At 40.8% G+C, this 288,358-nt stretch overlaps 2 protein-coding genes and 2 long non-coding RNA genes across 6 annotated transcripts; 1 reads left to right on the top strand and 3 right to left on the bottom strand.

The window, feature by feature from the left end:
* Positions 1-30,681: 30,681 nt before the first annotated feature.
* Positions 30,682-31,330, bottom strand: LOC109266643 (uncharacterized). Its single transcript, XR_002079801.2, has 2 exons — positions 31,212-31,330; positions 30,682-31,112 (listed from the first exon to the last, which is right to left on the bottom strand). It is a non-coding gene; the product is annotated as an uncharacterized LOC109266643 (long non-coding RNA).
* Positions 31,331-31,349: 19 nt separating this feature from the next.
* Positions 31,350-179,019, top strand: SPATA6 (spermatogenesis associated 6). The gene is given in 16 exon segments (XM_019449360.2): positions 31,350-31,379; positions 31,382-31,532; positions 31,535-31,650; positions 31,652-31,789; positions 50,421-50,558; positions 51,802-51,850; positions 81,565-81,606; positions 82,640-82,764; positions 92,777-92,857; positions 97,377-97,670; positions 102,900-102,987; positions 111,164-111,204; positions 130,674-130,858; positions 135,142-135,241; positions 167,220-167,311; positions 178,772-179,019. Coding segments are annotated over 16 exon segments (1,851 nt in total). The 3' UTR covers positions 178,953-179,019.
* A 27,374-nt stretch (positions 179,020-206,393) lies between these two features.
* On the bottom strand, positions 206,394-234,918 carry SLC5A9 (solute carrier family 5 member 9). 3 transcript variants are annotated; one of them, XM_053895632.1, is made up of 16 exons: positions 234,600-234,918; positions 229,520-229,740; positions 227,540-227,611; positions 224,262-224,366; positions 224,033-224,104; positions 223,749-223,913; positions 222,433-222,538; positions 221,761-221,841; positions 221,241-221,446; positions 220,925-221,060; positions 220,339-220,446; positions 218,059-218,209; positions 216,119-216,287; positions 214,520-214,735; positions 211,153-211,312; positions 206,394-207,594 (listed from the first exon to the last, which is right to left on the bottom strand). In XM_053895632.1, the coding sequence occupies exons 2-16, from the start codon at positions 229,673-229,675 to the stop codon at positions 207,386-207,388; spliced, it is 2,112 nt and encodes a 703-aa protein (XP_053751607.1). In that variant the 5' UTR covers positions 229,676-229,740; positions 234,600-234,918; the 3' UTR covers positions 206,394-207,385. The 3 variants fall into 3 exon arrangements, with proteins under 3 accessions (XP_053751607.1, XP_019304909.2, XP_019304907.2); XM_019449364.2 differs by lacking the exon at positions 224,033-224,104 and having other exon boundaries at positions 221,319-221,446; XM_019449362.2 differs by lacking the exon at positions 224,033-224,104.
* A 9,962-nt stretch (positions 234,919-244,880) lies between these two features.
* LOC128772953 (uncharacterized) lies at positions 244,881-246,862 on the bottom strand. The gene is made up of 3 exons (XR_008417082.1): positions 246,726-246,862; positions 246,355-246,435; positions 244,881-245,344 (listed from the first exon to the last, which is right to left on the bottom strand). It is a non-coding gene; the product is annotated as an uncharacterized LOC128772953 (long non-coding RNA).
* Between the last annotated feature and the right edge of the window lie 41,496 nt (positions 246,863-288,358).

A 288,358-nucleotide genomic window follows, 5' to 3' on the forward strand; every position in this document is an offset into this window, starting at 1 on the left:
TAGTGTAAAATGACCCCCCCCCCCCCCACCTTGGGGCACCTGAGTGGCTCAGTGGGCTAAGCGTCCAATTTCAGCTCAGGTCATGATCTCATGGCTCGTGGGTTTGAATTCCGTGTCGGGCTCTGTGCTGACAGCTTACAGCCTGGAGCTGCTTCAGATTCTGTGTCTCCCTCTCTCTCTGCCCCTCTCCCACTCACACTCTGTCTCTGTCTCTCTCTCTCTCAAAAGTAAATAAGCTTAAAAAAAAAGACGCTGGCCAAATACACAGAACTGTCCACTAAGGCTGCACTGAAATCAGATGGGCTGAGGAGATGGGAGACAGGGAGTACAAGCATCTGCTCCACACGGGCACAGGAGAGCCAAGTGAGGCATGAGTGCCTTGTCTTTGCTATCTCGTGGCTGGAAAGTTTGGTAGGAACAGTGGCCAAGTTAACTCGGCCTCCCAAGGATCTGGCACAGTGCCTGCACAGAGTTGCACACCCAGTGATTATTTGCTGAGTGCAAAGATGGAAGGATAGGTGGATGGTTGGATGGATGTATGGGTGGTGGATCAGTTTTCTCCTTTGTAAGAAAAATTTCTGCCTACAGATGTGGGGGATAAATGGAGGTTGTAGAAGGTTGGGTGTGCAGATGGAGTTTGATGTGCAAGGGTATTCAACATGGGGCAGGGGCAGGTAAGGCAAGAAGTCCTCAGAAGAAATCACTCTAGAGCTGGCTCAAGCAAGTGGGGCCAAACAAGTCATTGATGCTGGTTTATTGATGGAGTTGCCCCAAACTGGAACTTCAGCTTGGGCTCCACAGCACAAATGGAAGCCAGGAGAACACCTGAACTGAAATTGTGAGGAAAAATAGTCTCAGAGCAGGACCAACATGGAGAAGGCCCAGGAAGACCCAGTAGTCTAGGCTTTGACTCAAAGGACTAGCGTTTTAAACACTCCTCAGGCCTTTGCAAAACCTTACCCTTACTAATGGTCCGCGTTGATATTTCATAAAAGCTGAATTGCCTTTTAATAACTAGTGCATTTGACCAGGTAAAGGGAAAACAAAAGCAAAGTGTTTGAGATTTTATACATATTTTGGTTTCAACCATCTTTATTTCTTATTATAGTTGAAATCTTGAGGTTAACATCAATTTCTATGATTGACATTTTCTTTTTCCTGATAATGTTGTTCACTTAGAAAATTTTGAAATTTGAGAGGCACCTGCGTGGCTCAGTCAAGTGTCAGACTTGGTTTTGACTCAGGTCATGATCTCATGGTTGTAAGATCACGCCTGGCTCTGTGCTGAGCGTGGAGCCTGCATAGGACTCTCCCTCTCCCTCTGCCCCTCCCCTGCTTTTGTGCACACACTCTTTCTCAAAATAAATACACTTAAAAAAAATAAGATATTGAAATCCAAAAAGAAGGAAAAAGGGTAAGGAAAATAACACCACCACCAAGAGATAAATAACTTTTAATGTATTTTTAATACATTTTAAACAAAACTGAGATAATTTTATATATGTATGTGTGTATATATATATATATATGTATAGTTTTAGATATTCCCCCCCACTGAGATTTTCAGCTGGTTTGTGTAATGTATAATTTTCTTATGTTTTGAATATGCTTTGAAAACATTAATTTTTACTGATTATGTAATATTCTACCATTAGAATCTAATTTATTTGTTCATTCCCTTTTTGTTGGACATTTTGGTCCCAATTTTTTGTTACAAATTTTGAACGGAACTGTACAAAACCCTTAATATGCAATATGTCCTTTAAACTTCCCTACAAGCCTGTGAGGGGAGTGAGTAGTATATAGACTCTTTTTACAGATGAGGAAACTGAGGATTCCAGAGGAGTTCAGTGATTTGTCAAAGGTTACAGTCTTGGTTCAGGTTCCCCAGAAGCAGAACCCAAAAAAATATGGTTTCAATGCAATGGATTTATTTAAAATGAGATCTTGGGTCACCTGGGTGACTTGGTCGGTTAAGCAGCCGACTTCAGCTCAGGTCATGATTTCACAGTCCATGAGTTTGAGCCCCACGTCGGGCTCTGTGCTGACAGCTCAGAGCCTGGAACCTGCTTTGGATTCTGTGTCTCCCTCTCTCTGTGCCTCCCCTGCTCACACTCTGTCTCCCCCTGTCTTTCAAAAATGAGTAAACATTAAACAAAATTAAAAAGAGTCTCAAGCTAAGAGGAAGAAAATGAGGAAATGAGACGAGGAAGGCAGGACAGCCAATGACATGTTTGTTACCAGGCAAGCTGCCACTGTGGAGAAGCGGAGTCTAATTGTGCTGGGGAAACTTGAGAAGCCAGTGTACTCTCCTCTCGGAATTATCCCACACGAGGGATGAGGGAGCTGGGTTGTTTTCACAAACTCCAATCAGTCTTGGTCACAGCTGTTCCCAAGGAGCCCTGTCACTTCTCCCGGTCACTTCTGAACTGCTGTCGGGGAGGGAGCTAAGCAGGCTCTGGGGGGCACATCAACGCAGGTGCTGGCAGTCACGAGTTAGGCAGTGCTGCCCACAGCAATGAGGGAAAGGGGATGAGGGTGACATTGAGCACGGCCTCTAAGGTCAGTCACATGGTTGTAACTGACAGAGCTGGGATTTGAATGCAGGTATGCCTAATTCCAGAGCCCTTTCCTTTAATGATTTGGCTTTGCAGAGAAACAAAGTGGCCTTGGGCATGTCACTTCATCTCTCTAAGCTCCAGGATCTGATGGGGATAATGCTATGGGCCATTTCTTACTCAAAGTGCTGTCATAAGATGACAGCATGGATGTGTCGGCACTTTGATTACCAGCAAGGCCATCGTTGGTTCAGCAGTACTGACCATTCTCATAAGGTGGACAGGAATCACATCAGGCAGCCATTGAGTGCTTTCCTGAGGATGGCTAATGAAAAGAAATTAATAGAAGATGGGCTGGTCCCTGACTTTATTAGATGAGTAGTTTCTCAGATTTCACTGCATAGTATGCGAGGTACACGTGGCTCATCGAAGTACAGTATAAGTCTGTGGTGAACAATGGAGTGTTCCGTTGTTCTGGCGAGGGGAAGACAGATACGCAATTAATCATCTCTACGCACTGACAGTCTCCAAGTCTGGATTCTCCCAGGAGGGAGTTTAGTTGCTCTGTAAGCTTCAAATTCAAGGGCTCCTCAATGCTAAGCTCCTGACGAGCTGCATTAAAGTAAAAATGACAAAGATGGCATTTGACGTATTTATTAAATATGCGGATCCCGAAGGAGCCAATGTGGGTTGCTCACGCCTGTGAAGTTCCAGATGCGAAGTCCGTGTTGCTGCAGCCCTCCCACATGGCTGAAGTTCACACTTAAGGGTAAGGTTAAGACAGACTGGAGATTTGAACCCTGACGTCAAAATCCATTTCATTCCAGAAGATCACGTAAGTGTTCATCTGCTGTCGATGTTTTGCAGCTTTACCAACCGCTGGAAAGCAAGTGTGAATGAGTTGCCCAGAACCATTCCTACGTGGTACTACCTACCTCAAGATTTCTACACCCTGCCCCACCCTAGCCCAGGCCGGTATAAGCATTTACCTAGATTGTTTTTAACAGTATGGAACATGAGTTCATATTCCAAAGATTTGGGTCTATAAAATTGGCATGTTTACTCCTAGGCACTAAGACTGTAATTCAAGTAGCTTTCACTGATGAATGATGGTGTCAGTGTTTCCATCACTATTACTACTAATGCCAGGAGATTCACATATGCTCTTAATCCTCCCAGCAACCCTAAGAGGAAGAGAAAGGTACTACAGTCCCCATGTTATAAAAGAGGAGTTGGAGACACAGAGTGACATAACCAGGGCCGCACCACTAATAAGTGGTAGAAAGAAGATTCAAACTCACTTCGGTCTGGCTTCAAAGTCCAAACACTCTGACACCAGAGCACCACCTCCAACTGTCTAGATGTTCCTCAACCTCGTGAATGATAATAAAACCCATGAATGAGAATAAAATAAGATAAAAACAGAGAAGGAGGCAAACCATAAGAGACTTTTAAATACAGAGAACAAACAGAGTTGCTGGAGGGCAGGTGGGTGGGGAGATAGGCTAAGGGTATGATGGGCATTAAGGAGGGCATTTGTGATGAGCACTGGGTGTTATATGTAGGTGGTTAATCACTAGGTTCTACTCCTGAAACCAATACTACACTGTATGTTAACTAACTTGAATTTAAATAAAATCTTGGAAGAAAACAAACAAACAAACAAACAAACCATTTGACATCTTAAAAAAAAAAAAAAAAGAAAAGAAAAACATGAATTGGGCCAACAATTCCAGATCCTCATCTCTGGTCTAATATCATCCCAGAAATTCAGATTTATATAACGAGGCAATTGCCAAGCATTTCAAACTTAGAATTTTTTATTTTCACATATTTTTTATCTCTGCCCCAAATTCTCCTCTTTCAATCTTTCTTATCCATCCAAAAGGCATTGCCATCTGGTTGCCCAGACCAAAAATGTTGTTATACATGATGCTTCCCTTTTGATACCTAATGAAGATACTTAATATAGTAATAGCCTATAAAAGACACCCTAAGTCCATCCACATCTCTCAGTCTCCATTATGGCCATTAGAGCAAGCGCCAAGATCTCCAGCCTGTGTGAATGCAAAACCTTCCAAAGGATCCTGTGTGCACTTCCACACCCCTGCAATCCATTCTCCACACACAGCCAAAGTGCTCTTGTTAAAAAACATAAATCAGGGTGCCTGGCTGGTTCAGTCAGTAGAGTATCTGACTATTGATCTCAGGGTCATGAGTTTGAGCCTCATATTGGGTGTAAAGATTACTTCTTAAAAAAGTGTTGTAAAAAAACCATAAATCATATCATCTGCCACAGATTGAAAGTGTTCCCCCCCCCCATTCATATGTTGAAATCTAATGCCCAATGGGATGGTGTCAGGAGGTGAGGCTTTTTGGCAGGTGCTTAGGTCCTGAGGGTGGAGCCCTCATGAATGGGATTAGTGCCCTCTCAAAAGACCCACAAAGCTGCCTAGTCTCTTTCCACCATGTAAGCACACAACCAGAAAGCCCATCTACGAACCGAGAAGTAGGCTCTCACCAGCCCTCAAATCTGCTAACGTCTTGATCTTGGACTTCCCAGCCTCTAGAACTGTTAGAAATAAATCTGTTGTTTATCAGTTACCCAGTTTATGGCATTTTGTTATAGCAACATGAACAGACTTGAGACATTATCATTTCCTTCCTGAAAGCCTTTCATTCCCCCTCCCCCCCCCCCATTATGCTTAGATCAAGAACAAATTCAAATGGATCAGTTACAACTTTCACATCTTAGCTTGGGACCCATGACCCTACATGATGTGGTCCCCTAACCACCTCTCAACATCTACTCTCACTATCCCCCACACCCTTTGTCTTCTGTGCTCCAGCCACATTGGCCTTCTGTTTCTCAAACATGTCATATTCATTAGGATTTACAACTATTACACTAGTTATTCCCTCCCCTGGTTGCTGCTTATGTGTTTCCTCCTCAGAGAGCCTTTCCCTGAACACCCAACACCAACTAACCAACTGTGGCTACCTAGTCTACTTCAGCATGTGTATATTACCATGGTTTTCATACTGCTTGACATTTTCTGCTCTTTGGGTCTGTTTACTGTGATGTCACAAATATAGTGGACTAATGTGACTTTCCATGGACTGTCTAAACACTCAGGGCCCCTCCTAACTATACTGTAATGGAGAATGAGAGCATTAATGTAGCTCTGAGGCAAGACTGAATATGTACTGCTGTCCTAAGTGAATGTACTTGCTTCTGATTCTTTTCTCCGGTGGAGATGAAAAGAATACATTTATCAGGTCTGTATCCCATACCAAATGCCGGAGACTGTTTTGACCTGTTCTAGTAAACACCGCATCCTGCACAACCACTATTAGACTATCATTCGCTTATGTTTACAGTGACCAATCTTCCTCCACAATCATCTCTTTTTTTCCAGGAGTCAGAATGGTGACTTAAATTGGAATATGATGAGGACTACTACTCCTACATCTTCTAGGATCTACCATTCCGCTAGAAGCAGCATTGTTTTAGGTTTATTACCTTGCTAGGGTGGGATACAATTTTAGGAGCATCAACTTCCTCTTTCCCACCATAATGACTCTTGCTCCACAGGTCATGAAATGAACGTGAGATTTCTGCAGGCTTCTGAGTATATCCATCTCAATCATGTACTTAGGAAATGACCACATTGCATTTACCATGAAATGGATCAGAACTCCACTAGTTCCTGGCTTCCCTAGGCCTCTACTCTAAGAAGCCACGTTGGTATTTGGGGTTTCCTGGAAACACATCAGTTCAGATCAGTGTTTAGGAGCCCTCAAAAGAGCTGAGTACTCCTCACTCTCTGGTATTCAGTACCCTGGAAAATGGCCACAGGTCCCTTTGGACAAAGATTGGGGTAAACACTTTCAGTGGTGATATAGGGTCCTTCCTAAAGGGAACCCGGCTTCAGCTTTCATCAGTGAGCTCTGGACTTGAGAACTGGCTGAAGCCTGGAAACTGAGTGAGGAATTATGACTTTTCCTTCTGGCAGCTCACGTCAGCCTTCTGCACATGTGCTCTCAATCTTTTTTGCCTAAGTCAAGAAAAACCCTTACTGACTGTCCATTCATCTCACTTCTTTGCCACAGATTCCAGTGGGTCAAGACCATGTAGTCACCTCTGTGGCTTTGGTGTCCATTATGCAAAAACATCTACCTTCACTTTGAATAGTCACGTATTAACCTGGTCTGTTCTTCCAGAATTCTGTGATGCTCATTAATATTAGGAACAGTTTCATAGCAGTGTCCCCTACTGTTAACCAACAGAGGATAGCCAACACTGAACACTTAGGAATGCTGGGGTCCCTTTCACCAGCACATTTCTTACTGCATTAGGGAAGACCATCTTCAGGGCCCTCATAGGTAATACAATCAGTTGATGAGTTCTCAGATTTCTATGATAAATCCATTTTGGCGTTGATCACTTCTTCGCACCTTTTGGCCCTTTTCAATACTCTGCCAGGGTACTCGTAGGGTCTTTCCTCATTTACTGCAGGCCAGTGTGTGTGTGTGTGTGTGTGTGTGTGTGTGTGTGTGCTTTCAAGACTAAAGGAGCCATAAGCAGCATATTAGGACTGGCTTCAGTGTCTTCTGAGGTTGCTAAATCTTAAGTCACAGGTTAATTCTCCATACCGATAAAACCTCTCTTATCCAGTCTTATACTCAACTACCACTGAACCCCCATCATACTAGTCCTTTAGGATGCATTTCAGTTATGTTCATTCAGTTTGTGGTGGCACATATTAACCAAGTGAATAATCTTTTTGTTTCCTGAAGCTGGCCCTTTGAAAATAATCAATAAAATTGATAAACCTCTGGCTAGACTCATCAGAAAAAGAAAAGTTGAGAAGGTACAAACTATCAATATCAGGACTGAAGAAGAGGATATGAGGACAGATTCTTGAAATAAAGGATAATAAGGAAATATCATGAACCACTTTATATCAACAAATTTGACAAACTAGATGAAATCCAAAAATTTTGTGAGGAACATAAACTACCAAAGCTTACTCAAGAGAAAAACAGAAAAACAGATCACCCAACTAGTTCTGTATCTCATTAAATCAAATTTATAGTTAAAAACCTTGCCACAAAAACACTGCGGGCTGGGGTGGTTTCACTGGTGAATTCTATCAAACATTTCGGGAAGAGATAATACCAGTTGTCCACCAACTCCACTAGAAAGTAGAAGTGGAAGCAATACTTCTCAATTCACTCATGCAGGTAATCTTACCCTGATTTCAGAAACAAACAACACAAAGATATTTAAGGAAAGAAAACTACAGATCAATATGTCTTTTGAATACAGACATAAATATACCTAATGAGAGTTTAGCAAATCGAGCACAGCACTATATAAAAAGGATGAGCCCTTTTGATCAAGTATATGCCTGGAATACAAGCTTGGTTTTTAACATTTGAAATCAGTATAACTCACTATATTAGTAGAAAAAAAAAGATAATCTGTATGATCCTCTTATTGGATACAGGGAAAGCACTGACAAAAATTCAACACCTGTTCATCATTAAAACCAAAAAATAAAAACCTCTCAGCAAACTATTAGCAAACCTGATAAAAAGCATCTAGTGTGGATTTTTTTTTCTTCACCAAATAGACCTAGACAACGACAGACCCAGTAACAATGAGTATCCCTGGTGCTTATATATTGTGGTCTTGAATACCATTTCTTATTAAGAGCAATCAGTCCTCTTTAGATAAATGGCTGATCCTGGGGTAGAGGCAGGACATGTACTAGATGAGCCTGGAACATCTTGTCATACCAGAGAAAAGAATGCCATCAAATACTGCTAGGATCCAGTCAAAAGGGCTCAGGAGTCAACTTATGAGGCTGCCAGTGATTAAACAGGGGCAGTTTGAGCTTCAATGGGATAACAACTATAATGGCTGGAAAACAGCAAATATGTTTAAGTACATTATTTACTCATTAAAAAACAAAGCAAAACTACCCCACTTTTGTAGAACAATAGGAAACTTCATTATCTAAGAAAACTCATGATCTTGAAAACTGGTAAATAGAGGGAAGAAATGAAAAATTTATTTTGTCTTTTCTGTGTGAGCTGGAAAATGTGCTCACGTCAAAAGGAGAGAAAACCAGACATTATGTGCCTTCTTTTGAAAGAATACACCACCAATTAAATTTTGAAAAAAAAAAACAATAACAACAACTTTTTTTTAACCTGAATTTCATCAAGCCCCTAGATTCAACTACCAATTTCCATGAAATACAGAGGACAGAGGAACATATTTACCTGTACCATGAGGAAGCAGGGAAAAGCCAGGCTTACATCACTTAAAGGCCAAATAACCTAGGCTCTTCCATGAGTAAATTACATGTAAAAAGGTAGGGGAGGAGGGAAAGAATTTAGATTAGAAAGTTATGAAACTGGCAAAACTAATCTGTATTATTTAGGGTTTCATCCTAAGTGATAAAATTATAAAAAAGGCAAGGGAGTGATAACTATGAAAAATAAAGATAACAGTTACTTTGAGATGGGAAGGAAGAGGCTGATTGGGATGGAGGGCTTTTGAGTTAGCTGGTGAAATTCTATTACTTGACTTGATAGTGTTCATGAGGATGTTTGCCTCAAACAATCCATTAAGCTCTTTCTTATTTTATGTAATTTTCTGTATCTGTGTTTTATTTTGTAATAGCATTTTTTCAAGCCCCTATGAATAAAAGGATTTGAGTGGGAGAAGATATTTGTACACATACAACCAAAAAAAGAGTAAATCCAAAACACAATAAAAAAAAAAAAAAAAACCACCTGAAAATTCCATATAAAATGATAGTAATCAATGTTGGGAAAGAACTGGCAAATTCATATTGGTAAATTTGTGAAGAGCCTTATGAATGGACAATTTACAGAGTTGAGAATAAGGTGTAGGGACACCACAATATATCTGTACCCCTCTATATCTGAAAGGACATGGAGAAGTAACAGTTCCTAGAACTCAGAAATGGAAAGAGTTATTGGAGAGAGCTCCCTGCCGGGAACTGTGGTCTTGGGTTACAGAATGCAGTCAGCCCCTAGTGACTCTGCAGAGAGAGAAGTGGGGATCTAAGTACCCCAACTTCCTTCTGCCACATGCCTCCAATGTTCTCCATTGGCTGAAGTCAGAGGATCGGGTTGCTCCTTGCTGCTCCATATGGGCTGGCCTCTGGGGACACGGAGCACAGTGAAGAAGTTGTGAGTGAATCTGGAGGGGCAAGGAAAAGATGTCCAGCACTTCAGCCTGGTAAACAAATGGTCAAGAGACTTAATTAAACGGGCAATTCACAAAGAAGGAAATCTAATGGCCAAAACCCATATGAAAAGCTGAATTTCACTTGTAATCAGACAAATGCTACTGAAAATTGCATGAGATGACTCTTAACACACGTATCAGATAAGCAAGAATTTAAAAGTATGATAAAATCTATTGTGGCACGTGAGTAATTCAGTTTGGTTAAGCATCTGACTCTTGATTTTGGCTCAGGTCATGATCTCACAGTTCGTGAGTTCGAACCCTGCATAGGGCTCTATGCTGGCAGTGCAGAGCCTGCTTGGGATTCTCTCTCCCTCTCCCTCTGCCCCTCCCCTACTCACACACACACACACACTCTCTCTCTCTCAAAATAAATAAATAAACTTTAAAAAAAGTCTGATAATATCTAGTGTTGGCAAGGATATGGAGTAATAGAAATGCTCTCCAACTGTTAAGTGAGTATGTCAATTGGTACAACTTTGAAAATCAATTTGGCATTATCTAATACTGTTGTGGTTACTCTTATGCTGTGACCCAGCAATTGCTCTCCTGGGTATATACCCTACAGAAACTCATACCCAAGGGCACCAGGAGGCATGAGCAAGCATGCTTAGAACAGCACTTTTTTTTTTTTTGCCATAGCCTCAAGCTGGAAACACCCCAAGTGTTCACCATCTATGGAATGGATATTTCAAATGTGGCATATATGCATGGTGAAATGCTATTCAACAATGATAATGTTGCTACTCACAAAATATGGATGAATCTTAACATATTGCCAATTGAAAGCACCGAGTGACAAAAAAAATTACCTAATGTGTGATTATATTTACATAAAGTTACAAAACAAGGAAAACTAAATAGTTTAGGCAGGTATATGTAGGTGGGAAACGTATAAAACAAAGCAAGACAGTGATTTCATAAAAAGCAGGATAATGGTTACCTCTAAGGAGAGGAGAATGTTAGATGCAAGAACCCAGGGGTGGGAGGTTTTGAGGCTGCTCTTGAGATGCTGGAAATGTTCTGTTTCTTTATAAGGATGTGTTATATTTTATATAAAAGAAAAAAGTTTAAGAGAGGTGGCAACTAAAAGATGGATTAGAAGGTCTATGGGCATGGGCAAAGCTCAAATGCTAGTGAATTTTACTGTAGGATGATCCAGTTTGTTCACTGCCAAGTCCCTAGTCCCTTGAATGGTTTTTACTTGAAGTCGGTGTTCAGTAAATATTTGTTAAATGATTGAATGAATGAATGTATTCAGAATATGTCTTGTCTTGATTAGAACCATTGTGTCTCACTCCCCACAACATGATATATAGGAGAAGGCTGGGAGAGATTTTTAGGTTCCCTGGACCTTTGTAACCAAACATAAGTTTGCTCCTTGGTGACTTAAAGGTGGAGACTATACCCCGTGGAGTTGTATCAAAGGAAACTTTATTTGCAACAAATAAGGAGGTCATGGGAGAATAACTTCCAAAGCCATGACTCCCCAAGCAGGGGTGAGTGGGTTCTTTTTATTTAGGGTTTAGGATGAATATTCAGAAAGGGGAGCTCTGTCATCACCTGTAGAGGTGGGCATAAAGTCACGAATGCATCTTAAGGATACATGCCTATCCATACATTGCGTGTTATGTTAATGACGTTTGCCCTCCTTGGGAGAAGATTTTAGCAATATAATGAGGTAGAGGTAACATTGGATGAGGGGAAAGGGCTTATAGGCATGTTCTGAGAGCCAGTATAAACCGGATGGGGTCCTGGGCTCATTATCTGAGGTAAGGAATGCTGGGCATTGCTTATTTTTGAAATAGCACTGGGAGTTTCACCACTGATTTATTGTGTCTGATATGGTTAGGCTATTTCCTGGCCTGGTAGAGATAGTTTTTGCATTCCTTTTGTTCCCTTAAAATCCTTAACTACTGAGGTTTTGCATTTCTTTGTAATTCTGACACCTCCAAGGAAGTTGTGCTTAGGCAAGTAGAGCCCGTAGGGCATAGATGGGGAAAACAGCTAGGGGCCTAAAACAACTTCTTTTCTGTCATGAAATCTCTGTCTCAGCTTTCTTTTCCTGGGGACCCCTAACCCTTTCAGCTTACAGCTTGAGAGACTCTAGATTTGCAGATACAGCTGAGAGTGTGGTCTTTTGGTGAACGGGTCTCTCAGATAGCCAAGGGTACTATACTAAAAAATGCTACATTTCATGCCTGTATTCTCGATGCTAAATAAGCCTGTTTGTTTCTGCTAATATTTGCCTAAACTTGATCATCTGATTGCAAAATAATAAACCGTTTTATTATTTTTTTTTGAGAGAGTGTGAGTTGGGGAGGAGCAGAGAAAGAGGGGGACAGAGGATCCCATGCGGGCTCTGCGCAGACAGCAGCAAGCCCTGTGTGGGGTTCAAACTCATGAAGAACTGTGAGATCATGACCTGAGCCAAAGCTGGACACTCGACCAAGCCACCCAGGCACATCAATAATAAAACTTCTTTACAGCAAGGATTATTATACCCATTTAATAGATGAGGACTATGGTGGACATGGTTTGTTTTCTTTCCATTCCTTTTTTTAAATGTCTATTTATTTTTTAGAGAGAGAGTGCATGCAAGTGGGAGAGGGGCAGAGAGAGAGAGGGAGACAGAGAATCCTAAGCAGGCTCCACGCTGTCAGTGCAAAGCCCAACATGGGGCTTAAATTCAAGAACTGTGAGATCATGACCTGAGCTGAAGTCTGGGGCTCAATCGACTGAACCACCTGGGCAGCCCTCTTCCCATTCATTTTGATGTGGTTTGAAGCATTGGGGTTTGGAGCCAACAGGCCAAGAAAGAATTTGTGAGACATCTACAGTGCAAAATGGTGCTTTTATTAAAGCATGGGGACAGGACCTATAGGCATAAAGAGCTTCCCTGGAATTGTGAGGAGTGACTGATTGTATACTTGGGTGTTGAGGGAGGTAAAGGCAAGGGGAAGTTTCCAAAAGGACTTTCTTATATTAAAGAAGACATAGGATCCTGGAGGCCTAGCTACTGTCAAGCTAAGGTTGTTTTTCCCTCTAGCAAGGCATTAACATTAAGACCGTTGGGAGTTCCTGGAGGAATGTCCTATTCTGCCTGTTTCAAGTATTTGTCAATAGTCTGCAGGTTATAAGAAAATTTAATTTTATCTGCATTTCTTCCTGCCTTTGCTCCCCACATCACATTTCATGTGTCTTCAGCTGTGTGGCAGCCAGGCTAATGGATGATTTACCCCCACTTTCAATTCTAGAGATGGGTGATGATTAGTCTAGGATGGGCAAATCTCTTTCTGAGAGAGCCAGTTAGTAAATAGTTTAGGCCTTTCAGGCCGTAAGGTCTCTGTCCCAGTTACTCAACTCTCTCAGTGTAGCATGAAATCAGCTATAGACAATCCATACACAAATGAACATGGCTGTGTTCCAAAACAACTCTATTTACAAAATCATGTGGTAGGTCTGTGGCCAATAGTTTGCTGACCCCTAACTTAGACCAGCCTTTCTCAATCACATTCCTCATTTGAACTACCCAACAAAAAAAAAAAAAAAAAAAAAAAATGATTTGAATGGCTATGCTCTCAATTCTTCCAAGTATGTCAAAGGTCTAGAGCAATGATTCTCAAAGTGTGGTCCTTAGTCCTGCTTCATCAAGTTCATCTGGGAAATTGATAGAATTGTAAAGTCTCAGGACCAAAGCCTGAATCAGAAACTCAGAAGTGGGACTCAGCAGTCTGCATTTTAATGAGCCCTCAAGGAGATTCTGTACACTCAAGTTTGAGCACCATTGCTCTAGAGTCTTGACTAATCAAGAAAAATTCTTCCCTTTGCCACGGGGGGTATAGTTAAATTCAGGGGTGTAGCTAATCAGGAAATAGAATTGCCCTAATCACAAGGATTGGTTTGGAAATGATCCAACATGGGGAAAATTTTCAAAATATTGAACAACCAGCAGAGCAAGGACCCCAACCAATGAGAATAGGTGCCAGCCATGGCACCAGAGCAGGGTTCTAAAGGTTTCTTCTTATACCAGGCACTAATCCTTTCCCTGCTAAATCATGGAAAAGTCTACAGAGTTCTGGGGGAAGAACCAGAGACACCAGGTAGGGAGAGACGTGTATGGGGGAAGCAGTTATTGGGGAAGTAGCTATTTACCAACTGCATATGGAGAGGAGCAAATTTTGCCACCCAAGTTGCATCTCTTTGGCATAGTAATTATTTTTGGCATAGTAATTATTTTTTTTTTAAGCTGGTTATTTTTAGGGAGCTGCGAACACAGGAGAAGCTCTGAAAATTAAGTATAAGTTATCCTTTTTTGTAAGAGACATTTACTTATATAAAGGAAATCTTTATTAGTAAGGGTGTCTCTCTTACTATACCAGGAAGAAAAGGATAACTAAATCTCCAGAAACTCTTATCAGTAGAGAAGGCAGGGGCTTAAATTTGCATAACAACCTTACTCTTGTTTATTGTGCTTTTCCTGGTAATCTCTCAAAACTGACTCTTCACCTCAGCCCCTAACATCTTCCTTGTCTTTAGACATTTTGCAGAGTCACTCGGTTTTCCTGGGTCTCTCCCATGTATACAAGAGGTGTACAGGTTATTAAACTTTTGCTTATTTTTCTACTGTTAATCTGTTTTATGTCGATTTAATTCTTAGACCAGCCAGAAGACCCTTGAAGGGTAGAGGGAAATTTTTCCTCCCCAACATATGGAAGTGTTTCACCAGTTTAACAACGGGTACAGCTGTACCAGTGCACACCAACTGCAAAGCTGCCCTAGGTTAACTGGCACAATCCTCAACATCTCCCTTCAGTAACAGGCCTAGAGACAACAGGCCGACTCTTCCCCCTCCTCCCCCAAGCCCTGCATGTGGTAAGTGTGTAATCCAGGAAGACATCAACCTAAAGATGAAGCCAACTCAGGGAAAAACACACAAATGAAAGAATCAGAGGCAAATGGAGCTGCATCCCTGAAGGAGTCTCTCAAACTCATCCTGTCTGGGTACTCCATTCACCTGACTCAATTTGAGTTGAATTTTCTGGGTTTTGCATCTGAAACCATGAAAAGTGGCCCAGAGAGTATCATAAGGAAAATCTTCCAAGGAAAATGTTTCCGAGGGCCTGACTGAACGGTTGTCCTTTCTTCCTGAAGATCTGCATGATGTAGAGCCTCCCTTCTTCATCAGAGTGTCTGGTGGGGAACGGCTCAGGCCCCCTTTGCCCCAGCTGTGTGTTGGGCTGGCTGCACTGCTCAGTTATTAGTGGAATGCATCTGATCAGAGAGGCCCGCCTGACAAGTTCATTACAGATCAATTTAATTAGCTGATTTACATTTAATTTACATTTCAATTAATGTCTTTAGCAACAAAACGCTGCCTTAATAGGGTAATTGCCTGTTAGGCAATATGTAAAAGAATAAATAGTCGCATTCTGAGGAAGAATTCCTATTTTCAATTTTTTATTACCATAAATAACTGAAATAATTATTGCTCTTAAGGGCCACGTCCTCGTTTCCTTCTGGGCCTAATTATAAAGACTTAGTACCTCATTAAGCAAAATGGTTTTAGAGTCACAGAAAAACATTACTCGAATCGTGATGCATTAGTTTTAACAAAAGAGGGAAACAGGTGATCGGTGATAGTGGGCACATTTTGGGGTTTCGGGGGATTTGACAGTTAATATAGGCAAGCTTTGTCCTCTCTAAGCCACATCATGATAGCAGCACGCCTGTTGGAATATTGGTCTGAGGGTTGTACAAAAAGCCTCTTCTAAGTATTTCCGGAGATGAGAAGAGCTCACCATCTCTTGAGACAGACATTATGAGCTCTAGATTTTAAAAGTTCTTTCTTATGTTAAAATATGCCCCCCCTCTTTGAGCCAGTTGTGGTAGGTGCCCGCTCAAGAAGATGTTTTGCCAGGCTTATAATTATTATATAACTATAATTGTGCAGTATGAGAAACTGACCACACAGAAAAGACAGAAATAGAAATGAGGTGGAAACTGTAAAAAGGAAAGAAAAATGGTCTGAGAAATGGGGAGAATGAGACTCTATATTTTGAGGGTTCAAGAGGAAAAGTGCCATATCCCAAGTTGAATACTAGGGGAGGGGAGGGGAGGGGTTCAGGTCTGAAAAGTCAGACACCAGTCACAGTGCAAATGGGGCTGGCTTGTTCCTTGAAAAGTGGCTGGGTGTTTAAGCTGGAAGAGCAAATACTGAGAATTGAAAACTTTAGGGCCAAAGTATAGGGTTCCTCTAGGTTACGGTCATCTTTCCTCAGAGAACCATGGCAATCATTACTATCAATCACCTCCGCAGCTGGCCGGCAGCAGTTTTTGTGCTCTGTCGGGCTGTCTTCAACAGTGCCACCATGTGGGAGCAAGACGCAACAGCAGGAGAGGAATACAGGCCCTTGGTTGGGTCTCCATTTGACTGTGAAAGCCTACAAGACCCAGATTTGAATTTGATCCTTAGAAGAATGAAAGGAAGATTCAGGAAAGAAATACTGGACTTCCAGAAAATAATTCATCTAAGAGGCAAAGGAAGGGAGAATTTTTTGATTATTTAATTGGGAAAAAAAGTGACATTTGCAGCCTAACATTTTAGAAGTGTTCATTCCAGTTATATGATCACTGGTCCTAGCTTTCCCCTCTCTCCCACTAGAACCACTCTGCTTCATGTCAGCCCTTTAGAAAGCAAGTGATAGGATGTAGGCCCCTTGGTCTACCTTTGCTCCTTCCTGAAGCTCATTTTCAAGGTAAATACCTCTAATCCCTCTTTCTTTCTTTCTTTTTTTTTTTTTTGGAGGGGGGCGGTGGTTGTGGTGTGGAGGTTTTCAGATCCATTGACACCTTAGCCACTCTTGTCTGGAAGTTATCAGACTTATCCATGGTCTTTTAAAAGAAGATACCAAAATCTGAAGGCAAACTCCAGAACTGGTCAACACAAGGCAAGGTGAAGGAGGAAATCAGATAGCAATAACTGGTCCTCACCTCACCTCACTTGCATTTCTTGGTATTTATCTGGTAAGTTTGGAGCAGTGAGTCTCAGCCCTACCAGATCCAGTGCTCCTTTTTTATTACACATATTTTGTAAAACTTCCTTTTCATATGAAATTCACAGAAAATATAACTTGCCTACATGTACAACTTTTACAAATACATCTTATAAGTCGATGTGTAAGATAAAGGAGAAATAAGAGAAGTGATGTATAATAGAATAATATGTATTTCCATATGTCAATGTGCTGGCACATAAAAAGATGTAATGAAGCCATATAAAATTACCTGAATAGGGGCACCTGGGTGGCTCAGTCCGTTAGGCCTCCGACTTCAGCTCAGGTCATGATCTCACAGTACTTGAGTTCGAGCCCCATGTAGGGCTCTGTGCTGACAGCTGGGAGCCTGGAGCCTGCTTCGGATTCTGTGTCTCCTTCTCTCTCTGCCCCTCCCCAGCTCACACTCTGTCTCTCTCACTCTCAAAAATAAATAAACATTAAAAAATAATAATAATAAGTAAAATTACCTGAATGGAAGCACTGCAAATGAAACTGGCTCAGTCAGGGATGTTGAACCGGTGATTCAAACACTACCACTAGCTGAGACTGATGTGCTTTTCTAAACTCCTGTCGACAACTTTTCATTTTTTTTTCCTTTTGGTACAACTCTCAGTAGAGTTCTGAACAAAATAAAGTATAGTCTTCTCTTCATTTAAAAAAAAAGCTGCATTATTCTGGATAAACTACCCTGTAATGTGTGAAATGAAGTTAGGCTACAGACTCAGATATTTACAAGTAAGTTTTTCACTCGTGAGAATATGCGAACGGATAGGATTTGGGGGAGGCTGGACAATTCTTCATTGTGTAGGACCACCTGGCATTTCTGAATATTTTCCATTAATGCCAGTAGCGCCTCCCCAATTATTGTGACAGCCATTTTTAAAAGACCCACATATTTCTGAAACACCTACAACGTGATAAACTCTTCATAGAGCAATGAAGATTTATGCTTTAGTTTCCCTTCCTTCTGACCCCAATTCCATTGGGAATTAAGAATTCTGTCCCGAACCCCAGCTCCCTGCCTTCCTCTTACCAGTGCCCCGTGGCCTAGGGATGTAGGACCCTACATCTGTCTTCACAGCTGCTCCTGACTGCACAGATTACTCAGGGCTCTCACACAAACTATCTTCCCACTCTGGAGATCAGGCAAACTGCTGTTCCTTGGTTGTGGATCTCCCCATTGATCATGAGAAGGTCCTGGTTGTCCACTTGGGGAACTGTGGTCTCCAATGCCAGTGCCCCACTCCTATTACCTGGTACGTACCATGTCTGTACTCACTGGCTGGACTTACACCTGCCAGCACCTGATTTTCTGCTTTCCCCAGCTGCTGAAGCCCACTCCACCACATGGAAAGAAAGACTGGAATTAACACTCAACCAATGGCTGAGGGGAATGCACAGATAAAGACCTAAGATGGGATGGAATAATGCTAAGGTATATATTCCACACTGGGTCTGAGTGGGATTAAACTCCAGTCTCCCACAATGGTAATTGGCTTCATAACGTGCCTTTTATTGGCGTCCTTCTCTGATAAGTGTTTAAGATATTTTTTAAAATGTTTATTTATATTTGAGAGAGAAAGACAGAACATGAATGGGGGAAGAGCAGAGAGAGAGGGAGACACAGAATTGGAAGCAGGCTCCAGGATCTGAGCTGTCAGTACAGAGCCTGACACTGGGCTCAAACTCACGAACTGTGAGATCATGACCTGAACTGAAGTTGGACGCTTAACTGACTGAGCAACCCAGGCGCTCCTCTCTGAGAAGTGTTTCTGGGATCATCACCTTAGTAAACCACTTTACTCAAATAATTGTCTGAGGGTTCTGGAGGAACCCAAAAGCAACTCAGAGAGAACAGAACTTTCCAGAATCCTTTTTGCATAAGATCTCCTAGGCCTCCTGGGGAAAGAGAGTGAGTGGAGCTTGACCCTGAGGTAAAATGGATATCACGGGATGGCTTCAAGCCGTTTCCGCAGGTTTCCGAGGAACTCATTCTAAAGTAGGAGGCCTATGACTCCTGTCTTGGACTTTCTGTAGGTTTGTGGGTTGGAAGGGAGGAATCATGTTTTGCACTTGATACTGGATGCTACCGTTCAACTGTCTTCCACCTTGGCCCTGGAAAACATGTCAAGAATGGATATGAAAATCAGAAAGGGCATTTACCTTTGGTAAGCTTTATAAATAACTGTTCTTAGTAGGTTGCCAGACCCTCTGAAGTCTGGCGGAGCGGGTGTTTTCCCTGGCCCGAGAGACTCCCTTCTGGGGATCCTTGTCAGAGGGAGAACAGAGATGTAGGGTGCAAGGGAAGAAACAGCTCTGAAGAATGACAGTAATGGCAGCAGACGCTCATTCTTTCGCCAGTTAGTAGCACCAGTGACAAGGCCACAAAGACGTGGAGTAGAGAGTAGTTAGTGCGGCATCCGTGGCCGGACAGCTTCGGTGGATCCTGGGGACTCCCTTAACCACCCAGCCCCAGTGGGGAAGGAAGGGACTGGGGCAGGCCTTGAAATCCCAGTGGCTTTGCTGAGGGGGCCCTTGAGTCAGAGGCCTGAATTACTGATAAATACGCTCTAATATATTCATCAGCAGGGCTGGGGTACTTAGAAACTGAAGGAACAAGCGGCACATTTTGCTTTGGTCAGCGCATTCCAAAGCTGCCCTGTAACTTCCAACTAGACAGGGGCTTTCTTTTCCTCTTTATAGTTTATTGGCAAAGTATCAAATGTTTTATAGGGCAAAAGCTGCCATCCGCCCAGCTGTGCTCAGCGGTTACTGCCAGTGAGGATGTTTCAGTTGGGACTCACACTAGGGTAACTTCAGATTTAAAAGCCTGCCTCTGAATGTATCTCTTCATGCCCTTTAAATGTTGCAAATCAAAGAGGCACACGGGGAAGCTTGGTGATTGGCAAACTTCCTGCTACAGTGATGAGAATATAGCCCTTTGTGTGGCTAGGAAAGCTAGGGGTAAAGAGGAAGGAGGAACACAGGCAGCCTACCCAGGAGGCCAGAAACCCCAGTGGCCGAGCAAAGCGAATTTTCCGGCTGAGGTCAGGCTGGGGTACTGATGATACTTCACCAACAACCAGTACTATCAGGAATCTCCTTCTTTTCAGGCAAGAGTGCTATGTTTTCTGCTCACTTCTCTTCCTTTCCCTCCCTTTCATGTGTTTTCATTCACGGAGTGCCCAATATCTGACAAAGTTCAGGAGGCTTCAGGACCCTGACTTGCACCAGCCCTGCCCCGAGTACTGGTCACATGTTTTTGCAAATTCCCGGGGTGAGATTTTAATAGCGGTCTTCGAAGACCCTGGTCTCTTTCCACTCCAATTTCCCCTCCACCTCACTTGCCTTTACCTATGGCGGCCACAGGAATTTGGGGCATCCACCTAAAGGGTAGTCATGTTGAAGTTTGGGCTTAGTGGGTTTTGTTTGCGATTCACAGTCACTTCCCAAGTCAAATTCAGTTATTGCTAGCTATCTCTGGTGAAGGAATGGCTTCCATGAATATTGCTACTGCCCATAGTACTGACTCACCCAGCGCTGTGACCCAAAGGTGTGAGGCCTCTACAACGGAGACATCGGCAACAAATCAGTGAGTGAGTACTGTCAGTTCAGAGTGTAAAGGATTAGTACTGCACAAGGCGATGCAAAATGGCCTGAATTCTTAGGGGAGAAACTTGACAAAGTTTTCCAAAAAAAAAAAAAAAAAAAAAAGAGTCTGAAAAATCTCCCAGACGTGACCAATGAGGAGCTGGGAAGCTAAAATAAACAGAGAAAATATAGGAAATGCAAGAAGATTGATAGCGGTATCTCAGGCAGTTCATATAATGTGATTTTTCTGGATTTTGAGATTTTTTGAATTTAATTTAATTTTTTTACATTTATCTATTTTTGAGAGACAGAGAGAGACAGAGCATGAGTGGGGAGGGGCAGAGAGAGAATGAGACACAGAATCTGAAGCCGGCTCCAGGCTCTGAGCTGTCAGCCCAGAGCCCAACGTGGGGCTGGAACCCATGAACTGTGAGATCATGATCTGAGCCAAAGTCGGTCACTCAACTGACTGAACCACCCAGGCACCTCTGTTCCCTCTTTTTAAATAAATATTCACTTTTAAATTACTTAATTTTCCATTAATAAATTCTTAAAGGACCCTCCCCAAATTATATTAGCTTCAGGTTCCACAAAACCTGATGGCTAGTGGGCATAGAATTGCCAACACCTGGCTCTGGGCTTCAAGGCGATCACAAGCCACTGGGCCAGTCAGATACACGAACAATGATCACACAAAGTGTCACCAGGAAGTTAGGGGCCTTACCTCACTTCCTACCTCCAACTCAGTTTTTCTTTTTATTCAGATATTTTTCCGGGCTTATGTACCTTTCTTTTTCTCGTGGTGCCTTCAACTCTCACTTCTCCCTCTCACATCTGAGGCATTTTCAGACTTCCCTCCTGCCCACACCTAAACCTCAGGACTCATTCCACTCCAGTGTGCAGTTCACAATTGCACTAGGCTCTCCTGCTTATGTCCTCTGGGTTTCCCTGTTCATACCTGTAGAGATGTCTTAAAATTATTTCCAAACACAGTTCTTTCCAGAAGAGGAATTAGGCCAAATGCTTTAAGATCATTTATTTCTCCCCCATTTGATTTATCCCTGATTCCTTTTTCTCTTCCTGCAGCTGACCATCCCAAGTGAGCTGTGCTCTCCTGTGCGGCTTAGACAAAATGATCAGGAAATTGAGAACATACAGAAAATTTAAAGGCAATGGTGGGCTGTGAGGAAGGGAGTTCTCTGCTCTTTGGCTGATGTGTGGTGCGGGTCTGGGTGCTGTTGGTGGTGGAGAGTGACCAGGTGAAGACCAGAGCCATCTCTGTCCAAAGTCTGAAGGCTTTGTCTTCTCAGTATCCACAATGCTAGGTGGCAGGAATTCAATAAATATTCCATGAAGGGAGGATAGAAAGAGATGGAAGGACATATTAGCACTGAGATTACTTCATTGTCTAAAAGCCATCTCCCCAAACCTTTCTGTGTCTTCATTTCAAAGGAATTTTCCACTTTTCTGTGTACATGTTATTTCTCCTTCCCTCAGGCTCTAAGAAAGATGTGTTAGTCTACCTGTTCCAGTCCAATCCCTCTACCTCTGCCTCCCGAGTCCCCCTGAACAGATCTCCAATAATTCTCTTCCTGCTCCTGGGTTTCAGCCTCTAACTACCTACTTCCTCTTTTTGCTCAGCCTGTGACCATATTCAAACTTCTCCCATCCTTTAGAACACATTCCCCTCCCCATCCCCTGACCACCACCTCCTGGACTGTATTCCCCTATAACTGCCATCTGCACACTCTCTTTTCTTCTGCACTTGCTGTGTCTCTCCATCCATCCATTAAGAGAAACTCATCTAACGAAGGTCACCGATGACTGGTTTCCAAATCCATTAAGCACTTTCAGTACTTATCTTACCCAACTCATAACAGCATGGGGCACTGATGGTCATCACCCTATCGCTGAAATTCTTTTCTCCCTTGGCTTCCGTGACATTAAGCTCTGTCACCTGTTCTTGTGCCTACCCATGTCTGTCTCTGTCATGGCCGGCAGCAAGGTGATTTCTGCAAATAGAGGATTTTGTTTTCCACATCCTCTTTCTCCCTGTCAAGGACAATAAAGTCACCCCTTCTCTAGGCAGACTCTCCCATTTACAATGCTCAGGTTACAGCGCTGCAGCATAAGAGGGCCACTCAACAGTGTATCTAAACACGAGCAAGGGGGAATGCAGAGGGAAGTCGGAGTCATGTTGGAGCAGGATATCCGGGGGAGCCAAGGCTGAGAAAGCCAGAAGAGAAAAGATGCCATGGGGACCACAGAGGAGGGAGCTGCCATGGGGACCACAGAGGAGGGAGCAAATGTGTTCTAAGTGGCTCCAAACCATCAAATGGATCACTGAATGGAATCTTTGAGAAGGGCGATTTTGTCCCATCATAAAAGAGGACTTCGTATAGCCACAGTCATGTGACAGTGAGAAGGGTAACCTCCTAACACCAGGACCCCTGTTAGCCCATAGGGCATCTTCATGTGAATTATATAAAAGTGTGCTTCTTCCTAGCTGGCCGACACCTGACACAACCCAGCTCCCTACTTCAGGCTGGTGCCCTAGTGCAGAGCATAACTCCCACTGTCTTAATGCAGTAACTCTGTGTAAGACAGTGAGATTTCTGTTACTAGAAGCATTCAACCAATGACTGGAGAATCGCTTTTGATTTTGTAGGAAATAATCCTGGTTATAATGATCTAACCTGGGTTATAAAGATGTGTTAGAGATGGAGAAGAGGAGAAGGGAAGAAATAAATGAAGAGGCTGAGAGATGGAGAGAGAGGAAGGTGAGGAGGAGAGAGAGGAGAGGGAAGGGAGGTGGAGGAGGAAGGGGGAGAGCAGAGGACACTGCTCATTTTAAGCTTGTGTCCACACATGCCCAAATCCAGATGCATCTTCCCGGCTTTATGAGCAAATACTTTCTAGCTGTGGCCGCCACAAGATGTCAATCCTCATCCTATTATTTTTCCTGTTTTGCTTGCTGAGCAACGTCCCAGCTTTGTTTCAGGTGGTATCACGGTATAAACCGTGTGTGGTCTACACCAGTGGTTTTCAACCTGGCTGCATAGTGGAATCACCTGTATAGTTAACATATATATTTAAATGTAATTAAAATATGTAATATATATAAAATAAAGGTATATTTATACTATGTATTATTGTATGTGAAAATACATGTATAATAGTGTGTATACATCATATGTATATAATATAATCATTATATGTGTAATAGTCAGAATCTATATATACATGCGTGCATATACATGTAATCAGAACCCTTGGGAATGAAGCCCAGGTATCTAGAGTTTTTGAATTTCCCCAGATGAATCTGGTTAGGATTGAGACCACTGGTTCTCAGTCATGAACATCCTTTTCCCATTCGTGAAATATTATGCTTCTGGCCTCCTCTATAGCTGCAGGAGGTCATGTGACCTAGAAGCAGAGCTCTGTTGGAAGGCTTCCGGAAAGCTTTTATTTTTCTATAAAAAGGGACAGGCATGACTTTCCAGTTTGTTGGTGCTGCCCTTTCTATTTTTTCCTGGTGGGAATGTGGACAACCAGTCTAAAGACAATCAGCATCACAAGAAAAAAAAAGTGGTGAAATGGAACAATAGGAAGGACCTGGCCTTTCAAACCAGGTGAGCTTCAGCAGCATCCCCTCCCTCCAACTCCCTCCAGACATCTGGGTATATGGGATAATTAAAAATCTTTACTTTTCAAGCCATCAATAATTGAGTTTTCTGTTATTTGCAAGTAAAAGCAATTTACCTGGGTATATCTTCTTATGATGAAAGCTATTATGATTTTTTATCCCCTCGAATAAAGAGAAGTACAGCCCATGCTTATGTTCAGAGCTCTGAAAATGAGTGTCTCTAGAATGAAAATGTGCAATGGATGTGAGATCAATTTTTTTACTGATTGTACTAAGTGGCTCCGGCGGCCATAACAAAGTATCACAGACTGGGTGGCTTCAACTATAGGAACTTATTTTCTTGCAGTTCTGGAGGCTAGAAGCCCAGGACCAGCAAGGTTGCTTTCTTCTGACGCCCTCCTCTCTCTCCTTAGCTTATAGGTGGCCGTCTTCTCTCCCTGCGTTCGCTTGGTCTTTTCTGTGTGTGTGTGTGTGTGTGTGTGTGTCCTCATCTCTCTCTCTCTCTTTTTAAGTGTTTAGTGAGGGAGGGGCAGAGAGAGAGGGAGACAGATAACTCCAAGCAGGCTCCATGCTGTCAGTGTGGAGCCCAACACAGGGCTCGAACTCACAAACTGTGAAATCATGACCTGAGCCAAAATCAAGAGTTGAGGCTTAAATGGCTGAGCCAGCCAGGTGCCTCCACCTCATCCCCTCTTTTTATAAAGGCGTCATTGGATTGATTGGGACTCACCCCAATCATTTCATTTAACCTGAATGACCTCTTTAAAGATCCTGTTTCCAAATACAGTCACATTTTGAGGTACTGGGGGGTAAGACTTCAATGAATGAATCTTAGGGGACACAATTCAGCCAATAATACTGGTGATTAAAATTTGGCCAAGAATAGGCTGTTCATGGCTGGCTTGAACCAGTGGTTCTCAATCCTGACTATAAACACCTGGACAAATCTTAAAACTATAGGTGCTTAGGCCTCACTCCCAAAGGTGCTGATTTAATCAGTATGGGGTGGGACCAGATATGCTTTTAATTTTAGGTGTTGTCAACCATTATTTCTCTAACAGTTGGTTAAACCAGTTAAAGAAAAACTTCTTACTTTCTTTATTTAAAAAGCCCCTAGGGGCAAGGTGCCTGGGTGGCTCAGCGGTTTAAGGGTCCAACTCTTAATATCAGCTCAGGTCATGATCTCACAGGTTTGTGGGATGGAGCCCCACGTTGGGCTTTGCACTGACAGCACGGAGGCTGCTTGGGGTTCTCTCTCTCTCTCTCTCTCTCTCTCTCTCTATTTCTGCCCCTCTTCCATTTGCACACCCTCTCTCTCTCTCTCAAAAATAAATAAACATTTTTTTTTAAAAAAGTCTTGGAACTTTGAGGGAGAGATGAGAAGCCAAACTTGTTCTGATGGATTGAAGCTGAGAGAGGAGTAATGTCAAAGGGGGTCTTCAGTGTAGGGCTCAGGCTTCCTATTTTGTCCAGAAAATGGGGAGAGACCCAACTCATCTGCACTCTTGCTCCCTAAAACAACAATGGGAAATGGAGACGCACAAAGGCATTGGCAGCCACAGCTGTCTGGGGAAGAATGTCCAGAATGGAATACCCAGGGGTGGGAGTCACTTGGTGCCAATATGCCCTCATGTTTTTCGTGCTCACTCTCAATTAATAGCCCTGATACATTTTCAAGGACTGGTATTAGAATTTAATTTTGTTGAAATTTGCAGGTGGCCCAGAAAGGACTGAAAGGGGCTGCTTATCAGTGTGCTGAGAAACCCATCCCCAACAGACATTGCAGAGGACTAGTTCATTTCCTGAGCATGACCTAAGAAGGCCTCTGAGGGGAAAGGAAAAAAAAAAAGTCCTCTGAGGTCACTATTTGTGTCATGATTTTTAAATTTGTAATTTCTGTTGCAAAATTAATTCTGGACTAGTTTACAAAACTTACAATCAGCTTGTTTAACTTCTAACTCACCTGCAGATTCTTACTAGATCAAGTAGTTTCCCAATGCTGCTGTAACAAATTACCACAAACTTAGTGGATTAACACACAACTTCATTATCTTATAATAATTATAATTATAATCTTATAATAATATAATTATCTTCTGGAGGTCAGAAGTCTGAAACGAATCTCACGGAGCTAAAATCAAGGTGTTGGCAGGGCTGGTTCCTCTGGAGTCTCTAGGTGAGAATCCATTCCTTGCCTTTCCCAGTCTCTCAAGGCTGTCCTCATTTTTTGACTCATGGCCCCACATCACATCATCTCTCTCCCTCTGCTTCCATTATCACGTTACCCTCTTTCTGATGCTGACTCCTCCTGGTTCTCTTGTGATTGCACCAAGGCCACCTGTATAAACCAGGATAAGCTCCCCATTTCAAGGTCATTATCTTGTTCACATCTATAAAATCCTTTTTTGCCATAGAGAGTAGGATTCACAGGTTCTGGGAATTCGGATATAGACATTTTCAGGAGATCATTGGTCAGTTTAGCACAAGTAGTCAGTATTCCAGGTGCTTACAGCTTATTAGTTATGGAAAGAAATAAATGGTACCTACGTCGGAATCACCTTCCTCCCACAACTATGTGGCTCCAACACCACGAGAAGACCCTTCATGCAGAAACTCTTCCCTAGGATGGATGTAGCTTACGGTCATTGCAATGCTTCTAGCCCTCTAGGCAGCCTTGTGCAGAGGGCCCAGGCCCTTTCTTTCCTGAAATGGAGACAGTAGGGTCGAATCTCAGGAGGCCATCCACCAGGCTAGAAGCAATGCCCAATTCCAGCAGACCCAGTTTGCAACTAGGGCTCAGAACTTTTATAGTACATCCTCATACTCCCTCCTCCCAGCAAGCTGGCCTATTACACATCCATATTCCATAAAGATGTTATACAAGAAATGGGAAATGATTCCTCATTTACTTGTTACTTTCTAAGACTCAATCAGAAGAATGGAGACCTAGTTATTATTGACTGGACTAGCATATCATACATAGAGAGACAAGATTAATAAAACAAAATGGTCTTCTGGGTATGTGTTGAGTTACATAGTACATTTCAAGCTCGAACATTATTCCAAGAGGTACAATTCATAAAAGAAAATTCTTTTTTTTTAATTATAGTTTACCCAATATAAGAAATTTCTTATTATAGGGTGATTCCTGCTTTATGTTTTTATTTCAAACTATATCAGAGATTTTTAAAGTCTTATTTCTCTTAAACTTCCATACCATTCTCGGTGACAAATAAGCCCACCGTCAAGTGTTAGAAGTTTAGAAATAGTTGCACTTTAAAATATATAGAATCATCCTGAGAATCAATTTAAATGACAGAAACATGCTTTCAGGAACAGAAATATCTTTTCAAATGCAAGATAATGACATATTATATACAACCTCTATTAATATAATAATTATTGCTATTATATTTATTGGGCTGTATTGTTTCTTAAACTGACTGGTATTTTGTTACTGATAATATTAAAACAATACATAACAAGAGGCAGCATTTTATAGCAGGAGAAGAGCAGACTTAGGTTCAAGTTCCTGCTGTGCCAGGTACTATGTGGGTGAGTGTGGGCACGTTAATTTAGTGTGACCTTGTTTGCTCATTTATTGAATGGGGATACCAATACTTTGCTTGTAGAGATGTGTAAGGTGTATAATTACCTACTTAAAGTACCTTGCACAATGCCTGATATATAATGAACTGTCACTGAATGGTTACTGTGGCTGTTATTATTGTTAATAGTCTTATGACTAATGAAGACACTGACTTTGTTGGAAATCAATTACCTTATGGAGACTGAACATGAAGGAAAGACAATAGAAGTCTTTTAAAAGGCTTCTAACCTTCTGACCATTTGGCCAGGGAACCTGAGTTATCATCCTCACTTCATAAATGCAAAGTAGACTGTATAAAAGAAAAAAAAAGACTCTAATTTATTCCCTCAAAGTATTCATCAAATGAGGTAGGATTTCTGGGAAAGATTAAGAGCTTATATTTTTTATTGGACTCATTTCCCATAAAATTAGTAAAGGATAAAAGGAGGGGAAGTGCAGAAGCGTACTATTTCTGTTTTATCTGTAACCTGTGATTATAAATCTTCCTGGGACATCATTAATTATAGTGATGCCATTCACAATGCTGCCATTCAGGCCAATTAGATTTTTTACCCAAAATTTCATGCTTGGGGTTTAGAAATTGGCAGCTGAATTTTTGTATGAGGCTGAAACTTGAAGGCTATAATGGAGGGAGAACATCTTTAAATTAGTTGCTATAGACTGACTGTTCGTGTCCCTTCCAAATTCATATGTTGGAATCCTACCCCCCAAGGTGGTGGTAGCTGTGGGTGGGGCTTTGGGTTGTTAATTAGATCATGAAGGTGGAGCTCTCATGAAGTTAGTGTTCTTATAAGAGACACCCCAGAGAGCTTTCTCACCCTCTTCACTTTGTGAGGATAAAATGAGAAAAGGGCCATCTGCAGCTCAGAAGAGGGCTCTCACCAGAACTCAAGTGTGCTGGCACCCTGATCTTGACTTCCAGCTTCCAGAACTGTGAGAAATAAATTTCTATTGTTTATAAGGCACTGTGGTGGCTATGGTGTTCTGTTATAGCAGTCCAAACTGACAAAGACAGGCACTGTGCAGAGAGAGCCCAGAAACCTATGAGGTGTTTCCCCAAAACTTCAAGGCTGAGGGGTGAGCTTTACATACACAGATGAGATGACCAGAGACATGCCAGTCAGCAGCTGCTTTAGGGTTGGGAGCAGAACAGAGATGCTTGGGATCAGACAGTACTGGGGACATTGGAGTGCTGAACATTCCACTGTGGAGAGATCTTTTTAACACTTTGTATAACACTCCTGGAATCCAGCTGATACATCAGAAAGTCTGCACTCTACCAGAAAGAACCATATCCTACAGTTAGGCCTGCACTAGACTCACGTTAACAAAGTCTACAACGAAGGCTGACAAAGTCTGGGAGAGACAAAGTTTGGAAGTTGGGACCTACCAAGGTAGATGGGCTTTAAGAACATCTTGGGCTTTCCACATATCTGCAATAGCAAAGTATATCACTAAGTCTGCACAAGTTTGAGGTAATGACCCCATAATTAAACTGCCTACTAAAATAAGAATCAATAGTCTTTAGAGAAAGATCATAGAATCCATGTTCTTATAGGGCATTATTAAATATGTAGTATTCAATAACGAAAAGCACTAGACATAGAAAGAAACAGGAAAATACAGTGTATAGTTATGAAAACATGTAGTTAGGAGAAGCAGAAATGGCACAGATGTTGGATATAACATATACAGACTTTAAGGCAGCTATTGTAAATATTTTCAAAGAAATAAAGATGTAGTCAAAGGGCATAGGAAAATAGAGCTCTAATGAGTAAACAAATAGAGAATCTCAGCAGTCATGTGAAAACTAATGAAAAAGACAACATGGAAATTTTAGAACTGAATAATATGTTAGCTGAAATGGAAGATTCGCTGGATGGTGGGAGTGTAGACTGGTGTGGCATTCTGGATAGCAACTTGGAATTATTTGGTCAAACTAAGAATATTCATACTCCTTGATGTAGTTTCTCTTCTGTTCATCACACCCTATATGGAAAATTTAAAAACTTAAGCACAAACTGGGGAAGATATTTGTAACACATGTAATATAGATGAAGAATTAGCATCCGGGATATATAAAGAACTCCTATAAATCAGTGAGAAAGAGAGAGACAGAGAGAGCAAAAAAGCAAGAGAGAGTGAGTGAGAGACCATCTAATAAAATAGCAAGAGAACTAGTAGGCAGTTCACGAAGAGAACATGGCAAGACTAATAAGACCATGAAAAAGTGCTGAATCTCAATAATAAGAAGAGATGCAAAGTAAATCCACAATGAGATACTTGGACTACATACACCCAAATATACAAACATTAAACACCTAAACAATACCAAATGTTGGTGAAGATGTGGGAAAATAAGAACTCTTATACACTCTCGGCAGGAACATAAATTGGTACAACTACTTTGGAAAACGGTGTGGCATCACTAATTAAAATCCCATGTGCAAAACCTAATACCGAGTCAATCCACTCCCACTGGAGCATGCATGCGCTCTGTAGACATGTATTAGAATGTTCATAACAACATGTGAATAATAGCTAAAAATGGAATCAGTGCAAGTGACCATCAATAGTTAAAAGAATAAATAAATAAATATTCATATATTGGAGTACTAGCCAACAATAGAAAAAAACTTCTGCTATACAGTGTCAATATTGGGTGAGTCTCACAACATAATAGTAAATGACAGAAGCAAGTCACAGGAAAACACGAGTAGTGTTAATTTCACTGATAAAGCATCAATAACAGGAAACAAAAACGTCTAGTTTAGGAATGCATACTTGAATAGCAAAAGTACTTAGAAAGAGAAAGGAATTATTGTAACAAAAGTCAGGGTAGCAGTTACTTCCAGGGCAGGGAAGGCAATGCAATGGTTGGGGGCATTTCTAAGGTTCTAGTAATGTTTTATTTCTTAATCTAGGTATTAGTTGCACAATGATTTGCTTTATTGTTTAAGATGAACGTGTTTTATACATTTCTGTATGTGTAATATATTTCACACTAAAAATGATTTTTAAAATGACTGGATTGGACCAATCTCTTAGGTTCTTTTAATCTTTGATGGTTTATGGCCCAAGCCCTTCCCAACTGGATTTATTGTTGGCCCTGCATTGACAGTTCAATTTAAGCATACACAGTGGATTAGGGAACCTTGAAGAGAGAGGGGGATGCACTAATAGAATCATAGAGTAGGAGTCTAGGAAGAGGAACATGATCTGATTCAAGCCCCAATTGTCAGGGACGCAATTGGGGTTTTACATGAAAGGTCCTGAGTTCCAGTGCTGGTTCTCTCTTCAACTTGGGCAAGCCTCTTCTCTGATCCTCAATTTCCTCATGCTGGCTTTGTAAACTGTACTGTGAAATTCAAATAGAAAACCAACATTAAAAAAAAAAAAAAAAAGAAAACCAACATTAATCATTATTCTTTTACAGTTGTGGAAACTGAGGCCTCACTGGGACTCCAGTAGCCCAAGGTGTAATCGCCACGTTGGAACTCAGGGCTCCTGAGTCCAGCTCCCTGACCTCGGCACTGTCCCACTACACAAACCCCAGGCTATTCTCGCCTTTGTCCAGCTGTGCGCCCATCTTTTGATGTCACAGAACAGCCCCGCCCCTCCCCACCCCACCCCACCCACCCCACCCCACCCGACTCTTTCGGAAGCCACGCCTCCTCGCGTGGCCCCGCCTCAGGCGTTCTCCGAGCCCCGCCCCCAGCCGCTCGCCGAGGAGTGGCGGCTCCCGCGCGTCCCCGTCCGGCCTCTCTTCCGGCCCCGCCCCCTTGGCTGCCATGACAACGAGTCCACGCCCCGCGCACAGCTTCTGCTCCGGCGGGACCCAGGCTGGACCGCGGGCCCCGGCCTGGGGGCCACAGCTGCCACCGCCGCCACCTCGTCTCCTCCCCGTCCCCGCCCCGCCCCGCGTCTCCTCGCCTCACTCGGGCCCGCGGCCGGGGTCCGTCCCCGCCGCCCCACCCCGCGCGGATGCCGAAGGTGAAGGCGCTGCAATGCGCTCTGGCGCTGGAGATCCGCTCCGTGAGTACCGGTCGCCCCCACAACCCCCGTCGCCTGGGTGTCACCGAGTCTCCGGCGTTTACTCGGGGACGCTTCCCTTGTTCATCTCCTTGAAGCCCGAGTCACTTCAAAAGCTACGTTAGCCTCTGAATCATTCCTCGGGAGCCTCGACCCGTGGCCCCTGGGTCTCCTCCCTCTGCAAAATCCTGAACGCCCTCCCACTCCAGCCACGCAGAGCTCTGACCGTCCCCACCCCCACCTCCGTTCTCCTCGCTGTATCCCAGCTTCCAGTTGGGGTTCCTTCAGATCATTTACAAACCACTTCCTCTTCCAAAGGCCTCCTCGCCCTGCCCCTAACTTTCCAGTGAATCGGGTGGTAGGCTTCTCTTTACATCCCTCTTCTCTTAGAAAGAGTATTACTGGCCCCCTCTCTCCCCAGTCTCCAAGGGGGTACGTTTCCTCTCAAATCACGGCAGGCAGGTTCTTTCGGTCAAATTTCAAGCTTCTGATTCGTGAAGGGGCCTTTACTCTCAGTCTTCAGTGTGGAGTCCTCACACCCAGCAACCAAACTGTGTCAGCACTGCACAAAGCACCCTGCCTTGTCCTCCAGGGCCAACCCCTCAGAAATCATTTCAGGACCCTCCTGGCTGTGAGAGGGATCCCTTATCCCTTATCCTTCCTGTCACGCCAAGAAACGCAACAGCTTTTACAGAGAAACTGCTCACTCTGTGAACTTGCTGGAGAGGAGCAGCAACCCCACCCCCAGTCACTCTCCAGATTGGCTCCAGAGGATCCTGTCCCCCAACCTGCTCTGGAAATCCAGCTGAGGCATTGAACCCCCTTGTGCTTCCTCAGGGGAAGGGGCTTGGATCTCTCCATGGTATGAGAAAACTCCATCCCTTTTAATCATCCCGGAAGACCCTTCCGCAGGTTTTAAAACTACTTCCTCTTCATTCTTTACAGAGTCCTCTCGTTTTCGTCTTCAGATGAAAGCTCCAGCTTGTCTCTTTTAGAGGAAATCCCAGAGAGCCTTTCCATACCCCCATTTTAGACCTGCAAGCAGCTTGGAACCAAAATTCCCCACTCAGCCCCCTTTCTCTCCTTCCACCCCTCCTAAGCTCTCTTATGTCTCAACTCTGATCTCCCAGCAACACTGGGGGCAGGTATATGTATGTGAGTGTCTTTAAATATCCAACACCAGGCCTCTGAGTGCTGCCCAGAGAAGCCCTCCCCACTTGCTTCCTGCACACCCTGCACACCCTGCCTGCAGGCCTCTCTCTGGACTTAACCCACCCTTGGCCACCCCTGCTCTCCTGGCTGTCCTTCCTCGAATTAGAATGAGGCCTCTGCAACACTGTCGCTGAAACTCCAAGTCACAAGACTCTTCTAGGTCTTTTGTTAGGTCTTAAAGAAGGCAAGCCTGGGTAGGGCAAAGTGTGAGGCAGAGGGTGGAGGGAAAGAAAGTTTCTGGCACTCTTGGTTTATCTAAGCCTGCAGAGATTTTACTTTGCTGTGTGGGAAGCCACAGCCCTAGCTTCAGATGTTTTCATCCCACAGCTGCCAAAGTCGAGCAACTTTTTTGTAAAGTAAGATTCCTTTAGCAAAAGAATATAAGAAGGGTCCCAGCTTCCTAAACCGCTCGCTCGGCCGTGCAGCCTCACCAGACTTTGTTACTGGCTGCTGCTTCCTCTGCTGCTCACCAATGGGGTGTAGATGCCCAGCAAGTACAGTTGCCCCACCGACTGGCTGCTGCTCCCCTTCCTTTGCCAGTACCCATCTTTAGGAGGAAGTACTTTGTTGTGACTGATTACTGCCTGAAGGAGTTGCAGAAATATATTTAATTTCAGTACCCTTTCTTGGTATTGGTTGTACTGCAGGAGGTGAATGACTGTAACGGACCTTGTGTTCATTGAGGCTAAAGAAATTAGGCAGGTGGAAACATCCCTATGTAACTTTTTTCATCAAACACTTGAGTCACAGAATTTTACAGTTCCAAAGATCCCAGATATCATTCGATTTATTCCTTTGTACAGGTGAAGCTTAGCATGGCTAGTTATTTGTTTACAGTTGCACAACTATTTAGGGGCAGATCTGCAACAAGATGCTAATTTTTCTGACCAGCAAAAAGCTGTTAAATAGCTCTGATGCTCAGAAGGAGCAAAAATGATCATTAGCAACCATTCAAGTTAAGCTTGATTAATTTGGCTTTGATTGAATAGATGAATTCTATGACCAGAGATATTTTTAACATCTTTTACATTTTAATGTCTTCTTTTCAACTTAATTTTTTATGTTTACATGGTATAAAAGTCAAGACCCATAAAACGATATACTCAGAGCAGTTTCACATCCAGCCCTTTCTCCTCAAACCTACTTCCCATCCATACTCATCTGCTGTAGGTAATCATTTTTACTGGTTTCAGATTTATTCTTCTAGTATCTCCTTTTATAATATAACCAAACAGATACACATACATATACACACATACCATTCCCCTCACATATATTTTTTTCTTTGGTTCTTAATATAGTAGGTAGCATATTACATAAACTATTCTGCACATTTGCTTTTTTTTTCCTTCACCTAATATATCTCAGAGATCACTCTGTTATCTATAAAAGTTGTCATCTTTACTTTCCAGCTTTTTATTGACATTTTTCAAGGATACAGGGTAGTTGAAAGAATAGTACAATGAAAACCTATGCCACGACCTATGAACATTAATTTGATTTATCTGTACGTATGTGTGTGTATGTATAAAATAAATGTGGCTCTTTTGCTGAAAATTTGGAAGTAAATTGTTGGTATCATAGTACGCCACTCCTAATCACTTCAACATCTTCTAAAAACAAGGACGTTGTTCTACATAACCACCATGCTATTATCTATCACACCTAAAACAATGAGTGACAATTTCTTAATATCTAGCCCATATTCATGTCTTCCCAGTTGTCCCAAAAATAACTTGCATAGTTAATTTTTTTTTTTTAATTTTTTTTTAACGTTTTTATTTATTTTTGAGACAGAGAGAGACAGAGCATGAAGGGGGGAGGGGCAGAGAGAGAAAGAGACACAGAATCGGAAGCAGGCTCCAGGCTCTGAGCCATCAGCCCAGAGCCCGACGCGGGGCTCGAACTCACGGACTGCGAGATCGTGACCTGAGCTGAAGTCGGACGCTTAACCGACTGCGCCACCCAGGCGCCCCGCATAGTTAATTTTTAAAAACGGGCATCCAATCAAGGTTTACATGTTACATTTGGTTGTTAGGTCTTTTAAGTCCATTTTAGTAGAGAACTGTTCTACTTTTTCATTCCCCATGATCTTTCCTTTCTTCCCCTCTAGTGGATTTAGATAAATGTATACACTCATGTAATCATACTTGGGTCAAGATTTAGAATACTTCTATCAAGCCATGAAATTCCCTTGTTCCTGTCAAGCCCCCTGCAGAGGGAACTACTATTCTGATTTCCGTTACTATAGATGAGTTTGCCAGTACGTGAACTTCGTATTAAATGGAGCCATATAGTTTGTAAATTTTGTGTCTGGCTTCTTTTGCTCAGCATATTTTTGAGATTCATCCATGTGACTGTGTGTATCAGTAGTTTGTTCCTTTATATTGAGGACTTGTATTCTATTGTATGTGTATACTGCAACATTTTTTAGCCATTCTTTTTACTGATGATTATTTGGATTGTTACCAGGTGGTGGTTGTCATGGATAAATCTATGAACATTCATTCTTGTAAAAATCTTTCTGTGCACATTACCTTTTGAAGAGCCCATACTCAGATATTGAATATCCCATGTTGTGTTATTGTCTGAATTGTTTCCTTTTGTGATGACATTTAATTTGTTCCCAGATCCTATAAACTGGAAATTAGATGTTTTATCTTTCCTTGTCTTTTGAAAGTGTGAAACTACATTCTCGTCTTCTGCCACCCCCTCCACAAGTGTTTTTTTTTTTTTTGCTGCAGTCTTGTATTAGTAGCAACCTCATGTTTAATACGGTGGTAATATGAGAGCAAGAACATAGTAAACATGAAAGGTTTTGGTGTATAACACATTTTATGTTGCTCCACAGAGCCGTATGACTAGAGAGAAAATATATTGCTGGAAAGAAAGTGTGACTTTTCTCAATGAATTTTTGGAGAATGGTATAATAGGCCAAGTAACTTGTTTTTAAAGAACAGCAAAATAATTATATTTCCCACCAGTTACATTTTTAATAGTTGAAACATCCTTTCTATGATATAGGAAGTATTTGTGCTGCTGCTTCTGTCTACCTTCTTTTTGTTATTTAGTAGTTCAATTTTCATGAGATTATTTGGGAGAAGGGAAGAAATGGGACAGTGAAAAATAAAGCCCAATGCCTGGGCAGTGAAACCAGCCAGTTTGCTTTACGTGAATAGTGTCAGTTTGGGGTTAGTTCATATATTATATATAATATATATATCTATATGATATCATATATTATATATATATTTCTTCTCTGTATTCTCTTCACCTCTTTACCGCACTCAAATTATAGAGAACATTGGGGCAAACAGATCTGGGTCCTTCCTTCTCAATCGCTACTTATCTAAACATTTGTGATCCTCATCTAAGTTTCTGTGGAGTGGTGTCTCACAATTGTGCTACAGTTGGTGGGAAATTTCCCTGGAATATAGACTTTTAAAAACTTTAAGTAAGAATACTTCCAACTTACAGGAAAAATAAAACTGAATACTATGATTCCACCCTCTCCACACCCTGATTTAACAAATGCTACATTTTACATGTTTGCTGCAGATTTCATTTTTAAGAAATAAAATGTTACAGATATAGTTAAGGCCCCCTTTGTATCTCTTTCTGACTCCTGTTTTTCTCCTTCCCTTCCTAAAGGTAACATAATCAGTATCCTGAAGTTGGAGCATATTCTTTTGATTCTGGTTTTGTACTTTTACTATATATTTGTGTATGTCTATGTGCTACTTATACTATTGTTTTAAAACTTTACACAAATGGTATTTTACTATGTATCCTGCATACCTGTTTTTTCCAGTTCAGTTTTTAAAATTTGTCAGTGTTGATTCTTTCAGATCAAGTTCATTTCCTTAATTGCTATATAATACTGTTTATTTTTATGATGATGATTAATTTTTATTCCTTTATTAATAGACTTTTTAAAATTTTATTATTGGGCGCCCGGGTGGCTCAGTTGATAAAGCGTCTGACTTCGGCTCAGGGGATGATCTTGTAGCTCATGGGTTCAAGCCCCCCATTGGGCTCTGTGTTGACAGCTTGGAGCCTGGAGCCTGCTTTGGATTCTGTGTCTCCCTCTCTCTGTCCCTCCCCATTTCACATTCTGTCTGTCTCTGTCTCTCTCAAAAATAAACATTAAAAAATTTTTAAGTAAATAAATGAATAAATAAATTTTATTATTAATTAGTTAATTTAATGTTTATTCATTTTTGATAATAATTTCAGGAATAGAATTTAGTGATTCATCACTTACATATAACACCCAGTGCTCATCACAACAAGCGCCCTCCTTAATTTAGGCCCCTCACCCATTTACCCCTTCCCCACACCCAACAACCACCCCCCCAGCAACCCTCAGTTTGTTCTCTGTATTTAAGAGTCTTTTATTGTTTCCCCTCTATTTTTTTTAAATTTTGTTATTTTTGCTTCCCTTCCTTATGTTCATCTGGTTTGTATCTAAATTCCACGTATGAGTGAAATCATATGATAATTTGTCTTTCTCTGACTGACTCTGACTTACTTAGCATAATACATGCTAGTGCTAGTTCCAGCCATGTAGTTGCAAATGGCAAGATTTCATTCTTTTTGATCACTGAGTAATATTCCATTGTGTGTGTGTGTGTGTGTGTGTGTGTGTGTGTGTGTGAGAGAGAGAGAGATATCACATTTTCTTTATCCATTCATCAGTCGATGGACATTTGGGCTCTTTCCATACTTTGGCTATTGTCGATAGTGCTGCTATAAACATTGGGGTGCATGTGCCCCTTTGAAACCATATCCTTTGGATAAATACCTAGTAGTGCAATTGCTGGGTTATAGGATAGTTCTATTTTTAATTTTTTGAGGAACCTCCATACTGTTTTCCAGAGTAACTGCACCAATTTGCATTCCCACCAGCAGTGCAAAAGGGTTCCTCTTTCTCAGCATCCTTGCCAACATCTGTTGTTGCCTGAGGTGTTAATTTTAGCCATTGTGAAAGGTGTGAGGTGGTATCTCATTGTGGTTTTGATTTGTATTTCCCCGGTGATGAGTGATGTTGAGCATCTTTTCATGTGTCTGTTAGCCACCTGGATGTCTTTTGTGGAAAAGTGTCTATTCATGTCTTTTGCCCATTCCTTCATTGGATTATTTGTTTTTTGGGTGTTGAGTTTGATAAGTTCTTTATAGATTTTGGATACTAACCCTTTATCTGATGTGTCATTTGCAAAGATCTTTTCCCATTCTGTTGGTTGCCTTTTAGTTTTGCTGATTGTTTCCTTCACTGTGCAGAAGCTTTTATCTTGATGAGATCCCAATAGTTCATTTTTGCTTTTGTTTCCCTGGCCTCTGAAGACATGTCAAGTAAGAAGTTGCTGTGGCTGAGGTCAGAGAGATTGTTGCCTGTTTTCTCCTCTAGGATTTTGATGGCTTCCTGTCTTACATTTAGGTCTTTCATCCATTTTGAGTTTATTTTTGTGTATGGTGTAAGAAAGTGGTCCAGGTTCATTCTTCTGTGTGTCGCCGTCCAGTTTTCCCAACATCATTTGCTGAAGAGACTGTCTTTTTTCCATCTATTATTATTTAAAAAATTTTTTTAATGTTTATTTATTTTTGAAGGAGAGACAGAGTGTGAGTGGGGGAGGGGCAGAGAGGAAGAGGGAGACACAGAATCCTTAGCAGGCTCCAGACTCCGAGCTGTCAGCACAGAACCCAATGCAGGGCTCGAACTCACAAACCGCGAGACATGACCTGAGTAGAAGTTGGACGCCCAACCGACTGAGCCACCCAAGCACCCCTCCGTCTATTATTGATAGACTTTTAAATGCCAGTGAAATTTGTTGGGCTACCTTTGTTTGCCTTAGTAGTTGGGGGGTCCTGTTGGTGTTCATTGTCTAGTATTCTGCATGACTTGAATGTCCTATTGAATATGTAGATGAAAACCTGTATATAATTATTGGAAGTTAAGAATCTAACTTTGTTTTATGTATAAACACAAAATCTTTTTTCTTTTTTTTTTGAAAGGTGGTAAAATACAGTGAATTTTCCAGGAATACAATTGTGGTGTAAATTGAGGAGAGTATACTTTATTTTGTTTGGAACTCTGTGAAGAGTTTACTTTTTTTGGAAAATCAAGGCACCAACGGCAGCACTGCTTGTGTTTGAGTTGCCAACATGGGCGCCTATCATTCTGCTTTTGAAACTATCCGTATTATGTAGACTCAGTGTATAGGTGTAAATATTATATTTTCTAGCTTAGTCCTGCCTGAGCATTGACATGTAGAAATAGATATTTTATTATAAATTATTTTTCTATACATATAATTTTTTTTTTCAGTTAGGGCATTGGTTTATTTTTTTAGTCACATGTATAGGTAAATTGCACAGTGTTGCACAGGAGGGTTTTGAATCTTTAAAAATTTTTTTCTTAATGTTTATTTATTTTTGACTGAGAGACAGAGCATGAGCAGAGGAGGGGCAGAGAGAGAAGGAGGCACAGAATCTGAAGCAGGCTCCAGGCTCCGAGCTGTCAGTACAGAGCCAGACATGGGGCTTGAACTCACGAACTGTGAGATCATGACCAGAGCCGAAGTCAGACGCCCAACTGACTGAGTCCCCCAGACGCCCCAGGAGGGTTTTGAATCTTACAGATACAGGCCCAGTGCTCTAGGCACTAGATTTAGAAATGGAACTGCGGGGGCTCAGGAAATTGTGTTAGTTTCATAGGGTGCTATAACACATGTCCACAAACTTGGTGTCTTAAGCCAAGATTGTCTTCACATTGCTCACATTTCTGGAGGGCAGAAGTCCAAAATAAAATTATCAGCAGGGCCCAGTACTCCTTCAGAAGGATCTGGAAGTGGAGGTGGGGTTGGGGGAAGGTTGTTCTTCCAGTTTCTGATGGCTCTAGGCATTTCTGGATTACAATTGTATAACTCCAACCTCCAATCCCAGCGTTTTCATTTTCTGTGAATAGCCAGTTTATATCCTTTGCCCTTAGCAATCCCAGAGGTTTTTTTCTTTTTTTTCCATCTTGTTGAATATATCTTGGATAGTAGCCTAGTGGTTATATGTAATGTAAATTTCAAAGATCTTCTAGTTGAACTTTTTTACTTTGTTTTTCCTGTCTTTAGCAGACAGCTTTTTCTTTTCTTTTCTTTTCTTTTCTTTTCTTTTCTTTTCTTTTCTTTTCTTTTCTTTCTTTCTTTGTCACTGGTAAACAAAGAATGCTATTGATTTTTTTAAGTTAACTGTTTATGGAACTCTATGTTCAGCAAGTGCACAAATCCTATGTGTGTAATTACCACCTGGATCAATAATTAGAATATCATTAGCACCCCAGATTGTGCCCTTGTGCTCCATCCCTCTCAGTCATTCCTCCTGTCACTTCCTCTCCCAAAGGTAACCACTATCATGACTTCTATCACAATATATAGTAAACTCTTGGTTTGCGAGCATAATTTGTTCTGAAAACATGCTTGTAATCCAAAGCACTTATATCAAAGCGAATTTCCCCATAAGAAATAATGGAAACTTAGATGATTCGTTCCACAACCCAAAAATATTCATATAGAAATGATTACAATGCTGTAATATAATACAAAATAATAAAGAAAATACAAAATATAAAGAAAAATAAAGAAATTAACCTGCAGTTACCTTTGAAAACCTTCATGACTGGTGTGAGGGAGACGAGAGAGGAGGGTCATTCTGTAAGATGACTTTCACTATCACTAATGGAGTCACTCCTATCTGTTGGCTTAATGAAATCTTTTCCTGCTGTTGTATATGGGGGACCATTGTATATGCTTGCATGAATGTTAACTACAGTACAGCATTAATAAACTCTTGTCATATACCATATTTAATGAAACTGGCAATAAGGCAGCAGAGGAAAGGGTCTATATCTGCAAGCAGCCTGACCTAGAATGAAGCAAAGCATTCCTGACCTTACTCTTATATGGAAAAGCAAAGGACTGTCCATAGGTGCTTTGAAGTGACAAATAATACACTAGTGCCAGTTGTGGGCATCTTCCAGTGTTCTGAAGAATCACTGATTTCTGCCCAACACTGCAGCCTGAGACTGAGCATTTGAGCATGGGAGACGATCACCCATAATCCCGTGATGAGAGAGACTGAGAGAGAGAGAGAGATGAACCGTTGGCCCAGTTGTGATCATGTGACATTCAACATCATGTACTACTTGTATTGTAAATAAAAACATGGCTCGTTTGTCAACTTAGAATTTATTATACATGTTTGCTCATCTTGAAGAACACTTGTAGAGCAAGTTACTCTTAATCCAAGGTTTTACTGTAATTTGAATGTTTGAAATCTTTCTGTCTCTCCACGGTATGAACTTTTTCAGTGGACATTCCTCACACATACTTTGTTAAATTTATACCTAAGTACTACATACTTAAGGTTTTAATGTTGTTGTAAATGCTGTTTTTTAAATTTATTTTTAATATTTTAAATATACTTTATTATCAAATTGTAAATGCTATTTTAAAAAATTTCATTTTGTAAGTGTTGCTGGTACAGAGAAATAACGTTGATTTTTGCATATTGAACTTCTATCCTGTGACATCAGATTCCTTCCTTATTTCTAGTAGTTTATTTGTAGATTGTAGACTACAGCTAGGTGGTCTACAAATACTGTTTCACTTTTTACTTTTCAATCCGTGTACCTTTTATTTCTTTTCTTTTTTTAATTTTTATTTTTTAATTATTATTATTTTTTTAACATTTATTCATCTTTGAGAGACAGAGAGAGAGAGACAGAGCATGAGCAAGGAAGGGGTAGAGAGAGGGAGACACAGAATCCGAAGCAGGCTCCAGGCTCTGAGCTGTCAGCACAGAGCCTGGTGTGGGGCTTGAACTCATGAACTGTGAGTTCATGACCTGAGCCGAAGTCAGACACCCAGCTGCCCCTTATTTCTTTTATTTTAAAATTTCTTTTTCTTGTCTTTTTGCACTGGCCAGGACCTATTTATTGTACACTGTTAAATAGAAGTGTTGAGCATGGACATACTAACCTTTTTGCTGATATTGGGGAAGCATTCAGTTTTTCAACATTATGTGTGGCATCAAATTCAGGCTTTTTCATATTCTTTATCAATTGAAGAAATTTCCTTCAGTTCTTAGTTTGCTAGAGCTTTCATCATAAATGGGGCTTAATTGTGTCAAATGCTTTTTCTGCAAAAGAAGAACTGAAGGAAATTTCAAGATTAAAGCTATAATACACTTTTTAGAAGTGATTTAATTATATCTAACACATTTTTATATGTTTGTCTTTTCATTTTCATGCAGTTCAAAGTATTTTTTAATTTGTCTTATAATTTCTTTTCTGACTCATAGAAGTGATTTAGGAATATATTGTTTGATTTCCAAATATTCAGATTTTTTCCAGATATTTTTCCTCTTATTTATTTCCAGTTTAATGGGGTTACAGAAAATAATCTGCGTGATTTCATTTTATGTTTATTGAGATTTATATGGCTCACAATATCCTCTTTCTTGATGAATGTTTTCATGTGCACTTGGAAAAAAATGTGTATCCTTCTGCTGTTGGCTGGAATATTAAGTAAACGTCACTAGGTCAAATTACTTGAATGTTATTCACATTTTCTATACCTTTAATGATCTTTTTTTTAACTAAAAAATTTTTTTTGATGTTTTATTTTATTTTTTGAGAGACAGAGAGAGATAGAGCACTAGCAGGGGAGGGGCAGAGAGAGAGGGAGATGAAGCAGGCTTCAGGCTCTGAGCTGTCAGTGCAGAGTGTGATGCGAGGCTTGTACCCATGAATGCAAGATCATGACCTGAGCCGAAGTCGGATGCTCAACCGACTGAGCTGGTTAGGCACCCCTAATGATCTTTTCCAAAACTTTTTAAAATGTTTATTTTTGAGAGATAGCATGTTTGGGGAGTGGGGTGTGGAGGGAGAGAGAGAGACCAGGTATCCAAAACAGAGTCTGTGCTGTCATCCCAGAGCCCCATGTGGGGCTCAGACTCTTGAGGTCATGACCTGAGCTGATGTCAAACACTTAACTGCCTGAACCACCCAGCCACCCCTTTAATGATTTTTTTGACTGCTTATTTTATCAGTTACTGAGAGTAAGGTATTGAAATTCAGTTATATACTGTACTTTTTACTTCCTTTACTTTAATACTGTATTATTAATTGCTTACACATTTAATTTTGTTATATCTTCTTGATAAATCAAATTTTTAAATCAGTATGTAATGTTTCACTTTAACCTTGGTAATCTTTCTCTTTTTCTGAAGTCTATTTTATGTCACATTAAGGCTGTTACTGGGGCGCCTGGATGGCTCATTCAGTGAAGCATCACGATCTCATGGTTTGTGAGTTCAAGCCCTGCCTGGGGCTCTGTGCCTATAGCACAGGGCTTGTTTGGGATTCTGTCTCCCTTTCTCTCTGCCCCTCTCCCACTTGCTCTCTATATCTGTCCCGAAATGAATACAATTTTTAAAAAAAGACTATCACTCCAGCTTTATTATGACTAGTGAAAGCATGGTATACCTTTTTATATCATTTCGCTTTTATCATGAATCTTTAAATAAAAAAAAATTAAGATATAATCCACATATATAAAATGCACCCATTTAAAGTGTAAAATCACAGATGCCTGGATGACTCAGTCAGTTGAATATCCGACTCTTGATTTTGGCTCAGGTCACGATCCCAGAGTTGTGGGATCGAGCCCCATGCCGATAGAGCTCTACGCTCAGTGTGGAGACTTCTTAAGATTCTCTCTCTGTATCCCTCTGCCCTTCTTCCCCACTTGTGCTCACCCTCTTTCTCAAATAAAAAGTAAAAAAATAAAGTGTAAATTCAGTGAATTTTAACATATTCACAAAGTTGTAAAACAATCACCACTAATTGCAGAGCATTTTCAGCACCCTATAAAGAAATCCCATACTTGTGAGCTGTCATTCCTCATTCTCCCTCTTCCTTGAGGCAGGTCCTGGATACCACTAGTTGATTTTCTGACATTTATATAAATGGAATCAATCATACAATATGTGGCCTTTTGTGTCTGGCTTCTTAGCGTGTTTGTAAGGTTCATTCATGTAGCATCTGTCAGTACTTTATTTTTATGGTCAGATAATACTCTGTTGTATGGGTATACTACATTTTGCTAATCCATTCTTAAGTTGATGGACATTTGGATTGTATCTATTTTGTGGCTATTGTGTATCTATCTATGTGGCCATTGTGAATAATGCTGCTATACTCTTGTATGTATTTTGGGGTTGCCATATGTTTTCAGCACTCCTGGATGTATACCTAGGAATTGCTGAATCTTATACTCACTCTGTTTAGTTTTTTTCATAAACTGCTGGACTTTTTTCCACAGTGGCTGTGCCTTCAATACATTTCCGTCAGCAAAGTGTGAGGGTTCCAATTTTTTTGTCGTGCTCCCCAACACTTGTTTTTGTCTTATATTTTTGATTGTAGTCATCATAGCAGATACGAAGAGGTATCTCATTATAGTTTTGATTTATATTTCCTGAATGGCTAATGATGTTGAACATTTTTTCATGAGTTTGTTGGCCATTTGTTTATCTTCTTTGGAGAGATGGCTGTCTTTTTTTGCTGCATGTATTTTGGAGCTCTGTTAAGTGTACGTATGTTTGTAATTGTTATGTCTTCTTGAAATATGTCTTATATGTATTTTTAATTGTTATGTCATTATAAAACGTCCTTTTGTTTCTAGAATCGATTTTTGTTTTAATGTCTATTTTGTCTGATATTAGCATAACCACTGCTGCTCTTCTCTGATTGCTGCTTAATTTTTTCCATTCTTTTGCTATCAACTCATTTGTTTCTTTGAATCTAAAGTGTGACTCCTGTAGGGGCACCTACAAGAGTGCCCTTGGGTAGCTCAGTTGCTTGAGTGTCTGACTCTTGATTTCAACTCAGGTCATGACTCAGGGTCATGGGATTGACCCTGGGCTGTGCACTGAGCTTGGAGCCTGCTTACGATTTTCTTTCTCCCTCTCTGTCTGCACCTCCCCTGTTCATTCTCTCTCCCTCTCTCTCTCTCAAGTAAAATTAAAAATAAAATATTTAAAGTGTGTCTCTTAACGTTTATTTATTTTTGAGACAGAGAGAGACAGAGCATGAACGGGGAAGGGGCAGAGAGACAGGGAGACACAGAATCCGAAACAGGCTCCAGGCTCTGAGCAGTCAGCACAGAGCCCGATGTGGGGCTCGAACTCACGGACCGCGAGATCGTGACCTGAGCCGAAGTCGGACCGCGAGATCGTGACCTGAGCCGAAGTCGGACGCTTAACCGACTGAGCTACCCAGGTGCCCCTAAAGTGTGTCTCTTATAGACAATGTATAGTTGGATTATAGTTTTTATCCATTTTACCAGGTTCTCCTTTTGACTGGAGTAGTTGGTCAATTTACCTTTAATTTACATAATCACAGATAAGGTAGGATTTGCCTCTTTCATTTTACTGTTTGTTTTCTGCATGTCTTATGTCTTTGTTTGTTTCTGTGTTTCTGCCTTGATGTCTTTTGAGTTAACTGTTTTCTAGTGTACCATTTTAATTCCTTTGTTTCTATTACTATATTGTTTTAGTTATTAGTGATGATTGTTTTGGGGCTCACAATTAACATCTCCATTTATTATAGCAATCTAGTATGGATTGATACCAATTTAATTTCAATGGTACACAAAATTTTTGTTTCTGTTGAGTTCCATTCTCGTCTTCTTCATGACTTTATTGTCATACAATTTATATCTTTATACATACAAGCCTCACCAACGTAGCTAAATATTTGCTGCCTTACGTAATTTTATCTAATTTTATTTTTTAAAATATTTATTTATTTTGAGAGAGGATGCATATGAGCGGCAGAGAGAAAGGGAGAGAGAGAACCCCATGCAGGCTCTGCACTGTCAACACAGAGCCCAACGTGGGGCTTGATCTCAAGAACTGTGAGGTCATGACCTGAGCTGAAATCAAGAGTCAGATGCTTAACCAACTGAGCCATCAAGGCACCCCTATGTAATTTTATTTTAAATAAGGATGGAGAAATAAGACAAAAAAATTTTGTACTGTTGTTATATTTATATATGCAGTTCCTTTCCTGATGCTCTGTATTTTTTCATGTGGATTTGAGTTACTGTCTAGTGTCCTTGCATTTCCAATGAAGGATTCTCTTTAGTATATTTTGTAGGGAAGTTCTGCTAATGATGAATTATCTGTGTTTATCCAAGGATGTCTTAATTTTCCTTTTTTTTGAAGGGAAATTTTTCTCAATATTGATTCTTATTTCAAGAAAGCCTTCTTTCAGCATTTTGGAATAAGTCATCCCACTTCCTTCTGGCTTCATGTTTCTGATACAAAAGCACCTGTTAATCCTATTGAGGATTTTTGGTACCTACTGAATCACTTCTCTTGTGTTGCATTTAAGATTCTCTCTTCATCTTTGTCTTTTGAAAGTTTGATTATGATGTATGTGGTTTGGAGTTCTTTGAGCTTGTTGGATGTAGATTGCTTTTCTTTAAATTATGGAAGTTTTGGTCCAATATGTCAAATATTTCTGGCCCTTTCTCCTTTCATTCTGTGGATCATATTATATCTATGTTGTTGTACTTGATGGTATCCCACAGGTCTCTGAGATTCTGTTCATTTTTATTTTTTCTTTCTGTTCCTCAGGCTGAAGAATCTCAATTGCCATATTTTCAGGTTCACTTATTCTTACTTCTGCTAGCTTCTCTAGTGATTTTTTCCATGTCATGCCATATACTTTCAACTCTAGAATTTCTATTTGGTTCTTTCAAAAAATAATTTCTGTTTATTTGTTGATATTCTTTCTTTGATGAGACATCATTGCTATGTTGCCATACTTGCCTTTAGATCTTTAGACAAGGTTTCCTTTAGCTCTTTGTACATATTTATAATAGATTTAAAGTCTTTGTTTAGTAAGCCCAACTTCTAGGCTTACTCAAAGACAGTTTCTATTGATTACCTTTTCCTGTGTGTATGGTTTATACTCTTGTTTCTTTGCATGTGATATTTTTTATTGAAAATTGAACATTTTGAGTAATATAATAAGGAACTCTGTAAATCAGACTCCCTACTTCTCAGGGTTTATTGTTTGCTGTTGTTTGCTGTTGCTTTTTGTTTGTTTAGTTACTTTACTGAGTTAAAGTCTGTATTCTTTGTCACATGTGGCCACCAAAGTCTCTGGTTAGCTTCATGGCTTGCTAATGATGGTATTAAGGATATATATATCCTTAAATGTCTTGAACCAGTAAGTCTCCCAGTCTTTGCTGAGGATCTCTGTGTGCTTTTTGGGGCATGCTTTCTATGTACTGCAGGCAATTTACAACTCTGTCTTAGCCTTCATTTCCAACTATCTCAAAGCCTCAAGGTCATCCAGAAGTAAGAGATTAGGGTTTCATCAGGTCATTTCTGCAAATGTGCACAGCCCTGCACATGTGCATGATCTTCTGAATTGCAAAGAATATATTATAGCTTGTCAAAAACAGCCTCCCCCCATACACCCATACACATGATTTTCCAGCTTTGCCTTTTAAGTATTTTGATCAGCTTGTGGTGTGCCTCAATTGGGATCACTGCCTCAGGCATCTGTGGTGTTAAACAATTGCTGCTGATTGTTTTTGACAATTGCCTTAGGGAGAAAGGCTGTTTGAGTAAACTCTAATTCAGGTCAAGTAGAGAATTCCTGTGAATGAGGATTTCCGGGATACTCTGAGACAGAGCAAATAATGGCAATTCCCTGGAGATGGGACTTTTGGGTAGCACAGAACCTGTTCTCCAGTGTCTGTGGGGTTGCTAGTTTTTATGACTACTCTAATTGTAAGGATTTTGGTTTTCAAGGTTACAGAAGACCTGAGTAGAGGGGATTGGGAGTAGAATATGTTAACACACCACAATATCACTATTTTAACCAAAATTCATCTATTTGGTTAGCTGACCAAATGCTCTTCATATTTTTGCAAATCTCTGGTTAATTTCTAGAGCTGTAAAAAAGTTGATTTTGACAGTTTTTCATAGTGTTCTCTTTGCTTTTATAGAGGGACTGAATTTTGGAGATATTTGCTCCACCATTCTGAAAGCACTTTTTCTATGTGTGTCTCTAACATGGTTTTTTTTTTTGTTTTTTTTGTTTTTTTTTTTTTTTTTGCAGACAGCATATTGTGTCTTGCTTTTTTATCCAATCTGACAATTTCTGCCATTTAATTAGAATGCTTAGAATATTTGCATTCGTATAATTATCCATATGGGTGTTTTAAGTCAACTTCTTTGCTTTTTATTTTCTATTTGTTTTATCTGATTTTCTTTACCCCCACCCCCCTCTCTTGCTTTCTTTTTGGGAAGCTACTGGGTGTTCTTTAAAGCATGGCAGAATTTGTAGAATTGTGGATGAGAAAAAGTCATGCCTTCTTGCATATATTACACATTGTAAAGAGAGTCCCTAGTTTCCAGTAGGACAATTAGAGCCGGTGCACTACTCAGTAGAAATATAATATGAACCACAAATTTAAGCCAAAGATGCAATTGAAAAATTTTGACAGCTATATTAAAAAAGTTAAAAGGAGTAGATAAATTAATTTTAACAATAATTTTATTTAAATCAATGTTTTCAAAGTGTTAGTTATTAATGAGATATTTTATGCTGGTTTTATAATGAGTTTTCAAAATCTTTCTGAACAAGTCTTCAAAATCTTGTATTTTATACTCATTGTCCATCTCAGTTTGGACTAGCTACAACTGTAGACATAAGTGGCTAGCAGCTACCACATTGGATAACATGGATTTAGAGGGATTCTAACAGGTTTGATTTTAATGAGGCAGAGTAGGAAATGAAGGTGATGGACAACATTATATTTGCTGAGGACCTTGATTTTAATAGATTTTAATAATCAGTAGGGAATATATCAGAACGGAAATTGGAAAATAGAATAAGAGGGAGATGGAGTATAAATATCTGGCATGGAAAATAATCTTAACTGCTACATACAAAGAGACCTGAAGTCTTGGTCATTTATTCAATGCAGTAATTTGTGTTGAGATGACAGATGTAGTGATTTTCAGCCTAACAATAACTATAGCTAGTATTGGTTGAATGCTCTGTTAGGCACTTTTCTAAGCACTTTTGAAAGTATTGTATTGATTGATTTTCTGTGTCACTTTAAGTAAGTAAATCACCTATACTTTCTTGGGGCTCTGTGGTTATTGTACGTAAAAAATCTGAAGCTATTTGATAATCGCGGAGCTTCTTCTTAATACTGGAAGTCTGTGTTTTGGATACATTGATGAGAAAATAAAATTTCTATCCTCAGGGAATTTATAATTAAAGAGGTGAGTTGTACGTACTTAATTAAAATGCAGGGAGATAATAATTAGGCCTTAAGAGAACTACAAAATGCTATGAGAATCTAAAACATATTTATTTGAATATGGTAAATTCATAATAAATGTTTGAATTAGATTGAATTGAATAATGGTAGCTGGTGAGTCCAGAGTTTTGTGTAGGAGACGCAGTTGATGTAAGCCTTGGAAGGTGGTGAGTGTAAATGAGGCAGAGATGGAATGGAGTAGTAAGGAGTAGTAATCCAGTTAATGGAAGAATGTGAGGTAGGACAGTAATGTGTATGTTTAGAGAACGATAAAAATATACTTTGATTGTATTATTGGGGGATGTTGGGTAATGTTACTATGTGGGTGGGTTGGATTCAAATCTTAGCCTTTAATATTTCTTTAAGGGTGTGGTTGATCACTGACAGTGAAATATGACTGGGACTGGGGAATCTGTGCTGTGGACTTTAGAAACACCATATTTTGTGCCTATACTTTGTGTTGGTCATAAAGATAATGAAGTGCAATTTCATGTTTAAAAAATGTATCACTGGACTAGAAATTTATAATTTACTAGCTTTGAAACTTCGTCATATTGCGTTTGATGAGGGTGTATATGGGCTGCTATTTAGGATTATACAGGTCATATTTGTGCTTTTTATTGCTATTATTTTTGTCCTCTAGGATAGTGCTTTGTTTCTGCTGAGTCTTAATCCTTTGTGATTAAATGATGCTGAATAAGTTTATGTCAGCATTCAGCATAAAGTGGGTGCCTAAGGCTGACTGTTTAAAACTGTTAGTATCTGTCCCAAGAGCCAGTACACAGAGCTTCAAATGTGGAACAAATAACCAAATGGAGAATCATAGATTTCTCAGAGGGATGGAAGTTATAAAGGCATTTCATTTAACTCTGTAAACACGAGAATCTCTTTTCTTTTAATTTGTGCATCTTTTTATTGGCTTAGCAGACTAGTGTTTTTATGTAATGCCATGTCAGTTATTTCAGTAGGATAGTTCAGGGAATTCATAAAGCATTTACATCTCTCTATCTAATTTTGTTCAGGTAACTTGTCCAGGAGTGGTGCTGAAAGACAAGGAGGACATCTATCTTAGCATCTGTGTGTTTGGCCAATACAAAAAGACACAATGTGTCCCAGCCAATTTTCCACTGGTCTTCAATGCCAGAATGGTGTTTGAAAAGGTGAGTTCAAGTGACAGATCAAATATTAACAAATAATCAGTGTACTTCCAAATTTTTAATAAAAGCCCTAAAGACAAATTACTACTGACCATATATACTTTGATTTCATTGAAAAGGAGATTTGTAACTTAAATCTGGAAGCTTGAAAAGAAATATGCATTGTATTATTCATGAAATGAGTTGCCTTATTTTCATAATGGATCAGTTTATTTCTAAAATTGTTAGTGGGCTCTATGTAAAATAGAATATTTTATATTCTTGAATATGAAATAATAATTTTCACAACAAAGAGAAAGAGGAGACATTAATAGGTAAAAATAGATTTTATTTTACTTTTGGCTATCTTCTGGTACTTCTTTCTATGAGTTTCTTTTCTGTTTTTCCCTAAAACTGCTGCTTTTGGTTATTACCAATCGTATTCTTCACTTTATTTCCTTCTTTCCTTCTCTACTTTCCTCCTTCCTTCCCTCTCCTCCCCTTCCTTCTTTCTTTGTCCTCCCCTTCCTTCCTTCCTTTTCCTTCTCCTTTCCCTTTTCCTTTTCCTTTTCCTTTTCCTTTTCTGATAATTACCCACTTCCTGCTCTGTTTCATGCACTATTCTAGGCACTGGGTAAACAAGACAAACAGCCTCCCCACCTGGAGCTTTCCCTGTAATAGGAGAAACAGACAATAATGAAGTAAACACAGGAATAGAATAATTTTAGATAGTGATAAGTGTCATGAAAAGAATAAAGGGAGCGTGAGGGAACAGAGAGGAACTGAGGGATTCAGGGGATTATCTGTTTTAAAGGGTAGTCAGAGAAGATGATAACATTTAAGCTGAACTGAATTATGAGACAGTTATCAGTTATTTGAAGGTCTAGTGGAAAAGCGTTCTAAGCAGAGGAATAGCAAATATAAAGACTTCTTGCTGGGAATAAGCTTGATGAGTTGGAGGGGCACCAAGAAGGCCAGTATGACCATGGTGAACAACAGGGGAGGAGTTCAGATTAAGAAGCAGCCCTGGTGAAGTTGGAGAGGGAGAGCCAGCCAGCCATAATGTGTGTTTGTTTGATTGTCAGAGCTTCCATAGTGATCGTGGGAAGCAGAGAGGAAGTGACAGTTCTCAATAATGTCCAAAGTTTCTATGGATGAAAAAGGAATATTTTGGGAATGAGAGGGGAATTACAAAGACTATTTTATGTGTATGTACCTTTCACTTCCTCTTCTCCACCCTGCTTCCCTCTGTGTTCTCCCACTGTAGGTGTTCCCTGAAGCAGTAGACCCTGGAGATGTGGTTGCACAGCTTGAATGTAAGTTTGTAACTTTTAATTCCTGTTTCTAGGACATTTTAGAGTTCTGCTTAATCCTGGGTTAGATAAAAGTTAAAAAAAAGAGTCCATGAAGGATTTTAGAAATCTTGAGCTGAGACTTCTAAAACACTTTTTAAACGTTTTTCAGAATATACCTGGAAATAATAAAATGTGCATGTGCTGCAGAGTGACTAGGAATTTTTCCTTTTTCTATGTTAGGTGTGCGGAAATCAAAGAGACTTACTTGAACTTTATATTGATTTAGATGATATGAAGTGTTTTTGATGTAAAGATAGTGATTCACATTGTGTGGGGCTTTGCCCTGCAAACAAGCATATGCCTGTAACCTCAATGTATTACAAATTTCATAGAGTAAATAATAGAAGATTGAAGTAATGGTAGCTTGAAGTATATATGATTTGTGTTTTATATTGCATCCAATATGTTAATAAATTATTTGAAGTGACATTTTCAAGGCTGTGGATAATAGTAAATTCCTCAAAGTGTCAGGATTCAACTATAAAAAGATACAACTATTTTTGAGAGCAGCAATGCATGTATACATACTTGGGAATAAGTTATTCAAGCTCTGGGTATGAAATGAAAAGCTCTGTTATTTATCCTTGTAATTAGACATCTGGGATCACCAGTTTGGTCTAATATGGAACTGTGGATTAAAACACTGACAAAATTGGGCATCAGCAGTGTCACCTGTTCTTCCCCCCTTCTTCCATTGGGATGTTAGCAGTGTAGAAACATGGAACCTGGCACCATGCTGGAATCTAGGCATATGGGGAGGAATAGGGCCAGCTTATTGTCTTATCTTCATGAAACTCACAGTTTAATAATTATTCTCCAGAGAGCTCTTTATGGCCAATGTTAACATCTTATTTATTTTTTTTATAGATGTTCTAGTTCTTGATATTCTTTCACTGTGGCAGATTAGCTAGGTGGCAGTTTGGTGCCAGTGGGTAAATGCTTTTTTAATATTTCTTGAACATCTTCTTCAGTATCTGGTCAATTGTGTTGTGTATTCTAGAAAATATAAACTCTAGTATTATCTAGTACTATGTGCATATTGTTATATATAAATATGAGGTAGTAATTTCATCATTCTGAAATTGTCTTGTTAAAAACATAATCCTTTTTTTCTATTTGATTTGAAATTTTGGGTCTATAAGAGTACTTATTGGTTTTTATTATTTGGAAACTTTCTTGCCTTGCTTTTCCTGATTTGGTTTTTCTCTTAGGTCTCTTTGTACCTTACTGATTCTACTTTTTGGTATCTTTCTCAAACTCATCTTTCTCTTCTCTGTCTTTAAGTATTATTATTCCACTGGCTTTACCTCTCTGATCTCTTAATTTATTTATTTTCTACTTTCTCCTTATATTCTACTCACCTAAGACATGGCTTCATGTATTTCCTATATTCTGATGACTTCCACATGAGTCTATCTCTGACCTCCCTTGAGAGCTGTGGCCCCCTTTTTCTTTTACTTTTTTTTTGTGTTAGTTTCTCTCAATGTCCAATAACCTTATTAATATGAAAAATTAAAAACATACTAAATGTGCAGTTATTTTTGCTTCCCTTCCCTTATGTTCATCTGTTTTCTATCTTAAATTCCACATGAATGAAATCATATGTTATTTGTCTTTCTCTGACTGACTTATTTTGCTTAGCGTAATACGCTCTAGTTCCAACTACGTGGTTGCAAATGGCAAGATTTCATTCTTTTTGATTGCTGAGTAATATTCCATTGTGTGTGTGTGTGTGTGTGTGTGTGTGTGTGTGTGTGTGTATATACATACACCACATCATCCTTATCCATTTATCAGTTGATGGACATTTGGGCTCTTTCCATACTTTGGGTATTGTCAATGGTGCTGCTATGAACATTGGGGTGCATGTGCCCTTCAAATCAGCACTCGTGTAGCCTTTGGATAAATACCTGGTAGTGAAATTCTACTAGGGGTAGAATCGCAGGGTAGTTCTGTTTTTAATTTTTGAGGGAACTTCCATAGCCTCTGTTTTTCATAGTGGCTGCACCAGTTTGCATTCCCACTAGCAGTGCAAAAGTGTTCCTCTTTAAAAATAAAATTTTTTTAATGTTATTTGTATTTGAGAGAGAGAAGAGACAGTGTGTGAGTGGGGGAGGGGCAGAGAGCGATGGAGACAGAATCTGAAGCAGGCTCTAGACTCTGAGCTATCAGAACAGAGCCTGACATGGGGCTTGAACTCCTGAGCCAAAGTCAGACACTTAGCTGACTGTCACCCACGTGCCCCAAAAGGGCTCTTCTTTCTCTGCATCCTCGCCAACATCTCTTGTTGCCTGAGTTGTTAATTTTAGCCAATGTGACAGGTGTGAGGTGATATCTCATTGTGGTTTTGATTTGTGTTTCCCTGATGATGAATGGTAGCATTTTTCCATGTGTCTGTTAACCATCTATCTGGGTGTCTTCTTTGGAAAAGTGTCTATTCATGTCTTTTGCCTATTTCTTCACTGGATTGTTTTTTTTGGGTGTTGAATTTGATACGTTCTTTATAGATTTTGGATACTAACCCTTTATCTGATGTGTCATTTGCAAATATCTTCTCCCATTCCATGGGTTGCCTTGTAGTTTTGTTGATTGTTTCTTTTGCTGTGAAGAAGCTTTTTACCTTGATGAGGTCCCAATAGTTCATTTTTGCTTTTGTTTTCCTTGTTTCCAGAGACATGTTGAGTAAGAAGTTGCTGCGACCAAGGAGATAGAGGTTGTTGCCAGTTTTCTCCTCTAGGATTTTGATGGTTTCCTGTCTTACATTTAGGTCTTTCATCCATTTTGAGTTTATTTTTGTGTATGGTATAAGAAAGTGCGTCCAGATTAATTCTTCTGCATGTCGCTGTCCAGTTTTCCCAGTACCACTTGCTGAAGAGAGTGTTCCATTGGATATTCTTTCCTGCTTTGTCAAAGATTAGTTGGCCATACGTTTGTGGGTCCATTTCTGGGTTTTCTATTCTATTCCATTGATCCATGTGTCTATTCTTGTGCCAGTACCATACTGTCTTGATGATTACAGCTTTGTAATACTGCTTGAAGCCCAGAATTGTGATGCTTCCAGCTTTGGTTTTCTTTTTCAAGATTGCTTTGGCTATTCAGGGTCTTTGCTGGTTCCATACAAATTTTAGGATTGTTTGTTCTAGCTCTGTGAAGAATGCTGGTGTTATTTTGAGAGAGATTGCATTGAAATGTGGATTGCTTTGGGTAGTATAGATATTTTAATAATATTGTTCTTCCAATCCATGAGCATGGTAATGTTTTTCCATTTTTTTTGTGTCTTCTGCAATTTCTTTCATAAGCTTTCTATAGTTTTCAGTGTATAGATTTTTCACCTCTTTGGTTAGATTTATATCTAGGTATTTTATGGTTTTTGGTGCAATTGTAAATGGGATCAATTCCTTGATTTCTCTTTCTGCTGCTTCATTATAGGTGTATAGAAATGCAACTGATTTCTGTAAATTCTGTAAATTATGAAAATTAATTAATTAATTTTCAGGAATAGAATTCAGTGATTCATCACTTACATATAACCATCCAGTGCTCATCCCAACCAGTGTCTTCCTTAATGCTCCTCACCCCTCTAACCTCTACCCCCTCCCAACACCCCACCAGCGACCCTCATTAATGGTTCTCTGTATTTAAGAGTCTCTTATGGTGTGTCTCCCTCTCTACTTTTATATTATTTTTGTTTCCCTGAACATTGATTTTATAGCCTGCTACTTTGCTGAGTTCATGTATCAGTCATAGGAGGATTTTGGTGGAGTGTTTTGGGTTTTCCACATAGAGTATCATGTAGTCCGCGAAGAGTGAAAAGTTTGACTTCCTCCTTGCTCTTTGTGATGCCTTTTATTTCTTTGTGTTGTCTGATTGCAGAGGCCAGGACTTTCAACATTATGTTGAATAACAGTGGTGAGAGTGGACATCCTTGTCGTGTTCCTTACCTTAGGGGGAAAGCTCTCAGTTTTTCCCTATTGAGGATATTATTAGCAGTGGTGCTTTCATATATGACCTTTATGATTTTGAGGTATGATCCTTCTATCCCTACTTTTTTGAAGGTTTTTATCAAGAAAGGATGCTGTATTTTGTCATATGCGTTTTCAGCATCTATTATTGAGACAATCATGTGATTCTTATCCTTTCTTTTATTAATGTTATGTATCACATTGATTGATTTGTGGATATTGAACCAGCCCTGCATCCTAGGAATAAATCCCACATGATCATGGTGAATAATTCTTTTAATGAATTGCTAGATCTGGTTTGCTAATATCTTATTGAGAATTTTTACATCCATGTTCATCAGGGAAATTGGTCTGTAGTTTTCCTTTTTAGTGAGGTCTTTGTCTGGTTCTGGAGTCAAAGTAATGTTGGCCTCGTAGAATGAGTTTGGAAGTTTTCTTTCCATTTCTATTTTTTGAAACAGTTTCAAAGAATAGGTGTTAACTCTTCTTTAAATGTTTGGTAGAATTCCCCTAGAAAGCCATCTGGCCCTGGACTCTTGTTTGTTGGGAGATTTTTGATTACTGATTCAATTTCTTTACTGGTTATGGGTCCGTTCAAATTTTCTATTTCTTCCTGTTTCAGTTTTGGTAGTGAACTAGGAATGGTATGTTTCTAGGAATTTATCCATTTCTTCCAGATTTCCCAATTTGTTGGCATGTAATTGCTCATAATATTCTCTTACTATTGTTTGTATTTCTGTGGTGTTGGTTGTGATCTCTCCTCTTTCATTTGTGATTTTATTTATTTGGGTCCTTTTTTTTTTTTTTTGATCAGTTTGGCTAGGAATTTATCAATTTTTTTAATTCTTTCAAGGAACCAGCTCCTGGTTTCATTGATCTGTTCTGTTTTGGGTTTTTTTGTTGTTGTTGTTGTTGTTTTATTTTGATATCATTGATATCTGCTCTAATCTTTATTATTTCCCTTCTTCTGTTGGTTTTGGGCTTTATTTGCTGTTCTTTTTCCAGCTCTTTTAGGTGTAAGGTTAGGTTGTGTATTTGAGACCTTTCTTCTTTTTTTAGGAGGGCCTGGATTGCTGTATACTTCACTCTTATGACCACCTTTGCTGCATCCCAAAGGTTTTGGATTGTCGTATTTTCATTTTCATCGGCTTCCATGAACTTTTTAATTTCCTCTTTAATTTATTGGTTAACCCATTCATTGTATAGTAGGATATTCTTTAATCTCCAAGTATTCATGGTTTTTCCAAATTTTTTCTCATCAATGATTTCGAGTTTCATAGCATTGTGGTCTGAAAATATGCACGGTATGATCTCAGTCTTTTTCTACTTGTTGAGGGCTGATTTGTGACCCAGTATGTGATCCCTTCTGGAGAATGTTCCATGTGCACTTGAGAAGAAGTGTATTCTGATGCTTTAGGATGAAATGTTCTGAATATATCTGTTAAGTACATCTGGTCCATTGTGTCATTCAGAGCCATTGTTTCCTTGTTGATTTTCTGCTTAGATTATCTGTCCATTGCTGTAAGTGGGGTGTGAAGTCCTCTAGTATTATGGTATTATTATCAATGAGTTTCTTTATGTTTGTGATTAATTGATTTATATTTTTGGGTTATTCCACGTTGGGGGCATAAATATTTATAATTGTTAGATCTTGGTGGATAGACCCTTTAGTTAAGATATAATCCCCTCTTCGTCTCTTGTTGTAGTCTTCATTTTTAAATCTAGTTGTCTGATATAAGTATGGCTATACCACTTTCCTTTTGACCTTTTGGAATGTCAAAGACTTTTTGGTCTTTTGAAAAGACCATGAATACTGTGTTGATAGATGGTTCTCCATCCATTTACTTTCAATCTGAAGGTGTCTGTAGGTCTAAAATGAGTCTCTTGTAAGCAGCATATAGATGGGTCTTGTTTTCTTATCCATTCTAATACCCCGTGTCTTTTGGTTGGAATGTTTAGTCCTTTGACATTTAGGGTGAGTACTATAAGATATGAATTTAGCACCATTGTGTTGCCTGTAGAGTTGGTGTTTCTGGTGATGTTCTCTGGTTCTTTCTAGTCTTTGTTGCTTTGGTCTTTTTTGTTTTGTTTTGTCTTTTCTCCATTCAAAGGGTCCCCCTTAAAATTTCTTGCAGAGCTGATTCAGTGGTCACGAATTCCCAGTTTTTGGTTTTCTAGTTAACTCTTTATCTCTCCTTCTGTTTTGAATAACAGACAGCTTTGCTGGATAAAGAATTCTTGGCCACATATTTTTTCTGATTCAGCACATCGAATATATTCTGGCGCTCCTTTCTGGACTGCCAAATTTCTGTGGATAGGTCTGCTGCGAACCTGATCTGTTTTCCCTTACAGGTTAAGAACTTTTTTTTTTCCTTGATGCTTTCATAATTCTTTCCTTATCTGTGTAGTTGTGAATTCGACTATGAAAATGCCTTGGTGATCGTTGCTTTTTGTTGAATTTAATGGGAGATCTGTGTGCTTCTTGGATTTTGATGTCTGTGTCCTTCCCCAGATTAGGAAAGTTTTCCACTATAATTTGAGCTCACATAAACCTTCTGCCCCTTTTTCTCTTTCTTCATCTTCTGGGATTCTCATGATTTGGATGTTATTTCTTTTTAATAAGTCACTAAGTTCTCTAAGTCTTGTATTGTGCTCTTTGCCTTTGTTTCCCTATTTTTTTTCTGCTTCATTATGCTCCATAATTTTATCTTCTAAATTTCTGTTTATCTTCTAAATTGCTGTTTTGCTGCTCTGCTTCATCCATCCTTGCTGTTGTGGCATTTATTTGAGATTGCATCTTGATTATAGCATTTTTAATTTTATCCTGATTAGATTTTATTTCTTTTATCTCCACAGGAAGGGATTCTATGCTTTTTTCAACCCCAGCTGGTATTCTTATTATCGTGGTTCTAAATTCCAGTTCAGACATCTTGCTTATATCTGTGTTGATTAAGCCTCTGGTTGTAGTTTCTTCCTCTTCTTTTGGAGTGAATTCCTTTGTTTTTCATTTTGAAGGAAGAAAAAAATTAATCAATTAAAAACAAAACACAAATTCAAATAAAGGAAGCTATATCCTAGATTTATTTTGGTCTGCTTGTGTAAAGAAGCTGGATAGAATGGAGAAAATAGGGAAACAAAAGAACAAAAAGGTAAAAAAGTTTAAAACTTAAAAAAACTTATATAATAGAAAAAATGAACAAGGAAAATGAAATAGAATAAAAATCAAAACAAAAAATAACGTGAAAAAATAATAAAAATAGAAATAAATTTTTCTCTTTCTGTATCCAAGAATAAGGAAGAAAATAAAGAAAAAAAAGAAAAAAAAATTTAAGCAAAAACAGAAGCAAAGATAACGAACAAATAAATGAACCAGCAAACCGAATGAAACCTTAATGAAGTTACATCCAGTTTCTCCTTAAACTGAAACTATGAATCCTTCTATAGTCCGTACACTAAGCAGGTGGAGTGTCTTGTGCTGGTCTTGTAGGGGATGTGCTTGGAGAGTGCAGTTGGGTGGGGTTTGGTGTAACGGCTCCATTCTCCACTAGGCGGTTCTGCTTAGCTTACTGGGGTAGATAAGTACAGCGTGCATGTAAGCTTGCATGTGTACGGAGGGTGGAAATGGCTTCACCCAATTCCCTAGTCTCTGGCACAGAAACGTCATGCTCTCACTGACCCATGATCAAGCACCCCTCCTTTGTCTCAGGCCTCCATCCACTCCCCGCCTCTACCCTGCCTGTGTCTGAGCTGTCTGCCTGCCAGGTGGCACCTCTCTCCAGTTTTATCTCAGATGGGGTTGTTTCAAAACCCCTCACTTCAGAGACCCTCATGGCTTGGGCCCATGCTTACTCTCTGGGGGAGGGTCTCACTGAGCAATGGCTGGTGCTGGCTTACTCCAGAAAATGTTCATGGGGTCTTGCAGTGGCAGAGGTTCAGAGGTTATGGCAAATCACCACACATAGCCGGCACCAGGTTTCACCACACTCTTGTGTCTTTGTCCCAATACCAGCAAACGTGGTTGCTCTCCAGGGTCTGCTGGGGCCTTTGCTTTTTGGGAGGCTGTATGGCCTCTACCAAATGCACTCCAAGCTGGTGAAATGCTTCTCACCATGTGGCCCACAGACCCCTCAGAACCTACTACCTGCTCCTGGGGATTCACCCTGCTTCCTCACCAGAGCACTACCAGTCACTGAGCTCTGCAACTTCAGACTCTGTGCTCTACTCTTTATAGAATCCAGGTGGTATTGAAACCCACTCCTTTCTTCCTGTCCATGGTTTTGGGGAACAGATTTCTTGTTCAGTCCCCTGCATATGTTTTCACTCTTTTTCTCTCTTTCTCTCCAGCTACTTTCAGGGGAGTGCTTTTCTTGCACTATCCCAGAGTGCTGCTCTCTCCCCCTTTCTCTTTCTCTGTCCTCTCTCCACAGGAACAGCTCTCTACAGTCCATGGCTTTTCTCTCCCCCAGTTCACCTCTCTGCACTGTGTACCTGCTGAGTTCCATTGCTCAACTTATGCAGATTGTTGTGTTAATCCTTAGATCAATTTCTAGGTGTTCAAAATGGTTTGGTGCTGATCTGGCTGCGTTTCAGGGATGAGACAGGTTCAGGGTCTCCATGCTGCTCCACCATCTTAACTCCTTTCCCTGATCTGATAACTTTAATTTTTTGTTCCCCCCCTCAGCTGGCACTGAAGCTTCATGCAGTAGAGGGCCCTGGAGTAAAGTACAGAGGAAAATGGTTTTGCTTCCAGGTGCTGGTGTGCTTGTTTATCTTGTGCTGAGCTTGGCTTTTTCCAGCACCAGACTCCTGAGGCCCTTGAAGCTTCCCTGGTGCTCTAGTGTTACAGTACAGGGTGGCTGTCAGCAGCTTCCTCTAGCTGTCCCTGTTTGTAATGTGTATTGTTTGTCATTTTGTATTGAAGTGCCTCTGGTTAAACACCTCTGTGAATAGCCTCCCTGGCACCCTAGTTGAATGATTTCTGGCAAGTTCCTTAGGTAGATTCCTAGTAAGTGAGCAACTTTCCTCTCTTTCAGTGAGCAAAGGCTGTTTGCTCTCTAACAAGTTCTGGATCTCAGCACTGGAGAGGAGAGCTTGGGGAGAACCCTTCATTGGGTCCTCTGAGCCTCAGGAATAATGACTGTTTCTTTTATCTGTCATTCCTATGTTCTTTTTTTAAAAATGTTTTAAATGTTTTCATTTTATTTTTGATTGAGAGAGAGAGAGAGAGAGAGAGAGAGAGAGACAGTTTGAGCAGGGGAGGGGCAGAGAGAGAGAGACGGAGACACAGAATCTGAAATAGGCTCCAGGCTCTGAGCTGTCAGCACAGGTCATGACCTGAGCCAAAGTTGGACGCTTAACCAACAGAGCCACCCAGGCGCCCTATTCCTAAGTTCTTTTAAGTTCTCTTTACATCTTTATAGCTAGATAATCCCTCATTATTTTAATTCCCATTATAGTTAATAGTTTTTTATATTAAATTATCCTTGTGTGGTTTCTCATAATTGGACCCATATTGATATATTTATTTTGAAGCTCTGTTTTAATTGTTTGTACATTCATAATCATTATATCTTCTTGAATCTTCACCTCATTTATGGTAGTAAAATTCATGGTAGCAAAATTACAGTAGCTTCAGGCCTCATATCTTCTTATGATATTCTTAAGACTAGGAGGTCTGTGTTCCATAATTTTCATCAAGTTTTGAGATTTATTCTAATGACAGTTGGGTGGGGAAATACAATATGCTGTTTACTTAACTCACACATGTACTTTGGTTCAAGTGGTACATGTGTAACCTTTCTAAAAGCCACATAGGTCTCCAATGGAAGGGTAAAGGAAGGGAAAGCTGTAGAGACTTCTCATAGGTGTCCCTACAGTGAGCCTCCACAGTGTCAAGCCTTTAAGCTTAAACACAGAATGATGGTAGAAATGGTAGAAACAGATCCTTTAAATAAGATATAAAATTGAATCCATAGAAGTAAACTAGACTTTTTGTCAATGGAAGCAAAGAGAAGAACTTCAAGTAATGAATTGAATTGAAACGATTGAAACAATTGTGGACTGTTCCAGAATTTCCACTTACCAGTAGTATTCTACTTTTGGGATTGTGAGTCACATATATCATTTTCCATTGTGTAACATATAAAACTAACAAGTACTTGTTTGTCTAAAATCCAGTATTTGTTAATTAAGATTATGTCATCTAAGAGCAAATTGAGCATGGTCAAAATGCTCAGGGAGATCCGAGGACCCCCTTAACTGGACAGTCTGATAAATGGCCAGATCCATGAGTAACTCAGTTAAGATGCTTAGAACAGTTTTGGGCACACACTAAACACTTAAAATGTCCCTTGTTTATTATTGTTGATGATGTGTTGTTATCATTACTAGTGTTATTACTGGGGAATTTACCAGTTCCATTTCATACCATATCTACACTTCTAAGGAAACACCAGAGATCCAGAATCACCTATGGTCTAGGGAAATATATGATATATAAAATGACATTAAGTGTCAATGGTATTAAAAGCCATAATAAGGTAATTTTGTATTCATAGAGAAGGCATTCTCTTTAGGGAAACTATTCTAATTCTGGAATTTACCAGAATTAACTGATTGATGGCTGAAACTGTACCCTCGCAACCATTTTTAGGCAAGAAATGACTGAAAATTTTTCTACTTCATAGACTTCTTTATTGATACTATGGATTTTCATCCTTTCTCAGTGAAGTTTTACAGATTCTCTTCTACATGCGCGAGCACACACACACACACACACACACAGTATATCCTGTCTGAAAAGATCCTCTTACATATAAACATATTGCTTGCTCCCTCACTTCTTTCCAGTCACTGCTGAAATTTATCATCATAATAAGAGGCCTTTTCTTACCAAAGTATCTAAAATAGCACCTTTTGCTATGTACCTATCCCATTATCTTTAGAGTTATTATATACCCAGGATATTTTGAGTAAAAGAATATGCTTTTAATAGTTCCACCAAGACAACAGGTATTTGCATAGGGAAAATAGGAATGAATGGTCCACCTGTTTTTCTTTCTAGCACTGATATATTATTTCTTTTTTCTTTTTTTTTCAACAGAGTGGCAGTTTCATAAGAGTAGAGATTTTTTTTCTGTTTTGTTTACCGCCATATCTCTAATGCATATGGCAATACCTGGCACATACTAGGTATCTGGTAGTTGGGAGTTCATAAAATATCATAATGCATTATATAACTGCCTCATTACTATTTTTATGACTGTTGGAACTATCCAATTGAGAGATAGCTATTTGTAGTGTTATAATCCTTTGGTTAGGAAATGTATTTTGTATTTAAAAATTGATAATTAATACCTTCTCTGACCTCATTCCCTTCAACACTTGGATACAGAACAGATACGATTTTTATTTATATTGTAGTGGATTAGTAGTTGTCCATATTGTTTTCTCTTGCCTGTAGAGAAACATTGCAGTTTCATTACAGCTCTTGCTTTTCAAGCTTCTGGGAATTAGTGCTTACCTGGTGTCTGGGGTATTGAAAATGCTTTCAGGTGAAGATTTAAAGGCTGAGAATATATCCTTCAAAGGCTATGAATGGGAGTGTCCCTGCCTCAATCCTCAAGGAGGCTTGTAAGACTCAGGATTCATATTTTAAATACACAGTGACAAGTACCTTCCACCAATTCATCTTTGTAGTTAGGGCAGGTAAATAGGCATTCAGAGGATATTATTATAGTAATTGTTCTTGCTGGTGCAGAGGCTAACAGCATTCTGGCACTCTCAAGGTATTTACTGTAGCTTTTGATTTGCTTTATGTGAGTAGTATTTCTGCAGTGTTGCAGTGCTTTTACTTTGTAACTCACGCTAAAAGTACATGTGAAAATGAGAATTTTTATAGAGGAATGAGGACATTTGTCTTTAGTTAGTTACAAGGTAAAGGGCATCTATGAATTGAGGTTAATTATGCTACATGTTTCAGTACATGTAATTACATCAACTTGCTATTTGGTTTTTTAGCAGCATTACTTAACTTTCCCTTTAATAATTTAAGGTCTCTCTTCCTGAAGTATTTTTGCCAAAATATACTTTTTAAGTATAAAAGAATAGAAAATTGTTTATAGAAACTAGCAAATAGCTTTTCTCAGTAAACGTTAATCTAGGTTCTTATGATAAAATATAAATCAAACAAACCCAGTTACTTTTTAGGCCATGTCTTTACAGCTGAGGAGTTGCAGTAACAGTGCCACCTGGATGGTTTATTTCATTATTTCACTTTGTGTGGCAGTTATTCATGGAGTCGATGGTAGACTCGCAAGGTATCTAGTATGTTGACATAAATCTTAGATTTGTTTTCTATTTAAACCCTTTGTTTTTAAACTTTATACTCCTTCCAAGATCATTTTTACTTCTGAGACCATTGATATCTTTAGGGAACCAGTTGGAATTACTCTGTTAACAGCTGCATTTGTTTTCCTTTCTTCACTGGAAATGGTTCACAGAAATAATAACTGACCATGCTAAATACCCATGCAATATTTTCATGAATGTATTATTGGCCATTTTCTGCTTACATGTTTGGCCCATTCCAGAATGATTATGGCTAGTGTGGGGTACTTTTTTTTTTTTTTTTTTTTTTTTACTTAGATCCCTTATGAAAGAGTGTTTCCTTCCTTGGCTGTTTTTTTTTTTTTTTAAAGTAGGCTTCACGCCCAGCGTGGAGCCCAACGTGGGGCTTGAACTCATGACCCTGAGATCAAGCAAGACCTGAGCTGAGATCAAGAATTGGACGCTTAACCAACTGAGCCACTCAGGCACCCCTTTCCTTGACTTTACTTTTAACCTTTTACTTTTCTTTGTGAAATGATTTTTATTTTTAATTGTGTTATTTATTTGAAAAGAAAGTGTAACTTCTTTTTCTTTCAAATTTGCAAATACTGAGTTTACACTGTCAAAACAAGGCAAGTTCTTTGAAATGGAAGGGGTAGCTCATTTTATGCACATAAAGCAATTAATTTTATTGTTTGCTAGGACTTGCTCTCAGACAAGATGTATACATACATACATATACATGCATATATATACATATGTAAATACATGCATATATGTAACTATTAATGTGATATCTTTTTAAATTTGATTTTTACTTACATTGAAATTATTTTAATTGGTTATATAATTATGTTATTTTTTTCTTTAATATTGGAATTACATATAGTCTACAAAACTTATTCCCAAAACAGTGATCCTGTAACATCCCTCTTTTCCATCATTTCTGACTCCCCAAGGAACTAGTTTATTATTATTATTTTTTATTGTTTTTTTTGTACTCACCTACATATCTCTAACATACTTATATTGCATTCGAAACATTTTGATTTTTTTCAGTTTTAGACATTATCTCTACTTTTCCTTATGGAATATGAGGATGTAAGTACTTTTCATATATTCTCTGCTTGTCCTGAAAACATATATATGCCCTTTTTCTGTCTTTCTCTCCTCTTAATAGAGTTATAATCACAATTTTGTTTTGTATATTATGACCATGTAAAAAGTATTTTTAGCTGAATCATGTGGTGAATATATTACGGTTACTTTTCTTGGCAAGAATTCTGTTTTCACTTGAATTTAATATTTTCTTTGCTTAGTTTTGTAGTTTATTTTAGTTTTTGCTTAACTTAACCCAGTTCTTCCTCAGATATTTAAATCATTTTCTTAAAGTTTAATGTTATTTCACTTGTCTTTTTTTTTTTTTGCCTAAATACCTAAAATATTTTTTATTTATCCTTAAAGTCTAGTAGTTTTACTAGAATATATCCTGAAGTTGTTTCTTATTCTTTTTTTTTTCTTTTGAGAGAAAGAGGGCACAAGTAAGTGAGGGACAGAGAGAGAGAGAGAGAATGCCAGGAGGGGCAGAGAGAGGGAGAGAGGGAGAGAAAAGCAGGACTCTCCAGAAGCAGGGCTCATGTTTTTACCCGAAGTGGGGCTTGTGTTCATCCAAAGAGGGACGGACTCATGCTTACCCAAGGTGGGGCTCAAACTCACAAACTGTGAGATCATGACCTGAGCTGAAGTCAGATGCTTAACGACTGAGCCACCCAGACACTTGCTATTCTTAAGTACAGTGTGTGTTTCTTATTTGTAGTTTCTAATCCATTTTCATTCCTGTGAAGTTTCCTGAATAATGCTATTATTGTATGTTGGATATTTTTGTCTGTTTAGTATTTGTTATTTTCTCTCATTAAAAATATTTGTTGGTTTCCTTTTGATTAAAAAAAATCTTTTATTTCTTTTAAGGTATTTTCTGTTGTTTTAGTTTAATCTTCATTTCTGAAATGCCTTTCCCTATTTCTGCTTCTTTCCTGAGTTATACCATCTCACTTTTTTGTTTCTGATTTTGTTTTGATTTAGTTACTTCTTCAATACCTTGTATTACTTTAAGATTTTTCAAGTAGTAGATTATAGCTATGATCTGTTTTTGAAATGTCTTTTTGGCTACTTTCATTGTAGGAATTTTTTTCTTTTCTCACTATTATTTTTTTATATAAGAACCTGGTGTACATCTGACCTTTAACCTTTTCTTTACTCATTGTTTTAAAAAAATTTTTTTTTAAGTTTATTTTTGAGAGAGAGAGAGAGACAGAGACAGAGCACGACCAGGGGATGGGTACAGAGAGAGAGGGAGACACAGAATCCAAAGCAGGCTCCAGGCTCTGAGCTATTAGCTCAGAGCCTGACACGGGGCTCAAACCCACAAACAGTGAGATCATGACCTGAGCCAAAGTCTGATGATTAACTGACTGAACCACCCAGGTGCCCCAACTCATTCTTTATTTTTTTTTAAGTTTATTTATTTTGAGAGAGAGACAGAGACAGAGAGAGAGTGGAGGAAGGGCAGAGAGAGAGGGAGAGAGAAAATCTTAAGAAGGCTCTATCTGTCGGTGCAGGGCCTGACACTGGGCTGTAACTCACAAACTGAGATCATGACCTGAGCTGAAACCAAGAGTCAGATTCTTAATCAACTGAGCTACCCAGGCACCCCTCTTTGCTCATTCTTAATTGAATTTAGTTTTTTCCTAAATGTTTAGAAGGAAGCATGATTGAAGAAAACTTTTTAGGCTCACTGAGCTTCCTTTTATAGTGTTTAGCATACGTATATGGTGGCTTGCCTTCTGGGATTTTCTGCCTTTGTTCCATTCTACTTTTTTCTGGTTTCTCTTTTTTATTTTTTAAAAATCCTGTTTAATTTGTATTCTCTTCTCTATAGTTTCTCGTGGTTTCTTGGGCTCTGTTCTGCCTGGGAACCCTGGATGGTCAGTTTCTATAGTTCTTACAGGTCACCAGACTACCACCTTTGGAACTTCCCTTAAACCTTTTGAATTACCTGCTATTGGAGTGGGCAGACCTTCTCCCAGTTTCAGCTGCTTTTCTCAAATTGACCTGTGCCTCCTAGTGAGTACTGTTGGCTGTTTTGGAGTTCTCTTCCCAGGTCATTTGATAGCCCCTTCATTCCTTCTGTTTCTTCCTGCGTGGAGGCTGGTACCCATAGGTTTTGTGACTGTGAGTTGTTTGTCACCATATGTTTTATTTTGGGGTTTGTAGGGATATCTTATCCCCTTATTTTATTATAGATGTTGTCCATAGGTTTATGGTTTTGCTATTTAATTGCTATGTCTGTTTTTAAGGGGAGATCTGGGGAGATAAACTCTGCTGTTTCTACTTTTATTTTCTATTTTGTGATTTTGCTTGTCTTTCGTGTTAGAGGATGCCACCAAATTATTGGCCATCTGTTCATATTTAAAATTTTTTTAATGTTTATTTTTGAGAGACAGAGAGAGTGAGTGTGTGTGTGTGTGTGTGTGTGTGTGCACAGAGGAGGGGCAGATAGAGAGGGAGACACAGAATCTGAAGCAGGCTCCAGGCTCCAAGCTATTAGCACAGAGCCCGACGTGGGACTTGAAGTCACGAACCGCGAGATCATGACCTGAGCTGAAGTCGGACACTTAACTGACTGAGCCACCCAGGTGCCCCCATCTGTTCATATTTAATAGCAGAACACTAAAATGCTTTTAGAAATTATGTGCCAGAGGTGCCTGGCACTACTAGTTACTAACTCTGTTGGGGATTCCTCTTGGATAGAAATTGTCAGTATGGACTTTTTTGTAGGGTGGTTTCTCTGGGCCATCTTACTGAAAAGCTTAGGATGTCAGCATCTTTTTATGTATTTTGACTTCAGCAGATCATATTCAGTAGAAAAATCAGTCCCATCTTTCTCCTAGAGGTTATAAATTTGACTACTACTGATTTTAGAACCTTGTGGAAGAAGAAGCTGTGGTAAAGTATCAGTATGTAGCCCAGACTCTTAATCTCCCTGTTTTCATATAGTACCCCTGCTGTCAACCATACCTCCTATTTCCATTCCAAGGACAACAGTGACAAAGATGAAGATTACTATACCTCCTTCTCCTCCTTTTCCCTCCCTTCCCAGCGGCCCCTGCCCCCACCCCCCTGCTTCTCCCTGTCCCACCTCCTCCAGAGAATGAACTTCCAACCACCTGCCTGGGTATGGGGAAAGGCAGTTTCCTAGCAATGTAAACTGGAGGGAGGACTGTTTCTTTGACTGTTTCTTAAATTTTCAACTGCTCTGGCTTTTAGCCCCATTGATTTCTGTCATTTGCAGAGGTAGCTGGCACTACCAATCACTAAATCTGTTAGGAATTCGAATACAAAAGGGGTTGCTCCTAAGCTTTCCGGTCTATTGGCTTAAGACCCTTTTTCCTGTTAACTAAGTTACCATTTCTGTTCAAATTGTTTCCTCTCAGGTTTTGCCATTGGGAGTGTGTGTTTGTGTGTGTGTGTGTGTGTGTGTGTGTGTGTGTGTGTGTGTTTAATTATTTGTTCTTTTAGTGAGAGTTCGGAAGGTGACCATAGCTAGTGCATATTTAACCTACCATTTAACTCAAGTATTTGTTTATACTCATTGAAATATATCAGTGTGAACACCTATGTAACTAAAGCCTAGGTCAAGAAATAGAACACTTTGCTAGAACTTCAGAAAGCCCCCCTATACCCTCTTCTAATCACTGTTTCCTCTCTGTTCCACAAAAGAATTTCCCTTTTAATGTCTAATGTTGTAATTTAGCTTTGCCTATTTTTGAACACTAAATAAATGGAATCATACTGTGCAAAATCTTTTGTGCCAGACTTTTTTTTTCAGCATTTTGCTGGAGATATTTGCCTTGTGTTGTTGTGAGTAACTAATCCATTCATCCTTATTGCTGTGTAGTATTTCATTATGCAACTATACTCCAGTTTATTTATTCTTTTATGGACATCGGTAGACATTTAGGTTGTTTATAGTTTTTGCTATTATGAATAATGTTGCTCTGAACATTCCTGATTATATGACTTGATGCTCATGAGCACCCATTCCTATTGGGTAGATACATAGAAACGAAATTGCTAAGTCTTAGGGTCAGCATGAATAGGCAATGCAAACAGTTTCCAGTGTTGCTCTACCAATATGTATTCTGCCATTGAAAGTTTTATTCTCTACATCCTTCCCAACTCCTGGGATTGCTGGATTTTTAAAAATTTTATCATTATTATGGGTGAATAATGCTTTTATTTGGTTTTTCCCTGAAGATGAATGAAGTAGACTAATAATTCATACGTTTATCAATCTTTCAGGACATCTTTTTATAATGGGTGTGAAATGTTTGTCTTTTGCTCAATTCTGTATCAGGTTGTTACTTTCTTATTCATTTGTAGGAATTTTCTATATTTTCTAGTTACAAACTCTCTGTCAATTATATGTGTTACAAATATCTTCTCCCATTCTGTAGCTTGCATTTTTCATCTATTAGTGGTTCTTGTGCTTATGATGAGCAAGTTATTTTTAATATAGTCTAATTTAATAATGTAGTTTGATTTATTAATCTTTTTCTTTATGCTTAGCGCTAATTTTGGTCATGTTTAAGAATTCTTTCCCTGCTCCAAGTTATGAAGATACTCTTTTATATAATCTAAAAGCCTTATTTCTTTAATTTTTATATTTAGATTTATGGTCCACCTGGATTTCATTTTTATATATGGTATGAAATAGGGATAAAATTTCATTTTTTATGTATATCTGTGTGTGCAATGCTATTTGGTGAAAAGACTTTCCTTATTATAATCAGTCTGTAATGTTACTTTGTCATAAGTTAAGTGCCTACATATATGTGAATTTTTTTCTAGTCTCTCTTCTGTGTCATGGGTCTGTTTGTCCATTCTTTTAAAAACAATTTTTTTTAACGTTTATTCATTTTTTGAGAGACAGAGAGGGACAGAGTGCAAGCAGGGGTGGGGCAGAGAGAGAGGGAGACACAGAATCCGAAGTAGGCTCCAGGCTCTGAGCCGTCAGCACAGAGCCTGATGCGGGGCTCGAACTCAGGAACTGCGAGATCATGACCTGAGCTGAAGTTGGACACTTAACTGACTGAGCCACCTAGGCACCCCGTTTGTTCATTCTTGCATAAATACTATGCTTTCTTAATTACTGTAACTTCAGTTTTGATACCTGGTAGTTTGAGCCCTCCAGATTTATTTCTTTTGGAAATTGTCTTAGCTATTTTTTGTGTCAAAAGTGTCTAACGTATAATTTTAACCCTGTGTACTCATCATTGATTAGTCACTTTTGTGTATATCAGTAATCACCATTCACCAAGACATAGAGTGTTTCCATTGCTCAGAAAGGTTTCCTTGTGTCTCTACCAGTCAATACTCCCCTCAAGATAATCACTATTCTGACTTTTATCAACATTGATTACTTTTGTCTATTCTTGACCTTCATGTAAATTAAATCATAGAATAAGTATTCATTTGAGTATGGCTCATGTCTGTCAGAAGCACTTGTGTTGTTGTATCTCAGTAAACCATTCTTTTTTTATTGCTCTTTGGTATTCCATTATATGAATATATAATTTATTTACTTCCCTGTTGATGAGGATTGTTTTTAGCCTTGGATTATTATGAATAAAACGACTATGGATATTTTTATAAGTATCTTTCGGTAATCGTATATACTCAGTTCTCTTGGTATATTCTTAGTGGTGGAATTTCTGGGTCATAGAGTGCATGTATAATTAGCTTTAGTTAATAGTGCTTAACAGTTCCCCCAAAATAATTGTAACCATTCTTTGTTGTTTCAGGATATTGAACATTTTATGCGAAAAATTGCAGAAATAATTGGGGGCATGGAATTATGCTCTCGTTCTCCAGATAGGTTTTATTTGTTTTTATTTGCCTGTTCTAGGCTGCTAGTACACTAGCAATCCTTGATCATGTCAGTCCAATGTTACAGATTAAGGTGATTTGAAGCCAGATTTCAGTTCTTGTAAAAGCCAGGTTATTTACAGTTCATCTCTGTTCCCGGGCTCTTTCAGGGGACTATCCAAAATGTGGAGAATTTATGAATATCTCTCCTTCTGGGTAGGCCCTGAAGTCATATTTTGCTTCTAGGTCTGTGAGACCATAAAAACCTCAGCTAAATTTATCAATCCTTCATTTGTCTTTTCTGAAATTAGCAGATGCCCCTAGAGAGAAAACAGCTCCAATGTCTGGTTCATCTTCCTGGCTTTTTCTTCTTCAAGATTCTAAACTCTAATTCTAAACTGTCTTATTTGCTTCTCTGTGCCTGCAAGCAGATTTTTAAAAGTCATTTGACCAGATTTTTAAAATGTTCCTAGTAGGATGATTGGTGTGCTTGGTATATATTGTCATTATCTGAAGTAGAAGTCTGTTCCCCATTAATATTCTTTCTACCCTCATCTTGTCTCTGTGTAGTCTCCCATTCCTTTTTCCCTTCATTATGTCTGTTTATTCTAAGTATCTATTATTTGGTTGATATTGCATGGTTAATTATCACAGATTTCTGTAATCCATATTTTCATTTGATATACACATATTCATATTCCTACATGTTTAGTTTTGTAAGTGAACTTAGAATCATGTTTCAGGTCTAAAATAAATCTCTTTGAATTTTAATTTCAATTATATTTTGGGGGAATTGGCATTTTTACGTTATTCATTCTTCCCACTTAGATATGCAATGTATATTGACTTTTTAAACTTATGTTTTCCTTGTGTATAATATTAAGGTTTTGGGGGTATGTGTGTATGTACTTGCCATACATTTCTTATATTTCTAACTGGTTATATATTATGTGACTTTGGGGAATAAGGCTCTTCACTCACTTTTCTTTCTTTTTTTCTTTGTGTGTGTGTGTGTGTGTGTGTGTGTGGTTGATATACAGGAAAGTGACCAAAAAATGTTTATCTTGTATCCAGTCATTTTTTTCAATATTTATTTATTTTGAGAAAGAGAGAGAGAGAGAGGGTGAGGGAGAGGGGCAGAGAGAGAGGGAGAGAAAGAATGCCAAGTAGGCTACATGCTGTCAGTGCAGAGCTTGACATGGGGCTCAGTCCCACCCACTGTGAGATCATGACCTGAGCTGAAACCAAAAGTTGGACGCTCAACCAACTGAGCCACCCAGGCACCCCAAGGACTTTTAAAATTCAGAAATCAAATAACAACATTAATTTAAAAATGGGCCAAAGACCTTAATAGATACTTCACCAAAGAAGATATAAAGATGGCAAATAAGCATATGGAAATATGCTCCACATCATATGTCTTTGGGGAAATTCAAATTAAAACAAGTTATCACCAAAAACCTAGAATGGCCAAAATCCAAAACACTGACAGCACCAAATGTCGGTGGGGATACTGAGCAACAAGAACTCTTCTTATATACTGCTGGTGGGAATGCATAATGGAACAGCAATTTAGAAGACAGCCTGGCAGTTTATTACAAAACTAAACACAGTCTTAACATACAATCCAGCAGCTACTCCTTTTGGTATTTACCCAAAGGAGTTGAAAACTTATGTCCACATAAAAACCTGCACAATAGCCTGCACAAGGTTTTGTTTGTTTGTTTGTTTTTAATTTTAGTCAGTTAATATGCAGTACAGTATTGGTTTCAGGAGTACAATTCAGTGATTCGTCACTTTATACAACACCCAGTGCTCATCACATAAGTATCCTCTTTAACAGCCATCACCCATCTAGCTTGTCCCCTACCCACCTCCCTCCACCAACCTCAATTTGTTCTCTATCCTTAAGATAGTCTCTCACAAGTCTCTTGTGGTGGGGTACCTGGGTGGCTCAGTCAGTTAAGTGTTCCACTTTGGTTCAGGTCATGATCTCATGGTTTGTGAGTTCGAGGCTTGTGTCAGGCTCTGTGCTGTCAGCTCGGAGCCTGGAACCTGCTTCAGATTCTGTGACTCCCTCTCTGTCTCTGCCCCTCCCCCAGTCCTTCACACACATGAGCGTGCTCTCTTTCTCTCTGTCTGTAAGATAAACATTAAAAAAAAGAGTCTCTTGTGTTTTTGGTTTGTATCAAGTCCTGCCCCGGGCTTTGTGCTGTAGCACAGAGCCTGCTTGGGATTCTCTCCCTCTCTCTCTGCCCCTCCCCCACCACGTGTGCTCTTTCTATCAAAAAAAAAAAATCAAAGAAAAAAAAGGAGTATCTTCTGGTTTGTTTCCCTTTCTTCTCTTTTTTACCCCCTTTCCCAAATGTTGTTCATCTGTTTTGTTTCTTAAATTCCACATATGAGTGAAATCATATGGTATTTGTCTTTATCTGATTGACCTTTTTTGCTTAACATAATACATTCTTGCTCCATCCACATCGTTGAAAATGGCAAGATTTTATTCTTTTTGTTGGCTGAGTAATATTCACTGTGTGTGTGTACATATATATACATTGTGTGTGTGTTTGTGTGTATACAATGTCTTTATTCATTTGATGGACATTTGGGCTTTCTCCATAGTTAGGCTATTGCTGATAATGCTGCTATAAATGTTGTGGTGCATGTACCCTTTTGAATCTGTGTTGTTGTATCCTTTGGGTAAATAAATACTTAGAAGTGCAATTGTTGGATCATAGGGTAGGTCTATTTTTAGTTTTTTGAGGAACCTCAACTCTGTTCTCCAGAGTGGCTACATCAGTTTGCACTACACCAGTGCAAATAGGGTTCCCCTTTCTCCGCATCCTCGCCAGCACCTGTTGTTTCTTGTGTTGTTAATTCTAGCCATTTTGAAAGGTGTAAGCTGGTATCTCATCATGGTTTTGATTTGTATTTCCCTGATGATGAGTTCTACCTGTTTTCTCCTGTAAAGTTTTGATGGTTTCCATGGTTTCCTGTCTCACATTTAGGTCTTTCATCCATTTTGAGTTTATTTTGTGTGGTGTAAGAAAGTGGCCCAGGTTCATTCTTCTGCACTTCGCTGTTCAGTTTTCCTAACACCATTTGTGGAAGAGACTGTCTTTTTTCCACTAGACATTCTTTGCTGCTTTGTCAAAGATTAGTTGACCATATAGTTGTGGGTCCATTTCTGGATTTTCTATTCTGTTCCATTTGTCTAAGTGTCTGTGTTTGTGCTAGTACCATACTGTTTTGATGACTACAGCTTTGTAATACAGCTTGAAGCCTAGAACCATGATGCCTCTAGCTTTGCTTTACTTTTTCTGGATTGCTTTGGCTATTCAGGGTCTTCTGTGATCCCGTACAAATTTTAAGATTGTTTGTTCTAGCTCTGCAAAAATACTTGTGGTATTTTGATAGGGATTGTATTGAATATGTAGATTGCTTTGGATAATATAGACATTTTAACAATGTTTGTTCTTCTGATCCATGTGCATGGAATGTTTTTCCTTTCTTTCATAAGTGCTCTCTAGTTTTCAGAGTACAGATCTTTTACCTGTTTAGTTAGGTTTATTCCTAGGTATTTTATGTTTTTTGGTGCAATTGTAAGTGGGATAGAGCCCTTGATTTCTTTTTCTGCTGCTTCATTATTGATGTATAAAAATGCAACAGATTTCTGCATTGGTTTATAGCCTGCGACTTTTCTGAATTCATGTATCAGTTCTGGCAATTTATTGGTGGAGTCTTTCAGGTTTCTTTTTTTTTTTAGTTTTATTTACTTTTAATTTTAAAAAATTTTTTAATGTTTATTTTTATTTATAAATTCCTAATGTCCCTCATCCATTTAGCCCACCCCCCCCCCACAATCCCTCCAGCAGCCCTCTGTTCTCTGTATTTAAGAGTCTCATATGTTTTGTCCCCCTCCCTGCTTTTATATTATTTTTGCTTCCCTTCCCTTGTATTTGTCTATTTTGTATCTTAAATTCCTCATATGAGTGAAGTCATATGATATTTGTCTTTCTCTGACTAATTTCACTTAGCATAATACCTTCTAGTTCCATCCACATAGTTGCAAATGGCAAGATTTCATTCTTTTTGATTGCCAAGTAATACTCCATTATATATATGTACCATACCACATCTTCTTTATCCATTCATCTGTCGATGGACATTTGAGCTCTTTCCATACTTTGGCTATTGTCAATAGCACTGCTATAAACATTGGGGTGCATGTTCCCCTTCGAAACAGCACACCTGTATCCCTTGGATAAATACCTAGTAGTGCAATTGCTGGGTCGTAGGGTAGTTCTATTTTTAACTTTTTGAGGAACCTCCATACTGTTTTCCAGAGTGGCTGCACCAGCTTACATTCCCACCAGCAGTGCAAAAGAGATCCTCTTTCTCCACATCCTTGCCAACATCTGTTGTTGCCTGAGTTGTTAACGTTAGCCATTGTGACAGGTGTAAGGTGGTATCTCATTGTGGTTTTGATTTGTATTTCTCTGATGATGAGTGATGTTGAGCATTTTTTCATGTGTCTGTTAGCCATTGGCACGTCTTCTTTGGAAAAGTGCCTGTCCATGTCTTTTGCCCATTCCTTCACTGGATTATTTGTGTTTTGGGTGTTGAGTTTGATACGTTCTTTATAGATTTTGGATCCTGACCCTTTATTTGGTATGTCATTTGCAAAGATCTTCTCCAATTCTGTTGGTTGACTTTTAGTTTTGCTGATTGTTTCCTTTGCTGTGCTTTTAATTTTGATGAGGTCCCAATAGTTCATTTTTGCTTGTGTTTCCCTTGCCTCCAGAGACGTGTTGAGTAAGAAGTTGCTGTGGCCAAGGTTAAAGAGGTTTTTGCCTGTTTTCCCCTCTAGGATTTTGATGGCTTCGTGTCTTACATTTAGGTCTTTCTTCCATTTTGAGTTTATTTTTGTGTACGGCATAAGAAAGTGGTCCAGGTTCATTTTTCTGCATGTCGCTGTCCAGTTTTCCCAGGACCACTTGCTGAAGAGATTGTCTTTATTCCACTGGATATTCTTTCCTGCTTTGTCAAAGATTAGTTGGCCATACATTTGTGGGTCCATTTCTGGGTTGTTTGTTCTGTTCTGTTGATATGCGTGTCTGTTTTTGTGCCAGTGCCATACTGTCTTGATAATTACAGCTTGAAGTCCAGGATTGTGATGCTTTGGTTTTCTTTTTCAAGATTACTTTGGCTATTCAGGGGCTTTTCTGGTTCCATGCAAATTTTAGGTTTGTTTGTTCTAGCTCTATGAAGAATGCTGGTGTTATTTTGATAGGAATTGCTCAGGTTTCTACATAGAATATTATGTTTTATTCAGATTATGAAAATTTGACTTCTTCCTTGCCAATTTGGATGCTGTTCATTTCTTTTTGTTGTCTGATTGCTGAGGCTAAGACTTTCAGTACTGTGTTAAATAGTAATCAGGAGAGTGGACATCTTTGTCTCGTTCCTCACTGTAGGGGAAAGGCTCTCCATATCATTTATTTCTGCTCTAATCTTTATTAGTTCCCTTCTTCTGCTGACTAGGGCTTTATTTGCTGTTTCTTTTCTAGCTCCTTTAGGTAAAAGGTTAGGTTGTATATTTGAGACCTTTCTTGCTTCTTGAGATAGTCCTCAATTGCAATATACTTCCCTCTTAGGACTGCCTTTGCTGTATTCCAAAGGTTTTGGACTGTCATGTTTTCATTTTCGTTTGCTTCCAGATATTTCTTTATTTCTTCTTTAATTTCCTGGTTAACCTGTTCATTGTTTAATAAGATGTTCTTTAACCACCATGTATTTGAGGGCTTTCCAATTTTTTTCTTGTGGTAGATTTCAAGTTTCATAGTATTGTGATCTGAAAATATGCATGGTACGATCTCAATCTTTTTGTACTTGTTGAGGGCTGATTTCTGACCCAGAATGTGATCTATTCTGGAGAATGTTCCATGGGCACTAGAAAATAATATGTATTCTACTTCTTTAGGATGGAATGTTCTTAATTTTTTTAAGTTTATTTATTTATTTTGAGACAGAGAGAGAGAGAGAGAGAGAATATGAATGGGGGAGGGGTAGAGATGGTGAGAGAGAATCCCTGCTCAGAGCCTACTAGGCTCCATGCTGTCAGTACAGAGCCTGATACAGTTCTTGATACCATGAACTATGAGATCATGGCCTGAGCTGAAATCAAGAGTCAGATGGTTAACTGACTGAGCCACCCACATGCCCCTAGGATGGAATGTTCCAAATATATGTTAAGTCTGTCTGGTCCAGTGTGCCATTCAAAGACATCGTTTCCTTGTTGGTTTTCTGCTAGGGGGAATATATATGTATGTATACACACACACACACACACACACACACACACCCATACACACATATATATGGATCTTGTGTTTTTATCCATCCTGTTACCCTAGGTCTTTTGATTTAGAACTTTTACATTCAGAGTGATTATGGAAAGGTATGAATTTAGTACCATTGTGTTACCTATAGAATTGGTGTTTCTGGTGGCATTCTCTGGTCTTCTCTTTTTTTTTTTAATGTTTATTTATTTTTGAGACAGAGAGACAGAGCATGAACCGGGGAAGTCAGAGAGAGAGGGAGACACAGAATCTGAAGCAGGCTCCAGGCTCTGAGCTGTCAACACAGAGCTCCACGTGGGGCTTGAACTCACGGACCATGATATCATGACCTGAGCCGAAGTAGGATGCTTAACTGACTGAGCCACCCAGGTGCCCCTGGTCTTTTCTTGTCTTTGTTGCTTTTGGTCTTTTTCCTCCACTCAAAGAGTCCCCCTTAAAATTTCTTGCTGCGTTGGTTTAGTGGTCACAAACCTCTTTAGTTTTTGTTTGTCTGGGAAAGTCTTTATCTCTCCTTCTATTCTGAATGACAGCCTTGCTGGATAAAGATTTTTGGCTGCATATTTTTCCAATTCAGCATGTTGAATATATCCTGCCACTCCTTTCTGGCCTGCCAAATTTCTGTGGATAGATCTGCTGTGAACCTGATTTTTCTTCCCTTGTAGGTTAGGGACTTTTTTCCCTTGCTCCTTTTGGGATTCTTTCCTTGTCTGCGTATTTTGTGAATTTGACTGTATGCCTTGGCAATGGTCTGCTTTTGTGGAATTTAATGGGAGTTCTCTGTGCTTTTTGGATTTTGATGTCTGTGTCTTTCCTCAGAGTAGGGAAATCTTCAGCTATAATTTTTATGAATAAACCTGCCGCCTTTTCTCTCTCTTCATGTTCTGGGATTCCTTCTGTATGAATTTTGTCACATTTTACTAAGTTGCTGATTTCCCTGAGTATACCTTTGTGATCCATTACTTTTCTTTCCCTCTTTTCATCTTCATTATTTTCCATAATTTTACCTTCTGTATTACTCTGCTCCTCTGCTTCGTCCATCCTCATTTTTATGGCCTTCATTTGGGTTTGCATCTTGGTTTTACCATTTTTTATTTTAGCCTGACTAGATTTTAGTTCTTTTATCTCTGCAGAAAGGGATTGTCTGGTGTCTTGTATGCTTTTTTCAAGCTCAGCTAGTATCCTCATAATCATTGTTTTACTTGTTTATTATTTATTTATTTATTTCTCATAATCATTGTTTTAAATTCTAGTTCAGACATCTTACTTATATCTGTACTGATTAAATCCTGGCTGTGAGTTCTACTTCCTGTTCTTTCTTTTGGAGTGAATTTTTCTGTCTCATCATTTTGTCCGGAAAAGAATAGAAGAAAGAAAAAAAAAAACCAAGACAAAAAAACAAAACCAAAAACCAAAAAACTAGATCCGTGGTGTGTTTTGTTCTGCTTGTTAAAAGAATCTAGATCTAGGGGTGCCTGGGTGGCTCAATTGGTTAAGTGTCTGACTTCAGTTCAGGTCACGATCTCGCGGTCCATGGGTTAGGTTTGAGCGCCGCATCAGGCTCTGTGATGACCGCTCAGAGCCTGGAGCCTGCTTCGAATTTTGTGTCTCCCTCTCTCTTTGCCCTTCTCCCTCTCGCGCTCTGTCTCTCTCTCTCAAAAATAAATAAACATTTAAAAAAAAGAATCTAGATCCAAAAGTATAAGTAATATAAAATAGAATAGAATAGAGAAAATAGATAACAGAAAAAAGAACTTGAGAAAAACTAAGAAGATACTTGAGAAAATAAATAATAATAAAAAGGGATGAAAGTAAAAAGGAAGTTAGATCCCGTTTCCCCTAGAGCTGAAGCTTTGCAGCATTCTATGATCAGTAGACTTGGTGTTGAGTTGTTTGTGCTGGTCTTCTGGGGGACCGACCTTCTGCGCTAATTTTCAGGCTGACTTGTTTCAGTGAAAATGGGCTGGGACTGGGTGAAAAGGAGGAGGTTGTGCTTTGTGTACGTGGCTCCATCCTCCACTAGGTGGCGCTGTTTTGCTCCCTGAAGGCTTTCAGTTCAGATGGACAGGATGCACAGCTCCCTAGCCCTGGAGCTCAAAGTTCACACCTCCCACTCTTCAACAAACCCTCACAGAAGAGTAGTCACCCCTCTTGTGTACCTGGTTTTCGTGAGAACCATGCGTTCACCCTGCCTGATCTGAGCTTTTTTATCTCAGGCACACGACTAAGTTTCAAAACTACACAAATTTTAGGGAATCCTGCACAGGGACCCGTGCTGTTCCCCTGGGGGAGCATCTTGCTGTGCTTTTGCCCTTTGCCAGCCAGTGTGAGGAAAGCAGTCACAGACCCCGCAGTGGTTCAGAGTTTATGTCAAAACAGAGTAGAAAGCCAGCACCCTGCCTTAGCTCACTGCCCTCAGCCCGAGTCCCCACTCCTATGCTTGGGAACAGTGCAGCAGGTTGGCCTGACCCGTCTTTCTTGTGACCCAGCGGATCCTCAGACCATGCTGTCACTCCTGGGATTCTGCCCTGGTTTGCCACCTGAGCACCTTTAATCCAGGCACGTCCCGCATGGTGGTGGACTTCTAAAAGTTCAGATTTTGTACTCTGCTGCTTATAATACTTTGCAGTAGCCTCTGTAAGCAGGCTCCCTCACAGCCTCTGTACCCACAGCTATGTCTCCCCCAAGTAAACTCTCTCCTTCCAGAAGGTGGTCATTTTTCTACCTGTAGATTTGTACTTTCTGTTCTCTCAGACCTCTGATTGATTTCTTGGGTGTTCAGAGTTATTTGATAACTTGCTTTATTTGAGAGACGAGACAAGCTGAAGGTCTCCCTGCTCCTCCACCACCCGAACTCCTTTCTCCACAAGCTTGTTTATAGAAGCCTTTTTTTATAACTGTCAAAACTTGGAAGCAACCAAGATGCCCCCCTAGTAGATGAATGGATAAATAAAGGGTGGTATATCCAGACAATGAATATTATTCAACACTTAAAAGAAATGAGCTATCAGGGCACCTGGGTAGCTCAGTTGGTTAAGTGTCCCATTCTTGATTTCGGCTGAGGTCATGATCTCACAGTGTGTGAGTTTGAGCCCTGCATTGGACTCTGTGCTGAGATCACGGAACCTGCTTGGGATTGTCTCCTTCTCTCGCTGTGCCACCTCCCCCACCCCGACCAAAAAAATAAATAAATAAACATTTAAGAAAAAGAAATGAGCTATCAAGCCATCAATAACATGAAGGACCCTGAAATGTGTGTTACTGAGTGAAAGAAGCCAATGGGAAAAACCTGAACGCTATATGATTCTAACTACATGACATTCTGGAAAAGGCAAAACTGGAGACAATGAAAAGATCAGTGGTTGCTTGTGGGGGCAAATTGAAGTGGAACAGAGAGATGAATAGGCAAGAGCACAGAGGAAAATCAGGGAAGTGAAAATACTATGGGTGATACTATAACGATGGAATATGTCATTATACATTTGTTCAAACCCACAGAGTATACATCACCAAGACTGAACCCTAAGGTAAACTATGGACTTTGTGTGATTATGATGGAACTATGGGGGTTTATCCTTGGTAAAAAAAAACAAAAACAAAAACAAAAACGTGCCATTCCTGTGAGTGAGGTTGATAGTAGGGAGGCTGTGCATGTGTGGGGACAGAGACATATGGGAAATCTCTGTACTTCCCTCTCTAGTTTTGTTGTAAACCTAAAACTGCTCTAAAAAAATAAAAAAAAAATCAGAAAAACTCCAGAGAGGTTGAAGGGTTAATCTCCACTATAGAATAGTAAAGCCCTAAGAGACATGGCAGCCAAAATATATATATACATATACATACATATATATATATATATATATACACACACACACACATATACATATATATACACATATGTATACATATACATATGTATATGTATACATATGTATACATACATATGTGTATATATATATTTTCACACACAGTATACTAAGATACAAACGTATATGTAGTCTACCTGGCAATTACTTTGACTTTTAGAGACTTGTGATTAGAGTAACTAATTTTTGTTTATTATTAATTTGTCTAAGGAAATTTTTCTTTAAACTTTCAGATGATACTGCATTGTTTGAGTTGATTCAACTAGTTCCACCAGGTACTGTATTATATTTTGATAAGGTAATTGATGTGCAAACCCATTTAAAAGAATGCTTCTTAAAAATACCATCTTTTCCCCTCCTTCCCAAATTAAGAACAATGTTGAGTTTCTAGTATTGGTCCATAAATGTAAAATGTCAATAGATGAAAATAATATATTCAGAAAGATTGACATAAATAGTATTTGAACATATTGTTCTAAGATTGAGTAAATAGTAATAATGGAAAATGGAAAATTACATGCTATCATTCTAGCATATTTTGGGACATTCATAAAAACGACTTCTGAGTTTTTGTGATTTTTCCCAAACTCTATTTTTTTTGTTGATAAAGTAATTATCCTTTTTTTGTGTGTTGACTGTTACTAGGAATGGAGGGGAATAAAACCTTAACTGTTTAGTAAATATTACAAATCTCTGGGATAGGTAGAATTAAAATATGGAGACTGGCTTGATTTTTGTTATTTACTTCTATGATTATAGGAAAAATCTACCTTAAATAATTATTTTATGTGAAAAATGGAGAACTATATGTTATTGAAAATTAGTAATCTTAAAGATTTTGAATATTACATATATACATAATTCAGGTAACCGTAAATTCTAGAGAATGTCTACATTTTTTCCCAACATGTAACGTAATGTCTTATAGTGTCAGGTAGAAAGGAATGGAAGGTAGAAAAAATTTGTGGAGATAGTAATTAAGTTTCAGGTTTGTATAAATGTCATACCAACTTGATAGGTTTACAAGGACTTTTTTTCTCTAGAAACATGTAGGTACTCATAAAATTTACATGAACATCTCCCTTCTATAAAGGGAAAGGAGAGTGTCATTATGTACTACATTTCAGAATAAGGAATCCATTTAACATAACTTGCTTTAAATTTTCCTTTCATAGGAAAACAAACAAAGATGACATGAAGCAGATATTTCAGTAAAGCATCAGGCCCTATATATTTTTGTACCTGATGATTTTGCTTCTGAATAGAATATTTTGTTATAGTTTGAGTCATAGTATATCTTTTTTGTAGTGGGTGAAACACTGTCTACATATGATGAAAATACACGAGATTTCATGTTCCCGGGTCCAAACCAAATTTCTGGACACCATGATTCAAACCGCCAGGTTACCATGAGGAGGATTTCTGGCCTTCGAGTAAGTGCTTACTATTTTTGGAATCAATTTGTGATATGGGATCACTGTTAAAAGCACCATATAGCCTTTAATACCTGAAATGTGAAGAACTGATTCAAAGTTTAATGTGGTTCAAAACATATTTTTAATGAAATTATGATGTTATTTTAAACATAAATCTGAATGAAAATGATATAACAGAACCCATGCATCTTTCATCTAGAATTAACAAGTGTTATTTTGCCTTGTATTATTCAGATTTCTCTTTTTTCCTTCTGCCACCTGCGTCCTGCCTCCCCACATTCCCTCTCTTTTCTCTTTTCTTTATTATTCCCTCAGAAGGATGACCAATAAACATTTGAAAAGGTGCTGAATCTCATCAGCATATGGGGAAATCCAAATGAAAAAAACCGTATGATTTCATTTTTGTAGCCATAAGATTGGTAAAATTTAATAAAATCTGACCATATCAGAAGTGTGAAAACTACCACAGTTCAGAATTATCTAATAAAGGCAAAGATTCTCATAGCCTGTTGCCTTCTAGGTGTGTACCTGGGGGATGTATTCTGTCTGGTATACTAAGAGTTTTTCTAGGGGTGTTCACTGATAGCATGGTTCATAATAGTGAAAAATTGCAATAATTTAAATGTTCATTAGTAGGAGTTTGGATAGATTGTTGTATGTCCATGTCATGGAAATATATATTCATATAACTAAATGTGAAAACTACAATGTGATAGCCAATTCTTCCATCCTTTCCTCCAACTCTGTTCAACTTTTGTTGGGTGATTTACACATATTTTTATCCCTGAAAATGTCTTCCACTTAGAGAAGCTGAGAGAAGACCCTGCTCTTTCAAAGAAGAAAAAAGCAAAAGATGTATAGGTTCAAATAATTTGGGCAAACATTTTTTTACTAATTTTATAAAATGTTTAAGTTGTTTGAGTAAGGGAAATGGGGTGATATATGAGCCAATATGGTGAATTAAATAGTTTTCCCTGTAGGTCTAGATTTATGATATGCTCTGTCCTTGGAAATAGCAACTTCAGCTTGCTAGAAGTGTAAAAGTTGACTAGTAAATCTATGAAAATATACTTCCTTTGAGATATTTTCAGTGTCAGTTAGCTACCTTCTATTATAAAAACCTTCAAAGAGTGTTTCACCAAGTGTATGGAAGCCTGCAATGAAAAAAAAAAATCTGATTTTAACGTTATGGTGTTTTGAGGGCACCTGGGTGGCTCAGTTGGTTAAACATCTGACTTCAGCTCAGGTCATTATCTCATGGTTGGTGAGTTCAAGCCCTATGTCAGGCTCTGTGCTGACAGCATGCAGTCTGGAGCCTGCCTCAGATTCTGTCTGCCCCTCCCCTATGCATGCTCTGTCTTTCTCTCTCTCAAAGGTAAATAAACATTTAAAAAAAATTATGGTGTTTTGAAAGAAATTTAAAAGGCTATATTATACCAAATTGACAATATAAACATAAAAGTATGGACCATTAATAGGTATCTTCTTCATTTACTTTGGGTTACTTTTACATACATTCAGATGTTGGGATGTTGGATTACTAAGACAAAAAATACATATATATATATATATATATACACACACACACACACACACACACACACACACACACATACACACACACATACATATAATTACTTCTGGTAATGGTGGTGTGAAGAGGTTGACTGTTCCTCTCTCCATACAAAATAAGTATAAAACTGGACAAAATTGTCATAAGCACCAGTTTTAGGACTCTGAAAACTGGCAATTAAGACAAATTAAGCCTGTTTAAGGTTATAAGCAAGTGTTGAATCACTGTATTGTACACCTGAAACTAATATTACACTGTATGTTAACTAACTGGAATTAAAAAAAAAAAAGACAGATTAAGTGTTTATACTTAAATAATGGCTAAAGATTTGGATAAAAATGGCAGGAACATGTGGCCTTCTTGCCTGAGGCAGCTTCCATACCCTACTTGGCCAGTGAGAAATTGTAGCTTCACCAGTCCTGGGGTTGGGCAGAAAAATCAACAGCTCTGCTGCCAGAGGGGTCGGAATCAGGTTTGGGCAGTAAGACTGTGATATTGTAATTTTTAAAAAATATTTATTTATTTTTAATTTACATCCAAGTCAGTTAGCATATAGTGCAATAATGTTTTCAGGAGTAGATTCCAGTGATTCCTCCCTATGTATAACACCCAGTGCTCTTCCCAATAAGTGTCCTCCATAATGCCCCTTACCCATTTAGCACATTGCCCCTCCAAACCCCTCCAGTAACCCTCTGTTTGTTCTCCATATTTAAGAGTCTCTTATGTTTTGTCCCTCTCCTTGCTTTTATATTATTTTTGCTTCCCTTCCCTTATGTTCATCTGTTTTGTATTTTAAATTCCTCATATGAATGAAGTCATATGATATTTGTCTTTCTCTGACTTATTTCACTTAGCATAATACCCTCTAGTTCCATCCACATAGTTGCAAATGGCAAGATTTCATTCTTTTTGATTGCTGAGTAATACTCCATTGTATATATACATACCACATCTTCTTTTTTTTTTTTTTTTTATAACACATCTTCTTTATCCATTCATCTGTCAATGGACATTTGGGCTCTTTCCATATTTTGGCTATTGTCAATAACGCTGCTATAAACATTGGGGTGCATGTGCCCCTTCGAAACAGCACACCTGTATCCCTTGGATAAATACCTAGTAGTGCAGTTTCTGGGTCGTAGGGTAGTTCTATTTTTAACTTTTTGAGGAACCTTTCCAGAGTGGCTGTACTAGTTTGCATTCCCACTGGCAGTGCAAAAGAGATCCTCTTTTTCCGCATCCTCACCAGCATCTGTTGTTGCCTGAGTTGTTAATTTTAGCCATTCTAACTGGTATGAGGTGATACCTCATTGTGGTTTTAATTTGTATTTCCCTGACGATGAGTGATGTTGAGTATTTTTTCATGTGTCGGTTGGCCATCTGGATGTCTTCTTTGCAAAAGTGTCTATTCTTGTCTTTTGCCCATTTCTTCACTGGATTATTTATTTTTGGGGTGTTGAGTTTGATACGTTCTTTATAGATATTGGATACTAACCCTTTATCTGAAATGTCATTTGCAAATATCTTCTCCCATTCTGTTGGTTGCCTTTTAGTTTTGTGGTTGTTTCCTTCACTGTCCAGATGATGGTCCCAATAGTTCATTTTTTGTTTTTGTTTCCCTTGCTTCTGGAGACATGTCAAGTAAGAAGTTTCTATGGACGAGGTCAGAGAGGTTGTTAACCTACTTTCTCCTCTAGAATTTTGATGGCTTCCTGTCTTACGTTTAGGTCTTTCATCTATTTTGAGTTTATTTTTGTATGGTGTAAGAAAGTGGTCCAGGTTCATTTTTCTGCATGTTGCTGTACAGTTTTCCCAACACCACTTGCTAAAGAGACTGTCTTTATTCCATTGGATATTCTTTCCTGTTTTGTGAAAGATTAGTTGGCCATACATTTGTGGGTCCATTTCTGGGTTCTCTATTCTGTTTCATTGATCTAAGAAATATATATTTGGTTTTATCCTTTTTCTGGCACAGAACTTCCAAAACCCTTGGAATTTTTTAAGTGGTAGGAGCAATAAAGGTGTTTTACTTGTTTTGTTATGTTAATGAGGTAACTTTTGAAAGGCCCCTAGATAGCCTAAGGATGAGGGTTAATTGCCAGGGAGAACAAACATGTGGTTAGAGGGTTGGAACTTTCAGCACCCTGACCTGTGGGGAGGGTATATGAGGCTGGAGATTGCATTAAAACACCGATGGCCAGTAATTAATCAATTGTGGACATAGTACTGAAGCCTCCACAAAAACCCATAGGGGTTTGGTTTAGAGAGCTCTTAAGTGAACTTCTGAGGCAGGTGCTGCGAGAGTTGTGTGCCTAGAGAGGGCATGGGAGCTCCATGTCCCTTCCCACCTACCTTGCTCTATGAATCTCTTCCATCTGGATGTTCAGCTGTATCCTTTATCATATTCATTTATAATAAATTGGTAAACAGTAAACTATTTTCCTGGGTTTTGTGAGCCTCTCTAGCCAATTAATTGAACCAGGGGAGAAGGGCATGGAGACTTCCAAATTATAGCTGATTGGTCAGAAACACAGGCGACAACCTAGAGTTGGGATGACATCTGAAGTGAGGTGGGTACAGTCTCTTAGGACTGATCATTAACCTGTGGGATCTGATACTATCCCCATGTAGTGTTAGAACTGAGTTAAATTATAGGACCCCTATCTGGTGTCACAGAGAATTGCTTGCTAATGTTGGAAAACCCACACATGGGAGTTGGTGTCAGAATCCTAAGGGCAAACAGTGTGTCTTCACCAACTAAATGTGGATTTGGATGCAAATGGATGAAGAAACCACATAGTTTTGATAGGCTGAAGGCTGTTCCAGTTAGATTGAGCAGCCATCTGCCAGAAGGTTCACAGAAGTAAGGGAGCAATTTCACAGAGAAGTAAGGGAGGGCTGAGGTCAGCTCTCCACTCATTCCTGGCTGACTGTGAAACTATGCATATGCAACGAGAGACAGTGCGAGCCCAGCAAAAAGTGAAACTCGGTAGAAACTACAGATCTGGCTGTGTCTTTGAATGTATTCCCCAAGCCACACACGGATAATCAACAGAGTGGAACACTTACAGGTTCATAGGATGACCACTAAGCTATGTATATACAGGTGAGACCCCTAGAATGAATGGAAGAATCAAAAGATACATGGTATGTGTATAAACTGAACAGCAAAATGGCGGATATAAATCTAGTCGTATCCAGTGTTTTTAAGTGGATGGATAAAACACTCCAATCAGTAGTTTGTTGTCCTGGCAGACAACAGTGTACCCTTCCTCAGAATTCTTATGACATCTGTCTGAGTCTTAGGCTGTCTTCCTGAACCCATTGCTGTGGCAAGAATTCAATCACATCTGAGATTAAATCCTGGCACTCTCACAGACTACCTGACTAAATTTGAGCAAAGCACTATAATATTAAGATATCATAAGGCTGTTGGGTGGATTAATGAAACCTTGTAAATGGTTATAGCAATACCTGGCACAGAGAACACTCAATAAATGTTAGTGATATGATGATGGCTGTGGAGATCATGACAGTGGTGATGATGATGATAGTCTCCTTTAGACTGTGAACTCCATAGAAACAGGATCTGTGGCTTTCTCTTCTTTAAATTTAACTATTCACACAGTACTTTGCATGGAGTAGGTACTCAAATGCCTCTTGATTGAATTGAATGAATGAATTACATCTTATAGACATCATAGAGGAACTGACATTTGAGATGGAGTGATGATTAATTTTATGCATCAACTTGGTTAGGTTATGGTGCCCAGTTGTTTCGTCAAACTCTAGTCTAGATGTTACTGTGAAAGTATTTTGTAGATGTAATTAATGTTTACAAACAGTTGACTTTAAGTATAGGAGATTACCATTGACAATGTAGGTGGATCTCATCCAATTAGTTGAAGGCCTGAAGAGCAAAACCTAAGGTTTCCCAAACTATAAGGGATTCTGCCTCAAAACTATAATGTAGAGATACAACCTAAATTTTACCCGGCTAGCTTGCATACAGATTTCACACACAAGACTGTGATATCAACTTTTGTCTGAGTTGCTAGCCTCTGGATTGCCCTCTGGATTTTGGACTTGCAACTCTCATAATTGCATGAGCCAATTCCTTAAATCTTGCGTGCTCTCTCTCTCTCTTTCTCTTCCTCCCTCTCCTATTAGTTCTGTTTTCCCAGAGAACCCCAGCTGATACACAATGGTTTTGAATGCTCAGTGAAAATAATGGCTAAAACACTGAGTATTTACTATGTGACCAGCAATATATGGGGAAGGGTAAAGTGATAAGTTGCAATCCAGGCTATGGTAGTTATAAAATATGTCCACAAATGATTTGATACTTCTCTCTTCCAAAGGTGGAGCTAATTCTACAGACTATACTTAGTGACTCTAACAGATAAAATGTGGTGAAGTGACAGTATTGGACCTTGGAGACCAGGTCTTTAAATGCATTGTGGCTTTCTTCTTGCACTCACCCTTGTATCGCTTACTTTGGGCTAAGCCAACTGCTATGTGTGAAGATACTCAAGCAACTGTACAGAGAGGGCAGAAGCTAGGAAGGCTTTGCTAGAATGTTTGTAAAAGCTTGAAAGGTCTTGAAGAAACTGTGAGATGCGTGTTTGCAGAAAGTAAGGTAAATGTTATTGGAGTTAGGATTAAAAGGAATCTCTATTGGGGCATCTGGGTGGCTCAGTTGGCTAAGCATCTGACTTTGGCTCAGGTCATTATCTCACCGTTCTTGAGTTTGAGCCCCGCATCAGGCTCTGTGCTGAAAGCTTGGAGCCTGGAGCCTGCTTCAGATTCTGTGTCTCACTCTCTCTCTCTGCCCCTGCCCTGCTCATGCTCTCTCACTCAAAAATAAATAAACATTAAAAAAATTAAAAATAAATAATAAATAAAAAGAGGAATCTTTGTGATGTAATGGCAGAAAGTTTAGCCATATAGTCATCTGCAGTAATGTAGAGAAATATTTAAGGAAATGAGTGGTCTAAGACTTTCAGATAGATTGTTAGAGGGTCTGTTTGGTTTTCTCTTGCTGCTTTATAGCAAAGTATGAGAGGAGAGAGATAAGCAAAAGGAAAGGCTGTTTAGCAAAAAGGAGTTGGAACTTACTGTTTCTGAAGATTCCCCACTTTTCCCAATGGCAGATAATGCTAAAATTAAGGGTTGACTTCTGAGCAAAAATCATTCCAGGCACTTTTGGGAAATTGTGGTCTGATGGTGAAACCTAGGGTGTGACTATATAATCCTTCATTAAAATCTCAGAAAGATCCAAGATGATGTCTTAGAAAATAATTTAATCAAGTATCAGGTTTTTTTGAAGATGCGTAAGGGCAGTCTCAGCAGAAGCCCAGTGGAGAGAAGCGTGCAGCTTTGGTCTAATGGAGTGAACTGCAGTAAGATTCATAGGAGAACCACACATGTTTTTAAAGAGCATTATATTGGGGTGCCTGGGTGGCTCAGTCGGTTAAGCGTCCGACTTTGGCTCAGGTCATGATCTCGCGGTCCGTGGGTTTGAGGCCCGCGTCGGGCTCTTTGCTGACAGCTCAGAGCCTGGAGCCTGTTTCAGATTCTGTGTCTCCCTCTTTCTCTGACCCTCCCCTGTTCATGCTCTCTTTCTCTCTCTCTGTCTCAAAAATAAATAAATATTTAAAAAATTAAAAAAAAAAATAAAGAGCATTATATTGTTGGAAATACCGCCAGCTTGGTCTGAAATGCAGAGAGACGTCACAAAATGAAAACTGGACCCCCAGAATTCTGTTGACAGGACTCACACTCAGAACACTGTGCAGCTCTAACACATGGTCTACCTCTCATTGAGAAGGAATGATAATTTAGAGGATGGAAGCAAGAGCCCAGAGGAGCCCAGAGAATAGTTATTTCTGATCAGGAACAGGGCTAAACTTCTAATCAAGGAACTTCTAACATTTTCCTGGCTGGAGTTTAGAATTTCAATGGACCAGTGATTCCTGTTTGCCTCTTGTTTTCTCCTTTTGTGAATAAGAATATCTGTAGTGATTATCCTATGCCTGCTGCACGTGTGTATTTTGGGTATGTGTGGGGCAGACATCTTGTCTCTTTGGTTCACAAGTCTTCCAACTGTGAGGGACTGTATTGTCAGAACTGCTCTTAAAGAACCACATCTGTGGAGGTTGAATAAGGACTTGACTTAGATGCCAACATCCTGGATTTCAAGCTGAGGTTGTAAAAGGATGAGACTTTGCTTTGCTTTGCTTTCTTTCTTTCCTTTTTCATTTTTTCTTTTTTCTTTGTAGGGCATGAGTTTAGTTTACACATGAAAGGAGTCTAAGTAACTTGTGGTCAGAGGGTAGACTGGTGGTTTTAAAATACGTCCACAATGGGGCACCTGGGTGGCATCTGACTTCGGTTCAGGTCATGATCTCATGGTTTGTGGGTTTGAGCCCCGCGTCGGGCTCTGTGCTGATAGCTCAGAGCCTGGATCCTGCTTCAGATTCTGTGTCTCCCTCCCTCTGTGTCCCTCCCCTGCTCACACTCTGTCTCTCTCTCTCTCAAAAATAAATAAAAACATTAAAAATGAAATAAGGGGCGCCTGGGTGGCTCAGTTGGTTAAGTGTCTGACTTTGGCTCAGGTCGTGATCTCACCATTTGTGAGTTTGAGCCCTGTGTCGTGCTCCATGCTGATAGCTGAGAGCCTGGAGCCTGCTTCTGACTCTGTGTCTCCTCTCTCTGCCCCTTCCCCGCTCGCTCTGTCTCTCTTTCTCTCTCTCTCTCTCAAAAATAAACAAACATTTAAAAATTTTTTAAAAAATGAAATAAAATATGTCCACAAATGTTTGATATTCCTCTGCTGAAAAGGAAGTCTAACTCCTTTGTCCTTGAATGTGGGCTGTACTTCAGGGCTGTAATGAATACAATGAGATAGATGTGACAGTGTTAGACTTAGGTGAGTAAGTCATAATAACGATTGTGGCTTTCTCCTTGCTTTGCTTTGGGAGAACTTAGCTGCCGTGTCATGAAGACACTCAGGATGTTTATGTGTTGAGGAGCTGAGTCCTCTTGCTAAAAACTAGAAAAGAACTGAGGCCTCCAGCCAACAGCCATGTGAATGAGCCTTCTTAGGAAGCAGACCTCTTGCCCCCGGTAAACCTTCAGATAACGGCAGCCCAAACATCTTGACTGCAATCTCATGAGAGATTTTGAGCCAAGAACCACCCAGTTCAGCTTCTGCCAGATTCCTGACCCATAGAAAGTATGTGAAATAATAAGCACGTACATTTGTTATAAACTACTAAGTAATCTGCTGTATAGCAATAGATAACTAATAAATAGGCATGGTGGGCATCATTAATAAAAGTGGATTGCAGAAAAACAATCATTTGGTTAATTATCAGGCAACTCATATTTACCTTTTCTGTAATGTGTGATGTTTGAAATTCTCAAGTTAGTAGGTCAAAGGCTGGGTTTGTAGAGGACGAATATCTGACTTCTACATTAGAATGAAGTTGCACTGGGCATGCACAATATCTTTTCATGTTTTGGTGAATGTGTGATTTGTGTGCTTCCAAATATTTTGGCAGGTGCTTTGTGACTGTTCCTTTGAATTTTACCATTTGTCTCCACTTATTTCAAAACAGCGTTAAAGCTGATGTTTGAAATGTTGCGAGCAATAGAAGCCAGATTCATTCATAGATCTGAATGTAACTCATACATTAAGGGAAGAAATGTTGGCGGAATTGGTAGAGACTTATCTCTCTTCTGTTTCAAGAACTACATATCTACAAGGTGTAATTTTTTTTAACATGAGGAGAGTGTCCAACGTATTTTTTTAAGTTTATTTATTTTGAAAAAGAGAGAGAGAGAGCACAAGCAGGAGGAGGAGGAGGGAGGGGCAGAGAGATAGAGGAGAGGGAGAATCCCAAGCATTGCAAGCTAATAGTGCAGAGCCCCAGTGCGGGGCTGGATCTCACGAACAATGAGGTCACGACCTGAACCGAAATCAAGAGGATGCTTAACCAACTAACCCACCTAAGTGCCACCAAAGTACTTCTTGATTGTGTAGTTAAGTAAGTTAATTTGTAAAAGTAAAAAGAGCTCAAATCCATTAAGTGTTTTTATATATTTCTGACTTTAGTATTATTGTATCATAGTTTAAAAATCTTAGAATAATTTGACAGGGAAATACTGGAAAATGGAAAAAGCATTATGTTTTACATAAAGGTAATATAATCACTTGTAAGGGAATCATCAGCAATGAAACTGTTACTTGCTAACATTTAGCATCACTGTGTTGTCTTTACTTTTAGTAGGAAGGTCAAACTAACAAATGAAGCGGCTAAGTCTTGATAAGTGTTTGTTACTTCAGGTCATGGTTTTATCACTAATAGTTCTATTTTTTCAGAAATTGAAATAATTAATAATACCTTTTATTATTATTATTTTTTTACTCAGGGAATTGCTCCAAAGCTGGAATTTTCTACGACCTCAGTGATAACTGAATGTCTGATAAGCTCGAGGAAGTGCCGCACTCAGGTTCAAATCTTTTATTTATTTATTTATTTATTTATTTATTTATTTATACAATTTTTTTTTAAACGTTTATTCATTTCTTTTGAGAGACAGAGAGAGACAAAGTGTGAGCAGGGAAGGGCCAGAGAGAGAGAGAGAGAGAGAGACACAGAATACAAAGCAGGCTCTGGGCTCCGCCAAGCTGTCAGCACAGAGCCTGACGCGGGGCTCGAACTCACAAACCGTGAGATCATGACCTGAGCCGAAGTTGGACACTTAACCCACTGAGCCACCCAGGCGCCCTTCAAATCATTTATTTAAATTATTTAATGGTTTAACTTATTTGTTGATAGTTATGGGCATTTGGAGAGAATTATGCTTTTATTTTGACCATAGCTCATTTCATTTTTTTGGGTCAATCTGGAGTGTAAGCAAAACAATTATCAAAGGTATTTAGCAGTTCATTTGCATCTTAAATGTGAGAGTGAAGAGTTTGGTACACATGATAGGCGGTGCCACGATGCAATTATTATTTGTAATGCCATGGGCCTTTTTTTTTTTTAATGCAAAGAAATCAGTCTGCCAGAAAGATGTTGAGATCAAGAAGCCTTACAGAGAGCTAGATGGGAGGCTTCTATAAATCTTATAGGAGTTACAGATGATGCAAAAAGTTCAGAGGATTCTTTTTAGCAAATGTGACCAGAGGTTTTCATGCGGGGATATTGGTGTTTAGTAAGTATGGTTTCCTGAGTCTCTCCCATTCCTTAAATGATTCTTGCTCAGTTTGGTGGCCACACTGATGGTATCAGACTAAGGGAAGCTTGGACACTTCAACCTAAGTACCTTGTATATTTGTAAAAACTGCCTTTAGTCACCTAAGTTATATGGACCTGGTATTTCATTCCAGTCTGACTTTTCACTGAGTCCCCGAGATCATCTTACTGCCTTGTCCACAAATTATCTAATAATGTCTAGGCATCACTCATATGCAGTTGCATTATGATTAGGTAACAATGAACAGCCTGTGATGGATGAGGAGCCAGGAGCATATAAAGCCCTGAGGATCCAAACGAGGCAGGACTGGACCCATGGTGGCAAGAGCGGAGTGTTAATTTACTGTACTCTCAGTTTTAGAGTAAATTTGCTAAGGATGATAACTGTGACGTAAGCTAAGAAGGTAAAGCATGGTTTATATGAAATTATTAAGGGGATCATTCTTACGTTGTTTGACAAGATACATAGTATGGCTATAGTTATTTGTCTTTGAAATGCAAGCTGAAATGCAGCTAGTAGAGATCTAACAACCTCTGCTTGCCAGATGCAGAGACGTTACTGACTTGTTTTGAGATATGTACTGTGCATTTTTGTAAATTGTTAAAAATGTTTTACCCGGACTCAGACAAATTTTTTCTCTCCTCATCGGGGTCTGCCCTTCTGGTGGGTGGGTAGAAAAGTATGAAGTAGAGCATATGCTCAGAAAGGTACACACGTTCTAAGTGCACAGCGTGGTGAAGAGTCCTTTCTAAATGTAAAATTATCCCCCCATTAGGACTTTCATCAGACTTAGGAATTAACGTTTTCCTCCGTGAAGTTTTTAACTTGCCATTTTTTAACTTGCTATTTTTTTAACTTGCTATTTCAGTGTTTGTCATTTGTTATTTATTGAACAGATATAATAGGATAGGCTTCAGTGTCAGACATTGTTTAAGAAAATATGCCTCAGAATCAGATCTGGGTTCAAGTTCCTCATTAGGCTGCCTTAAATATTAAATTAGAGAATATATGCAGTGTGTCTGGCACATAACATATAACTAATTAATTTGGTGACTGCTACTGAAGTTTTTTTTAAAGATAATTGGGAGGGAAGACAATAGATAAAATACAAGATAGAAAACATTGTCTGGTAGGCACAACAGAGTCTATACTTACACATTAAAATTTTGAATGTTATCAGCCAGAATTTTAATCTTACTTGCCCTTATTTGAAAATGTGATAAATCTACTTTTAAAAAACCGAATATTGGTTAAAGTTAAAATTTTAATGGCTGTAAAGCAGCATTTTCAGGTTCAAACATAAGAATAAGACAAACCATTTTGGTTTTTAAGAGAGAATGAGTGAAAGAAACTATAAAATTATTTAAGTTTACAAATACTTGTAATGATCTCTATTCCTTTTGGCACATTATTTTCAAATTGATGTTTTGTCACCAGTTGAATGGATTGAAAAAATTAAGCATATTATTGTGAATTTCTGAAATAAAACTAGTTTTCTACTTACACTTTTTACTTACTAAAGGTAGACTTTATTATGAATTAGTTAAATGTCAGTAGTAGTTTTATTAATATGTGTGTTAGTCTGCTATATCAGGTAGGTTTTGCTGTGTAAAAAGCAACGCTAACTTGGTGGCTTAAAATAAAATGTTTCTCACAGTTCTGTGTATTGGTTGAGTGGTTCTTTTGGTTTGAACTGGCAAGGCTGGGGCTGACTGATCTAGGATAGCTTCACTCTGTCTGGCAGTTGGCTGAGTTTCTGGTCTGGGAAGGACTTTATATTCCTGGTAATTGGCTTGATTTTAGCCGGAATGGTGGCCACAATACTTTCGTCTTCTAGTAGCCTAATTTTGGCTCATTCACATGGAGGCAGGATGGTTGTCAAAAAGGAGTAAAAGACTTTAGCACTTTTCAAGACTCTCCTTATGTCACATGCTATTACCCTGTTGGTCAGAGGGACCCACTGTGTTAACAGCATATAACAACCACTATTTTCAGCTCTACTGGGAAGGAACAGGATGCATTAAGGATTGGATAGAGTTAGACAGCATGTATCTGTACTAGATATATCTTAGTTTATAACTTCCTCTGCTAGTATTCAACATTCAAAAACTGTAACCAAGAAAGATGAGGCTAGTTATTTTAGATTTGGTATAATCAAAGCAACTTTATAGCACTGTTGAAAGAGATGATTATGGTTCATCTGTGTCTGGAGGTAAGAGATATTAAAAATGTGTGAAGATTTGAAGAAAAGAGTCCAGGGAGTGAGGAGGTGATGAGGGCAAGTAGCAGATTCAGCGAGAATAAAAGAAGTACCACGAGGAAAAGTAGTTTTGGTCAGCAAGGGGTTTCAGAGTTTGGAATGCAGTGGATCTGCACAATGATGAAATCTAAGATGAGGTGAGTAAAAGTAATTAAAGCTGAGAAACAGAGTCTGAGTCCAAGGTCTTGGAAATCTTCACTACTTGAACATTTTACTAAACCTCAAAGGTCCTTGCCTGTGCTAACATTCCTGCTTCTGTGCATCAGTGTGATGTCATAGAGATGGATGAAATGTGATAAGGTGGAAAAATTCTGAATGACTTGTTGAAGTCATTGAACAAGGTGGGAGAAGGTGGGAGCATGTTAATAGCTGCAGAAGGAAGATGAAGAAATAATCGGATGGTGCTGGTTTGTATGAAACCCATGGGCTTATTTTTCCAACTGGAAAAATACATTTTTTTCCTGTTTACTTTTTAAAAATATTTGACTCTTCCCTTCTATGTCACATTTGTATTTTATTAGAATAAATACCCTTAATGAGCAGGGAAGGGAGGGGTTGAGAAAGTAGAGAGGGAGGTAGGATTGATAGTTTTTTAAAATGATTAAAGTTAGAAATACAAAGATTCTCTCACTGTCCATTTTCTCTAATATTGGAAATCTTATAATTCTAGATGATGAGTCAAGAGGTCTTATGTTATTTACTAGTAATCCAAATTTTAAGGCACTTATAAGGCAGGGACTAAATGAAACGTTATCCTAATAACACAAAAAAAGTTTGGAAATATAACATTTGTTTTTAAAAACTTAGACTGCTAACCAATTTTACTAGCAGAATACTAGTCATTAACATTTATATGTGTCTTTCATGTCTTCTTACATTTATAAAAATATGGAATCAGAATTAAGATGGAATGACTATTGGTCATTAAATTGTAAAGTTTTGGTTTGAAAGAGATCTTAAAATACTAATCATCTTGTATAATCCAAACAATACATTTCATGAAAACATGTATAAAGCTCTTTTTCAGATGTTTACATTATATGTATGTATATAATCATAGCAGTATAAGTGAAACTTATTTTATGTTTTCTCCATAAAGATGTCATAAGCAACTAATTAGCCATGCGTATTTGTAACATTACTAAAGAGAGTCCTCTTAAACTATATAGTCAGTTACTTGGATACTTTTAATTATAAATGATAAACCAATGTTTACATTCATTTTTTAATATACTGAAAACTAATTTTTCTGACCTTGTTTCTTAGATTTTTCAAATGATTGAATATTGGACTTGTTAGACTTAATACCATATACTTTATTAACTACTAGACAAAGAGTTATCTAGGATAGATAGGAAAGACTAATCTAGTTGGCTTTGATAGATTTTATGTGCTTTAAATTAATTTAAAAATTTTTTTCCTACCTGTAGTTTATATATAGATAGATATATCTACATATATTTCTACATATGTCTTCTGCCTAAGTTAACTTTTATTTTGTATGTTTAGGATAAATTTATTTACCATACGGCTCCAGTTGAAAAATCACACGGCAGACTGCAAAGCAGAACATCAAGATCACAGAAGAAAAAATCCAAGTCACCTGAGAGAAATAAATATTGCATGAATGCAAAAAACTACGAACAGCCTACAATTTCTTCAAAATCACACTCTCCATCTCCCTACACAAAAAGACGCATGTGTGAGCTATCTGAAGACACCAGGCGGCGGCTGGCCCATTTAAATCTGGGACCCTATGAATTCAAAAAAGAAACAGATAAACCTCCATTTGTGATTAGACATGTATGTGTTCTCTTAAACATTTCCATTGGAAACTGATCTAATCTATTCTTTCACTAAAATATTATTCTTGAAACTTCTTTCACTTCTACCTTCTATTAATAATTTTTTTTTCCTGAACTGTTAGCCTAGCAATCTAAAATGGAAAATTAGCTTAGAGTAAAAGAACATTCTTTTGTCAGTCTTTAAACCTGACAGAGATCAAGTTCCATTATGAATGCCATGTTAAGTCTTTTAAGTACCCATTTCCTTTCTTCTTATACACTGGACAGTGTAATAACTCTACAAATTGAACTTAGATATAATTGACATTAGGACTAAAATGGCAGAGGAGGGTGTTAAAAGAGGACCAACTTTCCTTTATGAAAAAAGAAGACTCCCTTTTTCTAGCCTTTTTGAAAATTATAATGGCAAGTAAGTTCCCTTTGATATTATGTCCCTTGGATAAACCTTATATAATGGATCTTTGAAGCAAATCATTATTTGATGAGGATGGGAAGGCCTTTGAAAGTGAAGAGAGTTAACTTAGGGTTGTATAGTTCTAATCTTTCCACACAGAAGCCTTTTGATATGGTTTAAGCTTAGAACTTGTGTTCATGTGATAGTTAAGTAGACTTTGGCTAATTTTAAGAGTCTGTAATATTTCAGAATATGTAATAAAGGACCTTCTTAGAATTCTCATAGTTTCTTGAATTTTTGCAAAGAATTTTTATCTTAAGAGTGTTTCTTTAACAAAGACCTACAAATTAATAAAAATTACTCATAAATATATCTAATAATAGTAATGAACATTAAGGTTTAAGTGCCTGTAGAAGCAAAATGCCTTTTGGGATTATATATAAAGTTATCTCTTTTCTTTAAAAATGTTTATTTATTAATTTTTGAGAGAGGGAGAGAAAGAGCACGAACAGGGAAGGGGCAGAGAGGGAGAGTGAGGGGGAGGAGAGGGAGAATCCCACGCAGTCTCTGCGCTGTCAGCACAAGAGTCTGATACAGGGCTCGGACTCAAGAATCGTGAAGTCATGACCTGAGCCAAAATCAAGAGTTGGACGCTTAACTGTCTGAGCCACCTCAGTGTGCCTAAAGTTATTTCTGACTTTAATTCATTTTTTTAAAATTCTAATATGTAAATATAAATGTAAACATGTAAATATGCTCCTTTGATGGTCTAATGGGTTTTTTAAAAGTACACCACCTGAAAGGTTAGTTTTTTTGTGTGGCATCTAAAAAAAAATTAAGTGAATTACATTTAAGCAACATTTCATTCCATTTTTATATTTTGACTATGAATCCTTTATTCTTTTAAACTAATGTAACAGATTAAAAAAAATTTTTTTAATGTTTATATTTATTTTTGAGACAGAGACAGAGCATGAGCAGGGGAGGGACAGAGAGAGAGAGGGAGACACAGAATCCTAAGCAGGCTCCAGGCTCTGAGCTGTCAGCACAGAGCCTGATGCGGGGCTCGAACCCACGAACCGTGAGGTTATGACCTGAGCCGAAGTCGGACGCTCAACCAACTGAGCTACCCAGGTGCCCCAATGTAACAGATTTTTTTAATTTTACAATGGTTACTTATAAATGCAAATATTTTATTGAGATGATTGTGATTACATTTGTCTTATTTCTATAGAATTTGTTTATAGGTTCTGGTCACATTTTTTGTTATTTTTTGAACAATATCCAGATAAGATTTATTTGCTTGTTTGATGGCAGTTTAGAAAACCTTTAATTTTATGACTGCTTACAGTTGTAAATTATTTTGAAAAGGATATATTAAATTCTAATCTGAAGGAGGGGCGCCTGGGTGGCTCAGTCGGTGAAGTGGCCAACTTCGGCTCAGGTCACAATCTCGCTGTCCGTGAGTTTGAGCCCTGCGTTGGGCTCTGTGCTGACTGCTCAGAGCCTGGAACCTGTTTCAGATTCTGTGTCTCCCTCTCTCTCTGACCCTCCCCCATTCATGCTCTGTCTCTCTCTGTCTCAAAAATAAATAAACGTTAAAAAAATTAAAAAAAATTCTAATCTGAAGGAATAGTAGCATTTTAATTAAAATGCCTATGTACAAAGATAACCAGTAATATTTATTGGAAGTTAGCCACAAAACAAAATTGTTTAGGGAAATAACTGCTCTTAAAATGCTTATTAAATTATTGTTTTTCACATCAGTGTTCAAAATGGAATAATCCTAATCCTGCTTGGTATAAACTTTAATGTTTTTATTTAAGAGATTTCCCTTGCAGCTTTTCAATAGACAGGAAAAAAAAAATGCATGCTTCTACGCCTACAGTTAGAAAATTGCTTACATTATTATATAGGAAACTGGAGTTTTCCAATTGTGTTTGCATAGAGATGTCTCTTTTCCCCCATAACCATTTATGATTTTAAAAGCACTTAACAGGGGTGCCAGGGTGGCTCAGTCAGTTAAGCGTCTGACTTCAGTTCACGTCATGATCTTACAGTTCATGGATTCGAGTCCCACGTGCTGACAGCTCAGAGCCTGGAGCCTGCTTCGGATTCTGTGTCTCCCTCTCTCTCTGCCCCTCCCCTGCTCACACTCTGTCTCTGTCTCTCTCTCTCAAAAATAAATAAAACATTAAAATAAATAAATAAAAGCATTTAACAAATTGATAACATTTTAATTTCATACATGCACATGTAAAAAGTTAATACTTTTAGGAAAGACATTCTAGTTTTACATACATTGTGTGAAAAATAGTCATAAAGAGTAGGGGGCAGTTTCAAGAAAGCAACTAACACGCTCCCAAACTAACTTGGCACAACCATTCCAGAAAAGTTAAATGGAATTATTTTCTTTTTCATTTATACAGAATAGGATTTTTTTTTTCTGTTGTGGTCAAATACTTGTAACATAAAATTTACCATTTCAACCATTTTAAAGTATATAATTCAGTGGCATTAAATGCATTCATATTGTGCAACTGTCACTACTATCTAGTTCCAGAACTTTTTCATCATCCCAAACAGAAACCCTGTACTCATTAAGTATTCACTCACCATTTCTCCCTTTCCTCAGCCCCTGGCAGCCATTAATCTACTTTCTATCAGGAAGTGGATTTTCCTCTTCTGTCATTTCACCTAAGTGGAATCCTACAAAGTGTAGACTTTTCTGTCTGGCTTTTTCCATTTAGCACAGTGTTTTCTTTCATTCATGGTATAGCATGTATCAGTACTTGATCCTTTTTTGGTTGACTAATATTTCATCGTATGGACATATACCGCATTTTGTTTATCCGGTCATCTGTTGATGGATGGGCTTTTTTCACCTTTGGATTATGTGCGTAGTGCTTCTATGCATGTTAATACACAAGTTTCAATTTGAGTACTTGTTTTAGTGCCTATTGTTTTAATACCTAGGAGTGGAATTGCTGGGTCACATGGTATGTGCTATGCATGTTTCTAACTTGTTGAGAAATTGTCAAACTGTTTTCCACAGTGGCAGTCCCATTTTACATTGTTCCCAGCAGTGTTTCAGGCTTTACTTTATCCACCTTCTCACTAACACTTATTATTTTGTTTTGTTTTCTTTTTATTATAGCCATCCTAGGGGGTGTGGAGTGGTCTCTCATTGTGGGTTTTTTTTTTCTCATTGTGGTTTTGATTTGCATTTCCTGATAAGTAATGATCTTGAGCATCTTTTCATGTGCTTGTTAGGCATTTCTGTGTTTCCTTTGGAGAAACATTCATTCAGGTCCTTTGTCCATTTTTAATTGGGTTGTTTTTCTTTTTGTTGTTGAATTGTAAATTTTCTTTATATATTAGGATTCTAGATACTTATATAATTTATAAATATTTGTCTTTTCACTCTCCTTTTTAAAAATTTATTTTTTTTAAATTATGGTAAAATATACACAATATAAAATTTACTATTTTAATCATTTTTAAGTGATTAAGTGAAACTGTATTCCTATCTTAACATATACTCCTTAGTTTGTGGAAAAGATTTGGGAAGCACCATAGTTAAAACTCAAGTATAACTCGGTGGTGTTTAGTACGTTTATATCATGAAGTAGTATCTTTCACTATGATTTTGATTTGCATTTCCCTAATGATTAGTGATATCGAACATTTTTTCTTGTGTTTATTGGTCATTTGTATATCTTTTGGAGAAATGTGTATTTAAGTTCTCTGCTCACTTTTTAGTTGAGGGTTTGTTTTTTTTTGTTTGTTTGTTTGTTTTTATTTTTATTTTTTTTAATATATGAAATTTACTGTCAAATTGGTTTCCATACAACACCCAGTGCTCATCCCAAAAGGTGCCCTCCTCAATACCCATCACCCACCCTGCCCTCCCTCCCACCCCCCATCAACTGAGGGTGTTTTTTTAAGTTTTTTAAGTTTTTTTTTAAGTTTCTTCATATATTTTGGATATTAATGCCTTAATAGATAATTATTTGCAAGTTATTTTTATTCCAAGGATTGCTTTTCACTCTCTTAATATCATCCTTTTAATGTACTAAGTTTTTAATTTTGATGAATAGAGCTATCTTTTTTATTATTTACATCACTCTGACTTTTTTATTCTTCATTAGAAAACATGCTTAACTGTTATTTTTTTTTTTTAATGTTTATTTATTTTTGAGACAGAGAGAGACAGAGTGCAAGTGGGGGAAGGGCAGAGAGAGAGGGAGACACAGAATCTGAAACAGGCTCCAGGCTCTGAGTGGTCAGCACAGAGCCCGACGCGGGGCTCGAACCCATGGACTGTGAGATCATGACCTGAGCCGAAGTCAGATGCTCAACCGACTGAGCCACCCAGGCGCCCCAACTGTTATTAACTGTAGGCTATGAAGCACTCCGCATGCTGGGCTCTGAACACAGCCAAATAATGACACTGTTTGGATTCAACATCTATATTAGTAGTAAATGTGGCAAATTTTTAAATGTGGCAAAATAGATTCCTCTTTTTGTAACTTTGTAATGGAAAGCCACCTACACGATGGGGTAGTGGACAGTTTAACTATAAATCTGTTCATTTGAAAGTAGACTCAATATATAATTAGAGATTTCTGAAGTTTAATTTCAATTTTATTTAAACATGAACAGCAAAATACTCAACTAAGCTCTGGCTTTGGGATATGCCTGAACCATAATAGGCACTATCACATTAACCTGATGACTAATAGTCTATGTACTTGAGTTGATTTTCTGGTACCATGAGACTGGAAGAACACTTAAGTTCTTTTTGACTTTATTAAATCCTTCTTCTTCTAGGTTGACCCTCCAAGTCCCAGGGCTGATGCTTTATTTGGTTCTTCCGGCAGAGACTGTGAAAGAGATGGATGGTCCAGGATGCACAATGGTGAGCTAAAAGTTATTTCTCTTCATTGCTTTACTTGCCTTGGCTACAGTCAAGCCTTTAACTTGACATCAGTGAACTAAAATAGAATCTCTGCTGTATTATTAGGTAGTAAGGCATATGCTACTTTTTTTTTACAACTTGTGGGACACCCATATAGGTACTTTAAAAATAATAGAATTTTTGTGCTGCTATAAACTACAGAGTAGCATATTAAAGACTAATACCTTTTAGTGGAAAAAAAAAAACAACTTGATTTTGTTTTGCTCAACAATTTCTAAAATTATTTGACTATGGAACTATTTTCCTACCTTAACATATACCCCTTAGTTTGTAGAAAAGATTTGGGAAGCACCATAGTAAAAAGTTCAAGGTTATGGGTTTTAGACATAAAATTACACATATATTTGACTACTTGCTCTGTCACTTATTTATAGATTGGGCATTCTTGAACAAATCATTTTAACTACTTTGATAATCAGTATATTAAAGAATGAAGAGGGACGCCTGGGTGGCTCAGTCAGTTAAGCATCTGACTTTGGCTCAGGTCATGATCTCATGGTTTGTGGGTTTGAGCCCTGCATTGGGCTCCGTGCTGACAGCTCAGAGCCTGGAGCCTGCTTCAGAATCTGTGTCTCCCTTTCTCTCTGCCCCTCCCTGGCTCATGCTGTGTCTCTCTGTCTCTCCCAAAAATAAATAAATAAAAACATAAAAAAAAAAAAAAAAGACTGAAGATAACACAGTAAATGTGACCATGTAAAATGCCCTAGCACACAGGCCTTAGTAAATTTCAGCTGTCAATATAATAATTATTTATTATTATATTTATGAAGAGATAATGTCTTTTATGCTTAATTTATAAGAATCTTTTTTGTAGGCCCTGGTTCTAAGGGTTAGGTAAATTACTACTTAAGTTCAATGTGATAAGGAAGATGACTTTTAGGAAGAAGATTAAATAGTATTTTATAATTAGGGATATTTGAGTGTCATATCTATAGTCATTGACTAGTCGGTCAGCAACATTCCCCAGCAGCCTTTAAATGAATTCAGTACACACTGAGAAAGGCATAGAAAAAGAAAAATGAGACAGAGTGAAAAAAAACCACAATCATAACTTATAGTGAGCTCCCATCTCTTTCTGTTTCTAAACTGTAGTGTATAATCTCTCTCTCTCTTTTTCTCTTTTTAATGTTGAAATGAAACATTCTTCTCTGAGAACATGCAGAATTTGTGCTCATTAATTAGCTTTTTTAGCGTTAACAGGGAGATAGATGTGGTAATCAATAAGTCTTTTATTACCATGGTAGCAGATTATATGAAATTAGGAACAGATGTTATACTTTGTTTCCCCTCTTGGAAGAAATTTATGGCCATGGAAAATAAGGTTTAAGAAAATCGAAAATAACTCCAATGTAGATGTTTCTTTGGAAGATGTTTTTAGAATGCACTGAAGCGTCTGATGTCTCTTGACAATTATAATATATTTGCCAGCAGAACTGTTAAAGTTTCAGTAACTTTTGATCGACGCAGCCAGCTACCTATGTGAAGTACAATCAGAGAGGTCATTAGTGAGGTCCACATTTTTTCTTTTAACTTTCTATTTAGACATAATTTCAGACTTAAAGAAAAGTTGAAATAGTATAAAGGATCCCCATTATACTTTTCAGAATCCTCAAATGCTAATATTTGCTTTCCCTCTTCCTCTCTATCTCCTTCACCTTCCTGCCTCTATATCTGTATGTATGTTTGTGTATTAACTTTCTTTTGACAAGTACATTGCTATGGACAGAATTGTGTCCCTCCAAGATTTTTATGCTGAAACTCTAACCCTAAATGTGCTGGTATTTGGAGATGGGGCCTTTGGAAGGTAATTACATTTAGATAAGGTTAGGAGGTTGGGGCTCTCATGATAGGATCAATGCCCTTATAAGAAGAGAAACCAGAGATCTTGCTTTTTCTCTCTGCCTTGTGAGGACACAGGCAATAGGTAGATGGCTACCTTCAAGCCAGAGCCAGAGCTCTTCCTGGAACCTGACTGCACTGGCACCTGGATTTCAGACTTCCAGCCTCCAGAACTGAGAGATAGATGTCTGTTGTGTAATCCCTTTGGTCTGTGGCATTTTGTTATGGCAGCCCGAGGAGACTAATACAGATATTATCTTATGTGATGTAATTATTAAAAACAGAAAATTAACAGTGATATAATAATAATAATAATAATAATAATAATAATAGGCTAATCTATAAACCTAAATCACATTTGGCCGCTTATGCTATATCTTTATAGCAAAAGAAATTCCACATCACGCATGGCCTTATGTTGCCGTGTGTCTTTAGTTGTCTTTAAAATGGATCAGTTCTTTAATCTTTCTTTGTGTTTGACATTGATAATTTTGAAGAGTTCAGGACAGTTATTTGATAGAATGTCTCTCAATTTGGGTTTGTTTGATTTTTCCTCATGATTAGATTTAGGTTATTCATTCCCCCGAGAATACAACAGAAGCAATGCGTGCAACATGCCAGGAAGTATGTCACATTGCTTTGTTACTGGTGATATTAATTTGCTCACTTAATTAAGATGGGGTCTGCTAGATTTCTCTGTCACAAAGGTGCTATTTCTTCTCTTTGTAATTAATGGGGAGATACTCTGAGACTATTATATCCTGTTACTCCTTAACTTTGACCCCTGTAGCATATACTGATGATTCTTGCTTGAAATAATTTATTACTGGAAAGTTTGGCAAACAGTGATTTTTAAAAATTCTATTCTTTGTACATTTATTACTTGTCTTTTAAAGAAAGGGTTTTTCCGTTTCATTTCTCTGCTTTAAAGTCCCTATTCTTTTGACTGCCTTTTTTTCCCCCTTTCTGACAATTGAGTGGTTGTGTTTTGGGGTCTCATCCACTATTTAAACACATGTGGGAATTTCTTATGATAGAGTCTCTTAAGAAAGAGTGAATTTTCACTAATGACTAGTATTACTTTAATGGAAATTCTTAAACATTTTCTTGCCAAATTATCTTGCCTAAAAATTTTTAAGTTTTTATAGGATACCATTTCACCACCATTGACTATTTTAGTCATCATAATAATTGCATGAGGATGAATTTAACTATATTTGATCAAGAAAAATGACAGAGAGGCCTGGACAGGTTAAGTGGCTTATTAAAGAGTTCCAGAACAGCCCTGGTCAGTCTGGGGTCCAGGGCTTCTCACCACAACTTCCTTCCTCCCACCTTCCTACTACTTTCTCTACTTCCACTCAGGTGTTTTGTTTTGTTTTTAAGATACATTTTTCAAGCACATTTTTTCTTTCTTTGGCATTTCCATAGTGGATCATTCTAATTGTAATTTGTGCAGTCCCTTTGAAGAGATGCAACATGTCTTATGCTGCAAGAATGTTTCTAAGCTTTATCCAATCATTGATGTCTTTGAAAAGGAAATTGAAGGCATCATCCTGGTCCCTTTTTTATTTGCTTGGAATTTGAAAAGACATTAGATTCTGTCTCCTCCTTGGAGGAGACTTCTCTTATTACCTTCATTTGAAGATTCTTTTCTGAGTTTCATTTCTACCTAAAATTGTAATCCTTTATGAGCTTTCACTAATCCCTATGTTTGATGGTTTTTGTTTGTAAAATAAATTGGAAATTACATTCCAAATCCTAATATGTCATAATTTGAATAGATAGCAATAAATGGTAACATTTTACTGTTCTGAGTAAAATAGCATATCATCATCATGTTTATACTTATTAACAAAATATTTTGTTTTGTCTTTAATTACATGTGTGCCTCCTCCTCTCATAGACCAGTGGGCATCTGAACTGTGTCATTTTTGGGAACTCCTTTTTTAGTTTCTTCATCTCTCTATTATTTATTAAATATCTTTAACAGCTTTAGTAAGCTATAACTTATATATCATAAAATTCAGCTGTTTTGAGCACAAAACTGAAGGAGTTTGAATTTGCACCATTGTAAAATCTCCACAATCCATTTTTAGAATATTTTAATCATCCAAAAGAGTTTTCTCATACCCATTGGCAGTAAATGTATATTCCCAACCTGAGTCCCTGGATTGTTTCCACTTTTTGGCTATTATGGAGGATGCTATTTTGAACGTTTGTATTGAAGTCTTTGCATAGATACATTGTTCTATTTCTTTGGAATAGATACCTAGGAATGGAATTGCCAGTTCATCTGGTAAATTTATGTTTAACTTTTAAAGAAATGGCCAACTGTTTTCCAACATGACTGTATCATTTTCCATTCCCACCGGCAGTGTATGATGGTCCAATTTCTCCACATCTTTGACAACACTTGTTATTCCCTTTGTCTCACTGCAATTGTAATTTATATTTAACTAATGGCATTTAATGTTTTCTTCATGTGATTATTAGGTATTTATTTATCTTTTTTGATGACCATCACCCTTCCAATCACTGATAAGTTTGCTGTTTGCTAAACTTCAGACAAGAAAAAAATAGTGAGGGGGAAGTCTGAGACTTTTGCTAGTGAGACTTCAGACAAAATTAGTAATAAGAAAGATGAGAACATCAGAGGTCAGAGTAAACAGTTTCCGGTCAATGTATCACAAGTGAACCAGAGACAGAAAACACATGTTATGTGTCTTTCCTTTTTAGAAGGTTGGATCCCCTGAGGGATATTAAATGCTGGTTTTATTTTATAAAGCTGGACTTCTTAGCTTTGCTTCCAGTAATAGAGACTGGCATATAGCAAATGCATGGCTGTGTGCTCCATGAAGATTCACAGGAGAGCAGAAGCCAACCTTAGGGTATTGTGTGGGCACTGGGATAGCAGTAGGGTAATTGCTGATAAAGGACTCCAGGGGCATGCTCTTTGAAGGTTCATAGGTACACATATTTGTCAACAGGAATGTTTTGCAATAGAGTAGCACTAACTACCAGAATGGAGTTCAATTCCTTGAAATTAGGAAAAAGGAAGATGATAGTACCCTTCAACGTAGGATAGTATACAGGTTGCCAAGATAGGGATTGACTCATAGGGAACACATGTTGGCAGTAACCATCAGAATGGGGCTCAAGAATTAAGTTGATAGAAGGAATTAGCTGATAACAGAGTTGCAAGCTCTGCACATGCAGATAAATAAATAAAGCAAGCACATGCATGTGTGCAAGCTCTCTGGTGTCTCTTATAAGGGTACTTTTTCTACCATGAGGGACCTACCTTCGTGACCAGTCTAATCCTAATGACTACCCAAAAGTCCCATCTCCAAATACCATCACCTTGTGGGTTAGGGCTTCAACATATCAATTTTGGGAGGATATAGCATTTAGTTCATAACATCTATTTCATGAGGTTATTAGAGAATCAAATAATAGTCAACATTTATTGCATGTGTGTTTTCTGCTGGCCTCTATTTTAAGTACTACTATTTTATTGGTTAGTTAAGATAACCTCAAGAATGTTAGAAACTATTATTTTACAGATGAAGAGGTTTAAAGAAGTAAAGTCAAAGTTGGTCAAGATCACACACACACATCATATTACACACACTAATCTGAATTAGCTTTTAATTTTTCTTCATACTTTTCTTAAGTGTGGCCCATGCATTAAGGTCCAGGTTAGCTTTCTCGTCCTTTAGGAATTTTTTTCTGATTGCTTTAGTTTTTAGAGATTTATCTCTGATAGGACTTACTAATTGCATTAATTGCTTGTACCATTCTGACTTCACTTCTTCTTATATGATGCTGTTATTCAACTTTGTATAACTTAACCCAAGTAAAGTACAAGCATTTTAGGACTGTGGGCCATGACTTTTTATGTCCTTTACCTCCTGCTTTTAGAAGATAGTTAGTGAGTAATTATTGGTAAGAGTGATTTAGGGCAAACATTGGGAACCTCAGTAATAGCTTGATTTCTAAAAATAAAAAAAATACAAATCTGTCATATTAGGGTAAGTTTATAAATGTTTTAATACACTGATACTTTTCATATTACATTAGCTGCAAGAAAGAACATATACCAAGTACAGAAATTATTACCTTAATTTTCAAAGTTAACATGTGTGGAGAATTAGGTTCATTATGTCCTTATCATTCTTTTATTTCTCCTGCTCCTGTGGCCATGCTGTACATTATTAGACTTTATGGAAGAGGAGTTGAGATGGGATTTATTTTATTTGTAATTTTGAAAAGCCCTTGAAGTAAGTTGAGTCTTACTGAATTACATGGTGAAGTTGGCCTTGTGTGAAAGACATTGATGTTTCAGCTATTCTCTATGATGATTCAGGACACTTGGAAAACAAACAAGATCTTGTGCCGTAAAAGATAGGTGATTAATTGACTGAATATAGACTAGGTCTCTATATAGTCTTTTTTTTTTTTTTTTTTTATTTGATATGATGGCATGGGAAAGTAAAATATAGAATGTTAGAGTGCTTTTGACTAGAATGTATGAGAAGTAGTGGTCATGATGTGCTTGAATGTCAATATATAGAGATTATAGTAGTTAAATGTTGACTTCTTTAAGTAATGAGTAAAAACCCAAAATCTGCATGTGTAATATAGTGGTCCTTACCCTGGGAGAGATTTAGAATAGTTGTATAATCCACTTTGTTACAGATACTGTGCTAGAAACTTTTATAAGCTGTGTAATTTTTTTTTTTAATTTTTTTTTTAACGTTTATTTTTGAGACAGTGAGAGACAGAGCATGAACAGGGGAGGGGCAGAGAGAGAGGGAGACACAGAATCTGAAACAGGCTCCAGGCTCTGAGCAGTCAGCACAGAGCCCGACGCGGGGCTCGAACTCACGGACCGTGAGATCATGACCTGAGCCGAAGTCAGATGCTTAACTGACCGAGCCACCCAGGCGCCCCTATAAGCTGTGTAATTTAATCATTACTATGACTCTGTGAAGCAAAGTAGCCATTGTCTTAATACTTTAAAAAAAAATTTTTTTTTTCACGTTTATTTATTTTTGAGACAGAGAGAGACAGAGCATGAATGGGGGGAGGGTCAGAGAGAGAGAGGGAGACACAGAATCTGAAGCAGGATCCAGGCTCTGAGCTGTCAGCACAGAGCCCGACGCAGGGCTCGAACTCACAGACCACGAGATCACAACCTGAGCCATAGTCAGACGCTCAACCGACTGAGCCACCCAGGCGCCCCATCTTCATACTTTTAAAATGAGGAATGAAACACAGATTAATTCTATAACTTGATCAAGGCAATATGTTCGATAAGTGCTAGAGTCAGAAATTGCAGCTAGGCTTGTTGACTTAGAATTTGACAGTAATGATGTTGATGATGGTGTTAATAATAGTAGCTAACATTTATTTTAATGCCTTACATGTGATCTCTAATATAATATTTAAAGCAAATTATGATGAGATAGATGAGGAATCTGAGACTTAGAAAGGTTGAATAATGAGGCTGAAGTTATGCAAGAGGTGCTGGGGACTGGACCATAATGCAGATCTATTTGTCAACAAGGTCTATACACTTATGCTACCACATGAGCTACCACACTCTGAAGCTGGTCCTGTTTCCATTATACTCACTCAAATCAAGCATGGAATCACATACAGTTTGATAATATCTATCAAATATATACATTCAAATTATATTTTGTCATAAACTGGTTTATCAATTAAAGATTATCCATTTCATATAGGCAAATTGGATTAGCAACAAAAAAATTATTCCGGTCTATATTCTGATATATCCTACTCTAATGAAAATAGTATTTGTGAAATCACTTAATTATTGAAGAACTGATACAGATTTTTAAAATAAAGTTTATTTATTTTGAGAGAGAGAGAGCACAAGCATGCACAAGCGGGGGGGGGGGGGGGCAAAGAGAGAGGGAGTGAGAATCCCAACAGACTCCATGCTGCCAGCACAGAGCCCCATGTGGGGCTTGATCCCACAAACTGTGAGATCATGACCCAAGCTAAAATCGAGTCAGATGCCTAACTGTAGGAGCCACCCAGATACCCCAAGAACTGATACAGATTTTAACTTGTGTTATATCACCTTTACTTATATAACATTGTTAATGGACTTTAAGGTATTTCTGAAAACTGCTGTATGAAATTATAATCATAGAAATAGAACTGCAAAAACCAAAAATGAAACCAAATTTTCTTTTTAGTATGAAATATTTATTGTTTAATTGTTTGATACACCCTTTTACAGATCATTCTCATCTTGGTTGCTACCGACCCAAGGATTATAAGGTATGTAGTATAAAATTACTGAATGGTAATTCTCCTGGCTTCACATAAAAGGATATGTACATTATTTATATGTGTAGTCAGAGATTATCATAATCATTTCGTCGAGAAAATATACAAACAGTAATTGTCATATCATGGAATATCATTATTTTGGCTACATTGTTAAGTGGTAGAATAGACTTTTCATTGACTGTCTTCCTGTAACAGTTTGTGGCTTTTGATTATTCATTTAGATTAATTACTTATTGAATGTGTTTGTGTATGTATATGTATATATGTGTGTGAGAGAGACATAGAGAAATTGAAACACAGTACTGTTTCTTTTTTTTTTTAATTTTTTTTTAAACGTTTATTTATTTTTGAGACAGAGAGAGACAGAGCATGAATGGGGGAGGGTCAGAGAGAGAGAGAGAGAGGGAGACAGAGAATCTGAAACAGGCTCCAGGCTCTGAGCTGTCAGCACAGAGCCCGATGCGGGGCTCGAACTCACGGACTGCGAGATCATGACCTGAGCCGAAGTCGGCCACTTAACCAACTGAGCCACCCAGGTGCCCCCACACAGTACTGTTTCTAAACTTCAGTCATCTATAGAGCATCCTTATAATTTTTACAGGATCTGCATGCAATTTATGCTATTCTCTTTAAATTCACTTTTGTATTTATCTCACTACTATAAATGAAAAATCAGTATCCTATGTTTTAAATGGATGATAGTCCTAAAGGATACAATGAACAAAACAATGTTACTAAGTTCAGGCTAGATAACAGTTGTTTTCCAAAGGCTTGGAGGCATGTTCTCTATTTCTTAAAATGAGATAAGCAGTGATAGGTGTGGAAGACACAACAGTAACTAACTGAAAGAGAATTGAAAAGATAATACATTTTTTTCTTTGTAATTCAGTGTAATTTAGTGTATGTCCATGTGCCATGTAAAATAATCTTGTATATCATCTAAAATCACTTGGGAAATGATTGGCACGAGATCTTCAATGTGTTGAACAGAAAAAATATGCAGCCGAGAATCCTTTATCCAGCAAGTCTGTCATTTAGAATAGAAGGAGAGATAAAGGTCTTCCCAAACAAACAAAAACTGAAGGAATTTGTCACCACTAAACCAGCCCTACAAGAGATCCTAAGGGGGATCCTGTGAGACAAAGTACCAGAGACATCGCTACAAGCATAAAACATACAGACATCACAATGACTCTAAACCCGTATCTTTCTATAATAACACTGAATGTAAATGGATTAAATGCGCCAACCAAAAGACATAGGGTATCAGAATGGATAAAAAAACAAGACCCATCTATTTGCTGTCTACAAGAGACTCATTTTAGATCTGAGGACACCTTTAGATTGAGAGTGAGGGGATGGAGAACTATTTATCATGCTACTGGAAGCCAAAAGAAAGCTGGAGTAGCCATACTTATATCAGACAAACTAGACTTTAAATTAAAGGCTGTAACAAGAGATGAAGAAGGGCATTATATAACAATTACAGGGTCTATCCATCAGGAAGAGCTAACAATTATAAATGTCTATAAGCCGAATACCGGAGCCCCCAAATATATAAAACAATTACTCACAAACATAAGCAACCTTATTGATAAGAATGTGGTCATTGCAGGGGACTCTAACACCCCACTTACAGAAATGGAGAGATCATCTAGACACACGGTCAATAAAGAAACAAGGGCCCTGAATGACACCTTGGATCAGATGGACTTGACAGATATATTTAGAACTCTGCATCCCAAAGCAACAGAATGTACTTTCTTCTCGAGTGCACATGGAACATTCTCCAAGATAGATCATATACTGGGTCACAAAACAGCCCTTCATAAGTATACAAGAATTGAAATTATACCATGCATACTTTCAGACCACAATGCTATGAAGCTTGAAATCAACCACAGGAAAAAGTCTGGAAAACCTCTAAAAGCATGGAGGTTAAAGAACACCCTACTAACGAATGAGTGGGTCAACCAGGCAATTAGAGAAGAAATTTAAAAATATATGGAAACAAACGAAAATGAAAATACAACAATCCAAACGCTTTGGGACGCAGCGAAGGCAGTCCTGAGAGGAAAATACATTGCAATCCAGGCCTATCTCAAGAAACAAGAAAAGTCCCAAATACAAAATCTAACAGCACATCTAAAGGAAATAGAAGCAGAACAGCAAAGGCAGCCTAAACCCAGCAGAAGAAGAGAAATAATAAAGATCAGAGCAGAAATAAACAATATAGAATCTAAAAAAAACTGTAGAGCAGATCAACAAAACCAAGAGTTGGTTTTTTGAAAAAATAAACAAAATTGACAAACCTCTAGCCAGGCTTCTCAAAAAGAAAAGGGAGATGACCCAAATAGATAAAATCACGAATGAAAATGGAATTATTACAACCAATCCCTCAGAGATACAAACAGTTATCAGGGAATACTATGAAAAACTGTATGCCAACAAATTGGACAACCTGGAAGAAATGGAAAAATTCCTAAACACCCACACTCTTCCAAAATTCAATCAGGAGGAAATAGAAAGCTTGAACAGACCCATAACCAGCAAAGAAATTGAATCAGTTATCAAAAATCTCCCAACAAATGAGAGTCCAGGACCAGATGGCTTCCCAGGGGAGTTCTGCCAGACGTTTAAAGCAGAGATAATACCTATCCTTCTCAAGCTATTCCAGGAAATAGAAAGGAAAGGAAAACTTCCAGACTCATTCTATGAAGCCAGTATTACTTTGATTCCTAAACCAGACAGAGACCCAGTAAACAAAGAGAACTACAGACCAATATCCCTAATGAATATGGATGCAAAAATTCTCAATAAGATACTAGCAAATCGAACTCAACAGCATATAAAAAGAATTATTCACCATGATCAAGTGGGACTCATTCCTGGGATGCAGGGCTGGTTCAACATTCGCAAATCAATCAACATGATACATCACATTAATAAAAGAAAAGAGAAGAACCATATGATCCTGTCAATCGATGCAGAAAAGGCCTTTGACAAAATCCAGCAACCTTTCTTAATAAAAACCCTTGAGAAAGTCGGGATAGGAGGAACATACTTAAGCATCATAAAAGCCATTTATGAAAAGCCCACAGCTAACATCATCCTCAATGGGGAAAAACAGAGAGCTTTTTCCCTGAGATCAGGAACACGACAGGGATGCCCACTCTCACCGCTGTTGTTTAACATAGTGTTGGAAGTTCTAGCATCAGCAATCAGAGAACAAAAGGAAATCAAAGGCATCAAAATTGGCAAAGATGAAGTCAAGCTTTCGCTTTTTGCAGATGACATGATATTATACATGGAAAATCCGATAGACTCCACCAGAAGTCTGCTAGAACTGATACATGAATTCAGCAAAGTTGCAGGATACAAAATCAAGGTACAGAAATCAGTTGCATTCTTATACACTAACAATGAAGCAACAGTAAGACAAATAAAGAAACTGATCCCATTCACAATTGCACCAAGAAGCATAAAATACCTAGGAATAAATCTAACCAAAGATGTAAAAGATCTGTATGCTGAAAACTATAGAAAGCTTATGAAGGAAATTGAAGAAGATATAAAGAAATGGAAAAACATTCCCTGCTCATGGATTGGAAGAATAAATATTGTCAAAATGTCAATACTACCCAAAGCTATCTACACATTCAATGCAATCCCAATCAAAATTGCACCAGCATTCTTCTCGAAACTAGAACAAGCAATTCTAAAATTCATATGGAAACACAAAAGGCCCTGAATAGCCAAAGTAATTTTGAAGAAGAAGACCAAAGCAGGAGGCATCACAATCCCAGACTTTAGCCTCTATTACAAAGCTGTAATTATCAAGACAGCATGGTATTGGCACAAAAACAGACACATAGACCAATGGAATAGAATAGAAACCCCAGAACTAGACCCACAAACGTATGGCCAACTAATCTTTGACAAAGCAGGAAAGAACATCCAATGGAAAAAAGACAGTCTCTTTAACAAAAGGTGCTGGGAGAACTGGACAGCAACATGCAGAAGAATGAAACTAGACCACTTTCTCACACCATTCACAAAAATAAACTCAAAACGGATAAAGGACCTGAATGTGAGACAGGAAACCATCAAAACCCTAGAGGAGAAAGCAGGAAAAGACCTCTCTGACCTCCGCCATAGCAATTTCTTACTTGACACATCCCCAAAGGCAAGGGAATTAAAAGCAAAAATGAATTACTGGGACCTTATGAAGATAAAAAGCTTCTGCACAGCAAAGGAAACAACCAACAAAACTAAAAGGCAACCAACAGAATGGGAAAAGATATTTGCAAATGACATATCGGACAAAGGGCTAGTATGCAAAATCTATAAAGAGCTCACCAAACTCCACACCCAAAACACAAATAACCCAGTGAAGAAATGAGCAGAAAACATGAATAGACACTTCTCTAAAGAAGACATCCGGATAGCCAACAGGCACATGAAAAGATGTTCAACGTCGCTCCTTATCAGGGAAATACAAATGAAAACCACACTCAGATATCACCTCACGCCAGTCAGAGTGGCCAAAATGAAGAAATCAGGAGACTATAGATGCTGGAGAGGATGTGGAGAAACGGGAACCCTCTTGCACTGTTGGTGGGAATGCAAACTGGTGCAGCCACTCTGGAAAACAGTGTGGAGGTTCCTCAGAAAATTAAAAATAGACCTACCCTATGACCCAGCAATAGCACTGCTAGGAATTTACCCACGGGATACAGGAGTACTGATGCATAGGGGCACTTGTACCCCAATGTTTATAGCAGCACTCTCAACAATAGCCAAATTATGGAAAGAGCCTAAATGTCCATCAACTGACGAATGGATAAAGAAATTGTGGTTTATTTACACAATGGAGTACTACATGGCAATGAGAAAGAACGAAATATGGCCCTTTGTAGCAATGTGGATGGAACTGGAGAGTGTGATGCTAAGTGAAATAAGCCATACAGAGAAAGACAGATACCATATGTTTTCACTCTTAGGTGGATCCTGAGAAACTTAACAGAAACCCATGGGGGAGGGGAATGAAAAAAAAAGAAGAGGTTAGAGTGGGAGAGAGCCAAAGCATAAGAGACTCTTAAAAACTGAGAACAAACTGAGGGTTGATGGGGGGTGGGAGGGAGGGGAGGGTGGGTGGTGGGTATTGAGGAGAGCACCTTTTGGGATGAGCACTGGATGTTGTATGGAAACCAGTTTGACAATAAATTTCATATATTGAAAAAAAATCGCTTGGGGTACCATATTAAATTATCTGCTATACCACTCGTAGTTTGTGTCCTCCATTTTGAGAAGCATTGTCTCAGAGTTTGTCGTTTCTCTTCCTAAGTGAAAGCTTCTTGATAAGGCGTGTCATTGTATTTGAGAAAACAACAAAAAGAAAAAAAATCATAACTTTCCTTACAATACCTTTGCTTATTTATTTGAAAATAATTTATTTTGTGCTTGCTGGCACTGAATAGCATAGTTTGAGTACTTTGCCAGGCTTTGAGCATGATAAAAGAACTGTGGAACAGTTAAGTAATGAGTCAAGGCACTGTCTGACTAAAGGCTCACATCTACAGTATCATAATTATGTAGATGGAACTTTATAAAAATTCATTCTAGGTACTAAATTGAAATTATTGACAATGGAGAGTGGGAAATTTTTTATTTTTGACAAGTTTCCAGGTGGTTTTGATGCAGTTCTCTTGGCCATCAATCCAAATTTTGGCATTTGAGAACCACTAGTATGACTATGAATATAATAGCATTTGTATTGGTGGAACTGCCCTTTGTATAGCATTTATATATAGTTGTGCCCTTGTTTAAGGCTGCCACTAGAGGAGTATGGCTTGGCATAATTCACCTGATGCAGACCTGCTCTGTTATGTGGAATATATTCAAACACACACACACACACACACACTCATGTACATGCACATTGATGTGTGTTATATATGTGTATGTGCACACACATGTAAGTCAAAAAGTATAATATTCATTGTCTTGCATGGGGCTCAGGGAAGTCACTTTAGTTGGCCTACTTAAGGGATAAGCCTGTCTTTGTACATTTCCTTCAAGTTATGCTTCACGATTTATAATTATATATTTATTTTCATCTTTATTTGCGTCTTTGTTTAAAATCCGCTTGTTTTACTAATCTCTAAGTTCCAGGATGATAGGGACCTTATTGATCTAGCTTATCGATAATTGCTAGTACCTAGCATATTATCTCATGTATGGTGTGGATTCCTAAAAATGTGTATTGTGTGAGTGGATTATTAACAGAAAATAAGCAAACCAAATATATAAAAATACAGAATAAAGAGACAGGGATAAAGTTACAGGTTACCAGTATTTATCCTAAAGTAACTATATGTTGGCTTATAAAGTAAGCTGTATGTTGACTGGTCCATTTAAAGATAGGTGTATATGTTTGCAATCCTCTTTTCCAAATGAATTCTTTGAAAGAACTGAACTTCCACCCATTCTTAATTCTGTCCCACTTTCACCTCTGGATTTTTACTCTTAGAGTTAGAGTAGAAATTGATCATTCATACTACCCTTGTAAGGCAGTGGGTGGTAAGTAAGCTCACAGGATTATTTTTGTATTCAAGGGGTAGATTTTCATAGAAATGTATATATAGTCTTGAGCACTGCTATCTTCTCTATGGAAAGAATAAAGGCTCTTCTTATAGGCACATAGTAGCTGGTTAATAAATATTCAGGTAGTAGAGCACTTGGATTTCTACAAGGAAAAATGTCATAAATGTGGGAGTGCTTGCAAAAAAATTTCTACAAAAATGGAACTTTGCCTAAATTCTGTTGAGAAATATATTTTGCATAGGCAAGAGAAGGAAAGCAATGCGAAAACATCTTGGGATTTGGAATAAGTGCAGTGTCCTGGGAGAAAAGAGAAACTACTAGTCTCGTTTGAGTGGAAGGTGTATACTGAGGGATATTGGCTTTTTAACATCCTTATTTTCTATTTCTCCTACTTTTCTTTATCTTTTAAATCTGCTGCTTCCCTTTTTAATATTTGTAGTTGCTTGGTCATTGTATATTCTTTTGGCCAAACTCAACTCTCTTTACCCTGAATGCATTATAACCAGCTGTTCTCATAAACACTCATGTTCTTTTAGTTTCATGTCTCCTCTGTTCTACCATCATTCCACCTGAATCATTGGCTGCTTCTCTCCCCTATGTGTACTTCCATGTGCCTGTGTATAATAGGCATTCATTTAATACACTGGTTCTCAGTAGACATTGTACCACTCTCAAGGTGGCATTTTAGACATTAACAGGGACTGTTATTACAGTCATTGAGGGGAAGTACTCTTAATATTTAATGATCAGGGACATGAGGTATTCTACCAATAATGGGACCGTTCCAAACAATGAGGAATTCTTATGTCCTACATGGCTTTCAGCTGTTTCACCAACCATAATGGAGGTGAAAAACATGTTCATAATTATTAGAACCAGTCTAACTCTACATAAAACAAGAGTACCTTTACATTGTTTTGAGATATAGCATATATTGTAGGAATACAAATATATTATAAAGATTATACTTTGTTTTGTTAAAAACATATGGTGTAGTATTATACCATGATGAAGTGTACAGCAGCTTATTTATTTTCCTGGTTTTCTTGTATGGAATGGCTTATGATCTTCTTACATTTTATTTATATCTTTTGAAATGTTCATTTATTTTTGAGAGAGAGAGAGAGAGCGTGAGCAGGGTAGGGGCAGAGAGAGAGAGAGAAGGAAACAGAGAATACCAAGCTTGCAGTACAGAGCCCGATGCAGGGCTTGAACTCACGAACTGTGAGATCCTGACCTGAGCCAAAGTCAAGAGTTGGATGCTCAACCGACTGAGCTGCCCAGGCTCCCCATGATCTACTTACATTTTAAAACTTCAAGCTTATTGGGGCGCCTGGGTGGCTCAGTCGGTTGAGTGTCTGACTTCGGCTCAGGTCATGATCTCTCTGGGTTTGTGAGTTCGAGCCCCACGTCAGGCTCTGTGCTGACAGCTCAGAGCCTGGAGCCTCCTTCAGATTCTGTGTCTCCTCCTCTCTGCCCCACTCATGCTCTGTCTCTCTCTATCTCTCAATAATAAATAAATGTTAAAAAGAATTTTTTTTTCAACTTCAAACTTATTTATGTAAGTGAGTGCAAACATCCTTTATATTTTTTAGAATGTCATACTTGGCATTCATGTATTGAAGTGTGTATTTTAAGCCATGTTCCATAGGGGTGCCTGGGAGGCTCCATTGGTTAAGCGCCGGACTTCAGCTCAGGTCATGATCTCACGGTTTGTGAGTTGGATCCCAATGTCAGGCTCTGTGCTGACAGCTCAGAGCCTGGAGCCTGCTTCGGATTCTGTGTCTCCCTCTCTCTCTGCCCCTCCCCCACTCTCACTCTGTCTCTCAAAAATAAATAAACATTAAAAAAAATTAAGTCATGTTCCATTAATTTCTCTATACTACAATTAAGACAATTCATTGATTTATTTTTTTGGAAAGTGGGTATGTAAGAAGTTACATTTTTATTTTTTTAATTTTTAAAAATATTTTTAAGTTTAGTTTTATTTATCTTTGAGAGAGAGAGAGAGAGAGCAAGCAGGGGAGGGACAGAGAGAGAGGGCGACAGAATCCCAAGTAGGCTCCACACTGTCTGCACAGAGCCCGATGTGGGGCTTGAACTCACAAACTATGAGATCAGACCTAAGCCGAAATCAAACCAACTGAGCTACCCAGGTACTCCATAAGTTACATTTAAAAAAAAAAATTTTTTTTTAAATGTTTATTTCTGAGACAGAGACAGAGCACGAGTGAGGGAGGGGCAGAGAGAGAGGGAGACACAGAATCAGAAGCAGACTCCAGGCTCTGAGCTGTCAGCACAGAGCCCAACGCGGGGCTCAAACTCACAAACCGTGAGATCATGACCTGAGCTGAAGTCGGTCGCTCAACCGACTGAGCCACCCAGGTGCCCCTGTAAGTTACATTTTTAATACGTTTCATTTCAGTATATAAAAGAGGGCAATACAAAGTATTCATTTTTAACATGAGGGCTGTCTTAGTTTGGGCTACCGTAATAAATACCATAGACTGGGTGCCTTAAACAACAGAAATTTGTTTTCTCACAGTTCTGGAGGCTGGACAGTAGAAAAGCTCAGGGTGCCAGGCATTCTGGTATCTTGTGAGAGCTCTCTTCCTAGCTTGCAGACAGCTGCTTTTCACTGCATCCTCACATAGCAGAGAGAGTGAGAGTGTGTGCACACGTGAGCACAAAGTCTGGGGTCTCCTTATGAGAGCGCCAATCCTTTCAGATTAGAACCTCACCTATGTGACCTCATTGAACCTTACTTAATTCCTTACTTCAAATGCAGTCGCAGTGGGAGAGCTTCGACATAGGAATTTTGGGGAGACACAGTTCTGTCCTTTGCAGGGGCTTTTGGACTAAAGGTTGAAAAATCAATGATGCCATGTATAATCAGTATCTGAATAAATGAATGGCTGCATATCTAATAAGAGAATATTTCTGGAAAGCTTTATAGAACCCATTTTACTTGGGCCTTTAAAAATACATCCTTTCTAGCTTCAGTTTGGCCTTCAGTGCTGCTTGATCATTTTGTTCTCTTGTTGATTCTATAACATAGTCTAGACTTTCTAAGTTCTACTTCTCATTTTCTATACATGACTTCATATTCTACTTTGTCAGAGAAAATGTCCGTTGTGGATGGAATTTTTCTCAGTTCTCTTCATCTCTACTTCAGTCTTCCTGTTAATCTCCACTTTGTTTTTCCTTCTACTCTGCCTTCTTAATCATGTTAACACCTTTGCATTTATTTTGACCGTAAAACACAATAATAAAAAACAACTTAAATTTGTATAATGGGTTCCAATTTTAAAGCTTTTCATATTTATTATATAATTGGATTATATGCAGACTTACAAATTGAACAGGAATTTTTACCCCCGTCTTAAATGACAGAAAACAAATTTTGCAAATCTGAGAAAGAGCTCAGTCTGCATCCCTGTGTCTTTATCATCCTCTCTCCCTCCTTTCACTGTTAGACATTCAAGTGAACATTGCTTCCATTTCTTTATCCATTACTCCTAAACTATTTGGAGACAATGAATTTTATGAGAACTCTCAAAACTGAAGAGTCCTTCTGTTTCTTTAAAACAGATAGGAAATCACCTTTGTGGCACTGGAGAAGCAGACCTTGCTTTAGGCAAAATTGTGAAATACACATGGGATATATGTTTGATTTCTGGTAGCCTTAACATCACTTTTAACATCCTCACATGCCTTAGCATTCATTGCCTTTTTACACTGGGTGCCTCTTTCACTTGGCAGAATATGGATTTTATATGTCTTCCTAAACTCGTGAAAGTAAATTTAATGTTTTGATAGCTAGGTGTGTGGTATCTGGTGGATACTTAACTGGTGTTTGAATTTATGAATGAATATCACATCAAAGTCAGAGTTTTCTGCTTAGATTTTTGTATTGCCTATAATCTGGCTGCTCCTACTCCTTGTGTTCCCATTATGTCATCACTGTCTTTCTTATCTAGGTCATGTCTACATTTCTACTTCTGGATTTTAACTCACTCAATGTATTAGGGTAATGCCAGATGTTCTGAAACTTTACTATTACAATGTTTTAACACAACATAAGTTTTATTTCTCATTAACAGTCCAGTGCATCTGTTTCTTAAAAGCCTGGAAGTGCTCTAAGTCACTTCTTATGTTCCATTGACAAGAACTGGTCACGTGGCCATATCTAGAAGCACAGGGAGGAGAGTGGCTAGTAAGTAGGGATCCTGGGTAGGCAGCCAATTCCCACTAATCTTATGCTTCATAAGAGGGGACACAAATTTTAGTGGACAGCTAACCATATCTGACACAGTCTGCCCCTCTGGCCCCCAAATATCTTTGCATACCTTTCTTCCCTCACATAGAACATAATCATGTCCTCCTCAAGAAAGACCACTCAGAGTTCCCTGCAGTCACTTGAATGTAGCTTGAAGGCCAGGATCTTGGGGTGATGGACAGGCCAGTCCATCAGATGTAGATAGGACTTCTTATGATCCGGTGACCTGTGAATTGGCATGATCTCTCCCCTATCTCACATTCCCACCCTACCTGGATGCCATTTCTAATCTACTTTGTTAGAGCAGGAGCAGGATAGCTGGGGACCTGGGTGCCCTGACTTGAACAAGGGAAAACTAGAGGGTAAAGAGCAGTTCTCAGTCTGCAACAGTGCTGAATCCTGCCAGGTGAGCTTTGTGAATACCCTGCTGCCCTGACAGCAGAGGTATTTCTTTGCATAGACATTGGTGAAATTATGTTGCTTAGAATAGTAACTGTATGACTTAAAATTATAGTGTGAATAGGTGTAAGAAGCTTGAATCTAACTTGGAGGGGACATGGACCTAAATGGAAACCACTATACAAGTCTGGTAATGTTGGTCCGTGTGCTGCTTGCGTGCTTTGTGTCTTGTGCCCCAACCTAGCGGTTGTCTCAAATGGGAGACCTGACAAGTCTGCACTTCTAGGACGATGGAAGGTTTGGAAGCAATCTCTTCTACAGCAGTTTTTTCCCATGGAGAGAACAAGGCAACACTGAAGAAGTTTTCATGATACTTTGACAAGTGACCCACGGCAGAGTTTTTATTATGAGGATTGTGGTGTGATGAGAATTTCAGAGCCTGTTCATCCATGGGCCTAACTCGAGGATGGATTTGGTAGCTCAACATTTTTTCATTTTCCTCTGATCTTCTTCTCACAGACTCACAACAAAAAGTCACAAAGATAGAGATATATTAGTATTGTTGATAAAAAGACACACATCCACCGGGATACAAATTTTCCAATCCGATCATATAATGACAAGATTAGTAAAGGGTTCTGCATCCTAGGAGATGAAGTAACTAAGCACTTGGGAAGTTTAACAAAAGGAAATCAGAGCCCAGACTCAACACCAAAGTTCATTCACCTTACTACTGCAGTCAGAGACTCACAGTAGGGAAGCTCACGAAGTCTCAGAAGAGTACAGTTTCTAAGTTGAAGGTTTTAGCTGTGGCAGCATGTGGGTGTCTATTTATATCTTAGTAGACTGTTAGGATTGTCAACTGCCAACTCACCAAAACCACCAGAATAACTAAATAATCTGTTGATATCAAGCAGAGCTGAGTTTCTGACATAATGCTTTAAGGTAGCGCCACCACTTGGACAGTCTGAGTAGTGTCTCTGAAAGGAGAAGGTTAGGGGCAGATATGTATAGGGTTTTGGGGTCTGAGCTCCAGTGTTTTAAGGTAGGGCTTTTAATGAGGGAATCTAATTGGCAAAGTTTGTGATATAAAAGTTTGGGATTAATGAACACAAAGATTGCGTTCTTAAAGCGAGTCTTGATAAGTAAACACTTGATTTGATAAGGAAGGATTTGTCCAGTTGAGTGATCTTTTCTTCCGAGAAGGGAATTATTTGCCCAGATTAAGAATCTGTTGTTTCAAGAAGGGAGCTGATTGATGATTGAGCAGACCGTTTGTTCAGGTAAATGATTTATGGGAATGTCCTGAAGCAAATGATGGTATTTACTGGTTTGTAGCATTGTTTTCTTGGGCAAGAATTTCCTTGAACTCATGGTAAAGTCACATTGAGGTAGGTGGGTCTCAGTTCTTAGATCTGATATTTAAGCCATGTGAATGCAGGTGGTCTCAGTTCTCACGTGTCTCAGTAAAGATATGTATGCTTTTCCATTAATCTGTTACACATAGTTAGATTTATTCCTAGAAACCTTATAGTTTTGGTTCCTACTGTAAATAGGAATGTAATGTAAACTACATTTTTTGTGTGTTTTACTGATATATAGGTTTGAAGCTGATTTTGTATAACATTTTTGTCATAGATATTCTTGAATTTTTTAATAGAAGAAACTATCATTTGCAAAATGAATTTTATTTATGCCATTCGAAATATTTCTTTGTCTTAACTTTCTAATATCTTCAGTACAGTGTGAATAAAAGTGGTGATGGGGATGTGGCAGGGACAGTTACTGCTTATTGGCTGTTCGTATCCTCTTCCAGCTTTTCAAGCCCTTTTGCAGTTATTTAGGACCTACTCTAGCCGATGGGCTATGAATGAAAATTATGTGGATCCCTTCCAGGGTGAAGCATAGGTGAATTGATCTGAACCCTCTCTTGTTTCAGTGACAATGAGGCCTCACGTTCTAGATCATACAGCTGTAAGTTGCTCAGTGTGTCTCATCAAAACAGTCCTTAGACAGTTTTTGTGAAGTGTAATTTTTCTTGCTAATAACCTCTGTTACCATAAAGCACGGGGAAAAATGAACCTTTATTATGTTAAACCACTGATTTTCAAATTTAATTTGCTACCGCAGCATAGCCTAATACAGTGTTTTCTTGTCTTGATCCTGTCTTTGATAGATAGGATCATGTCTGAGGTTTCACACCTATGAATGTTATTTGCAGTAGATTTTTGTTAAATATCCTTTTGCAAGTTAACTAAGTTCCTTTTGAGATTTCTTGTTTGCAAAGAATATTTTTTAATTATGAATGGATGTTGAATATTATCAAACGGATTTTTTTCAGCATCTATTGATTTGATACTGATTTTTTTCGTAGTGAATTAATAGATTTTCTAATGCTCACCTATCTTTGTATTCTTTGAATAAACCCAACTTGGTCATGTTATATATATATTTTTAACATTACTGAATTTAATTTGTTAATATTTTAGTTAACACTTTTCCCACATATGGTTTCTAGTGAGGGTGGTCTGTAATTACCCTTCTACTTTCCATGAGTGGTTTGGTAGCATTGTTATGATCACATCATAAAATTAATTGGGTATGCTTTCTTTCTTCTTTGAGAACAGTTTGTCAGTTTGTTCCTGAGGTCTGTAGTTTGGGTTGTTAGTAAATCAGATTGTGAGACCATCTTCTGTGAGACTTTCCTTTCAGGCATCCTGGGAGGCTTGGGCTCTGGAGTTTTCCACTTGAGAGATCTGCCATAGATCTCTCATGTGTCATTAGCCTGAGACCCCCTCACTTAATAGCTATTTAACTTTGCTTCAGTTGCCTCTCCTATGAAGTGGACAGAATCAAAATATTTCATAAGGTTGTTGTGGCGATTAAACAAGTTATTTATATAAATGCATAGAACAGTGGTCTAAGAAGGGAACCCTCCATACACACACGTACACACAAGGATTGATCTATTTAGGAATTACTTATCATTTTCATTGCATTATTTTGGAATTTCTTGAATTCTCTCCAGTATAAAGAAAGTACATCTTTCTAAAACCAATCCAGATAGCTGAGCATATGGATTTTTAAACTGGGTAAGATAGGAATTGATTATTCACTTGAAATAGGATTCACTAAGGAATGTTCTTGGCAAAACTGAGAAATTGCTTCTCTCTCTTTTGAATGAGAACCATACTTTCTTCTTATCATCCTAAAAGTAGTACCTATACTGCACTTTCCCCCTACAATCCTTAGTCTGAACTACTTCCCAGCTAATTCCATTAGAATTATTTGTATTTGTTTCTTAAATTTTATGCTCCATGACAAAGAAGAAGTTTTAGAGCATGGTGTTTATACCAGGCATTAAGTCAGTTCAACAGATACTTGTTGGATAAGTGACTTCCTGTTTCCCATTATACTCAGTAGTTAATTATTCCTTCTATTAATTGGACCTTGAAGTTCCCATAAAATTTTATGGCCATAAATATGACTTATCAGCTTATCATGTAAACAACTTTTCAGGAATCTTATTTCATAAGTATGGTATAACCAAACCATTATATATCACAAATTTGAGAAGTGTGTCATTTGTATAATTGCATATATGGAATTACAATGAATTTTGTGTATGAAACTTGTCTACCTGTAACAGTTTTAGAGTGGTTTAAAAATACTAGATTTTTTATCTCGATACATTTTAACATTTGTAATATTGGAATTGTTACATAGTGAAGATCTTAGAACAGACATTTAAAGATTTCCATAAATGTAAAAAGAAAAAGAAAAAAAGTCTTTTTGCTGAAATATGAAGATTACTGTAAACAGAGGAAATAACTATTATTCTTCATAAACTAAGCCCTCTGCTTTGTGTTTTCACAATTTTACCACATTTTTGTGGCAAATCTGCAAGGTTATTTCCCCAGTTTGTATATAAGGAAACTAAAGCTTGGAAAGAAATGACCCGCTCAGGGTCACATAATTGGTAGGGATTTGAACCCAGGTCTTTGGACTGTAAGCCAGTGTTCTTGAAGAATTGTCCAAGAGATGGAACTCTTCTGTAATGAGCCAAAGAGATAATATTCCATGTGGTTTTGAAGTAAATAAGTAACCTATGGAAAACTCACAAGAGCTATGGAAATGTCTTAAGCTAAGGCTTAAGATTGAAAGTTTGAAATGGATTCTTATCTAAGACTTACTCCCTCATTATACCTTTAGTCCCTCATGCAGATATAAAACTTTACCAAACAAATATTTGCTGTAATTCCATGGAAAGAATATATCCTAGCTGTGGTCCCATGGCACACTTATTATATATCTATTCAGTTCTAATTTCCTTCCTCATTATTTTATCATTACTTGTTTTTTCATGTCTGCCCTCATGGATTATAACTTCTTTGAGGTCTTCTGTTACATTTATTTGTGATTGTTGTCTCCTCCCTTGTTTAGTACTTGATACATAGAATATGCTTTAAAAATGTTGAATAGTATTGAGTTACAGCACTTAAGTTTCTCTACAATGTGCTCCTTTCCACCTCTAAGATACTGTCTCTCCTATTAGTTTCCTATAGAGATAGCCAAGTTATTGTCGTCTGTGGTCCTCTTTCCTTGTGCCTTTTCCCCCATTCTGACTGCGCTTTCTCCTTTTCTCTACTAATGGCCTTGATTCCAGTCCCACCTTCTCCATGAGACTTCCACCATTTAGACCAAAATCTTTGAATATCCTTCTGTATTGTCATTATGATGTATTTGATGCAGGTTATCTTGTCAGTTATCTTTGTGTTTATGCCCCATCTCATCTGGATTGTAAGTTCAAACCCCTATACCTTTCTAGATATGAGTATTAGCTAACATGTGGTGCAAGAGATTGTCAGTGAATATTCTTATAAATAGAGGAACATGGCTGTGTTTAAAATATTGCTGACTAGTTTGGGGAGAAAATTTAGTAAAAAAAAAGGGGGGGGGGAAGAAAAATGAAGTGGTCTGCTAACCAATATGACTCAGTTGGCATTGAAGTTAATGAAGAGAAAATAATCTGTACCATAAGCCAAGAGACTCATATTTGAATAGAATTCTAGAAACAGCATTACAGCACTTTTTTTCTTTCCTATCAGTCTCTTCACATATATGCTTAACATTTGTTGACTATGGACATCTTTGATCTTGTTTTTGACATTCACTGTGCTTTTACTTTATGTGAACAACTAACATTGAAATAATTTCCAATTTTTATTCAACCTAGATCATATATTTCTTGGTCAGTTATTTGGGACTGTAACTGAGCCGTTTGAACCATGTGCTATTTGGTTCTGGGATGAAAGCTTGGTTCTCTTAGCTGATTGCTGAGTCACCATATGTTGCTCTAATTCTGGAAAGCAGTGAAAATTGTGGTAGTGTTGAAGCAAAAAGTTGTGTTGGACTGGTGTTTTAATAATAAATGACTTATATTTATTGTATAACTAATTCACACACCTAGATGTTCTATAACATACTTTAAATTATGGAAAATCTATTAAGATAGTGATTATTAACTCTACTTTACATATGAGGGAAAGAAGTCTGAGAAAGATAAGGTATCTTTCTTAAAGGCCAAATATTTACCAAATAGTACTGCTAGAACATTTGCTCATAAAGGCAGGGACTTAGCTGTGTTCACTGTTGTAGTCCCAACACTTAAAATAATGACTGGAGATTAAATGTTTATTAAATGAGTGCAATTTCTCTCTCTCATTCTCTCTTGAACTCAACTCCAGATTATCACTCCCATCACTCCATCAGTGCTACTCTTGTTGATGTTACTGATGACTCTCCAATTGCTAAAATCCAAAGTTCCATTCTCAGTCTTTTCCAATTTGATTTATCAGCATATTTAACTTAGTTAGTTACTCACCTTACTTGAAATGCATTCTTCAACTGACCACACATTCTCCTGTTTCTTCCCCTTCTTCCCTGCCCACTCCTCAGTCTGATGTTTCCTTGCTATCTTCTCAGCCTTTCAGTAGTGGAGTATTCCCCAGGGCTCTGTCTTCAGATGTATTCTTCTTTCTACTTATGCTCACTTCCTTGGTGATATCACCTAGTGCCCTATTGTTAAATACGATTTATATCTTTATCCTGGACTCTTCTCCTGAATTCTACTCTCATATGTTGGGTGATTAATAAATTAATAGGTATAAGCAGCTCAACATGTGCAGAAACAGGCTCCTAATATTTACTCTTCTATCCTTCCAGTTGGAAGGGTGTAACTAAATCATATAAACCCAATTCTTCTGGTTGATTAGACCAAAAAACTGGTGTTATCTTTGATATCCAGTCCATTAGCGAATCCTGTTGGCCCTATCTTTTAAATGCCTTTTCAGTCTGATCACTTTTCACCTCCATTGATATCATTCTTATTCAAGCCAGCATCTGTTTCCATATTTTGTTATAATCATTTCCTAGCTGATTTCCCTGTCTCTGCCCTTGGCCCACTCTATAGACAGTTCTTAACAAAGTAGCCAGTGAGATCTTGTTTAAAAAAAAAAAAGTTACAGCATAGAATCCTAAATCCTTAAAACTACCTTTTTGACCTCATTACCTACTATTTAGTTCAGCGCTATTGGTTTCCTTGCTATTTCTTTTTTTTTAATTCTTTAAGTGTTTTTTTTTTTTAATTTATTTTTTGAGTGAGAGAGAGACAGTACAAGCAGGGGAGGGACAGAGAGAGAGGGAGACATAGAATTCGAAGACAGGCTCCAGGCTCCAGGCTCTGAGCTGTCAGCACAGAGCCCAACGTGGGGCTCAAACTCATGAATTGTGAGATCATGACCTGAGCCGAAGTTGGATGCTTAACTACCTGAGCCACCCAGTTGCCCCTTCCTTGCTATTTCTAATACATCAGGCATGCTTTCCACCCCATCCCACAGGATCTTTGTGTTTATTTTTCTCTCCTTCTGGAATGATCTTCCCACAGATGTCCCCATGACTTAGGTCTTATGGTCTTTAGTAAGATCTTCAGGCCTTTACTCCTTAGGTCTTTACTAAGATATTCTCTTTCTCTGTGAGGTCCCCCTTGATTATCTTATTTCAAATTGCAGCTCCTGGGATGCCTGGGTGGCTCAATAGGTTAAGTGTCTGATTCTTGATTTTGGCTCAGGTCATGATCTCACGTTCATTTCATGAAATCGAGCCCTTTTTCGTTCTCCAGACTGGCAATGTGGAACCTGCTGGGATTCTCTCTTTCCCTCTTTTTCTGTCCCTCCCCTGCTCTCTCTCATGCTCTCTCTCTCTCAAATAAATAAAAAAAATAAAGTGAAATGAAATGAAATAAAATAAAATTGCATCTCCTTCCCTATATACCCCTCCCACACCACCCATCAGTACCTCTTATCTCCTTTCCTGCTTTATTTTCTTCTTACGATATTCACCATCCTTTAACATACTATGTATTTTACCTATTTATCTTAGGGTGTGTGTTTAAAACTCCCTCTCCATAGTAGTATGTAAACTTTACTAGAATATAAGTTCCTCATATAAAGGTAGTTATATAATGTTTTTATCCTGATTCATTCATTTGTCTGCCCTCAGAACAAATGAATCAATGAATGAGTATTAGGGTAGAATTCTGTTCTGATTGGCCTAATAGCTAAACTAGGCTGTCATTAGTTTCTGTGTATTGTCCTTTGTTTTATATATATACCCCTACCTTTACCCTACCACTACTCAAAAGCCTTTGGAATTGATAATTGTAAATTTTAGACGTGGAATGAACAATCTAGATGTATTTAATTTTTTTTTTTTTGATGTTTATATATTTTTGAGAAAGACAGAGCATGAGTGGGAGAGGGGCAGAAAGAGAGGGAGACACAGAATCTGAAGCAGGCTCCAGGCTCTGAGCTGTCACAGAGCCTGATGCGGGACTTGAACTCACAGACCGTGAGATGCGAGATCATGACCTGAGTCGAAGTCAGGCACTTAACTGACTGAGCCACCCAGGTGCCCCTAATATTTATTCTTAAGGTGGTAACGATTACTGCTACATTCTAAAATTTACCTTCATATATGGCTGTGGCATTATACGTGTTTGGTTTTTTTTTTTTAACTCTTATAAATGTTCTAAGGTGGTGTGTATATGTGTGTGTGTATGTAATAAATGTATAGCACATTTATTATGTGTATACAAATATAATTTTTTAAACAGGTTATCAGGACACCCCATGGGAGAGACTACGATGACTCCTTGGAAAGGTGTGATGAGTATTTAAGCTCAAGGTCATGTAGCAAGCCCCAGAATTCAGCAAGGACCCTACTAGTCCATTCAGCACCCTCAACAATGCCGAAGCATTCTCCAAGTCCTGTGCTTAATCGAGCTTCTCTCAGGGAAAGGTAATACTTAGTCTTTCCTACTGTACTGATTTTTTGAATAATCATCATTAGAAAAGAGAAGGCAGAAATAATGTATGTGAACTGATTATTTCTACAAGTATAATTTGATTTTAAAAGGCTTACTTGTTTTTGTTTAGAATATAGTACATATTACATAGCATTAGATATTTCTCCCGAGCCCAGTCCTCTTGAAGTGAGTTATTAACTATTAATGGGTTTATTAATTAGGATCACTTTAACCCAAATTCAATACTATGGTTTTTAAAAGTGAAAAATAGTGCATGATGGTTTATTTTCAATAGATCCATAGGGATTTAACATCATAGGCATGGCTTATGTATAAAAATAGCATAGGTTATACTTTCCTTTTAGTGATAATGATGCTGCTATATATTGTTGGTATATGGTATTTATTTTCCTCAAATAACCTCTCCCCAACTCCCCAAGAGAATTTTAATCATGTAAAATTCTATCCCTCCCTCTAAAAAAGCTTTGGCAACTGAAGTTAGATACTTGTTATAATTTGAATGTGAAAGAAATAATTCCTCTTTATCTGTTTTTGTTGTTGTTGAATTCAAATTGGAAATTCGTTGCCTCACGCACTAATAGTAACATAGAAAACAGTTGTCATAAATTGAAAAAAAAACAAAAAACAACCCTACCCTAGGTAGTTTAAAACTTTTATAGAAATTTGAATGCCTCATGGTCCTTGCAACTTAACAGAAGATCATGGGGGAGGAGAAGGGAAGAAAAAAAAAAGTTAGAGAGGGAGGGAGGCAAACCATAAGAGACTCAAAAACTGAGAATAAATTAAAGGTTGATGGGGGTGGGAGGGAGGGGAAAATGGGTGATGGGCATTGAGGAGGACACCTTTTGTGATGAGCACTGGGTGTTGTATGGAAACCAATTTGACAATGAATTTCATATTAAAAAAAAGAAAAGAAATTTGAAAGCCACACATTCTATCAACAACATGGAAATGAAATCTATCTTTAGGTGGTGTCAAAAATCTGAAGTAGCACGCCCAGTTTGTATAGCATATTATGACCATCAGACATTAATTGATAAAATTTACACTAACTGTATAGTCTGTCAAAAGTTCATCTCAAAACTGATGGTTTGAGCAAGAGTGTATCAGTTTGGAAGCTGTATTAAAACATCCTTATTCTGAAAGAAAAAAAAGTCCCTATTCTAAACAGATAGATTTCTTTCCCCATTAGCCCTATAAACGTTCAAATGGATGTATGGAGGTCTGCTGGAGACCCTGAGATAGGGAATTTTGCTTAATGTTGCCTCTGATCTTTGGAATGATGCCTGTGGGATCATCGAGTTCACAGACAGATGGATAGATAAAAAGATAGATCTCCATGTTTATATAGAAAGATATGTACCTATGTTTCTATAGGCTTTAAAAGTTCCAGAGAAAGTCTTGAAGAGAGATTTTTCTGCTGAAGTCTGGTAACCTGTGTCGCAGTTGCCAGGGGACTTTAATTTCCACATCTGCTCCAGTGGTCAGATGTTCAGATACTCTCTTTTTGCTGACTTTCAGAATTAAGCACTTGTGGTTTTGTTGATCAGGTTCTTTGCCATCTCTGTAGGTTTTCAAGACATTTTTTATCTATATCTCCTTGGAAATTTTTTTATGAATATTGTTTTATTTTCCCACTTTTTCACAGATTTTGCAGAACTCTCCAGTTGTCTACCACTGTAGTACAATATAAATTTTAGTCTTGTGTAATTGTATCCTGAGGTCTAATTTCATCCCGGCTTTTGAAGTCTGTTTTTCCAAGTTGACAAATTCTTCACTGAGGCTGTATTCAAAAATTCTTCACTGAAGACAGCTAAACTCAACTGTCCCTTTTTCATATCCCAGTGCAGGTGATGGCTTCCAGTAGCAAGTGGCATTTACACATCTATTCTGATGCTTGGTAGTAGATGCAGTAAGGTCTTTGCTAGAAGGAAATGAGTGGTTCTAATATTAAACATTACCTATATGGCTAGAGCAAGGTTGAGGTGCTTTTAAAATAATATAATAGCAATTCAGTTTTAAATTCATCTAAGTAAAGTATTAAAACTTTATTGGGGTACTCTTTAGGGTAGATAAACTTTTTTACTTTTGCTAAGGTGGAACACTTCTACTTTGAGTGTATGTTTTGCAAAAGATTTAGATTTGGTTATAAAGGAAAATAAAATGTCTTTAAGACATATTACTAGGAACAAAAACATTTTGTTCTTTTTAGCACACTCAGTACCATACCTTTAAATATAAGACATTCTCTGATAATGGCTCTTTTAGATTACTGAACAATATACTTACAGGGCATTTATAAAATCCAACAGAATCAATAAACAATTTAAACTGATGTAAAAATAGATTGTATGTCCCAGGCAAAATTGGGAGCATGACAAAACATAAAGCTATAGAAGTTACCTGGGTTAAATATTAAGACGAAATAAGTTTTCCTTTAAGATTTCTGTGAAGTGTTGACTCCTAAATCATGTATATGAATAAACAGACTTTCAAAAACTATTAGTGGGGCTGCTGGGTAGCTCTGTCAGTTGAGTGTCTGACTCTTCATTTTGGCTCAGGTCATGATCTTACGGTTCGTGGGATCAAGCCCTGTGTCGGGCTCTATGCTGTCAGTGCAGAGCCTGCTTGGGATTCTTTCTCTCCCTTCTTCTGTGCCCATCCCCTGCGTGCCGGATACTCTCTCTCTGTTTCTCTCTCTCTCAAAAATAAACCTCTTATTAGTGACTGTAAGCAAATAAATTTCTTTATTTATAGTGAAGGTGCCTTTTGCTTGAAGCCCATTTAAAAAATATCTTCAGTAGAGTTAACACACATAAAATGGTTTCAATCTTTATTATAAGTCTTACATTTCAGAAACAGTTTTCTCCTCAAAGTATAAATATTAATATTATGACTTATAATTTGTATTAGGCTGTAAAGTTATTACTAAAAACAGACTAAGAAATACTAGCAAATTTAATTAAAAAGGAGCTGATACTCTTTTTAATCATGCTTACCGTTTTGAATTTTGTAAATGAAGTTAAAGATTGTTAGGCAATCATTTCTTATACCACAGCACAGACTAGTGGACCCTCTCATAGCACACTGAAGACACCCTCTTGGAACTGCACATTTGGATCTCAGATTTTCAGGATGTGTTGCATATGTAGCAAATATAACAAAGTTGGCCATATATTTGTGTAGCTTCAATAACACTTCCTTTTACAAATATGGGAGATGAAAATTTAGATATAGTTGATCATCCATTAGTGATTACATTCTTTAAAACAGGTTATGTAAATCATTTATCCTGCTAAAGAGTTTATACCTTGTGCAAATATATAAAATTGTAACTGTAAGAATAAGCTAGGAGGAAAAAAGGCAAAGATGTAAGCAATCTAGTAGCATTTTAGTACCCATTCCTTTATGAAGCAATTATCAATAACACTTCGTATAGATGGATTATAACCAGATGGACCTGGAAATTTTCATTATTACTTGTATAAAATAAAGTAACTTCAGAATACTAATGCCAGTTTTGAGTTTGAGCGGGAATAAGAAAGAGGAGTGGTTGTTTTATTTCTTCTTTAACTCCAAAACTCAGATTTTCATAAAAGTCTCATTTTCCTTTCCTTTTACAATATTCACTTAAAAAGCACATTTATAGGAGAGACTAGAGAAGTGATTGGTATCTGTGCTGAGAGGGAATCCTTCAGTTTTGATACCCCCCTATCTTCTGAAGGAGTAAGAGCATGATTGTATTCTAAATAATATTTTCATCTATTTGAACATTTTGTTTCGTTTCATAAAATTAGTTTTATTGTTCTGTATACATAAAGGCATTTTATCCACATAATGTAAGAGAGTGTGATTAAGTTACTGGAAAATAAGAACTAATTTTAAAGGCACTATACATGGAATTCTTCTTCTAATCTGAAAATCTGTATCTTTATTTAGAGATAAAGCTCTAAAGAATTGTGTATGGAAATCATTAAAATGATTAACTAGTTAGGTGTGCTCTCCCTAATTCACATCAAACGTTATTATTACTGCTTATTGCACATATTATGAAGGCGTAATATTTCCGTGGAGAATCAGTGCCTGATTTTACATCTGCCTCTCATCTTTGGTCAAAGAAGAAAATATGCTATTTAAATCTTTCTGTGTCATCACACTGGGATAAGAAAAAACAATGACTTTTGGTGTCTGGCATTTGGACAGATTTCTTTCTCTCCCTCTGGCTACAAGTCACCTTTGTTTTTTATGCCTACAGATTCCATTCTGATTGGTGTTCACCTTCAAACTGCGATGAGATCCATGACCGGGTAAAAAATGTCTTGAAATCACATCAGGCTCATCAAAGACATTTATATGTTAGTTTCTAAAATTTCCTCTTGAAGGCCTTTTCTAATTGGGCAAGAGAACCACTCCAGATGCTTAAGCCTGTAATAGTTAATCGCTGAAAGAGAAGAAAAAAAGATACAACCTCCATTTGATGGAAGTCAGTGGTTTTGCTAAAGGCAACATCTCTAACTTCCTCTTGACCTGAGTCATTGTGCAAAATGTTTGACATCATCTGAACTGTAAACAGTGTTATTGATCACATCTCATAGTAAGTAGTGACTTTATGATAATTATTTCATTGCCTTCCAAGTATGGGGGCTCTTGTTTTATGGCCCAGTATAAAACAATTCCATTTCTTGCAAATAGATTTTATTCTAAATGGTAGAATGAGGGGAGGTGGGGTGAGAAATAATTATTTTGAAGAAGCTTCCCAGCTGATTTTTATGTTATTTAAAAGAGGAAAAGAGCCAGTCAGGTTTACTGGGTTTAATATTAGAGACCATCAATATGAGAATATTTTCTGAGGTAAGGCAAATAAACATATATATGACGGGCAGCTGGGAAATAATTACAGTGCATTCTTTTTGTGATTTTTTTGTTTCAGCAGTTTAAAAAACAATCATTTATCATGAATGTCATGTTGGGAATCTGACATTTCCTCTCTCTCGCATTTCCTCTCAGCTGCTGCCACTTCAAGGGTAAACATTATCCTAAGTTCTAATGGCAAGATTAGTCTTATGTGTTTTAATCTTTATATAAGTGACATCCTTCAGTATGTACTTTTTTTCTCTGACTTGTTTCACTTTGATTTTGCAATTCAGACTATCGTGCACTACAGACATCTTGTTATATTTAGAAACAGTTCTTCACTTTTGCTGCTTATACATTATTTTATTTTATGAAGCTACTACTGTTGATTTATTCATTCCTCTGTTAATGGACATTTGGGTTGTTTCTGGTTTGGGCTCTTATGAAGCTGCTATAAGCATTGTATGTATACCTTGATGCGTATATAGAATACAATGATGCAATGAAGTTATCATTGTATTGATTATGTATTCTTATTTGGAATTGCCCAGTCATGGGCTATGTGTACACTCAGCCCTAGAAGGTGCTGTCAAAAGAATTTTTCAAGTGATTTTAACTACCTGTGTGTGAGAGTTATACTTGCTGCACATCCTCACTGCTACTTGATTGATGTGTGTGTGTATGTGCTTATGTGAGTTTTCCTTTTGGCATTTGGTAAGAGGTAGTTTATCATATAATGGTTTTAATTTGCTATTTCCTGATGACTAATGTATATGTTTATTGGCCATTGGATATTCTCTTTTGTGAATGCTCGTTCAGGTCATTTGTGAATTTTTGTACTGAATTGTCTCCTTTTGGTTTTTTTGTTCAGAGTTCCACATAGATCCTTGATATGAATTCTTAGATATATATTTTGTAATTGTCTTTTCTCGCTCTATGCCTCATCTTTTTATTTTCTTAGTGACATCTTTGATGAAAAAAAAATTCTTGATTCTAATGAATCTATTTCATTATTTTTAATTTGTTGATCAGCATTTTTAGAAATTTTGTGTACTTCGAGACTTTCTCCTATGTTTTCCTCTAATGGGTTTTTGGTTTTTTTTCACATTTAAATGTATGTTCTGGTTAAAATTATTTTTCTGTATCATGGTAGATAGATCTCAAATCCCAAGAAAGGTTTAAGCCTCCACATTTCTTTCTAGTTTTATTAATTTTATATATTTTGAAGCTGTGTCATTGGTTGGATATAGACTTCAGACTGTGATATGAGCCTTTTATTGTGAATGCCCCTATTCATCTCCTTGCTTGAGGGTAGTACGTTTTATCTGATATTTGTATAGTTAGAATAGCTTTATTTTGGCTAGTCTATGAATGGTGTATTTTTTTTTCTTTTTTTCTTTTTATCATTGTATTTAAAGTGTATATATTGTGAGTAGCACGTTTTGTTTTTGTTTTTGAAGAATTAAAATCTAGGATTTTTAGGTAGATTGATTGTCTTTTGTTGGAATTAGCAAGTATTTTTATAACTTATTTTCCTTTTTATTAACTTGTTAATTCATTTTCTAACTCTTCTATTATTGGCTGCCCTGGAGATTTCAGCTTGCACACTTGACAAATTATTTTTTGTTGACCTCCCTACCAGTATTGGGGCCTAAAAACATTTAACCCGTCCCCTTTTTTTCATATTTTTGCATTTTAATTTTGTACTTTAATTCTACATGTATAAAACACACAAGAAATTAATTTTGTTTATATGATGTTTATTCATACTAATCACTTATTTATCTGTTCTATTATTCTTCATTCTTTCCTGCAATTCCATGTTCCCATATGGATTCTAGAGTCATTTTCCTTCTGCCTGAAGAGCGTCCTTTAATACTTCTTTCATGACATCCTCCTGGCTGTGAATTCTGATTTTGTTTGAAAACATCTTGTTTTCACTTTTATGTGGGATGGTTTTACTGGATATAAAACTCTAGGTCGGTAGTTATTTTCTTCTCTTTTATTTATTTATTTTTTTAACGTTTATTTTTCAGAGAGAGACAGCGTGAGTGGGGGAGAGGCAAAGAGAGAGACAGGGAGACACAGAATCCAAAGCAGGCTCCAGGATCCAAACCCACTGAGCCACCCAGGCAACCCTCTTTGTCATTTTAAAGAAGCTATTCCATCATCATCTGGCTTCTTTTATGTCTTGAAAAGTCAGCTCCTACGCTTTTGAAGTAATGTAGGTATTTCTCCTCCTACTCCCGTTATATTTAAAATTCACTCTTCCACTTTGTGTTTAGTAATTTTACCATTATATACCTAGATGTGGTATTCTTGGGTTAATCTATGTTAAGTTTTCAGAGCTTCATAAATTTGTAGGTTGATATTTTTCATCAGTTTTAGAAAACCTGTAGCCATTATTTCTTTCAACATTGCTTCTGCCCCATTATCTGTTTCCCGTTCCTCTGGACTCCCACTTATATAAGATTTTTAGACTGTATCTCATATATATCTTATGCTTATTTTGATATTTTTAATTCTTTTTTCTTTTCCTCTCTCTCTCTCTAGTTTGATATTTTCTTTAGAAATGTCCTCTAGTGGGGCATCTGGGTGGCTCAGTTGGTTAAACGTCTGACTTCGCTCAGGTCATGATCTCACAGTTCGTGAGTCCGAGCCCCGTGTCGGGCTCTGTGCTGACAGCTTGGAGCCTGGAGCCTGCTTCAGATTCTGTGTCTCCCTCTCTCTCTGCCCCTCACCTGCTCACACTCTGTCTCTCTCTGTCTCTCAAACATAAATAAACATTAAAAAAATTTTTTAAAAAAAAGAAATGTCCTCTAGTTTGGTAATCCTGTCTTCTGTGGTTACATTGATGTTAAAACTATTTGAAACTTTTTGAAAGACATTAACTTTCAAGAATTTTTTGAGAGGCATAAAATACCAAAACTAACTCAAGAAGAAATAGATAATCTCAATAGTTATATATCTATTAAATAAATTGAATTTGAAGTTAAGAATCTTACATAAAAGAAAACACCAGGCCCAGGTGGTTTCTCTGGTGAATTCTACCGAACCTTTAAGGAAAACATAATAATACTAGTCTTATGAGACAGAACGTAGAAGGAGGAAAACTTCCTAAGTCATTTTATGAGGTCAACATTTACCCTAGTGTCAATGACATAATAAGAAAAGAAAAATATAGACCAAAATCTTCATGAACATATATGCAGAAATCCTCAACAACGTATTAGCAGATCAAATCCAGCAGTATATAAAAATGAAAGTACATCATAATCAAGTGGTCTCATTCTAGAAATGCAATATAAATTCATCCTATTGACAGGGTAGATAAGAAAAAGCTTATTTCTTCTGTATGTCATTTCAATAAGCACAGAAAAAGTATCCAACAAAATCCAACTCTGTTCTTGATAAAAAGTCTCAGTAAAGTTGAGGTAGAAGGGAACTTCCTCAACCTAATAAAGAGCATCTTTGAAAACCTACAGCTAACGTTATGCTTATGGATGAAAGACTGAATATTTTCCCCTAAATTCAGAAACAAGGATGCCCTCTCTTACCATTCATTTAACATCATAATGGGAGTCTTAGACAATGCAGGAAGGAAAAGGAAATGAAATGGATATAGGTTAGAAAGTAAGAAAAAAACCCTTATGTTTGCAGAGGATATGATTTTGCAGGAAATTCCACAGGATCTCCAGGAAAGCTCCCAGAATTAAAAAGTAAGTTTAGCAAGATCACAAAATAGAAAGAAAGCCCATTTTTTCCCTGTATACCAGCAATGAATAATTGGTATTTTAAATTAGAAAATCCATAACACTTACAATAGCATTAAAATTGAAGTGTTTATGTATAATTCTAACAAAATATGTTCAGTGTTTGCATTCTGAAAACTACATAATGCTGTTGACAGCAATCAAAGAAGATAGAACTAAGTGGAGATATAGCCCATGTTCACAGATTGGAGAACTCAAAATGAAGATGTCTGTTTTCCCCAATTTGATCTCTGGATTCAGTTCAATCATAATCAAAATCCTATCAAACTTTTTAATAGAAATTGACAAGCTATCATATGGTTTCATTCATGTGGAATTTAAGAAACAAGATGAACATAGGGGCAGGGAAGGAAGAATAAGATAAAAAGAGAGAGGGAGGCAAACCATAAGAGACTTAAATACAGAGAACAAACTGAAGGTTGCTGGAGGGGTATTGGGTAGGGGTATGGGCTAAATGGGTAATGGGCATTAAGGAGGGCGCTTGTTGGGATGAGCATTAGGTATTATATGTAAGTGATGAATCACTAAATTCTTCTCCTGAAACCATTATTACACTACATGTTAACTAACTTGGATTTACATTTAAAAAAATTTTTTAAAGGTAAAAATTACTTTTATCTTAAGGCCTTACCAAAACAGACAAAGGGTCAGAATTAGCCTGGGAGTTGAAGTTTGCTAACCCCCATTTTACTAGGTAAGTGTGTTTTATACAGGGTATTGGATTAGCAATTATGAAAAGACTTTACATATATATATGAGAGTTGGACAAGTAAGTAAATATATCATAGATAAAGACAGCCAGGTTTTTCAGTGTCAGAAAATAAGTGACAAAGAAACAAGGTGGGTGAGGGGTGGAATGAACTGCATGATGTTATTTGTTGTCTAAAATAACAGTTTAATTCATGTTTATTTTAATATATAGAGAGAGATTGGTTCAGAAATACAGAGCTGATTGTATATTTGGGTTAATACACATCCATGTTTCCTAGTTTTGCCCTCCAAAAGGGCCTAAAAGGAGTGACAATCCAATAGCAGTGAGCACACCCAGCTTCCAGATCTTGGTTTCTAAATACCTACACTCAATAAAAGTTATCAGGACTCTTAGAGAAATAGCTGATTCTGGGGCTAGGACAGGGAAAACACAAGATTAGGATGGAACATCTTGTAGTATGGGAAGTGAGGAATTGCTTAAAAAAAGAAAAGGCTGAGGGGAGTGAGTGAGGAGAATAGGGGCATATAAGAAGAACACAGGAGCCAATCTTAAGTCCCTGTGGCTGTTGTCAGAATAATTTGAGCAACAAAATAAATACCAATATTTGGATTATGACCCAAAGAATAAAGTAAATATCCATGAGTGCATATTGACATAAGCGAAACAATGAATGACCAAGGATGAAAATGGACACATCTTCCTTACAGAAGATTTGTAAATAATAATGGAGGATACTGCCCCCTCCAGGAGGTGGAGCTTAATTCCTCTTCCTTTGAGGGTAGGCTAAACTTAATGATTTGTTTTTAAAATAGAAAGAAAGTGTAACTTGGAGATATCTGGAAGACACCACCTTTACAAAGTGATCGAGTTTAACATCAGTAATCATTAACTCATGCTGATATCCTGTATTCCTTGATATCAGGTAATGTGAAGGGTTGTTCCTCACAACCCATAACCCTGGCCTAAACATGAAAAAACATCAGACAAAATCAAATTGAGAAACTTCCTACAAAATTCCTGACCAGTACTCTTCCAAACTGTCAAGGTCATGAGAAACGAGGAAGGACAGAAACTTGTCACAGATTAGAAGAGAGTATAGAGAAATAATGACTAAAAGCAACATGATATCCTGTATTGGATCCTGGAACAGAAGTGCATCACTGGCAAAACTGGTGCAATGCAAATAAAATTTCAGTTTAGATAATTACTGTACCAATGTTAATGTCTTAGTTTTGCAAAATGAATGGTGGTTACATAAGATGTTAACATTAAGACAACCTGGGTGAGTGGTGAAGTTCCTGTGTATAAGAACTCTTTTATCTTTCAACTGTTTTGTATATCTAAATATTCAAAAATAAAAAGTTAAACTATGGTTGATCCTTGAACAATGTGGGGGTTAGAGGCACCACACCCCCTTCACATAGTCAGAAATCTACATATAACTTTTTTGACTCCCCTGAAACTTAACTAAGAAAACAAAAAAAAATCATAGGGAAGAGAAAATATATTTACAGTACTGTAAAAAATCTGCATTATAAGTGGACCTACACAGCTCAAACCCATGTTTAAGGGTCAATTGTTTTAAGTTCTCAATTTCAGCTCTTTGGGCTTTTAACTGAGAACTAGTGTGATTATAGGCCCTTCCCTCTCGAAGGGTACTATGTATAATTCTTCTTAGGCAAGACAGCAGAAAATCTCTTCTGCTTTTCAAACACTTTCTGCTTAGCTTTTTGTCCTTTTATCCTGCACTGTTTCACACATTCTGCTAGTGTCTTGAGGGAACAGTTAGCTTGGTTTTGCACCCATCATATCTCAATGGGTTTTGGCCTCTCAGGCTTTTAGTTTTGTACATCTAGCATAGTAAGACTGCCAAAATCCTGCTGGTTTCTTTGTGCTCCAGGAGTGGACCTGTGGTTGAACAAAGCATTGATTCCCAACATTTTTGTTCTATGCTCAGAACACAAATGCCCCCAGGAAAACACCAGCTGCAGAGCTGCAGACCTTCAGTTCACCTCTTCTCTCAGAAGTACTAGTGACACTGTTCATACCACTGTTTAAGCAGCTTCCTAATGCCTTTAAACAAAAACAATATATATGCAGTAAAGTTGCTCGTGTTGGCTTAAACTGGGCACTAATGTCAGTATCTTAAATTGCTTTACACTAAGAGTGGCCTGAACACAAGCTCTTAAAATTAGTCATATTTTTCCGCCTGTGTTAATTCATATGGTATAATTGAGCTTTTTCCACCAAATACCTGCATGCTGTGTGTCTGGCACTATGCACAGCACTGGGGGTCTTTTTCATGAAATCAGATTTCCTGCCCATAAGGAACTTATATAATCCAATGTTTATTTAATAAACCAATAAATAAATATAAAAGTAAAAAAACCTGTGGCACAGTATATGATTAAGTATAAGAATAAAAAGCATAAATAAACAATGCCATTGTTCTTCCAGAGAGAAATAAATTGATTACATAGGAATAACTGTTTATTAAATGTTCACTACGTCCCAGGCACTCTGTATGTGTTTTTCCATTTTATCATCACAATACTCTTACAAAGTAATTACTATTTTAAAGATGAGCTGAGGCTCAGAAAAGTTGAGTGACTTGTATAAGGTCATGTAGCCATTTAAGATGATTGGAACCGAGATTTGAATCTAGATTAATAGTAATAGTCTTTGATCTTAACCACTAAGATCTACAGAAATAAACACACAGAATACAGTCTGACACACATTAGTTCGATAATATGCCCAAACATAAACATGTAAAATATGCAAATATAAGATCTGTCAACAGAATACATGTTCAGAAACAAACACCAACATACTAGACGTAGACATTGTGGCCACACTCTGGACACAGGTCAGATCAAAACACAGTTTGGTCCTACTTGAAGGATACTCCTAGACAAAGATACACCATCTTAAAAGTAAGTATCAGGGTTTTTAAAATTTATTTTTTACTTCACAAAGAATTTTACAATTTACAAAAAAAGGGTGTGTTTTTTTGTTTTTGTTTTTTTACTTCACAAAGATTTTATTTAAATATCAACCTCTTCTGAGACCGTGAAAAAGTCCTTTATGAATCACTAAACATTTGACTAGTACAGAGGAGAGGTAAAACATAATGTGTTGGAATTTTGGTAATCATTAAAAAATTAAGAGAACTTATTTCAAACAAGCTAATGAAAGTCTGATCAGGAAAGATTCAGTTGAAAATAAAATCTAGTTAAAAAGGTAGCGAACACCCACCATTTTGATTTTCACATTTATTCAAGAAAACGTAAGATCACTTCAACAAAGACCCCAGTCCTTTTGCTAGTGTATCTAAAAATTCCAGACTCTAGTGCCTTTTGACAGAAATAAAGTAATAGAGGCAAACACAGAATATAGGATAGGTAGGATAAATAGAAAACAGTAAATTAATACCCAACCACATCAGTAGGTACATTGAATAAAGTAAACATTACAATTAAACACAGTGATTGCCACATTGAGTACAAATGCCAATATGTAGTTATTTAAAAATCCCTTTTAAATATAAGCAAAGGTGGAGTCATGCTATGTCTTTCATCATCAGGCACATAATTCCTGATTCATTCATATTCTCTCTCACTTGCTCACTCTGTGTAGCCATTCCAATGCCTAGATGCTTTAAATAGCAGAAATAAGAGTAAAAAATAAGAGTAAATGTGACTTAATCTTATCAGGCTGTCCTGTACAGAAATGCATGTTTTCAGACAAAACTCCATGTGGAAATTGTAAGGAATAATCCAGGTAGAGCGGAAAGTTCTTGTTGGGCCAAATCATGGAAAGGCAGGCTAAGATATTTAGACTTTATCCCGGAATCCAGGAGTCATGAATTCAGATGCATTCAAGGTAATAAAATTGGAATCTAACCCAAGTCCTTATTTACTTTGCTAACAAAATGATCTCAGAACAAAAATAGCAAATTACCATCAAAGATATAATTATTGAAGACAGTTAAAGAATTTTTTTACATATGCCTTCCACATTTTCTGCTTTCCACTTTTTCACAACTGTACTCATCTACATTTTCAGAGCACATTCCATTATATTATATATATATTCCATTATATACTATATTCTCTCCTTTATATATTTCATTTAGAGTTCTACATCTAAATACTTAATGTTTACTCTTTTATGGCAGTGTCTTCTCCAATTAGTTGTCTGAAACTCATTCTCTAATAGATTACTAAGGAAAGGCTCATGGGATAAATGTCACCTGAGTTGCATGATAATATTTTGTCTGTAGTCTTTATGCCTCAAAGTTACTTTGGCTAGATATAAAAATCCTTGGCTTACATTTTCTTTATTATAAATATGTTACTTGATTGTGATACAGAATCTTGTCCAAATCTACTTAAAATCCAATTTTCTTTCCTTTGTGAGTGACTTGGTTTTTTAGCCTGGAAATTCAGGGGGGTTTTTTTCCTTCATTTTTAAAGTTTAGTAATAATAGCAGCATACATGATGGTGTTGATTATTCTGGATTGCTTTTTTTTTCCATTGTACATCATGTGTCTTTTGTTATATTTTCAATATTTTTATGAATATTCTCTTAAATGGTAACTTTTTGTATATATTCTGTTTCCTTCTCCTCTCCTGTATCCTCTCCTCTCCTCCTCTTTCTTTTTCTTTTTCTTTCTTTCTTTCTCTTTCTTTCTTTCTTTCTTTCTTTCTTTCTTTCTTTCTTTCTTTCTGGAACTTCCATTGTATGTATGTTGGATCTTATTTGCAAATGATATGTATTTTTCCCTGTCTCAAATTCTTTTCATACTTTTATTTTTCTTAAAATCAAATGATTTTTTCCTTTTCATTTTCTCTTATGACATTATTATTCATTCACTTTTATATATCTTCTAGTTTACTTTTCCTTTCCAAACTTATTTTTCTTTAATTTCTTATTTTTCTGACTTTTATCATCTCATTAAATTTTTTTTTTCTGGTTTCTTAAAATATACTATTTTTAAGGACTTTTAGCTTTGTTCTTTTACTTCTGGGTTATAATAAACCTTTTAGATGGCTACCAGTGATTTTTTTGCCTACTAGTATTCCCACCCCTGTGTAGTTACCTCCCACCACACATGAATGGGGCTAATCTGTGTAAACAATAGACTGTTGCAAAAATAACAGTGTATGACTTCTGAGGCTAGATCAAAAAGACATTGAAGCTTCTGTCTTTTTCTCTTATAAGATCATTTACTCTTGGGAAGACAAATTGTCAAGTTATGAGGATACAGGTAATACATTTGCCTGCCATCTGTTTTGTGAACATGTCTTCTGGCATGTTTTCATTGAGGGCATCTTATTTGGCCTCCCCCCACCCCCCTTAAAGCTTTTTATGAAATTTAAACCGTTTATAATGATTATTTTGAACTTTTAGAAAGAGATAAATGATTTAGATTAACTTTTCTAAATATGTAGTTTGAGAGCTCTTTTTTCTGTCTCATCATTTTTTCTAGAATAAGCATGGCAGCTTAGTTTCTGAGATTTCCTGGCTTTCTTTTTCTTCCCAACTTTTATATAGAATTTTTCTTTCCTTTGCTTTTATTCCCCTGTTCAATGTGTATTCTTTTTCCAAATGTTTATACTCAATGTAAAGTTTTATCTTGGAAGGTGACTTTGGAGTGTTAGTTTTGAGAGTTAATGGATCTCACTGCTCCAGCTCCTTCAGAATTTATTGTAAATCCTTTGTACTCATCACTATGAAAGTGAGAAAACCTCTTCCAATTTCAGTTTCTGTTCTTCAATTGGCCCACCAGCCTTTTGAGTGAATACTCCGTTTTGTTACTTTGAAGTTATTTGGTTTATCAGATGCCTCAATGCTTTCCTCTGATTTCAACAGATGGTGTTACCATCTCTATTATCTACTGGAGATTTATGCATGTTTCCTGATATTTTGGGTTCATGGGAATATCTTGTCCCTTAATTTTGTTGCAGATGTTTCCCATGGATTTTTTAGTACTGCTCTTCTAGGTAATTTTTAAAATTTTATTTCAGTATAATGTACTTTAATTCTAAGTTTTGTGGCACAGTGAGTCTTTAAAAAACACAATGGAGTACTACATGGCAATGAGAAAGAACGAAATATGGCCCTTTGTAGCAACGTGGATGGAACTGGAAAGTGTGATGCTAAGTGAAATAAGCCATACAGAGAAAGACAGATACCATATGTTTTCACTCTTGTGTGGATCCTGAGAAACTTAACAGAAACCCGTGGGGGAGGGGAAGGAAAAAAAAAAGAGGTTAGAGTGGAAGAAAGCCAAAGCATAAGAGACTCTTAAAAACTGAGAACAAACTGAGGGTTGATGGGGGGTGGGAGGCAGGGAAGGGTGGGTGATGGGTATTGAAGAGGGCATCTTTTGGGATGAGCACTGGGTGTTGTATGGAAACCAATTTGACAATAAATTTCATATATTGAAAAAAAAAGAATCAATAATCAAAAATGTCCTAACAATGGAATATTATTCAGCCTTGAAATGGAATAAAATTCTGATACATGCTCTAAAAAAAATAATAAATAAAATAAAAAATAAAAAGTGAACCCTCGTGGGTGAATAGCATCCAGGTCAGAGACATGACATTACCAGCCCCCCAGAAATGCCTCTGGTGCCTCTTCTCAGTCACTACGAAACCTACTATTCTAATACCTAACAACATATAGGCTAGTTTTATGTGTTTTTGAACATTTCAGAAGTGGAATCATATGGTATATATTCTTTTATATTTGGTCTCTTTGGCTGATTATTATGTTTGTGACATGCATGTGTTTCATTTTTATTACTGTATAGCAGGAGTCAGCAAACTATGGCCCACTGGTGAATTCCAGACTTTTAAATTTTAAATAAAGTTTAATTGGAACATAGATAGACCCCTTTACTTATGTATTATTTATGGCTGTTCTCAAGCTACAACAGCAGAGGGGAGTAATTGTGACAAAGAGCACATAACTTGCAAAGCTGACATAAATACTATTTGGTCCTTATAGTTTGCCACCCCTTGCCTTATAGTATTCCAATAAGAGTAGCAAAATTTATCAGTTAATTCTACTTTTTGAGGCTAATACTAATAGTACTGCTATCACCATTACTGTATATGTTCCTTGATGAACATATATATGTATTCCTGTTGGATATATACCTAAAATGGAATTGCTGGGTCCTACAGAATGTGTATTCTTCTGTAGAAGATGCTGCCAAAGAGTTTTTCAAAGTGTTTCAGTATTGAAACACATTTTCAAAGTGTCTCAGTATGGTTGAGAGTTCTGTTTTTCTACATCCTTGTTAACACGCTGTATTTTCTGGGTTCTATTTTCCTATTAGGTATTCCAGAGGGTATGAATTGGTAATGTAGTATGGTTTTGCTTTGCATATGCTGAAACTGTTTTGGATGCATACAGGTTTAAATTGTGTTTTTTGTTCTGGTTAATCGACCTATTATTATTGTGAAATGTCTTTACCTCTAGGAAAGCTTCTTGCCTTCAAATGTAGTTAGTCTGATATTATTATAGTCCTATCAACTTTCTTTTGGTTAATGTTAATTGGTATTTTTCACTCTTTTACAATCACCCTTTCTGTATCCTTACATTGAAGATGTGTGTCTTTTATAGTTGGGTTTTATAGTAGTCAGTCTTTACCTTTATCATTTAATTACTATGTTGTCATTTAATTACTGATATTGTTGGGTTTGTATCATTATCTTACTATTTTTCTATCTGACAGATCTGTTCATGTTTATTTTTAAATCTCCTGCATGTCTCCCTCAACTAAGATATTTTTATTCCCTTTTCTCCTTCTTTTAACTCATAGGGTATATATTTGCTTACTATTCTTTCAAAATATATGTATATATATTAAGTACTTGTATCCTCTATTGTAATCTCATACAATTTTTTCTTTACCAGTTTTTTGATAATTTTAGAACATTTACACTCCATTTAAATCCCTTGCTTCTTTAAAGTTATTGTTGTGATACATTTTATCTATATGTATTTTAGATTCCACAGTGCGTTGATACTATTATTTTGTATAGAAATCTTCACTTACATTTGCCTACATATTCATCCTTTTTTGGTTGCATTTTAGTTTTGAATTCTGTTTTCATTTTGAATCATTTCCCATTTGCCCTAAGAATTCCCCTTAGGGCTTTTTGTATGGGCCTGCTGTTGGAGAATTTTCTCATTTTTATTTACTTCTTTTTAGTACTTATTTGTTTATTTACATATCCACTAAATCTATGTTGGATTTTTCTTCACTGGGCATAGATGTATATGTGGGCAGATGTTTTTCTTCCCTTACTTTAAAAATAACATTTTGTGGGGCACCTGGGTGGCTCAGAAGCTAAGCGTCTGACTCTTGATTTCCGCTTAGGTCTTGATCTCGGGGTCGTGAGTTCAAGCCCTGAATTGGGCTCCACACTGGGCATGAAGCCCACTAAATAAATAAATGAATGAATAAATGAATGAATGAATGAATGAATGAATGAATGAATGAATAAATATAAAAATATCATTTTGTTATCTTATGACTTCCATTATTTCCTTGAGAAGTCTGTTGTCAGTCTTATTCTTGCTTCTTTGAAAGTAATGTCTTTTATCTGTGGCTTCTTTTAGTATTTTCTCTTGTCCTGGGTTTTGAAAGATTTGGTTTATGTATTAACCCTGATCAGAGTTTCTTGAATCTAAATTCATGACTTAAATTAATTTTGGAAATTCTAGCCCTTTATTTCTTCAAATGTGCTATACCTTTATTCCTTACGTCTTGGTCCAGTTACATCTGTTAGACCTTTTGATTATCTCCCTCAGTTTCTTGCCCTTCTTTCTGTATTTGTCATTTTATTTTCTCTTTTGTTAGCATTTCCTAGAAACATATATTCTAGTTCATGGATCTTGTCTTCTACTGTTTCCAATACATTGTTAAACCCAACTACTAAATTCTTTATTTCTACTATTTATGTTTAGATATCAAATGTCTTTCTGATTAATTTTTATAAATGTCAGTGTTTTTGGAAATCCTTAACCTTTGTGTCTATTTTGTCCAGTTTTTTATCTATTTTCTTGAACATATTGATCAAGGTTACTTTAAAGTGCTTAATCTCCTAATTCCAGTACCTGGATTATATTTGTGATCTGCTTTCTTTGTCTTTTTTACCCTTGCTTACCAGTTGTACTGTTGTGACTGTACCATTTATTTCATAATTAAATTCTAGACATTTTTTTTAAATCTTTTTGACATTTATTTATTTTTAAGAGACAGAGAGAGAGAGTGTGAGCAGGGGAGGAGCAGAGAGAGAGGGAGACACAGAATCAGAAACAGGTTCCAGGATCTGAGCTGTCAGCACAGAGCCTGTCGCGGGGCTTGAAGACACAAACTGTGAGATCAACACCTGAGCCCAAGTCGGACACTCAACTGACTAAGCCACCCAGGTGCCCCAATTTTTAAAAGAACTTAAGATCTTTCCAGGTGATGAGAGGGTTCCCTCTTTCCTTTCCTAGGCAGGGAACATCAAGGGCTAAACTTGTTCAAAAGAGATCAAACTGGGTTGAGGCAATATTGATGTTTTGGGAAATCTCAGTTTATCCTTAATCAAACTTTTGCTAAATCTCACTTCAGCAGCCCTTGTTTTTGGTCATTAGCCTATGGTGCTTTCAAGTTGGAGTTTTTCAGGTCTTTGTCTTCTCAGTACCAAAAAAACTGAGGCAATTTGTGTCCTGCTTCTCAGAAAGTTTAGGCTTAGTGCCTTGTACTTCCATACCAGGAACCATCAGAAAATATTCATGTATTTGAGTCCCCTCTCATCTCTGTGTTTGTGACATCAGCTCTACATAGTCACCAAGATGTGTGTCTGCCGGCACCAGCTCTGTGACTGGTTCTAGCTCCTTCCAGAAGTCAGGTGCCCTCAGGATAGATGATGTTTTTTTCCTGACAGATATTTGTCTTTTAATTACCATCTAAATGTATGGCATGGATCTTTCACTTTTCAGTCATTTTTGGATTAGCTTATTGCTCCCAACCTGGCATAGCTTCATAATTTGGCAAATACTGTGACAAGACACTTCTGTATTTGAGGTTCTTCCAGTTCTCAATTTTACTTCTTGAGCTTGATGTGATTTACAAAAAGTTCTGCTGGTTGCTCCATCCCCAGAAATAGCCTTTGCCTGAGCCAAGACCAGATTTTTTTTTTTAGCCTAGCTAGTCCCAGATTGTCAAGTGTTTCCAGTTTAAAAACAGTTACAGGTTCTTAAGTGTTCATACTATCTCCAGGGTTTTTGCTGCTTGTGTTTTAGGGCCTCTAACTCTGGTCGGTCTTTCTCTCTTAAGTACCATGAAACCGTAGGAACATTCACTCTACTTTTCCAATATTTTGGGGTTAACTTTATACCCTCTCGTTTTACACAGCTTCATAAATCAATAAATGTCATAATTGAGAAACTGATTGTGCATCTAAGGCCTCGTAATACTCTAGTTACATCATTCCACTCTCGTACAACCATCAAAAATGTTATCGGTTTTTCTGCATCACAGCATTGACCCTTGTTCTAATCTAATCTAAGTCCTGGTTCTCAGCGTCTAGCCCATGCTCAGGATGTGCAAATGCTTTGAAGAAAAATGGAAGTGCAGATCATCAGTCCACGTTTGAAAGTTTCTCTCCTCTGAAATGTATCACTAGCCGCCTTTTTTTCTGTACCTTTCTAATAACTTAAAACATAAATTTTTATTTTTTTCTGTCTTGTTTAAAAAAAAAATTTAATGTTTATTTTTGAGAGAGAAAGAGACAGAGCACAAGCAGGGGAGGGGCAGAGAGAGAGGGAGACACAGAATCTGAAGCAGGCTCCAGGCTCATAGCTGTCAGCACAGAGCCTGACCCGGGGCTCGAACCCACTAACCATGAGATCATGACCTGAGCCGAAGTTGGACGCTTAACTGACTGAACCACCCAGGAGCCCCTTTTTCTGTCTTTTCTAGTTTTCAGCATGAGTATTTGTCTGTCATGAATTATTCCATCTAACCCCAAAACCATTTCTGTATGTTTTTATGAGGGGATTTGTGCTAAGTATTATTTTTTTTATTGCTACCATAACAAATTGCCACAAACTTAGTAGTTCAAATTGATTATCTTACATTTCTATAGACCTGACATGGGTCTCACTGGGCTAAAATCAAGGTATCAGCAGAGCTGTTTTCTTTATAGAGTTTCCAAGGAAGGATCAATTTCTGGTGACCACTCGTATTCCTTGGCATGCGGCCATTTCCTCCATTTGCAAAGCCAGCAAATGGCTATATTCTTTTTTTTCCTTAATATTTATTTATTTATTTTTGGGAAAGAGTGAGAGAGCAGGGGAGAGATAGAGAGATAGGGAGACAGAGAATCCCAAGCAGTCTCCATGCTGACAGCACAGAGCCTGACATGGGGCTTGATCCTACGAACCGTGAGATCATGACCTAAGCCAGAATCAAGAGTTGGATGTTAACCTACTGAGCCACCCAGGCACCCCATCCTTTACCCTTATTCTTAATCACATCTCCCTCTGTATGACCATAACCATAACCATGAAAGATTTTTCTGCTTTTAAGAACTCATTTGATTAGATTGGGTCCACATAGATGATCCGATGTAATCTTCCTTTCCCAAGATCCTTAACCTTAATCAAATCTGCAAAATTCCCTACTGTTACGTAGGGTAATATGTTCACTGATTCTGAGAATTAAGGCATGGACATCTTTGGGAACCATTATTCTGCATACCACACATTGTCACTAACATCTTACTAGAATTCACTTAAGATTTTTTTCTTTGTCATTTCTTTTCAACAGTTTACTATTATGCACTTAGCTGTGATTGTCTCTTGTTTTTATCCAGTTTGGCCTTTGTAGTGCTTCTCAAAAAGCACGTTAGACTTGTTGTCTGTGTACCATATACCTCTTTAAAGTCTTTTAATTCCTGGACATTTTCTGATGGGCATGTGCTATGTTATGAATATATTCCAGTCTGTGACATGTATGTTAGTTTTCTTAGTAAGAGTCCTTATGTGGATAGAAGTTCTTAATTTAATGTAGCCCAATTTTCCTCTCCTTTTGGTTGGTATTTGGATTAGTGCTTTCTTTACATTCATATAGGAAAACTTAGGCCAACTATGATTCTGAATATATTTCCCTATTTAAAAAATCTTTTGTCATGTTGCCTTTTACATTAGATCTACAATGCATGTGGATTTGATTTGTATGTATAATGTGAGATTTGGATGAAGGTTTATTTTTTCCCCTATGTTTATGGTCCATCATCTTTTTTTCAAATGACCATTTTTTCCTTAACCTGTTTACATGGAGATGGTCCTGGATTCTATTCTATTCCATTAGGACTGTATATATGTGCGTCTGTTTCTGGATTTTCTTCTGTTGTGTTCATTTGACTCATTTTGTACTAACATCATATTCTCTCAATTGCTATAAGTTTATGATAACTTTTGATATCTAAAGCATAGGTTTTTCAGCTGTGTTCTTGCTTACTGTTCCTTGTTCTTTGAATTTCCATTTGCATTCCAAAATCAGCTGGTCTGTTTTAAAAAACATGCTATGATTTTGGCCAGGATTTTATTGAATGTGTGCTTTCACTAGGGGAGAACTGACATTTTACCAATATTGAGTCTTCCAATAGTGGTGTCTTTTTAAATTAATTTAGATATTAAATTTCTCCTTGATTATGTTGTAGTTTTAGAATTCTTATATTTCTTTCGGTAGATTTGTTCTTAGATGTTTGATACTTTAATACTATTATAAGTTGTATACTTTAAAATTGTATCTTCCATTCGTTCTTGGTATAATGACTATATTATATTTTTATACAACAATCTTGTATCCAGTGACCTTACATTCACATATTAATGTTAATAGACAGTAGTTTTTGTTTTTTATGTATGTGTGTATATATATAATGTAAATAGTGACATTTTTATTTCTCCCTCTTTAGTCTTAATGCTTTTTATTTCTTTTTCTTGCCTTATTACACTATCTAGGGTTTCCAAAGCAATATGAAACAAGTGGTGATACAGGGCATCCTTTCTTGTTTGCCACCCAAAGAGGAAGCTTTTTATAATTAAACATTAAGTATGAAGCATGCTGTACATTTTTTGTGTACATTTTTGTGTACATTTTTGTATTCTTTGCCACGTTACAGAAGTTCCTTCTATTCTTTGTTTTCTGTAAGTTAAAAAAAATTTTTTTTACTGTAAGTATATGGATTTTATGACACTGCATCTGTGGGAGTCATTATATGCTATTCCTCTTTATTTAATGTGGTAAGGGGCATCTGGGTGGCTCAGTCGGTTAAGCATCCGACTCTTGATTTCAACTCAGGTCATGGTGGGGATCGAGCCCCGCATTGGGCTCCTCGTTCTCAGCAGAGCCTGCTGGGTATTCTCTGTCTCCTTCTCTCTCTCTGCTCCTCCCCAGCTCATTTTCTGTCTCTCTCTCTAAATAAAGGTTTTAAAAAATTAGGTTTATTTTAAATGTGGTAAATTGCTTACTTGATTATTCAAGTGTTAAACCATGCTTGCATGTTTGAAACAAAACTCTTGGTCATAACTTTTTAAAAAATATATATCCCTGGTTTCAATTTGCTAATGCTTTACCGAGTACTTTTACATCTAAGTTAGTGATTGTGATTGGTCTGTAAGTTTCCTTTCTTGTAATGTCTTCCTTAAGTTTTGGCTGGCCTCATAAAAATGATTTGGGAAATATTCCTAATCATTCTCTAGAAGAGTTTGTGTGAGATTATTTCTTAAATATTTTATTTTATTTATTTAATGTTTATTTATTTTTGAGAGAGAGCACACAAGCGGGGAGGGACAGAGAGAGAGGGAGACACAGAATCTGAAGCAGGCTTCAGACTCTGAGCTGTCTGTCAGCACAGAGCCCGAAGTGGGGCTCAAACCCACAAACTGTGAGATCATGACCTGAGCCAAAGTCGGATGCTTAACTGACTGAGCCACCTATGTGCCCCATATCTTAACTATTTTAAATAAGCCCATCTTTATAGGAGAGTTTTCAATAAAGATTTTAATTTGCTAATTTTATTTCATTATGGCTAGATAACATACTTTGTATGATTTAAGCCCTTTTAAATTTATTGAAACTCACTTTATGGTTTAATGTAAGGTCTCTGCTGAAGAATTTTTCATGTGTACTTGAGAAAAATGTATGTTCTGCTATTCTCTGGTAGCGTGTTTATAGATGTTAAGTCTAGTTGATTCAAGTCTTCTATTTCTTTGTTGATCTTCTGTCTTGACTGTTCTATCCATGGTGGAATTAAAGTACTGAAGTCTCCGAACTAGTATGTTGTAAGAGTTTCTCATTCTCATAGTGTATGAATCAGGATTCTCCAGGGAAACAGAAACAACAGAACATTGTGTGTGTGTGTGTGTGTGTGTGTGTGTGTGTGTGTGTAGACATATATATATATACATATGTATATACATATGTGCATATATGGAGAGACAAAGAGGAATTTTAAAGAATTGGCTCATGCAGTTGTGAGCTTGGTGAGTCCAAAATCTGATGAGATAGGCCCGATGCTCGGGGAAGTTGTAGTTCAAATCCAAAGGCAGTCTACTGGCAGAATTCCTTTTTCCCTGGGGGAGGGCAGTCTTTGGCCCATTAAGGCCTTCAACTGACTGGATGAGGCCCACCCACATTATGGAAGTCCATTCATGCACTGTTAACCTCAACCATAAAAGCCTCACAGAAATGTCCAGAATAATGTTCAGCCAAATATCTAGGCACCAAGACTGAGCCAAATTGACATATATAATTATCCATCATACGTACTTTTTAAAAAATTTTATTATTTTTAAATTTACATCTAAATTGGTCAGCATATAGTGCAACAATGATTTCAGGAGTAGATTCCTTAGTGCCCCTTACCCATTTAGCCCATCCCCCCTCCCACACCCCCTCCAGTAACCTTCTGTTTGTTCTCCATGAGTCTCTTATGTTTGGTTCTCCTCCCTGTTTTTATATTATTTTTGTTTCCCTTCCCTTATGTTCATCAGTTTTGTCTCTTAAAGTCTTCATGTGTGTGAAGTCATGTGATATTTGCCTTTCTCTGACTAATTTCACTTAGCATAATACCCTCCAGTTCCATCCACGTAGTTGCAAATGGCAATATTTCATTCTTTTTGATTGCCGAGTAACACTCCATTGTATATATATACCACATCTTCTTTATCCATTCATCCGTTGATGGACATTTGGGCTCTTTCCATACTTTGGCTTTTGTTGATAGTGCTGCTATAAACATGGGGGTGCATGTGTCCCTTTGAAACAGCACACCTATATCCCTTGGATAAATACCTAGTAGTACAGTTGCTGGGTCGTAGGGTAGTTCTATTTTTAGTTTTTTGAGGAACCTCCATACTGTTTTCCAGAGTGGCTGCACCAGCTTGCATTCCCACCAACAATGCAAAAGAGATCCTCTTTCTCCCCATCCTCACCAACATCCGTTGTTGCCTGAGTTGTTAATGTTAGCTTAGTTGTTAAAGCTCACAGGTGTCAGGTGGTATCTCATTGTGGTTTTGATTTGTATTTCCCTGATGATGAGTGAAGTTGAGCATTTTTTCATGTGTCAGTTGGCCATCTGGATGTCTTCTTTGGGGAAGTGTCTATTCATGTCTTTTGCCTATTTCTTCACTGATTATTTGTTTTTTGGGTGTTGAGTTTGATACGTTCTTTATAGATTTTGGTTACTAACCCTTTATCTAATATGTCATTTGCAAATATCTTCTCCCATTCTGTCAGTTGCCTTTTAATTTTGCTGATTGTTTCCTTCACTGTGCAGAAGCTTTTTATTTTGAGGAGGTCCCAGTAGTTCATTTTTGCTTTTGTTTCCCTTGCCTCCAGAGACGTGTTGAGTAAGAAGTTGCGCGGCCGAGATCAAAGAGGTTTTTGCCTGCTTTCTCCTCAAGGATTTTGATGGCTTCCTGTCTTACATTTAGGTCTTTCATCCATTTTGAGTTTATTTTTGTGAATGGTGTAAGAAAGTGGCCCAGGTTCATTCTTCTGCATGTCACTGTCCAGTTTTCCCAGCACCACTTGCTGAAGACATTGTCTTTATTCCATTGGATATTATTTCCTGCTTTGTCAAAGATTAGTTGGCCATATGTCTGTGTGTCCATTTCTGGGTTCTCTATTCTGTTCCATTGATATGAGTGTCTGTTCTTGTGCCAGCACCATACTGTCTTGATGATTACAGCTTTGTAGTATAGTTTGAAGTCTGGGATTGTGATGCTTCCAGCTTTGGTTTTCTTTTTCAAGATTGCTTTGGCTGTTCGGGGTCTTTGCTTGTTCCATACAAAGTTTAGGATTATTTGTTCTAGCTCTGTGAAGAATGCTGGTGCTATTTTGATTAGGATTGCATTGATTGTGTAGATTGCTTTGGGTAGTATTGATATTTTAACAATATTTGTTTTTCCTATCCAGGAGCATGGAATATTTTTCCATTTTTTTGTGTCTTCTTCAATTTCTTTCATAAGCTTTCTATAGTTTTCAGTGTATGGGTTTTTCACCTCTTTGGGTAGATTTATTCCTAGGTATTTAATGGTTGTTGGTACAATTGTAAATGGGATTGATTCCTTGATTTCTTTTTCTGTTAGTTCATTGTTGGTGTATAGGAATGCAATCGATTTCTGTGCGTTTATTTTATATCCTGCAACTTTGCTGAATTCATGAATCAGTTCTAGCAGTTTTTTTGGTGGAATCTTTAGGGTTTTCCATGTAGAGTATCATGTCATCTGTGAAGAGTGAAAGTTTGACCTCCTCCTGGCCGATTTGGATGCTGTTTATTTCTTTGTGTTGTCTGATTGCAGAGGCTAAGACTTCCAATACTATGTAGAATAACAGTGGCGAGAGTGGACATCCCTGTCTTGTTCCTGACCTTAGGGAGAAAGCTCACAGTTTTTCCCCATTGAGGATGATACTAGCATTTGGTCGTTCATATATGGCTTTTATGATCTTGAGGTATGATCCTTCTATCCCTACTTTCTTGAGGGTTTTTATCAAGAAAGCATGCTGTATTTTGTCAAATGCTTTCTCTGCATCTATTGAGAAGATCATATGGTTCTTGTCCTTTCTTGTATTGATGTGATGAATCACGTTAATTGTTTTGCTGATATTGAACCAGCCCTGCATCCCAGGTATAAATCCCACTTGGTTGTGGTGAATAATTTTTTTTTTATGTATTGTTGGATCTGGCTGGCTAATATTTTGTTGAGGATTTTTGCATCCATGTTCATTGGGGAAATTGGTCTATAGTTCTTTTTAGTGGGGTCTCTGGTTTTGGAATCAAGGTAATGCTGGTTTCACAGAATGAGTTTGGAAGTTTTCCTTCCATTTGTATTTTTTGGAACAGCTTCATGAGAATAGGTGTTAACTCTTCCTTAAATGTTTGGTAGAATTCTCCTTAGAAAGCCATCTGGCCCTGGACTCTTGTTTTTTGGGAGATTTTTGATTACTGATTTGATTTCCTTACTGGTTATTGGTATGTTCAAATTTTCTGTTTCTTCCTGTTTCAGTTTTGGTAGTGTATATGTTCCTAGGAATTTGTCCATTTCTTCCATATTGCCCATTTTATTGGCGTATAATTGCTCATAATATTCTCTTATTATTGTTATTATTTCTGCTCTGTTGGTTGTGATCTCTCCTCTTTCATTCTTGATTTTTTATTTATTTGGGTCCTTTCCTTTTTCTTTTTGATCAACCTGGTTAGTGGTTTATCAATTTTGTTAATTCTCTCAAAGAACCAGCTTCTGGTTTCATTGATCTCTTCTACTGTTCTTTTGGTTTCGATAGCATTAATCTGATCTAATCTTTATTATTTCCTGTCTTCTGCTGGTTTTGGGTTTTATTTGCTGTTCTTTTTCCAGCTCTTTAAGGCGGAAGATTAGGTTGTGTATCTGAGATCTTTCTTCCTTCTTTAGGAAGGCCTAGATTGCTATATTCTTTCCTCTATGACCGCCTTTGCTGCATCCCAGAGGTTTTGGGTTGTGGTGTTATCATTTTCATTGGCTTCCATATACTTTTTAATTTCCTCTTTAACTTCTTGGTTAGCCCATTCGTTCTTTAGTAGGATGTTCTTCAGTCTCCAGGTATTTGTTACCTTTCCAAATTTTTTCTTGTGGTTGATTTTGAGTTTCATAGTGTTGTGGTCTGAAAATATGCATGGTATGATCTCGATCTTTTTGTACTTGCTGAGAGCTGATTTGTGTCCCAGTATGTGGTCTATTCTGGAGAACATTCCATGTGCACTGGAGAAGAATGTATATTCTGCTGCTTTAGGATGAAATGTTCTGAATATATCTGTTAAGTCCATCTGGTCCAGTGTGTCATTCAAAGCCATTGTATCCTTGTTGATTTTTTGATTAGATGATCTGTCCATTGCTGTGAGTGGGGTGTTGAAGTCTCCCACTATTATGGTATTACTACTGATGAGTTTCTTTATGTTTGTGATTAATTGATTTATATATTTCGGTGCTCCCACCTTTGGCGCATAAATGTTTACAATTGTTAGGTCTTCTTGGTCTATAGACCCCTTGATTATGATATAATGCCCTTCTGCATCTCTTGATACAGTCTTTATTTTAAACTCTAGATTGTCTGATATAAGTATGGCTACTCTGCTTTCTTTTGTTGACCATTAGCATAATAGATGGTTCTCCATCCCCTTACTTTCAATCTGAAGGTGTCTTTAGGTCTAAAGTGGGTCTTTTGTAAACAGCATATAGATGGATCTTGTTTTCTTATCCATTCTGTTACCCTATGTCTTTTGATTGGAGCATTTAGTCCATTGATGTTTAGAGGGAGTACTGAAAGATGTGAATTTATTGCCATTATGTTGCTTGTAGAGTTGGAGTTTCTGGTGGTGTTCTTTGGTCCTTTCTAATCTTTGTTGCTTTTGGTATGTATGTATGTATTTGTATTTTCATCTTTTCTTCCCTCGGGGAGTCCCCCTTAAAATTTCTTGCAGGACCATCATACATACTTTTTTGCATTCCACCTCTAACAGTTAGTCAAAGTTACCATGTGAGATTCTTCAAGTGGTCTTCCCTTTAGACTTTGTTATTCTCTATTCACTTATAATATAAACCAGGTTATAGAATTAGAAAAACCTCAGTTTAATGAAGGTCAGCTCTTCACCTTCTTATCCCTTTGACTTTGAGCAATTCTACCTAAATTTTCATTATACTAGATATTAGGAAATTAAAGCCATTAAGGTTAACTGATTTGTCCAAGGTGATAATGCATATTAGAACCAATGATCAAATTCTATTTAAATTCTTATCCTTGTACACAATTTACTATAAATAATATATTGAATTTTATAGCAATAAAATACACCTTACAGATATTCTAACTGTATATGAGAATTTCATTTGAGAATGACAGGTGTGTATTTAAATACTATGTAATTAGTGAGATCGCTGCCTTTTAGTTCTGGCTATGTCTTAAACTAACCACTTTTTTCCCTAAATTTTTCAGTTTGCAAGCATGAATAGATACCTTTTATTTTTTTATCTCAGGGATTATCTAATTATGATGTCAATCACATGCATAAGGTAGTGATCATTGATTAAAGGAGTCTTACGAGAACATTTAGGGGTGCCTGAGTGGCTCAGTTGGTTCAGCATCCAACTCCTGATCTCAGCTCCATTCTTGATATCAGTGTCGTGAGTTCAGGCCCTGTGTTGGGCTCCATACTGGGTGTGAAGCCTACTTAAAAAAAAATGAAAATTTAATTTAGTGCCAATTTCAGGGAAGGAGAGCCCACAGCTTCTTTTTTTTTTTTTTTCAATATATGAAATTTATTGTCAAATTGGTTTCCATCCACAGCTTCTTTAAATAATGTTTCATTTTATTAATGACCTTTGCTGAAAAAAAAAATGTTTCTTCATGGAAATCTTAAAAAAAACCTCTCCTGGACTATTTGTTTCAGAACACCCTCATAAAAAAACTCAGTAGATGTTAGCTGAAAAATAGATATAGCTGAAAGTTTGAGCCTAATTTTCCTATAGGAGAGTAGCCTCATGGCTGGGGTGAGTGTGTTGATCTCATTAACATTCTAGGAGGCAGTATAATGTAAATCAAGTTAGATCTGAGTTTATTTATTATTTTTTTAGCAATATATGTTCTTTTTTATAATTTATTTATTGTCAAGTTAGCCAACATACAGTATTGGCTTCAGGAGTAGATTCCCATGATTCATCACTCACATATAACATCCAGTACTCATCCCAACAAGTGCCCTCCTCAATACCCATCACCTGTTTTCCCCACTACCCCAAATCCCACCCCCATCAACCCACAGTTTGTTCTCTGTATTTAATAGTCTCTTATGGTTTGCCTCCCTCTCTGTATCTAATTTTTTCCTTCCCTTCCCCTATGGTCTTCTGTTAAGTTTCTCAAATTCCACATGTGAGTGAAATCATATGATATCTCTCTTTCTGTGACTAATTTCACTTAGAATAATACCCTCCAGTTCTATCCACATTATTGCAAATGGCAAGATTTCATTCATTTTCATCACTGAGTAGTATTCCATTGTACATATATACCACATCTTTATCCATTCTTTTGTTGATGGACATTTGGGCTCTTTCCATAATTTGGCTATTATTGATAGCACTGCTATATAAACATTGGGGTATATATGTCCCTGTGAATCAGCATTCCTGTATCCTTTGGGCAAATTCCTAGTAGTGCTATTGCTCGACCATGGGGTAATTCTATTTTTAATTTTTTGAGGAACCTCCACACTGTTTTCCAGAGTGGCTATACCAGTTTGCATTCCCACAAACAGCACAAGAAGGTTCCTCTTTCTCCACATCCTTGCCAAAAATCTGTTGTTTCCTGAGTTGTTAATTTTAGCCACTCTGACCTGTGTAAGGTGGCATCTCAAGGTGGTTTTGATTTGTATTTCCCTGATAATGAGTGATGTTGAGCATCTTTTCATGTATCTGCCATCTGGATGTCTTCTTTGTAAAAGTGTCTGTTCATGTCTTCTGCCCATTTCTTCACTGGATTGTTTGTTTTTTGGGTATTGGTAAGTTCTTCATAGATTTTGGATACTAATCCTTTATCCGATATATCATTTGCAAATATCTTCTTCCATTCCATTGGTTGCCTTTTAGTTTTGTTGATTATTTCCTTTGCTGTGCAGAAGCTTTTTATCTTGATGAGGTCCCAATAGATCATTTTTGCTTTTATTTCCCTTACCTCCAGAGACCTGTCACTTAAGAAGATGCTGTGGCCAAGGTCCAAGAGGTTGCTACCTGTTTTCTCCTGTAGGATTTTGTTGGTTTCCTGTCTCACATTTAGGTCTTCCATCCATTTTGAGCTTATTTTTGTGTATGATGTAAGAAAGTGGTCCAGTTTCATTCTTCTGCATGTTGCTGTCCAGTTCTCCCAGCACCATTTACTAAAGAGACTTTTTTTCTAATGGATACTCTTTCCTGCGTTGTCGAAGATTAGTTGACTATATGTTTGTGGGTTCTTTTCTGGGTTCTCTAATCCATTGTCTATGTGTCTGTTTTTGTGCCAATACCATACTGTCTTGATGATTACAGCTTTGTAATACAGGCTAAAGTCCAGGATGGTGACACCTCCAGCTTTGGTTTTCTTTTTTAACATTACTTTTGCTATTTGGAGTCTTTTCTGGTTCCATACAAAGTTTAGGATTGTTTGTTCTAGCTCTGTGAATAATGCTGGTGCTATTTTGATTAGGATTGCATTGAATGTGTAGATTGCTTTGGGTAGTCTAGACATTTTAGCAATATTTGTTCTTTCATTGCATGAGCCTGGGATGAAAAACATTTCTTTGTGTCTTCTTCAATTTCTTTCATAAGCTTTCTGTAGTTTTCAGCATCCAGATATTTTCCCTCTTTGGTTAGGTTTATTCCTAGGTATTTTATGGTTCTTTGTGCAATTGCAAGTGGGATTGATTCCTTGATGTCTGTTTCTGTTGCTTCGTTATTGTTGTATAGAAATGCAACCGATTTCCATACATTGATTTTATATCCTACAACTCTGCTGAATTCATGTATCAGTTCTAGCATTTTTTTTGGTGGAGACTTGGGTTTTCCATGTAGAGTATCGTCTTATCTGTGAAAAGTGAAAGTTTGACTTCTTTGCCAATTTAGATGTCTTTTTATCTTGTTTGATTGTCTGATTACTGAGGATAGGACTTCCAATGCTATGTTAAACAACAGTGGTGAGAGTGGACATCCCCTATCATGTTCCTGATCTCAGGAGGAAAGTTCTTCGTTTTTCCTCATTGAGGATGATATTAGCTGTGGGTCTTTTTTATATATGGCTTTTATGATGTTAAGGTGTGTTCTTTCTATCCTGACTTTCATGAGGGTTTTTATTAACAAAGCATGTGTATTTTGTCAGTGCTTTTTCTGCATCTATTGACAGAATCATATGGTTCTTATCCTTTCTTCTATTAATGTGATATATCACATTGATTGATTTGTGAATATTATACCAGCCCTGCAGCCCAGGAATGAATCCCACTTGATCATGGTGAGTAATTCTTTTAATATACTGTTGAATTCAATTTGCTAGTATCTTGTTAAGGATTTTTGCATCCATGTTCATCAGGGATATTGGCCTGTTATTCCCCTTTTTAATAGGGTCTTTTTCTGGTTTGGGAATCAAGGTAATGCTTGCTGCCTTCATAGAATGAGTCTGGAAGCCTTCCATTTCTATTTTTTTGGAACGGGCTGAGAAGAATAGCTATTGATTCTGCTTTGAATGTCTGGTAGAATTCCCCTGGGAAGCCATCTGGCCCAAGACTCTTTGTTGGGAGATTTTTGATAAGCGATTCAATTTCTTCTCTGGTTGAGGGAAGTGGGGAGAGTCTGTTCAAATTTTCTATTTATTCCCTTTTGAGTTTTGGTAGTGTGTGGGTATCTAGGAATTTGTCCATTTCTTCCAGATTGTCTAATTTGTTGGCTATAGCAACATATAACTATATATTTTTCATAGTATTCTCTAATAATTGTATTTCTGTGGTGTTAGTTGTGATCTCTTTCATTTGTGATTTTATCTATTTGGGTCCTCTCTATTTTCTTTTCGTTAAGTCTGGCTAGGAGTTTATCAATTTTGTTTATTCTTTCAAAAAACCAGCTTTTAGATTCATTGTTCTGTTCTACTGTTTTATGTTTTTGTTTTTTGTTTTGTTTTGTTTTTGGATTCTATATTGTTTATTTCTGCTCTGATCTCTATTGTTTCTCTTCTTCTGCTGGCTTTGGGGTTTCTTTGCTGCTAGTTCCTTTCTAGTTTCTTCAGGTGTGGGGGTTAGGTTATATATTTGGGACCTTTCTTGTCTCTTAATATAGGCCTAAGTTGCAATGTATTTTCCTCTTAGGACTGCCTTTGCTGCATCCCAAAGAGTTTGGACTATTGTATTTTCATTTGCATTTGCTTCCGTATATTTTTTTAATTTCTTTAATATCCTGGTTGAGCCATTCATTCTTTAGTAGGATGTTCTTTAACCTCCATGTATTTGGGGGCTTTCCAAATTTTTTCTTTTGGTTGATTTCAAGTTTCATAGCATTGTGATTGAAAATATGAATGGTATGATCTCAATCCTTTTATATTTGTTGAGAGCTGTTTTGTGACCGAGTATGTTATCTGTTTTGGAGAATGTTCCATGTGCACTCAAGAAGAATGTATATTCTGCTTTTGGTTGAAAAGTTTTGAATATATCTGTTAAGTCCATCTGGCCCAATGTGTCACTCAGAGCCATTGTTTCCTTATTGTTTTTCTGCTTAGATGATCTGTCCATTGTTGTCAGTGGAGTATTAAAGTCCCCTACAATCACAGTATTATTACCTATACATTTATTTATGTTTGTGATTAATTGATTTATATTTTTGTGTTCTCTCACGTTGGGGGCATAAACATTTACAATTGCTAGCTGCTCTTGGTGGATAGACCCCTTAATGATATAATGCCCTTCTTCATCTCTTGTTACAGTCTTTGTCTGATATAAGTATGGCTACTCCAGCTTGCTTTTAACATCCAGTAGCATGGTAGATGGTTCTCCATCCCATCACTTTCAATCTGCAGGTGTCCTCAGGTCTTAAATGAGTCTCTTATAGGCAGCATATAGATGGATATTTTTTTTTTTATCCATTCTGATACCCCATGTCTTTTCATTGGGACATTTAGTCCATTTACATTCAGAGTGATTATTGAAAGATACAGATTTAGTCCCATTGTGTTATCTGCACATTTTGTGTTTGTGGTGATATCTCTAGTCTTTGCTGCTTTCCACTCACAGAGTACCCCCCTTAGGATCTCCTGCAGGGCTGGTTTAGTGGTCATGAACTCCTCCAGTTTTTGTTTGTCTGGGAAAGCCTTTATCTCTCCTTCTATTCTGAATGACAGCCTTGCTGGATGAAGGATTCTTGGCTGCATAGTTTTCCTATTCAGCACATTGAATATTTCCTGCCACTTCCTTCTGGTCTGCCAAGTTTCAGTGGACAGGTCTGCTTCTACCCTTATGTGTCTACCCTTGTAGGTTAAGGCCTGTTTGTCCCTAGCTGCTTTCAGAATTCTCTCTTTATGTTTGTATTTTGTCAATTTCACTATATTATGTTATACTGTTGACCTGTTTTCGCTGATATTGAAGGGAGTTCTTTGTGCCTCTTGGAGTTGGATGCCTGTTTCCTTCCCCAGATTAGGGAAGTTTTTAGCTATAATTTGTTCAAATAAACCTTCTGCCCCTTTCTCTCTCTCTTCTCTGGAACTCCTATGATACAGATATTATTTCGTTTCATTGAATCACTTAGGTCTCTAATTCTTTCCTCATGGTCTAGTAATTTCCTTTCCCTCTTTTTTTCAGCTTCATCATTTTCCACAATATTATCTTCTATTTCACCTATTCTGTCCTCTACTTCTTCCATCCTTGCTGTCACTGCATCTAGTTTATTTGTATCTCATTTACAACATTTCTTAATTCATCATGACTATTTCTTAGGTCTTTGATCTCTGCAGCAGTAGATCTCTTCTTTCTTCTATGCTTTTTTTTTCCAAGCCCATCTATTAGTCTTATGACTTTTATTCTAAATTCTTGTTCAGACATATTGTTTATGTCTGTTTTGAGCAATTCCCTGGCTGTCATTTCTTCCTGGAATTTCTTTGAAGAGAATTCTTCTGTTTTATCATTTTGGCTAGGTTTCTGTCTTTTACATGTTTTAATAGCTTGTTATGTGTCCTGCACCTGTGAGTCCTGCTGTATTAAAAAGGGGTCATACACCGTCCAGCACCTGGCTTTTAGGAAGTGTTTTTGGAATGTGTTGGCCTGGACTTTGTTGTTGCAAATTTGGCTGCTCTGTCCCACTGCTCATAGTGGTGGATTGTTTGGACCTTCCACCAGCTGTGCTTTGATTTGTTTATTGAAGTAACCTTGGAAAAAAGGAAATGGGGGGAACCTTATCTCATACAAAGACAGAAATGAAGAGGGTGAAGAAAAAAAAAGACCAGTCAGAGAATTAGAAAAACTAGAAGGCTTAATCCAGTGAGAGATAGGAAAATAAAGAAGGAGTTACAGAAAAGGTATAAAAAGAATAGAGTAAAAATGCCTGATGAAACAAACAACCAGAAAAGGGAAAGAAAGAAAGAAAGAAAGAAAGAAAGAAAGAAAGAAAGAAAAGAAAGAAAGAGAAAAGAAAGAAAAAGAAAGAAGAAAGAAAGAAAAAAAAATATATGTAAAGTAAGACTTGACCAGAAACTATGAGTCCAATTCCAAAGGGGAAAAAAAAGAAAGAGGAGGGTAGAAAGAAAAAGAAGGGAAAAGAGAAGAGTAGGAAAGAAAAGAGAAAAATTTAAAAATTAAAAAAAAACCAGGCTAATATATAAAACTATAGGACACTTGTCTATTGGTACCTGGTATTGGCGACTGTGCTGGTCTGGATGAGAGACTGTCTAGTTCAATCAGTGTCAGTCCTGCTCCAGTAGATAAGCAGTTACCAGGCACGGAGGGGTGGGGTTTGGTGTAAGTGGGTCCCACCTCCACTGGGGGCCACTGTCCTGTTCTTGAAGCCCTGCTGTGTTGGTATTGGTGACACCCCAATCTCTCCTCCCCGGACTGGGAGTCTCCAACCATGCTATTCAGGCAGCCTGTGCAGAGTAGTGCCAATGGTGAGCCTGTCCTGCTCCACAGTTCTCCTGTGCCTCCTGGGTGCTCAGCTGGGATTCAAAACCCAATGTCTTTTTTTTTTATTTATTATTTTAATGTTTATTTATTTTTTGAGAGAGACAGACAGCAGGAGCAGGTGGGAGTTGGGGGGAGAGAAGGGGACAGAGGATCCAAAGCAGGCTCTGCACTGACAGCAGAGAGCCTATGCAGCGCTTGAACTCAAAAACTGTGAGATCATGACCTGAGCCGAAGTTGGACGCCTAACCGACTGAACCACTCAGGCGCCCCAGTAGCTATGTATTTTGATTCTAACTGCCTTGACTTTCATTTTTATTCTTGTGGCTTGTTAGTGCATTTTGGCTTATGAATAGTAGGTACGTGTTAGAATGCTTACATCTACATAAGTTTCCCAGGTACTTATTCTTCAGAGTGCAGGTGCAATCTTTTAGTTCACATGACAATATGTAAGACATTACTACATATCTTACTACATATCTTGACACAGTACCCATTCCTGTTCGTTTATTGATGCAAGAAATATCTACCAGTGTCTAGTCTTTGATAAGCCATATTAGCATAAATAGAATAAAATCATATTTGTTTTATTGAACAGAATAACAAATTCTCACCTCCCCTTTTGTTTCTTTTTAAGAAATCCAAGCATTCAATTCATTTCTTATAATGGGGGAGAGGGAGAGCATTTCCCAAAGAAACATAGAGATCATTTTAATTGCAAAATGAATTAATGGAAATTTAAAAATTTTTCAGGATGAGAGAGACCCAGAGAAAGAAGATGAACTGGAGCTGAAAAGAGGTCTTTTATACAGAGACTCTGCCTATGACAGTGACCCAGAGTATAGGTATGAGCTGGACTAATGCAGCATGTAGAGATCTTTCTCACAGTTTCTATAAAAATAACCTGCTTTTGAATCTGCTGGATTTGTGGGAAATTTAGACATAAATTGATAATTATTATTTATTTTTATGTTTACCTACATAAAACTTATTAAAATACTTAAATTACTGGGGAGGCTGAGTGGTTAGGTCAGTTGAGCTTCCGGCTCTTGATTTCGGCTCAGGTCATGATCCTGGGGTCGTGGGATTGAACCCCATGTCTGGCTCTGTGCTGAGCATGGAACCTGCTTCGGATTCTCTCTCCCTCTGCCCCTGCCTTGCTTGCACGCATGCTCTCTCTTTAACGACAACAACAAAATACTTTAATGATTGCATTACTGCAACTTTTCAAGGAAAACAAATATATTTTATTGAGGGTGATATTTTCCATTTTACTTAAGATTTATAGTATATTTGTCTGTCCTGCAAACCCACATATCCAGGACTTATTTTCAAGCACATTCTCATTCAAACAATAGTTTCCATAATTTTGGGAAATGACTAAGCTTTTTTTTTTAATAACCTAAGAAAAGTTGTTCTTCTAGCCTAATATTTCAGCAGTGTTAGTAATAGTAAAATTTTTGCAAGATTATGGTAGCAAATTTCATGAAGATTTTTTAAATCTGTATGTCAGTTGCCATAGAATGTGCTATTAAAAATTGAATGTAAATTGTGAGTTTATGTAACTGAAGGTTCTCTGAATCCTTTGGTGCTATACCACTGATTACCATATGGCTTCTACCTTCTGAGTTTCCTGAAAAGCCAGTATAAGAAACAAGCTCCAGATAATGGAATATGTTTTATTGCTAATTTGAGTTTTGGACTGAAGTTTCTGATTTTTACCCTGGTAAGTTAGGCTAAACATTCTGTGAACATGTGAGGACTTCTTTTGCCCATTACACAGAATATAAATGTGAACTCCTTTCCCAAAGCTACTGCTTCCCAACCAAGAGGCAACCTGGACATCTCATCAAGGGAAGTAGTATATTATAGGTGAGTTTGGAGAAGCAATCCAAACAGGAAAAAGAAGATCCAAGAAAGTCCACACCTTGAGGAAGAAGAATTTTTATCTTTTGTTATTATTATTTACTTAAAGTTCTATGCTCTAGATTACTACTATATGTATTTAGCATCCCAATTTTGCTTCTCAATCCATATATTTAATTCTAATTTGGGTAAGAATGGATAGGGTTGATAAAGAAAAGTACCTGATTTTCATGCTTTTGTATGCATAATATTTACCTGGGTTGCCTCTTTAAAATACAGATTTCTTCTTTATACCCCATAGATTCTGATTCCTTACCTATAGAGGTGAGACCTAGAAATCTACATTTTAAGAAATATCATAGATGCTTCTAATGCAGCTTGTGTAAGGACCACATTTTGAAAAACAGTGGTCTATTTAAAGTTTGCTGTAAACCTCAGTATTGGTTCTTTTTCCAATTCACCAAGCAATGTTAATGGCTAAGCTTTTGAATACCTGAGATTGTTTTGGTACCTCTCAATGAGGAAAGAGTTAAGCAGAATATCAGAAAAGTTCTGTTTACACATTTTTGAGATTTCTTTATATTCCTTGTTACTTCTCATATATATATATATATATATATATATATATATATATATATATATATATTTAGACTGATAGGATAGGACAGAGTTATCAGGCCTTCAAGGTCTTTTATAAGAGCATATGTGATATTAGCTCCAGAAGCTACTGAAACAATCAGGGTATTATTTTGGTTTTATCCCTCAATCATATTATATATATTAGGCTAAGGTGTCACTCTCATTCTACTTTCCATCTCAAAGATGAGAGAACCCACACTCAAAGTAATCACCCATTTGCTTGCCTTAAGGCTTCCATCAGCAGATATCAAGAGGAAGTTTGGGGGTCTTGGCTTAATATCACCCCTTTGCAGACACACATTGACACAGAGGTTGAGAGGAAGTCTGCATGGACCCTTGGAATGGCTAAGTGAGGAGCTCAGCAAATCCTTTCCCCAATTCAACTAGACAACAACTATACAGAATTGTCAAAAACAACAATTTTAGGACTCTGGAAATTGACCAAAGGCATATATAACAAATTGAGAAGCATTTATCAAGAAAATCTACTGAGTCTCAATAAGGGCAGTAGGACTCAGTGGCATTTTGCCTGGAACTCCCAGTCCCTAGCTCCTTGGGGCAGTCATGCTGAAAGACCAGCATCTCTGCTGCCAGAGAAGCCTAACTGTATGAAGCAGAGCATGGGAAATCCCATATGCAAGGAAGTTAATAAACAATAATTATCCCACTGGCAAACAATAAGAGAAGACTTGAGGTCTGACTACTTGTGGGGACAGACATCAAAGATCCAGGGACCAGGTAGCCAGATTGGTCTTGATAAAGTTGTAATTATCCCTGGTAGTCTGGAACGTTATGTGCATGTATAAGGCTGCAAATATATTCAGGAGAAACTGGAGGGGCCTTAGGGAGCCACTAGTCCACAGCTAAATATGAGCCCTTTTGAAGACAGAAAGTAATACCCAGGGCAAGCTTGTAAACTGGATAAATTTTGAATGTATGTTCCAAGCCACACATAGATCCATTGGCGAAAAGATAGAAGCCTTTTTCTTTCTTTCTTTCTTTCTTTCTTTCTTTCTTTCTTTCTTTCTTTTTTTCTTTCTTTCTTTCTTTCATGTTTATTTTTGAGAGAGAGAGAGAGACAGAGCACTAGTGGCAGAGGGGCAGAGACAGAGGAAAACACAAAATCTGAAACAGGCTCCAGGCTCTGAGCTGTCAGCACAGAGCCTGACACGGGACTCAAACCTGGGAACAGGGAGATCACGACCTGAGCCAAAGTCAGAGGCTCAACTGACTGAGCCACCCAGGCGCCCCAGGATGGAAGCTTTTCTGACCAATCATTTGCTGGTCACCAAGCTATGCTGACCCAAGGGCAGTTCCTATGAGGCCAGGCTTAAAAGTTGAAACAATAATTTTTTTAAAAAAAGAAAAGTAACAAGGAACACCAGAAACTACACAGGGCAAGGGAAACAGATTTCAAGCCTTAATCCAGACAGGACACGCAGCAAATAATCAAAAACAAAACCCTGGTAAGGTCAAAATCCAGAGTTGTTGCAATTTTTATCTAAAATGTTGTTTTCATCAAAAAATTATGAGACATGTAAGAAATAGAAAAATCTAACCCATACAATTGAAGGACAAGTTACTATAAACTGACTTTGAAGAGGCCCAGATATTGGATTTAGCAGCTGTGTTCAAAGAACTAAAGGAAATCATGTCTAAATAATTAAAGGGAGGGGCACCTGGCTGTCTCAGTCTGTAGAGCATGCCTCCCTTGATCTCAGGGTCATGAGTTCAAGCCCCATGCTGGGTGTGGAACCTACTTACAATAAAAATAAAGTAATAATAATAAATAAAATCATGTTAAAAAAAGAATTAAAGGGGTATATAATGATAGGATTCATGAAATAGAGAATATTGATAGATAAAAATAATTTCTTTCATGTTTTGCTTAAAAATTATGCCCAGGACTCAATACTTTGTGTTGTGATCTGATATATATTGTGATTATCATCCAGGAGTATAGCAGAGATTCAGTGTTTTCTGCAGGAAAAGCATAATGGGAAATTGGAGTGCTGTTACCTTGTACACATCAGCCTATATACATGCTCATTGTCCTATTTCTTCCATCATCTTTGAGTATGAAATTCATATTGAAGAAATCTCTTATCAGGGAGTTGTTAGGTGACCTTTTACTTTAAGTTCTTTGGAATTTGGAGCTAGATTTTGGAAACAATCTACTACCGTGCCAGCTTCCTTCTCTTTTGCATATTACCTGTCTTTTAGAAATTTTAGACATTTGCAATGGTAGCCTTGCCAGTTCCCAAGGTCCTGGGATGTTTTTTAGTACCTGCTATGTATATTTAAAATTTCTTCAGTTTTCAGGATGTTGAAAATTCTCCATATTTGTTGTGTACTTCTGTCATCACTATTTTATTTGAACATTAATCCTAATTAAAGACCAGGCATAAATGATGTTTCATATAGATGGGGGTTGGTCACAAAAAGAGAGAAGTAAGCATAAAAATAATTTTAAGTTCATGGTTAGAATATGAATTGTCCTTTTATGACTATCGCCTGACATTTTTAACCATAGTTTTCTTTTATGGAACTAGCTATTGATATAAGCTGTTTTCTATTTACTTCTGCATATTTTTCAGGATACTAACAGCAGAAATATGCTCGATATAATGTTTTAATTGTGAAATTATTTGTGACAGAACTGAGTAAATTTTGACTATGTGTATATATTTTAAGTTTTTATTTAGATTCCAGTTAGTTAACATACTGTGTAATATTAGTTTCAGGTGTACAATATAGTGATTGAACACTTCCACATAACACCCAGTGTTCGTCACAAGTGCACTGCTTAACCCATCATCTATTTAACCCATCTCCTCTAGCACCTCCCCTCTGGTAACCACCAGTTGACTATATGTTTTTAAATAATACAGGCTTGACGGTAGTTTTCATCTCTCCCCTATTGGTCACTTTCTGATTAATCTGATGCATCTACTAAGATGTAATAAATAGCCAAAAAGTTATCTTTAGTGTTAACAAGTGGAAGAAAAAAATCTAAATAATATACAGACTTAAAATCTCTTAAATAACTAAGAACAAGCTTTCATTTTCAAGTGAGAAAATGTTGTTTGATCTAATTTGAATTCATTGGATCTTGTGTTATTAAGTCAAGTATCATAAAATCCTTTTTCATTAAATACTTGAAATTTAATTTTTCTTTTTCTTTAAAATTTCTTTTTGTCTAGAAGTTCTGTTATATTCAGAAATATTAGGGGTGCCACATATTTATGTGATTTTTCAAAGTGTAAAATTTGTAGCTTAGGGGTCTAGAAAAGTTTCTGATGATTAGGACAGGGCAGTGTTGTATTCATCTAAAAAACTTTTTTTTAATGTTTATTTTTTTAATGTTTATTTTTGAGAGACAGAGAGACAGAGCATGGGTCAGGGAGGGCAGAAAGCGAAGGAGACACAGAATCTGAAGCAGGCTCCAGGCTCCCAGCTGTCAGCACACAGCCCGACGTGGGGCTCAAACCCACGAACCGTGAGATCATGACCTGAGCCGAAGTCAGACGCTTAACAGACTGAGCCACCCAGGCGCCCCTGTATTCATTTTTTAAAACAAAAATATGACCTTGGTAATTGGACTTAATATTGATGCCACGGCATGCCCAGAGTTCAACTTGTTGCCCCCTTCAAGAATACTACTAAACAACTAGAATGGTTTTGTGACTAGCAATTCTTGGCAGAGTAATTTAATTTTTTAAATAAGTCATAAGAAAGTAATACATTAAATATAACTTTCAGTAAGAATTGTGATTTTATGACATTCTCATAAACAAGTAGGTAATTATGGTCTTAACTAGATAAGGTTAGATAGGAGGACTGCTGACTGAATGATGACATGGAATAGATCACTAACAGCAATCCCAAGTTAGGTCTGAGAGCCGTAATAAGTAGTATTTCATATTATGCTTGAATTGCAGATGTTTAAGCTTTAATGATAATTTAGGAGTAAAAAATATGTTCATAATTTTATTTAACCAGGGCAAAACATGCAAATATCCTAAAGTATTACAGCTGTACTCTGTCTACATTAGATCAACTTTATGTCTAGTTCTTTTTACTCAAAGTATGGGGAGGAATTCAGAAAAGAATAATAAAAACAAGTGAGACATTCTCTATGGACATGATAATGATACTGAATTTAACCTGTATTCATGAAACCAGAGGGATGACTTAAAATATCAGTTTAAAATACTATATTTTGTGTTTAAATAAAGACCACTTGTATCCTATACACATATTATTAAAAATAATAGTTGGGAAAAAATAATACTTGAGGCTAAGACTTTAGAGTAATTTTGATTCAATCTCCCACTCATAGTAGAAATCCCTTCTGTATCCCTCCATTATAGGCTCATTATTCCCTCCAGGACAAAATTCTGTTTTACTTCTAACAGTTAAATCTTACTTTATTCTTACCTCTCCAGATATGCCTGGCATTTCACGATATTCCAGGCTGTTTTATGCCTTGATTCTGTTATATAATATGATGCCTGGAGTAACCTCTGTCTTCTTTATCTAGTGAATGCCTACTTATTCTCTAGGACTAAGGTCAAGTCTTTCTCTCTTCTGAGGTATCTTTCATGACCTCAGCAGACTGTTAGGCATTTTCTCCTTATGCTGCCACTACTTCTCATATATTTCATTTCAATTAGCAATATTTTTCTCATGATAACTATTTCATTATGTGTTTATCTTGCCTTCTTTTATTAAATGTGAGCTCCTTGAGGGCACAGATATGTTACTTATCTTTGGTTTTGACTGCCCATCAAAGTTTCTGACGTGTAGTAGGAGCTGAACTTAGAAAAATAGTTCAAATATTAAGATAGGGTTCTTAATTAAAGTGATCAGTTACATTGCTAAAACTATTATTTAAGTAAAGTCATGTTTTGATTGTGATATTTAATAACATCTCTAGATAAGGAACCAACAGAGGAATTAATAGTAGTGAAAGCTGTCAGACTTTATTTGTTGTCAGTGACTCATTTCTACACATTCTTAGTCATGGAGAGAAATAAGTGACCTATAAGTAATTAGTCTTCAATAAATTTCTTTGAGTATACTTCTTTCATTTATTTAATTTTTTTAACGTCTATTTATTTTTGAGAGACAGAGGGAGACAGAGCATGAGCAGGGGAGGGGCAAAGAAAGAGGGAGACACAGAATCCGAAGCAGGCTCCAGGCTCTGAGCTGTCAGCACAGAGCCTGGCGTGGGGCTCGAACTCACGGGCCGTGAGATCATGACCTGAGAAGTAGGACGCTTAACCAACTGTGCCACCCAGGGGCCCCTAAAGTCACTTTCAGCACTGGTTCTCTGAGTATAAATGGCAAATTTTATAATTCTCATGACCTTCCATTTATTTCTTAGAATTAATATTTTGGGGGTAGCATGTCCATCTTACCTTTGACCTTCTTTTCAGTGAATATCACCTTATAGATACTTTTTATGAAGACTATGTGTAGAATAGTATATGCTTGATCTTCATTTGATACTGACGTAGAAAACATCAGGGTTTCAAGTGAGTTTACCCTTCTCTAAGCAAAAAATTAGTAATGTCCTTTGTCTCCTAGTTCATGTTAAACTACCTAAGACCTTTCTGTTCTTGGCATATAAACTAGGCTCTGTCAACACTTAGGATTTGAAACTGCCCAGTTCTTGGATTATCCTGGTCTGTTGTTTTTTGTCTTTTTTTTCTTAATAGTATTGTCATAATTAAATACAGGGCTTCTACTTAAGTAGCAAGAGTAAGTTAATAAAAACAAAATGCACTCCACTAATAAAATATCATCGCTACTTTGAAAGTAACCATTTTACTATAGCATTAATGCAGTACTTTTTAGAGTTTAGTAGGAACTCACTAAATGCTTCGAATGAATGAATGCTGAAGATACTCATGGTAAAATAGAGAAGCATAGTTTTTAAAAGCCTACTACTATAATAAAACTTTTTAGTGTCACTTACACATTTTAAACTTATTAATGTACCCAGTAATAGAAAATCAGAATTGACTCAGTATGTTGATAGTTCATTAGAGAGCTAATGCTTTCATGTCTGGAAGTAAATATCATCTTTAGGATTCTGATACTCTTTGCACCTGTGGACCGTATTAGGCCCTATTATGTGTTCATATGTATGTTTTGCAGTTCAGACTCCCAAACTGAACTAATTCCCACATTCTCTCCATACGATCACAATATTGTTTACTAAATTGAAAATTTTGCAGTTTTAAATAGAAATAAACTCTCTGCCAAATTTTACAAGATCAAAAAGCATTAGAATGTGTATTTTGGCTGCTTTAGTTCTTCTTTACAAACCCTTATCGGGTTCACATTTGCTTCTAAAAAGCTTTCTGAATTTTATTTATTCATTGCAAGCCACTGAGGTGATACTTTAAGGCAACTTTGAGACATGAAAAAAAAAAGTATTGTCTAATGGAACCACCGCTGTTGCAGATCTATGCCAGATAACATTAAATATAGTAATTTATGATCGGGGTAGGAATTTGGTCTACAATCTCAGAAATAGTCTAGTCTACACAATGATTTTTAAAGTTAGCAGGTCCTACCTCTGCTTACCCCTCTGAGAGCCAGGTAGCGGTGTGTGTCGGAAATTCAAATTTCTGTTGAGTGGGTTTTCTGTAGTGAGCTAGCCTGGCTGCTAAACACAATGTAGAGCTTGGGAAAAAACGTTATTATCTGGCCTTCAGCATGTGGTAAAGTTGATGTTTGTGGACAAGGAGATAAGGGACAGACCTGCATTTTGTGAAATTTTAATTAGCTCATGACTTGTTGCAAAACAAAACAACAAATAAACAACAACAAAGAAAAACCGAGCAAACAGAACAAAACCTGGTGGGACCCCTAACATAGTCTGAGGGAACACAGGCAAATGTGGGGGCCTAGGCTGGGAGGTACAGTTGCAGAGGCACAAGGGATGCAGAAATGTTTCCAGTAACATATGTGTGTGTGTGATTTCTTTATCACTTGACTCAAACTGTCAAAAAAAAAAAAAGTAAGTTGTAAGTGACAACAGGAATTAGGCTTGGTGAAAAATGTATGAAATCAGAAATTGTATTCAGTGGGTAGACTATTTCTTGAGCAGAGCTAATGAAAGAAATGTGGTCTCTGTATCAAAGCAATAGCACTAAGACTTGGCTAAAGCCTTCTGAAAATTTTTAAATATTATACTGACATTATTAAAAATTGTCTTAACTACCCCTCATTAACTGAATGGACAAGATAGAAGTAATCATAATCATGTTTTAAAATGCCTTTGTTATCCCAGAGACTATATCACTTTCAAAATTTTCCAGCATGAAATTTTTTACACCAAGTATAAAGAAAGTTTCACAAGACCTAGTAAATGTCACTAGGAGATATGAGGTGGAATTTCATTTTAGCAAAGCCATGAGGAAGTAGAGAAACTTATTGTCATGGTTCACAGAAGTGAATTTTTAAGAACTTGGCATAGTAACCGTAACCGAGAAATATATTTAAGGTTTGTGCATCATAAATAATAATAGTAATAATAATAAATGAATACCCATTTACTCACCATCCAGCTATATAGAACACAATCCATACCTACAAGGCCACCTTATGCTCCCAACCAATTGCTTCTCTTTCCACGGAGATAACTGTTAGTGTAGCTTTTCTGTTAATCCTTCTTTTTTTTCCTTTGTAGTTATACCACACATGAATCTATCCTTAGGCAATAAGTTGTTTAATTTTTCTTGTTTTAAACTTTAGATAAATGTAAGTACAACTGTAATTGTTTGAAATTTGCTTTTTTCCCCCACTCAGTTGGTTTTTCAGTTTCATCCCAACTGATTCATGTAGCTATAGATCGTTAATTTTCCCTATTTTCTCTGCTGCATACTGTACCATTGTATGCATAATACCATGGTATGCACATGTGTTCTAATGTAGATGGGTATTTAAGGTTGCTTCCAGTTCTTAGCTTTGTGACAAAGAGTGTTGTTATGAACAAGTTTGCACATGTCTCATGGTACACATGTGCAAGAATGTCACTGGGGTAGCCAGGAGTGGTATTACTGGCTTGAAGGTGCATATTCAACCTTATCGGGTCATGCCAAACTCTTCCAAAGTAAGTGTGTAAATGTTCTCATGACTTTATATCCTCACTGACACCATGTCAAGTTCCAAAAATGATAACCCGGTTACTCCATGCCTTTTTTCGTGGTCACTTTGTGTTCAGGTGTTAGAACCTGGTGCTATTCAGGTAGAATAGCCAATTCTTCTTGCAGATATATAGCCCTAAGAGTTCCTGTTTCACAGTTGACAATAGAAGTAACATCATTGGACTGTTAAGTCAAGGAAGAAATTGTTTGAAGTGAGATTCCAAATCTATGAAGAAAATATATCTGTGGCATTTAATAACCAGAACATAGAGGTTTTTAAATTTTTTTTTATTTTTTAAAATGTTTTATTTATTTTTGAGAGAGAAAGAGAGTGAGCATGAGTGGGGGAGGGGCAGAGAGAGAGGGAGACACGAAATCTGAAGCAGGCTCCAGGCTCTGAGCTGTCAACACAGAGCCTGATGCGGGGCTCGAACTCATGAAACATGAAATCATGACCTGAGCCGAAGTCAGACGCTTAACTGACTGAGCCCCAGTTCAGGCACCCCAGAACATACAGTTTTATATGACACAAATGTCACAATGTCTAACATGCCTGAGAGTCTTATCTATAACAATTAATTAATTTATTGAAGTAGGTAAATTGTTTATTAAAAAATAAACTCAGTCCTTGAAAAAGTCAGCATTTTATTCCTAGCAAATAATATGTTAAGCCCAGAATTCAATGTTTATGATAGTAAAATTGTAACTTTAGTATGTTTTAAAAAGCACTATCAAACCTTCGAAAACAGTGGCTTTTTCTTCTCTATTCTTATTAAAACTAGCCTAGTCCTGGTCTGTTTCATAGCTTCCTATCTATTCTTTTTTCTTCAAGACCCTCAAGATTGGATCCTTATCACTTCAAATACAGACTCTTCCACCTTGTTTTCCATTTTCCAAAAATGGTTCATATTTAGGGTAATTTTCTATTCCTCCTTGAAGACAGTAGGAGTATGCCATAGTGGAAGGGGCCGTAGGGCCACAGACATGATATTCCTTTCTGTTCTGCCAGTTACTAGCTGAGTGGTCATAGGCAAGTAACTTGACTTCACTGAATCTTAGTTTCCACAGTTACCAACTTCAGCATTTCCTAAGATTGGTAGATAAATATCTATAAAGTACCTATAAAGTACCTAGTAGTTTAGTGCCTCATACTTAATAACTTCCATGTGCAAAGTAAGTGCTGTACTATGCACTTTGCACATATTATCTTTGATTTTTAAACGAATACTGGAAAAATAAAGGAAGCCTAGACTCTGGATGATTAAATAAATTGCCCAAGGTCCCCCAGCTTATAAAGGATTGAGCTGTTACTCAGTTTTAGGTGTGCCTGACTTTAGAGGCCAGGTCCTCTCATGACTGGCCACACCACAGCATCTGCACTCTACTTTTACCACACCACACCTATCTCTCTCCTCTGAATTCTTTGCAACTCTGTCTCTTATGCACAATTTTCATTTTATTGTATTGTAATAGTTTCATACAAATAGGTCACTCTTTGAAGCCACAGACCTTATTGTCTTTTATTTCTCATAGCCCAGAGTATCACACACCTGTAAAGTACTCAGTAAATATTTGATTTATATAATACTACCTCTCATTGCGTTTCACCAGTTTTAATACTTTATATCCTTTTTATAGCTCATTTCAGCGGCCACATGACACTCTCCATTTGGATGACGGTGAATACTGGTCCAACAGGGCAGCATCTTATAAAGGAAAATCCCACCGACCCCTCTTTGAGAACAGCATGGACAAGATATACAGGAACTTATACAAAAAGGCCTGTAGTTCTGTTTCTCACACCCAGGAAAGCTTCTGAGACCATCCATGATAAACTATATGGGTGTCTGTGTCAACTTCTCAATGAAAACGTTTGATGTGATCAATATCTGTATTCTTTTTTTTTTTTTTAAGGTGGTTCTGAGTACAGTAGTTAGATGTGAGTAAGTTCATTACTTCAGGTGGTAAATGATTGTAGGCAATCCTTTTCTTCATCATAGAAGAGAGTGCTCTGTCCCAAAAGTCAAAGCTCCACACTGCATCACAACTTCCAATCTGGTTATGAGAAAAGGCTGTTTTGCCCCGTAACCTCCTGTCTCCACCCACACATCCAAGAATAGATTCTCTCTGGAAATGCTCTCCTGCCTTAATCACCTTATGATTTTATTTTCATCTGTTTGATTAGTTATCTTGTCTAAGATTAATATTAACTCCCTTTTCTTGATAATGACCAAAATGATATACTGTATAGAAGTGAAATGAATTTCCTGAGTTTAAACCTCATTTTAACTAGTATTTTTTATTTACTTCTCCCTGCAGAAAATTTATACTTCTTAGCTAATAAGAAATAACTTTATTTTTAAAGTTTATACAATCATTCACTTCCTCTTCTCTAAAACAAGTACCTAAGTTACCTACAATATATAACAGTTAGCTAGAAATAGCAGTGGCCATGTGTGACCCAAAGTGTGAATAACTGATTTTTAAAGATAGAATTCTTTGCATGATTTTCACTTAAGGCCATATCTTGTGGTGCAACCAGAATCAGAAGATAGCTTTTGTTAGTAAGCAAGTAGAGACTCAGGAAAAATAAAGGGATTTTGTTGTAATTTTAAACTCTTTAGAGTTGTCATAGGTACCAAATGGCCCAAGAAAGTAGTATCCTTAGTTAGAGCACACTTGGGACCATAAATAGGATTAAAACATTATACAGAGTACTTTGTACCAGCAAGTCTGGTAGTTGATAAAATTATCCCCCGTAGACACACCTATGAGACCAGTGAATCTCTGAAGATATGAAGAAATCGGTCACCTCATATTTGCCAGAGTCAGTGGAGGGAAAGCAGAGAATAGGAAATAAGTGAACTTGGCTTACAGGCTTGGAGAGTTGACTACGAGGTACTGTTTTCTCATTGGCTGCACCTTTGGTTCATTCTATAGTTACGATTAAAAAAAAATTAACATGTGAAATTGGGTGACTTGCTTTTGTATTAGGAGAAAATATATAATACTTGCTATCTAATAATGGGATATTTAAACTTCATGTTAAGAGTGTTCTGGTATAGTAACCTGTGATGTAGGAAAGTGTATCAGAGAAAGGGGCCAGGCAGTCTAGGCTTTAGCTCCATCCTGCCGTTCTGTAGCTGAGTCTCTTCAATTCTCTGTCCCTAGTTTCCTCAGCCTATCAAATGAGAATGGAGTGGATCAGCTTTTCCTGAACTGTGTGTTCTGTGCACTTGTTCTAAGAGATGGATATAGGAATGTAGATACAGGTATTTCCTTGGTCATATAAGTTGAAGAAAATCTTTGCACTATATTCACACTCCCCGACTGAGAGAACCATAGGTAGGATGGCAGAAATGAAAGACAGTGCTATTGATGCTGAAACATCAATCAACAGCAGTTCCAAACTGGAGCTGTCCGAGCAAACTAGTTTGTATGGTCGATATAGTCATAATAAACACTAGCATGTTAGAAGCTCTGAGAAATCCTGGCATAAGCCTGTTTATGCGGGCCCAGAATTTCCTAAATTAAATTGAGTGTGTAGCAGTATCTGTCGTTATGGCCATCTTTCTCCTCCAATTCTGCGTCCTTAGCTCCCCACACTCCCTTTCAAAAGTGCCATCCTCAGCCTACATGTGGACACCAGTTGGGGAAATGGTACACTACACAATCACTGAGTTAACGCTCTGGCTGTAAGTTGTATGATGATGTTTTGCACAATGAGCCTTTGAAGGTCAACACTGAATAATGCATTAAAAATGCAAAAAAAAAATATATATATATATATAATATCTAATATATATCATCAGTGGAACTTAGTATGTTTTGGTTTTGGTTTTGTTTTATGTGTGGAAACAAATGAAAAATTCTTCTATTTAAAAGGCCCTGCTTGGGGGTGCCTTGGTGGCTCAGTCGGTTAAGAGTCCAACTTGGCTCAGGTCATGATCTCACAGTTCGTGGGTTTGAGCCCCACGTCAGGCTCTATGTTGACAGCTTGGAGCCTGGAGCCTGCTTCAGATTCTGTGTCTCCTCCTCTCTCTGCCCTTCCCCTGCTCGCTCTCTCTCTCTCTCCCTCAAAAATAAATAAACATTAACAATTTTTAATGTTTAAAAAAAATTTTTTTAAAGGTCCTGCTTGTTGTGAAAAGAACAAATATGAACTTCAGAGGAAATTTCACTGTCATAGAAAATCTCCCGAGTGAATAAGTACATAAAAATTTACCTTATTGTACCTATATCTGCCATTGGCTATGACAAAGGCCACAAAAAATGGGTCCCAAGAGGGAACTTCAGAAAATGATATTCTGAAAGACATTTTCTTGTGGATTACATTTGACATCTCTCTGAAGGATCAGATGCAAGTTTCCAGATATGTAGTATTTTGACTAAGTGTCTATTTCCATTTCCTGGGGGAAGGAATGGTCTTTGTTGCTATCTCTATTACTATGAATTCTCATGTAGTATTATTTTTGAGGAGTAAAACCTTTAAATACTAATAATTATCTTTTTCACTAAGAAACAGAAAGATGCAGTTGTTTATTTTTTTTAGCCTTTTAAAAACATTTCTTACAATCTAGTAATAGTTATAGGACTTAATGTGAAAGATAAATGGATCTTCTTTTTAATGTATTTTTGTTCTTTAAATAAAAAAAAAAACTGGGAGTTTCAGGAAGGAAGATGTCAATTCAACTAAGAAAAAAAGACGTGTGATTGGACTGAGAGCAAGGCCTCCTTGGCACCACTACCAGTTACATAACCTTGTTTAAGTCATTTGTCCTTCTTGGAGCTCAGTTTTCTTATCTATAAGGTGAGGAAGGGGTTAATTGAGAAGGATCTTTTAAATGTTCCAACATTTGTATGATTGTGTAATTGATTAAAATGGAGGATAAGAAAGTTCTAGGCAGCAGAGTTGTGTTGTGACTTCAAAGATTAAGCCCCTGATTAAAAATCTGGAGCAGGGGCGCCTGGGTGGCTCAGTCGGTTAAGCGTCCGACTTCGACTCCGGTCACGATCTCGCGGTCCGTGAGTTCGAGCCCCGTATCGGGCTCTCTGCTGACAGCTCAGAGCCTGGAGCCTGCTTCAGATTCTGTGTCTCCCTCTCTCTCTGCCCCTCCCCCGTTCATGCTGTGTCTCTCTCTGTCTCAAAAATAAATAAACGTTAAAAAAAAATTTTTTTAAATAAAATAAATAAAAATCTGGAGCAGATAGAACATTCTCATTATTGTGTTCGTTTTCCAATAATAGCTTTATATTTTTTAATTTTTGTAATCCGTATTTATTTTTGAGAGAGAGAGAGAGAGAACACGAGTGAGAGTGGGACAGAGAGAGAGACACAGAATCCAAAGCACGCTGCAGGCTCTGAGCTGTCAGACCGTTAACCAACTGAGCCACCCAGGCACGTCCCACCAATAATAGTTTTATTGAGAAATAACTCATGTAGTATTAAATTTACCCTTTAAAAGTATACAGTTGCATGGTTTTAGTATATTCACAGAGTTGTGCAGCTATAAGCACCAGCTAATTGTAAACTATTTCATGACTCCAGGAGAAATCCTGAACCCATTAGCAGTCACTCCTCATTCCCTTCTGTCCTCAACTCCTAGCAAGCACTAATCTGCTTTCAGTCTCTATGCTTATTCTGGCATTTCATATAAATGGAATCATGCAGTATGTGACATTTTGTTCCTGGCTCCTTTGACTTAGCATAATTTTTTCATGGTTCATCTATGTTTTAATGTGTATCAGTATTTCATTCCTTTTCATTAAATAGTAATCATTGCATGGATATACAGTATTTTGTGTATCCATTCATTTGATGGGCATTTTCATCATTTCCACTTTGGGGATATTATGGAAAGCATTGGTATAAATATTTGTGTACAAGTTTTTGTGGGGACTTATCTTTCCATTTCTCTCAAGTATAAACCTAGATAAGGAATTGCTGAGTCATATGGAAACTCTATGTTTGACATTTTGAAGAACTGCCAAACTGTTTTCCAAAGTGACTCTGCCATTTTACAATTTGTGTGTGTGTGTTTTTTTTTTTAATTTTACCTTAGGATCTTAGGCTAGGTACACATTCAAACATTCATCCACCCATCTGTCACATATTTATTGAGCACGTGTTACATGTAAAGCGTATAAATTTTTTAAGCGTGTAAGTGTAAGTTTTTTAAATGTGTGTTCCCACAAGTGTGAAGAGTCTATTGAAGAAGACAGGTAACAGTGTATTTCCACATTTACAGTATTGTAACTTCTGTGGTGTAGGAATACAAGAATGGGAATAGGACATTCTAGCTTGGTGCAGAACTTGCAAAAGCATGAAAATGGGGGAGAGCATGATTGTTCAGGAACCTCAAGTGCTTTCACTGGAGATTGTGTGCATGGATGCAAAAGTTTTGGGAGGATATGTTGAATGCCATACGAGAACTGCAAAGAGAATGATTGCCTGGAGCAGCATTGGAAGAGGTGACCTTTGAGCTGGACACTGAATGATGGGAATGACTTGAGAATAGGAAACCAAGATGGAAAAAGTAAATACTCATCAGGTTTTATGAGGGTGGAGGTGGGATAGAGGGAAATATCCAGTAATCAGTTAAAAATAAAGATCTAGAACTTGAGAGAACTCAAGAATAGAAAGTGGACTTTTGAAGTCAGATAAAAATAATGAAGTGAGAGAAAAACAAATCAAAGCCCTATGTTGTCCTTGTCCTAATTTGCACGTGACTGTAATAAGCACCCTGACGGGAGTGGGCTCTGAGCAATTGCACTTTTTGCTTATTGTTGAGGCTGTGGTGGTTAGTGTGTTAAAGGGCCACCCTTTTAGAAATTAAGAAAAATATCCTTCTCCCATTCCCAGATTTTCTAACTAGCTAGAAATTCAGGAACAAAATGAAGAGGTAAAAACAACAACAACAACAACAACAACAACAACAAAATGAAGTGGTAAGAGGAAACCCAACTTTTGTTATGAGTTACTATGAGTATATGATTTATCTCTGAATACACTTCATTTAATTATATGAAGTTTCTTAGACAACCAGAACTGGTGAGTATTCATCCATTTAACAAATATTTTTTATTAATTTTTTTCATGTTTATTTTTGAGAGGGAGAGACAGAGTGTGAGCGGGGAAGGGACAGAGAGAGAGGGAGACACAGAATCTGAAGCAGGCTCCAGGCTCTGAGCTGTCAGCACAGAGCAAGATGTGGGGCTCGAACCTATAAGCCGTTAGATCAAGACCTGAGCCAAAGTTGGATGTTTAAAGAACTGAGCCACTCAGGCACCCCCATTTAACAAATATTATTGAAGGTCAACTCTGTTCCATGCAATCCGTACAGCACCGACTGCTTGTTCAGAGATAAACAAAAACAGTTCCTGACCTGAGTTTGGGGGGTGGGGCGGTACTGACATTTACTTATTACACTGAGAGAAGTACGCACTGTAATAGATGACAGAAGTGCTCCAAAGATGAAAAGGAAGTCTCAATTCTTAAAGGTGTCATATGCTTCAGGCAGGGATGACAACTGAAATTAGCTGGTAACTATCTAGATGGCCTGGAGAACATAAGCCTTAGAAAATGACTAGGATTTTTAAAGTAGCAGGAAATAACCCAACACAGAAAAGATAGGAGCTTATATCCTGCCACACCTACCTTGTTCCCTAATGACATTAGTTAAGCCCTAATTCTCTTTACCAAAAATAACGCTACTTTTGAGGGGAAAACGTGTGTGTGTAAGATATTCAAGTGCATTTTGCTATATTTCTATAGACCACCTCCACAAAAGTACTGAACATGAGTTTGTGAGATAAATCAGGATTCCTGAACTCCAGGAGCTTATCTGAACTGTTGATGGAGGGTCAAACAAACAATGATAGCACAATATCTTTGGATTTCCTTATATTTACTCTATTTTGTTTGATGTAAGCTTTTCTAGTTCAGGAGTATTTCTTCATCTTTGTGTTTCCAGCAGAACAATCTGAACATATTTTTGTTATGATTACTATTATTTAAGTTTTTATTTTGAGAGAGGGCACAAGCAGGGGAGGGGCAGAGAGAGAGGGAGAGAGAGGATCCCAAGTAGGCTCCGAGCTATCAGTGTGGAGCCCAGTGCTGGGCTTAAACTCAACAAACGTGAGATTATGACCTGAGTCAAAATCAAAGAGTTGGACGCCTGAACAACTGAGCCACCCAGGCACCCCTGGCATATCTTTATTATAGCACTTAACAAACTAAATCGTCAGTGCCTTTCTTGTGTGTCTTTTTCTGCTGGTCTTGGGCCTTGTTTACTTCTGTTTCTGTGGCATAGAGTAGATATATAACATTCGTCGAGTGACAGCATGAAAGAAAAAATACATGAAAGGCTACTAAAAACAATACAAAGCCTAACTATCTGGACAGAAGAAATAAGAAGACCTGATAAGACTGTCACTTTCAGCTAGTTTATACCTGTAGCCAAAAAAGATAACAAAAGAAAAGAGAAGAGAAAAATGTTAGTTGTACAATAGTCCTCAAGAAGAAAGAAATGGGTCATCGGTTGAGACAGTTAGTGTTTGTGTAGTGCAATCTAGTTTTCATAAAATACTTTTAAATTAAGAAAAAAGAGATCCTATGATGGCCTGTCTCTTTATCTGTTACTTGGCTCGCCAACTGAGATGTACAGCGTTCAGGTGATGAGGGCCAGCTCCTGTGCTGCTCCTGCAAGGGCTGATGATGAATACAGGGTTAGGCAATGGACCCAGGGAGCAATTGCCTCAATTGTTTCAAGCACCTTCTATTCCAGTGGAGTTAAAATCCCTTTTATGGAATGCAAATTTCGTGGTTCCCAAGAAGAGCCTTAAATGTTCTTTCCCAATGTCTTATGTTTTGTCATTCATTAAAGTAGTACATTTTTGACCAAGGGATTGAATTCTCCGTCTTCTGGCCTTCAGATGTAACCAAGCTACTCAATCTAGAAACTTTGGCTGTCTTGATTAATTAAGAGTATAATAAGTAAGGTGTTTATATGAATATTTAAGCAAAACTATCTCAATGAAATGCAGTTTTTTAAAACTAATACCTTAAACTTAGTATGTTGCATTCAAGTTATGCTAATTCAAGTAAATGAGCCTGATGTGAGAAAACGTGTTCTGCTCTAATTTGTATACTATATGAATGTTTGCACGGTCTTTTGGTGGAGGGAGGGGGCAAGGATGAGGATAATTTTTTGTTCTTTTACTTCTCATCTCCACCTAAGTGTCATCTTTAAAGGTCTTAAAACAAGGAAACTAAAGTAATACTTATTTAGGGCCACCATTTGTACTTGGTGATTTATATACATTGTATTATTTGATCTTCACAATAACCCTGTGAGCTCGGTTAGATATGAGCAATCTCAGTTTTACAGACTAAGTAACCAAGGGTCAAACTGCTATGATTGACTAGTGATAAACATAGCCAATAAGTGGTGAAGCTTGAATTTGAATCTAAATCCAATTCTGCCTTTCAACTGGCAAGTGGTTTAAAAAAACTCAGCTTGTTACAAATCGTAACATTTTTAAATGGTGGAGCTAGAGTCTCTTCAGAGAGAACTAACTGCAGTAGATTATAACACAAATGTATTTAACATTAATGCAGTAAAACCTAGGGCAAATTTCCAACATCCAAACACTGAAAGTAAATAAAGAGATTATTTCATGAGCTAAGGCAAAAGTTGGTGGAAATGTATGAAAGGAACACAACCAAAGATTGATTTTTAACTGATCCAAGGTTTCATGGTAACCAGAGTTGACGTATGGAATAGTTCCAGGTAAAGGACTTAGGATGTGCTTTCTGTGGAGCACTAGTTACCCTCTTTGATCATGTAACCACGCATTCAAGCATCACTACATTTCTCTTTTTTTAAATAACTTTATTGAGGTATAATCAGTATACAAAAAACTGCACCTATATGTACAATTTGATGAGTTTGGACATATGTGAACCCCCATGATACCATCAACATGAGGTAATAGACATGTCCAGCACATTTCAGTTTCCTCGTGTCCCTTTTTGTGTGAACTGTAGGCACCATACCATACACTATTTCTCTTGGACTTAACGATCTTCTACAACTGAAACTTTGTTATTAACAAAGATATTATCAGATAACTGGTTTGCAGATATTTCCTCCCATTTCGTACGTTGTATTTCTCATTCCGTTGACTGTTTCCTTTACCATGCAGATTCTTTTTAATTTGATGTAGTTCTACTTGTCTGTTTTTACTTTTTTTCCTGTGCTTTTGGTGTCATACCTAAGAAATCATTGCCAGGGTGCCTGGGTGATTCAGTCAGTTAAGCATCCGACTTCAGCTCAGGTCATGATCTCATGGTTTTTGAGTTCAAGCCCCACGTCTGTGCTGACAGCTCAGAGCCTGGAGGCCGACTTGGATTCTGTGTCTCCCTCTCTCTCTGCCCCTCCCCCACTTGCACTCTGTCTCTCTCAAAAATAAATATTTAAAAAATTAAAACAAAAAAATCCTTGCCAAGACAAAGGTCAGAAAGATTTTTCCCTGTTTTCTATTGGGAGTTTTTCAGTTTCAGGTCTTATGTTTAAATATTTGTGTGTGTGTTTACTGTAAGGTAGGGATTCTAGTTCATCCCTTTCTTTCTTTTCTCTCTTTTTGCATGTGGATATCCAGTTTTCCCAGAACCATTTATTGAAGAAACTGTCCTTTTCCCACTGTGTGTTCTTGGCATCCTTATCAAAGATCAGTTGACTATATATGTGTTGGTTTATTTCTGGGCTCTCTATTGTATTCTTTATGTCAATACCATACTGTTTTAATCACTGTGCCTTTGTAATTTAGTTTGAAATCAGGAAGTATGATGCCTCCAGTTTCTTTGTTCTTTTTATTTATTTATTTTTAAAAGTTTATTTTTGAGAGAGAGAGAGAGAGAGAGAGAGAGCAAGTGTAAGCAGGGGAGGCGCAGAGAGAGAGGGAGACAGAGAATCCCAAGCAGGCTCCACCACCATCAATGAAGAGGCCGATGCAGGGCTCCAACTCACCAACCATGAGATCATGACCTGAGCCGAATTCAAGAGTCAGATGCTTACTTGACTGAGCCACCCAAGTACCTCTCTTTGTTCTTTCTTAAGAACACTTCAGATGTTCTGGGTCTTTTGTGGTTCCATAAGAATTTTATGGTTATTTTTTTATTTCTGTAAAAAATGCCATTAAGATTTTTATGGGTATATCAATGAATTTGTAGATCACTTTAGGTGGTATGGACATCCTAACAAGCCACATGGTAACCAAAAACAAAAAAAATATACACAGAAAGGAATCAAAGCATATCCCTATATATATTTAAAAAAAATCAGCAAAACATAAAGGAAGACATCAAGGGAGGAATAAAGGAATAAAAAAACTATGAACAAAACAAAATGGCAAAGTAAGTCTTTTCCTATCAGTAATTACCTTAAGTGTAAATGGATCGAACTCTTAAATTAAAAGGCAGAGTGGCTGAATGGATAATAAAACAAGACCCAACTATATGCTATCTACAGGAGGCCCACTTTATTTTTAAGATTTTATTTTTAAGGAATCTCTATACCCAATGTGAGACTCAAACTCATAACCCCAAGATCAAGAGTCACATACTCCACCAACTAAGCCAGCCAGGCACCCCTACAAGAGACCCACTTTATATTTAAGGATACGCCCAGGCTAAAAGTGAAGGAATGGAGAAATGAAATGACATTCCAAATAAATACTAAACAAAATAGAGCATAGGTGGTTATATTAATATGAGGAACAAAGTAGACATGAAGTCAAAAACTGTCATGAGCATCACTATATTTCTGTTGCAGTAGAAGTTTAAAGATGTTTATTTAGTTTATGATCCAGTTCAGAAATAAGATGAGCAAAAACCTTTAATGTCTTTGAGCATATGTAATAGAATTGAGAAGAGGTGTATTCTGTTAGAGACTTTTACCAATGAAACTCATTATTCACTGGAGTTTTTTGTGTATTTTTTAGTAAAATTAGTGATACATGCAAAGTGTTGAAGAAGGGTATATATATATATATGCTTTCAGAAAGATCTATTTCCAGGAGAGTCACAGCAACATTGCATAGTACAACTTTTTCTGAACCTCATTTTTTCCCCCTATGAAATAATCTTAATAAACATTGCCCTCCACTCCTCAGAGAAGTGTTAGAATTAAATAGGAAAATAAGTGTGGACATTCTTTGACATACCTGAAGCACTATCATAATTGCTTTTTGGAAATGATCTAGGAAAAGGAATTTGCAATTTGAAAAAATATTCCATCCAGCATAATAGCAATACTATTGGTCTGAAAGTTGAACAGACCTTAGATGTCTTTCTTTGAAATTGTCACCTCTGTGTTACTTAACCTCTCTGAACTCGTTTTCTCACTTGTAAAATGGAAGATATTTCATAGAGTTATGATCATTTAAAAAGAATTTTTTAAGATAATCTCCATGCCTAATGTGAGGCTCACACTCACAACCCCAAGATCAAGAGTTGCATGCTCTACTGACTTAACCAGCTAGGTGCCCTAGTTATTACGATAATTTAAAGAGTGAATGCATGTAGAGTACCTTTATACAATGCATGGTGTTCAAAAAGAGTAACTATAATAACTAAAATTCCAAGCCAATATATATACAGGTAGTATTTTGAAAAATCTTGATTGGATTGGAGAAAAAAAATAAAATACGAGCTATGTGAATAAATGTAAAAAAAAATATTCAAAATTATTTTAAGACATGAAACCAAATTTCTCAGATTTTTGGCATGGCCTTTAAATTTACTAGTCATTTAATTTATGTAACGTATACACTATATGGAAAGAGCCATATATACCTGGGTTTGAATTCTCTACTGTGGTGCTATCTGGAGGTATTATTTTTATGATTAATAAAATGGGAATGATACCTATCTGGGATGGTTACTATGAAGAATACATTAAGTAAATGATGCAAATATATTAGATAAATGATGCAAAGTGACTAGCATTGTACCTGACAAGCAGTAGATGCTTAAAAATGATTTAGTACCCTTTCCCTGTCATTATTTTATTGTTTTGTGCATAAATCCGCCCAGGCATAGACAGCTGCCTTAGCATCATTATTTCTATTTTCTAAAATCCTATTAACCTTGTATACAAATGTGCATTTGGTAAAGGTTTTATGAGGCTTTAACAATGAAGCTAAACACATGACTTCAGTCTCTGATAGTATTACCCATTTCAACTTTATGTGTGGCTTCTCTCACTTGTTAAGGTATTATTTTTGAAATAAGAATAAATTTAGTTTGAGTGTATGTTCTATAAAACTAGTTCTGATCCTAGGAAGTTTATTTTGTCCTTTGTTTATTTTAGATTTAGCACAGATATGTTTTATAAATTAACCACATTTATATTTTTTTATTTGGGGGATGTTAGAGGTAGAAGCTTGAGTAAATTACCCTAATTCAACAGAAGGAACCCTAGATCATCTCAGCCAGATGAACAACTCTATAGCTCTTAAGAATTTGTAGGAGTGCCGGGGTGGCTCAGTCGGTTGAGCATCCGACTGCGGCTTAGGTCGTGATCTCAACGGTTCATGAGTTCGAACTCTGCGGCTCTGTGCTGACAGCTCAGAGCCTGGAACCTGCTTGGGATTCTTTCTCCCTCTCTCTTTGCCCCTTCCCCATTCTCACTCTGTCTGTCTCTCTCTCTCTCTCTCAAAAATAAACAAACATTAAAAAATTTTTAAAAATTGTAATGAATGGGATTGAGCAGTTATCTTTAGAAGATGCACTGATACCAGTCACAGAGGTATATGTATGCACACACACATGCATACACATACAACATACTTTTCTTAAGTAGACCCATCTCAGGTTTACCAGGTATTTTTTTAGAATTGTTAAATTAAAAATTTTTTAATTACAAAACTTTCCTTTAGGGGTCTCAACCTAAGATATAAATGAAGCAGATTTTTAAATATACTTTTTTTGGGGAATTGCTGGCCAATGAATATTTTGCTGTTGATCTTAACTGCGTATGAATTATTCACTGCCCAGAAAAATAGTCTAGTGGTTAGACACGGTCTCTGGAGTCACACTGCTAGATTCAGATTCCATTTCAACCACCTAATAACTGTGTTACTTTAGAAAAATTACCTCATTTCTTTTCATCTTAGCTTTCTATCTGTAAAATGAAGATAATATTACCGATCTCATAGGGTCATTATGAAGATTAAGTTAGTTAACAAATATAAAGGGCTTAAAACCTGCCTAGCATGTGTTAAGGACTCTATAAATGATATTTACTATGATGATAATGCTAGCTAACAGTTGAACTCATCTGAAACATGTTTTCTAAAACAATTAGTAGAGGTCCTTTCTTCCCTGTTTTTAATAATATGTTCCTATTAAATAAAAATGCTATATTGAGGGGTGCCTGGGGGCTCAGTTGGCTAAGCATCCTACTCTTGATTTTGGCTTAGTTCATGATCTCTCAGGGTCGTGAGGTGAAGCCCCAAGTTGGGCTTAAGATTCTCTCTTCCCTCTCTCTCTGCCCCTCCCCAACTTACACTCTCAATCTAAGCTAAGAAAAATTTTTAAGAAGTTAAATTGAAAAGGAAACTACCACTCGACAAGGACATGTTAAAAATTGGGGTGCCTGGGTGGTTCAGTCGGTTAAGCATCCAACTTCGGCTCAGGTCATGATCTCACGGTCTGTGGGTTCAAGCCCCACGTTAGGCTCTGTGCTGACAGCTCAGAGCCTGGAGCCTGCTTCAGATTTTGTGTCTCTGTCTTTCTCTGTGCACCAACCCCCCCCCCCCGCCCACTTGTTCACTCTCTCTCTGTCTCTCCCAAAAATAAATAAACATTAAAAAAATTTTTTTTTAATTTCACATTTTCCTAAAGGATAGCAAAACTAAGCTATCCTGATTCTCCTTTGTGGCCCAGCAGTTGTTCACATGCGATATAATCCTACAACTGTGCCACATAAAGAATGTGTTTTGGCATAGAAACTGCATAATTTGGAGAGGGTTTTGTTGATAATCTTAAACAAAAACAGTCAAACTCACTTCAGTTCCAGTGGAAAGCCAGGGGGGGAATTGTTTTTGCCAAATGAGAAAAAAGATGCCAGCTTTTGAATTAGGAAGTATTTTCAAGTGTTTGTGTTGGGAAAATGGTAAAAAAGAACATTTGACTTTGGTGAATTTTTATCTACAAAACATTTAAAACCTTGGAAAACTATTTCCACTAAACTTTTATGATAAATACTAGCTTGTATCTTACGTAGCTTGTTACTATTTTCAAACATTTTTATACAAATTATTTTATTGTATCTCTCCATAAGATGTTTATGCATCCAGTAGGGCAGGGATAATAATGCCCATTTTTACAAATGAGATGACTCAGGTTTGGGTTAAGTGTCTTGCAGGTCACCCGGTGGGAGTATAAGTGGCTGAACTAGGATTTAAACCCAGATATTGGTATTTGCTCATAAATATCCTGTAGAACTTTCCCCACTATTGTTTGATTTTCCTTAGGTATGAAACTTAGTATTAGATTTTAAGAGATAATATTTGATTCATTTGTATATTTGGAACAGGCCCTTATTCAGATCTTTGTATATGTTCGTGAATATCTGTAAATATTTGCTTTTCCTGCTCCCTAATCTGCTCCTACCTGTTGGCCAATTCACTTCCTTATTAATACACTTCCGTTGCTTTGAACAGCAAGGAAAATTAAATTAGCCAGCTTGTAACTTAATAGTAGCTCTACTAAAAAAGTTCTGTGGGCTTTAAAGAATTCAGCGATCTAGATATCACAAATAATTAGAAAGGGTCATAATTTGGAAATACCTTTTCCTTAGGTCTAGGATTCAAAACAAGAATATCTGAGACAGACCTAATATCCATCTCATTAGTGGAATATGCATGACAACATAGCATTCAGATCGAAAGCTGGTGAAGTGGTCATGTTCCAGTTCAGTGGTTCCCAACCCTGACTGATCAGAGTCTCTCAGGAAGCATGTTAAAAATAGTTTCCTCATCTCAACCTTTGGAGATCCTGATAGAGTAAATTTAACTGTGTTTTTAAGTCTTTTAGGTGATTTTAAGCTTGCCCAAGTTGGAGAACCATGGGTCTAGCACCGATATTCACAGCATCCTCTGTAGTAAGGATTTAATTGCTGATAGAAGGATTTATTGCTGATATAAGTTTCTCTATTTTATTTTAAGATTTTATTTTTAAGTAATCTGTACACCCAATGTGGAGTTCAAACTTATAACCCTGAGATCAAGAGTCTCATGCTGTACCAACTGAGCCAGCCAGACACTCCTCTCCTCCTTTTAAAATGTTTTCATTTTGTTAACCTCTTCATCATCTGGATGTTTTGTTTTGTTTTTACTTTAGGCACAAAATGCATTGAGCTCCAAGAAGGATAAAGGCTGGCTCTTGATTTCCATGTGAATTATATACCTTTTGGGTTATCCGTGGCTAATTTTTCAATACCAGGTTTTTTTCCTCCCTTCATCTAAAGCGTTACCAAGGTCATTCATTTTTCTATGTATTCATTAGCAAACATTGGGTACCTACTGTGAACTAATTATTGTGAGTGACACTGGGCAAATATAAATAAGATATATCCTGACCTCCCACAAACACATTATAATACAGTATGTTCTAAGATGTTAAGTGTATTGTGGAAATATACAGTATAAGTAAATGGATGAAGGAGATGTTTGGGTGGGTACTTTAGCAGTGTGAAAGAGGAAACGATCAGTTCCTTAATGAGTAAAGGAAGACATTATGAAGGCACACCCTTTTATCTCGGTCTTACGGGATGATTTATCAGAAGGCAAGAGGCAGGGCATCAGAACCTGCAGGGACATGAATGAAGCACAGCATAACTGCAGAAGGTTAGCACGGGTAGAGTATAAGGGTGCATGGTAAAATTGGGGCCCAAGAGGAGGATGAGGCATTATGTCAAAGTCACATCAAGGCCCTTCTGCATGTGCTTTCCTCTAGAATTTGAACTATGTCCTCATACCAAAACAAATCTTTAGGGGCTCAAGTAATGCCATTTCCTTCGCATGGTATTATTAAGCAGATGTAGCTGATACCCCAAAGGTCATCACCAGACCAGGGTAACCAGGGTAAGAGTTTTGTAGTCTGTTCTTCTGGCTCTTTTTCATCTTTCAGCATATTTACTACACTTGCACAGTAAACACTACAGATGACATAAAAAATGACTCTTAAGTGTTCTCACTGAATTTTCAGTCCAGTTTACCAGATGACATAAATACTTGAAAAGATCACAGTAAGATCTTACAAAGGAATGTATAATTGCTGAAGGGTACGTGAATAATGAGAGTTCAAGGGACGGAGGAGCCAACACCACTTATCTGAAAAGGCTTCATGAACAGAGGAGGGACATGATTTCAGGCTGAAGGATGGGTTGGATTGGAATAGGTAAGTAAAGGAGAGAAGTCTTTAAGTGGGGAAGTATCGAGCAGCAGCATAAAGGTGTGAAATGAGGGTTAACCAGTGTGTTTGGGGGCAGTAAGCTGGTCACTCACTTAGAGCTAGAGGTTTGTGCCGGGAGAACATCAGGAAACACTGGCAATAAATAAACATGGCTTCTAAGTGCAACGAAGCCTTCAGAAAACCTAGGAAGAAAGGCTGTTGCTGAATTTACTTTTGATCCATATTAAAGATCTCACATAAAACTCTAACTTCAGCTGAACTTTAAAAAGTAAATATTTTCTAATAGAAGAGTATTTTCTGGAATCAAGATACTTTCAAACACTAAAGTCATTGCCAGAGATTTTCCAGCTTAAACTCACGCTGTTTAAATGCCTTTTATGTTTAGATAGCCTTTTATGTGTGACTTAGGCTTGCTTGCTTTTTTTTTTTCAAGGGAAAAATAGAAAAGTCTAACCATTGACCCTATGTGCACAAAGAGCATAATTGTCACATCTTCATCTGCTAAATGCTTGCGTTTCATTCATTGCGTGTAGCCAGTGAACTTTAGGGATAATTCCTTCTTGCCTCGGACAAGAATGGAACTATCCAGATAAGGGCCACCATTGCTCTGACATCAAAGATTAATAATATAAAAACATTTCCTGATAAACTTAGAGTCATTGCTATTTTATATCAATTTTATAAGTAGATATTTCAGCTTTAACTGGACTTCTCAAACATTATTTTCTGATTTAAAAAAGCAGTATCACATAAAAATTGGAAAATTATAGAAGTATTTGCTCATATAAAAGTAAAAACCTGAGATAACTTGGTAATATTTTTGCATGTTTCATTGTGATATTCTATGCATTTCTACAAAGTTGTTAGTTTTTTACAAATAATGTATCTTACTATTTCAATGTTAACACATACACATTTGGTTTCTCTAAAATGATGCCAAAATGTATTTTTAACGGTTTTCTAAAGTTGCATTGATGTATGGTGAAGTAATTTAACCATTCCTTTATGGTTCTACAATGAGGTTGTTTCCCAGTTGTATGTGTCCATTATATATTTAAACTGAGGAGAAACGTGTTTGCACTGGAGGTAGGTTATATGATCTACTTACACAATATGCAAGCAGAAAATAGATGACAGAAGGGTTGCTCTTCCTTCCTTGTTTGTTTGTACCAGAACACTCTATTATTTACATACATTTTAGCCTCTGTGCCATTTTCAGAAGCTTTATTTGTCTCACTTACTTTTTGGTTTGGGTAAGGCTTAAATAGAAAATCCATCTGTGAAGCATATTGTATATTCACATTGAAGGCTAAAAATCCATTTTTAATTAAAACTTTATTCAGCACTCATGGTTCACTTTGTCCTGTTTTTATTATGAAACACTTCAGACTTCTTCCTAAAACACATATGTCTTGTACATTTCAAGATGTTCCTTGTTGCTCACGCAGAACTAGTTTCTTTATGCTGTCAGCTCACTGCCATATGTTCCAGACTGTTCATTTTGCTTCCTTTCTGGCATTTGTGTAGGCAACATCTTGTATGTAATGCAAGTTAGTTTTATTCCCTTCGCTTTTATAAAACTTGTCAGAAGGTAAAATAGCAAACTGGAAATACTGAATGAATCTCTGGCTTGGTAGGTTGTACATGATTATAAAGGATGTAGCCTTTCTTAAGTTCCTAGTGTTTATAAGATACGTGTCCAGTGAGACCTGAAGTCTTGCCAGATGTGAATAATTACAATTAAGATTCAATTGGTGCTACTTGGCAAAGGCACACATTATATAGATTGCAGTTCTGTAGGACTGATTATTAAACCAAATGTGAAGATTGGGTTGATTGGGGGGAAGAAGCATACAAATACAAAATACAAAAAATTATCTCTTATTTTCAGCAACACACCATCATGCTTTCATCTAAAAGTCTTTCTGCAGGATTGTCCACACCATGTAAATGATTTTTGAGATAAGTAGTATCGTACTTTAAGTTAGGTATATCAGAGATGAACTGATTTAAAAAGTAGTGATGTTTAAGCTGAATCTGAGTTAGAAAAGGCAGTGATATCTGATGGTATTAGAAAGTTTGCTTTTAAAGAAAATTATGTCAGGATAGGCTGTACATTTTCCATAATATGAAGTCCCCAAGTAGTAAAACCTACACTACTCAAGCCCTAATGAGTTCTGAATATTTGAATTTTTCAAATAGTTCTGTTATACTTCCATTAAAATGTTTGTTCTTTTAATTATTGACTGGAACACCTAAATTTATCACATATCTCCTAACTTCTTTGAAATAGAGGATACTGAATATATTTGAATGCATTCTTGATGATTCTGGCCCCCCAAGCTGAACACTAGTTATCGTATCCGCCAGTACAAAGGCAGGGCTGTTGAGGTGGAGGAGAGCCTTTGAGCCCACAGTGACTGCCTCCACACAAATATGGCTCTTTGTTTTGTTTTAGTTTTAGTTTTTGTGTTACTGAGGTGCTTCTCCTCTTACTGGCAACTGGCACATCTCATTATTTCAGAATTTTTTTTTTCCGCTTCAAATTTTCCATTTGTGTTGCAGAGTAGGCTTGGGGACCAGGTTACCAATTTGAAATGATTGTATAAAACAAGAATGAAAATGTCCCGTCAGCGACCTTTTAAGTATTGATGTTATGTCACCGGCTTTGACTATTAAGAGTTTTTGTTCGCGTCTAGTTCCACCTAGATGGATGAACTTGATGTGTCCAAAGAGTTTAACTGTCAGTGTAAATGTTAGTGTGTCTCTCCAAATTCAGGTAAACATTGAAGGGTACAATTACTTTGGGTACTAATGTCCTAGTGTCACATAAATTTTCACATGGAGAGAAGTGCGCGTGCATTTAGACTACATGAGTATATGATAATTTAGTATATCATACACCTCCACCCAGGACTGGTTAGAATACATATCTTTAACCATAATAATGCACAACCCATAATGCAAGACCTATCATTATCCCAGGACACACATGGTATGGTTTGTTTAAGCTCATGGTGGTTTCTGTCTAAAATGGAAATCTTTCTTCAATCACAGCACATGAAAGAGCTAAATATAGGGTTTTGAATATTGTGTGCAGCCATTTTGAAATGGACTAAATTTTTATTAGTAACTTTTAAACTTAACATTCCTTTTTTTTCTTTCTTTTTTTTTTTTTTTTAGAGAGAGAGAGAGAGAGAGCATGTGTATGAGCAGGGAAGAGGGGCAGAGGGAGAGACAGAGAGAATCTCAGGCAGGGTCAACACTCAGCACAGAGCTTGACACAAGGCTTGATCCCATGACCTTGGGATCATGACCTGAGCCAAAATCAAGAGTCAGACACTCAACCCACTGAGCCACCCAGGTGCCCCTGAACTTAACATTATGAATAATGTCTTATGGATTTATATATTTGGTAAGTGTTTTGCTGTCCCTGAACTAAGACATATAGAATTATGCATCCCGCACACAATGTCAGTAGGGCACAGGAGCATTCCTTTGATTTTTATTGAGCACTTGTGTACTGGGCCCTGTTCTAGGTGCCAAGGAAAGGGGATACAGAGAGGAATGAAACTCCATCCCTGCTTTTGAGGAACCTTGAGTCCTAAAGAGAAAGAGACAACCTGGTGGGTTACACTTCAACATGGAAAATATGATAAGGATAAACAAATCCAGTCCTGAACTCTAGAGGCTGAAGGAAGCGGAGGAAAAAAAGAAAAGAAAAGGAGATAGGGGCTGGTGGGCAGGTAAAGGGGCAGGAGGAAATGCTTCTTTCCTGTCTCAAGGAGTAAGAGACGTGCCCCCAACTCGATGTTAGGAATACTAGAGGTGCATTTATTAAACATCTTGAATGCTATAGCTATTCTATCTTGGAAAAACAAAGTATCTAGGTCCAGAGTACTGTGGAGACAAAGGGAGAATCTGGTTAACTCTGCTAAGGAAGGAAGGGTCCAGGGAAAAGTTTAGACATTTGAGCTTGGCCTTAAAGAATGCATGGGATTTGAGTGGGCAGAGATGTGCAGAAAGGTAGCGCAGGCAAAGAGAGCTGCTAGGACAAGGAGGAAGTCATGGTAATGGAGACTACACTACCTATCCTGCCACAGTGAACTCCTGCGTCTTATCGCAGAGGAAGAAGTACAGGGTAGTGTAGTAAGAGCCCTGACTTAAGTCAGCTTGGTTGAGTCCTGTCAGTTTCATGAACCAATGGTGTGAGTTGGTGGCCAGACGCTGAATCATTCACTGCCTCCGTTTTCTCTGAAAAAAAGAAAGTAACGCCTATCCCCAGGGCTGCCATGTTGCACAACTGTAGGAGGCGTCATTCACATTGCACACCGAGGTCTTTACCTGTCTCAGGTGGGTTGGGAGGATTCAACAAGATAATACGTCTACACACTTAGCACAGTGGCTGGCACACAGTGCTCAGTAAACATTAGCTATTGTTAATCAGGCAGCTACAATTTTAAGGGATGAATCTATTAGAAGTCCTTTTTATTCATAAGGTTTTATGCACCTCTATCCTTGTTAAGTAATCTATATGGTCTGAGATTTCTTTGAGTACAATGCGAGATGCACTTTGCTTAATTTACTGGGCTTCAATACTTACTGTGAAGGAAGTATATACAAAGAAACAAACCGAAGCAAAACAAAAAATTAAATCCCTCTAAAAGGCTTTGAATGATCAATCTTTTGTCCCTAGTCTTGGTTCCTTTGATTCGTATTAATGTATAGAAGTCTCATATTTATTTTTATTACTAAAATCTGTCTTTTGTGACCATCCAGTGTTTCCTTTGGGAGCTTTTTCTAGTGTAATTTTTTTGACCCTGTAGTTTAAAGATGTTTATTTCATCTTTTCCCTTTATATCCAGAAGCAAGGCTGTTTAGAATGGATTGGTAGGTTAGAACATCTGCCTCAGAAAATGGGACAGCCATGAATTTGCCTGAAGATTCAGAAATGTGGCCAGGGGACAATTATTACCAGACTCCAAATGTCAGCAAACACTTCAGGGTTGCAGGAGAAAGAGAATAAAACACAGAAGGTTTAATGGCTTTTGCTATGGGGGTGTTTGGGGCAAGCTAGGATGGAATAATTTGCTGAACACATGATAGTCTTTCTGTTACTTGTCCAACTGGGTTAACTGAAGCCTGTTAACACTCTACCTTGTAAAACAGAAAGCAGCCATTAGCTACTCAACAGTACATGTAGTGAAGGAGGAGGTTAGGTTCTGTCTTTAGAGATGGAGTCAGCAGAGTTGGTGATTTATAGCAAGGACCATGACTAGGTAAAGTCAAAGGAGCTTGGTTAGTCATGCAGACCCCTGTCACAGGTTGGAATTAGACTCTGAACCTGGCATTTGGAGGGCAGGATGTTTATAAGGGAGTGCCCTGGATCCACACTAGTGGAAGGAAGGATACAGGGTTGGGTGTAGGGAGAAGTTGAGATGTGATATGGGCCTGATAGCAGCCTTGGCCAAGCCCGAGGGGCTCTCAAGCTAAAATGACCCACCAGAGTCGTCTCACATTAGGCTGAAATGACTATGCTTTTATACAGATTAGTCACTGGATGTGGGCCGCCCCTGAAGGGTAGCACCTGTGACAAATCACTTGTAGGGCTGACAGTTGAAGGCTGCCCCCCTACAGAACTGCCAGCAGTTGGGGCGCGTCCTTCCTGTCTTCACCTCTCCCACCCACCTCCAAATTCTATTGTAACATACATGATCCAAACCAGTTCCAGAAGCCTCACTGGACAGAGAGGGGCTCCACCCTGTCCCTTTCCCAGTTTCCCCCACAAAATAAAGTCTCAAGTAATTCACTATCCAAAAATTACTTAGCCACTGGGCATCAAGCACCCTCCCCCACCCCATAACACAAAAATAGAGATCTAATACTAGTTCTGTGAGGTAGGTTGTATTTTTCTCAAGCAAGACTTTTAAGGATGTTTTACAGCCCTGATCTCTTCACCAAGCTCCAGACCCACAGATACAAATAACTCTTGGGCAATTCCAATGCGATATCTCACAGGACATCAATATCAACATGCTCAAATCTGAACTCATAATTTTACTGTATTTGCTTCAGCATATATCCATCCATCCATCCACCGATCCTTATTTTTTATTGTGTAAATATATATATATAACTATTATTTTGACCATTTGTAACCATACAGTTCAGTGCCATTAAATCATTCACAATGCTGTGTACCCATCACCACTATTGATACCCAAAACTTTTTCATCATTCCCAACATAAACTCCATATCCATTAAACAATACCCTTTCCTTCCCCCCTCTCCTTACCTCCTGGGAACTAATACTCTACTTTGTGTCTCTGCAAATTTGTCTATTCTAGGCACCTCATATAAGCAGAATCCTACCACACTTATCCTGTGTGTCTGGCTTATTCCATGAAGCATAATGTTTTCAAGGTCCATCCGTGTTGCAGCACATATCAAAATTTCATACCTTTTTATGTTAAATGGCATTCCACTGTGTGCCTATACATGTTTATCCATTCATCAGCTGGGGCCTCTTACTTGTTCCAGTGGCACTGCAACAGCCCCACAAACTGCCACCCCTTAGCAGCCTCTGACCCTCTCATTTATTCTCTTTCTGTTGCCATAACAATCTTTCTAGATAAACAATAAGATACTCCTTGGATATATCCATTGCCCTTCCTCACCCTCCCTGGCCCTATCCCGCTTTTGGTTACATCATGGCGCTCAATCTATAGTGGCCTTCCATGGCCTTAGAATTTCCTCTACCCATTCCTTCAAGCTGTTGTGCTTTACACATCTTCACATCCGATGCTTCAGCCACACCACGCACCTCACATCCCCGAGCACGCCGTGCCCTGTTACCTACTTGTCTTGCTTTGTGCCATTTCTGCTCCTTGGAATGTAATACGTTCCATTTTTCTGCACATAAATCTCTACTCCCCCTTCAAAATCCAAAATAAATTGTCATGTCTGTGAACGTACCTCCCAACTCTACCAGGGAATCTGTTGCTTCTTTATTTTCCCGAAGTATTTTGCTCCCACTTCTACTTTCAGTCTTCAATGCAACATACTGCAATAGTGTACTTGCCTGCCTTTTTTATAAGATTGATCTCTGCTTGAACTGTCGATTCTTTGCACTTCTCTCCCATGCACCTGGAAGCTCACACCACCCACAAAGAACACTGCATATGTAAGCAGCTTGGTGGGGGGTGACCCCTGAAGGCAGATCCCCATCTCTGGGCTCAGGGACTAACTCTGCTACTGAGTGATGGGGCTTGGACACATCACTTCTCCTCTGAGTTTGTCTCTTCATTTGTAAATAATTCCACATTCTAGAGTGGTCCTGAGAACCAAATTAGATGACGGATATGGAATCGTCTTTACAAAATAATTGTGAGCAGTCGAAATGGGCCAGATTCGTTAGTCTTCATGTACTTCTCTTCCCAGATTAATTTGTCTTCTACAGGGAGTTCCCAGTTTTGTGAATTATTCTTTTAAGAATAAGTCACAAGTAGCAGGGATGTAATTTTGGAGTAAATTATTCACTTGGAGTAAATGATTCATTCCACATTGTTGGGTCAGTTTCTATAAATGGTTGGAAATACAGGGATGCGAAGTTTAGGCAGTAAGAGAAAGAACTGTGGTCCAATGATGGCTGCCAGCTCAGAGGTAGGCGGCTCCCCGTCACTGGAGGCAAACAAGCAGAGTCTGATGAGACTTACCTGTCAGGGAGGCAGGTCAGAGAAAGTATGACCAGGACCGAAGTCATAGGAGGTTGCTGACCCTTGAGACTCCTTCCCTTTCTGAAGGGACACCATTCTAAAATTTACATAAAAACCACTCTGAGAGATGGATAAGGCTTTTGTATTCTATTCAGGGGATAAGGTAAAATGGTGGGGGTTTTCTTTCCTCTTGAAGTGAAAGTTGTAGATTTTATGTAAGACCACAGCAAAAAAATCTGACATTTCTACTTTGTGAGTCCAAGCTAAAGCTGAGATTTGATTTTGAAATATGAAAGTAAACTGTTACTAGCTCAATTGAAGTCTGTAGGATTTATATTTATATATAACCTTTAAAGTTCTCCCAACTTCTCACCCTGGAGAAAAGAAGAAATTACAGCAATCTTATTTAGGGCTGGAAGTCGAGAGAGACACTAGTTCTAGGTTAATGGAAAACTGACACTGTTTTGCCTGGGCTGCCAGCAGCTTCCAGCGGCTTCTAACTGATGTGAACTCTCACGCCCAGAGACACAGTTACGAGTCTCACATATTAAATTGAGTGCTTTTGTGGTCCAAGCTCAATTACGATTCAGTTTTAAAAACGTTTCTTCGCGGTATTTTTAAGAGAGCTATTTGTTTTTACACACCACCCCTTCACAGTCCAAAGCAACTTCTAAATGTCGTTATTGCTTGTGGCAAATCCATTTCAATTCTCTAGAAACGACTTTTCAGTGTGTGTCTCCTTGTGCTGTGTCCGCTCCAGTGTGCAGGCATGTGGCTTGCTCTCCCTGTACACCCACCACCAGCACCGCACGCTGCCTGCCCCACAGAGACAGAGCTGCGATAGGCACACAGTGTTAGAAGGCTCCTAGATTTTATCTCAACTACTATGAATTTTTGCAACCCCCCCCCTCCTCCCGTTTATTAATGTTGAAGAAACTGACGAGTGGTAGGGGCGGGGAGGGTGGTTCACAAAGCAAGTAGTAGCAAAATTAAGCTCGGGCACAAGGACTTTGGAGTCTTAAGCAATTCTCTTAGTTTGATTTCCCAGAAGCAGCACATGAGTGCAGGTGCAAGTAGTTTATCGGTCGGGCGATCCCAGGAAACACCGCAGGAACAGGAGGAAATGAATCAGGAAAGGGGAGGCGGCTATTTAGGACGTGTTCGTGGACAGGTTAACGCTGTGGGCCTGTAGGCCACCAGGGCTCCAGTCCCTGAGAACCTCTGGAGATGGTTCACAACAAGCCTCGGACTTGTTTGACCAACGCTTGTCTGTCATTGGTTGAGCCTTGCTCTTAGGCTCTTAACTCCCCCGCACCTCCAGCCCGCTCTGTGCAGGTGGCTAAGCATTTTTCTGCAGCCAGAGAGAGCCCTCGGCAGAGAGTTGCAGGGCTTTGTTTAGGAAGTCACCCAGCAGATAGCACTGGTGCAGGCCTGGTAGACGTGGGTGGGACTGGCAGCCTCTGCTTCGGTGGCCGGATGCAGATCTCTCTCCTGTCTCTGGTCAGTAAACACCAGAGCTCCGCCTTAGAGGTGAGAGGCTGAAACAAAACGTGATTTACAAAGGAAGATTAAATAGGCAAATGAGTAAATACTATCCCTATGTTATGGGAACTTACCATGCACATATGCACCTTACCACCTTTGCACATGCTGTCCCTCCACCTTGTGTGACTCATCCTAGAAAACTCCTACTCATCCTCCAAAGTCCAGCTCCAATATGAACTTGACTGTTAGGTCCTTGCCTGACTCCTCAAGAAAAATTCATTGCTCCCCTCTTTGCTGTGACAGCACGCTGTGCCAGCTCTGAAATAACAGGACCACGTAGTGTCCGTGTCTCCTGTGCGCCCACCACGGTGCTACTATTACTAGTAATAGTAGCTAACGTTTATGGAGTTTAATTATGACTTTATGTGCCAGGCACTGTTTAAAATACTTTATGTTAATTACCTCACTGAATCCCCTTAGCCACTCTATGCAGTGGCTGCAATTAGCATCTCCAGTTTGTAGAAAGGAGACGGAGACGTTAAACAAATTTCCCAGGATCATGTAGTCAGCAAGGGGCAGAGCTAGAAGTTTCCAGAAAGTCAGGCTTCCAAGTCCCTGCTCTTAGCCGCTGTACAGAACAGCCTATCTTTGGCTGCGGTAGAGAACGGGGCCCAAGGACTGAACCCTGGGGGTTATTTCTAGCAGTTTTTGTAGGGCTTCCTGCTAGGCTGGGAAGCACAGTAGAGAATCTTACAGGGGCAGGCAACACGAGATTCACATTTTACAAAGACCCTTCTTGCTATAGTGTGCAGGGTGAACCGGAAGAGGAGAGCTTGAACACAGAGGCTGGCGCAGTGATCTGGGAAAGAAATAATGAAGTTCCAGGTTTAGCATGAGCTGGCCCCCGCTCATCTCCCTCAACGCCAGCCAGCGCGGCAGGGCTGACACTCCTGGGTGTGCAGGTGGAGCATCTGGACAAAGGGGCTGTAGCAGTGAGAATGCAGCCTGGGTGCCCTATGAGGGGTCACATAACACCAAGGTGGAGGGGCACTTTTGCTCACTTGCCCAAGAAGCCAGGTGGCCTAGCGATGGCCTTGCCAATCCGGACATTTTATTTTATTTTATTTTATATTTTATTTAATTTTTTTTATTATTTTAGAGACAGCGTGCAAGCAGTGGAGAGGGGCAGAGGGAGAGCATTTTAAGCTGGCTCCACACTCAACATGGAGCCTGACACAGGGGTGGATTCCACAACCCTGGGATCACGACCAGAGACGAAATCAAGAGTAAGACACTCAACTGAATGAGTCACCCAGGCACCCCCAATCCAGACATTTTAAGCTGCTTTTTTGTTTCCTGATTGTCATGCTTCTCCCCCACCTCTGTGTTTTGAATATTTGGTTTCCTCTGCTATGGATACTCTTTCACTCATTCATTAATTTATTTTTTCACTTATTCGTACAACACATTCTTTTTAGCATCCACCATGTGCCGGTACCTCTGTATTTGACGGGTGATTCGGTGGGGGAGCTTACAATCTAGGGATGAGATGAATATTAATGAAATCGTTATACAGATGTCACTCTGACACTGTCTTCAAAGGTCAAAGGGGACCATGAGACTGTATGCTGGGTGCTGGGGACTTATCTGCTCCAGAAGGCAGGTGGCCATGGTAAGGTCACCACTGAGACAATACGGTTTCCCTTAGGATGTGCATGACTTTTATGCTGATGTGAAGACAAATAGGAACTAACCGGGCGAAGAGAGTAGAGAAGGAGAGTGGCCACCCTTCCTGCAGCCCTACTATGTTTGACAGCATGCTCATGCACCCCTGGGCTGGAGGACAGAGGTGTGGATCCAGACAGGCTCAATAAAACAAAGAGAGGGGACACTGAGGAGAAGGCCTGCAGGATGGGGAGAGTGTGCAGTGAGGAGGGAGTGAGCACCACAGTGCAGACAGCAGGTTAGAGATCTGTGGGGAGATCTGTGGGGAACCCTCATAGCAGGCTGCTGAGGAGCTCTGGAAAAGAGGCATGTTCAATATTGAATTTCCAATTGTGCTTCTGTGGTTTAGGATTCTTCCCCTCCCCAAGCCTTCAGTATAATCGGTTGCACACAAATCCTTCATGGGAATGGTTTTGGGGAAAATCAAGGGGGAAAGCTGGGTTCCCTGTAAAGTCAGTGGGGAACAATGAGAAAAGCATGGGCAGGTGAGGTGACACGGGTAAAGTCAAAGGGTCAGAGGACACTGAAATTTGGAGCAAATTTGGCAGCAATAGGAGGTGTGCATAAAATCAGCCGTTTAAGCCTCAAAGGACTAGAATTTTAATTGTGGTCAATTATAGTGAGTGGTTAGCATGGAGTGATGATCACAGACAGCACTGGAGAGGGTCCGACGAGAGTAGGGACAGCCTAGATGCAGAGAGAGAAAGAAAGGGACCTTTCTCACTGCGTCCTTGGCAATGGGACAGGGCTGTGGTCTCTTTCCAGACACCTGAGACGCAGTGTGTTCACTCCAGCTGAAGGAGGCTCCCCCTCTAGCCTGCTCCCCCAGTCACAACCCAGCCAGCCACCACGCAAAGGCTACCATTTATTGAATGCTGTTACTTTCTGGGTACAAAGTCACTCGGGACATGGCCCTTGGTCCTCGCCCCTTGGAGTACTCAATCTCCTAGGGGAGATAAACATCACAGAACCATCATCAGTGCCGCCACAGAGGCAGGTCAGAGGACGTGGGAGCAGGAGTGGGATCGTGACCCAGTTTCTGGTCATGGTGTTTTCCAGGGTAGGTGGGTGTCTGGCAGGCAGAAGGAGAGGGGCAGGGGCCCAGGCGCCATGGCTCCTAGGCCACCCATGCTAGCCCTCTTCAGGGCTTATTCTTTTCAACAAGTCCTGTCTCTCCAGCTGGACTTCAAATTCCTCAAGGCCGTGGAGACTCTGCACGTGTTTGGACATGACAGTGGGAAGGGGCAGAATTTGAGTCGTGCCAAGGAGATTCCTTTGCCCCAGAGCTCCCTGCCCAAAACTCGGTCTGTGGCCACGCTTACACTCCACCCCGGTCCCTCACTCCCTTGGGGCTGTCAGGGCAAGTAAAGGCCCTCTGGGGGTAGCGCCTGCTAGAAACAGATGACTGGGGGTGGGGAACTGGAGAGGGAGGGGAAGGAGACAGGGAGAAAGGAAGAGATATGGGTGAGCAAAGATACACTTGGACTTTTGTAATGTTCTTGCTACCCTTTTTCTTATATCCTCCACTCTTTTACACCTTAAAACACATGCATAGTAAAAACTCCTGAATAGACGCACCAAGAGGGTGGAAACTGTTTTTGAGGTAGGGATGTAAGGCAGTGTAATGGAAAAAGAGCTTGTTCGAGTCCTGCTGTGTGGCCCTGAGCAAACCCAGAGCCCTCTCTGGCCTCCGTTTCTCCACTTGGTGGGTGTGGGGGGGTCTGGTGTCTCCTCCTCGGTGGTCGCCGGTTTCCATGGCAAGATGAGAGGGAAGCCCGTCTCTGAGGCCGCAGGCTTGGGCCCCGTTTCCTCTGCGTCCGCTGGAGGTCTGCGGGTCTGCGAAGTCACGCGAAATAGCCCCAGAGGAAGACGTTGACGGCCAGCAGCAGGACGGCATTGACGTTGCAGACGCGTGTCCAGAGCGGTTCCTCGGCGATGCTGGTCAGCTCCCGCTGGCGCGCGGCCGTCTCCGCGGGGCTCAGCGCCCGCTCTGGGGGCCCGGCCAGCCCGCAGAACCAGTCCCACAGCAGCCGGCCCCAGTGCCTGCGCCAGGCTGAGGACCAGGAGGGCGGGGGCAGGCCAGGTGGAGGGAAATGACAAGGGGGTGGGGGGAGGGAGAGCTGGTGAGACACGGAAGAAAGAGGGGCGGGTGGCGCTGGGCCCCTCCTGCGAGCCAACAGGCCGGGCGCCCGGCTGGGACTGGGAGAGAGCTCTGGCTACAGCCCGTCTGGCTACAGTCCGCCGTCCAGCAGAGCCTCCCAGTGCCGCAGGGTGGGGTACGGGGTGAGGATAACGGGGTCTATCCCCATTCAGAGCACGAGGACAGGCGGGGCAGGATCTGTCCCAGGAGGGCCGGAGAGATCTTCCCGCGCCAGGGCCGCTCCGGTTGGTCTGCCTGAGGTCCCGTGCAACCCTCCTCCGCGTCTCCCAGCGGCAGGCTCTTTTCCTTTCGGATAGGCCTGCCGCACCGCGCGCTTCTTCTCCGGGTTGTTTTGAGCATCGAATGACAATGGACATTTGGTAGCGTTTTAAAAAGTGACTCCTGCTGGAGCAGCAGGGAGAGGCTCTGGAAACTGTAATGTTCTCACCGCACGTGAGACTGTGCCCATGCAGACCCCAGCACCAGGGCCGGGTTGCTTTGAGGTTAAAGGGTAACAGAGTTCATTAAAAACTACATTCGAAAAGAAGTAATAAAGTAAGTATTTTTAAGGGGTTTCCTTTTTGCATTAGCGGATAGCATATTAAAATAAAATTAATATGAAAACCTTTTCACCGAGGTTGAACGGAACCCACATTACTGTCTTAATGACTTTGGCACTTGGTACTTGGTAAGTTCAGTGTGACTACGGAGTGTCAGAGATATGAAGACTCCGGATGCCATCTGGTCTGGCTCCCTCCTTGTACGGAGGAGGAGGAGGAGGAGGAGGAGGAGGAGGAGGAGAAAGGCTCAGAGAAAGGAAGGGACTTGCTTAAGGTCATCCAGTGACAAGCTGCACTAAGCAGTGCCAGGCATGTGGCATTTCAATTCTACTAGCTTTTATCATTTTACAAGCCCCTCCAAGTACTCTTTTCTGATTCTCAGGGCCCCCGTTAGGGGCAGATGACACACAGGGAGTCACGTGCCGATTCTGAGGCCCAGAGCGCCTGTTACGAGGTGCTCAGCACATCTAACCGTGTCCACAACCTGGCTGTATACACTTCCTTCAGATCTACTCTGCTGTCCTTAACAATTTTTTCATCGTTCTTTTTCTAGGACACAAAATCACACTGCCGTTTTGCTGTTTAACCTGAGGACAGCACAGATGAGCCTTCATGCCTGTGGGCCTTTTGTGAGGGGGAGTCCAGAGTTCGCCTTTATTTTATTTTATTTTATTTTATTTTATTTTATTTTTTTAATTTTTTTTTAACGTTTATTGATTTTTGAGACAGAGAGAGACAGAGCATGAACAGGGGAGGGTCAGAGAGAGAGAGGGAGACACAGAATCTGAAACAGGCTCCAGGCTCTGAGCTGTCAGCACAGAGCCCGATGCAGGGCTCGAACCCACGAACCGCGAGATCGTGACCTGAGCTGAATTCGGACGCTTAACCGACTGAGCCACCTAAGCGCCCCCAGAGTTCGCCTTTAATGGGAAGGAGCGGGAAGCTCCTCCTTAGTCTTTCTGGGGAGCCAGCCCCCAATAGGGAGCAGACATCTCTCTGCTTCTCCAGGGCCGGGCTCTGCCCTGTGGCATGGGGGCCAGCCGGGGGGAGGTGCGACCACCACATGAGTCTGCAGTGCTGGGGGTCAGCCGGGAGGGCACAGGCTGTGCCCTTCCTTCCCAGCTTCTTCCTCTTTGTTCTCTCACTACCTGCTTCACCTAAAAGAGCCTGTGCCTCCTCTGTGCCATACATTTTACAGGGGCCAAGGCTTGCTTCTTGCCATGACTGGGGGAGAAACAGTTTTGAGACCCCACCTGGTGCATGGACCACAAAGCCTGAGAAAGAGTCCGGGGTTACATTTTGCAGAGCAAAACACACTGGAACTAATGGGGCACCTGATCGGACTTTGAGCTTCAGTGGCGCTTTCTGAAGTAAGCCCTTGTGGGTTTTGACCTTGCAAGTTTGTAAAGGATTACATTCTCCGTTACAGATAGCTTTTATCGTGGACCACTGGCTTTTAAGCACCACAGCTTGGGCAAGAAGATGTGAGTCTTAGCTCTTGGTGGGGTCCTGGAACTTACGATGTCATTAGATCCAGGCATGTGGCTGTTTCTCTAGGAAGGGCCTTAAGCAAAGGTGAAGGGCCTCGAGAAAGGTGGGCACTTTCTCAGGTCTTGGGGGAACACAGCCCCCCCCCCCCCCCCCCCCCGCCGAGCCTGGGGAAGGCGAGGGGCCTGAGCAGCACAGTGCCACCAGCTGTTCAGGTCCAGCAGCTGGCACTTTGATGATCTTACCTAGGCTCTCAGCCTAAGTGAATTATTGAAAGTTTGGACACCAGAGGCTTGGGAGGAACCCCCAAACCCAAAGGGAGAAGGCCGCTGCTGAAGGCACCCCAACTCCACCCAGGTGCTGGGGTTCCCTCTAACTGAGGCAGGAAGTAAATTTAGAATTTACATTTCATTAAATTATTAATTTCTGAGGGCAATAGAATTTGATTTGGGGCTTTTGCCTGCAAACTAATTTTTCTGACTGTAATTTTTCCTTAGGAATTTTATAATTTAGGAAATCTCTCCAATGTCATTATATCAGAATGTTTTAACGGCGTTATTTAATCACACTCTAGAAAAGCTATAGCTGCATTATGTCTAAAACAGCTACATTATGTCTTATGCCACCTTTCCACTTTAGATACCGTGCAGCCTTGGAGTAAACCTAACTCAGGTACTGTTCTAACACCTTTGAGAGCTTCCACGGGGCAAAATTGATATGGCCCATAGCAGCTCAAGGAGGATGCCCATAGGAATGGTGGTTGGTCTGGAGGGACCTGATGAAGATGGAGAGAACTGTATAGACACACGGCTGCTCTAGTCCCAGGAGGGACAGCCATGCTTCTGTGCGACTAGAGGCAGAATTGCTAAGCTCTATGGGGAATAAATGAATAATAAGGGTGGGGCACTGTTACTTTGATGTGCCTGGTGTTTCCTTCCATCTGGAGGGAACTCAGTGTAACACCCTTTGATTTTCTGACCTGAGGCTCATTCTCCGCAGGGGAGGTGAATGGACGTCCCTGTTGGTAGGTTTGGGAAGCGCGAAGAGGGCATGCTTGGCTCTGTCTCTCCCTCCTCCCGCTCGGCATTGCAGTGCTCACAGGGGCAGGCGGCTGATGGGCTCCTCTGCCTCATGCTGGCCTTCAGTAGAAGGAAGCACACCTCCCCATGGATATAAAATGAATCTTTCCACCTGTCATTTATCAGTAACAATAAATGGCAGTATTTTGGCTCTCATCTGCCTTCTTGTTTGTCTTCTCAAATAGTTTAATAGCCATGTAGGAAGGGAAGGTGACTTTTTTGGCATCCCTCAGAGACCCTATCCCCTATGACTCCCAAATGTGGGTCTTTGGGGATCCATGACATGGCATCTGTCCCCATTGCTCCTCTGCGGCGTGTGCCCCCCAGCAGACCCCCCAGCCTACCTCTGTGCTGGTCTTGGTCCTGGCTGGAGTTCTCTGTCTCTCCGCCTCCTGGAGGGCATGCCCCAGATGGCATCTCTGAGGTCCCTGGTGTGCCCTCCGGGGCCTCCTTCTCCAACTCAGAGTGGGGATGGCTCCGTGTCCACCACGTCAGGCGAGCAAGCTGGAGGGAAAGAAAACACCGCTTGAGTCGGTTACTTTTGAGGGGCAATCTTACTGTGGGAAAAGACAACCCCCTTCAAGGAGGCTGGCAAAGCAGTGAGGAGCTCGAGGAACAGGCACAGGGCCGAGTCAGGAGGCCTTGCTCCAGCCGAATGCTCTGTCTTTGAAAATCTGCACCCCTGAGCACCTGTTCCAGGCTCCATGCTCGGAAACCGGGAGGAAAGAAGCCGGACAGGGAGGCAGGTGCCACATGGCAAAAGGCTTCCAAGATCAGGCTGTGGAGTTGATACTCGTAAACAGAAACTCGTAGGCAACGGAGAGTCACTGCAGACTTCAGACAAAGGGAAGAGACTCTAAGTTGTGGAATTCAGAAAGATCTCTTGGAGGGGTGCCCAGGGGGCTCGGTCACACATCTGACTTCGTCTCAGGTCATGATCTCACAGTTTGTGAGTTCGAGCCCCCCATTTGGCTCTGTGCTGACAGTTCAGAGCCTGGCGTCTGCTCGGGATTCTGTGTCTCCCTGTCTCTCTGCCCCTCCCCCACTCGTGCTCTGTCTCTCAAAAATAAACATAAAAAAAAAAAAGATCTCTCAGAGTGGATCAAAGGGATCCTGCCTGGAGGCTGCTAGAAAAGCAGAGCAAGACGTACAGAGCCTCTGGGATAGATGGAGGGGGCAGTCTTTGGGATGTTGAGGAGGAAGACCCACAGGCCTTGGTGACTGATTGAATGAGCTGGGCGAGGAATCCGCAGACATGGCTCTCAGGTTCCTGCTGTGGGCCATCAGATGGGTGGTGGGCGAGCTGGAGGACTCTGCCTAGAGACTGCCAGCAGAGCCCGCCTCAGCAGGGTGGAGGTGTCCAGGTGAGGAGCACCACACCTGTGTCCCGTGGACAGCCCTGGTGGCTTGACCTCTCCTCCTTTTCTGGAGGCTCGGCAGAACGCACAGCAAGTCCTCTGGCTGATATCAGTTGAACCCAACCGTGACTGAGCTCTGGATGGCCTCCTTTCCAAACAGCCTTTTTTCGTAGCCAGGCAGCTCTTGGTTCCATATTGACCCAGGTATCCCCTGCCCCGCCCCAGATTCCTACAAATATGTACAGCGGTGCAGGGTGAGAGGCCGTCTTCTGGGGCCCTTCCTGCCGGCGTCCAGCTACGCCTCTGCATGGTCGTGAGAGCCTGGGCTGCATCTTCCCTTGTAAGTACATCTTCATAAATGTTACTTCAGACTTACACCGTGTGTCATTGAGCAGTATATGGGCGGTGTCACTTCATGGCATGGGAGGCAGTTGGATTTGGGGTTTGAATCTTTGGCTAGCGACAGAGAATTGAGTTTTGTCTTCATGTAGAGGGTGGTTGAATCCACGGACACGGATAAGATACCTCAGAGACAGTGTGGAGGAGAAGGGTTATAGGCCATATTTGGGTTCCTAAGGAACCCTGACATTGAAGACCACAGAGAAGGCAGAAGAGCAGAGGGTGGAAAGACAATACTGGAGAGGAATATGTCATGGAAGTGAACAGAAGAGAGCACTTCAGGAGGCAGGGGGTGGTCAGCGGTGTCTGGTTCTCAGAGCTCACTGAGGATGAAGATGAGGATGTGACCAGTACTTTCTGCAACAAGAAGGTTATTGGGGTCTTGGCGAGAGCAGTTGCAGTGGGAAGGTGGGACACCAGACTGGATGAGACGTATACAAGAAGTGGAAAGTAAGGCTGGGGTGGAGACCCCTCTGCACGGTGTCCTGGTGAGGAGCAGGGCGGGGGGCAGGGGAGGTAGCCGTAATTAGGGAAGGGAGGGGATTTTCAAGTGTGAGACATCTCAGTGTGGGGCTGAGAGAGCAGACAATGGAGAAGAAGCTGAAGATTCAGGCAGTGAAGAGAGACCATTTCTGGAGTGAGCCACCAGAGAAATTGGTCTCTCTTGGCTCCTCGGTAGGAATTAATGGTACCAAGGGTATAAAGTCGTTTTGCAAACTCTAAAGCACCATACAGGTCAGCGATGTTATTCATAACTTCCACCCAATGTTTCAGGGACTAACTTCTGGCATGGGCTCTGTTATTTTGGGGCTGAATTGTGTCCCTCCCTCAAATTTTTATGTTAAAGTCCTAACCCCCAGGACTTCAGAATGTGACTATACATGGAGAGAAGGCCTTTAAAGAGGTAGTTAAGGTTAAATGAAGACAATAGAGTGGCCCTAATCCAACATGACTGGTGTCCCTATAAGAAGGGGAGACTAGGGGGCGTGTCTGGGGCTCAGTTAACTGTCCCACTCTTGGTTTCAGCTCAGGTCATGATCTTGCAGTTTGTGAGTTCGAGCCCCACATAGGACTCTGTGCTGACGGTGGGGAGCCTGCTTGGGATTCTCTGTCTCTCCCTCTCTCTCTCTGCCCCACCCCTGCTTGTGCTCTCTCTTTCTCAAAATGAAAAATAAACTTTAAAAACAAAAGAAGGGGAGACGAGGGCACAGACGGGCACAAGGAAAGAGAGGGTGAGGACAGAGAGCATCCACAAGCCAAGGACAAGGGGCCTCAGAGCAAAGAGCCCTACAGACACCTTGACCTCAGACTTCTCACCTCCAGAACTGTGAGGACATACATTTCTGTTGTTTCACCCCCCAGATTGTGGTTTCGTGTCATGGCAGCCGGAGCCAATACTCTTTTGCTCTAATGAAGAAAGGTTTCAAAAGACAGCTTCAAAGTCTGAAGACTGGAAAATCTGTGAGCACAGGAGTGCTGAGGACTCGCTCTGGTGGACTCCCCTCATTTACCTGTGTCTCAACTGGCCAATGAATCCCTACTCTTTCTTCTAGGGCCAGCTCAAAGTGACCTTGTCAGGGAACCCGATGCAGCCCCCAGGGGTGACAGCCCCTCCTGTCCTCGGCCCCTCCCTTTGAGCTTGGTCCTTCTTCACTCTCTTGTGGTAGAGTAACTGTGTGTGCTGGTGCCTGTCCCCGACACTTGCTGGCAGGCCCCATTCATCTTGGTAACCCTAGCACAGAGCCCGGCACACAGTAGGTGCTCATTGAGTAAATTTCCCATTGAATGAATTACTTTTCGCATGGGAATTACTAACCCAATGAGCTCCTCCTCCCAAGGACTCTGTGTGGCTGCAGAGGAGACAACCCAATGGAGTAAAACTTGGCGGTAGAATTTCAGACACTGGGGGTAGGGAGAACATTTCGTGGGGCCCCAGGACAAGCACTCCACTTGCCTTCTCCTCAGGGATGGGAGTGGTACAGAGGCTGACAGTGACGATGACGACGGCAGTGAGCCCACAGAGCAGGAGTGCAAAGTAGAGGTAGTGGAAGTCCTTCAGCACGGCCGGCCTCCAGTCCGCCTCCCCGCAGGCTGGGGCTGGGTATGAGAACTCCAGGATCATGCGCAGAAGCCCCACTGCCAGGCCAAACATGAGGCCCCAGAAGGCTCCCTATGGAGAGAGGGCAGACATGGGCAGGGGTGAGGTCCAGCTGCAAGGCCCTCGGAAGCTAAAAGCCACTGGGTTGTTAGGGTGTTTGCAGGTCTGCCTTAGTGAGCTCCCCATTAATGCTGAGGCTTTGTCTGAACTCAAAGACGGGCAGAGTGGTGCACTGGGAAGGGCACAGGCTCCAGAGTCAGACACACTAGGATTTGGATCCTGGCTCCATTCCAGAACGATCAAAGCGGTGACTCAACCTATTGGCTTGTAGTTTTTGTGTGTGCAATGATAAGAGAAATTGATACTCTGTATAGATGCTTAGTATTCAACTAGAATGGAATATGCTTTTGTAATAAGCAAGGAAAACCAGGATCCCCCATCCTGATTTTCTGTTATAATAAATTAAAAAATCAGAATAGAGCTCTTCCTGTTTTGCTTTTTAAAAAGAAAAGCCCCAGCACCTCCCCTGTCTTGTTTATAACACCAGTTGACCTAATCTATACCTGTTTGCCATATGTATTTTAAAAAATGAGATGCTGATCCTGATTTCAAGAATTCTGGGATGAGCAAAACACTCAGAATTCAACCAAGCCCTGCTGTGCGCTATGGTTATCAGCAGGGAGATTCGACCTCTGGAAACAGTAGACAGATTGCTGGGTACTCCCCCGGGAGAGGGGTTTCTGAGGTCTCCTTTGCAATGACTTTGAGCTGTCATGTGGCTCCTGCAGAGGCTGTCCATGACATCTCTTAGCCCCAGCGGAGTTGGGCCCCTCTTTTCTATCTGGTGTGGGGGAGGGGTTCCTGGGACTTCTAGCTCCTCCAGGCTGTCAGCTTTCAGCAGCTTCATGAACGGCGTGCCTGCAGGGTCCTCCCTAGGTCCGCACTTTGCTTCATTGCTGTTATATTGCCTACATACAGAACCTTATGGTGTCAGAGAGGAAACAGACTCCAGAGGTCCTCCAGTCTGACTTGGGCTTTCACACACACCATGCTACGTGTCTGGAACACTCTTCTCTTCCCCATCAATCCTTCGGCCTAGGCTCAGATGTCACTTCTGACCCTCTCCCAGGCATCCCATAAGTTAGGTGCCCCTGATCTCTACTCTCACAGCAGTTATTATATTTCGTTATTATTTCTTATTGAATCACCTTTTCTCCCATCTGGCAGGGATGATTCCCATCCTTGTAAATCATTGCATCTGGGAGCCCCCATAATAGGATCGATGAATGTTTGTTGAGGGAATGAATGAATCAAGACCTGATGGATGGGGAGATGGAAGCCTGAATGGGGCAGTGGGTATGTCTAATATGTCACAGAGAGACCCTGGATTAAGGACAGATCAGGTCTCTGGCCCCTCTGGTGTACTGGGAGAGACAGGTGTCCTGCTGCACTCACAGGCTCTGTGACCCTCTTGCAGAAGATGGCCAGGAGGAAGAGGGCAGTGATAGGCGGGGCCAGGTAGCTGGTGACAGACTGGATGTAGTCGAAGAGCTGCCCACTGTTGGAGCTTTGGATGATGGGGATCCAGAGGATACTGATGACAACCAGGAACACCACAAACAGTCTGCAGGGAGGACACAGGGCACCGTGAGGCGTGCTCAGGGTGGCTGGGCATGGGGTGGGGGGAAAGTGATGCAAAGGAACCACGAAAGGGGAAGGGAGGGGGATGCATGGGAACAAAATTAGAGAATGCTATGAGACCGGAAATGCCAAGGTTCTGGAAATGCAGACTGTTAAAATCCCAGAATATCAGAATTCCAGAATCCAAGAAACCCAGGAGTTTTGAGTTGGATGTCTTTAAAGTCATAAAGCCCACCTGCTCTTCAGGAAGGAATCCACACCTTTCACAGCACCACCCACCTCAGTAAATGGCCTCTGGTCTTGGCTTGGGATGCCTTTCCTTCTCTTCTGCATTCAAACCCTGTGCAAGAGAACCCTCTTCTCCAGGATGGCTTTAACTTCAGGGACTTTTCCCTTCTTTGGGCTCCTCAAGATCTAACCCCTGCACCCTTACACTGGCATTTAGCTCATAACAGGTACTCCACCTTCTTCTCCTGACTCCCCTTCAAATGATCCTGGCTCAGGCTCAAGTTCCCTAATGCACTCCCTTCGGATTTTGTGTGAAAACAGTGAAAAAACGTTTCTTGGATAGGCTGGGTGCAATAATGCGTGTGGCCAGGAGATGGCGCCCAAACCCCACTGATGGATGAAATAAATGGCAGTGAAACTGGGCTGTGAGGGAGCTCAAAGGACGCTTCTTTGGAAATGTCTCTGCACACCTGTCCTCTCCTCTCCCTTCCCTCGCACATTTTCTCTCCCAGGCCCCACTAGAGCGGCAGCTACCACAGTCAACAGGTAGATCCTTAGATGCTCAGGTGCTGTGCACAGGGCTGGGGGCAGAGTGAGCAGGTGCTAGGGCTCCATTAGGCAGCAGTGGACTGAAGGCATCCTGGTGGAAGGAGCAGTGTGTGCAAAGGCAGGAGATGGAAGAGAGCAAGTTATCGAAACTCAAGTACCGCCTACCAAAAGGGAAGAATAAACATGGTAGTCCAGAAACCTGAGTCACAGAGCCTTAAATTAGGAAGCAAAGATTTCAGACAGTGCCCCTGTGTAAACCCTGTAACCTGTGTAAACACAGTAACCCTGTGTAAACTACAAGCCTAGGGAGGAAAAGAAAATAAGCCACCAAGTGATACTTTGAAAAGCATAAAATCAAAACCAACAAGAGAAAGTTCAAATACTTCGGCTTGGTGTGTAAGGCTCTGCATCCTTTGGAGACAGCCTTCCTAGGGTCATCTCCATGGAGGCAGGCCCCCACGCCGCATCATGAGACCGTGAGCAGCCCTCAGGGCAGGGCAGGGCAGGGCACGATGTCCCTGGGTGCCCAGCGCCAGGTGTGATGCAAGGGGGATGGACGGGGCGGGGGGAGGGGGGGGGGGTCCGATGGAGAAAATTAACAGGCTTTCTGTTATCCTGGAATACGGCCCAGAGCCGATCCTGAAGCTCCTGGGGGCGAGCTACTTGCTAACTTCCGTCCACTCACACAGCTCACCTTTCCCTTCTTAAATGCCTTGTCAGCTTCTCTCACTCTGCCGCTCACTTGCAAGAGAAAGTTGAACACACAGGGAAGAGATTTTTTTTCCTCCTTACTCTGGAGGAGGAGCGTCCAGAGCCGGCGGGGGACTAACCTGAAGTCATGTAGGGGTCTGACGCTAGAACCAGGTGCTCGGACTCCCCACCCGCAGAATCTCCCCAGGGCAGCCCAGGGCACGGAGAGGGGCGGGGGAGGGGGTGCCTGCAGGGAGGGGGGAGCTCCGGAAGGGGGCGCAGAGCACCTGCCCACCACCATCAGCTCCTGCTCTGTGGCCTTCCTCCGGAAGCGTTGCCACACGTCGATGGCAAACAAGGTGCTGCTGCTGTTGAAGATGGAGGTGAGTGAGCTCATGAGGGCGGCCAGGATCACGGCGATCATCAGGCCCCGCAGACCTGGGGAGAGGAGAGGTCTCCCGTGAAGGCCAGCTCCGCCGGGAGCCATGGAGGCTGCAGCGTCAGGCGGAGCCGGGAGTCTGGGGGTGGTGCTGGCCCTGCATGAGGTCCCCCTCCATGCAGATAAGGAGTCCAGGAAAACCAGAGGCCGGCTTCTGGATAAGCTCTGCCTTTGCCCCGCTCTGCCCTCTGCCCTGCTCTATGGCCTTGGGTGAGCCATCCCATCCACCCTGCCCAGTGCCAGCTCCCTTATCTGCATCCCTAAGAGCCGTGCGGCTAAGTGGTCCTTCAGGTTCTCTGCAGCTTTGACGTCTCAGTCTGGGCGTCAGAGCCTGGAGACACTTGGTTAGTGGGCCCCTGATGGGGAGGAGGGTGACGGTTAATAATTGAGTGTTTTCAGTTTTTGTTCTTTTTCACCGACACTGAGGTGCCAGGTTAAAGCCCTCGCCTGGTGGCCCTGGGAAGCCCTGGATTTGTTTCCTGGTTCTGCAAGTAACCAGGTGTGTGATCTTTGAACTAGTTCCTTCCTTTCTGGGCCTGTTCTGCCCCCTGTGGCCGGAGAGGGTGGATCCCGTTGCTATCTGAGGTCTCTATGACTCAAATTACCAAGATTCTGGAAACATGACTACTCATGTTTCCCTGGGGAGATGACTCTCCCTCAGCCCTACCTCAGCCCTCTTTCCTCTCAGTCCAAATACTTCACCACCTCCTGGAGGTCTCCCTGAAAGACTCAAAATGTTCCAAACAAACCTAGGCCAGCACCTTCCAGCACCTTCTTCCAGGGCCTGTTGTTTCTTTCTTTGGTTAATAATATCCAATCTCCATACCAGACGCTCAGTTATCCTAGACCCCCCTCTTCTGCTCCCCTCCCACCTTACGTCCCTCAATCAGCCCCTCTGTGGAGGCCCCGTCCCACCAGCTCCACTATTTCTTTCATTCATTCCCTTTTTTCTTTTTCTGTTTCTTTTTGTTTTTATGAGCCGGAGGTGCAGAAGAAGAGAGACAGAGAGAATCCCAAACAGGCTCCATGCTCAGCACAGAGCCCAATGCGGGGCTCGATCTCACAACCAGGGGATCATGACCTAAGCCAAAACCAAGAGTGGGACACTTAACCGACTGAGCCGCCCGGGTGCCCCAATTCATTTCTTGTTCTACTGAAGTGAAGGGGTAGCCCAACTCAAGGACTTCCCTCTATAAACCTGGCTCTTTTCCTATGTCTCCACTCTCAATGTCATCGTAAACCCCGGACCTGGAGGCCTCCCTGGATCCCTCTTTCTCATCCCTCAAACATGATCAGTCATCAAATCCTGCCGCCTCTACCTCACAAATATCTTTTAAAACCCTTTCTGTCCATCTCTGAAACCACTGACCTGGTCCACACCATTATCACCCCCACCCGGGCCACTGCAAACCCCTTGTTAACTGTCTCTCTGCCTCCCCTTAAGCTGAACCCTCCGTGCAGATGGTCCCCCTCACGTGCTCTGGCCTAAAACCCAGCATAAAGGCTCTGCTCCATGGTGAGGCATGGCCACGGCCTCCTTCCAAGGCTATCCATTCCTCCCGCATGTGCATCACACAGGTGACTCTACTTCGGTTCAGACTTCAGTTCAGACTTCATGCTCTCTCTCAGCCCAGGGCCTTTGCACACACAGCCCCTCCTCCCCCGAATGACATTTCCCACACCCGTCTGGCTTTATCTGCCTAAGATGTTCCTCAGGATTCAGCTCCATTTCCTCTCCTCCAGAAAACCTTCTCTGACATTCCCAGGTGGAGCCAGGTGCCTCCTTAGGGCTTCCTCGATGCTGCTGTGTCCCCACCCTGGTGACATAGTATTGTACCCTCTGTGAGCCCAGGTGTCCTGGAGATGGCATGAAGCCTCAGACTAGGGGCCTGCCTTTTATCCCTGCCTCTCCAGGATTAGAGCCAGAATGGGTGCCTTACAGATGTTTGTGAAAAGTGTGTGTGTGTGTGTGTGTGTGTGTGTATTGGGGAAGGAAGTGTGGAGGTGAAAGTTTTTTTATTCTCTCTTTGCATCCGTGTCCACGTTTAGTGCAATCCCTCCTGGGCACTGGGGATTGGAGGAGGCTGGGGCATGGAGTGAAGGGTGGTGTGGGGGAGACAGGACTCACCAACAGGCATGAGGGCTACGACCAGCTTGGGGTAGGCGATGTTGGAACACCCCACGCGGGCCCCGCAGATGCTTTGGCAGACGTCAGGGTCTACACAGCCCACCTCATCTATAGAAGAGTGATGGCCGTTAGGGGCGAGTCAACCTGCATGTGCCTTCTTGGTTCGGCCCAATATTTGCTTTCCAACCCTACAGGGACGTGTTTACTGGTGACGCTGGCAGGAATCAGCATCTGTTGTAGAGGCCAGAGGGTCAAGGGGCAGGTAGATGTCTGGGTACGATGATTTAGCTGTCGCTGGTAAATTCCTTGACCATATACTACCCTGCAAAGCCTGGTAGACTCCTCTGCGTTTTAGGCCTTACATCTTGATAAAGGGCAAACATCCTCGGAAGGCACCAAGAATGCCTTCATTGTTCTTTCCCTTATGAAAGGAAAGTAGGATTTTAAAATGATATTCAGATACAAATTTCTTCTACTGAAATACTTATTGTATGTGTGGCCCACAAAGCCTAACGCACTTCCCATGTGTTCTTAATAGAACTAGCATGTGACCCCTCCCCCCAGTGCAACATTGCCCAGCTCTTACCTGGGTACAGGGCCCGGCTGATCATGCCAGGCATGACGATGAAGAACATGGGCAGGATCTTCAGGTAGCCCCCCAGCACCGAGCCTCCCTTAGCGTGGGACAGATTCTTGGCAGACAGAGACCTCTGCACAATGACCTGAAAAGGGAGCAGTGGAGGTGTGCCACTTAGGTCAGGTGGGGCTCAGCTCAGCCATAGGCGAGACCTGAGGTAGTCCCAGAATGAGTCCCAACACTCTGTGCACCTAGACGTGTGGTTTTCCCACAGGGAGCCACCCCAGTGTGTGATGGTCTGGGCCAAGCTTGTCTGGGGCATCACCTGGTCCGTGCACCAGCACCAGGTGGCCAGCACCGTGAGCCCAAAAATGAGGCCTGGCCAAGGAATGTCCCCGCTCACAGGGTCCCGGAGCATGTGGAAGGCATCAGATCGGGGGAGATGGCAGGTGGTATTGGGGACTGTGGCATTAGGGATGGCCTGTCTGTACCGTTGCTCCAGGCCTGGGTACCAGCCCACCTCCTGAAAGCCTATGGAGAGAGACCACAGTGAGTGACACAGCTCCGAGACCCCAGTGGACCTGTCACATGCCCCCACCCCACCTCCCAGTCCCATGTGGAGCCCCGGGGCTTGGAACTGGTATGCAACTTGGGAATGAGGGAGGATGTGGGGTGTATTGAGAAGTTCGCTCTTTGGCAGTCCCACCCTGGAAATGGGGGTAGGGAGGTAGGGAACATGACCCTGTGTTCTGGAAAGTTCCAGTCACAGCATGGAGGTGAAAGCCCAAGACAAATCGGAGAGCAATTTTGATGTGATGGTGGGTATATTCAGGTCTCTACCTTACCTAGAAACATGAGGACCAGGGCGCCCCCCACCATGATCACCGTCTGCAGAGCATCTGTGTAGATCACGGCCGTGAGACCCCCTGGGGACCCAAGGAGAGGGCTCATCAGTCAGCACCAACAAGGGGTTCCTCTCTGGCTGCCCGCCCTGTGCTTGGCCACACTGGGGAGACCAGACAAGACATGGAGTCCTCTTAGCAGGTCGATTCTAGCCGCCTGCCTTTCCCCCCACAGGCTGGTGCCAGCCACTGGCACTCAAATCTAGCTCTTTCTCTCCCCAGTGGCCCTTGGGTACCGCAGCTGCACCTCCCTCCTTTGTTCTTGTTGTTTTTAATACCCCAAGACTATTCCTCTGCTGGGCTGATAGTTCTACCAGGAATACTCCCTCCCTCCCCACCAAACACCGTTTAAATTCCCTATATTTGCAAACTGACTTAGCCACAAGCCAGGAACCCAGGCGCCCAGGCCTATGGGAGGTGCTCTGGAGGAGAAAGAGGAAGGCAGGCTGGTGGCTTTGTCTGGAGCAGTCCACAGCCACACTACTCCTGGTGACAGTCCCCTAGTCACGCTCCTGCTCACTGTAGCATCCCTAGGTGACCCCCCTCCACCTCTCCCTGTCTCTCTGTCTCTGCTCCAGGCACCTGCACCCCAACGCGACCCGCCCTCGGCCTTACCTGCAATGGTGTAGACAGCTGTCACCACCAGAAGCATCACCGTGGAGAGGTATAGGTTCCAGCCCAAGGCTATCTGGATGAACAGGGCTCCAGAGAAGATGTCAGTCTGCAGAGAGCCGGGACCCAGGAGTCCAGGTCACCTGAGGCCCTCGCTGTGGCCACCAGGGTATGATGCCTCCTGCTCAGCCATACCAAGTGCTGTCAGCCCTCATCACATAATGAGGCTGAGCCTAAAGTGCCATGCTGAGGAGAATGGGCTTGGCCTCGAGGATGCTGAGGAGCCGTGGAGATTTTCAGGCAGAGGAGCACCGCATAAAACTTTGAAACCGAGAGCAATGAGGTCTGGCGGCACTGATGGGATAATCTGTGGGCCGTGATGGCAGGGGGGAAGGAATGAAGAGAAGACAGAGGAGAGGAAGTGGGGAGCAGGGGTTGGAGAAGAGAGAGCAGGTACCCAGAGGCCCTCTTTTCCCTAGCAGAGCAGAGGCCCGCCCAGCTGCCAGGGGGCCCACGCTGACCGGACAGGCAGGAGCCCCAGGACAGATGACCGCACTTCTGGAGGCTCTGCATGTTTGGGTTTATTACAGGACCCGGCTGACCAGACAACATGCTGACTTAGGCTTGTTTTCCAGCATTGGTGGACAAGTGGCTGTACCATTTTTCCCATCTCTCGACCTGGCAACTCGTGGACTCAGTCCCCTTCAGTGCCTGCTTGCTGATCCCATTGCATGGCTGTTTCATGAACCCATACCAGGGCTACAACAGGACGGAGTGCCAGGTCGCCTGGACCAGGTCACAGGACCCAAACTTTAGTTCAGTCCCACAGCTCTATTCTGTGTGGACATGGGCGAACCATCTGCCCTAGGTTTGTTTTCGGAGTGTAGGTCAGAGGAGGAGGAATAAGGATCTTTTGAACAGTGACATGTAGGCAACAAATTCATGGTGCTTAATGGAGGATCAATTAATGGAGAGAGAAATGAATGAATGCACTCTAGATTAGGAATTATTTAAAGAGAGGCACTGTCATTTACTTAACAGGTACTTCTCATTCATCTGTGATCGCTCCACTGCTGAGGGAGAGCGTGCATTGAAGGTATGTGGATTCATGCTTCCTCCCTTCCTCCCTTCTATCTATCTATCTATCTATCTATCTATCTATCAATTATCTATCTATCTATCTATCTATCTATCTATCTACCTATCTATCATCTATCTATCATCCATCCATTCATCCATCCCTACATCCAGCAACAAGCCACGACTCAAGCTCAGCATTTACAGGGAGACAAGATGGCCACATTGCGGTGGGTACTCACTGAAATCTTGGTGAAGATGTAGAGGATGAGAGACAGGACAGACATGTACACCTGGATCCTCTGGCCCCCGAATCGCTTCTTCAGGTACTGTGGCATTGTGACCACACCAGCAGCAATGTACACGGGGACAAAGATCCAGCCCAGGGCCAGAAGGAGCCAGGTTGCCTGGAAGAGTGGGGAGAATAAGAACAAGAGACATCTACCCGTGTCCTAGATGCACATGGAAGGACAGCCTCCTGTGCACGTCACGCTGTGAGGGAGCACCGAACTGGGAGGCAAGGGACCTGGGACCTGATTTTAGTGCTGTGTGACCTCTGATGAGTCCCTCTGCCTTTTCCAGGTCCTGGTTTCCTCATCTGTGAAATGGGTTCTCGATTTACCATACAGCCTCTCCAAGCACCTCTGAGGTTCCTCTCAGCACTAAAGCCAGGGGTGGGATGGGGTGTGGGGTGTGGGGTGTGGGACGTTCAGACCCTCGTTATCTCTGAGAAGCCTCCAGACCAGCCTCCTTACATTCCATTCGAAGCCCCCAACAGCAAGGCCTCCGGCAGCTCCTGTCCCAGCCAGGCCTATGAACAAGCCACTGCCCACATTGCTGGACATCAGAGAGGCTCCAATCTGCAAGGCACAAGTGAGGTCAAAGGTCGGGGTCAATTTTAATCCAAATCAATCTACAGCCAGGACCGTGAGCTTCAGAAGCTGTGAATAGAGCAGGGCCTGGGTCAGGAAATCAGAGGGAGGAGAGGAAGGGAGGGAGCAAAGGGGAGAAGGGAGGGAGCTGACGTTTATTGGGTACCTACTGTATGTGGGCACAGTGTGAGGCATTTCATAGACACTAATGCACTTAATCTTCATAAACATTTCAAGAGATAGGTTTAATCTTTTCAATTTACAGAGGAATGAAATAATGTTAGGAAAAATGAAGCCGCTGGCTCCAGGTCACCCAGTGAGTGAGTGGCCAGGTGGGAAAGAAGGGAAGCCATGGGAAACAGCATCCATGCAGGGAGAACAAGGCCCTGCATTGGGACCACCCATCTAGGGGCCTCCAGAGGCAAGGATGCTGAGAGGAGGTGGGGAGGTCCCCATGAGAGGGACTGGGGGAGGCCCTCTGCCACCCAGTGCCTCCAGCACCAGGCCAGGTAGAGGGAGGAGCTGAGGGGCTGAGCACAGGCTGGGCCAGCCTCGGAGTTGAGATCATTTTTCTCCAGGAGATAGCAATAGACACAATAATATAACTCTGATGCAATAGACACAATCTGATGCAATAGACACAATAAGGACGACATCATAGCGGTTAGTACATACACAGCATTGCTAAGTGCCAGGCACTGGTCTAAATATGTTAACTTGGGGCACCTGGGTGGCTCAGTCAGTTAAGTATCTGACTCTTGGTTTGGGCTCAGGTCATGATCTCACGGTTCATGAGCTCAAGCCCTGCTCCGGGCTCTGGCTGACTGTGTGAAGCCTTCTTGGGATTCTCTCACCCTCTCTTTGCCCCCCTTTTGCTCTCTCTCTCTCTCTCTCTCTCTTTCTCTCAACATCTATATATATACACACACACAAACTCAACCCTCACTACAGCACTATGTGGTAGGTCCTATTATTATCCCTATTTTACTGAGGAGGAAACCAAGGCACAGATAAATGACTTGCCCAAGTTCCAGAACTAGTAAACAACAGAACTTTTGAACCCTGGTTGTCTGGCTCCAGTAATTAGTGCATGATTGTTGCTGGGCACCTAATAAGCACTCATTAGTGTTATCTTTTATTATTTGATGGGATCCTTCACTGGACGGGAAAGGGGCAGAGGGAGGGGCTCCGGGGCCTGGGCAGAGGCAGGACGGGGACGGAGGTGAAGAGCTGTGCTCCAGCCTTGCGCCCTATGTGATTTTAACGAAATCACTCCCTCTGGCAAGTCTTCAGATTCCTCACCTGTAAAATGTGGGGACTCACCTGTTCCCACTCACTGACTGTTCTAGCGGTGCTGGGCGATAGAAAGTGAGAAGGAAGGAAAGGTACTAAGACATTCAGAAAACAGCTGAGCAGCACGAGGGCACAAAGATTCTCATGCTGAAGCCACTCCGTGCTGCCGCACACACATGCACACACACACACATGCACACACACTCAGGCGGTCCTGGGGACGCTGGCAGGGCTGGTGGGGAGTGCCTGGCCAGAGCATGGAACACTGGGTCTGCTCCCTCACCGGGAGTAGCGAGGTGCCTCGGCCCCACTCAGCCCAGGGCTCCCAGCTCATGACTGGAGGAGTCATCAGTCAACAAGGTTGGCAGGGGGACCAGACGGGCCCGTCGGGGACAAGGATGCTGTTACTCCTTCTGCTCTTGGTTTCCCAGCCACACACTCTGCTCAGGCCACAGAGAGGGGAGTGAGGCACTTCTCAGGACTGGCCTGGTAGGGAAGGGTGCAAAGCAATGGGACCTGCGTAACAGATGCCCAGACACACAGACACACGGGCTCGTGTCACAAACAGGACCAAGCAGAGCAGGTTGTGCGTCCAGCCGCAGGCAGAAGCCCTGCCCCACTGAGGCTCGTGGGAGGCAGGGGTCGTCTCTACACCCTGCTCGTCTGGAGGATACCCTCCTCCTGCTCAGAGGCCTCGGGTTCCCTCACACTTACAGTGAGACACAGTTTCACACGGAGCAGGGAGATGTCCTCTCTGCAGGACTGGACGGGCACCCGGCCGCCCCTAGCCACTCTCCTGGATGGACCAGAGAGGCCCTCTGTCCTGCTTCTTGTCCCTCTTACAGACTCATCTCCAGGGCTGTGATGGGGGTGGGGGAGGGTGGGTACCAACTGAACAGAGTGCTCTTCTGTCTGTTGAGGTGATGGCTGACAGGGACCAGTCACTGTCCCTGTGAGCTTCCAGCCCCTCGCCCCTCACACTCCTGGGGATTCGTGCTAGAGGCATGAGAGCTCCTTGCCCCTACCTCCTCCTGTCCCAGATACTTGAACCTTCCAGAGAGCTCGGTCAATGTCCAGGGCCCCCTCTACTCTTCAATGAGTCTGTCACCAGTGCAGGCAAGGAGAGTGGTGAGAACCAAGACAGGCTGTAGGGACGGCTGGTGGCGTGTGAGAGCATGCACTCGTGTGCCATGCGTGTGAGCTGCGCGTGCCCAGGTGTGCACACAGCCTCAGCTACCAGGGGGGCTGACAACTCCACCCTGCCTTTTCCAGGCAGGGCTCACATCCCTCCATCGTGTTGCAGGAATCGGGAGGGAGTTAGTTTTGAGGAGCGAGAGAAACAAGTGAGGTGGCCTGAGGGGGGAGATGGGGCTCACAAAAGTGTCGGGATCGATTCCCTGAGGATGCTGGGGATTGGACCTCTGTGACCCCCCCCCCCCCACTTCACTCCTCTACAGTACTAAGCAGATGTGTCTGCTTCCCATGAAAGTCTTTGCTAATCCCACCTCCCCTGAGTCCAGAGGCTTCCTGCACGTGTTCACAGCCCCTCTGTGTCCCCCAGCTCAGCATTCATCCTGTTTTCTGTGAGTCTGTCTGCCCAGCTAATCTGAGCTTCTCCAGGATGGGAACATTCTAGATTATTTCTGTAGGTGCAGTGTCCAGCCTAGGGTATGCACTTAAGAGGCGCTTATCGGGGGGGGGGGGCGCATTAATTAGCAAGGTCTCTCGGGTTATAGGGTGACTTTGGGCCACAGAGAAGGAGCCCAGAGCCAGGAAACTTATCTGGGGGGCTGCTGCCTTGGTCCAGACAAGAGAAGACAAGACGAGGATCCAATGGTGGGAGGAGACAGGGGGGAAGATCAACTCACCGGCCACCAGGTCATGGACCTCCCCGCCAGGAAATAGCCCCCGATGGTCCCTCGGCTTGCGCGAATGGACGACTGGAAAGGAAGGGGAGAGAGATGAAGGTTTCCTGAGCTCCTCCACCTCTGCCCCACCTCAGCTCCCCATTCCTGGGTGCAGGCACTGGGGTGACACAGAGCAGGAGAACTGAGACTGGCAGTTTCACAGGTTTTATTCTACGTGCCTATGAGAGGGTCACAGCCTCTCTCTGGGCCTCACCGTTCATCCCCTGGGCTGGTGCAGAGAGCAAAAGGGCCAACAGAGATTAAAGCCTTCATGAACAGCACGGTACCTGGCAAGGGTGCAAGATTATGGCTATTGTCCCCTGAGCCCTCCCTCTGTCCACACTTGTGTCAGGAAGTGATTTGTATCTGATTGAGAGGCTTGCATGGAGGCGCCCTCTCCCTCCTTTCTGCAGGACTCCCACACACTGGGGACAGGGGTACAGAGAGCCCAGGAGCCCCCGGAAGAGGTAGGGCTCTGTTTGGGGGGCTTCTCTTGCCTTGGCCTGAAGTCAAACCATGCTGGGTAAGCCTGTGCAGGACCCCACACAGACCCCTGCCCTGAACTGGTGGGTGGTGGTTTGCAGCCTGGGGGGGGGGGGAACTGCTCTGAACAACAAAAGGAGAGTGGACATGAAGGAACTTCCTCTGGGGACTAGGGGCTGGCAGCAGGGCAGTGGGCAGGGAAACGGAAACTGGAAGACTTTATTAAGATGCCAAAGTCAACAGGTCTCTGATTAGGTCTAGAGGTGGGAGAAATACCTGAAGGAGAGGAAGGAAAAAGAGAAATGTGAAAGGAGACTCTTTGCCCCCAAGGAAAAGTATGCAGTCACTGGGGAGTGATGGGGAGGAGAGGGGCTGGTGCTTGTTAAGCCTTTGCTGGAACTTTCCTTGTCATCTCTGGTCTTTGGGCAGGGCCGGATGAGCAGATGGAATCATCTCACAAGTAAGGAAACTGAGGGCTGAAGACAGGGAACAGCTCGTCCCAAGTCACTGAGGACTGGTTCTTTTCCTCCCAAGAGCCAATGATCAGCTGCTTGCCCATTTCTCCTTCACACCAGCTTGGGAGGCAGGGGCTGTTCACCCTGCTTTGCAGATAAGGAAACTGAGGCCCAGAGAATGTTCCCGAGCTTGCCACAGTACCAGCTGGGACTGGAACCATTGTCCCCTGCCTCCATAATGCGGCCGCGGCCGTGATAATAGCCACGTGTATTGTTGCCAGCCGAGTGCCACCCTCTGCCGGATGCTTAAATGTGTCCTTTTGCTCAATGGTCATGACCACTCTACAGCATAGGCTTTATTATTCTCACTGCCTGGATGAGAAGACTGAGACTCACAGATCGTTCTCATGTGCCCAGGGCCCTGTGGCTCTAACAGTCAGAGTTGGGATCTGAACTCAGAGCTCCCTGACCTCTCAGAGCCTGGCCCCTTTTCCCGGCACTGAGGCTCAGGTGAACAATGGAGAACAGAAGGACCTTTGGACTCACCTGGCTCCCTTCCCATGAGCATTTGAACCCCAGCTCCGTTAGAAAGCCCTACTCCTTGCCGAGACACCCAGTAGTGGAGGGTGGGTAGGCCGCGAGTAGAGCGTCCCCATAGCTGGCGATGGTGGCATGGGGAGGAGGGCAGGAGTGGGGCTCGGGCTGCCAGGTATGGGTGAGGCCAAAGGCATCAGATGCATAGAGTCAGGGAGCTGGGAGATGGGGGTCCCAGCCTGGACTGCCTCAGCTTGCTGTGTGCCCTCAGGCAAGTCACATTCCTCTCTGGGCCTCAGTCTGCCCATCTATAAAGAAGGGGTTGGAGAGAATGACTCCTAAAGACCTCTCCATCTCAGCCTGTGCTTTCCTGATCCCCTTCCCCCTGCCCACCCTGCCCCCAGCTCCACGACCAGCCAGAGGTGACACCCTGCACCTGCCTCCCCCGCCAGGCCCCAAACCTACTCACCCAGATCCCTACGCCAATGACAAAGACAAAGTAGACGACCAGGACCCCTATGTCATAGGCATGCAGGCTGACTCCGGAGCCCAGCGCTGAGCGTGGAGCTGTCACTGTCCTGACCCCACTTCCTGAAGTTCCAGGCCCCATCGCTGCCAGCACCATGCTCCTCTGTTAGAGTTGCTCACCACCCCGCTGGACTTTGAGGCGCTCCTGGCTTCGTTCCTTTCCTGTAATGATTAAACAGCCCCAAGGGCCATTAGCTGCTGAGAAAGCTCTGAGCCCCACTGGCATGGAAAGTCCTGGTCCCCTTTTCTCCTAGCTGCCACCCCATCCTCTGCAGGACTCTCTCGCTTTCCCTGCCCCCAGTACACACACACACACACACACACACGTGCACACTCACACACACCGTGTATACTCCCACCCCTGAGAGGAGCAGGAGGAGGAAAAGAGAGTTGTAGAATTCAGCAGCTGGGAGGGACTTCAGAAGTTGGGATATTTAAGCTCTGGCTTATGTGGAGGGGAAACTGAGGCCCAGGGAGGGAAGGGTCATACGGGCAAGAAAGGTGGAGCTGGGCCTGGAGTCCAGGTTTCTTAGGAGTGAGTTCAATGCAATTTTCCTTGCTCCCGGTGGGAGGGGGACAAGGGAGGAAAAGGGGAAGGGGTCTGCTGCTACCTGGGCAAAGCCTCCATCGTCAAGTGCTCCCACCTCCAATCCCCGACCCCCAGGTGTCATTTTGCCTTTTTTTTTTTTTTTTACAGTATAGGAAACTGAGTCCCGAGAAGAGACATGTTTATTCCAAGCCACAAAGTGGGGCCGGAATTCACACTCCTGCCCTGTGCTCTGACAGATGAGTGATCCTGGGAAGGACCCGGAGCACGCCGGATCCAGGGAAAACCAGCTGCCCCAGGGCCCAGGCAGCCTGCTAGTCCCAGCAGCCCAGCCCACTGAGCTGCAGAGTGACCATGGACAGGTCACTGATTCCGGACCTGGGGGTCCCGTCAGCGTGGCCTATACCCTGCCCACCTCGCAGGGCCAGTGAGTGCCGGTCCTCCTATCCTCCCCTCCGGAAGTTACCCTCGGGGTTCCACTGCCCACACGCCCTGTCCCCCAGCCCCATCCTCACAGACGCCCGATGCCAAGCCCTCACCCTGCACATTTTACCTAACCTAAACCAGCAGGCCGGGCCCATAGCAGCCATCCCTCTGATGCATCTGAGACCCATCTGTTAGCCAGCCAGACATCTTAGCAGCCCAGAGCCAAGAGAGTGCCAGGAAGGAAGTGAGAGAGGTTTTGAAACCTTCAGAATAGACGCTGTGAAGCTTATACATGAAGGCCACCCGCTGACGCATTGGTGAGCCCCAGATCCCCCACTCAGGGCCTGTCTTGTTTTGCTTCGCCTAGAGTGTTATTTTGTGCTGCAGCTCACAGCAAATTAAAAACAACAACTTAACAGTGGGAGAGAGACTGCCAGAGGCGTGCAGGGCATTGCAGGGCCATGGGGGGCAGAGGGGGACGGCCACTGATGGACGCACAGCACATGGGCGTCCTGATAACCAGGGAAAGTGGAAAGGATGACGTAAGAGAGGCCAAATTAGAGCGAACAACCTAGGAATCAGGCTCCATCAATTCTCAGCCAAGGGCATTCCTGAATGGCAGCTGAGGATTCATATGCAAAGCAATGACCCAGAGTCACTGAGGAAAGATCGCACCGTGCCCATTATGGATTTTCTACTTAGCATGGATTATGAAATCCAGACAGGAAGAGTTTCATCCAAAATGGTTTGACATTTGAGGCAGGTGCTGGCAGGCCAGGAGGAGGCCCCACTTATGCAGGAAATCCTCTCGGAGAACCCCCGAGACGGAGGATGTGGTGGTGTTGTGGTTCTTACAGTAAGTGCGCACCTGTTCCGCACCTGGCTCTGGGGGCCCCCGGGAGGCCGACCAGCGTGCTGCCAGGCTGGCCAGAAAACAGCCGGGCACACGGGACAGGCGCCTTCAGCACAAGGCACGTCAAGATTCACCCCCCTCCCTCTGAGCCGCAGAGTTCCGGGAAGGAACCACCGAGTCCAGTTGGGGAGGCGGGGCGGGCTCTCCGGGGAAGCGCAGCAGAAGCAAAGCAGGCCGAGAGGGTGGAGAGAAACCAAACAAGCTGGCCTGGCAGCCAACCCCGGCAGGGTGGGAGCTGCAGGGACAGTGTTTACATGAAGATACAAGTGTTGAATAACAGCGTCGGACAGTGCAGTTTCTGAGGAGTATCTGAACCGAGGCTGCGTTTTCAGAGTTACAGCAGCGACAGGGACTGTGTGGCCGAGTTTCAGTTGGGGGCGACAGAAGAACTATATCCCCCTGGACCAGCTGTTTAGGTCAGTTGCTTCACAAGGTTGCTTTTAGGGTCCGGCTCCCTGCGTTCTCTTTATTCCGTGTGTGTGTGTGTGTGTGTGTGTGTAGTTTGCAGTAGGTAGACCAGGAACCTCACTCCTGGCATTCACAGCCGGCGTCTCCCTTACTTAGGCTTTAGGCTGTGCCGTCACTGAAGACTCTGGAAACCAGGGTTCTGCTTCGACTCCTGGGGCCAGCTACTTCTCTAGCCTTATGGCCTTGTCTTTGGAGGTCACCACCCAAAGTGTCAGTTCCCTTGGACAGCTCAACTGTCCCCTCCCTATCCTTGCCATGCTATGTTTGCGCGGCCCCTCGCCAACCTCCTGCCACTCCGCTCATGTCCAGCCATGCACAGGGCCTGTGCCCATGGCCTCTCTACCCTCAAGCTCCTCACTGGCAGACTGTCCACAACTGTCATGGTGTCCAGGTTGTCCCACAGGCAGCCTGCTCATGTGAAGGCTCTTCCTCCCCTCGTGCCCTCAGAGTTTGGGTTGGAATCCTTGCTGCTGCATGTAACCGGATGTGCTTCCTGGAAGGGCCACGCTGCCCCTCGTCCCCAGGTCTCCTATGTGCCTGGTGCTCCCCCACCATCCTTTCCCCGAAGACTTCGCTGACTCCTTAGCCTGGGGAGTGTCCCCAAACCCAACCTGTCCCCCCCATTCATCTCACTGATGTGGGCTTACTAGATGTGAGCCCCTCAAGGGATCTGGGTACCTCATTTCCATTCATGTCCCTAACGAACGACTGGCACCAAGTCCGTGCTTAAAGAGCGGAGAATGGTTTTCATAGACTGTGTTGGGGTGAGAGGCACAGTGGGCAGTGAGCGGAAGCAGACAGGTTCTCCAGGCAGAGGGAGGCAGGAACAAGGCAGGGGAGTATAGGCAGGTGTGGGGTGTTCGGGGAATGGCTTGTTGTGGCTGGGCTGCAGCCTAGGGTCTGGAGGGAGAAGGGGCAAGGGGCATGAGAAGAAAGGGAGTGGTGAGACTGGCATTCTAGAAAATCCCTCTGGGGGCCAGCGTGGGGGCTAGATGAGGATGAGGAAGCTGGCACAAGAGATAAGGTGGAGACTGGCATCTAGTTAGAAGGATGGAGAGGAAAGGGTCCTGGCTGCGTTCTTACCCAACTGGGAAGCATGTGGACCTTTGTGGCTTTCTCTCCCATGGGGTCCCTGCCCCAACCATGGTGCCAGGGTTCAGGACCCTCCAGGCTGGGTGGCCCTTCCCTTCAACTCCCAGTGCCTATAAACCCTCATCCCTGCCACTAAGCCACGAATGGGAAACAGCCTTCAGATTGTTCCATTCCCAAAAGGACCAACATTGTAGCCAGGGTAGGCAGGGTGGGAAGCCTTTGGCTAAGGGAATGACAGATGGCGAGATCTTGAGCACGAGCCATGAAATGCTGATGGTACAAAGTGGGCTGGGACCCCCAAATCCACCGTGGAACCAAGAGTTTTCCATGTAGAAGAGAACCTCCTCTCCCTCTACTGTCTGGGTATCCGCATCTCCTCCAGCACCCTAGGAAGCCCCCGGAAGAACCCTGGGCAGGCTCACTGGTACCTCTGGCTGGCCTCGCCCTGGCTGCTTGCAGGTTCTTCCTGAAAAACCACTCTTGGCCAACCTTCCTGCTGAGAACTTCCTCTTCTGAGAACAATACGGGGTAAGGACTAAATTTGCCAGTATGTGCCAGAAATATTGGGTAGGTCACAGCCCAAATATGAGTGCCACTATTATAGTAACTGTAGGAGTTGGCCTCATTATTCCTATTTTGCAGCTCATTGGAGATGTGACATAATTATGGCTTATTTGGATTTTGAATTCAGGCTTGACTCACTCTAAACACTGCTACACACTGTCCTTTTTCTCCTAATCCTATGTCTACGGGGGCAGACACGGAAGATGTATCCCGTCTGATGGAGGGGTAGAAGTCAGTTCCGTGTGGCTTCCTCTAATGGGAGCTCTGAGCAGGGCCCAAAGACGGCTGGACTGGGGACGGGAACCCACTGGGGTCCAGATCTGGTTCCAGAGACCTCAGCCCCTTGCCTGCACCCCAGCCCTCAGCCACCCTTCCTTCCCTAGCCACCTCTGCCCTGTCCCCACCACCGCTCTAGCTCTCAGCTCAAATGGCTCATGACCCCCCCTCCCCTGCCACGTGCCTGTGATCTGATCATTTCAAACCCAAATGCAGTTCCATCTGATTGACCCCAGCCACTCCGTGAGCACACTCCGTGCAAGGCCCTTTGTCAGGGCTGTCTCACTGCACAGCTCCAGGGACACCTCTCCCCCAGGATGCAGCATCAGTGGTTCCCCCGGCCTTACGGAAGGCTGTGTTCTCTGCAGTGGGGAGACGGCAGTAAGCAAGGCCGGGTCCTGGAGGAGGAGCTCCGTGGAGGAGCCAACCACATGGCCTGCAGAGGCCAGGAGAGGCACTGGCTCCTTCCTGGCATCGCCCCTCCCCCAGCTTCCAAGGGGCCGAGGCTTCTGGAGTGCTCCCAGGTCAGGGTCACTCAGTGGGAAAGGGTGGAGGCCTCGGGTGGCCAGGCTGGATGCTTAATTCCAAGAGGAAAGGATTATTACATAGGAAGAGCAGACAGAGATAGGTGGTGACAGAGCCCCAGGGAAAGAGAAAAGACAGGAAAGAAAAAGAAGAGGTTTACAGGCTCCAGTCACCACACATGTAGTCCTGTCAGATGGGGCCGACCCCTACCTGTGCCGGCGGCCTCACAGAACCTGCTGGGGCCACTCCCAGCCTCACACTCCCGGGTCTGCTCTGCTCTGGCCTGGCCTCTGACAGCTCCAGTCCAGGTGGTGGATGAGACCTGGCCCCTCCCCCAGGGAGGGGGCGGGGGAAGGCCCCAAATCTCTCTCCAGCCTCTGGGCCGGGTTCCGAAGGATCTCCCCTGTCCTTGCTGCTTGATGTTGTCTCGGGAAAAGAGAATTTGTGCTGCACTCAGGGTTCTCGGGGGCCCCCAGGGCCAGATGTGGAAGACCACAGCTCAGAGTTAGCTTCTGTGGCTGCTGTGGCCACTGTCAGCCATCTGGCTGGACAGGTTTCCCAAGACGGGAGATGAGGCGGGGCTGGCACTAGAAACTTGGGCATGGTTTGGAGCTTGGGAGGGTCTCAGGATGGGCCACAGGTGTGGCTGGCACACCCACACACATGCCTGTGCACACACACATAGCTAGTAGCTTGTCTAGGAAACACTGTGGAGTCGTCACGAGTACACAGAATCTCGAGTCCTATCAGCGCAGGCTCATTTAGGTGCCTCCATGCCCTGGCAAAGCCCTTCACCTTTCTCAGCCCCCTTTTCTCTTCTGTAACTTGGAGATAGTGACTATCTCACGAGTGGTTGGAAGGACGAGTTAACACAATGGATTTGAAAATGTTTTATAAGCTGCCAAGTACAGTGCCTCTGGGAGGCATCACTGTTAGCTGAGTCCCTGCAGGATTTCAGCCTCAGCCTCAGTCGTGAGTCCCTGTGGCCAGACTTGGGGAAAGTAAGAGAGCCACAGATGAGTCCCGGTTCTGCTGCTCACTAGCTACACTGATGGAAGAATTATTTAACCCACTAAGCACACAATTTTACATCTGTAAAATGAGGTAATGATATGCTGGAAAAACAGGAGTGAGGGAAATGAAACGAGATAATGTGTATGTAATGCGATGCTGAACTATGAGATGATGGACTATTTCTGTCTCATTTTTGGCTGAAGTCCAAAGGGTGACCCGATCTAACAGGTGCCTATCCTCCCCCACACCTTCCCCCGCCCCCAACCCTCCTGCCATCTAGTTGTGAGACAGAACTCCTAGGGAGCCTTGCTACCATGACCTTGGCAGTGGGGGGAGCTCAGTGTACCTACTGCCCCCCCCAACCACCGCCACCCCTCGGCATTGAACACTGCACTCACCCTGAAGTCCACTGGCCCCAACCACTCCTGGCCAGCGACTGAGTGTGGCTGACACTATACCTGTCCCTTCCTGTGGGAGGTGTGGCTCATGTAATGGGCATTTCTGCCTGGAGGACTCCAAGGGCCAGCCAAAACCTTCTTAGACCTGCCTGGGATCTCTTCCCCTTTTTCCTCCCAGTTATTCCTGCTTCCTCCCCTTTGTCCTCTCGTCTCCAGCTGATTTCTTGCCTGTCCCATCCTGTCTCTGTGACAGCTTCTCAGAGGACCCGTGTATGCGCCATCCCTGGCCATCCATCTGCAGCCTGTGACAGAGTGGCTGCTCCAGGGCCAGCTGGGGAAGTGGCCGTCGCTTTGGAAAGGGTTATTAGAGGCATGTGTCCACCCTGCCTCACTTTCCCTAAGGTGGGGAGGAGGCCAGTCCTGTCACCCCCAGCAAGCAACAGACAAGAGTTTCAGAGGGTCTGTGGCAGAGCTTAAATGTGTCCCGGGGCCTGGTGATTTACAGGCAGGAGGTGGTCTAGGCTGGGGGTGTTTTGAAAAGCGGAAGTGGGCCAAGCAGGGAGACAGGCAGGGTCGGGAGCACAAAATACCGGACAGTGACCTTTGGGCTCGTGGTCTGGGCAGACAGGACTAAGGGTCTTTAAGGCCGCCGCCCCCACACTTGCTCTTCCCAGCACTGCAGACAGCCATCTGACCGGCACATTGCTCCTTTTCCTCCCTCCTCTCCTCTGGACTCCTGCGCTAAGGAGCTCCTGTCACAGGCCCTGTGCTCCCAGGCCAGCACTGCTTGCACCACGCTGTGTCCCCCACAGACAGTAGGTGCCTTTGGGGCAGCAGCGGTTCTGACAGGCCCCTGTGACAAAGACCTTGAGTCCCCGGCCCAGAGAAAGGTCACCAGGAGGATGGGGACTTCCTGGCATCAGATGTCTTCTCCGCAGACATTGGTCTTTAGGAGGAACCAGAGCACAATCCAAGAGTGAGGGGCTGGGCCCAAGTGGCAGAAGACAGCAGAAGACATAGGTCTGGCCTAGTGTCCCAGGAGCTGTTTCTACTACCAGCACGTTTGTGATCCTCGACACGTAGACCCACATGTCACCATGCCATTATGGGCCTCTGTATCCTCATCTGTGAAATGAGAGGTCATTTCTAATGACCCTGCAACTCTAAAGGGCTATCAACCAAATTATCCACCAAGTCCCCTCTAGCCTTTCAGTTCTAAGAGTCATGGAGAAAGTGGCATCCAGTCAGAGCTGTGGTTGGAAACCAGAAGATTGAGGGCTCCAAGTCTACAGGCGTTAAGGTCAGGCACTCCTGGGCCCCAGGCCTGGCCCTGACACTCATCAGTGTGTGTGTGGTTGGCTGGCTTGCTTTCTCTCTCTCAGCCTCAGTTTCCTTGTATGTGAAATGGGGCAACAAAGTGTGCCTTGCAGGGTCATCCTGAAGTAGAGGGTGAGTATGTAAAGCACAGAGCACTGGGCCTGTCACAGTGATGCCCTACCATGGTGGTGGTGGGGGGGGGGGTTATTGTGCTAATACTATCCATGTGGGTGAGGCGCCTTCACGTGGTATGGACTGGTACTCACCTTAGAACAGGCAACCACTTGGTGACTTCCTTCGTCCTGACAGATTCGAGACCCGAGGGGTCGCAGCTGGGGTTGGGGAGGATGGTTTCATGACGAGTCAATATCACCCCACCTCCTCACATCCTCCTCCGGAAGCAGAGCCTGCGGCTACCCAAACAAGGTTCTGGAGAGTTCTCCCATGAGCAGCTGGCCCTTGCTGGAAGACAATAAATGGTCTCTACTGTCTCTCATAAGAAGCTGGTCAAGGAGGTCAGAGGAGCCTGGGGTTGGCAGGTGGAGGCAGAGGCAGCGGACCTGGGCTCACGCTCCAGTCGGCCATCCCAGCTCACCCACCCCACGTCATGCCCTCTCCTGATTCTGGGTAATTGGACACCCCACGGCTGCCTGTTTCCCCCATTATAACTCCTATCAGTTGTGTTATAACTGCCTGTCTGTTTCTCCCATTAGGGATTCATGGAAGGCAGAGTTTGTTGGATTCATTTCTGTCCTAGTGCATGGCACGGGGCTTGGCACACGGTAGATCACCGTTACATTTTCATCAAATAAATGAATGAATACAAATGGCATTAGTTTCCTCCTTTCCCCTGAAAGCTCTTCATACAGTATAAGACTCAAAACCATGCAAACTATCATTAGTGGAACTCCATTTATCAGCTGGGACTAAGTTTGTCTATAATATATACCCAAGTTAAAAGCAGCTTAAACAAGAAACATTTTTTTTTTCACATAAAAGTCTGGAGATGGACAGAACAAGACGAGTAAGGTAGTTCACAATTTCTTAAGAGAACTGGAGTCCTTTTATCTTGTTGCCCTAGCAGTTTCCATCTCCTTGTTTAACATGGTCGCTCCAACACCAGCCCCTGCCTCTATGTTCCAGTGTTCTTTCCCAGAAATTGCACACAACATTTCCTCTAATATCCTGTTGCCTAGAACTTAGTAGTGTGGTCGCACTAAGCTGCAGGGAAGGATGGGAAATGCCATCATTGTTTGGGGTGGCCCGCATCCCAGCAAGAATCTGAGATGTTTTTTACTCATTAACAGAGAAGAATGGATGCTGGGGGATACTAGGGGTCCCATACTTTACAGTCCAGACTGCACGCCATTATCTTATTATCACCTGATTTAAAATGTATACCCCAAGCTGAAAAGCTATACATTTGGAATGATCAGATAATTCTTTTTAATTTCACACAGTGCTATCCACACAGTTTTCATTTTGTAATTTATACATAAAATACAAAGAAATGATGATAATATTATGAACCCATAAGGGCCAGGACTTTGACACGCTCGTTCAGAAACAATCCCTATCGAAAGAAGATGCCGGAGTGTAAAACCTAAATGTTTCTGCCAAGTGAAATTGCCTTATTCTGAAATATCATTTTCAGATTTTACCAAATAAAATAAAGAATAGGGGCACTGTCCTCACTTCACAGTTGAGGGACGAAGGCCCTGAGAAGTCCGTGAGCTTCCAAGACCACAGAGTCTTAGGCAGAGTTTACAGCAAGACTGGGATGGGCACCCAAGGCCACCAGCTGCAAGGTCAGTGCTCTTCCCTCTTCGTCATCTTGCCCCAGGTCTTCTTGGAAAGGGTGGTGGTTGGGTTCCTCCCACTCAACTCCCTCAAGAAACTGTGTGTGCAGTGGGCACCAGGGAGCAGGCCAGTAGGAACTAACCTTAGGGGCACACGACATACCCTTTTAGGTTTATTGCAAACGATAGTATTCCATCGGGGACAGGAGATGGGGTTGGGGAATTTGGGCTGAGCTCCAGACCTCAGGCAGAGGACACTGATGCTTATATTTGGTGTGATTCAGCAGCACAGCCCATTTCAGTCTTCGAGATCAGGAAATGTTAGTTCTCTTTTCATGGAAGGCAAGTTAGGACCTTCAGTTTTCTTGTGGGAAAACTGACACTCTGAGAGTTCCAGTCACTTGCCCAAGATCAGAAGGCAGGTGACTGGTGGAGCAAGAGTTTGAGCACAGGTCTCCCAATGGCTCTGCTGGACCTCCTCCCTTACCAGGCTCTTCTTGGGGGGCTCCGGGGCCACTCCCACTGCTCTGACCCCTGGTCAGTGCTACTGCCCACCAGGCTGGACCAGGCTCACCACCTGAATTTCATTTTGCAGCTAGAAGCCTGATAGCCTGTGAGCACCTGTCGGAATCATGTCCCAGCAATTGGAAATAAGAAATCTCTCCAAGGGAGAGATTTGTCCCTTGTCAGCCTTGTAATGCTCTCTCTGCTAGACTCCACTGCAAGTCCTTTCCCTCCCTGCAGGAATTGTCTGAGGAAGTTTACTCATTTCTGTAGAACTCCTGGCTTCCCTGCATCCTGATGTGGCAAATGCACTGGGCAAAATATTGCCTTTTTAGCCTGCAGCAAACAGGATGTACTATATCGCACTGACCTCAGCAAACTTATTAGGGTTTGAGGAAAATCACCTGGCATGGCCTGGGATGGCTTTCTAGCCAGGCACTGACTCCAGTTGGGCACTGATCAATAATGATCAATAAATGGTCAAGCGGTAAACGATCAATCAATCATCAATTAGTTTGTAATCATCAGCATTCACAGCTTCTATTGTGTAGCCAATCCTGCACTTGGCCTGTAACTGGAGAAAATAAAGTGGAGACTGGGTTCCTTCCTTTAAGGAAATTTAGCTGGAGAGCATAGAGGTAGGAACAGAGAAAAGAATACGGGATTTGAAGACAAAACGTAGGTTCAAATGACAACAGCTTATTAACTGTGTGACCCTAAGCAAGTGGCCTCACCTTTCTAAGCTCCATGCTTTGGAGACCTGGCTTGGCTGGTGCGAATGTTAAAGGAAAGAATATAAAACACTTGGCCCAGAGTTTGCGCCGTGCTGGTGATAACTGGCAAATGCAGGATGAATGCGCACAACTATAACTGTTTACACTCATATCGGAATTCAGAGAAAGGGGAGAGTCATATGTGGATTCTCTTAAAAGCCCTTGGCTTGGAGAGTAGTTCACGTCATCCCCTTTGGGTCTGAGGCCATGGAAAAGTTGCTCTTCTCAGAACATGCAGTACAGGCAATGGCCACTGGGGGGAGGAATAGGACAAATTTTAACATCTTCTACCTCACTGTTCCCCTAGGCAGGGAAACCACAGGGTGACTGTCTTTCTCGTGCCCTCCCATCCCATTTCACCCTGTATTTGAACCTAAACTTCTATATACAATACCTGTAAATAGATGTGGACTCATGAGGCTTTTCATTTTGCATTAATATGTCAAAAGTTCCTTGACATGGAGGAACCAGAGTGTTAGAAAAATCCTTTGATTCCATTTTCTCTACTCTCAATCTTGCTCTACATTTTTTCCAGTTGTCGGTGTAGCTCTCCCAATATATCTCTGAAAGTATACAAACATCTACAGTTCTTTTATTTCTCAGAACTTTTGGAAACTCTCTGGAACACTGTGACTATCTCTGAAATATTCTGAAGCTCCTTGAACTGCTGTGACTTCCTATAAATCTCTGAAATCCTAAATCTCTATGTGCATTTTTCTTCTGGATTTCTCTACCCTTTGAAACCACACATTCTCTCTGAGTCGCAGCGACTGTCCGTCCATCTGTCTACCACAGCTCATTATCATCTCACAAATGGATATTGGGCAAAACAGGTGCTGTTTGTGACAAACCGTCCTCACTCACTAGCTTCAGGAATTTGCTCACGTCCTAGCTCAAGGCTACACCTTTCCTCGTTCAGAGGAAGGTGGAGATCAGATCCCTTCCCACAGGGATGTTTCAGCTAGAATTGGAGCCAGAGAAAAGGGTCAGGTATTTGGAGTCAAACTAGGCTTGATTCTCTGGTCTTCATCTTACTATTGTGTGACCTTGCGAATGTTGCTTCTGTCTCTCCAACTCTCTCCTAATCTAGTGAAAATAAGCATGCGGACTGGAGTTGCCATGAGGAACAGAGACTGTAAGAGATAGGTGCAAGTGCCTGGTGAACGCCCACAACTATCATGACTTTAAGTATGAGTTCAGAGGGTGGGGAGATTTGTGTGCGTGTGTTTCCTAAACCCTTGGCATGGAGAGGAGGTGTTCAGAGAGTCCACTGCATTTCAGAAATTGCTTTATGTGAGCCCACAATATTGCCTTCTCTTCAGATGCTCTTCAGATTCTCTCTTGCACCTGCAAGAGTTACTCTTACTCTTTGTTTTTCCTCCAACTTTGAGGTATAATTGCTAAATAAACGTGTAATATATTGAAAGCATATAACTTGGTAATTTCATATATATTTACATTGTGGAATGATTCTCAGAATCAAGTTAATTAAAACACCTGTCACTTCACATAGTTACCTTTTTTTGTTGAGAACACCTAATATCTACTCCCTTAGCAAAGTTCAAGTATACAAGACAGTATATTAACTATAGTCACCAAGCTGCATATCACACACTCAGAACTCATTCATTTTACAACTATAAGTTTGTATCCTTTGACAGACTGCTCCCCATTTCCTCAATCCTCCAGCCCTTGGCAACCACCATTCTATTCTCTGTTTCTATGAGTTTGACTTCTATTTGGTTCCACATACAAGTGACACCATACAGTATTTGTCATTCTCTGTCTGGCTTACTACACTTAGCATAATGCCCCTTGGTTCATCTGTGTTACCACAAATGCCAAGATATCCTTCTTTTTTTTAAGACTGAATAATATTCCCACATATATCATACAATATGTTTATATATATTTATACATTGTATAATATAAAATATATTTATATTTATATAATATACATATAGATCACTTTGGGTAATATGGACATTTTAACAGTATTAATTCTTTCAATCCACAAATGCAGCACATCTTCTCGTTTGTGTCTTTTTCAATTTTTTTCATCAATGTTTTACAATTTTCTGCATATAGATCGCTCACCTCCTTGGTGAAATTTATTCCTGAGTATTTTTATTCTTTTTCATACTATTGTGAATGGGATTATTTTCATAGTTTATTTTTCAGATAGTTTGCTTTTAGTGTACAGAGATGTGGCTAATTTTTATATGTTGATTTTGTATCCTGAAATTTTACTGAATTTGCTCATTGGTTTTAACAGTTTTTTGGTAGAATCTTTAGGGTTTTCTTTACATAAGAAATGTCTCATTTGTAGAGACATTTTACTTCTTCCTCTCTGATTTGGATATCTTTTATTTCTTTTTTTACTGACTTGCTTTGGCTAGGACTTCCAGTAGTATATGAGTAGGTGAGATTAGAGTGGGTACCTGTGTTTTGCTCCTGATCTTAGGGAAAAAAAGCTTTCAGCTCTTCACCATTAAGTATGATATTAGCTCTAGGCTAAGTTCAAGGTCTTTATTATGTTGAGATGCATTTCATCTGTACCTAATTTGTTAAGGTACATTCCATTTATATCTAATTTCTTGAGAATTTTTATCATGAAAGAATGTTGAGGCACATTCCATCTATACTTAATTTGTTGAACATTTTTTTTAATCACAAAAAGATGTAGAATTTGTCAAATGCTTATTCTCCATCTGTTGAGATGATCATATGATTTTAATCCTTCATCTTATAAAATGTGTATCACATTTATTGATTTGTGTATGTTGGGCCATGCTTGTGTCCCAGGGTAAATCTCACTTGATCATGGTGTATGGTCCTTTTAATATGCTGCTGAATTTGGTTTGCTAGTATTTTGTAGATTTTTATATGTTCATCAGGGGTATTGGCCTATAATTTTCTGTTCTTGTAGTGCCCTGTCTGACTTTGGGATCAGGATAATGAAGGCCTCACAAAATGCGTTTGGAAGTGTTCCCTCCTCTTCTATTTCTTAGGAAGAGTTTGAGAAGGATTGGTATTAATTCTTCACATATATATGGTAGAACTTACCAGTGAAGCCATCTGGGTCTGGGGTTTTCTTTGTTGGGAGATTTTTGATAACTGATTCAACCTCCTTACCCATTATTGACTAGTTCATATTCTATTTCCCTGATTCAATCTTGGTAAGTTGTATGTTTCTAGGAATTTACCCATTTCTTCTTGGCCTATCTAATTTGTTGGAGTATAATTGCTCACAGTGGGCTTTTATAATCCCATGTATTTCTGGGATCAGGATGTAATATCTCCTCTTTTGTTACTGATTTAATTTATTTGAGCCTCCTCTCTTTTTTCTCAGTCTGGCTAAGGGTTTGCCAATTTTGTTCATCTTTTCAAAAAACTCTTTAAGTTTTGTTGACTTTTTCTATTGTCTTTCTAGTCTCCATTTCATTTATTTCCACTCTGATTTTGGTTACTTCCTTTCTCCTAACAACTTTATGCTTAACTTGTTTTTCTTTTTCTAGTTACTTGAGATTGTTTGAGATCGTTCTGTTTTCTTACTGTGGGCATCTATGTGTTGTTATGAATTGCTTCCTCTGAACAGGTAGTATTAAGAGTTGGACACAAGGTGAGGCAACAAGCAGATCTCAGCCTCTTCGCCCGCTATTCACCTTTAGTGGCAAAGGGTAAAGCATTTGGAGGCACTTCACACACTGCCTATGTGTGATCCCATCTGCCTGCAGGATTCAGCATTGGGTGGGGAGTGTTTGGGCAGCTGGAAATCTGAGCTGTTGTGGGACAGTATGTCTCTGTGTTTAGTCTTTAGTGTGGTCCAATAGAATATTCTGCTATGCCGGAAATATTCCAAACCTGTGCTGTCCAGAATGGTAGCTATTAACCGCATGTGGCTATTGAGCACTTGATATGTGTGACTGAAGAACAACAATTTTAATTACATTCATTTAAATATAAATAGCTATATATTTTTTAAATGCCTTGAGGTCATTTCCTCATGATCCAGCCATCATGAATTCAGGGTCATGGCCTTGAATGGCATTGCCAAGGTAACTTGGAGACGACTCCCCTCTGTTCTTGCCCTTAGATGCATGGTGGCCTCTTCACATGTGTCACCGCCTTTAAATAAAGAATGGTACTGCCCTCTGTCAAGAACACTGATGTGAATTTCAGGGGTCATTTTGCCTTCTCACAGGAAAACTGTGAAATTCATGTACTAGTGAGTATTTATTCCAGAGAGTTCTCTCCCATTCTCCAACTAAACCAGTTGGGAGTTGGATCTGAAATAAGCCCAGTTCCATGTGCTCTGCTCACTGTGGTGGGGAAGCTGGCAGCTGAGCTCAGCCTGTCTGCCTACTGGGACCACCTGGAAGCTTCACCTAGATCCCTCTGCACTGGCACCATCAACCTTCTTCCTGGTTCTTGATGCCAAGCCTTTCCTGACTTTGGAAGTTTGCTCTCAGACAGCAGCACGATTCTCTCGGACGCTCCTGTCATCACTGCCTTCTCCTTGGTCTCTCAGGTTCCAGCTTAAATGTCAGTTTCTTGGAGAAAATGTTGATGACCATCCATTCAACATTTCCCCTAGTTATACCTAAACTGTCTTCATAAGACGTATCACCACATTATATTTTTTTAATGCTTATTTATTTTTGAGAGAGAGAGAGAGAGAGAGAAGACAATTGGGGGAGGGGCAGAGAGAGAGGGAGACACAGAACCTGAAGCAGGCCCCAGGCTCCGAGCTGCCAGCACAGAGCCCGACGCGGGGCCCGAACCCACGAACTGCCAGAACATGACCTGAGCTGAAGTCGGACGCCCAACTGACTGAGCCACCCAGGCACCCCGACTGATATTTTTAATTCCTGTCCTTATGTCCTCTCATGGCCCACTAACACATGAGCCATGCAGAGTCTCTGTTTTATTCCCTTTTAAAAATTCTCATTATCGTCTCCAGGGATGATAGTGCCAGAACGTAGTAGTCACTCTGTCCATACTTAACGAAGGGACCACTGTCCAGAGGCGGCGTGTGGACTGCTATGCTGAACAATAAACAGTCTTCACTTATCGAATATTCCAGTTGCTTTTCTCAGTGTCCATTTGGGGTGGATTAAATATGGCCACAGGTTTTTTTGATGCTCTTTCTGAAAAGAGAAGGAACATCTCTTCTTGAAGCTGTGTGTTCTGTGATGGCTTTGCCCAGTAGACCATGGCAGAAGACAAGCTGCAACCTCTTCTGGGTCTATTTTAAGGAATGAGCAACTTCCATCTCAGCTTTTGTCCTTTTTTTTTTTTTTTTCCTTTTTCTTTTTTTGGTAACATTCTTTCTGGAAGCCCTGAACTGCCGTATCTGAAGCCTGACTGCCTTGACACCACCATGGTAGAAAGGCCACATATTGACAATCTAGCTGACAGTCCCAGCAGCCTTCCAGCTTATTCCACCAAAGCACCAGACAAGTGAGTGAAGCTGCCTTGGGCCCGTTGGACCATCCCACCAGCTGAATACAAGCAACCTCAGTCTTTGTCACGGGGAACAAGAATTCCTGACCCACAAAGTTGTGAGATATGGCAGAGTGGTTGTCATTTTAAATCACTAGGCATCGGCATGATTTGTTCTAAAGCTGTAAATAACTATGACCCACTCCTCCCAGCCTCTTAATTTTTGCTCCTTTCAACTCCACCACCTTCATTCCTGACTGTGCCAAGAATTTTCATCCCTCTCACCATAAGGAACCTGAATTATTAGACTTAAGACCTGATGTGCTCAGGAAAATTTGTGGATGGTTCCAGCTCACAACTCCTTTATCTGAGGTCCTCCTAAACTTATAATTCATATTGTCGCATAAACGACTGTGGTTTGCTCTTAAGTAGAAGTGATATGTTTATTATGATTTGTCAGTGAGAATTCGGGATTCCCGAGGGGAGACGTTAGATGTTCGCCTCTCTCTTCTAGGCACAGTGTTGTAGGGCTGTGGCACGGAGCTGCGGTGAGAAAGGCAGTAAAGCAATTTCTTAATTGTAAGTTGCTGTAACACTCATTTCTATCGTCAAAACTAGAAGAGAAGGGTTGAATCTGAAGATGAACTTTCCATTTTCCTCCAGTATCGTTCTTTAGAGACACAACACATCATAAAAAAGGAATAGATGTCCCTACCTGAAGCGAGTACTACTATCTGTAAGCAAAGAATGGCCACAAAATATCCAGATACAGAGGGAAATGGGGGCTCCATCACACCTAGAAAATAAAGTCGTAATTGTGGCATCAGGCAGCAAGAATCACTGTGACACAGAAAAGAAGAAAAAAGAAAAAAAGCAGAGACCATTTAGAAATCCTGCCTTTTGAGAGAATTCCCCTTGACGGGCAAATGACTTAGTCAAACCACAGGTGTCAGACCCACTGAGATTATCTCTTTTCCTCTTTCCTTCCTGTGCTTTTACTGTGGCTCATTACCTTTAGCAGGTGCTAAAGGACAGCTGCGGTGCACAAGAGCATAAAAGGTGTGCAGGGGCACCTGGGTGGATCACAAGGTTAAGCATCCAACTCCTGGTTTTGGCTCAGGTCGTGATCTCACAGTTCGTGAGTTTGAGCCCCGCATCGGGCTCTGCACTCACAGTGCAGGGCCTGCTTGAGGTCTTCTCTCTCTCCCTCTCTCTGCTCGTGCTTACTTACTCAAAAAAAAAAAAAAAAAAAAAGTGTGCAGAACCCAGCTCTGCCCATCCCCACACTCACTCAGCCCCTTCTGCCCTTGGCCTAGGCCACATGCCAGATGAACATGCCAGATGTTGCTTCATTTCCTAATGGGAACACTTATATGCCCTTTCCTTGGTGGGGGTGGACGGGCCAGCTCTAGCAAAACCTCCAGAATCCCGCAGTTACGGTCAGGGTCTGACCTGCCTGGATCCATGGAACTTCTGGTTCAACCCACAACTTCCACACTGAAATGAAACACTGCAATGTGGAGGTGGGATCTCGATTCCTCAGCGGCTGCACAGAGGACCTGGGTGAAATGTCTCATATGCAAAGGTGTGTTAAATGTGAGATAATCGTGGGTCAATCAGATGCAGGAAATCGGAAGAAGAAAGCAGATAAAGGCCTCTACTTTCTTCCTTCATTTTCTAATTTCCCCTTCACTTTTGCTGCCTATGGTTGCAGCCCTCCTCCAATAAACTGTCAGAAATAAGTTTTGGCATATGCCTTCTTTCTCGGTATCCTAGACACAGGAAAAAAAGATACTGCTAAGATATGGGGTATATATTAGCAGGCTGAACTGGGGGACATGTATATATTTAGTTCCATATACTCAACAGTTAAGCTAGGTTTGGTTCACGAAGGGCCTCAAGCTGGCCAATAAATAAAACGTCAGATTTTACTTGCTGGAAAACACAGAGTGCTTAAATGCAAAATATAAACTGTGTAATCTCTGGTGAAATTTCTGTTTTATATACAAGAACATCAAATAAGGAATTAAAACAGAGAGAAATTACATGGTTGAGATCTCTTGCAATGGTCTAACATACCCATTGAGAGAGAGTGGGGTTGGAAAGACTGTGACAGATGAAAGCAATACCACGGGAGGAGGGTAGCTGTTTGCAAAACCTCAACTGATGAAGGGCTCATATCCTGAAGATATATATTTTGAATTTTAATTATGCAGATTATTTTTTTATTTTAAACACTTTTAAAGTTTATTTACTTTGAGATAGAGACGAGCGAGCAGGGGAGGGGCAAAGAGAGAGGAAGAGAGAGAATCCCAAGCAGGCTGTGCGCTGTCAGCACAAAGCCTGATCCGGGGCTCGAACTCACAAACTGGGAGATCCTGACCCGAACCAAAACCAAGAGTTGGGTGCTTAACCAGCTGAGTCACCCACGTGCCCCTCTGCAGTTTATTTTTAAGGCAGATAAACCAAAAGAAAAATAGGCAAGGCACCTGAACAGTCTCAGCATTAAAAAAATACCCAAATAACAGCAAAGATAAGAAAAGGTACAGGCAGATACTCACTATGACTCAGAACAAGGCATATATTAAAACCATGATCCCCATACCCGCCGTGGGTATAATGGAAGAGGCTGACAGTACCAGGGTTTGATGAAGATGTGGGGTAATGTGGTCCACATGTTCATGGCCAGTGACAGTGAGATCGGTGGAGCGATATTTGAAAGCACTTTGGTATCTTCTTCCAGAGTTAAAAATAAACACAGCCTGTGACCCAGAAATTCTACTTCTGGGCATATGATCAATAGAAATATATGTACATGTGCACAAGAGACACGTACAATAAACTTCATGACACCGTTACTGGGAATAACTGAACTGGGATCAATATAAACATCCTTCACAGTGAGCCCACGCCTATCACCCCAAGTAACATCAGCATCCATCTGATCGTTCCACAAACAGAATGTTAATAACTGATTTTCTGATTAATCCAATTGTTAAAATCTCTTACCATTTACAATAGTTCTCTCAGGGATATTCTCTCAGGTTTTTACATAGAAAATCATATTTTTCTGAATAATACTTTGTTTCTACTTCTATTACAAAGTCCCTGGCATTTCTGCCAGCAACAGAGTTAGCACATAGAGCTTTTCAAAACTATCATTTATTGGGGCGCCTGGGTGGCGCAGTCGGTTAAGCGTCCGACTTCAGCCAGGTCACGATCTCGCGGTCCGTGAGTTCGAGCCCCGCGTCAGGCTCTGGGCTGATGGCTCGGAGCCTGGAGCCTGTTTCCGATTCTGTGTCTCCCTCTCTCTCTGCCCCTCCCCCGTTCATGCTCTGTCTCTCTCTGTCCCAAAAATAAATAAAAAACGTTGAAAAAAACCCCTATCATTTATTAACAATAGCAACAAAAATATAAAGTCCTCAGGAATAAGTGTAACAAAAATGCAAACCTTGTATTCATTAAATTATGAGATTTCAATTCTTCCCTCCTTTTGATGAATCTACAGATTCAGCACAATCTTAGCCAACTATTTTATGGCTATCGATAAGCTGACTCTAAAGTTTGTATAGCAAGACAAAAGATTAAGAACTGCCTGCACAACACGGAAGAAGCAAGTCAGGGGACTGACACTACCTGACTTCAAGACCTACTATAAAGCTACAGCACTTAAGACTGCCTGGTATTAGTGAAAGGACAAATTCATAGAGATTAATACATCAACTGAAGAGGATAAAGAGCCCAGAGATAGTCTCATACAAATAAGCAACCGATCATTGACAAGGAAGTAAAAAAACTCAATGGGGGAAAGGATAATCCTTTTTAACAAATGGTGTTTGAACAATTGGATGTCCATATATAAAAAGAAAGAAAGAAAGGGAGGGAGGGAAGGAAGGAAAGAAGGAAGGAAGGGAGGAAGGAAGGAAGAAAATTACACACCCACACCTCAAAACCAAAACAAACAAAAACGTACAGATAGTCCTTACTAAACCATTCACAAAATTAACTCAAAATGGATCATAGACTTAAACGTCAGATGCAATACTATAAAATTTCTAGAAGAGAAAAATAAGAGAAAAATCTGTGTGACCTTGAGTTTAGCAGTGAGTTTTTCGATACAATGCCAAAAATATGATTCATGAAAGAAAATTTGATAAATTGGGATTTATTAAAATGTAAAACTTCTTTGCAACAGATGCTGTTAAGAAAATGAACAAGTCACAGCAAGGGAGAAAATATTTGAAAAATACATATCTGATAAAAGACTTGTATCTACATATTAAAATTAAAAATAGAAGGCAGAAAATATTTGAAAAATACATATCTGATAAAAGACTTGTATCTACATATTAAAATTAAAAATAGAAGGCAGGCAGGGTGCCTGGGTGGCTCAGTTGGTTAAGCGTCCAACCGGCACAAGTCATGATCTCTCAGTTCTCAAGTTGGAGCCCCCCATTGGGCTCTGTGCTGACAGCTCAGAGCCTGGAGCCTGCTTTGGATTCTGTGTCTCCCTCTCTCTCTGCCCCTCCTCCCCCATTTGTTCTCTCTTTCTCTCTCAAAAATAAATAAAACAGTTAAAAAATTAAAAAAAAAAACAAGAACAGGGTGCCTGGGTGGCTCAGTTGGTTAAACATTTGGCTTCGCCTCAGGTCGTGATCTCGAGGTTCATGAGTTCAAGCCCCGCGTTGGGCTCTGTGCTGACAGCTTGGAGCCTGGAGCCTGCTTCGGATTCTGTGTCTCCCTCTCTCTCTCTGCCCCTTCCCTCCCTCAAAAATAAATAAACCTTTTTTTCAATTAAAAGAAAAGAAGACAGTCACCCAATCAAAAAATAGGCAAAAGATCTGGACACCTCATCAACAAAGACACATGGGTAGCAAATGCACATAAGAAAAGACGCTCATTTGTCACTGAGGAAGTACAAATTAAAGCAATAATGAGATACCATTATGCACTTATGAGAGTGGCTGAAATCCCCCAAACTGACAATATCACAGGGGAAATCTCATTCATTGTTTTCAGGGATGCAAAATGGTACAACTACTTTGGAAGACAGGTGGTTTCTTAAGAAACCTACACAGTCTTAACTATATAATCTAGCAACTGCACTCCTAGATATTCATCTAACTCACTTGGAAATTTATGTCTACACAAAAACGTGCACAGAAATGTTTGTAGCAGCTTTATTCATGATTGCCAAAAACAGGAGTCACCAGTTTTTTTCAATAGGTGAAAGAATACACAAATGGTGGTCTGCCCATAAATTGGAATATCATTTAATGACAAAAGGAAATGAACTATCAAGCCATGAAAAGACATGAAAAACTAACCCTTGAGCGTATATTGCTAAGTGAAAGAAACCAGTCTGAAAAGGCTACCCACTGTCTGATGTTAATTATACGACATTCTAGAAAAGGCAAAATTCTACAGACGGTAAAATAATCAGTGGTTACCGAAAATTCAGGGGGAAGAGAGGAGGGATACAGAAGTGAAGCACAGGGGATTTTTAGGGGAAAATAACTATTCTGTAGGATACTTCAGTGGTGGATACGTGGCATTATGCATTTGAAAAAGCCTAAGAACTTTATAACACAAATAGTAAACTTCAATGTATGCAAATTAAAAACATTTAGGAGGTGACGGGTGCCCGAGTGGCTCAGTCGGTTAAGTGTCCCACTTCAGCTCAGGTCATGATCTCACAGTTCGTGGGTTCAAGCCCCATGTCAGGCTCAGAGCCTGGAGGTTCCTTCGGATTCTTCGTCTCCCTCTCTCTCTACCCTTCCCCTGCTCACTCTCTGTCTTTCTCTCTCTCTCAAAAATAAACATTAAGAAAAAATAAGAAAAAAATTTACGAGGTCAGATAATCCAAGGAAAGAATATAAATTGTGACAAGGGAATCTAACTGTATTGTGAATGTATGAAACAAGGGGATGGGTGGAAAATGTACCCGAGTTACCTGAGTAACTTTGCAAATCAATGGAGTCTATAAGTTCAAATGTAAAAGGAACTACAGGTAAGCACTGAACTGTCATTGATGAAATTGTTTCCCAGTGGGGTAAAGATTAAAAATTCTGAATAGTGCTATACATGTATACTAGAATTGAACAAGTAGATGGGTAGAGGATAACGAGAGCCCAAGCATCTTACTGTTGGAGCAGGATTTACAGATAAGTGAGGGGAGGAGGCTAGAAAGATTCCTGTGGCAATGGATTAGATTTGGAAATATCAGTATGAATTCATGTTGAGCTTAATATGATATAGATAGTTATATACAGAAATATGTATAGATAGAAGTCTATCTGGGTTAATATATGTGTATACATATATTTCTTTTCCCTATCAGTTGGGTGGGCCTAAAGAAAACAACATCACCCCTGCAGTGAGCACAGCTAGGGTCCAGCTCTTGGTTTCTAGTGCCACTCACCAATAAAGGAACCAGGGCTCTTCGGAGAAATGACTGATCCTAGGACTGGGGCTGGGAATATACAAGATGATCCTGGAATAGCTTGTAGGGCCAGAAAACCAAGTGCAAAAAATATATATATATACATATACATGTATACATGTATATGTACATATATATGTATTTGTATATGTATATATGTACACATATATGTACATATATATATGTATACATGTACATGTATATGTATATGTATATATATGTGTGTGTATACATATGTGTGTACATATATATGTATGTATATGTATGTATGTATATGTATGTATATATATATTAATAAGCTATGTCATGGGAGCCAATTTAAAGAGCTCCCAGTGGCCAAAGCTTGATCAATTTGAGCAACAGAAACAGCAAAATAAATAAATTAGTATTGGACTATAACCCAAAGTATAAAATAAATATCCATGAGTTCGTGATATCATACAGATCAAGGTCAACATCAACAATAAGTCATGCTGATAATATGTACCCATGATACGATGTGATGAGAATTACCGTTACCTCATAGTCTTCCTCCCCAAACCCACAACCCAATGTAATCATGAGGGAAACAGTAGAAAAATCACAACTGAGGGACATTCCATAAAATATCTCACTAGTACTTCTTAAAACCATCAATGTAATCACAAACAAGGGAAGTCTGAGAAATTGTGACAGCCAACAGGAGCCTCAGGAGACATGACACTGGATGTGATGTGCTGCACTAGATGGGATTCTGAAACAGAAAAAGAACATTAGGTAAAAACTAAGAAATCTGAAAAAAAAGTAAGAATGTAAGTGTATCAATATTGGTTCATTAATTATAATAAATGTACCATACTACTATGAGATGTTAATAATAGCGAAACAATATGGGGCACATGGGAACTCTATAGGATCTTTGCAATTTTTCTGTAAATCTAAAACTGTTGTAACAAAGTGTTTTTTTTTCTGTTTGGTTTTTAGAAATGGATCACAGCCCTAAATATAGAATGTGACACAATAAAACTCTTGAAGAAAACTTAGGAAAAGACCTTTGTCATCTTGGGTTAAGCAAAGGATTCCTAGTATAATCCATAAGAAAACAAACAGATAAATTGAACTTCATCAAAACATAAAAATTCTCTTCAAAAGACTCTTAAAAACTGAAAAGACAAACTATAGACGGGGGTAAAATATTTACAAAGCATATAGCTCATAAAGTACAGAATATATAAAGAACTCCTGTAACTACTAAATAATAAGAAAACTCAATAAAAAATGGACAAAAAATTTGAACAGACACTTCACTAAATAAACAATGCAGACATGTTCAACATCACTAGTCATTTCAGGAATATCAATTAAAACACAATGAGATACCTCCACAAAGCTATTAAAGTGGTTAACATTAGGGGCACCTCAGTGTCTCAGTTGGCTCAGCATCTGACTCTTGAATTCGGTTCAGGTAATGATCCCATAGTCGTGGGATCGAGCCCTGTGTTGGGCTCAGTGCTGAGCATGGGAGCCTGCTTAAGATTCTCTCTCTCTCTCAAAAAAATTTTTTTAAATGGTTAGAATTAAAAAGGTTGATCATACCAAGTTTTGGCGAATAAGTGGAGGACTCCCATATCGTTGATGGAAATTTTAACATTGGTAAAGAAGAGAAATTATCCCAGAGTTTATTTAAATGGAATCATACAATATGTACTTTTCCTTTGTTGGGCTTATTTCACTCAGCATAATTATTCTGAGATTCATCCGTGTTGTTTTGTGTACCAACAGTTTCTTCCCTTCGTTTCTGAGTAGTGTAGCACTGCTATGTATGGGCCACAGATGACCTATTCACTTGCTGATAGACATTTGGGGTACTTCCATTTATTTTTTTTACCTTTTTCTTTCTTCTATATTTTGGGACATTTTCTTGACTCTTTCATCCCAATTTCCTATTAACATTCTTATAACCCCAATTTTAATTTATAGTAGTTTGTTCTGATTCTTTCACTTTTAGTGGTATGTTGAGGTTCAAATATTATTGGAGGCGGAGGGCAAATAATTTTTTGTTCACTTGCTTGTTGTGTTTGATTTTATTCTGTTTTCTAAATCTATCCATTTCTTTGTGTTTTCTGCCTTTTAATCTTAGTCTTTCTTCACATTGTAGACTTTTCTTAAGTATCCTGCAATTATTTCTCCAATTTGCATGTAAGACTGGAGAAAATGGAAGGCAGAGTTAGAGCTCTGTTTGCTGAGTGAGTCTCACGGACCATCCACCTTTAGCAGCTACCAGGGAACCAGCCGCTCTTCTGGAGAGCCCCTTGCCCAGAAAAGCTGCAGGACGTGGAGGGCTTTACCTACGCAGACAATAGCAATACTTGCTATCCTAGACTTCCACATATGGTGTGTTTAATATAGCTTCAAAGGAACCTCTGTTTTATTTGTTTGTGATACCTTTTGCTGGTTGGCTTTTGTCAAGGGATAAATAAATACTGGCTAACGGCTATTCTGTGCATGGAGGTAGGGGTGCAAGCTGACTGTTGCATGTGCAAAGTTATGTTTCAGCTATTCTCCCTGTTTTCTTCACCACTTTTCATTCCCCATTATTTATCATGCATAGAGTCTCAAGCCTGTCTTTAGCTGAAGCATCTTTGGCATTAAGAATGCCAAATATAGGGGTGCCTGGGTGGCTCAGTCGGTTAAGAATCTGACTTTGGCTCAGGTCATGATCTCACAGTTCGTGAGTTTGGACCCCGTGTCAGGCTCTGTGCTGAGAGCTTGGAGCCTGGAGCCTGCTTCTAATTCTGTGTCTCCCTCTCTCTCTGTCCCTCCTCTGCTCACACGCTGTCTCTCTCTCCCTCAAAAATAAATAAACATTAAATTAAAAAAAAAAAGAATGCCGATGCAGGGACGCCTGGGTGGCTCAGTTGGTTGAGCATCTGACTCTTGATTTTGGCTCAGGTCATGATCCCAAGGTTGTGGGATTGAACCCCATGTTGGTCTCCATGCTCAACATGGAACCTGCTTAAGATTCTCTCTCTCTCCCTCTGCCTCTCTTCCCCCCTCACACTCACTCTCTCTCTCAAATAAAATAAATAAATAAATATTAAAAAAAAAAAGAATGCCGATGTAGAGCTGGTTCCCTCTCAGCTCCAATGTCACCCCAGAAAAGTCTATCATGACCACCTTATCTGAACAAACTCCACCTCTAATTATTCCCTCTCTTGACTCCTGATTTTGTCATCTGCATAGCATTTGTCACCATCCGATCTTGTTATTTAGTATTTATTTCCCCTACTAAACTGTAAATTGGGGTGCCTGGGTGGCTCAGTTGATTAAGTCTCCAACTTAAGCTCAGGTCATGATCTTACAGTTCGTGACATCCAGCCCCACATCAGGATCTCTGCTGTTATTGCAGAGCCTGCCTCAGCTCCTCTGTCCCTCTCTCTCTCTGACCCTCCCCTGCTTGCACACGCACGCACAGACACACACACACACACACACACACACACACACTCTCTCTCTCTCTCTCTCTTTCTCTCTCCCTTTCTCTCTCTCTCTCTCTCAAAAATGAATAAACATTAAATTGTAAGGAATTTGGTCTTCTTCATGGCTATATCCTCATGCCTCCACCAATACCTGTAACATGAGAGGTGCTCAAGTATTTATGGAATACAGGTGTCGAGAAGGGGAGATGCTTCCATTCCAGCTCAAAGTTCTGCTAGCCTGAGCTGAGCCCTGTTGCCACGCTTTCCTCATCCCAGATCAAAGGCACTCACTCCCTTCCATGGCTGGAGAGTCAAGGGTGATAGATCCTCTCCTTCTCCAGACCTCCTGTGCCCTCCTATTCCTCTATTCCTAACTTCCTATTTGTTAGTCTCTTTTGGTACTTCTCAGATTCACTGTTTCTCACAACCTCTTCAAACACAGTGCTTTTGGTTGTGATCTTGACCCTGCCTTACCTTCCTCCTGCCTGCCTATCTGTGTTTCAGAAGAATAGAATAGGTAGGAGCAAACAACAAGTAGTAAATATAGAATTGACAAAGACAAATGTCCTGTGTTTCTCACTTGAGACAAAACAGGTATTTTACCCCAGAACAGGGCTATGTGGGGTCTTGTCCCCTCATAGATCCATAGTCCAAGCCCTGTCTGTCTTCAAGGATCCAGAGAGGACGGGGTGGCACTGGCATCTGAGATAGAAGGACTGTGCCAAGGACATCTGCGTCATCTGCCTCACACATGTATGACTCAGGATGCCATGCTGTTTGGCCTTACACCTTTTTAGGCTGAGAGGAAGTGTACATGAATGAGTTACTAATAAATAAGATAAAAACATGTTTGTCCTCTGGTATTTTATTAGCCATAAGTGGACACCCTACCCTTGAGGAACATAGTGTCGAACACGAAGTTGGACAGACTTTGGACCCAACCGCAGGCTGGGCTCCTTTGAGAGCGAAGCTGTAAAAACTATAAAGGTGCATGAGTGCCATCTGGAGGTAAAAGTGGTACTACAGGCTCTCTAAAGCCTGCTCATACAAAAGGGGGCACAGAAATTTGCTCCCAGAGACACCTAATCCTATCACAGCTTGGTGGACGTTGGTACTATCGTCAATGAGGGAAGTAAGTGTGACTGGTTTCATATCTGGGGTCAAAATCTGCCTCCACTGCATACCAGACCACTACAGACCATGTAACCTCTTCCCTGATGGTTCCTAGCATATATTCTTTACCGTTAATTTCTGATGGTCCCACATCAGAGCACTTTCCATCTGCCACAAGTATTTTTTTAGCCTATTTCTTGTGCCAGATTGTGCTCGGCAGTGGGGCTATCAGCTCATTCATGATGAGTCCGTCCCCGGGCTGGAAGGGACATAGCACAGCCTCTCCTCTCCTCAGCAGGAACACTCGGTACTACATCTCTACAATGTGTTCCCTGCCTTTGTTAGGCCAGGATTCCCCAGAAGAGCACATCTTACCATCTCCAGGACAATTAACATTGGCAGGCGGGTCTCCATGCAGTGCAAATCATGGGCTTGGGAGTCAGTAAGACATACTATTGAATCATAGCACTGTCATTTGGGGAATGTGCAAAATCCTGAACCTTGGGCAACTTACTTCTCTGAGATTTCAAATCATGGTTTGCCAAGTGGAATGATAACAGCCACCTCATGGTCTTATGGTCGGGTTAGCAACGGTATTTAGTATTTGTACATGACCTAGCACAATTCCCGAAACCAAGAAGGTGCTAAGAAAATATTAGCTTTTCCTGTCATTCCGATAATAATAAAAATTCTAACTATGAGAGTAACTGAGCTACCTTGCAAAATTGTAGAGAGGGCTAAATGATGTACACATGTGTGCTAGACTGCCAAGTGAGACAGAACTTACAGTTTTTTCAAGAGAAGCTGCCAGTGGCTTCTAACAAACATTGCAAGTTTTATCACCTTGAAGCGGATCATTGGTTTCTCTCTGAACACTTCAGTGGCACCTCTTAGCTATTGCCAACAAAAGGCCACAAAGTACACACTGAGATATGGAACGGGTGTAATAGGATTCTCTGACTCTCACAAAGATTGTCTTTTGCAAAATCTCCTAAAATGTGGCGACTTACGAGAAAGGGCTAAATTTGCACAGAGTTAAGGAAGCTCCAGGAAGAAAAAAGATTAAAGCCAGTCTCTTCCCTTCTGAAAATCAACAAGGTTACAATCTCTTCCACAGACTGAGTGCACCTTGAAGCATCACCAAACTTTTTGTACCACACGATGTTCTTGGAAAAGTCAAGGAAGGTAGCTTTATAGGCACGTAGGCCTTGAACAATTAAATGAGAAGTAAAAGCCTTGTAACCTTTTTTTTTTATGCCTCCAACTGGTGAAGAAGGTCATTCGAGCATTGCATCTGGAATATGGTAGCACTCAATCAATGGTGGTTCTTATTACTGATATTATTGTTCCACGTGGTTTCTTGCTAATCCAAGCCAGAGCTCCTGTCATCTGGCAGAAGCCTCATCTGGGCCCCGTTAGCAACCTCTCTGTGAACGCTCACTCAGTGGCTAGGCCAGAGCGCTTTAGGGTGGAGGGGGAGACTGCAGGGCAGGGGGTGGAGGTGGGGGGCAGACCAGGCTGCCAGACGCAGACATGGCTCAGAATTCTAAATATTCTCCACATACGTCTCTCTTTGGATACATGGTTTTCCCTAGCAGGGAGACATTGGAGAAAGGCCCCCAACGTAAGGCTTGCCTTCTGGACATTTCTAAAAAGAACCACATGCTCTTCGCGGTGTATCTGAAGAGTAACTGTGCAACCTGCAGACTGTGTTCCGAGAACGCTCACCAGTGTTGTTTCTGGCGCAGTTCAGCACAGGATACAGGGAGAGCAAACAGGGGAAGGAATGAAGTCACAGTTCCCTTGGATGTGACGAAGTCCAGAGGCCTTGAACCATCTCTCAAGCGTGGTGCACTTTCCCTCCCAGTGGAGTTCCTGTGTTTGCTACATGAATAATGCACTCTTAAGCACTTGCACCCCACAACCTCAACAAAATGGCAATTCTGAGGTAAACTGCCATTAATAATTTGCATCTCAATAGTGCAGCTTCCTTTGTAATGCACACTTAATTACATTAGAGGCCTGGAGAATAAATCATATTCCCGCTGGCTGTTGTTGGGATTACCTTATGGATACAAGCATCGAGATCTATCTTTAGGTTTATTGGTGACAAATATCAGCCCATTGTCCTAATGGTGACATAACATCATCTACTACCACAGGATACAAATTAAATTTAGTGAAACTTCTCAAAAATAATCTCTGGATCACAGGCAATGGGAGCTGGAGGGATCCGAGAAAAGAACCCACGCCTTCCTCAGCCTTGGCGGCATCATCTGGGGGGAGATTAAAAAAACAGCAACACGCTGGCCCCACCTAAGACCTATTAAGTCAGAGTCTCCAGGGATAGGGCCCAGTTAGCAAGATGTTTTAAAACTTCCCCGGTGATTAGTAAGTGCAGTCTAGAATGAACACCACGAACAGCGCTGATATAAATCAGCCCCGTGTGTGCGCAGGCAGAGGCTCTGAGGCCCTGCAGCGGAGGGTAGCGTGTGCAGGACTCCCAGGGTGACCTCTTTCTACCCGGCTGCTATGCCTTCCCACCTTTTGCTTTGGTTCCCTCTTCCCCGCTGACCCACCTCTGCTTCCGGGTGTCTGTTTCATTCAGTGATTGATCAGACTTGTATGGAGTGCCATCGATATGCCGATATGCCGGTATGCCGGAGAGCGGGATTCCTCTTAGATGGGCCAAACCTTGTCCATCGCGGTGATTTTCTCAGCGTTCCTGAAAGGCATGGCCTCCTGCAAGCAGGAGTGTCTCCTGACTAATGTGACCACAAGAGGGAGCTAAGCGCCCCCACTCTTTTTGGTAGAGACCCATGGGATGGCTGAAACAGGAGAGGGCTCACGGAGTGCAGGAGGCAGCTCCAGGCAGGGGGTGACCCTTGATGACCTTCACCTGCCAGGTGCTATGCTTCCCACCCTGAAGAAGGCACTGGGCTACCCAGAATAGACCAGGTTTGGTTGTCTATATACCTCGGCCTTAACTGGCTGGTGGTACACTTTGGGCCGTCATCTGTAAACCAGCCACAGGAGGTTGTGTGAGAATTGAATGTGACCACCATGTGAATGTGCCCGGTAAGTAGTGGATGCGATCTTCTGATGTCCCTTCCCCTACCTTCCCTTCCCCCCCCCCCCAATCTTTCCTCCTCATCTGCTGTAGACTGAATGTGTGTGAGATTCCTCTGTTGAGATTCTAACCTCCAATGTGATGGTATTAGAAGATGGGGCTTTGGGAGGTGATGAGGTCAGAGGGTGGAGCTCTCCTGAGTGGGATTAGTGCCCTCATAAAAGAGACCCCAGAGAAACACAGTGAGAAGACAAGAAGACAGCTGTCTATGAACCAGGAAGCGGGTTCTCACCAGACATGGAATCTGCTGACACCTTGATCTTGGACTTCCAGACTCCAGAACTGTGAGAAATAAATTTCCGTTGTTTATAAACTATATTTTGTTACAGCGACCCAAATGAGCTACGACATCATCTGATTCTCCTTCCTTTTCCCAAAAAGCCAAATCATGCAGGGAGAGCCTGAGTCACTGAGAATCCACATCTCACTCTGGATAAGAATTCGTTTTGTAGACTCTCCTGAAGGACTAGCCTATAAACTTTAAACTGTAAACTTTACATTCTCCAATTATGAGATGAACAATGCCTCAAATGGCCCTACTTGTCACCAAGCCTCTACCAGATAACTCCTCAGTCAGGGGATTTACGATGTTACGGCTCTGCCCTCCCCACACCCCCCTGGATGCCCAGCCCCACTAGTGAGGAGTCCTTGGCCTCTAGTCTTTGTTGAACACTCCCAGGTTTGGAACTCACTGCCTCACAAGGGCAGCCATGGCAGAACAGCTGTCCCTGTTTTAATGTAAAACTTGGCTCTCCACTGATGCTCCTGCACTGGGCCCTTCAGAGGTCTGGAGTCAGAGATACAGCCCCAAGAATCTTCTCCTTCAGATTTTAACCAATGAATCCCTCCCCAGCCTGGTAAAATCTCCCCAAGTTTGGGGATGGCTGGTTTAGTGTGTTCTGACCAGGGCTGAAGACATGAACCCCACATTACACCCTTGTCACTGCTGGCCAGGACTGCATGAACCTGAGAGCAGTCGGCCAGCCAGCTGCTTCCTATTCACCCAGTGGCCCCTCAGGGTCTCAGCTCATTCTCTTGCACTTGAATGGTGCAAGACTGGGCTCCTGAAGACTAGATGCTCACAGTTAGGGATTTGGACATGACGCCGGTCCAGTTCTCCTGGGCCCTTCCTCCCAGATCCTTCTTCCCGGTCCCCTTTCCTTCTAGCCTACTCCCCATCTCTCTCCCAGCACATAGATTGGTGTCTGACTATTAACCCACACCCACAGAGTTCAGCTCTCTCCATCTCAAAAACCTCAATCTCAACTCCCAGATTCTTTTCTGGGCAAATACAAACCAGTTCCCAAATGAAGAGTCATCTGCCCGCTCTCAGCCCAGCACTACCAGAGCTGGTCCTGACCAGCAGAAGGAGTGACTCATTCCTTCCAGGGTTGTAAATGAGACACGCCTTTTATGTGGATGCATGAGGCCTTCTTCTTTCTCCCTTGCTCCCAACACACGCACACACACACACACACACACACACACTGCCTTTCCACCTAGCTGCAGAGAGCTAAAAATCTCCTTAAGCATGGGGACTGTCCCTGTCATCCCCGTAGCTCCAGAAAGTGCTTGCCACCCAGTGCACTCACAATAACTTGTAGCTGGATTGCAGATAACCACCAGGGAGCCAGTCCAAGCAGCTACTCAGAGCAGCATTAAGACAAATGAGTCCTGTCTGGATTTCCTGCTGATTCAATCCTGCATATAAAGTTCTAACTGGAAGGTTATAAACTGCAAACATATTTGTGAGACCCTCCTCCTTCCTTTCCCACAAAGCTCAGGGTCCATCTTGGACTCCAGTAACATGGCCCCTTATCTCTTGGCTGCAGTTGACCAGTAGGTTTTAAGCTCCCTCGTGGCCTACCTGTGTGCTCCTAAGAAACCTGGGATCTTGGGGAACCCCATCATCAGACAGTGTCTGTTTCACTGGGAGTTCTACAGACCAAGGATTTCCTGAACAATATTGTACCCTAGACTTTCCAGACTCCCGAGCCTATGCTTGAAGCCATTTTACCACACAGCCTCCAGTCCTGTCTGTCCTCAGGTAGAGGTCCCCTATGGTGAAAGCTACATATCCCAGCCAGTCTGGCAGATTCGTGAGCCACAGTAGGAAGTTATAGCAGGGGCTAAACCTAGCTTCAAGAAAAGACAATTATTTCTGTTGGGAGACCTCAGAGGCTACAGGATTATATGTAATGAAATTCATTCATTCATCCATCCATCCATCCATCCATCTACTCATTCATTCCTAGAAAAGCATTATGGAATATGGTCAAAACAATGGTTCTAAAATCAGATACTACCGGGTTTAAATCTCAGCTTTGCCGCTAAAAGCCCATATCACCTCAAGCAAGTCCCTTGAAGCCCCTCACACACTCCACCATGCATCTGAGAATAATTATATCACTAGTTCAGAGGTTGTGGGCAAAGATGAAATGAGGTGCTGTGCACAATGTACTCATTTAATCCTCACAGAAGCCTAATGAGAGAGATACCATTATCCTCATTTTCCAGATAAGGAAACCGAGGCACTGGAGAGGGAAGGGAATTTTCCCAGGTCTCACAGCCCGTCCCCAGCAGGCTGGGGCACGGCATACAGTTCCGTCTGCCTGGTTGGCCTGTGTCTTTGTTGGGGTGTGTGGGGTCTCCTACATTCTGGGTGTTTACCCTTGCACGGGTAGGTATTGTCCTGGCCCAGAAAAACCAGCCTCCATACCCTCGGAATCTGTAGCTGCTTTCTGCCCCGGAGTCCTGCGCAGCACCAAACACGGACTTGTCCCTGGTCCTGTGCCTTTCTGGTTCGGAGCGTCAAAGTCCCAGCAGCGTGCCGGCAGCCTGGGCATCAGTAAAGGCTGCCGTGCTCCCTGTCTATGGTGGGTAGAAGGCGCTGCCTCCCACTAAAGCGCTCTCCTGCTTCAAGAAACAACCTGTCCAGCTCCCTACTCTTCTGGAAGCCCCTGTTACAGGGCTAGGTAAGGGGAGAGGCCCAGCGCTCAAAGCAGTGCCGATCCATCTCTGCCTCCGGGACCTCGTCCCAGCGTGAGCTCGTCGGCCTCTCTCAAGGAGTCCTGGCCCATCTCACCTTCTCTCTCTGTCTCTCTCATCTCAGGCCAGGAGGGCTCTTTGGATTCGCAGCTCTCCTGTCCCTTTATCTAGAGGACAAGCTTCCCTACCCCAAGCACTCATCTGGGAATAGTCATCTCAATGTCATGAGCAAAGGTAGATTCATATGACTCTCACAGATGGTCAGAGCATAACAATCACCTTAGACGGTTGTTTAAAATGATCCCCCTGCAAGAGATTTTGATTTGGAAGAGCCCGAGGTGAAGCCCAAGAAGCTGTGATTGTAACTGTGGGGACTCAAGACACCAGCCCTGGGGAGCACGCTGCTTTAATGCCCCTGACTTGGGGTCTTGGGGCAGGACACCAGCCATTAAAACTCAGCCAAGACCTCCGAGGTGAAGCTGACGAAACACAGGCTTCCGCATCAGACAAGCCCGTTCACATCCCAGCTGTGCTGCTTCCCGGCCATGCAGTTTGGGTCTAATGACTTAACATCTGTGAGCCTCAATTACTCTGTCCCTGGGTCCCCCTCCCTCGTGCCTATTTTTAGAGTTATCATGAGGATTAAGTGAAGCATTATACATCAGCTGAATGGTCCAGAGCACGTGAAATCAGATTTCCTTGTCTGTGCCGATACCCCCACCGTGGGGATCTCAGTCCTGTGTCCCAGCTCAGCATTTGTTGGGACGGACTGAGAATGTCTGGTTATGTCTCTCTCTCCTCAGTAGTGTGTGGGTGCTATGAGCGCAGGAGTTGTGATTAAACCCTCTTTCCATTTCCGGGGCCTAATGCAGAGCCCTGCACACACACAGTTGGGTCTCTGTGAGGTAGAAACTATTAAAGTAGAGAGAAGTCCTTCCATGTGTTCTTCACCCCTGGGCCCTCAGTCAGCTCATGCAAGAATAACAGAACCTACAGCATTACTGAATAACTAGTTGGTGCCCGGTGCTATGGCATGGGCTTGGCACACCTCACTCTTGATCCTTGTGAAATCCCTGAGGATATGGGTTACTAACCCTGATCCACTCTTTGTTTTTTTTTAAACTTAGGAGGCGACTGAGGTTTGGAAAAATAAGGCATCTTGTCCAAGGTCATGCAGCTAGAGGCCACCAGAGCCAGGACTAGACCCCAGTCCATCAAACCCCAAAGCTTGTGGCCTCCTCACTGCAGCAACAGCCTCTCCACCATAATCAAGAACCAACCTCTTTGCCCGAAGCTACCTTCCTGTCCCCAAGACTCATGGAGGTCATGGTGAAAGGCACAACAGAAGCCAAGCAACCTCAGGGGTCTGCAGTGTGCCTTAATGCCCATCTCATACGTACTCCTCTAAAATCCTCGGCAGACTGAAACCATAAAATCACAGCCTTATTTACTGTGTCTCCAAGGCTAGCTTCGAGGCAGCTTCATAACTCTTGGCCAGGAATATTATTTCAAATAACTCATGCGGACAGCTGTGTAACCAAGAGGAGAGATAGATGGGTCCCGGAATGCCCCTTTGCTGTAGATCATGGCCCCCCACTCCCAAGCCCTCCCCCAAGCTGCCCGGACAGAAAGGGTCAATGATTCATTATGCTAAGATAAACAGAGTTAATTTTCTTCCTGGATAAAACTAATTACAACTGTGTTTGTTTTGGTAGGACACGGAATTACTGTCCCCGGTGACAAATCTTCCTAATTGAAAAGAGTGTTTATTTTAAAGGGGTGGGGGTTGGGGTCACTAAACAACAGTTAGCTAGTGTTTTTTCCATTTTTCATTTGAAGAGGGACAGTGATTAGGTGTTGGCCTCAACGGAACATGCAAAATCTCTTTCTCTGGGCCCACCTCCCTCAGGCCTGCTGGAGAGCTTCAGCAATAGTGTGTGCATGGGGAGGGTGTGGGGTGTTTAGCAAGCAGTTTGGAGAAGGTTTCCTAGAATTCATGTCCTGTTGTTGATTAGCTCTTAGTGATGGGCAGAATCAGGGTAGCACTGGCGTTGGCATCCCACTGAGGAGTGTTTTGAATCCCACCACCCACCAATATCATACACTGTAGCAGAGAATTTGATTAAACCCAAATCAATTCCTGTAGCATTATGCTAGGTCAGACTGGGTGCTAAGGCACTGGGGAGATAGAAAAGAGAGAAACAGGGTGCCTGCTCTCAGAGAGTCCATGACCAGATGAGGGGGCTAGAGAATAGTTGGGCGATGCTGCAGCAGCACGGAGGTGGGGGGTGGGGGAGCCATGGGGAAGAGCTGATGGGTGGGGGGGCGGTGGGGAGGAGCCGCCTTTATGCAGAGGGACTGGCGTGGGCAAAGGTGTGTGCATGCATGGTATGTCTGAGGAGCCATAAATGATCCACTGAGGCTGAGATAGCAAGGTGAATCGAAGCACAGGATTGCAGACGAGGCTGGAAAGATGGGTGGTATTTGGATCACGATAGGCTGTATTATTTTACTAGGACTGTCATAAGAAAGCACCACAAGCTAGGTGGCTAAGACAGCAGATGTTGTCATCTCCGTTATGGAGTCTTGAAGTCCGGGATCAAGGTGTTGGCAGAGCCATCCTCCCTCAAAAGAAGGAGAAGAATCTTCCCTGCCCTTTCCAGCTTCCTGTGGCCCCACACATTTCTTGGCTCAGGACACATAATGCCAATCTCTGCATCCATCTTTATGTGGTCATCCTCCCTCTGGACTTGTGTCCATGTCCAAATTTCCCCTTTTTATAAAGACACCAGTCATATTGGATTAAGGGTCCACCCTCCTCCAGTATGACTTCATCTTAACTAATGACATTTCAACAATCCCATTCCTAAATAAGGTCACATTTGGAGGTACCAAGTGTTTAGAACATCCACACAGCTGTTTGGGGAACACAACTCAACTCATATCAGGTCACAGAGGGCACCTTCAGGAGCATAAAGTTTACTCTGCGGGCAGAGGGGAGACACTGAAGGGCCGTAAGTGATGGAGTGGCTTGCATTCTTGGTTGGCTTGTTTTGTTTAAAGAGTCCTCTGGATCCAGTGTGGAAGACTGACCGGAAGCACAACCAAAGCTTAGAAGCCAGTTAGGTACAAGCTGTTAAAATCATCCCAGTGAGTCTTAAACATACTGGAAGTTTGAGAGCAGCCGAAAAGAATCTGTGGAAGGGCTAGTTAGAGCTCTAGGAGTCTCTGATTTGAAGAATGTCATCATTACTGGGGTTGTCGGAGGAGTAACAGAGAGGGAGAGGTCAAGAATGGCTTCTAGGTTTCTGACTGAGGAACCGAGCTCCAAGCTGGTTGGCAAGGAGATGAGTTGTTTGAGACAAGTGGCATTTGAGTGGTCTGGTCAGAGACGTTCAGGAGGCGGTGGATGTGAGGGTCTACAATTCATGGAGGCACCTTCCTCTAGAGATGCAGGTCTAGGAGCCATGACGACATAGATGCTCATCAAAGCAGAGAAATAGATGACACAGCCTGAAGCCCATATAGAGTGGGCAGAGCACGGGGCCACAACAGAAGCCTGAGGCGCATGGCACACAAGGGTGTAAAAGAGGAGGGGTGTCTGAGATGGGCTGGAGCCAGCACCATCACAGGGGTGGGTGCAAACGCTGAACGGCAGCCAGGTCTGATTTCTCAGCCTTCCCATCCCCAGACCTAACTAGCCTCATACCAGTACTGTGCACACAGCAGTACTGACGTGCCCCTGCACCTTTGCTGGACGCTTGTTATCCTCCCAGGGTGTGTGTGCGTGTGTGTGTGCGTTATGCACATGTGTGTGAGTGTGCATGTGTGCGTGGAGGCTCTTACCCCACATGCTACCACCTCCTTGAGGGCATTATGGATCACGTCCTTCTCTGCTGCTCTTGGACCACTCACAGCTTCCCTGAAAAGAACTTCACACAAAGCAAGTGCTCACTGCTAAGTATGTGGTTAAATGTAAACAGATAAAACACCATCAAACACATACTTGGTAAAGACGGTGGATAAAGTTCTCTAGCAGTGACCTAACACAGGGCCCCAAATAAAACAGGTCCCCAGTAGACACTGACGAAAGGAAAGCAGGAAGAGGGGTGGGAGGAAGCAACCAGCTACATCAGGAATATTTACAATAGTAACAGTGCGCGGCTCCCCTGGAGGCTGCAGGCTCTGAGAGCCACCTCGTAGTATTTCATGGTGCACAGGATAGCCTACCCTTCTGTAAAGTGGGAGTTGAGGCTATTGATTTTCCGGCATCCCTGGCGTCCGGTGGGAGTCCAGCTAACAAGCGTTGAGAGTCAGAAAGGGTAGAGAAGAGAGCTGAGCCCCGCTTGCTTTCTATAATGACACACAGCAATTCCTACGTCTCCCCACGCCGTCTTACAGAGAAGGAAACTGAGGCCCAGGGAAGTTCGATTTGCCCAAGGGCTCAGAGAGGAGGGAGGCCCCTGAACGGGAGTCAGGAAAAAACCCAGGGCAGTGGCAGAGGGGCAGTGTGTTGCCGGGTAACTGAGAACACGGCCTTTGGAGCCCTGTTGCAAGGGTGTGAATCTTGACTCAGGCAAAAACGTGTTCTACACATTTATGAATTATTTGGGACTTGAAGTTGTTCCCAAAGCAGCTAAAGCCACCAACTTGGGGGAGGGTCATTCCTGTAGCTTCCCAAAAAGTGTTCTCAGATCTCTGGGCAAGTGGGGCAATGACAGTGCCGTAAACACAGAGCTGTGGTGGGCAGGCCCCTGACCGTGGGCAAGTCCTGCCTGGTCTCAGCGGCTTCCACATGTGGGTTCCCGCAACACGCTGAATCATAATTACCTGCGGGGCTTTCGAAGAATGCATATGCCTGGGCCTCACACCAAACCCAAAGCATTAGGATCTCGGACGTGGGGCTGGGCATCTGTGTGGTTAGAACTCTCCCAGGTGATCCTGGTGCCACGTGCAGAATGTGTAGTGTGGCTGTCTCACCTGCATTTCAGGTGCACACCTGCCACCTGGTGAGCACAGCAGGTACTGCAGGGACCCTACAGGTCACCAAGCTCCTAAGATTTCTAATCTGGGTAACCAGCCACCAGACAGAGTGGGGCTTAACTACTCGCCCTGATACCCTCCAGCCATGTATCCAGAGGTGTATTTAGAAAAACTGGGCAGGAATCCAGTATCAAATGTGTGTTCTTCCCAGGAGCAGCAAGAAATGTTCCCCTTCTTTCTCCTGTGAAGAGGAGAAGTGGTTTGGCTAAGTAAAGATATGTTTCTTGAAGTGGTGGTGAAGGAGACAGGCAATGAGGGAGGAGACAGCAAAGATCAGGGGGAAAAAGAAATATGTATATTTGGATTCATTCAGACTTGTTTTTCAGTAGCAGAATGATATGGCAAACTCATGACAGAGTAGATAGCCCATGTGTCAGATACTGATTGAGGACTTTATATTAACACTCTGTTCAACCCTATGAAGTAGGTACTATTACTGCTATGGTCTGAATGTTCGTGTCCTCCCCCCCAAATTCACACATTGAAATGCTAACCCTTACAGGTGATGGTATTAGTAGGTGGGGACTTCGGGAAGTGATTAGGTCATAAGGGTGGAGCCCTCATAAATGAGATTGGTGCTCTTATAAAGAAAGCTCCAAAGAAAACCCTGGAACCTTCTGGTGTGTGAAGATACAGCAAGAAGTCTGTCGCCCAGAAGGGGGTCCTCACCCGACAGTGCTGGCACCCTGGTCTGAGACTTCCAGACGCCAGAAGGGTGAGCAATAAATTTCTGTTGCTTGTAGGCCAGCAAGTCTGAGGTATTGTGTCAGAGAAGCCCGCACAGACCATGGCAGTTGCTATCCCCATTTTACATAAGGCAACTAAAACACCAAGAGGTTGAGTGGCTTGTTGGAGGCCAGCCACGTATTTGATGCCTCTCACTTGAACATGGTTCCGTGAGCCCTGATTCAACATTCCACCTGCTTACGATTAATGCATTCCCGTATTGCCCCTTTCTTCATCCTCCTCTGTGCCAGCAGGTAAGCTGTCCTGGTCTCATTAGGAGATGGGTTGACAGAAAATAGCATGGGGAAATGGAAGAAACCCCGAACATAGGCAAAATGTTTGGAAAACATGAATAAGAGCCGTGAAGTTAAGTAGAATGGGCTTTCCCTAGACTGAAGTGATGCATGAGATTGGTGCAATCAGTATTTCAGATCAGAAATTTCAAGGCGCTGTATTTAGGCAAGTTAGTTGTGCCTCGGTATACCTCCCCTGCAAAGTTGAAGAAATAAAACAGTAACTGTGTCATAGGCTGTGAAGAACAAATACGATAACATACGTGGAGCACTCCACACGGTGGCTGTCTCAGTATTTGTATCTACTGTTAGCAGATCAGATGTAACCGGTTTATTGAGAAGCCTCAGTTCATTGGGGGTATAAATACGGATCAAGTTATTTTCCCCCTTCACTGCAGTTACCCAGTCTGGCCAGTCTCTCAGTCTCACCCACTAATGCCGTCTCCAGGCAGATCCTATCGCTCTCCCATCAGTAGCGGCTACTCCAAGCCCAGTCTTGCCCAGTTCACGACTTTGATGTCGTATCATATCCAATTTCAGTATCATTTCTTCTCCTCCCTTCAGATTTCACCAGACTTATAACATGTTCCAAGAGTTTGAGGAGGCTTGATCTTGCCTTTTACTCCTCCATTTTTCTTTTCTGGGCCTAGTGCCCCCCACATCGAGGGAAGAAGGGAGACTAAGGGGTATAGCAGAAGTCACCTTAAATAAGTGGCTGCTTGTCACTGGTGGAAAGAAGGCCCTATTCTCACAATGGCTTGATCTGCCTCCCTCTGCTGCTGGTGGCCTCTGCCTACGTGTTGGTTTCCTATTAGTGTGGTGTATAGAGTTATATGTCATTGGAGGGAAATATTGATCTTATGGCAGCCCCCTCATCACTGAGAACCTCACAGAGAGGAGTAGCCTTGTCCTATAAGCAACCTTCGCCCCCAGCTTTCTCCGGATGTCATCTTACCTGGTCCAAACGATCTCCTACCTTCTCTTGTAACTTCTGTCCTCTCATTATAAGGAAGCCCAGAGAAACATGGAGGTCTTCTTCTACACTCTCTAAAGGCTAAAGATAAGCTGGTGGGTGGACACAGGTCAGAGGCTTTTCTTTTTCCCAGAAAATCTTCATGACAGTACCTACTCTCCCATCAAAAGTGGGTTGCTCTGCCAGACGTCAGACTTCAGAAATCTATGGTAAGAAGCAAAGGCCAAATGTCCGTTTTTACCCAAGATAAAGTTACAGGGACTAGATTTACCCTCCTGCCTGAAACAAACAAAAAAGAAACAGACAAAACAAAACAAAAATAACACAGAATCCCAGAGTCCAGAAATTGACCCACACGTTTATGGATAACTGAATTTTTGACAAAGATCAAAGGCAATTCAGTGGAGAAAGAACAGTCTTTTCAACAATGTTGTTGGAGGCATTAGATTTGCATAATCAAAAAATGGGGGTTCAAGCCCTAGTTTATACCTTATATGAAAGATTAATGCATCATAAGCCAAAATGTAAATCATAAAGCTATCACACTTTTCAGAAGAAAATATAGGAGAAAATCTTTGGGACCTTAGGATAGGCAAAGTTTTTTAGATTCCACATCAAAGTACAACTCGTAAAAGAAAATTTTGACAAATTAGACTTTTTCAACTTCTGCACCTTAAGAAAACTCTTGGGGCGCCTGGGTGGCCCAGTCGGTTGAGCGTCCGACTTCAGCTCAGGTCGCAATCTCGCGGTTCATGAGTTCGAGGCCCGCGTCGGGCTCTGGGCTGATGGCTCGGAGCCTGGAGCCTGCTTCCGATTCTGTGTCTCCCTCTCTCTCTGCCCCTCCCCCATTCATGCTCTGTCTCTCTCTGTCTCAAAAATAAATAAACATTAAAAAAATTAAAAAAAAAAGAAAACTCTTAAGGGAATAAAAAGATCAGCAACGGACCAGGTGAAAGTGTTTGCAGAGCATATATTTATTTGATCACAGCTTAAATCCAAAATCTATAAAGAACTCCTAAAACCCAATAAAAAGAAATAAAAAAGAAAATAAAAAAATCACAAATTATTTGAAAAGACATTTCACCAAAGAAGATACATAGATGGTGAATAAACATGGGAAAAGGTGATCATCACTAGCAATTTGAAAAGCCACGGTGTAAGACTACTACACATCTGTGAAAACAGCTATAATTAAAAAGACTGATCATGCCAAGCATTGGCAAGGATGTGGAGAAATAGAACTCTCATACACTGCTGGCGGGAATGTAAAATGGCAGAACTCCTTCCGAAAACAGTTTGGCAGTATCTTAAAATGTGTAGCTACCATACAATCTAACCGGTCCACTGAAGATATATGAAAGCATATGTCTATACAAAGCCTTGGACACAAATGGACATAACAGCTTTATTTGTAATGGCTAAAAACTGGAAACAACCCCAAAGTCCATCAGCCAGTAAATGGGTACGTAAATTGTTACATACAGATGTAGTGGAAAGCAGTTTGGCAGTAAAAAATAATGAACTAGTGACACGCGCAGCAACACAGAGGAGTCTCAGGGTATCATGCAGACACAAAAGAGTGCATACTATATGATTCCATTTAAATAAAACTCTAGAAAATACAAACTAACTCTACAGTAACAGAAAGCAGATTAATGGTTGTCTGAAGAGACTAGGTGTGAAGTGGGCTGGGGGGAGTAATTTACCAAGGGACAAACTTTTACAAAGGAAGTTTGGGGATAATGGATCCATTCACTATCTTCATTGGGGTGATGGTTTCATGAATGTGAGTATGCATACATCAACACTTGTGAAATTGTGCACTTCGGATATGTGCAGTAGAGGTCAATTATACCTCAATAAAGCTGTTTAAGAAAAGGAAGCAAGTGCCAATCTTTCGAGTTCATGTGTACCGTCAAACTCCAGGACACAGAACTTTCTCTCTAAGCTCTGCTGTGCTCCAACAGCGGGTCAGGGAAGACGCTGCATATTCAGTACTTCAGCAGGCATCGAACCAGGGAGTGAACCGCCACTCTCCCCTCCCCGAAGATATTCCCGAGCTCTAGGGGTCTCTTGGAAACTCCTCTCTCAATTAGATTAAGTTAGGGGAGAAGTAGAGTGGAGGGAGTATACTCTGTGAACACATTGCACTTCCCACGATGGTTATGACAAATTTCCCCCTCTCTCCTGACCTATCTTCTCGTGCAAACTTGAGGGTTGGGGTGCTTCACAGGGTAGGGTGGTTGTGGGCCCAGAAAGCTTCAGGCTGCATATTGAGCTAAATCAAAAAGTCTTTAATGACATCCCTCTTGGGGGAATTAAGATTTGGGTCAGCCAGATCTTGAAATCAGCAGAGTTTTGTCCCAGGCTCCCTTCCCACATTCTTCTTCCCTCTTTTCGCTCCTCCTTCCAGCTTTTAGTGCTGCTGAGTAGGGAGAACAGATGACTCTTTTATGTCTGGTGTTTTTCCAGTATGTATTCTTTCTAACACATAATTATTTAGCTTTCCAAAAACAATTTAAATATTCAAATCGTGTACATGTCCTGTCAAGGCAAGTAGGTTTTAAGGATGCCTGCTGTATGCCAAGTCCTGTTCTGGATGTTCTGGGAGACATGAAGAATGAAGACAAAATATTTGTAAGGATCCCATAAGAAACTCTAGTAAGTGTTCTCTGTGAACCCCACTTTGAGTCGATCCCTTACTCTCCATGCCCACAGGCTGACCTCTCACTTCCCACCTGACCCGAGATTCTCTGCCTCTTCTTTGAGACTCTTCAGCAGGCCTTGCAAAGATGTCTGAGACCCTGGCTCCAAGCCAGGATGGGGTTAATGTGAAACTTTGCAAGCAAATCTTCCAGGGAGCATTCTTCTGGGCTCCCAGCTTTGCCCACATGGGCCACATCAATCACTACAGAGACTTCCTTATGAGGAAGTGAGGATATGAGCCCAGTTACTTATGACAGCCTCTTGAGGACTTCCCTCTGCCAACTGGGCTCCCCAGGAGGGGAAACAGTCACGAAGCTACCCACTTCAGCTGTGCCCTTCCTTTATAAACAAGATCCCATTCTTCGAGTGGGTACTGATGCCAAGCTTGGTGGGGGAGAGGAACGGGAGAAGGAAATACAAGGGGCCCATAGACTCACCTTAAACCTTATAGCTAGAAGGAAAGTCACCTTGCTCACCTCATAACAAAGACACGAGGGCCCAGAGAGGAAACGTGTCCAACACTACACAGGAGGAGGGACAGGACTGAAACGAGGAGTCAAGTGTCCTACCTCCCAGTTGAGGTTTTTTTTCCTGCAGCCATTTTCATTGTCAAAGGAAATGTCTTAGCAACTAGGAGATAGCTTAGAATTCTGCTATTAGGAACCCTGGATATGGAAACTTCTTCTTGCAAGCTTCTTCCTTCTCCTCTCCTGGAGAACCGAGTTCTACGATCAGGATGAAATTTCATGTTCCGGAATGGGGTACGTCAGGATTCTCTTCTGAGTGGAAAAAGGAAGGGTCACTTCTCAGAATGCAGATAAAGATACAGCTGGAGGAACAACTCACAACAACTCCCCATGAGGTCAGTTTTATGATCTCCCTGTTGTAGGTTAGCAGAGGACCAAAGAGTTAAAGCAGTTTGCCCTAGTCAGCATTTGAACCCATGGTTGATTCAATCTGAAGGATTTAAGAGCTAAAAGAGAATGTAGATAGAGACCAAAATACTATCGTTATTGGTCAGAGCTGGAGACAAATGTGTCTTATGGCAGATACTGGATAGACACTCAGGAAATCTGCTTCCTCTTCCTCCTGGACATCAGCTAGGCTACAGTTCCCAGCCTCGTTCACTGTCTGGTGTGATAAAGTGACTTAGTTCTGGCCAGCAGACTATGGGCAGAGGTGACGTACTCCACTTCCAGGCAAGACCATAAACTCTGCCCACATGTAAACTCTCTGTTCCTTCTCTCCTTCTCCACCTGTTGGTTGAATGCCCCAAGGAGGCCCTAGAACACACTTTTTCATCCTTAACACTACTGGCATTTTGGGCCAGATAATTCTGTTGTGGGGGCTGTCCTGTGCATCGTAGGATATTTAGAAGCACCCTTCCTGCATGTGTCAGTAACATGCAAGAAATCAACTTTTACTTCATAGAGCCACTGTGGTTTGGGAGCTGTTGGTTCAAAAATTAGCTCACCCGGGCTGATACAGTACGGGTAAATGATCCCCATCCCTATAAAGAGACAAACTTACCCAACCAGGCAGAACAGCACTAGACAAGGGGCCACCCCTGCCTACAAGGACCAGGCCCAAGAGGAACATCAGACAGTCACTTCCTGTGAGCTGACAGCTTTCAAGGTAAGGAAAATAGCAAGGCCAAGCTCTGCATGAGCTCTATGTGAGCTTCTACAAAAGTTCCTACCCAAATTCACCCCTATGCTTGGTGGGAAAACCTTCTTCTTGGAAACCCCTTACTCATGACGCCAGGTGGCTGGGCTCTGGGAAACTTCAGAGCCCACTGTTTTTTCTCTATATCCGAAGGTCTAGCTTCGTATAGAAAATGGCCTGTATTCTGCTCAGCACAAAACATGGCCTATGTTCTAATTTTCTAAGTACTTTATCTTATTTTACTATTGCAGTCCAGACTCAGTCTTTGGCCAAAGTCTCGGGTTGGTCTGAGGTCTCACTTTGTGACCAAGGTGCAGGTTCAGCCCATCAAGAACAGAACTTGGTCTGTGACAGGAAGACAGAATGGGCCATAGAAAGTTAAAGCCCACAGTCTTGCCCTGAATTAGCTGGTGAATATTGTCTATAGCCACATCACACAATCCACTTCCTTTCTCCATTGTCTTTTATATTTCCATTTACTAAATAGCTCGGTGATACACTGTTTCCCATAAAGCTGTCAAAGGAGTGAAATGAGTGACCTCTGTCCAGGAGAGGCAGACCAGTGGAAGGGAAGTAACTAGCTGGAAGTGAAAAATACACAAATTTGTGTCCAGATCTGATCTGTCACTAAACGATTGTTCCAAACTGGACAAATCGCTTTCTTTCTGGAGACCTTTGTTTCCTTAACATAAAGTAAGAACACTGGACATCTCAATTCTAATGTTCACTGCACTGAGAAGTATTACACTGAGATCCTGTTTATACATCTACTGTGAATGGTAACCATGTGCTGCCGTTTTTTTCTTGCCCATTCCACTATGCCTAGCCCAGGCCTTGGATGTTGTGATACTTGGGTGTTGTGACATTCAACCAAAGTTGCACTAAGCTCCAATGTGTCTTCATTAGCTCAGACTCTCCCTCAAATCCCAATCTATTCTACTACGGAAGAGACTGAATTAGATGAGTTCATAAGGCCCTTCAAGCTACGCCACCCTAGAATTCTAGGATTCTAAGATTCTAATAATCTGTATCTTTAATATTCTAGATTCTAGTCTTAGTATCTGGGAGCCTAAAATTCTAGACTCTTTTGTAGTTTTATATTCTAAAGCCATGAAAGCATAGAATTCTAAAGATAACTTGAATTTCTCCAGGAAATAAATGAGGTTGCATAATAGTAATAACTCAGATTTTCACTGGCTCCTGCCCCCTGTGCCCCAGATCCCTAACAGGTATCTACCGTGCCCTTTTTGTGAACACATGCAATCCTCTAGAAAGCACAGCCTTCTGGGCCTCTCACTGGGCCATTTACTAAGTGGAAACATAAAGGACAACCAAGAAAGGGAATGAATTGCCCCCTCCTGCTCCCTTGCTAGGTCTATCTGATTACTAGTGGGCATTCCTCTGGTCATCCCCCACACCCTCCATCTTTCTTCCCCACCGCCCCCCACACACAAATTTGCTAGACATATCCAACTTTGTCTAAGCCTCAATGGTAGACAGAAGCTTAGACTCAAGATGAGTTCCTAAGTTCTTAATATTCTTATCATTCAATATTTTATATATTTTAGCTCTTTAATACTTTAGTGTTTTAGTAGTTTCAGAGAGCTTAGAATTCCATGTTTCTTCTAATTTGTAGCCTGAACATTCTTGGATTTTAATAGACAAGGATTACAAAAGTTTTAGATTCTGAAATACTGATTCGAAGACAGTGGAAGATACAGAGTATATCCGACCTGCCCTCAGAGGCCCTGGCATGAAGGCAGGCAGGGAAGCCTGAGATAGTTCTGAGCAGGGCCATGGGCCAGAGCCACCGGCCTCAGGTGCAGACACAAGCATATGGAAAGTGTCGCAGGCCCACGATGGAAGGAAGAGCAATCAAGCTTCTTCGTAGAATGCCCTAGAGAGCTTCCCAGGCCCTCGGCAGGCAGTGAGCACCAATTTAACAGCCTCCAATCAAATGTGTTATTTATTTTACAAGTAACTATAAATAGCAAAATAAAACTGAGAGTTTATGTCCGTGAGTGGGCCCCAGAGTTATGAAAGCTGCTCGTGGCCATACATTTGGGAAGCTCTTCTTCTAGGGAGGAGGGTGCCTGCCCATCCCCCACGCCCCAGCCTCCTGCAGGCCTGGTCTGAGCCCCCTGTCTCCTGGGGCTGGGAGTTCTGAAGGTTTGATCCCTCCCAGCTTGGCTACAGACCCCTCTGGCTGCGGTGAGTGGTGGGGAGGCGGGAGGCTTCAGAGCAGTGGAAGTGATTTAGGCATGTGTCAGGAAACTGGGGCCCGGCCCGAATCTCAGATTTCATAAGAAGCCCAGGGGGCTGGCAGAAATTCTTGGCCCAACACATCCCGGAGCCAGGGGCACCATCTGTGGCCAGAAGCAGCACAGTCCCAGCTTGGAGGAAATTGAGGGCAGAAAGAGAATTTTCTCTGCTGTGGCAAGGCTGGGCCTTCAATACAAATGACTCCAGTCAATATACTGTTTGATGCTATGGAGGAGTTTTGTCAAATGCTTTAATCAACCAGGCAGTTGGTTTTACTAAGCACCTACTATGTGCCAGTCAACATGGGGGAAAGGAAAGTCTCTTGTTCTTGAAGTCTCACGCAGGCCAGTGCTCAAGGCAATGTCCCAGTCTTTAGCCTGGCCTTCAAGTCTTCTGGCACCTGACCCTGTCGCTTTCTGGTCTCACATCTGGCCCTCTCCGTTGTGAACCTCACTAGCTAGCTCCGCAGCATCCCATACGGCACCAGTACATCACAGCCCACACTCCCCATTCCCTCAACTGGGTGTTCTCTCCCCACCTTGGTGCTCAGGACCAGCTCAGGCATCTCCTCCCCTGCTCTCTGCATGCTTGGGTTGCACCTGCCCTGAGTATTTAAAGCACATTTTTTTTTACTTATTTTATTTTATTTTTTAAGAGACAAGAGAGGGACAGAGCATGAGCACGGTAAGAGCAGAGAGAGAGAGGGAGACACAGAATCGGAAGCAGGCTCCAGGCTCTGAGTTGTCAGCACAGAGCCTGACGTGGGGCTCAAACTTGTGAACTACAAGATCATGACCTGAGCCGAAGTCGGACGCTCAACCGACTGAGCCACCCAGGCTCAAGCACATTCTTATAAGGTTCCATTTAAATGTCAGTCTCCCATCAGACTGCACCTTTGCTCATGTGTGTATCCCTAGCCCCGAGCACAGGGCCCGGAGCAATGTTTATTTAGGATATTTGCTGACACGGCGGAGTGGGCAGTGTGGTCAAAGCACATTTGAATAAAGTGGAAGAATCTGTGCAGGTTCAATGAAAGCAAAGTGACATCTTCACACAGTAGGGGCAAGGCAAGAGAGACCTGAGGCCAGATGGTGCCAGGCTTTTGATCCCAGCAAGGTGTCTGGACCTTTATGGCTGGTTCCTCCCTTTGCTAATGGGATGGCTATAAATAGATTACTTAACCTCATTGTCCTTCTCTGTAAAATGGGGACAGTTGTGAGGACTAATTGAGTGAATACATGTAAACTACTTAGGACCGTGCCCAGCACATGGTAAGCATTCAAAAAAATACTAACTTTTGTAGCAGTCATGATAGTAGAAAGAGTAATGGCAGTGGTGGTGGCATCTTCATGGAAGTCATGAGGAAAACACAAGGACTTGCCAGCCAGGTTGAAATAGGCAATGGGTTGGCTTCCAGTGGAAGTTGAAACTTCCCCTCCTCCCTCCATAAGACTCTGTCCTGTGACTCACATGGACAAAGATCAAGGGCACTGCTAAGCCAGAGTGAGGGTAGAGGTCTCAGTGTGCTGAAGAAGTGTTCAGGCTGCCTGTCCTGTGGTCTGTTTGGGATTTAATTCCTTGTGTGTCCTAGCCCTGAGCCTCTCTCTATCTCTCTGTCAACCTATCTCTCTCCTTCCTCCCCCTACTCCTCCTCCTCTCTCTCTTCCTCCTCCTTCTTCTTCTTCTTCTTCTTCTTCTTCTTCTTCTTCTTCTTCTTCTTCTTCCTTTCTCTCTCTCTCTCTCCCTCTCTCTCAGGATTGGAGCAGGAATGCTTTCTTTCTCTTAGCTCCTCTTTTTCTTAAGCTTGCCTTTTCCTTGCTTCTCTACCTCTGTCTTTTACTTTCAAAAGCTGAATAGTGGCATAACATACTACAATTAATCCCAGCTGAGGAATTGGAAGGCTTGGGTGCCAACCCCAGCTCTACCATGAACTTCTGGTGGGTCCTGGGGAAGTCTCTTCTCCTTCTTGAACCTAAAAGCTTCTCAAGAGTGAAAACATCAGGGCCTGGGTGGCTTAGTCTATTAAGCATCTGACTCTTGATTTCAGCTCAGGTCAAGATTTCAGTTTGTGGGATCGAGCCCTAAGTCAGACCCTGCACCGACAGTGTAGAGCTGCTTGGGATTCTCTCTCCCTCTCCCTATGCCCCTCCCCCACTCACTCTCATGCTCTCTCTCTCTCAAAATAAATCAACAAACTTAAAAAAACAGTGAAAACATCAAGCTGCATGCTGTTCTAAACTCCTTTTGTTCTACACACCCATATATCTCTGGGGCAGTATTCTCTTGTATGGAAACTGCTCAGTATCTGCAGAAATTGTACAGACAGCTTGTTTTCCTTCATCACTCAGGCAATGTTTATCGAGCACAGATACACAGATAATGTGTCATGCATTATACCAGGTGCTGCTGATCATGAGATGACCAAGCCAGACAGAGTCGCTGTCTGCAAAGAGCTCACATTAAAATGGGTCTAGAGAAAGAGCAGATAATAAACTCATTACTTCACAATCATGGGCCACTTAAGAAAGGAGCATTCATGTGTGCTGAATGCCTCATGTGGACCAGATACCTTGGCCTAGGTCATTTAAGTGGTCCTCGCAATCTCTTTGTGAATTAGTTACTGTCCTTTCAATTTTGTAAATGTTTATTTTATTTATTTTTGAGAGAGAGAGAGAGCGAGAGGGAGAGAGTGAGCAGGGAAGGGCCAGAGAGAGAGGGAGACAGAGAATCTGAAGTAGGCTCCTCACTGTCAGGCAAACCCCAACACAGGGCTCAAACTCATGAACTGTAAGATCATGACCTGAGCTGAAGTTGGATGCTTAACCAGCTGAGCCATCCAGGCACCCCTGTCATTCCTGTTCTAAAGGAAGGGACACGAGGCTAAGAGACATTCAGTAGCTTTTGGTCAATGTCACCTAGCTAGATGTGACAGACATGAGTCCACTACCACGTTGGGTGTCCTCCCCATATGAGCATGCCCCTCGATCCATCTTGCTCCTGAACTCTGAGGCCTGGGCATACCTGGAGAGCAAACTTCTGGCCCCACTTGCTAGGACAGGCACCCAAGGCAGGCCTCCAGCCTGGCCCGGGCTTCTGGGGGCATCCGAGATTCAGACCACTGCCGCTTGTCTCCCGCCCACTGTCTCAGCAGGGAGAGCCGTGAGATTTGTAGCTGTGTTCTGCCCTCCTGGCTCAGAACCCTATAAAATAGCAAGCAGCCTCAAAGGTAGAGAGAAAGGGGGACAAAACCAAAAAAATAAACACTGATGAAGATTAAAAATGACCAGTGAGTCTTGGGGATTTATGTCTCATAAAGTGAGATGGCCAAGGAGGCCAGACAGGGAGCAGACAGCCCTGACGCCTCTGCCTTGTGCATAATTTATTCCAGAAAGCAGAGGCCTCTTTTGCGACTCACACAGGCCAGGGTGGTTCTCCAGTTCCTCCTAGTCCACTGTCTGCAAAGCCTGGCCGGTCGGGCTGAGTCAGAAGTTTTGTTTTTGCAGACCAAACCCACACATTTGATACTTTTTCATGTCTGTGATGTTGTCTGAGGTTCATCTTACACTCCCGGTGAGGCTGACAGGACAGGGACCTTTATCCCCCATTGGTCAGATGAGAAAATTGAAGATGACAGAGGATGACTCATCCAGGGTCTCCCAGGGAGTCAGGACCGTGAGCCGAGCCATTGTTGGTTGATGTGACAGCCCCAATTGGGTACACATTTCCTTTCTTTCTCATCCTCCCTCCCCAGTGCCTAACCCACTCTCACAGGAACTGTTGTCAGCAATAAATTAATTGAATGAACCTCAATTGAGTAAGAACCGTTGCAAACAGAGAGATGAGCAAGATGAAAACAGATGCTAAAAACAACTTAACACTTTTTAAATACGTGGTGTTGGTGATGATAAAGGTCATGTTAATGGAGGGCTTCTCTCCAATGTAATAATCAGAAGAAAATAAATAAATAAATAAATAAATAAATAAATAAAAGCTTTGAAGAGAGGTTGGGAAGAAGGAATCGGTGTGGGTGTGAAACACAGGAGAGCCTATTTGCCAACATCTTCCAAAGCAGCTCCCTAGGCATCAGGGAGGATTTTGCCTTGGATGACTTCCCATCAGATGAATTTATGGGTAAGAGCATGTTTCAAGATTAAGAAATAGCTGACAGCCAGACTGGACTTTGATGCAAATGTCCTCACTCACATTCTTGCCATCTGTATGATGGGCTAGCAAACATTGTGCTCTTCCCCACCTGCTGTGGCAGTACAGCCTCAGGCTTTGTAGTAGGGTGGAAAGAACTCAGGTTTGGGGATCTGATTAGGTGGTTTTCAATCCCAACTAATTGTTTAGTTTCTCAGCCTCTCTGAAACTATTTTCTCAACCATTATATGGAAATAGCAATATCTACCTCAAAGTTTTGCTTTGAAAGTAAAATAAATGTAAAGAGAATCTTAAAGTTTACCCATATTAGTTCAGCCTTCATGCGAGGCCCCAAGATAATGGATAACACATCCCCACGTGAAACACAAGACCACCACACAAGGGCTGCAAAAGGTGGTGTTGAAAACTGCATTTGTGGCTCTTTGCTGACCACCCACCTCTAGCATAAAAAAAAAAAAAAAAAGGTGGGAGAGGGCAAGAATGGAGCCAGGGATTAGATAGGAGATTTCTGGAAAGAACTGTAAGTACATTGTGCATCTTCGTCCACTCCCTCCCTTAACTCAAGCCCGGGAAAAGTGGTTTCAATGGGATAGTTGGAGAGCTTATGTGTTTCTATATTGGGGGGATATAGTGGACTAGAGTCTGACTCCCACTGGTAAACATACAGGGCAAGAGGCTGGCTGACCAGCTATTCTAACAGCAGAGTAAAGGGTGGTTGCTGTACTGTGGCAACCTGCATTCTCAGAGTTTATCAAGCAGAGGATAGATACAAAGGTGTTTTTCTAAACCAGATCTGGACCAACGAAAAGGAGAAGGTCTACATCATCCTGGACCCTGTCCCAAGACTCTGTAGGGAAAGGAGAGACCTCAGCAGAAAGAGGCTGACGTGCTGGCAGAAGCCTAGGGGCTGGCAAGGAGTCACAATCAGCCAACTGGAATAGATATGTATTTGCCCACATCAAGTCATCAGCTGTATGGGGAGGGGGATGGATTTTCTCCAATGAACACACAAAAATGTCTCATGAGAAAACAAGCAAGGTTAAATGCCTGCCAGGCCCAGAGAGCACTGACCCTGGATCTTCAAGTCTATACTAGTCAAGTTAAGAACTTTCCCATCCCTTTTCTTTCTCTCCCTCACTATTCCTGACAATGGAGAGATCAAAAATCCACATTGGTTAGCAAGATGAAGAAGGAGAAGTGATACTCCAGGTATCACAAGAAAGAAGAAACTGAGCCTTGTTCTCACCGTAGGTGATTGGCCAGCAGCGGTTCCAGGTCCAAGTGGGTAGTGAGAACAGCATTTCCTCTAAATGAAGTTTGAAGTTTATTACTAATATTATCAATAATATGCTGATATTGGCAATACTACTAATGTTAGCAATAATAGTAGTACACTGGATAAGACATGTTACTGAGTAGAAAATGATGTTGTGTGAGTTGAAATAAAGCAGAACTTCTTATTACCTAAGAGAAAAGCAGAAGAGTCATGGGGCAAGTTCAAGTTTTCATCTAATAGGATAGAGGAGATTCAACCCCACAGAAGAGCTGGTGAAAGTCGTTTCTTGGGTCTCTCTTGTTCAATGTAATAGTTGCATAACATGACGTATGTCATCCCTTGCACACAGCTGAACTTGAGTACATTTGGGTTTGCTTCCACCATTTCTCTGAGCCTGGTTGACCAGCAGTGGGCAAGGTTAATCAATGAAGTTATCTTTAACCAGCTACTGTGTATCTGGCTTATGTTTCCTATCTAACTCAGAAGTAGGAATAAGAAGAGAAGATCTAGTCTTAAGCCTCAGTGAACACACAGTTCACAAGAGTGGGAACCCCTTACGAATATCCAGATGAGATTACAGAGACCCAGAGAGGGGCAAGGACCTCCCAAATCCATTGTAGAACCAGATGTGGAACCTGGTTCTCTTCCTTTCCTCTTCCATACCTGTACCATTACTTCAGATAGCCTCCTCCTAGAAATCTAAGACAAAGTGGAGTCAAGTGCTAGGTTAGCAGATCTGATGGTTTCTACCATTTATTAAGCACCTACTATATGTCAGGTCCCTTATATATGTTAATCCTGGTTCTCACAATAACTGACCAAAGTAGGAACATCAATAGGCCTTGCACAGACAAGAAAACAGATCCATGAGGTTAAGTGACTTGTCCATAGTCATATGGTCATTAAGGGGTAGAATTGGAATTCAAACAGGTCAGTCTGACTTCAAAGTTAGTAGTCTTGTCATACAGCTTTACTGCCTCTCTTGAGGGCTGTTGGAGTCAACAAAGACAGGGGTCAGCAGAGCTATGCTCAGGTCTGGGTCCTCAGAGCCCCCAAATAGGGCTCCAGCCACCCCACAGCACCATCTTTATGGGAAAGAACCAGTCCAGACTGACCCACAAATTCACCAGCCATCCCAAAGCTAAGATCACTGGAATAGGTTTATACTTTACCAGTTCCTTCCAAGGAACAAAAAGTAATACAAATTAAAAAATCATAAGTGGTGTGAATAATTTTTTAATTAGTTGGCAAATTATATGGTTGGGGGGCTTACTTCATTTTCTGAAGTAGATATTAACTTTATTACTGTTTATTCCTTTTGAAAGTTAAATTGGTTCTTTGTGAAGGTGGGTGCGTGAGAGTGTGGTAAGTTCTCATTTCATTTGCCAGGAATCTTGGCTGGAGTTTATAAGGGAAGTTACTTTTAGATTTTTCTCCTGACGGTGAACTTGGCCTCCCTCACTCCCTGCTGAAACCCAACTCTTTGCAGGCGGAAACAGGGGATAAAAAAAAAAAAAGATAAAGAAAGAAATAAATTAGAGGGGGAAAACAACTGAAGAATAAATAATCCTCTTAAAACAGTCACTGGGGGAGGCGATGGAGAGGGTCTGGACAAGAGCGACACGGTTTCTGGTTGGGCAAGTCATGTACTAGCTAGCTTTCTGACCTTGGGCAGATGGCCTACCTTCTCCTAGTCTCTGTCTCCCTGGCTGTGACATGGGGGCTAATCCTTACTCTGAGGCCCCACTCAGGTCTGCTGAGGGTTCAAGTAGGATATCATCTGATAGCATGATTTGACTTTTCAAAGTACTGTTCCACACTGAGAATAATGAAGCTTCAGGTATCCCTGATACCTGGTCCAAGGTCCTAGGGTATCACTGGAGCCAACCTGATATCAACAAGGGAGCCTTCAGGGCGACATGTGAGAAAAGGATCTCCCTTAGTTGAAGTCCTGGAAGGGACTCGGAAGGAGATCTCTTGTGTGGGAACGCAGGTAGGAGTGAGTGTGCTGGGTGTGTCTAACATAGGTCAGCATGCCCCGGTACCCGAGTGCGTGTCCGATCCCTTGTATACATGGGTATGGCGAATGTGAATCCCTGCATCAGGTATTGGGGGAATGAGCATATTTGTTCCTTCCTTAGAAGAGTTTTGAGGATTTAATAAGTGCTCTGCTCTAAGTACTAGGGATTCAGATGATGAAAAAGATACACTAGTTTCTGCATGTGTCTGAGAGTGTGTATTGGCAAGTCTGAGGGAGTATTCACATGTGTGTGAGGATGTGTGTGTGTGAAAACACATGTCTGTGTATATTAGGGAGTGTGTACTTGTGTGAGAGTCTGCATGTGAGTGAGTGGGAGTCCGTGTGTTTGTGTGTGTATGTGTGTGTGGTGAGAAAAAGAATTCTTAGTCACCCTAGAGGGTATCAAATTTTGTTAAAATACCATAAGGCTTGAAAGGCCCTGTGATATCATCTCACCCAATCTTAGACATCCAAGAGAGAGAATCGGAGGCCCAGAGAAAGGAAGCAGTGTGTAGAAGGTCAGCCAGCAGCAAAACAAGGACCAGAATATATATCTGCTGACTCTGAGCCCAAGGGTCTTCCCCATTGAAGATGTGTGAAAATGCAAATGTAAATTAATCAAGGGGCTGTAGGGAAGGATATGGGGGACTGAGCAGAAACATAAGTCAGGCCAGAGTATGGAAGGGAGGAATCTGTAAGGAGGCAGGTGTCCACGTCTGGGCAAGGGAGGGATGAGGCTTTAGGGAGAGGTGAAGAAAGGAGAGAACAGACTGAAGAAGGCTTCTAGCCTAGAATCAGAAGCCTTTGCACCCATTAGTCTGTGGGGGGGTAAGTTTTCATTTTTCTGATCGTTTTCATGATGAGGCAGTTTCCCCTAAACCTGGAAACTAGAAGGAACCTGGGAGTTTATACAAGCATCTCGTTAAAACCTCACAACAGACCTGTGGAATGGGCATTATTTTCTCCATGCTAGTAATGAGACAACTATGGCTCAGAATGGGGAGGTAACTGCCTGACGACACCCAGTCTGGCTCCAGCAGATCCGAGACCAGAACTCGCGTCTTAATTGAGTTTTGAGTAAGTCAGTAATCACATATTGGGCATCTACTTTGTGCCAGGAACTGGACTTGGGACCTTATGCATCTTACTTGACTTTAGCCTTCCAATGACCATTTCTCCATCTTTCCAGTGAGGGGAATGAGATTCAGAAGTGGTAAGTAAATGGCCAAGGGTACAGAGCTAGTTCAACCTGTACCTGAATTCAAGGCACCTGATTCCAATGCCCATAGTCTTTGAATAATCTTGCATTTCTCTTCAAAGTCAGGGCAAAGTTTGCAACATAGTTTATGAGGAGGTGAATTTAGGACCTTCCATCCCTAGAGAGTGTGTAAGTTTAGAATAAAGGCCGGTTCAAAAAGTGTTGTCAAATGCCTGGGTGACAGGCCCCTGCTGGGGATTGAAGAGTCCCACCCGTCATCAAGAACCACATACAGGAAGTCAGATTGGGCCTCAAAAGTCCCGGCCTTGCCTCCTTCAGATATTGAGTAAATGTGATCTTTACTGAGTTTCCAAGGACAATCACGTGGGGCTGGGGGCTGGAAGTCAAGACATGTGGGACACATGGCCCCAGTAATCTCATTGTGAAGGTCGGGCAAGACCTTGTTGGTACAGGTCCTTCCAGCCATATGGGAGTCTATGTCCTCACACTCATCAGAGACACCATGCCTTTCCTTAAGCAACAGGGATGCTGGACATTTGCACCAGTGCCAGTCTGGCTTTCATCACCCTGAAAAAGTACTGGTACCAAAAGCCTTCCCACTGAATACCCAGACCTGCTCCATCTATAAGTCCACTTTGTCTAATGCAGAGAAGATAATGGTTCTCCCCACCAAAGAGTGAGATATGGAATTTGTCTTGTTTTCCTCAGCCTGGTGTCAGGTTTAGCTACCCGGAGACTCCCTGAACCTGCTGCTCTTTCAAGATATTTCCTTCTCTCCCCTCTATTCCCATTTCCTCAAATTGCTGACTGAAGTCAGGACACCAGAGTTGTCACATACTTCCCTGAAATTCCCACTGCCAGCTCCAGTTGAAGCCTTGGATGAAGTATCAGAACAAATGGAACCTGAACACCCCACCCCCTTCTGAACTCACAGCTCCCAAACCCGTCACTCGGATGGTCTGGGGCCATTGACAGCTCCAGCACTATCCTTGCCTTCCTCACCAGCTTAGTTGCCAAGACCCCAACATGTACTTGAGCTGATTTCTCCTGACGTTTTGTTCCTACAGTCTAACCTCACTCCACCCTAATCCCTGAAACTCATTCCTGGCTTCACTTGAGAGGCCTATCTGACCGAGTGAAAATAGTCTTCTGCCCCAAGCACGATGACATCTAGACACCATGGGTACTTCCTTCCTGACCAGAAACGCCGTCAGAGAGCCCAGTAAGGGTTTGGCTAGCTGCCCTCGTCAAGGGCTCCCCAACGTCCGCTCCAAAAACATAGTTGGCAGAAAACACACCCAAGAAAGTTGTCAGGAAGTAACCAGTCGTCCGAATTATTTACTGTCCCCTGGAACTTAGCCAACTAGATGCTGGCCATGCAGACGCTGGGAAAATATTTATGTGGGTCCTGATGGATGCTTGGCCAGTGAAGACTGCCCACTGTCATCTTTCTTTCTGCTGATAAGGCAAAGCTACACATGTCAGACGGCTCTTAGCAGGGCTCGGCGGCAGGGCCCTGGCATCTGATCAGAGTGAGGTTAATGGCTTCTACCACAGGACTTGGTTCTAGTCCTATCTCTGCCACCAACTAGTTCTTCCCCTCCCCAGGCCTCAGCTCCTCCATCTGTAACATCGTGGAGTAGACCAGATAACCTCAACGTCTCTGTGATCCTATGAGATTGTGACTCAGAAAGAATCAGATCTATTTTCCAGATCTGCCATCATGATGCCATTGGCTCATCACAGAGCTATTTTTCTTGGCATTCTGGAAACGTTCCTGAAATTCCAACATCCAAGAATTTCTCTTTCCACTGATCCAGTTTCTATAACCATATGGGAGAAATCCATCTGGAGGAGGAAGATCTGAGCTTAAAATAAAAGGGTAAAATGGAAGAGGGGAAATGGAGTTCAAGCAGTGTTTATCACGCATCCAATATTTGCAAAGCTTGATGCTGGGCCCATGGAGACGGAGAAGCACCCCCATGTCCTGTCCCTTAAGTGAAGAGTTCACAATAAGGCAGTGGGGAGGGTGGCCCATGGACTCATCTTATTCCCAAATTGACCCTCATGTTTCTTCCTTCCCACAAACTTCAGTACCTCAGCCTATAGCACTCCTCAGCTCTGCAACTTTGTCCTTGTCTGTGATCATCATGGGCTCCTTGCTGCAAGGAGTTTCGGCCTCCCCAAACCCCTCTCCCTGTGGACAACCTGACCTCACAGGTCCTTCTCCAGCTAGAAACTCTCCTTCAGAGTTTTTAGCTACTCCTTTTGAAGCCCTACCTGAAGTAACAAGATCACACATACAGACACAGGACAAAGGTTCAGGAACTCCCAGAGTTCTTTTTAATGCTGTCTCTACTCAGGGGCTCCTGTGGCTTCTCCAAGATGCTTGATGACATCTCAGGACCTCCTGCCTACCTCAGTTTCCCTAAGTGGGGAGCCTCCCCCTCCTTCTTCTCCAGGAAGCTTCCATAGCCTGGTCTGGTCCCCACCGAGAAGCTGGAATATAAAAGCACTCTAGGCTGGGTGAGTGTATTCAATGCATATCTTCCCAAGAGAGAAATCAGGACAGGTCACAGTAGTTGGGCCTGGGGTCACCTCAGTTTACCTCTTCTGAAGAACCATTCCTTGTGGACTCTCCTTTTTTCCACCTAACAGACTCACTTAACACCTATTCTGTGCTAAACTATGCAAGGCATGAGTGAAGGGACTGCAAAGACAGACAAAGGCCCCCTCTCTACACCTGCCCCAGGTGCCTGGGATGCCCAAACCAGGGCCTAGATCATGACTAGGCCAGCCTCTCAGCCTCTTCCTATTACCTGGAATCATGGAATCATCATTCCACTCCTGGAATCATGGCATCAGAGCCAGAAGAGTCTTTTGAAACCAACCAAAGACAGTCTAGGCAATCAATATGAAAGGAACTGTGTGGTCTAGGTAAAGAGCAGCCTTCACCTGGAAGGCCGTGCCCTATATGGTACAGCCACGTGACCGAGGATCAAAGCTTGAAAAATTCTGACAATAGAATCACATTATATCACGGATGAGGAAATGGAGAGCCACAGAGAGGCAGAGCTGGGACCCAGATGATAAGACTCTAATAGTCCTGTATCTCAGGGCAAGATAGTCTATTATTCAGTGTAAGTATTGCTTATAATCTTCACAAGAACCCTAAGAGGTAGGCTTTGTAAACTTCCTATTGTTCAAACAAGGAAACAGACAAAGAAAGACAAAACAACGCTCA

The sequence above is a fragment of the Panthera pardus genome, unplaced genomic scaffold (genome assembly GCF_024362965.1).
Source record: "Panthera pardus isolate Hobbes unplaced genomic scaffold, ASM2436296v1 HiC_scaffold_11, whole genome shotgun sequence".
Taxonomy (NCBI): domain Eukaryota; kingdom Metazoa; phylum Chordata; class Mammalia; order Carnivora; family Felidae; genus Panthera; species Panthera pardus.

Coding starts and splice junctions, on each gene's coding strand:
- SLC5A9 (XM_053895632.1), bottom strand. CDS start 229,675: ATGGTGCTGGCAGCGATGGGGCCTGGAACTTCAGGAAGTGGGGTCAGG. Junction 227,612..229,519: donor TCATTGGCGTAGGGATCTGG/GTGAGTAGGTTT, acceptor CTTCCTTTCCAG/TCGTCCATTCGCGCAAGCCG. Junction 216,288..218,058: donor GAGCTGATGGTGGTGGGCAG/GTGCTCTGCGCC, acceptor TCCTCCCTGCAG/ACTGTTTGTGGTGTTCCTGG.